At 40.7% G+C, this 250,294-nt stretch overlaps 21 protein-coding genes and 2 long non-coding RNA genes across 32 annotated transcripts; 12 read left to right on the forward strand and 11 right to left on the reverse strand.

The window, feature by feature from the left end:
* Nucleotides 1-7,494: 7,494 nt before the first annotated feature.
* LOC108879964 (homeobox protein HMX1-like) lies at nt 7,495-10,283 on the forward strand. The gene is made up of 2 exons (XM_018671411.2): nt 7,495-7,757; nt 8,698-10,283. Exons 1-2 carry the CDS (start codon nt 7,547-7,549, stop codon nt 9,141-9,143), a joined length of 657 nt encoding a protein of 218 aa, XP_018526927.2. The 5' UTR covers nt 7,495-7,546; the 3' UTR covers nt 9,144-10,283.
* A 475-nt stretch (nt 10,284-10,758) lies between these two features.
* On the forward strand, nt 10,759-12,642 carry LOC108879965 (homeobox protein HMX2-like). Its single transcript, XM_018671412.2, has 2 exons — nt 10,759-11,188; nt 11,526-12,642. Exons 1-2 carry the CDS (start codon nt 10,972-10,974, stop codon nt 12,068-12,070), a joined length of 762 nt encoding a protein of 253 aa, XP_018526928.1. The 5' UTR covers nt 10,759-10,971; the 3' UTR covers nt 12,071-12,642.
* A 13,211-nt stretch (nt 12,643-25,853) lies between these two features.
* LOC108879966 (uncharacterized) lies at nt 25,854-38,319 on the reverse strand. The gene is made up of 4 exons (XR_001960413.2): nt 38,255-38,319; nt 34,967-35,105; nt 33,358-33,448; nt 25,854-25,942 (listed from the first exon to the last, which is right to left on the reverse strand). It is a non-coding gene; the product is annotated as an uncharacterized LOC108879966 (long non-coding RNA).
* Nucleotides 38,320-45,100: 6,781 nt separating this feature from the next.
* LOC108880011 (carboxypeptidase Z-like) lies at nt 45,101-52,402 on the reverse strand. The gene is given in 12 exon segments (XM_018671472.2): nt 45,101-45,825; nt 46,170-46,245; nt 46,247-46,270; nt 46,467-46,606; nt 46,794-46,929; nt 47,063-47,221; nt 47,356-47,517; nt 47,776-48,002; nt 48,097-48,324; nt 50,464-50,838; nt 51,477-51,506; nt 51,968-52,402. Coding segments are annotated over 12 exon segments (1,989 nt in total). The 5' UTR covers nt 52,041-52,402; the 3' UTR covers nt 45,101-45,466.
* Nucleotides 52,403-64,226: 11,824 nt separating this feature from the next.
* Nucleotides 64,227-74,391, reverse strand: LOC108879995 (G-protein coupled receptor 26). The gene is made up of 3 exons (XM_018671450.2): nt 68,597-74,391; nt 68,374-68,487; nt 64,227-66,627 (listed from the first exon to the last, which is right to left on the reverse strand). Exons 1-3 carry the CDS (start codon nt 69,265-69,267, stop codon nt 66,390-66,392), a joined length of 1,023 nt encoding a protein of 340 aa, XP_018526966.1. The 5' UTR covers nt 69,268-74,391; the 3' UTR covers nt 64,227-66,389.
* Nucleotides 74,392-91,489: 17,098 nt separating this feature from the next.
* trmt44 (tRNA methyltransferase 44 homolog) lies at nt 91,490-106,347 on the reverse strand. The gene is given in 12 exon segments (XM_018671449.2): nt 91,490-92,216; nt 93,762-93,855; nt 93,857-93,879; nt 98,965-99,313; nt 100,804-100,987; nt 101,380-101,486; nt 102,711-102,782; nt 103,440-103,547; nt 103,945-104,013; nt 104,111-104,330; nt 105,006-105,123; nt 105,198-106,347. Coding segments are annotated over 12 exon segments (1,914 nt in total). The 5' UTR covers nt 105,544-106,347; the 3' UTR covers nt 91,490-91,992.
* Nucleotides 106,348-108,614: 2,267 nt separating this feature from the next.
* Nucleotides 108,615-118,683, forward strand: tnk1 (tyrosine kinase, non-receptor, 1). Of its 2 annotated transcripts, none has more exons than XM_018671447.2 (14): nt 108,615-108,909; nt 111,433-111,611; nt 112,075-112,142; nt 112,231-112,410; nt 113,336-113,479; nt 113,594-113,871; nt 113,980-114,106; nt 114,276-114,422; nt 114,543-114,637; nt 115,605-115,841; nt 116,450-116,514; nt 117,339-117,835; nt 117,938-118,033; nt 118,181-118,683. In XM_018671447.2, the coding sequence occupies exons 2-14, from the start codon at nt 111,449-111,451 to the stop codon at nt 118,325-118,327; spliced, it is 2,244 nt and encodes a 747-aa protein (XP_018526963.1). In that variant the 5' UTR covers nt 108,615-108,909; nt 111,433-111,448; the 3' UTR covers nt 118,328-118,683. The 2 variants fall into 2 exon arrangements, with proteins under 2 accessions (XP_018526963.1, XP_018526964.1); XM_018671448.2 differs by having other exon boundaries at nt 111,437-111,611.
* Nucleotides 118,684-119,626: 943 nt separating this feature from the next.
* Nucleotides 119,627-129,993, reverse strand: LOC108880002 (phospholipid scramblase 2). Of its 2 annotated transcripts, none has more exons than XM_018671459.2 (8): nt 129,706-129,993; nt 128,902-129,003; nt 125,897-126,192; nt 124,844-124,886; nt 124,452-124,672; nt 122,493-122,654; nt 121,870-122,031; nt 119,627-121,776 (listed from the first exon to the last, which is right to left on the reverse strand). In XM_018671459.2, exons 2-8 carry the CDS (start codon nt 128,912-128,914, stop codon nt 121,717-121,719), a joined length of 957 nt encoding a protein of 318 aa, XP_018526975.1. In that variant the 5' UTR covers nt 128,915-129,003; nt 129,706-129,993; the 3' UTR covers nt 119,627-121,716. The 2 variants fall into 2 exon arrangements, with proteins under 2 accessions (XP_018526975.1, XP_018526976.1); XM_018671460.2 differs by lacking the exon at nt 129,706-129,993 and adding an exon at nt 129,570-129,693.
* Nucleotides 129,994-136,170: 6,177 nt separating this feature from the next.
* On the reverse strand, nt 136,171-140,932 carry phf23b (PHD finger protein 23b). The gene is made up of 5 exons (XM_018671451.2): nt 140,320-140,932; nt 139,027-139,058; nt 138,830-138,922; nt 138,108-138,726; nt 136,171-137,944 (listed from the first exon to the last, which is right to left on the reverse strand). The coding sequence occupies exons 1-5, from the start codon at nt 140,345-140,347 to the stop codon at nt 137,751-137,753; spliced, it is 966 nt and encodes a 321-aa protein (XP_018526967.1). The 5' UTR covers nt 140,348-140,932; the 3' UTR covers nt 136,171-137,750.
* A 136-nt stretch (nt 140,933-141,068) lies between these two features.
* On the forward strand, nt 141,069-143,235 carry elp5 (elongator acetyltransferase complex subunit 5). The gene is made up of 9 exons (XM_051075375.1): nt 141,069-141,371; nt 141,489-141,549; nt 141,662-141,742; nt 141,981-142,192; nt 142,278-142,453; nt 142,538-142,633; nt 142,732-142,832; nt 142,935-143,069; nt 143,121-143,235. Exons 1-8 carry the CDS (start codon nt 141,317-141,319, stop codon nt 143,041-143,043), a joined length of 891 nt encoding a protein of 296 aa, XP_050931332.1. The 5' UTR covers nt 141,069-141,316; the 3' UTR covers nt 143,044-143,069; nt 143,121-143,235.
* Nucleotides 143,236-144,310: 1,075 nt separating this feature from the next.
* On the forward strand, nt 144,311-154,702 carry LOC108879999 (CTD nuclear envelope phosphatase 1A). Its single transcript, XM_018671454.2, has 8 exons — nt 144,311-145,063; nt 148,127-148,193; nt 150,218-150,336; nt 150,439-150,510; nt 150,783-150,899; nt 151,009-151,120; nt 152,221-152,305; nt 153,362-154,702. The coding sequence occupies exons 1-8, from the start codon at nt 144,959-144,961 to the stop codon at nt 153,420-153,422; spliced, it is 738 nt and encodes a 245-aa protein (XP_018526970.1). The 5' UTR covers nt 144,311-144,958; the 3' UTR covers nt 153,423-154,702.
* Nucleotides 154,703-157,374: 2,672 nt separating this feature from the next.
* On the forward strand, nt 157,375-160,562 carry gabarapa (GABA(A) receptor-associated protein a). The gene is made up of 4 exons (XM_018671467.2): nt 157,375-157,617; nt 159,091-159,169; nt 159,276-159,394; nt 159,552-160,562. The coding sequence occupies exons 1-4, from the start codon at nt 157,528-157,530 to the stop codon at nt 159,630-159,632; spliced, it is 369 nt and encodes a 122-aa protein (XP_018526983.1). The 5' UTR covers nt 157,375-157,527; the 3' UTR covers nt 159,633-160,562.
* A 790-nt stretch (nt 160,563-161,352) lies between these two features.
* Nucleotides 161,353-165,419, forward strand: gps2 (G protein pathway suppressor 2). The gene is made up of 11 exons (XM_018671455.2): nt 161,353-161,525; nt 161,945-162,062; nt 162,591-162,700; nt 162,826-162,938; nt 163,038-163,117; nt 163,235-163,314; nt 163,487-163,658; nt 163,801-163,884; nt 164,025-164,101; nt 164,428-164,523; nt 164,701-165,419. Exons 2-11 carry the CDS (start codon nt 161,969-161,971, stop codon nt 164,791-164,793), a joined length of 999 nt encoding a protein of 332 aa, XP_018526971.1. The 5' UTR covers nt 161,353-161,525; nt 161,945-161,968; the 3' UTR covers nt 164,794-165,419.
* Nucleotides 165,420-165,777: 358 nt separating this feature from the next.
* LOC108880001 (eukaryotic translation initiation factor 5A-1) lies at nt 165,778-172,479 on the reverse strand. 2 transcript variants are annotated; one of them, XM_018671458.2, is made up of 6 exons: nt 172,058-172,479; nt 169,799-169,968; nt 169,485-169,589; nt 167,746-167,877; nt 167,503-167,575; nt 165,778-166,404 (listed from the first exon to the last, which is right to left on the reverse strand). In XM_018671458.2, the coding sequence occupies exons 2-5, from the start codon at nt 169,964-169,966 to the stop codon at nt 167,513-167,515; spliced, it is 468 nt and encodes a 155-aa protein (XP_018526974.1). In that variant the 5' UTR covers nt 169,967-169,968; nt 172,058-172,479; the 3' UTR covers nt 165,778-166,404; nt 167,503-167,512. The 2 variants fall into 2 exon arrangements, with proteins under 2 accessions (XP_018526974.1, XP_018526972.1); XM_018671456.2 differs by having other exon boundaries at nt 169,799-169,971; nt 172,058-172,477.
* A 2,817-nt stretch (nt 172,480-175,296) lies between these two features.
* On the forward strand, nt 175,297-179,276 carry LOC108879982 (Y-box-binding protein 2-A). 2 transcript variants are annotated; one of them, XM_018671432.2, is made up of 10 exons: nt 175,297-175,463; nt 176,409-176,472; nt 176,578-176,611; nt 176,687-176,776; nt 176,873-177,103; nt 177,189-177,277; nt 177,383-177,596; nt 177,953-178,084; nt 178,176-178,252; nt 178,641-179,276. In XM_018671432.2, exons 1-9 carry the CDS (start codon nt 175,385-175,387, stop codon nt 178,212-178,214), a joined length of 972 nt encoding a protein of 323 aa, XP_018526948.1. In that variant the 5' UTR covers nt 175,297-175,384; the 3' UTR covers nt 178,215-178,252; nt 178,641-179,276. The 2 variants fall into 2 exon arrangements, with proteins under 2 accessions (XP_018526948.1, XP_018526950.1); XM_018671434.2 differs by having other exon boundaries at nt 178,179-178,252.
* A 128-nt stretch (nt 179,277-179,404) lies between these two features.
* On the reverse strand, nt 179,405-195,633 carry LOC108879977 (solute carrier family 2, facilitated glucose transporter member 4). The gene is given in 15 exon segments (XM_018671424.2): nt 179,405-181,094; nt 181,198-181,272; nt 181,274-181,402; nt 181,492-181,593; nt 182,107-182,211; nt 182,302-182,489; nt 182,883-183,045; nt 183,200-183,315; nt 183,459-183,583; nt 185,040-185,200; nt 186,560-186,655; nt 188,509-188,960; nt 191,545-191,631; nt 191,771-191,811; nt 195,286-195,633. Coding segments are annotated over 12 exon segments (1,518 nt in total). The 5' UTR covers nt 188,542-188,960; nt 191,545-191,631; nt 191,771-191,811; nt 195,286-195,633; the 3' UTR covers nt 179,405-180,869.
* On the forward strand, nt 192,736-199,424 carry tp53 (tumor protein p53). Of its 5 annotated transcripts, none has more exons than XM_018671429.2 (11): nt 192,736-192,869; nt 194,105-194,251; nt 194,337-194,421; nt 194,535-194,726; nt 195,878-196,052; nt 196,148-196,260; nt 196,486-196,595; nt 196,748-196,872; nt 196,956-197,047; nt 197,146-197,216; nt 197,846-199,424. In XM_018671429.2, exons 2-11 carry the CDS (start codon nt 194,163-194,165, stop codon nt 197,934-197,936), a joined length of 1,143 nt encoding a protein of 380 aa, XP_018526945.1. In that variant the 5' UTR covers nt 192,736-192,869; nt 194,105-194,162; the 3' UTR covers nt 197,937-199,424. The 5 variants fall into 5 exon arrangements, with proteins under 5 accessions (XP_018526945.1, XP_018526944.1, XP_050931329.1 ...); XM_018671428.2 differs by having other exon boundaries at nt 192,773-192,929; XM_051075372.1 differs by lacking the exon at nt 197,846-199,424 and adding an exon at nt 197,585-197,709 and having other exon boundaries at nt 192,800-192,970.
* A 95-nt stretch (nt 199,425-199,519) lies between these two features.
* Nucleotides 199,520-206,358, forward strand: LOC108879983 (receptor-type tyrosine-protein phosphatase beta). 2 transcript variants are annotated; one of them, XM_018671435.2, is made up of 12 exons: nt 199,520-199,727; nt 199,808-199,889; nt 200,634-200,722; nt 200,962-201,560; nt 202,432-202,677; nt 202,989-203,238; nt 203,453-203,576; nt 203,853-204,004; nt 204,109-204,366; nt 204,707-204,973; nt 205,765-205,907; nt 206,056-206,358. In XM_018671435.2, exons 7-12 carry the CDS (start codon nt 203,560-203,562, stop codon nt 206,131-206,133), a joined length of 915 nt encoding a protein of 304 aa, XP_018526951.1. In that variant the 5' UTR covers nt 199,520-199,727; nt 199,808-199,889; nt 200,634-200,722; nt 200,962-201,560; nt 202,432-202,677; nt 202,989-203,238; nt 203,453-203,559; the 3' UTR covers nt 206,134-206,358. The 2 variants fall into 2 exon arrangements, with proteins under 2 accessions (XP_018526951.1, XP_018526952.1); XM_018671436.2 differs by having other exon boundaries at nt 205,765-205,862.
* A 440-nt stretch (nt 206,359-206,798) lies between these two features.
* Nucleotides 206,799-210,770, forward strand: LOC108879984 (CD209 antigen-like protein E). The gene is made up of 6 exons (XM_018671437.2): nt 206,799-207,433; nt 208,079-208,180; nt 208,419-208,547; nt 208,897-209,057; nt 209,282-209,406; nt 209,812-210,770. Exons 1-6 carry the CDS (start codon nt 207,331-207,333, stop codon nt 209,927-209,929), a joined length of 738 nt encoding a protein of 245 aa, XP_018526953.1. The 5' UTR covers nt 206,799-207,330; the 3' UTR covers nt 209,930-210,770.
* Nucleotides 210,181-215,447, reverse strand: si:dkey-219e21.2 (nuclear factor 7, brain). Its single transcript, XM_018671425.2, has 10 exons — nt 215,362-215,447; nt 214,637-214,686; nt 214,156-214,310; nt 213,952-214,050; nt 213,071-213,199; nt 212,866-212,991; nt 212,648-212,776; nt 211,665-211,743; nt 211,413-211,439; nt 210,181-211,300 (listed from the first exon to the last, which is right to left on the reverse strand). Exons 2-10 carry the CDS (start codon nt 214,668-214,670, stop codon nt 210,768-210,770), a joined length of 1,311 nt encoding a protein of 436 aa, XP_018526941.1. The 5' UTR covers nt 214,671-214,686; nt 215,362-215,447; the 3' UTR covers nt 210,181-210,767.
* A 176-nt stretch (nt 215,448-215,623) lies between these two features.
* LOC108879985 (uncharacterized) lies at nt 215,624-220,042 on the forward strand. Its single transcript, XR_007814522.1, has 3 exons — nt 215,624-216,093; nt 219,242-219,438; nt 219,980-220,042. It is a non-coding gene; the product is annotated as an uncharacterized LOC108879985 (long non-coding RNA).
* On the reverse strand, nt 217,556-228,355 carry capgb (capping protein (actin filament), gelsolin-like b). The gene is given in 11 exon segments (XM_018671431.2): nt 217,556-217,952; nt 218,113-218,204; nt 219,285-219,417; nt 219,513-219,599; nt 220,128-220,277; nt 220,464-220,590; nt 220,592-220,623; nt 220,937-220,978; nt 220,980-221,092; nt 222,932-223,125; nt 228,188-228,355. Coding segments are annotated over 10 exon segments (1,035 nt in total). The 5' UTR covers nt 223,125; nt 228,188-228,355; the 3' UTR covers nt 217,556-217,886.
* A 1,889-nt stretch (nt 228,356-230,244) lies between these two features.
* On the reverse strand, nt 230,245-243,536 carry polr2a (RNA polymerase II subunit A). The gene is made up of 29 exons (XM_018671420.2): nt 243,181-243,536; nt 242,191-242,323; nt 241,915-242,051; nt 241,603-241,776; nt 241,226-241,507; nt 240,959-241,120; nt 240,623-240,843; nt 240,389-240,521; nt 240,138-240,262; nt 239,790-240,000; nt 239,486-239,695; nt 239,230-239,398; nt 239,049-239,143; nt 238,752-238,955; nt 238,410-238,632; nt 238,135-238,318; nt 237,824-237,995; nt 237,617-237,722; nt 236,962-237,167; nt 236,600-236,863; nt 236,297-236,504; nt 236,108-236,208; nt 235,919-236,023; nt 235,618-235,800; nt 235,334-235,537; nt 235,038-235,224; nt 234,820-234,933; nt 234,576-234,725; nt 230,245-233,912 (listed from the first exon to the last, which is right to left on the reverse strand). Exons 1-29 carry the CDS (start codon nt 243,265-243,267, stop codon nt 232,762-232,764), a joined length of 5,901 nt encoding a protein of 1,966 aa, XP_018526936.1. The 5' UTR covers nt 243,268-243,536; the 3' UTR covers nt 230,245-232,761.
* Between the last annotated feature and the right edge of the window lie 6,758 nt (nt 243,537-250,294).

Genomic DNA, 250,294 nt, shown 5'->3' on the forward strand with positions numbered 1-250,294 from the left:
ATTATTATTATTATTATTATTATTATTATTATTACAACACAGCTGATGAAGTTAATTTAAAAAAAAACAACATATTTGTCGTTTTGGATAAATGTTTCCGCAGATTTTTTTTTTTACCTTTCAGATCAACTTTTTTATTTTTTATTTTGTATATTTTATTCAGGCACTTATCAGACACCATAAACTGCAGCCTAATAGAAGCACAAGCAAACACATAAGTATGCTTAATAAACCATGCAGTCTTTTTCAGCTTTTCAGCTTCATTATTTCAAATGTTTTGGTGAAATTTTAGTACATTTCCCCCAGTTTATAAAAAAAAACCCAGGGGGAGTAATAATAATAATAGTTTTTATAAAATAATAATATTCTACAGCATCCTCACTCACATGGTAACTTTCCTCATTACATGGAGTTCAGTAGTAGTATTAGTAGGAGGCGAAGCGCAGCACTGACTGCAGCTCTATCCTTCAGGGGCATGATTTATTGAAAAATATGGACCCTGTGTATAAGCTAATATGACAGAAGTGCTTTGACCCCAAGGGGGGGGGGGGGCAGTGCACTCTCCAAGGATGTCAACTACTCTGTTCCTTTCTCACGCGATTCCTCTTTTTGAGCATCTTCAGCTCCATGTCCTCCTTCTCTTTTCTGCTTTTGACACAGCGAGCAGGTTTTTTATTTGTGTAATGCATGTAAAAACAACCTGAGCCTCGACAGTCAGGGTCACATGGAGTGCGCTTCGGGACGACGCTTGGGGAAAAAGCTTTATTTTTAGGCATCGGTCTACTTTAAAAAAGTTTTAAAAACCTTTAAAGTTTGAGCTTTTATCAACACGTTTCCCTACCAACTGTTACTGAGCCGAAATCAGCCCCAAGAATCAAATGCATTAACACTTGACCCCAGTTCCTGGCACAGCTAAAGACATTAGTGGTATTACAGAGAGGCTGATGTTTTCTCATTGATCTGATGTCCCATAAGCCCTGGTATTCGTGGTGGGCCTGTAATCCATCAGAAGTGCTCTGTCTTTCCCACCCCCCCCGAGGGATAAAACATGTTTCCTGTGTAGATATATTGTACCTGCTGGCAGCTCCATTTATCTCATGCAATTAACCTTGAGCACAGAAAACAGCTAATGATTGTTAAAGGTGCAACACAGACTAATTTTAATAACAGATGCTCTTTAAACTCCCTTTTTTGAAGGGATGAAATTAATGCAAAGCTTCATTTTGTGCCTATTAAAATATGTTTTAGTGAGTGTTTGTCTTATGTTTTCCAGCTTTCTCTCTATCAGACGCAGAGTAAGGGCTGTGGATGTGTGGCATTAAGCCATAATGTGGTTAAAATATCAAGCTTTTTCCTCCTTTGTACTGAACTGACAAGCTGGCTCTAACAGGGGTTAATTTGCTGTTCAAGGGTTAAACAAACAGGCATTGATAGTTTATTCCAGCCAAGGCCTAAACGTGTTTTTCTTCCAAGGCTTCAAAGGCAAAATTCACACTAACAAACTAAAAAGAAAAAAAAAAACAATAAGGTTATTATTTTTGTTAACAGGCTGTAACAAGCTTTTGCAATAAACCAAACAGCTCCCAGAATGCTTTTTGCTTTGTCCCAGTGAATTGGGCTCTGGGTGCAGTGAGGTGAGGGCTAATAGGGATTAAGCAGGAGAAGTATGTGTCAGTTTCGATGGTTGTAATCTGGAGTGTTCTTTTTGGAGTTTCTGAGCAGGTATAAAACGCAGATTAAGAAGCATTTCTGATAAGTGACAGCGGGAGCCCGGAGGTCTGTTTTCATGCAGGGTCCAACGCTGACCTATTTGACATAAACTGCCAGAGAAATAAGAAGTTTAAAATCTCATCCGACGGGCACAGATTCAGTGTTTTGGTTAAGAAAGATGAAGAAAGTGAGGGTGGAATAAAGCGGCGGTGCAGACAGCGAGCAGAGGTTGCAGGAGATCCTGAAAATCAGACAGATTTGTCAATAGCTCAGCGCTCGATGTGGCATAAAGGGGCCTTCTGGTTGACTGCCCCTGTTAAGGCCGACCTAAGATGTCTGGACCTCGATGACCTCATATACACTATTGCATTCTGGGCCATGGCTTTGACCTCAACAGCTTGCATCGCCACAGTGGCCCATTATAGTGCCAGAAATAATGATGTGGAGGATTCCCCCAGCAGAGTATTAATAGAGATTCTCATCACGCATATGGGATCATATACATTACTAATGATACTGGATTAGAATCCCATCTGGATTCGACTCAACAGTAGTTTTGTTACAGATGAGCTGAGATCAGGAAATCAAAGTAATCACCCATTCACATTTTCTCAATGAGGATTCTTTAAAGAAAAAGCTAACGTTTTATTAAGAACTTTGTCGTGTTCGAAGAGCAAATAACAGTCGAACAGTCAAGTTCAATATTTGCATTTTTAAGCACTTCATGCTACTTTCATCTTTGCCTTTTACCCCACTGCATTCATGTAGCATCTATAGATACTTCACAGATTTTACATAAAAACTTAGTGATGTTATAAAATGTGATGTCTTTTACAGAATTAATCACCATACATCAGATAGATTAGCTGCAACTGACGAGCTTCTACATTACAATGCATTTATGCATCTGTAATATTAATAAAATAATTAAATAGATAATAATATAGTATGTCTAACAGAGGCCATTCGGTATAATGAGCATACTTTTGCTACTTGAAGTAGTGCTGATAATATGTCTGTACATGTACTGCAGTAAAATAGTGAATAGGAGTATTTCTAAATAGTAATATTGCTTATTTTATTCAAGTAAAGGATCTATTTTCTTCCTCCACTGCTGCAAATAATAGTCAAAGAAATCTGTGCATAACATGAGCCTAACTGAACAACTCAAGTTGAATGAGATATTTTACTGTATTTGTACACAAAAAGCTCTAGAGAAGAGTTTTTATCCTTCATGAGCATTCATGTCCAGCAGGTAAGTTAGAGGTTAAGTCTGTCATTGCATCATGTCTACCTTGTGAGGCTGCAGTGCCGTCTTCAATTAAGAGATCCTGAACATGTGCTCTGTGCACTGCTTCACAACGAGGCGGGACAGGGAAGGAAGTGTTATGGTAATGTTGCCGTATGAGATCATTTCTAGCTTTCCTCAGGCTGACACAAAAACATGTCTGTCTTGTATCTTTTATAACGCACACACTTCAGCCTCTACAGCAGATTTGATACGATATTAGTCGTACATATTGATTAAATGTTTTCCTCTTGCAAGCTTCCATACGACTTTATGAACCACTGACCAGTTTCAACATCACCAGCCACCTCATTGTGGACCACAGTCAAATTACTGTGTGTTTAGACAAGACAAAGGCTGTAAACACATTCACTCCAGGCCCCTAACATTCAATAAGAAAAGAAAAGGCAAAGAGTTCTGGCCAACATCTGAATAGTAAACAGGAGTCAGCATGACTGGACATTTTACATCTAGAAAGAAAAGAGGAAAAGATGTGTTTCTCTGTGTGTACACAGAATTCTATATAGTTTTCTCAGGCTTTAATCTACTGGTTTTTCTTATTAAATATTGCATAATTATCTTTCATGAAGCCTCCAAAAATTACTAAATTAAAAAATATTATGAAAAGGGAAAATAACATGTAGGTTCTAACCTGTTATAACCAGATGTAAATGGAAACCATTTCATTTTAAAGGCCCTGAAAATGTATTTTTTTATTCAGCTTCTCGGGTTCCTACATAAAATCACTTTCTACTAAAGTTATAACAGTGTTGGTTGTTCCACTTGAGAGATTTTTATGTTTTTTGTTTATTATTTGTTTATTTTTTGGTTGGTTTTGTTGTTTCGATGGTTTCAAGTGGGCGGAGACTTTGAAAATGTGACATCACAACTCTCCGTGCACCAATCAGAGTCGGACTCAGGAACATTTGAATCAGATTCTGATGACGGTTGGTTGGTTATTGACCACACCCACTCCATCCTGATGAAGCGAGAGTTTAACACTTAATAATTAATATCTAAAAGCGTTTTTTTTGTTTTAACTTAATTATTTAACATTTAATTATGAATATGTTTTAGAGAAATTACTAATATTCATATTCAATATTACTAATATTTTCAGGGGATTTAAGGAGTCATAAACCATTTTTATCCTGTGTGTAAATTGCTTTAAATGTCTGTCATTTATTTTATTTATTCAACTTCTTAAGTATTTTCATTTTGAGTCAGAATTCTTCCCAAAACTTTAAATTAAAAAAAAAGTGAACTCAAACATCGGATTAGGATAAAATAACAGTTTACGCAAGTTTTTAAAATTTCTGCAAAGTAATATTCAACTCATAACCCTTGTTATGAATTATAAATATTAGCTTTTACTACAAACTACTGTACTGCAGCCTATACACACTGTGCAGAATGTTGAATATACACTACTGCTTGATGAGTTTAATCATGTTTACATGTTTTAAAGTTTATGTAAAGTCTGCTTATAATTTGGGAATAATGTAAAAATGTCTCCAACTTCGACCAGAATCCAGAGTATTAGGTTGATAGGCTATTACCAGCAAAGAGGCTTTTGCAAAGTCAATTTAGTGGTACAATGGAGAACAATTGTGGGCAATAATTCTGAGAATACAAACGGTTTGTTGTTCTCTGCCTCTCTTCACTTTATTAGTCTGCACATGGATTTAATATCACTCCTCTGTTCAACTTCCTTCCTTTCTAACTCTATAACTCATATTTACTGTAGTGTTGTGAGGTGCTTTCTGTGGAAAAAGGCACAGGAAAGAGTTCAATTCAATATGTTTGATCAACACGCAGCCTGAAAACCTGCAGGCTGGAATGTCCTGAGCATTTGTTCAAGCTTACTTACAGATGAAAGTAAGCTTTTCATGGTGTTTAAATCCTATTACCACTCCAAACGCAGAGCTGTTTTACTCCACTGTTCACAGTTTCGAAGCTGACTAAATATTTTCCACCTTCAGTATTAATTAACTCATTTTAAGCTGGAACACACTGTCAGTACATCTACAGCCATTTAAGGTAGCAGGGCCTCTTTCCAAGAAAAAAAAAAAAGATTAATTCACCACAGATAATCTATACTTGAGTGTTCATATTAGGTTTTAGAAAGATTTCTCAACTATGGTGCAATGCTTGTGTTTCAGCCTGTCAGTTTGAAAATGAGACAGTTTTTTTTTTTTTTTTTTTTTTTAAGAGGCCTGTGAGTGGTGGACACTGATTGGTCTTTTTAACCTAACGGGAGGGAGGAATACCCACGCAGAAGGGAGATGATGTTCAAACTGTGGACGCCTGCTGTGGGTAATTTGGAAATCCATGTTTGCAAACAAACAAAAAGTCAAACATCACACACTACATGACTGTAAGATTTCTTTTCTTTTTTTTTTTGCATTTTATTGGTGCAAGTGAGTAACCAAGCTCTAAAGTCCACTGCTCAGTTTCTGTTTTGCTTATTGTTGCTTCATTTTGACACTAAAAGGCTGTTTTAATCTTCATCTGCTGAAAGAAGAAAGTTTCTCTGTGACCAGTCTAAATAAATCTGAGTTTAAGACAACAACTGGTCCAAAATGCAGCTTACTAAAAAAAAAACAGGGTGAAGTGGAAGCTTGATGCCTGCATTACACACACACACACACACACACACACACACACACACACACACAGACAGACTTAACAGTGAAGTTGGGGGCATCTTGTATCTGATAGATAAACTTTTGGGATGAAAATCATTTGCATTTTCATAAATTAGGTATTTTTAATGTGACAAAAGTAGATTTTAAACATATTTTTGTGGAAAATATAAATATTATTATATGTCTTTTCTGTCATTTCTGGAGGGGAAGTCTGGACAATTTAATTAATCCAGTGAAATATTTCTACCCAGGCTCACTTAAATATTGCAGATTTATAGACCTTTGCAAAAACAGGTCATTAAATGATTCATCATGCACAGTTACTCTCTTTTTATATTGGTTTTTAGTCCAAATAAGAAAAAAAAATCTGCAGGCTCAAACACCGCTAAGTTCAACACTTTATAGTACCACTACTACCTCTACTACTACCACTAATAATACTAATAACAATAATAATAGAAAACAACTCATCGTAAAAACATAATTTAGCCTCTCCACGATCGAACAACCTTCTGTTTTTTACTAAATAAAAGGCGAAGTAAAAAACTGAATGATGTGAATAATCAGTCTTAGTCATGAAATGATATATCTGAAATCCTGTCTTTGTTGTGTCGGTGTGGCCCGAGAAATACCCAAACTGAGTGTGTGACTAAATGTTTTCATAGTAAATATAAAGTGTGCATGGACAAATGTAACCAATAGGCGGTACTGTGCCATTCTTCATGAGGCTTTCTCCATCTCCAGCCCTGAGGACAACACTGTATCTCTGCTTCGGTTTGCTCCCTGACTGACCTAAATACAGCATCTCTGCGGTCCCTCAAGGCAGACTATCACAGAGAGGCTGTGAACAACGAGACTGTCTCGAGTTTTTTTTTTTTCTTTCTGGAGTAATTCCTCCTCGCCTCCTCTACCAAAGACGATTTTGTTTTGTCTGGATCCCCTGCAACTGAGGCTTGAGCTCTCTTTGCTCTCATGGATCGCGTCGGAGCGGTTTACGCGGATCAGCGGGAGACACATTCTCGGGAATGATTTTATAATTTCCAGATCTGTTTTTAAAAGGGCGAACAGTCTGCCTGGGGAAGGACAGAAAAAAATCAAAATGCTGGACGATAAAGCGCCGACATCGAAGCCTTTTCCTCCATCTAGAGGTTCGTCTTTTTACATTGAGAATTTGCTAGGAACTACGGACAGAGGGGCTCCGGCCCAGGAGCGGGTGGAGACCTCGGGCTTCAAAGTTGCAGCACACGGCCCGGTGATCTGTCCGGGACTGGAGACGAGACGTTTGAACGACAGCGAGGCGCTGAAGTGGAGAGGGACATCACCAAACACGGCGAACGGCAGCTCAAGAAGTGAGTGTCCAGTCCAGCCATCAGTTAATTGTCCTTTTAATTTCTCCTGTGAGAAAACATTTACATCTGATCGAACTAATCGCTCAGTTAGAAAATGATCACTCATGTATAATGATATAAAACCATCCTATCCCGTGCGTAAAAGTCTATAGATACCACATGGTTCAAAATTAGGCGACAACAGCAGCTAACTCATTATTTTCTCAAAGTGCTTTGACAGGCCACAAGTGGACATGACACACGGGCTGTGGCACGTTTTTCTGTCCCTGTTTTAGCGCGTAAAAACACCCCAACTCCCCAGTTATCAGCCCCGTGCGAGCCAACAGTGTCTGACACCCATACTACAGTCTCACCCTTGGTGCTTCAAATAGACCAGAAGTGAAGAGCTGATGCTTATTTATAATCCTGGAAAGGACTGGGGGCATTAATGCGCGTGATTTCCCCGCCGGTCAAAATGTGAAACGGTGTCTTTGGAGTGTTTTTTTCGGGGGAGGGGTGGGGGTGAAGTCCGAAAATCGTGTTTAAAAGTGACTTTGTTTTCTTTTCTCTCCATGTTCTTCCCAGGTCCCGGGGTCAAGGCCACCTACTCGGATGAACGCAGAGAAGCTCTGCTAAGCAACGACCGGGATTCACCGACTTTAACGGCGGGGCGGGCGGAGGAGAACGATGAACCTGAGGAGAAGGGAGACGATAGTTTGACGGATGACAGAGAGGACGACGCGCGCTCCCCCTGCCTCTCTCGAGAGAACAGTAGTGACCCAGGTGAGGCCAAAGCAAACAGACTCGCACTACATCCTAAAACATAGTCCACCTTGGGCTCTGTGGAAAACACGCATGCGCCATGGTGAAATTCTCACTCGAACCGCCGCGATGACAGGCTGCAGACTCGACTGATTTTGTTGTTGTCGCTGGAATATAGGAGACATTTTTGTTTTGTAGAGGGGTTCATAGTTACCATACATTTGTTTGTGCTGCAGAAATCAACATATTAATCGTTTTCACAAGTTCCACATGAAATAGCAGGGGTGTAGCAAAGAGTTCCTGGGACTATGTGAGCCAAAACTGCCATGGGCACCGTTTTACTTCCGTATTTTTTTTCTTTTTGGTTATTTGTCAGCAGGATTATGCAAAAAGTACTGAACGTATTTGCACCAAACTTGGTGAAGGGATAGAGCATGAGCCGGGGACGAACATTTGGTGCAGATACAGTTACAGGTGCGCATCCAGGAACAATTTTTTACTACCTAAATTATGCTGCTTTTTAATACTGATATCTTGATTACATCTCTATCAGTCCTGGAGGTATTATATTGATTACATATTTAAATCTACAGTTAACTGATACAACACTACGGAAGCTAAATGTTACCTGTAATAAATACATATTTATATTTAGCCTGATCAAGACATGATCCATTATAAACACTGAAACAAATATGGTAAACAATTGGATATTCAGGCATTTAACCCACTGTATTAGCTGAAATCAGACATTGCCATCTGGGTATTTTATTTAACTGTTTCTCAGTTGACATTACCTGCTTTGAAATTTAACCTTTAAACTTATCAATAATGCAATATAGAATTACCTTTATTATGATAGAAGATTCAGTTATGTCTCAAACCCCCCCAGTTAAAGCGACACTGTCAGGAGTTGTATCCAGTTACATTTACTAAAATCTCTCCCTCTTCTTCTTCTCAGGTGACACAAAAGTGGCACGAAAGAAGAAAACCCGCACCGTGTTCAGCCGCAGCCAGGTCTTCCAGCTGGAGTCCACTTTCGACCTGAAACGCTACCTGAGCAGCTCGGAGCGGGCCGGGCTGGCCGCCTCACTGCAGCTCACCGAGACCCAGGTGAAGATCTGGTTTCAGAACCGCAGGAACAAGTGGAAGAGGCAGATTGCCGAAGACATGGAGGCTAGCAGCAGCACAGCAGCAGTAGCCGTTCCCTACGCCACGCAGAGGGTCGTCAGGGTTCCCGTGCTGTATCGCGAGAGCGTCAGCACACCTGTGACGCTGACCAGCCTGCCCCAAGCCTCGCCATCCGTGGTTGGCTTCTCTAATTCTATTAATTATCCATTGACTGCTCACTTCACCCATCCAGTGTCGTTTGTAACACCACAGATGTCCGGACTGGTGTCACTTTAAGGGTGGAGGAGACATTAAGGCTACTCGGCTTAGCCTTCTTGTGACTCTTCGGACAACAATGAGTCAAATAAAGATATGCAAAAATTAACCTCTGCTAACGCACCGGGGATAAATCATCCAGTTATTTACTGTCTCTTTTGGATTTTTTATTGAAGCAACTTAAATAAGTACATCCGAGTTTAGATTAAGGTGAATCACTCATCAATCAATCCTCAAAACAAGACAATTTCTCCATAGTAGCAGTGCTTTTCTCAATTAATTTTAATAACCTGTCATTTTTTAAAGATTCACTGCTAGATTTAATAACAGTGATAGATATTTTTTGACCATTTAAGTTGCCCACAGTGTTGTCCTCAGGCCTAAATGAAGACGTGATCACACAGGATTTTGATATAGCTCTATTTTGTGATGTTTTGTTCATAATTGTGTGGATGACCCACGTGCATATTGGAACAAATAAGGGTCAGTAATGTTTTAGGCTTGTGGAATTATGTTCAAAAGTAATTTCAAACATTGTGATTGGACATCAGCTGATATATACCTGCGACAAAACTCTGCATAAGAAATACCAGCTGAAGAGCAAATTTGGGAATGCTGAAATATTAATGTGTGCACATGTGATATCAATTGAGAGGTTACACACACAAAAAAAGCATTTGTGAACGCCTGAGTACAGATTCAAAGCATAAAACCATGAAACTCAAAGTTCCCACACTGTGTGTGACGCTGAATTCACATTCAAACACACTTTACAGGTAAGGATTTTAGCTCTTTACAGACAAAATCACTGCCACAATTTACACATTAAATTTCTTGTGTAACCTCACTGTGCAACTTTTCCACGTGTTCAAATTTTGCCGCAGGTTTTCAAATTCATCTGAACATTTTTTCCCAAGTTCTAGAATAATTTGACCCTTATTTAACCTTATACACATAACATGGGAATAGATTGCACTGTATGACTGGACTGCTCCTCAAAGTGTAGAAACTTGATCATTGATGAAAAGGCATTTTGGTGTTTGTGACTTCTGATAGCTGTGAGCATGGGCACATATTAGCAATAATCTTTGATTTACACATTTGTTTTATTTAAGAAGATTTTAATACAGACTTTTGTACACTGATGTGTTCACGTGTGAATAAAATCTATGCACAAATTGTTTTGTGGTTACGTGGTAAGTGTTTGATTTCCTGTGTAAAAGCAATGAAATTAAGCCTATAGGTTTGTACGATTTAAGGATGGAAGTGTGTAAGCTTGATAAGCACAGCCACCAGTAGACTAAATTAAGATGGGTTCATGGACTAATTCAGATATTGGATTAAAGAGATGATAGAAACAAACACAAGCAACACAAGTTACTGCACTGAGGTAAAGCTTATGTGGCCCCTGAACCATCTTTAGGTCCCATAATTCTCATGACCCAGCAGTCAGAGAGTGGTCAAACTGACATGTGGATGTCAACAACATATCAGTGCTAGATCCCTGCAGAGATGCCAACTCCAAGCTTCAAAAACTCTGCCCAACATGAATCATGCAATGTCTTGAATTTGCTCGGTGCACTGAGCAGGCACACGTGAACTCTGATGACAGGAAAGTGTTTAAAGCCACAATATGGCAGCCAGACGGAAATCTGCATCCCGCCCTCATCTGCCCCACAAAAAAAAACCTCCCTCGCCAATCAAAAGCTGCTAAACCGCAGTCTTCCGGGTCGTTGAAGAGCGTCGCGCCGGCTCCCCCGCGCGCTAGTCGCAGCCGAGGAGCGATGGTGCTCGGAGCGTCCGGAGACGTCGGTTGTTTCGGAGGAATCTCGGAGGAACCTCGGATGAGATGCCGGGGAATATGAGCAAAGAGGACGCCCCGGGTCGGAACGCTTCTTTGACGTTCACCATCGACAACATCCTCAACCTGAAGGAGCGGGACAGCGGGGGGGAGTTTGGCGGCTCGAGGGGGCAGAGGGACAGTGGATGTAGGAATGACTTTCAGGCGCGATGTGAGGAGGTGTGGGACGTCCGGAGGAGACGTGACAGCGGGTCAGAGGAGACAGGTAACTCTGGGAATTGAATTTTCTCTCTCTGAAGTATTTTATCCAAAGTGATCGATATATTTTTATAGGGAATATGCACATTTTTAACTGCTTAGAGGTAGAATGGTGCGCAAACGTGCGTAAAGATGGATTTTTAAAATGTCAAACAATAGAAAGACGCTAAGAAGTAAGATTATTTTCTGAAAATGTCGGATTAGAGGTCGTTATTTCTTTATTTTTTGTTAATTAACTCAGTAACTGTGCAGCCTCTTCGCATGTGTATTTGCGCACGCACTGACAGGAGTGTGTGCTTGACTTTATCGCTGCATCAAAGCACGTTTTGTCGCTTCATTCACAGCGACGCCCAGAATCCACCGCGCGGACCGCGGGGAAAACACAGCGCCGCTGACCGCTGGCTCCTGTCCCGGGGCGCAAAGTGCGCACAGCGCCGAGGACGCATCCGAGCAGCAGCAGCAACAGCAACAGAACACCGCCGACACCAAAGCCATGGTGAAGAAGAAGACGCGCACCATCTTCTCCAAGAGACAGATATTTCAGCTGGAGGCGACTTTCGACATGAAGCGCTATCTGAGCAGCTCGGAGAGAGCGTGCCTCGCCAGCTCCCTGCAGCTCACCGAGACCCAGGTGAAAATCTGGTTCCAGAACCGGCGCAACAAGCTCAAGAGACAGTTGTCCACGGACATGGAGGGCCCGCTGGCCGCCGAGCACCTCTCAGATGCGGGGAAAAATGTGCAATTACCGACTTTTTACAAAGACAGCAGCCTGCTGGGCGGATGTTTGTTACCCATGCCTTTCCCCGTCATGTACCCGACTGCGAACGCTGCGCCTTACATCTATTTCTCCAACACTGGCAAATACTTTGGCCTGTTTGATGCGGACTGATGACTCCGTGTGTGTGTGTGTGTGTGTGTGGGATGGTTGAGTGTGTGGACACTCCGACATACAGCTACCCCACCGGTTTGGCTTTAGATAAGCCTGTCACTTATTTTATTTTATTTGATTATTTTTTGAGTTTATAAAATCTCCAAACTTTGATGTCAACATATCAACTAATTCAAGACATGCATGTGCCACTTTTTATCCTTCCCCAAATGGTTTTATATTATTATTATTATTATATTTTCAAAGCGTAGGATATTTTGAATAGAAAATTTATCGTGCATGCATTAAAGTTCCTCGGAGCAGTTTTCCTTTGCGCAGTAATGCCATCTGACTGAATGTACGTTCATCTTGTCCTTCAGAGTGATGCTGCATCTACTTTGTTACCCCGCAATAATACTTTCTGTCGTTTTTTTTTTCCTTCATTTCCTGTGTTGAGATTTCAAAGAGTTTCTGTGGAGCAACACTTCATTTGTATTTATATGGCCTTATTATTGTCGTCCTTAAACACTTTTCTCGTTTGTTTTCACGCGATCTTTCTTATGACAGACTGTTGAACTGTGAATACAGTTATTATATCATGACAATGATGGATTTTGCAATAAAAAGTGTAATATTTGCATTTTTTTTTTTTTGCAGTGTGTTGACTTAAAAGTGAATGTTATCAGGACAAAAGTGGTTATAAAAAACGAACCTCCACATTAGACTTTTTTTATATTGTGCTTCATTTTATACAGGCATAAATTTAATTCCCATAGTGCATTTGGTTCCAGGTTATAAGTTGAAACACTTTTGCGTTATTTTAGAGAGTGTAGAACATTTTTGTCATTCTTGGCAATAACAAAGTTAAAGTTAAGCTTTTTCCTCTTTAGTGCCAAAGTCGGAGGTCGTTGTTTCTTAAACCGTAATGTTCAATCAATATAGAGTCGACAAATGACTGGATTTGGGCTCCGGGTGACTTTATCTGCTTCATAACGAACGAACAGGACTTGTTAAAGATAATTTCTCAGTACATACAGGCTAAAGTCAAAATCATTTACATCAACAGGTCACTTCCCTTATTCATGTATCCCCTTTAACTGCATATCATGTAATCGCTGCCTCCATACACATTCAACTTTGCAGTGAAGTGTCAAATTGCCACCACTCTCTACAAGTTGTACATTTCTGTGTTGTAAACTTGTAACTTTACAGTCTCTGTTTTTTGTACTGACGCCTGATTCTTTATTGTTAGAGAGTATAAAAGACCCTGAACTGGACTTAAGAGATTTCAAAAGTCAAATATAGAAACTCAAGGGTATGTGGATCCCATTTCTCTTAAAACTGCATTTAGACATTTCAGTGTGTGAACTACTCTCAGGATTTTCCTGCTCCATGTATCAAAGGCTTAATCTTATAACACTCTTTGTTGAGACCATATTGCTTCATTCAAGTAACTTTACTCAGACTGGTTCAGTGGGTTGGGAAAAAAAGAAGCACTTTTTATCTTGAAATTAAATTCACTAGAGTGATCAATTATTCTACTATTTAAAGCTGAGAAGGCTGCTATCAAATTTAAGAAAATGTAAAATGTGGAGCATAATTTGTCTTTACCCTAAACTGAGAGGATTACAAAAGATAATTTCTTAAGTAATAGACATAATTACACTGACTTCTGCAATTTTTATATCAATCCAAAATTGATAAAGAGGCAGCGGGAGGTAATCTGTATTGGGCTACAGGTCCGATTGAGACTGGTTGTTTTTATTTTTATTTTTTCATGTTTTGTTTGCTTGCTTGCGTTAATGAACAGAATGTAGTAACAGTCACAGATTCAAGCATATATATATATATATATATATATATGTGTGTGTGTGTGTGTGTGTGTGTAGACTGTTTTGTTTTTTTGTTTTTTTAATCACACATTTGCTTCTACTGGACCGTGGCCCTTCTTTGGGAGTCTTTTATAGTGAGTAAATAATGTAAACAAACAAAAAAGTTACAAATTAAGTTTGTTTAGTAAAACAACGACATAGCAAATTAGGATGAAAAATGTTTCTTTATGTGTGTAGAAACACAGTCAATGACAGGCTAAGCTATCACATAAGTCCGCACTTATTGTTGATCAATTTACACATCAGTGAGGTGGCTCACAGCAAGCTATGAAGTCACCACACAGTGACAGTATGGGCTGATTTGTCACGGTATGAATCCTGTAATGATGCTGCACAATTTCAGTGCTGTTTCATATTAATCATTTTTATTTGAAAGAGAGAGAATAAATGTTTTCTAAGTGCTGGAAAAAGCTGAGATTAAAGAATCAGGAGTTTTTGTGACAGTCTGTAGGTAAAAAAAAAAAAAAAAAAAAAACACAGTCAGAGGTTCCCCACTACCTGTTTTTCTTTGCCTTTAGAGCGTCTGCATCTCTGCAGAGAGAAATAAGAGAAATGTGTATTTAGGTGGACTTGCATCAGTGCTTCTGGAGAGATTTTTCCTAAAGGGCCCAGCAAGCTGCACTTACACACCGTTTCCGGGTCACTTCCCCCTTCAGTGCTGGAACCTCTCACTGCTTTCTCCCTGTCACAGCCATTCAAGGCCCCATCGCTGTTAACCTGTTCACTCAACCACTTAGTCTGCCTGCAAATCTGTTGTTTTCTCTACTAAATTCCTGTCTACCTTTGCTGTGCATGTAGAGTTGTACTGTATCTCATTATTCTCCACAATGGAACTGGGATGTTGCTTTGCGTAAAGGACGTGAGTAGTTGTTGCTCTGATTTTAAGGAATATTTTTTGAAAATCTTGAGATTAAAACTTAAAAATGAGAAAAAATACAAAAATATTAACTAATACCAATTCAGATTTTTTGTAGTGTTTTTGCTGTTGTGTCACACGTAACACATTTTAAGTGTTATCTCTTTCTTGTTTGAGAGCAAAGATGTAATTAATTAAAATCTTTAATTATCAGTGTAGTAATTATAAGTGCTAATATCATTTTGAACTTGTTTACAAGCGTCAAGTAAAAGCAGCATGGTACCAACTAAACTGTTGCAGATCCTTCTAAGCCTTTAACACCACAGTTGGACTGGATTTTAGCATCTCTTTGTCCAACAAACTGGCAGGAGACCTTTGAAAATCCATCTATTGCTTCATTGCTTTCACATTAATACTATTCATGTTAATACCTTTTAAAATTATATCACTAATTAAATGGCAGTCTGAATCATTCTTCCTATAATTACATGACAATGAAGCCAGTGTGGATTACAGTAATTTCTTACAGTGAGCTGAAAACTAACAGAAAGTCAAAGTCTTGCGTATATGAGTGCTATGTATTTGTCATTATGGGGACAAATATCTCTTCATACTGTTATATCTGTGGATGAAAAATCCAGCCCCCATAAAGTTACCTGTTTATTTAAATGTAATATTAAATCTGTCATAGTTGTGCTTGAAAGTAGTGCTAATAGTACTTGTAATCTCACTATTATAAACTTGTAGATTTAAGTTCTGTAATGTGTTACAAGCTTGCATATTCAGGTGTAATGTTACATTAGTAATATTTACAAATTTATTTATGATTAATTTATTTATCATCTGTATATTTTGAATGAAGACCTGATTTTTTAAAAACTAGTAATGATTTTCCATTTAATACTAAACTTATTTATATCGATACCTCAAATATATATGACTAACTCTATAGTCAAATGTTAGCCCTAAAATTATGGAACATTATATCATTGTTAATAGTAAGTCTGCACGTTTAGACTCTGTTGTACACTAACATACTTAGATATTTAATATCTGTGAGCAGCACTTCCAAGTTTAATTTTGTAAATGATGGACATTTAAATTTCTACGAGTAAACTCGGGTTTGCAAGTTTGTGCATTTAGCTCAAATTTACCAGCAGTAATTCCAGTTTTAAGCAAATGCATGAAGTCTCCGTGTAGAAACACCTGCATAAATGTACAAGTTTGCAAAGCATCTATTTTCAATCACTGCATTAAGAATGACATAATATACTATAATTTCAGGGTTAAGACTTTATAATGGGTTTTAGAGTTGAAGACCCCCTTTGTGTGTTCATGTAAAATTGAAGTATATTCACATACATAAATAAATAGTTACTTGTTTGATTGTAATTCAAACTAAATACCTATTTTCCACAAGGGTTCATAAACATTATCAATGTAAGACTAATAATTAATAATGAAACATTAATAATTCAGATTTGGTCGTTTAGTCAGTTTTGTGTTTTTTACTTGTTTGTTTACATTTAAATTAAGGACTGTCACTTAAAGGTTATAGTAATGACCACTAGGTTAAGAGCAGGGTAAAGGTTTATAGATGGATCAGTTATGGTTAAAGTCAGTCTGCAGATAATGTAAGTAAAAAACAATGTCCTCACAAGTGTAGTAGTGCAGGTGTGTGTGCGCTGAAGTGCCCGCTTGGCGTGTCTTGGAGTGTGTCTGAGATGGGGGGTGGGGTCGGGTGGGGTTTACAGTCGCCAGACTTCCTGACTCTCCCGCTGTCGGACACTTGTGAACGCAGCGTTGGCTCTTTGTGTCTCAGCACTCTGCTCTGCAACCACAAGGTTCAAATGACCCCACCGGCTGGTTCGCAGTCTGCCCCGAGCCAGGCTCAAAAAACCCCCAGCCTCGTCTGTCAGAGGCGAAGAAAAATCCATTAAAATCTCAACCTGATCAAAAAGACGCCCAAAGCCAAGACACCATATGCACTCATTTAGGGCTATCGATGACTGGTGAGCATTGTGGGGTAGTTTAATACATGCAATTGACTTACTGCCAACAGTGGCAACAAAGACGGTTTTTCTGCAAAAAGAAATAGAGCTGCGAGTCTGGCAGAGTTATTCTGGGCTGATGTGCACCTCAAGGCCATCCAGAGCTGTCAGCACGTTTCTCCAGTTTGACCATCAGTAACCCACACAGCACATGGTTTCCATTCACTGTTAAATGTATGAATGCTGAGCGCTATTGTTTGAAATCATTGATCCCGAATTGCAAGTGATAATGTGGTCCCACTGAATGATTGTGGTGGGAGTTTCTCTCATGCCACTAGCATGCAAATGTGGAGATGTGACCTGACCGCTATGGCTTCATTTTACCATCAGAGTTCCTGTTAAATGACCCTTTGAATTTTGGATAAGTCATTTTAAATCACATTGAGAACACAGAGGAAGTAAATGGAGACCAATGTTTGTACATACTGCAATCATATTAGCACCTCTTCCTGTACTACACTTGCATGTGCGTTGGCTAACGGCTCATCATCTTGTCTTCGTCTCGAAGAGGTTGACGTGCTGTCAGATCCCATTTCATCTCCTTAACACTGGGTGACAGCTTTGATTGAGATTTCCATATCAATCGTTCACAACTGTCCTTGTTCGTAACCAGACCCGAACGTCTGAATAGTTGTTTAATAACCCTGATAATGACCCATTAATCTACATTCACACTACTTGGCACTCCACACTGAAAAACAGGCCTGTTTTGCCGTGAGCTTTCTTTGTGCATTCTCAGACGGGATTTATAATTACTACCAATTACTGTTAGAGCTGCCTCGAGATAGGCTGGATCTGACGCAGCAGTGGCCACTAACTGTGAGGATTGAGTTTAATTTTGTTAACATGATGTATTAGAGCTGAGCGGTAACTGCTGTAAAATACTATAACTGCTTTTTAAGCCTAGTCTTGGCACATATACTGTAATAGACAATGGAGAGTGACAGGAAACTGAGATAATGATAGGGTAGTTCGAAAGGTTGCCAAATACTGTATAGCCAGTTTAAACTTCAACATGATATTGTCAATTGAATTTAAAAATCAAGAGTAATGCAACCTATACACCATACCAGATGTCGGTAATTTGAAACCACATTTCAGCGTATAAAGCTGGAGCTTTCCACCAGTAACTGACAACACGCCACACTGCGATTTATAGTAGCTGCACGTTGCTTAAAAAGCTGTGTGATTCTTTTTATGGCCACATGGTGGCAACAGAAACACAAAGGTAGAATTGCGAGCAGCATGTTAGCAAACATTAGCCCGTTTTCACATAAAGCAAACACTTAGCAACATTTGGAGTCATCATTCTCACAAATAAACAAATGTAAGGCCGTCTCCACCACCTCCTGAGGGAGATGTTAGCTGCTAAATACTCCGCTACACTCCAACAGCTAGCTGCTAATTTTGTCACTTAGTGAGTTTTTCTTGCTGAAACTAGCTGTCTGCTGCAGTTGGAAACAGGATTATTGAGAGCTGTGAGATGGGACCAAAGCATTGAAGCCACGGGCAGTAAAACTAAAACAATTAGCTTAAAGATGCTGAGAAGCTCAGCTAAGCTGAACAGACCTGCAGAGTTGGATGATCATTATAAGCAGCTCCCTTCACAGGACACCCAGTCATTTGACCCAATGTTCATATGAAAATATTGATTTGTGCTGTTTTAAGCAGTTCTTAGTCAGGTTTAGTTTTATACTTGACTGAACAAAGCAGTTAACATCAGCTACAGACTGAACTAGAATCCAAGACTCAACTCAAGACTGTCAGAGGCAGCACCCTAACTTATAAAAACCTAAATAAACCATCATGCTGTATACATGGTTTCACTTGACCCACTGATTCAACAGGAAATCCTGAAAGAGCCAGATTTTTAATCTTTAATTCTTTTCTCACCCTGAGCTAATGTTTTTCGATTGTGCTGACATAATCCTACAGGGAGATAAAATTTCAGTTTTAGTGTTCAAATGTGTTTTTGCTTTTGTATGCATGCCTCAGAACAAAAGACACAACTTGCTCCAAACCTAAGTCTGTGGAGACTCGCAAAACTCAAAAGGGAGTGAATAAATGGGTAAAGATGGAAAACATGACATGAGACTGACACTGAGAAAGAGAGTCTGAACTGTCAGACTACAGGTCATATTCAGTCATATTTCATGTCTGAATAAACTTTGTGCATTAAAGATTAAAGAGTAAAGGTGCACTGGTTATACTAAACTCTTCTTTTTGCACTGTATCCACTCATCAATTCGTCCTGAGAAATATGAAGCTTCTTTTCCTGTTGTCGACCTTGAATAAACCTCTAATCAGTATCATGGTTTTGGTTTAGTCTTTCTGGCACCACTTCCTAATACGCCTTCCTTTATATTCATGACAAATTTTTTTTACATGTTTCCATTTTACCATGTCCCCATCACATCCCTGAAAAATCTGTCCAGTGGTGTACTAAGCTCTGGCTAAGGGGGTGGTTTGTTCAAAGAACTCAGTGACGCTGCACTTTACAACATAAACAACACCCCATTCATTATGACTAGTAACTTGATAGCGACTGAAGGGATCTGGACTCTCCCTCCAGGCTTTCAGAGGGGTTATTGATCCATTAATTTCGTCGACTTTAGTGGTCTGCAGTGACAGAGTGCCTCTGTAAATTGAATGGGGGCTGAGGGATTACAATGATCGTATCTGATGAAAAGGCTCTGCACGAGTGGCAACGACATAAATAAAGCCAAAGGTCATCCATCTTCCTCTCATAGGAGCCGGCCTACTGTGTAAATGAATATCTAATCTCATCCCCCGAAGGCCCCCTAGTGGCAAATATGTCACAGGAGTGAAGAGCGACCAAATGTCAGCATATGCTCTTCACACTTTGGAAATACTGGACTCACAGTGGAGAGGAAGCAGTGGGAGGACAAAGGTACCTGGGGGAAAATTGCTTTTGCACTACTTTGGAAACATATGTCATTACTGTGATTACAACAAACTGCACATATCTATTCTCCCTAATAAAGTTACTGCCTCTCATAGTAGACTTGTCCAAAGCTATGATTGAGGATACTGGGGTCATGACCTCTTTATTTTGAGGGATATAGAGGTTTTTGCTACTTCTTTCAATGTCCAACTTTCAGTTTTGGTGGAAATCAAGTGAGCAAATACTCTACCAGGACAAGTTTGTCAGCTTTTATGTATATGGCTTAATATAATTTGGTTTACAAAATACTTCACTTTTGTATTAAGGAGCGTTCAGTCTTTGCCTTCATGTATGAATCTTTGTAACATTTACATCAAACAATAAGATCAATTAGTCACTTTTCAAGAAATGTGTTCAGACATTTTAGGGGCATTTCATGTCTTAATTTGATACCTGACAGTACAAAGGTGAGAGGAAATGAGTGTAGAGAGAGATGGGGAATAGCAGATGTGAGCTGGGGGTGTTGCAGTTCATGGTTGGTGCCTCAAGCCTTATGCCACCAGGAAACCACCAAAATATACCTTTAATCTCTGCATGTCATATTTACTTGATGGAAAAAAAGATAACAAAATCAATTGGTATTATCAATAAGAGCAATAGATCAGATGATGAACTCTTGTTTGGGCTATCACTTATTTCACCAACCTCATTAAGATCCTTTCTTTAGGAGAAAGTGCTTTGTTCCAGACTTGGTACATTTAGTAGCATTTAGTTGCTATATTTAGTAGTGAGAGAGAACACTCGGCCCTGCTCTTTAATGATTTAACTATCCTGTTTTTAATATAAATATTTATCCAACATTTATTTTTATCAAGTGTCTGCATCATCTTTCACTATTTAGAACAAGTCTCTGTCAGTTCTCATCAGAGAGGATATATGAGATTTCAGCTGTGGAGTGAGCAACATCATACTGTAACACAAAATATTAAATATTTGTAGTAATAATTACCTGAATTATGTGTATTTTCACCACCTTGTTACCTGTGAAAATAAACTTGTAGAATTTTGACTTCAGTCTTTCTAAATCCCACTAATTATCAAGATGAAGCATTAGTCATCAGTCATAGACCATCATGACACTTTTTAGTAACAGATGCAGGAGAATATTTTTGAAAAAAAAAAAATCAGGGAGTTTATAATCACAGGGGAGATGAGACCATATTGCACTTCTATATTTGCTGTGATATTCCTCTGTGTATGACAACAACAGGTCATTTCATTGTGGCCTCTGAGATGAAAAGCCCTGACCTTCGAGGGCACCAGTCTAGCCAACTTCAAACTGCATGACATCTGATCCAGGATCAGATGTCAGCTGCTTCACACAGCTACATAGCTGTAAGATTATAATGAGCAGTGAAGACAGTGAAAGTAGCTTTCAGAGTTATGAAAATGATTTAAGAAGTAGAATACAGAGGAACTTTGATGCCTAAGTGACAGAGTCTATTCTGTCTATGAGGCTGTCCCAGTCTTTAAGATCAGTGTAGGAGCTCTGAACAAAAGACACACCGAAATCAATAGTACAAGTTGGAGGAAACAGATACTTGAGACTAATGGACACTGGGAATTGCAGCTGATGGGTGTAAAAGGGCTGAAATTCATATTGATACGGACATCACAGGCCAGTGGGCTCCAAGAGGGCGAGAGGAGGTCACAGGTTGCTTTGACAGCCTACCCCGTCTTAATGGAAGCCTATCGACTGAATTGGAAAGAAGCCTCTGTGACTAACATGTAACAGGGAGGCATAGAGTCTGCGTTATGCTCACACTAGAATAAAAGTGTCTGTACGGGCCCTTGGTACATGTGCATCTTTTGTGTGTGCGAATGTAGGCATATCAGTTTCTTAGTCTTGAGGGATTCTTGTTCTGATCAATAGCAGGTTATTAGTTGCTCAATAATGCCTTTTTTCAGCTCAATACCATATATGCATTGAAATCTGAAATGATCATCGTGCTGTTATAATTGTGCTCCTGTATTACATCATTTAAAATGCTGCTAATTTAATGTGTTTCTCATCGTGGTCTACTGCACTTCATAAGTCACAAGGGGAAGGACAGCAGACTGCTCTGCTACCACTGGTGTGGCTGACTGTGACCAGACTGGCCAGATTAAACCTGAAGTGACTGCATATTCTCAAACATGCTAATCATGAATTCAAAAATGCAAAAAAGAGGGGTGCTGCTGCTGGTTTTAAAGTCCCTGAAAACATATTCTCTCAATCAGCTTCTCTCTATGAATGACAGAGTGATACATGAATACATAATTTTCCGCTGAAGTTTATTTCAATTTTGAAATTTCTGATTTGTCTCATGGTTTAAAGTGGCACAAAAGGGTGATATCAAGACATTTCTTTGAAATGAATCAAATAAAATTTGATTTGATCAACCCCACACAGTCCTAATGAAGCAGATAAGCTGGAGTTTTGGAGTTTCGCTGTTAAATATTAGATTACAAGGCTACTTTCTTGACAAACTCTCCATGAGACCTTAAGTTGAATCACAGTGATGTGAGGAGTGTCTGAGCTCAGTTTTAAGGAGCTCTAACAGTGGCCCAATGGGTTTAAATTACCTAAAGAAGAGGCAGAATTTTCTCAACCCAGAATTTGAAAAAAAAAAAAAAAAAATCTAAATGACCAACTTTAAAGATGGACAGCGCCCTCACTAGTTCTACATGTCAGTGAATTTTGAGCAATAACACCAAAGTGTGATTCCCCCAAAAACCCTTCTGATTGTTTCATTTGACCCAGTTGAGCCAAAACTATCCAACACTCACAAGAATGTTTCTGACCCATTAATCATCTCACAGCCAGACAACCAATTCCAATTCATCCCGTCACTGCTTGGTGGGATCCCAATCCCAAACTGGAAACCACTGTGTGGTTACACTCTTTCCTGTGGTGTAACTCATGATCACACTGAGCACAAAGTTAATGGGCATACATGCTGAGAGAGAGAGTCTCCCTCAGCACTGGATTTCTTTACTTCAAGTACTGTTTACATGCATGCTGTCTATTTGCCAAATGTGAATTGGCAATTAGATAAAGATTTCTATGGTGTGCTTAGATACAAACTGCTGACTCAATATGAGATTGTAGTGTTAAAGTGACAGTTAATTGACTGCTGGTGTGTTTCCCACTGATTTACCCTCCTCTTCCAGGCAGTTGGCGACAGGACATAACCTGACCCACATCTCTCACCACAAAAATGTAATAATCTGTGCTGCAGCCGCTTTTCTTCCTTCTGAATTGGCAGCATGTGCTCCCAGCTCGGTCTCTCCCCGAGGGCTGAGCAGCTGCGCATCGCTCGACTCATCCAGTGTGACAGCCCGAAATCGCAAGTGCAACAGCTCAGTCATGGGAATTTATCATCTGTAAACACACATATCACTGAGCAATCAGCGAATGAGTCTGATACAAGTCGAGCTGCGGTTGATGCAGTGAAAAGGACAACTACTCCCCAAATAGGGATCATTGGATTGTGAGCTAATAGCCTGAGTGGCTGCCTGCCAGGTAGATGCACCTGCGGCTCTTAAACAGACTGTGCCATCACTACAGTTAAACCATTACATATGTCTTCAGAATACCAAGAGTACCATTAAACAGCAGTTGCTGAGAAACATCCTTTACTCTCAACAGCTCTAAAGCAGTCTACATGAGCAAGCATCTTAACTTAATCCTACAACATATCTTATCACACTGATTCACAGTAGCAGCAAAACAACAAGGGACTGTCCAGTAAAGTCACCAGATTTTAACATGACCAGAAGAAAAACTGTCACCCACAGATTTCTAAAGGGATATTCAGTCATTTGGGTTTGAATTTACCAGCTGCAGCTATCATTTAATTGAGTGAAAAGGTACCACAGCTGAGAGTGAAAGGCTGAGAAAATCACACCTAAGAATCTCCAAACACAACTTGTTAAAGACGCTATACGTGAGTTTTGCACAGCTAATGTTAGCATTAACCGCTGTTTACACAGCAGTCTGGAAGAAATGTTGCAAGTTCAGGGTCAAACTTCATTCCTTTACTCACCAAGAGTGGTCTCCAGTGATGGAAATCAACAACATCATTAACTCTTGTTTTACTTCTATTTCTATCACTTCTTTTCATCTATTGAAGTTAGCATGCTAACCAGCTAGCCAGCTTATGAAGAATTTCACACCTATCAAATTACAAAACACCCATAAGAGTGGAAAAACGGAACAACCATGATCTGCATGCACAAACTAAATGTGTATTGTTGTGCCAAGTAGGATTATGGAATATTTAATGGTTTCATCTAAACATATACAGTATAATGCCTACATTTTAGATGAGCAAGTTCTGATATGATGCAGAACACTGCTGCTGCAAACTGAATTTTACTCTGTGATTTATTCTGTAGTATCAATTAAGGTGTATTTTTTCCATTCAACACCACTTAATATAAAGGGTTAAAACCTTGTTATATAGACTATCAGCTACTGAAGTATGTAAAGTACATAAAAATCACACCTAGATAATTTTTTGTGGCAGTGGGTCACACTGCTTGACAATAGCTGTGGTCTGATGCTGCAGTATGATTGTTTTCAGAGTGACAAATTAATGAACAGTTTCCCACTCCACTTGTCCTCTAAGGCAGCTCTCTGAAGCAGCGCCGGTCACTGTAGAGCTGAACAGTGAAGCCGCCTCAGTGCCAGAGGCTCTGACCCATTCACCAGCTCTTTGGCCCTTTGCTGGAATCCCAACTGAAACACAATTTGTAACAGTCCAGCCATTTCTGTCTGAACCACTCATCTGAAACAAATACAGTTGCTCTGGGTGATATGTAGATACAGATGGTGCAACAGAACTAACTGTTCTGTTAATTACTGCATGATGGACACTCAGCTATCACACTTTGTCTGGAAAAATGAACAACAACCAGCTATATTATGAAAATGTAGATGAACCACGATGCCAGAGGATTTTTTTAAAAGCACAAAATGATGAAAAACTACTGTATCTGCTCACAGTGGTGATGAAGGCTTCAATGTCTTCCCCACAGTACATTTCAGCCAACAAGTGGATCCAGCATGACAGCAGCCCGAGGTTGAGCTCTCATCAACGATCATGATCTGACGCTCAAAAGGCTCTCATACAACCTGTCATCTGCTATCAAAGCCACCATTAACACGGCTGTCGACATTACTCATCAGCTGAGATGAATGATGTGCCGATAAGGTCACAGTTCACAGCCACTTCAGACTGTCGACAAACGTCTGTCAGTTCGGCTGTGTATCAAAAAACCCACTGAATTTCAGGGACGCTCTTTAAAAATTTTGGTGTAATATGTTTGTGTACTTGTGTAGATGAAAACCTCAGAAACAAATAATACAGGCTTTTTTGAAATGTCGCAAAATATTACTTTCCCGGGTACGGAAAATGCTCAGGAAATATTGTTACCAATGAAACATGAGCTAGTGTGCAAAGTCAGAGAATTGTAAGAGTGGTTATTTGTTTTTGGACTGAAAAAATAAATACTCATATTAAGCAAAAAGCAAACAGCACACAAAATATGTGTCTGCCTTTACCATCAACAGACTGCACAACAGAAACTGACAATAGCACGTCCAGGAAGTAAGTAACTACAGATTTCCTATTTTTCTATCTCAATAAACAATGATACTGAAAAGTCTAGTTACTAAAGTTCTGGTAGAAAAACAGAGCAGAAATATAACATTATGTTAAAAGCTAAAGAAATTTACTGAGCTCTCAGTGACATTCAGTGTGATTTCATCCATGCTGTCAATAATCCACAATATTACAGTACCTCTGCTGAGGTATGTCAAAGCTTTGCTCCTAGGCTTTCATTCACATTTACCTGTAACAATAGTGAGTCACTAAAAGTCCTGCTTCCATCCTCTAATAGAAGTTCAAAAACTATGAAGTCAAAAGGTGATTTCCTGTGTCATTTTGTCTACAGTACACAGCACTTTAAAAAGAGGTGAGTGCAGAGGTGACTCAACGGCATCTGTTTCTTCTGAAATCAAACAACACTTCACAAATATCTGTGCTTACTTGCCTTCAAATCCCCCGGTGTCCAAGAGAGGATGCAGCGCGGAGAGACAGATGCTTTCAGCCATGTATTATTCACCACTTTAATTCCACAACCCTACAAAGGGAGAAAACAGAGTTTGTGTTTATTTTATTTATCTTTCAAATCCACAAATAGATAGCTGCAAAATGTTCCCGGTAAAAAATTTATCACTGAGCATCAAATAGTGAACAACTGGTGCTGTTGCCCAGGGTTATAACTGCTATCTGTGCATCTTTTCAGAAGTCCAAACACTTGACCAGGGTGAAAATAAGGTTTTGACATTTCATATTTGGACTTGTTCAGGGTAAAATTAATTTGGAATTGACAGAAACTCTAAGATGAGATTTGGTGTGTATGTCTGAAGCCTTTGCTCAAGAACAAAAGACATGGGAACACTTTCGTTACTTGATCTACGATGTTGTGTGGCTGCTTCATAGAAATCACAGATATTTTGACTGAAAAGAAACATTGTTGATCAATAAAAGAGTTAGGGAAGTTGTCATTAGATCTTACCTAAAATACATCTGTTAAATAAGTGTTAGATGAGAAGATTGATACCAATCTTGTGTCTGTGTGTTGAGTCTGTAGAGCACCAGATAGAAGGTGATCAGCTTAGCTTAGCATAATGAATGGAAGTGGAGGAAACAGCTAGCCTAACTCTGCACATTGTTCAAAAATATGCCTATCAGCACAAGTGCACTGTATCACGTTTGTTTAACATTAAGAATTACAATTTGTGGTTTTACCAGGAGGTTACAGAAAGTATTTCTTGGCAAACCACTAGCCCGATTACGAGACTGAATAGTCATCTTGCTTTTCTTCAGTCTTTGGATGGCAATTATTTAGAAACATGCTCACAAACAACTGGGCATGGTCAAGACTGCCAAGAAATAGTAACATTAGAAGTAAATAGACTGATTCAATGACTTAATTAATGTGCTTCAGAGTGTATTTTTGAACTTCAGCGTGAGCCAGGCTAGCTGTTTCCTCTGCTTCCAGTCTTTATGCTAAGCTAAGCTAATTTCCTCAAGGCTCTAGATCCCTACTAACCACAGACAAGAGACATGGATCAATCTTCTCATCTCATTCAGAAAAAAACATATAAGTGCATTTCCAAATATGATGAACTATTTGTTTAAGTGGTTTTAGAGTTAATAAATACACAGTTCATTTTATATTAAAAAGGAACCCATGCAGTGTTCAAAGACAACAGTTTCTAACAGATTGTTGTGCTTTTACATTTATTGCTCTGACACAGAAAACAACCAAAAAAATAAATGAATAAAAGCTGTCACAGATGAACTGGTCAAAGCTGTATTTCAAACTTGATTATGTTTAAACTCACTCATACAGAGGGACTTTCAAACCCATCCTATCGTGTAGAACGAAGCACTCTCCCAAAATGCTTTGAGATTTGGGGGGAAGTGGCTGAACAGATTGTTATGTCACCATTAGGGAGCTGTAATAAAGTCATATTTCTTTTGCATTTTGCATGACTGGAGGGCCTTCCACTCTCGCCTGTCTGCTCCTCTCACATCAGCCTCCCTTAAGTGGAGCAGTTCTGGGCTGCAGGTTTTGCCTCGCTGCCGCCAGAGTGTGTCTGTGCCAGATAGCATTGCATGATTACACTCAGCAGCGCACAATTTTGTAGACAGCATTATAGCAGGAGAATAAAATGTCTTAGGCCTCATTAAACGCCCACACATTTAGAAATTAGAAACCAGTTATTCATCATTGAGAAGGAAATAGAGAGATCAAAAGTAAGTCTTTTATAACAGGTTATTTACAGGCTACAAGGGGATGGGCAGCTTCATGAAAACGCTGTGTGAACGATGGCCAAACCTCAGCCAGAGATTTCCATGAATCAAAAGTCTTGTTTAGTGCATTTGTACAACAAAAGCTGAAAAACACAATTTTCTTGCCAAACTCAGAGGTGTTGGGTTTGGTTGAGATTTGGTTGTGATAAACAGTGACAATCAAGTGCATAAAAAATATTGTGTTTCCTCTGAGCTATAAAACACTAAAGCTGTTCTGACAGATATTCTTTTTTTTTTGCCAGGAGCTGATGCAAACAGAACAATAATGCTATCTGCTGTATATGTGAATGCACTATAAAAGAAAATGCTGTCATGTTAATTTTGTTCACATTTTCAAGTGGTATACTGAATATGTGGCTCAAACTTTGCTTGCGTTCACATAAATATTTGACCAATTGCTAAATGAATTAAAAAAAGCAAATCTTCATTGTCAACATTTCAGGGCAGCAACCATAGTTATGAGGTAAATGTAATCTCTCTGCTGCTTGAGGCTGAGAATCATTTACAATCTTAAATATTTACAGTAGTGATTTTCTGTCTTAGAACTTGGATTCCACAAATGAAGCACTGGCGACAGTTCAGTAAGGTGAATTTTTAACTCCTGCTCTGATCTTCTTGTCACTTTCACTTTCCAACAGCCAATCACTTCTTGGATGCTGACGTTTGAATATCATTTCAGTTGTGCTATTCTGTCTTTCTTTATGTGTTGTTTTTTTCATACCTACTACTGTAAAACCTCCCACCTCACCACCACAAATGTCCATCTCAAGTGTTTCCAACATCCACCTGCCAGCTTTACTCCACCACCACCACTGTCTGTATCCCCATTTTGTCCCATCTCTTAATTTCATGTGAGCCTTCGCTTCAAGAAGATACATCACATTGGTGGAGTTTAATCACTAAAACCTTCTTGAATTGTTATACACTTGAATTTGGTTGCAAAACCCACTACCCTTTCTATTGATTCAAGTATATTTCCGTTAATAACAGATAAACCAAAGTATTCATTAGTTATCTAAACATGTCAGTTCTATGACTGCTGCAATCACATCCTGCCCCATCATGTCACTGGCTTAATGGTTAATATTTGTTACTGAATGAATGGATGTTAGGTTACACACAAGAGTGCTAAGCTGCAATACCACAAAAAGTCATAATCTGTGTTGTTTAATGATCATGAAAAGGTTTATGCATGGCTAGTGCCCATGATGGCGACAGAGGGTCAGCAGCAAAGGCTTTCAAGAGGTGGGATCCACATCTTCTGGAAATCCCACTTGATTGACAGACTGAGCAAACTGTTTCTACTGTTTTAAATGTTGCCATTGTTTTAATGTTTCTGGGGCTGTGGCAGTAGATGACTCTGCAAATCCTTTGAGAATGCCAACTGTTGCATGTTCTAATACCAAAGCAAACATGGACAGCACGCAGCAGCTTGCATTGGTTATATGCAGCACAACACATGCTGAAAAAAAAAAAAAAAAGACAGAGTTTGGGTGAGATCCTGGATGGAGGCGTGGGCAATGTTGACTGTACAGCCTATAGAGAAAACTGGAGGTGAGCGAACTTTGTAAAACAATGCTAACTTCAGCTGAAGCTGTTTATTTACTGGTATGTCTCCCTTGAGACATCATCCATCGCTAATGTCAGTCGCGAATGTCAAACTTGTTTTAAAAAAATGTGCCACAAGAAGAACTGGCAGTGACTAGATCTGAAGATTTAAGATTAGAATCTACACATATCACACACTATATGACTTTATCTGACTGTCAACACCGACTAATGCAGAACAGACCCAGTCCAACCTGGTCCAACCAGTCATCATGCCTGATTCATGTTCATGATCAGATCAACAGGCAACAGTAATGTGCCCACACCTTTAATATTTAAAACCCAAAGAAGAATGCATGAAAACAAAAGAGGATCTTGTTACTCTGAGGCCTCAAAAAAATCCACACCCTATTTCAGCAACAAGTAAACATGTGGTCAGATTGACCAACTAAGACTCTGTGATTTTCAGTCCCGAACATCAACAACCTTCATGTCTTTGATGTAGACTTCTTAATGACTATAGTTAAGGATAAAAAATGAATTGTGTGCAGAGTGTCAGGCTTGGGCCACTCTTTGTTCCCAAGCGAACTTGTTGAAAGACTACATTACCAGCCTTTCTCAAGTGGGCATTGCTGCTGCTTGGCTCTTCCTTGTGCCTCTCTGGGTTTGATTTGAGCCAAAAGAGCCACAGGATATGACTTCCAAGGCATTAGCATTCTCAGCAGTCACCCAGCAAAATATTCAGATCTTGCTAGTTTAAAGTGACAGGGTGCTTAAACTACAGTACATGGGGGTAAGAAACAACTGCCTCCTGCTAACTACAAACACATTATGTAAGGAGCAGTGATGGGCTCATGTCCTTTCATCTGCTGCAGTCTGTTTCTTACAGTATTTCCCAACACTATAGTGTTACACCTCCTGGGTATGCATGCTAATGCCCTTTAAGCACTGTGACTTTATGATGTGGTTCAAAGCAATTTGGAATAATGTGATGGAATTGGCTGAGGAGTCCAACAACTGATCTTTAACTCATTGTCCAAGTGTTTGGTCTACACTGACTCAGGCAAACTGATTAACTCAACCTGGTTGTTTCTTTTATGTTGTCTGTACATTCTGCCTGTTTCTTCACAAGTTTTCACTGAAATGTGTCAGTCGGAAAATGGCCACCAGTTTTACTTTAAAAGTCTTAGAAAACTTACTTTGCCTGAAAAGAAAATGGAAAATGACTAGATCATGTAAACATGCCCATTAATCCACCAAATGCTATGACAAATATGCCAGCTTTGTGTTAGATTTGAACAGAGTTTTCATATTTGCTCCAACTGCGGCCACCACAGTATAGATTCAGTTTAGTTTTTCTGAACTTTTGGGCAAAACTTTTTTGTGTCATTGACTTAAAAGAAATACAAAATTTTTGTTACAGTGTGACAAAACAATTCAACCTACTAGCTTTTTCCAGAGCTTTCCGCTTTAACACACCATCTTCATCAGTGTGATCAGTTTTTCATGCTTCTGTTAACTTTTTTTTTTTCAAGGTCTGAAGTAAGAACTAAGTTTCAGGTTTAGCTTTTTGGTTTTGTCTCAGTTTTGAGGGGGAAAAAATCCATGTTAAAAACAATGCATTTCAAGTTTTGGGCAAGAGTGTCATAGTGCCTTTTTTAAAGTTTTAGTTTTCATAGTAAAATAATAACTTTGGATCTGCTGTTTATCATTGTACCAACAGGGTTTTGAGAATTTAGCAGGGCTGTTCAGGAAGTGAGTTTGACTGGATCAAAAAAATATGCTTTGCCTTTGTCTTTGCCTACTGATAGACACACAGTGTGGCTGTCCATGAATCTGTTTGGATGTTATATGCCTTTTTTAATATGAAGCCATGTCACTGTTACACCCCCCTGTTATCCAGCTGGTATGAATGGCATGACATTGTGCAGTATTCCTCTCCATGTTCCTAACCACCCTTTCCACAAACATCTATTCATAACTCTCTGAAACATCCTGTATACAGGCTGAGCAGGCTGAACACAGAGTCCCTCATCGACTCCAGTGGTGAGAGTAATTTGGTGTAATTGCACCGTGGGTGAAACCTTTGAAGACCCAGTTTGTGTTGTGAGTGAAACAATGATGATTAGAGCTTGTTCACTTGTCAATAGTGATTAGGGGAGCAACCATGTTTAAAAAGCAGATCTTTTTATCATGCAAAACTTTGTTTCCCATATTATATAGTAGTTTAAAAAATACTTTGTTTTATTTCTAAATGTCTAGACACACAGTGTTGTGCTTATGATAATAATAATAATAAAATCATTAGGTGTATTTGCACATTTTCAGTAGCCTCGATTATCTACATGACTTACCAAGAGTGTGATCAACCATGCGGAAGGGACAAAAGAAGATATTTAAGTTTTAGCTGCAGGGAAAAACTGTTTCAGTGACAAACAATACACAGCATGAGCTGAGTTGAGGCATGAAAGGCTCCCACCACATGATATAGATTACCTTTAGAGAAATCTGGGCGCCCATTAACACTGCTGTTTGATCTCAATGGCACAAATTGATCCAAGGTGAAGAAATTGTTGGTTAATTATGATTGATGATGACAAGAAGGGGAAATGATTTGTGCCTTTAAATTCTCAGTTCCTTAGTTAAAACTCACAGTAGGAGCTTTAGGAAGCTGTAATGTATGAATATCTAAAACCATGAGATTATTAGAACTACAATGTATTATTCACTATAGATATACATTATTTTTTAAATACGGGTATTTTTATTAGTTTTACTACTGTATTACTACTATTTCAGTATTTATTTTACAGTTGAACAAGACTAAAGACTAAGGACACTTTGCTAACTAAATGTTAAAGAGATTGTAAGTTTTCTCAGTTGCCACATTTTGTTTTGTTTTTTTGCCAGGAGAAGGTTGTTGTGTTTACAATACAAGAGGTTATAAACGCCCTGGTTAAAATCTTAACTGTAGTGGAAGAAAAGACGTGATAGAAATAGAAGCAAAACAAGCATTAAAAGCATTAACAGTGGTGTTGCTTTCCGGTGCTGGAGACATCTCTTGGTGAGCAAAGGAACTGAATTCTCAACATTTCTTCTAGACTAGTAGGTAAACAGCTCCTTTAAGCAGGTATAATGTTTATCATGTTCAGCACCTTAGATTAGCATGTTAGCATGCTAATTATCACTAAATATTGCTGTGTAATTGTGACACTTTCTGAATGTCCTACAACACAGTTTTAGCATTTGTCTACTGCAATTCTTTCTTGTATATCAGTCAATATAAAGTATGTGCAGATATTCATATCTTTGTGAGAAGCTGAGGTGGGCCAATAAACCAGTATCAGCTGGGTGATTTATCTGTTGGGCTCTTGTACACAGAGGGCAATTTAAACTAAATCCTGAAGGAACTGGATACACTGTTTATGCAGGAAATTGACAATATGGAACACATTACAACCAACACATCCGGAACACATTAATACAACTACATTTAAGTTTAAGGCCACAGCCCAGGGCCAAACATTTGTGTCAACAAAAGCACATTTTATAAAGGACCCTGCCTGTTAACAAATGCATTAAATTTCACACTCACTTCAGCTGTTTGCTCACCCATTTCATTTTCTCACTGATGGTAAAGTGAAAACCTCCCAGTAAAAAGCAGTCTATTTATGTTACTTTTGTCTTGATTCTAGTAGCAGACTGTCTCAAGAGGAATATAATGTCAACAGCCCAAATCCGTGACATATTTACAAATTTAAAAAAGTGTTTGAGACAAATAAAGATCCATGACTGCTTGGCATACTTCCCCCATGGAGACCCAAACCTTCAACATTTTCTTGCAACAGCCTCAATTGAGCAGGAAGGATTTTTACAGCGGCAGGGCATCTGTGACTCAGTGTCTAGAATAACTCTCTAAATAAAGAATAAAAGCAATCTGCTCTCATTTCACTCAATGCACCTTTTCCTTCCCTGTTGCCAGGGGGATGACCAAATGCATTTCATATGCAAGCGTCGCGCTTCACTGCCTCCTGAGCACAAAGCAGAATCATGTTCCACTTTAAAAACGTTAATTTTACATTTTTAATGACTGGCTGATGGCTTAAGTAAGTGAGTGCCACTTACAAGGGGAGATGTGATGTTCTGGAAATCCTCCCTCGCACTCCTGCACCTCCTCGTCCTGGATTAAATGATCTCTCCTGATGGCCTGTGACTTCTGTTATAAGAGAGAAAAGTGATTAAAACATCTACAGGAATTTTAATGATTAATTTAATTATTGTGAACAGTAACATTGTACATTTTTGGATGCAAACTAATTTTTTTTTCACATTATTGTTGCAGACTCTACACATCATGTGTAAACTTGCTGCTGTGGAATCCAGTTAGTCAAGGAGATTCCTCAATTTCATGGGTGGTTAGCCTGATGCCAGGATTATCTCTTGTTATTTTAAGGCAGATAATACAAGATTATGACTTAATGGGATGTGTGAAATCAGCTGGAAGACACCAAGGGCCTCTCTCAAAGAAATATCTGCAAAACACAGTTCACGCTAGTCAAATTATGAATTGGTGAGGTGAAATAGTTGACCAAAATTCCATATCCAAAGGGAGGATTTGGCACATAAATCATCTATGCACCACACATTAAGGGTTCAGTTTCATAACTAGTGAAAATTGCACCGCTTTTGAGCCTGAGGTCATCCACAATTTCTGTAAAACGCCATCCTCTTCACCTTCTACACAACCCACTTCCCAAGAGCTAGCTAGCTGCCCAGTGTTGGGAAGAGAGGTTTCGATGTGTCTCAGATATGAGCTAAGCAGTTTATAGCACAAATTCTGCTCGTTTTTTTAAGGTAATTAGCTTGTGCTCAGCGCTGTCACATCCATAAGTGCAGCTGCTTATGAAAAAACAGGGCAAGAAAACAAGAGGCCAGGCCTCCCCAGGGTCAGTGCCCACCACAGCCTGGATTATGGCACCAAAGGAATCCTGGGAAGCGTGTATTGATTTGGCCTGACACTTGCTGCCACATTTAGCTTAGCCGCCGCTGACTCGCAAAGGCTTCAAGCAGTTATCTGCCACATTCTCTACTATCTTTAAAGAGCAATGAGAAATTACCTCATGCCATAGAAGATTTATCATCACATAATTAGCTTGGTGCACCTAACGGCATATCTCTTTTGACTGTTAATACAAGCTTAAAGTTCATGTGCACAGGACTATGCTTAATTAACTTGTTATCATGAGCATGCTGTGACGAAAACACTGGCCTTTATAAACTACATTTGTTTTACAGATTGTCTGGGTGTTGTGCTACACTGCAATGTCTGATATCTGCTTTATGCCACAGACAACACTGTGATACATCAGTACAGAAACAAACGCTGCACAGTGTCAGAAATATTCACCAGTCACTGTACTAAACCCACTTCATTATTAAGTGTCCTTGTAATGGACATTGCATCCCAGTTCAAAGCATTTAAAATGTTAATGTGCAAATGTTAGTGGGACTGCTATCACGAAGATCTCAGAAAACTAAGTAACAACTCTCTGGAAAAATATTTAGCTTCTTTATTGTCATGATTAAATGACAGTGGGCTTCCAAACCACATATTACATTCCTTATTAGTACAGAATTATATTCATAGGAGTAACTGTACTCGCAATTGTGCAGTAGTTTGACAAATATCAACTTGTGGTCTGGTTACAATGTGAGTGAGTTTGCACTATGGCACCTCTGATCAGTTGTGGGTGGCCTCCTTGGCGTTAATCCAACCATCCAGACTCCTGGTCCATAACTTTCTTTGGCCCCTTGCTGTGACAGGTTCTGGCCTTATGTTGTGTGATGACAGTTGAGCACATTCTCTGAAAGCTCTAAGCAAAAAAAAAAAAAAACAAAAAAAAAAACAGAATGTGTATCTCAAGTTAAGATATATTTGTCCTTGTACAGTATACCAGCTACAAAAACACGATGTGGCACAAACTGCTGCTGTTACTTGTGTCACCCAGTTCAAGAATTAGCATTCGACTCTAGAGTAAATTAGAGTTTAACCAAAAACAGTCTCATATGTCCAAAATATGAGTTAATGTGTTACCAGATGATGTGTTGCTAACAGCTGAACGAGCATCGCCACAACATGAACCAAATAACTGGATTTACACTGAAGAAGATTTTAAGGTCTTAGGACAGTATGATGCAGCATTTTTTAAAATTGATATATCCATATAAATTCACACAACAGAAATTAGTCATAGTATTCAAACTGTCAGCTCAAGATAATGTGTTGCACAAGCAGCCATATTTAAGCCCTATGCTCCAGTTACATTGTATCTGCTGTGTTCAGTGAAATTTTGTCCAGTGTCGTGAGCTGATTTGACTCCTCACATGCCCAGTGTTCACATTTCTACCCAGCTGTAAACATTTCATCACCCAGTGTTGTTGCTCTGCATGATTCCGGGCAACTACTTTGTGCAAAGAGCAACTCCTGGCAAATATTCGACTGGAATCATCCAACACTTTACCGTTTGGAGAACCCACTGGCTTTAAGTGGCCAAAAGCCATCGTATTTTATTTATGTGATGGCACTTCTGCGCCCTTTAGTCTGCCGCCCTCTTCAAGCAATAGCATAGGTCTCACCCTTTTCATTTCTACAACTGTCAGCCAGATCTGATTTCTCTTTTTAATGTTTTCCATTTGATTTAATTCTCCGGGCAACCGTTGTAACATCATGAGGCATCTTCTTCTGCATCTCTGTCAGCTACAAATGCAGTTGTGGGACCTCGCCAGATGAAATAGGCAAAGACAGCTTCACAGTCGCCAGGGGTGTTATTCTAAGATCAGGCTGGAATCAGAAGTTTTGTCGGTTTCAGTTAACCAGGGCGCTGCTAAATGGCTTAAGCCAAGCATAAACAAAGGCTCTGAGATATTGCTGCATGACAGCTAAAGTAGCTGGGTGCATCACGGACATGTACCCAGCCTAAAGAGCCCTCAGGCTTTCTCCTTCTTCATGACTGACTTTTAAGTGTTTTATCCCTGGGACACAGTGATAATGGGCATTAAGATCAAGAACACTTATTTCAATTGTGCTTTATGTTTTATTCTGGCCTTTAATTTGGTGGTGTCTAGACTGTGCTTTGCTGAGAATAATTCACATGGGAGCATACTACTATGAGAGGAGAACTGACTTTAAGTATGCCAGCATTAATCTGCTCTATTATTTTGTTGCCATGAAGGAATTTGTTTTTTAATGCTTTGTGTAAAAAAGCAAAGCCAAAATCATTTCTTTCTATACATATACATACTATACATACTGTATGTTCACAGCATGAATGTACATTATAGAAAGGGGGAGGGGTTATTCCTCAGTATCCTGATACATTCATTCATTATCTATACTGCTTATCCATTAAGGGTCCTGGGGGGGCTGGGTACACCCTGTACAGGGCCAACACATATAGACAAACATCCATTCACACTCACATTCACACCTACATGCAATTTAGAGTCACCAGTTAACTGAGGCTGAGGTTTTTGGGACTGTGGGAGAAAGCAGGAGCATCTGGAGAGAACCAACACAGGCACAGGGAGAATATGCACCCAGCTGAACCAGGGTTTGAACCTGGAAATTTCTTGCTGTGAGGCAACAGTGCTAACCACTGCACCACCATGCAGCCCATCCTGGTACATACAGTATATAATGTATAAACTGGTTCTAATTCTGAGATATCTGTGTCTATGGTTTAAAGGGTGAGGCTAATGTTATTCTGTATTCTCTTATTTTGAAAAAAGAAATATCTTTTGATAAGACCAAAAACCAACAACATGTCAGTCTGTGTATTTGTCAACTCAGCCCCAAGCCTGTTGGTTCTACTGTGATAAATCTTCTCTCATCAGCTGGACCATGTAGATCACTCAAACAGGAGTTTGTTGGGGACTATTTTCTGCTGCAGATTTGGTGGAGTAATGAGTATTTACAGTAGCTGGAAGGTGTGTGTGGAATCAGCTCAAAATAAAGTGCAATGCTCAAGTTCGTAATGGTGAAGGAACATGTCACCCAGTACAACAGTGTGGATCACTGATGTGTTTTTAACAACTTCTGAACAAAAATGGAACTCTTTGACACAGAGGAATAATATATTCAAGGCTTTGACTACACAGGTAATACTAATGATAGAATCAATGTATTGGTTTTGGTCTTTTCATGGGATTTGTTGACAAGAAGAAAAATACTAAATATCACCAAATTGATTTTTCAAAACAATGCCTCCCAGAGGACAAGAGGACGACACATACATTTAATTTCATTAAAATATACAATGAGAAATATCAGCCTCACACTGTCCATAATCACACCTCCTCCACTCAGCCACCAGGAATGACAGCACAGGTGAAATCAATTAAAATCCATCAGGGTTTGGAGAAGAAAAGAGTGGGAGGCTGTGGCCAAAACTGCCCAATAAATGTTCTAAAAATGACCATAACAGCAGCAGAAAGGACTCACCTAACAAATCATTAATAAACATACAAATAAAAACACAGAGGAACATTTGAGGTCATCTCAAATTCCTTTCAGTTACTCAGAGTTCAAGGCCCCGAGCCCAAAAGAGACGCAGATTATGAAAGCGGTGTAATACAACACCTGATAATGTGCCAGAATATTCCCACTCTCTGACAAAATGAATTTAACTTCAAGTACAAAAAAGTCAATTCATTCATATTCATACACTGGGAAAGCTCCAGATACTGTCATTACCTAAACACACACCTTCAAACTTGATCAATCCCACAGCCTGGGAATCATCTCCCAATGTGCTTTCAAATCTTATCAGAGCAACATGTTGTTTGATGTTTATTTCATTGGAAAATACTCACAGTGAAGTTATCTGTACCAGAGAAGCACAACAAACAACTGACCCACACTGCCATCCAAGCAGACACATGTGTGACTAAAAATCCAACAGAACATGATACAGGAACATGAACACACTGTATCTAAAGTTAAAGAGCAAAGAAGGAGCCTTACCTGTGATTTCAGGGGACATTTGCAGGAAAGGGACATATTGTCTGGGTGAAAACTTTGACTTCCTGGAAAGTTATCACTTCCTGGACAGGTGGGCAGATTTCAACCAATTAAAACATCACTTTTTTTTTTTTTTCCCATAAGCCCCGCCCCTTTACTCCCTGTGATCAAATCAAATTACTTTCATGTCCTGCCTGAAAATGCCTCAAATATTTCAAAAGGAAATGCACCACAATAATTAAGGAGGTAAAGATTTATTTTTTTGGAAGTTTGCATTTTTGCACAAATCTTAGCTGCCATACTTTCACATTAGACCTGCCACAAAGTCAGTCATTCAAACAATGTAAATAGCACTGTCACATGACTATCCAACAGTTTTTTCCTTCTTTACTATCTTATAATTAAATTCTCTGTAACCTTTGATGTGAACTTCAGATGGTCAAAATGATTATTCAGTCTTATTGGGGTTTTATTTTGGTCCAGACTCACTGTGCTCTAATGTTTCAGTAGCTGTCACAGTGCATCTTTGTTGTGAGAACTTGGTCTGTTTCTATTCACACCAGGAGAATTAGACTTGACAGGACACTGAATGCAGACCTTGCAATAAATCATTGTGTGGGATCAGATTAACCACAACTAATAAATCATCTTATCTACTATGAATAGAAATCCTTTGTAGACAGTTTAAATAGGGGGAACATGCTGCAGATACTGTGCAGTGAAATACATAACGTGTGATGCAGCAAATCTCCACTCAATTTAAGTAGACATACAGTCGTCCATAGTATTACCAGGCAGAAAGTTTCAGCTTTGCAGAAGCTCACAATGATCTATGAGGGATCTTGACCTCATTGTTTTGTAACACTTTGTAGTCTTTTCATCCTATTTGCTTTGTATTTTGTCTCCTACACACCAGAGTCTAACAGGACCAATTCACTGCTAGTAGTAAGCTAATTAAATCAAATTAAATGCATGAAATTAGAAGGTAACACTGGCTTTTAGTGTGGCACAGTTATATGCTTTGTTTCCCATTGAGCGGAGCCACTACTGGGTGGTGTTTTTGCTCAATAAAAACGTGTCTAAATCCACTCACCGAGCAATTTATTAAGAACAGTGCACTAAAGCTGTGTAGGGCCTCCCTGTGCATTAGACCAGCCCCAGATCTTCATGGCGTGGAGTCCACGAGATGTTGGGAACATTCCTCTGAGATGATTGCAGCACATGATTTTTGCAGATTTGTCAGCTGCACATTCAGGCTGCCAATCTTCTGTCCCACCCACATCATAAAAGGTGTTTTATTAAATTCAGATCTATGGGATGCACATGTTCAGCCACAACTCTCAGATATGTTCCTGATAAAGTGTGTAGTGGGTGTATTTTCATGTGTTTTCTGTCACTTCGTTGTTGCCAAGTCAGCTTGAAACACCGCAGAAGAAGGTGCTGTCTGACGTTTGTTTATCCATCAAACTGTTTACCTACCTGGGGCAGATTAACTCCTTTTTAAACAGGCTCTATGGTTGGCAATGTCGGCAGATTGTGTTGGTTGCAGGCAATAAGCTCAAATAACTTACATACTAACTAAGGCCTAATATTAATACCTCTGCTGTGATGCTGTGATGCTGCGTAGCCGCGCCTGACGTGCACATCTGACACTTGATCTGGTCATACCAGCTCAGACAACCCTCTGTCTGTTGTCCTTAAAAAAGACACTAGCATGGCTGTAGTGGCCTTGTTTATAGCCAGAAATATGTCCTGCACACAAATGATCCAGAGAAGTATTAAGCATTTCTTCAGCAACATCATATGCTACAACAAACAAAATGATTTAACAAAGTTCAGGGTTAAAAATATTCCACATTTATGAGAATTAAAGGGTTTGTGCTCTCCCAGTGCCACCAGGCAAAGGCGTATGGCTGAATGAGCAGATGTCATCTCCATCCAGATCTCCCCTCTGAACTTTCCCTATAGGAGAGTATCAGAGCGTTTCAGAAATAAATCAAAACAAATGAACACAATCAAACTCTGGAGGACCATGTCAACAAACATGATTCTTCATCAGAGCCTGTAGGGTCAAATTAAAGCCTGTGTGGCCTTGTTGTATGGTGACCTCTGACCGTCACACTGAAGGAGAAACCCCAAACAAACCAACAGAAAGACGCCACAAAGAAACTCTCAAATCCTCAATGTACCTCCCAAGTTCATAAACACTAGCAGTCAATCAACCCGGACGCAGCCTCTTACTTTCAAAGGGAGGTGACTTCCACAAACGAGCAGCTGTATTTTCTATTGTTAGATTCCGTTGTGGTTAGGGATCCCAACACCATTAAAGTGGAATCACCTTAACCCAGTTAGACCTGCTTTTGTCATAGCTGAGGGGTTTTCTACAAGAACGATTGGTGGGGTTTTGTATACACTCACGCTCGACTGGTCGCATTATCTTTGCTTCACGTGTTCCCCCTCGAGTTTGTTCAGGGTCTGTAACAAAGAAAGTGGCTTATTATCACCCACTGGAGGAGTTGTCTGCACATGTACGATTCAGTAATTGCTGCCGCTTAACAAGCAGACTGAATTGGACTTGACATTGAGCCATTATTGGGAAATGAAATGCTGTTTTTGCAATTATGAGAGTTTGGCAGGGCTCAGTGAATCCCCCCCCACTGGTAAGGATCGTAAAAAGAGAATAGACTCACATCCTCAGGACGACACAGCAGTGACAACACACTCAGTGTAGTTAACTTTATGAATGAAATTTTGATCTGAAATGTTACTCTAAGCATCTTGAGACGCTCCTTGCTACCTCTATATGACCTGAATAACTTGCTGTAGTTCTAACATCATTGTCGAAACACGAATCCGTGACAGTGGAAGGTTATATCTCTCTTCCCTCAACTTTTTCACACCTGTATACACCTGTTGCATCAGATTAGATCAGAACGCCCCTCTAATTAACTTATCTTATTTTTCTTGACCTTGGCAGAGGGCAAAGTCAGACAGACACTAAGATCTTGGTTAAACAGTAAAATGTCGCCCCGTTAAATTCAGTTTATCGGGAGCCCATTGATCAAATCTCAACCTCTCTGATTCATCTTGACACCAAAATTAGGTAACCACACATATGCATATGATAATTATTATTAGATAAGAATTACTTTGACACCTGACAACCTGATTTCTTTAAGTTCATATGTCAAGAGTAAGTCATATATTATATGAATATTTTAAAAAATCTAAATAAATGAAAGTACCTCCTGCTGTGATACTGGCACCTAGTGGCACTGTATTCACATGGCGGACTTCGTAAATAGTCATGGCTACAAACTGATCTAGAGGAGGGACATAAGCGTCTTAAAGCTCCTTTAAGAACAGAGAGCAGGTTCACTGAACTGAAATGAGGCATTACGTACCTACTTGCCAGCAGCATGATGCTAATACAACATGGCAGCTCAGGGCAGCTCTCTGCTACTTTCTCAGCCTCACCGAGTAATTGGTGACCCAGCACCCCACCTGACAAGGGGCGGCTAGAGGAACCAGCCCCAGAAAAGCAAATAGGGTCAATCCTACTCAGGATTGTCGTATGTTCACTGAAAAGCATGTGACAAGTCAAACCAGTCATTCCTTCATACAGAGGGTGGCAAAGGCCATTTTGGCTTTGGTTTAGACTTCAGTCACGTCATTCTGTACCCTCTATGGGAGGGATTATTGTGACATTAACGTCAAGTTTCAACATTCCCAAAAATGGTAAATTCATGGAGCAATAGACCCAACTTTTGTTAGGTAACTGACAAATACGCTTATGTGAAACTAAAATATTCATTTAAGGTCGCTCAGCTTTAATAACATTAACTGTAAGACATCTTCAGACAGCACTCAAGAATGTAACCATGAGATGTTATCGATCTCTTAATGTATGTATGTTGTAGGATGTATGCTCTCAGCATTAGACTGCTCATCATCTATTAATTTGATTCCTAAGCGTATTTTTAATAACCTGGAAATAGATTTTAAAACATGAGAACCCCCAGTTTGTCCCTTTCATGTAATCAGTGACTTTACATGTCAGACTTCTGCGGTCAGTTTCTACCAAACACATCAACAAAAACACAAAGAGAAAGTTAACAAAACACTGTAAAGTAACCAGAAAACAGTGCAAATCAAGAGGGAAACTGAGAAGTACCTTAACAGTGTCCCTAAATTTCCAGTGCATACTTCGTTCTCAGCCAGCAACTATCCATTCCAGTTACTCTGCACCTGTGTAAAGTATCTATCATGTGGTGTTGTTTTCAAGGTCTTTCTACAGAGAGAGAACATAGAGGAGAATAACACCTATCTCTGCTCATACACATTAAGATGCCTATGTACATACATATACTACACTGTCAGTTATGAGCATATTACTCTACAGCCCTGTTCACACCTTCCATTAACATGCGTTGATGGTTTACATCTCGAATGACGATTTGTGATCACATGTCAAGTTACATTTCCCAATCTGGCCTCTTCAATCACTTTTCACTTTTCACTTATACATGCAGTGCACTTCAAACTTGTACCTAAGTCTTAATCAACACGTAGCCTCTAAAACTTACTCCATCTAATTAATCTATTGGCTCTACTGCCTCCTTCTTGTAGCTAAAATAAAACTGAGACATTTTTGTAGCCAGCTACTGACCTTTGTCAGAGTATGATGGGGAGCATGGTGCTAATTTTGATTTACAGGTTAACTTTACAGGTCCACTTTCCCCCTGAGCACAGCACACTACTGACATGAATATTGAACTAAAGATTGCTTGACTATCTATCTTGAGGTATCTCAAGGGTTCTATTTCTATGTTAGATGAAGACCAGAGTTTATCTGTACATTTGCTGGAGTAGGTCTTAGCAAACAGCCTTTTGTAAGGCTGTTGTTGTCAGATTCCCTTTGTTACCATACAGTGAATACTGTTAAGGAGATCATCCTTCCAGTCGTGACAACACCAGTTTCCAGGCAATGTGATGCAACTACAATATATCACGCATTCAAGTATTTGAAACAGACTTGCATGTCATTGGAAAAGACCTTGTTGATGCCATCTGACAGTTCCCTGAAAGCTCTCCACAGAGGGTTACGTGTTACTGGGACAACATACAGTATCTTACAGACCGACTGTAGATGGAGGTTTCTCCTCTGCTGTTTTGTTGACCGAGTTTGGTGCCAAATCATGTGTTTGTGTTTTGTAAATCCCCCGAGAAGCCTGGTATTTTTTTTTTTTTTCACTGACTTGTCATGGGTCAAGTAGTTCACCGAGCAGACTTTCTTGATTCTGTAATAGTATTCCTCGACCTTTATCTGGGGGTAATTTGCTTTTCCCATGCTTCTTTCATGACCTTACACAAAAATCCTTAAGAGCTGTTTTGTTTATAGCATTTCACTAGACCCTTTGGGCTGGCCATGGTCTTGCACTTATTCCATTTTGCACTACTTTTCATTGTGTCAATCTTTAATGGATTTGGTGCTTTTCTAGGTAAAATTGTTGTTTTGGTGGTTGTGACAAATTTGCCGTTTATTATTTCCCACTTCTCCTATATTATATTTTCTACTCTGCACTTCCTCTAGTTTGGCTGCATTACAATACACTCACCTGCATTTGTATCATCTTCCTTATTCCTCTTTTGCTGCTGCTGGTGCTTTCTGCAATTAATAACAATTAATCAATCAATTAATCAATTTATAACAGTTATTTATAACAGTGTCTTGACCTGGCCTGAGCTGCCATGCCTCACCTTTTCAATCAAGTCATAAAAACTCTACCCTGCAATAATAAATATCCCAATATTCAACCAGTCAACTGGTCCCTCCTCTAATTTCTGTTGTTATTTTGTAGAAGTGATGGTTTTAAAGCTATAGAAGTATCATACAAACCTTCACAGGTCATAACATGCTAAAGAAGCTTTCTACAGAAATGAGGTACATTTACAAAACATCCCCTTCCTCTTTTCTCAGGTGTGCTGGAGGTGGATATGTAATGATAAACTGACTAAAGTTTCACATTTACCATATGGATTAAACCATAATGGGACTGCTGTCAAGTTGTACCTGCTAAAGAGAGTTATAATTGTCAAGAAGCTGAAGGGTTGCAGGACAAGGTTAAACAAGACAAAACATATTTCTGTTTCATAACAGTTAAAATATTTTCTGACTTTGTCAAATCTGAAAAAAGGATGATTAAAGTTCTTCAAGCCTCTAAAAAGTATCCAATAATCAATCATAGAAAGGACAATTGCTTCTTTGAGGAACTACTCACAATGATGGTTATGTGTATGACGTTATGGGATTAAGCCCATTCATCCTGCATGTTGAGTTTGACAGCTGTACTGTATTTTATTTTGTTGTAATATGTTAGAACAAATTTGTGTAATCTACAGTATACACGATAATATCAGTTTATAGTCAATAGAATTAAGTCACTGTGTGGTTAACTACTTTCTAAATGAAGCTTTGCAGCAACAAATTAAACCTAAACGTTGCTTCCACAGACCGCACCTCTGGCTGACTAACAAGAAAAATAAATCCAAAACAAATCAAGGCTGCTTTTAACTCCTACAAAATCCTGACTCAGCATTATACCCATGACACACCTGCACATAATACTTACGCTAGGATGCTTCACAGTGTGAGAGATTCACTGGTCTCAATGGTTTGTAGCAACTTGGGCCAGAAGTTGATAAAGTCTGCCCCCTGATGGTCACTTGGGTTCATTACCTACTAAGAATCAAGCCAATTGTTACAGGATTGTACAGTGATTGATCTGAGTAAACACAAGTATGTGATTAAGATAGAAAAATTAGGTTGTATGTAACTGGAAAGAATCATATTGTGACCATATAAAAATTATTTATTTATGCTGTAAAATTGTTAAAAAATACAAATATAAGTCTTTGACATTCTTGCATTTCATCATGGCTGTATACTGAAGCTGTTTGATTGTTGATTACAGACTTAAAGCTCAGAGTAAAATCCTGTCTGACTTGTGGATTAAAGGTGCTTACATTATGATCTCATGAACACACCAGGCACTTGTTGGTAAAAGCAAGACAGCTAACATAAAGGCCAGCCAGCCAGCTTTACACTTTTCTGCTGTGTAACAACAATAAAAAGCAGTACTTCCTTTACATGGCAGCCTAGCTTGTGTGTATACTGTATGAACATAAACAACTTCCACTTCTCTTATTAAAGCTCTAATAGTGTTTTAGCAGCCAGGTGGGAGCGGGTCCACCCGGCAGGACAAAGTAGTTCCACCACCAAGGCTTCTCTGCTCTCTCCTCACGGATCTGGCTCACGTCAGCCATCAGGGTGTAGCGCTCGTACTGGTTGAAAGGGTCAAAGCGATCGTAGGTGCCCATGGACGGGATGGTGGAGTCCACCTCCTGCACGTCAGCCTCCAGTGCAGCTTTCTGCAGCACAAAGTCCACTCGGCCGGCTGTGTGCATGCGAGAAGGCAGGTGGACCTTCTTCGTGGCTTTGGCATAGCCCGGGGCCGAGGCGCTCACGATGTGGATGCCAGGGGTGAGGAGGCGCCAGTATTCTCCATTTTCAGCTGGGTGGGGAGGCAAAGGAACAGAGTGTATTAAAGGGGCACTCCACCATATTTTACACATGAATATCACTTTTCTTAACACGGAGAGAGTGTGGGTTTTGAAAAATCTGGGCCTTTGGAGGAAAGTCCAGTTTTGTATTCACATCATAAAAGATGGATGAAAAAATGTGAAAGATGTTTGCTATGTGAAATGGCAATTACAGTAACTCTTACAGTAATCTAACAAACTAAATGACTGGAATACCCTTCAAAAGAACAAGATTTCTCATGTTAGACTACGAAAATAAAAACAAGCATTAATCTGTAAAAAATGGTGAATCTTGATAGCAGATGATAATTATTACTTGTCATAATGTCATGCCGTATTCCTTTGACCGTGATCCGTGCACCTTTTATTACATTTCCCTCCTCATCTTTTACGAATGCCTTTGATACCACGATGAGCCTGAGAAAAAACACCACAACACAGATCATTTACCAAAGAAAATTTCACACTCATAATTTATAGGATAGAGGTCCATCTAGCTGCAGTATTCATTCATGCCCCTTATGAATACTTTACTTCCATGTAGCCAAAGGTTGAAATGTCAACAGAAACAAGAAAACAGCTGAACATGAACAGAATGAGGATTTGTTCTTACTGCCTCCATAAATGTGAGCAAAGCCTCCTGGTTTTCATGCCAGCCGATAAACAGGTCCTCTTCAGGGGGGAATTTATCACAACCCAGCTCCACAGTCACCTCAAAACAGTTTGTGTGAAGATAGTTGAAGTCTTGCATGCCTGACCAGGGTCAAAACAAAACTGCTTTACCCAGAAATTCCATGCGATATTGTGCTGACCTCAGGAAGACTCTTCCCTTGGTTTTGAATCATAACTGGTCTCACACTGACCTCTAGTGGCACTTTATTACAGAGTCAGAAATCACCAGAACTTTTACTGATGAATAATGTTTACTGTTTTAACTCACCGCCTGCAAAGCTGGACCACTGTGCTCCATTAACGATTCCTCTCTGACTGTGAGAACGAGACGGTCCACACCGGGCATTTTCATTGGGCATTCTCTCGTGGGCGTTTGCATATATTTTGGACAGAAACTTGAAAACCTACAAAATAAAACCTGCATTATTTTTTTCCTCTTTTGTTCGTTACATAAACATTGTTTCAAGTCACATGCTCACATTCTCTATGGTTCACTTTTAGATTAAGTTTAAATAAAATTTATTGGACGAATTTAACCTGATCGTCCGGTGTCGGGGAGAACAAGTTGCGTTCCAGTGGGTGTTTTGACAGATCGTAGGGGTACGACACCACCAGGTCCCCACCATGGAAGTTAGCAGAGAGCACAAATGGGATGGAGCGGATCCATTTCATGACAGCGTACGTCTCTGGTGCGACCTGGATTGCAGCATTAAGACTTATTCGGACCAAGGAATGAAACAAATCAAGTTTATTCAATTTTTTAAAGTCTTCCTCGACAATATCTCCTATTATCATTCACTGGCATATATGGATAAGGATTCATACTGTACCTTACCAAACCAGTAATAGTCTGGGATTGGGACGTGGTCGGTGCGGTAGCCCTTTTGTCTGCGCCGGTTGTAAACGATGGAAGTCAAATCAGGGAAGTTTCTGTTCAGGTCGATGTTCTGAGCATTGTTTCGACCGATGTTCCAAGTATCATATTGATGACCCTGAGGAATTTAAATCATGTGTGAAGCAAATAAAGACAAACCTCAAAGCATGATGCACACAGTCATTGCAGGATTATTAAGGCTGATTAGTGCTGCAAATAGCCATTAGGAAAATTGAACTATGACCATCTACAATTTAATGGCAACGAAGGAACTCCAAGAACTCCAAACCAGCTACTGAATGAACCATGTGTTGTGTGTTTGTCTGGTTTTCTAAAGCCTGACTTAAGTAAATCCATGTGCCCATGGAGAACTGACCTCCTCATCACCATAGTTATTGTCCTGGGCTCCTGAGACAGCCACCTCATATCCATCAGGGTTCATTGACGGCAGAATATGGATGCGGGTGGTGTTGATGAGGGCTTGGATGCGCTCGTTTCCCTGCAGATACTCTGAGCACAGGTGCTGAGCCAAGTAGATCAGCAGCTGCCGGCCCAGGACTTCATTTCCGTGCATGTTGCCAATGTACTTCATCTCTGGCTCGACTACAAAGGGTCACATGTAATTGGTTTAACTTCCTTGATAAGGAAAAAGGATGTGGACTATTTACACACAGAGGCTGATGATGGCTTTACTTACGTAGCTCATGTTGGCCGGGGTTGTTTGAGAACTCAATTACAAGCAGCTCCCTGCCCTCTATGCTGCGTCCAATGCTGTAGGTTCTGGCTATGTCGGAGCATTCTTCCTCAGTTTTCTTCAAGATGCTGATCATCTGAGCGTTAGAGTGATAGGTGAACTGCATGGAGTTTGTAGGCTCCTCAGGAAGAAGAATCTCCATGCTGTAATCGGCCTCTACATCCTGATCTGCTGTAAAGAAAGATATGTCTTACCAGGTTTACATCAGTGTGCTTTCAGCCCTAGTGACTGACCACATCTAAGATCTCTCAGACAAAAATCCTATCTCTGTTCCTGTAGCGCTGCCAAGTTATAAATAGGATGTTTGTAAATCCTGGTATGCACAGCAGAAACCAAAAAGAATGTGTGGAATATAGCACCAAAAGCCTGATGAGTTGAGAATGTGCTTATTTCAGATCACACATTAAACTGTTAAACATGCTGATGTCTGCCCTTATTTTAGTATTCACACTTATTTTGACACTGACAGAAACCAGTAATCACAGCTCTTAAACCAGATGGAACACATTAGACTGCTGCCAAATTCACATGACCTAAAATAAAAGACTGTATCTGTCAAAACTCCCTTAGTTTAATCATGCTTTTAGTTTAAAAGCATGATTTGTGCAGTGTAAAACTGTTATTATAGGTTTAATCTTTTCATCTTTAACAAGAACTTGTATGTGTAGCTGACCTTCTCCTATTAAACAGGGTTTACTCTGTATGACCTAGTATACAGAGGCAGCAGCCATATCTCTCCTGTGTGTATCAAAAACAAAGCCAAAAATTTAAAACCAAAACAACAAGCATACAGAGGCTAAAATGCTCTGTAGAGCAGAGTTGGATGATGATTCTCTGTGGGTTTGTCACTCTCTTCACATTACACACAGTCATCTGATGTATTGCCAATCTAAAAATATTCATTGGTGCAGCTTTAAAGTGAAAACACTTAAGAGTATTTCCAACATAGTCCTATGACATTAAAAACCAAGCTGGATAAAACCATAAAAAACAATGAAAATCATTAAAAACCCAAATGACATCAGTAAGAATAATCAGTATCCACTGCAAAATGCTGAAGTAGAAAAACAAACATCTAATTGATTTTAAAAGGAATCTTTCTAGTTGACATCTCAAGTTCGGTTAATGACCTGTCTAAAGCTGTAAATAAAGATCATTATCATCATCAATTATTCTGTCATTTGGTTTTCCTAATTAATTGTTTGGTCTGTAAAATATCAGAATATAGTGAGAGATGCAGTAAAGTAAAGCAGATATGAGCAGAAAAAGCAGATATGACTTTCTGAAATACACACATTTCAGAAGTTGGAACCAGGTAAATGATCATTGCGGCCTGAAAAAAGACTTAAGAGATGTAATTTTCCATCCTATGACAAATTGATTAATCTGCTTATTGTTTCTCTCAGCCTAACCTCTGGTTTTTGATAACTTGATATGTAGTGGAAGGCTGTTTCACAGAGCTGCCCGAGTATGAAAAATGAAAAGCATACTGTACAGTATAGCTGTGTGAAGAGCTTGAGATCACATGATATCAAAGCAGGAACAGACATCAGTTTGAAATTAATATGAATATGGGAATAATTACACAGGTCCAACCTGCGGCCAGACATCTGAACCACATTCTACTTGGTGGAAAAAATTAGCATGACAATAAAAAGAGAGACGCTTTGTTACAGTGCTACAGGTTAAGACACTGTGGTTCATTTCACTGTTTGACTTTCACGATCATGTACACATTTTACTGTACACTGTACACACTGTAAATGCTAAAACATCATCACTAAATGCTTAAATCAACTCCATCTGTCTATCTCCTGCTGTTCATGCTCTCATATGGCTCACATATGATTTCTCTTACGAGCGGCAGCAGAATTATTTTTTTAAATCTTCTTCTTTGGAAACCTGTTTTTCACTTTAAGAATTTACAACAGTTTTTACTAAACACTGCCACACACAGTTTGCCTTTCTATGGTGCATTACAGCCCTGTTTATAAACTAGGCTCCTAATGAAAACACATGAAAATAGCCACAGGACCAAGTTTTAGTGAGGGTTTATGTGGAGAAATGAGGCGTTCCAGTTGGATATTATTTTCTGAGGTGAGCCACATGAGCATGTGTACAAACCAGATGCCGTGTTTAGAAAGAAGCTCTACTCAAAGGACCACATTTGTGTTTCTTTTTCAGATGAAAACAAAGTCATAGCTCAAAACTAAAAGCTTAAATATTAACATGGATATACACAGTCATCACCACATGGCCAGAGTAGGTCACTTAGGTCACAATAACAATGATATTGTTCTCATTTCTCACCTTTAAGACCCTCCAGTGGGTCATAACATCCTTCTTGGTCACTTACAAAAAAGCGATCACAGTCCAGGAAGTAGGGCCACGCCATCTCTATCCCCTCAAAAGCATGGATGCATTTTTTATGCACAGCCTCGCAGGTGGTACGGCAGGGCTTCAGCACCTTCGCCCCCTCGCAGCGCGGGGACAACACTGAGCAGCCCAGCATGCGGATTTCGGGATTGCACTCTCCGCCGAGCAGGGACTCCACCACGCTTATGAGGAGGTACTCGGCCCCTGCCTCTGCGTCCTCACGGGTCTTGTGGCCAATGAGGTTTGGGAACATTGTCTGAGCGTAGCCCACGTCGTCGCAGTAGGACAGTAGGATATCTGTGCATTTGGCTGAACCAAAGAAAAACAGATAAACTTCAGATAGATCAGGATATTTTCTAAATAAATGCTAATTATTTGCTCAGGAGAGGTATCAAAAAGTGTAGAAAATATCCCTAACAGTCAATATTGATCTTAAATCAATCAATTTAATTTGAAGAATCGAGATATGTACTGTAAATCCATCTATCACACACTTGGTCATGAGCCTCACTGTGCTGTCCTCAATCATCTAGACCCAAATATTTCTACTATCTCTGGAAATTAAAATTTGAATATTTCATAGTGCCATTGATCATCTAAAAATACACTTGATGGTTTTATGGCTTTCGGGCCAGATTCCATTAAGACTACGCCCAGTGTGACTTATGATCTCATCTTTTTTGTTGTTAAAAACACTGACTCAAACCAAGTCCACAGGGATGTGATAACTGTGCAGGCATTTGACCTGTCAGGGAGGGGTGAGATGACTTCAGGGCCCAATGGCACAGACGACCTGAGTGGGTTTTAGGCTCGAAAGTCAAAGAAAAAAATATCATTAATGAGTTTAACAGCTCAGAGGTGTGATCAGCTGCGACAACACGAGGCGAGCTGGCTGACAAACAGCCCATGTATGACACCGCTCTTCCTCCGAGCCAAAGGGTACTTACGTTTTTCTTCCACTGCTGGCTTGCACAGTCCTGCAAGACACATCAGTATGTCATTAGCTGACAATGTGGCAGACACTAGATGGCAGAGTGGTTTCTATAAATGCCTCACTGTGGCCTATAAAATAGTCTGCTGATCAGTCTCTGGTCTTGCTTCAGCAGCTTTGTGAAATGTCTGTCTGTCTGAAAAGTATCATTAAGTCAGTCATAATTTGTAATTGTAAAGGTTAAAAAGCATGATTACATGTTGCATATTAATACCATCTGACAAGCTATAGACCAACATCTAATCACATTCATAATCATTCTGTAGACATACGTTTCTGTTACATAAAAGCATCTTGCATAAGATAACAGCTTCAAATTCAGCTCCTGGATCTAGAAAAGTTCAGAGTCTGCACATGAAAAGATGCCATATGTAATTCATGCAGCAGGTCCGGGTGCAACGCATAAGAATAAAGTATGTAATCATACAGAGTGGAGAAAAACTTCACCTCGAATTCCTGGGTCACACCGCGGAGGAGCACACGAAACAAGGACCAACAACTGCAGCAGGATCAGCAGCATGATGCTCGTTTTCCGACACTTATTATTCCGTTTCGATGTGGCACCTCACACACGCAGCGAGAGGGTGTGTGTGTGTGTTTGAATTTCCCCGAGTCTGCAGAAATTCCCTCTGAACTTCCCTTTAAGCGACTTTATTACAAACATTACGGTCAGCTATCAAGTTACAGGGGGAAATGACTCTGAGGTGAAGCGGGGACGTACGGATAAAAATGCGAACGTAGATTTTGAGAATATGGCGCTAATTATACGTTTAAGTGACAGCGTGAGGGTATATTTAACTTTTACCTTTTGTTCTGAGTTTAGCTGCTGACATTTTGATCCAGGGAGGTTTTGTTTCAGCGTCTTAAGTTGTTAAAGGGCAAGTGTACCCTCGACTTTTTCACTTAAGTCTCACCTTGATAAATCAGAGCGCGCCTTCCTCAGTCACATGACGCTGTTTGACCAATAGGTTGACACCTAGCCATTAAAGGTACCTGTCAGGGCAACTACCTACACCTTTTTATTAGCAATTTTGCTGTAGCCATTTTAACAGCCTGTGTTTTCTTAATTGTTAAAATGCTATAAGTTATTAGTAGCGTGTAACAATTCTACATGCTAAAGATAGCAGAGACTATTTCTTTCTTTCTATTATCATATATATATATATATATATATATATATATATATATATATATATATATATATATATATATGATAATAACAAAATTTAAATGGAGCTTTAAATTGGATTGGATAGAGAATCAGCCAAAGAGAAACAGCTGAAGTGGGATTATCACTTATCACTTTAAATATGATGTGTAAAAATTAAATAGAAATGCATTTTGTGCATTTTGTAAAATTAGGATAGAGGCCATTAATAACATTTGTTATAACAAATAACTGGACCCACAAACATTAAACTCACACCAACACACATGCACTTTTAGATTATAAATGTACAAAAGTGCACATATAGATTTTAACATACACTTACCCTAAATGAGTAGATATAAGATCAAAGATTTTAATTATTCTTTTTTCTCTGATGTAGATGTTTTCAGTTTTGTTTCAGTGTTAAATTTAGTCCAGTTCACATGTGTAACACTGCAAACCTCTGTAACACTCAACGTTTAATGCTGCCTTTATATATTGAAGTGGAATAAAGGCTAATGACGTGACTCACTGGTATTAAATTTTTCAGAAATGTTGTGACGTCTTAGTGATGAACAAAATCCAATCACAGTGTGTCTGTCAGCTTTCAGTCTGTCAGATTCTTGGCACAGTACCATGGTATCCTCCGGTCTTCATGCTGGTGCATTCCACTGATGTGAGTGAAGTTCTACCGGTCTGACAGTAAGCCAAATAAGTAAATAAAGAGTTCTACTGAGGTGAAATGGAGCAGGCAGAAACTCTAAAAAGTAACATAATTATGGATTTGCAATTGAATGAATTGAATGAATACTTGGTAGAAGTGGTGGTAGTAAATTTGTAAATCTTAAATCATAAATCATACATCAACATGATTATGAACAGCTAAATCATATACACTTACTTCAAAATGTTTAATGTATCATAGTGTCAAAGTGCTTGTATTAAACCACAGATGGATGGAACTCTATTGTTATTGAAGTTAAGTCAAATAAATAAAACAATAATGTGAGTAGAATCTGCACTACTTGTGGCTCCTGTCTTGACTAAGGTTAGTCCCCTCCTGACTTTAGCATTGTTGATCCATAATTTGATCACACAGGTTTTCCTATAAAAACAGGTTTAAACTTTTTTTAAAACAGGTGTCTTCTATCTGCCAGGAGAGATGGTGTAAAATGTTGCAGAGGATGAAACCAGCAGCTACATCCAATCCTTAACTTATCTATCAGCAAAATGGACACAGAGCCAAGCACCACAGCCTGTGGAAATATTATATTCAAACACTGGTTTCATCTTGGTAAACGATTTATTGCTCCAGGCAGGAAGCAGCAATCTGTAGGATCATGAAAATACTTTGAAGAGGTTGAAGAACTCTGTCTTGGCAAGCAGCTTATTCCTTTGTTCATCTGGCACTGCATATATCTTAGTTGCCTAGTCCTTTTTAACTGCAGGATTTACTTTCACCAAGCAGATTTTGTGTGTGAATTGTCTGCTTTTCCACAAACCTCCATACAATTAAATTATTGAAAATCTAATTGCAATCAAATGTCTAAGTGTAAATGGGCACAAACCACATAGGGCAGTTTCAGTGAGTCAAGGGTCTTTAATCATATCATACGATGACATGATAAGGCTTTTCAGTCATTTCATCAGGTATGTGTCTCACAGAATACTAAATGCTGTCAGCCACCAAGTGAACTTGTAAATGGGTGTTGTGCAACTAGTTCATAAACAACACCTGACACTGAGAGAACTTTTTTAATTTAATGATTGAATTGATGTTGCAGCAGTAGCCTAAAGTCTATCACACAATAACAATCTATTAAAGTGCTTCTTTTCCATTAAAGCTATTATGGAAAATTAACTCACAGGGGTTGATACTGGCTCTGATGGTGGTTTTCCTGAGTTTGAGATGATGGACTGTAAGAACATCCTACCTTTCAGACTTCCTGATAGTATTTGAATACATTAGAATCACACAGGAAAATTAAACAATGAGTCACTCTCAGTCCTCTCTATCTGAATAGACCTGACTGGCTGAACGTAAGATACTATTGTGAAGTTCAGCTCCAAGAAATCAGTGTATGCTACTTTCATTACCTTATTAATATTCTGATCCATTTTCTCTTTACTCACCAAAATTGCAAAACATCACACAAGACATTTTAAATTCTTCAAAAATGTTGTATTCTGATCATTGTAAAGTCTCTGACACAAATTGTAAAAACTACAAGAAAACTCACAGAATACAGCTATGCATGACAATGTGAATACACGTTGTATAGATAAGGATATTAACAACACACACACACACACACACACACACACACATATATATATATATATATATATATATATATATATATATCCAATACACCATGAACTTTGATGAAAGTATAGGAAGTTGGAGTGTGACTCCCATTCTGACATGCATGTGTTCCTTCATTTAAGATATAAACCCAAATAATAATTGTACATTCAATCGAAGACAAAAAGATTTAGATAAGATAACATTAGTCATAAACATAAATATTGCTATAGCACAGTGAAACAAGATACATTTGTATTTGTTAATAAAACAGTTCAGTTATATCTGACATCCCAGGTGTAGAATAGATAGATAGAATTAATAGATAGTGTTGTTGTAGTGTTTGGCTTGTCATTGTTGTGATGATTCAGTGGACCAAGAGCTTACAATTGGTTGTGTCATTCTGTCCAGGATCCTGGACGTTCCCTCACAGAAATGTGTTCAGTTCAACAAACATACCTAATCCACTGTCATTAATGTGTCTGATTAGTGCACAGTTGAATTTGGTGGTGAGCTCTCCAAAGCCAAATAACACAGATAACAGAGTCTTATTTCATACCAGAGATGGCAGTCAGGTTCTAATGGTAATTCAAAGGGAAATCAGCACAGATGCTATTGCTGGCTTGACAGTAGCCATGACAGCAGCACCAGGCAGGATGCAGTGAAGAGACTGATCTTGTGGCTTACTCCACTTGAAGCTGTAAATGAGGAGAAAAGTGATCAAAACTTTAGTTAATATATGATTGTGCAACTTTTGATATTTCTGATCAAGTATCACTCAGTATTTCTTACGTGTGCCATCCACGAAGATGGAGCTGCCTTCGATGTCAAAGCCAGTGACGTTTGAAGCTGCTTTGATCAAAACACTCGCAATCTGAGTGTTATTAGGAACAGATGTGCTTATGAAGCCAAGGTCCATTGTGGTAATGACTGATCCATTACTACAGAGGGAGTAACAAAAAGTATTGTATGAAATGTGAGATCTTGGCAACTACTCTAAAAGTATAACAAAGTTTTAACAAAAGTACCTGAATGCCACCACATTCAAGGACCTGAAGGAAGAAGGGAATTCCATTTGGTACAAAGGTTCAAGCTGTGGAGACAAAGAATACATTCTATTTAAACAATTTTCATTTGTGTTTTGTGCCTAGTGTCGTTTTACTTATGTGGATATGTTATCGCTGATGTCTCTGTCATCCATGACTTGTGTAAATCTGAATGTGCTGCCTTTTTATTTATATTTGTAGACTGTCTAGTAAGCATCTTGTTTGTATTATTTATATGTTTTCTCTGCTATTTGTAGTGCACAAAATAAAAAATGACCAAGAGTCAGACAGAAAGGAGGAAAAAACTTTTCCTGGTGGGGAAATTTTATAGTTGAGGAATTCAAGACAACATAACTCACTGCATCCATATTTTCGGACATTTGTTTGTAATATTCTTTGAGAGATGGCTTAATCTCTCTGATAAAAGAATACAATACATAATACAACAAGGTGTACCCACAGGTCTTGTTCTAAGGTTGACACTTACCTGACCCTTTATCATGGAAGCTCGGTTTTTAAAAGCGGCTGATGACGGGTTTGCCAGATCACTTGTAAATGTGTCCAAAACAGATCTGAAAACCACCCTTCTTGCTGTGAGTGCTAGAGTTGTAGGTGCAGCAGTTATTGTTGTAAGCGGACTTGCTGTAAAACAAGTAAAAAATGGTTCTGACATTAGTGAAAAATCTCATATTTGATAATAAATATAAATAATTAGAAAAAACAAGCATTCTAGCTGTACACAAGGCAGCATAGAGAATGTCTGATTCTGCCACACATGGCACTGCTGAATGGATAGATTGAACCTTGTAACACTAAAAATGTGAACATTATCTTAATGAATAGCAGTAGTATAGTAGTAGTATAGTAATATGTTCTCTTCTATACCTAAATTTCTTGAGTACTCGCATAACTTGATTGTTTAATTGAAAACAGACACTGTATTTACTATTTTAGTATTACTTACATGTTACTTTGATTGTGTTGGGATTAAAGGTCACGTTGAAGCTATTGGAATTATTTGCAGCTTGTACAAAGGTTTTAGCAACTTCACTCTCCTGTGGGAGGTCTGTAGTGTTGGTAGTTGGATTGAAGACGACCCCCATAACTGCTTGAGTAACATCTGCTCTTATTCTACATTGAGGAACAGCCCTGTATCAAAAAAAAAAAAACAAATGAGACAAGTGTCAAATAGCAATATGAGACAAATATGTAAACTTACCCAAATTCAGGAGATACACAGTACTATAAACAAAGCAAGTTACTAACTCTGCATATGAAGCAAAATAGGAGAACCGATGTTGGAAAAATATTTTACCTGAACTCTTCCAAACGGCAGCCTTTAAACTGACCATGAAAACTTGATTTGTATATGTTATTACACTGCAAAAAGAAAGGAAAATTTAGAACTTAGAAGCTTCCAAGCATATTCATGACATGAATTTTTTTTTAAAGATATTTTGCTGTAATTAATTGTCAACCCGAGAGTGTCAGAGAAAAATATATGGAGTTTGAAACTTTACTTACTGCCCCAACAGCTCGTTTTTCAAGATCTTTAAATCGTTGACTATTGCGGTTATTGAGATCATTTGTAAAAGGCTCATCTGGCAAGTCCGCTGAGACAGTATAAACTGGATCAGGTGTTGTAGTTGTTGCAGTTGTAGTTATTGGAGCAGCAGTTGTAGTTGTTGTTGGAGCAAATGTTGTTGTTGGGACAGCACTTGTTTTCATTGGAACAGAAGTTGTAGTTGTTGAAGCGAATGTTGTTGTTGGAGCAACAGTTGTTGTCGTTGGAGCAGAAGTCGTTGTTGTTGGGGCAGAAGTTGTTGTTGTTAGGACAGCAGTTGTTGTCGTTGGAACAGAAGTTGCTGTTGTTGGAACAGAGGTTATTGTTGTGGGGGCAGCAGTTGTTGTTGGAGAAGAAGTTGTTGTTGTTGGAGCAGAAGTTGTTGTTAGGACAGCAGTTGTTGTCGTTGGAGCAGAAGTTCTTGTTGTTGGGGCAGAAGTTGTTATTGGAGAAGAAGTTGTTGTTGTTGAAGCGAATGTTGTTGTTGGGACAGCAGTTGTTGTTGTTGGAGCAGAAGTTGTTGTTGTTGAAGCGAATGTTGTTGTTGGGACAGCAGTTGTTGTTGGAGCAGAAGTTGTTGTTGTCGGAGCAGAAGTTGTTGTTGGGGCCGAAGTTGTTGTTGTTAGGACAGTAGTTGTTGTCATTGGAGCAGAAGTTGTTGTTGTTGAAGCGAATGTTGTTGTTGGGACAGCAGTTGTTGTCGTTGGAGCAGAAGTTGTTGTTGTTGAAGCAAATGTTGTTGTTGGGACAGCAGTTGTTGTTGTTGGAGCAGAAGTTGTTGTTGTCGGAGCAGAAGTTGTTGTTGGGGCCGAAGTTGTTGTTGTTAGGACAGCAGTTGTTGTCATTGGAGCAGAAGTTGTTGTTGTTGGAGCAGAAGTTGTTGTTGTTGAAGCGAATGTTGTTGTTGGGACAGCAGTTGTTGTCATTGGAGCAGCAGTTGTTGTTGTTGAAGCGAATGTTGTTGTTGGGATAGCAGTTGTTGTCATTGGAGCAGCAGTTGTTGTTGTTGAAGCAGAAGTTGTTGTTGGGGCCGAAGTTGTTGTTGTTAGGACAGCAGTTGTTGTCATTGGAGCAGCAGTTGTTGTTGTCGGAGCAGAAGTTGTTGTTGTCGAAGCAGAAGTTGTTGTTGGGGCCGAAGTTGTTGTTGTTAGGACAGCAGTTGTTGTCATTGGAGCAGAAGTTGTTGTTGTTGGAGCAGAAGTTGTTGTTGTTGAAGCGAATGTTGTTGTTTGGACAGCAGTTGTTGTCATTGGAGCAGCAGTTGTTGTTGTTGAAGCAGAAGTTGTTGTTGGGGCAGAAGTTGTTGTTGTTGTTGGAGCAGAAGTTGTTGTCGTTGGAGCAGAAGTTGTTGTTGTTGGAGCAGAAGTTGTTGTTGTTGAAGCGAATGTTGTTGTTAGGACAGCAGTTGTTGTCATTGGAGCAGAAGTTGTTGTTGTTGAAGCGAATGTTGTTGTTGGGACAGAAGTTGTTGTCATTGGAGCAGAAGTTGTTGTTGTTGGGGCAGAACTTGTTGTTGGAGCAGAAGTTGTTGTTGTTGGGGCAGCAGTTGTTGTCATTGGAGTAGTTGTTGTAGTTGCTGCAGTTGTAGTTGATGGAGCAGAAGTGGTTGTAGTTGGGTCAGAAGTTGTTGTCATTGGAGCAGTTGTTGTAGTTGCTGCAGTTGTTGTAGTTGCTGCAGTTGTTGTAGTTGCTACAGCAGAAGTTGTTGGAGAAGTTATTGTTGTTATTGAAGCTTGAAGCTTGAAGCTTGTGGAGTTGCTAAATCTATAGCAGCTACTGATAAGAATTATTACTTTAGGCATCATTGAAAATATTGTCTATTTTCCACCAAATACATGATCAGGCATATTAACCTCTATGTAAGAAGAAATACAAAAGTTTCACTTTACAGCATTTATCATGTAAATCACTGCGGGGATGAATATGAGCTTATTTTAGTGCAATCAAACATGGTAAAACATTCAAAACAAGTTTTGAAATGGACAACTAAAACACGGCCTGTTTGTCTATGGTAAGTGATGATAATAGAATGCCATGGATCCTTGTACAAAAAATTGGATGAGATACAGCAAAGATCTCCACCTTAACTTTGTGTTATTTACATTATTTTGTTTCAAGACAGTTTAAAGTTCATTAGTTTAACGTCATCCAGCTTACCTGTTAGAATCAGGAAAAGTGATATGATCCGTGTGGCCCCCATCCTGTCAGCAAATCTGTAAAATCAAACTAGACAGAGACTTACTCACAGATGAAGCATGTCAAAAGATTTTTTGCCTCAGGTAAACAATCTACCGGGTGAGCTACTGTCCCACTTTGTCTGCAGTGTTGATATAGAATGACTACACTGTACAAAATTACCAGTAAATTATGAATCCAAGTTACTTTGAAGAATGGCTGTGGAGAATAATTTTGTCTCTTTTTATTACTGAGACTGTCTTTAAACAACCTCACCCTGCATAGTGAGCCCCTCCCAGTCACTGTACCAATATCAACTGAGTCTTCTAAATGTGGGGGCAGAGCTTACATAGGATAGAACAGAGATAACCATGAATATAACTTGCTCGGAGCACTGAGAGTCAAGCCACCATTATCTTCCATGCCAAGCTCCTACCTGGGACTCGGCCTCCGCCTTGCTGTTCTCCCTCTGGACCTGGATCCCTTCACCAGAGCCCCAGAGCCCCACATCCCCGTGTGAAAAGTAAATGAAGTCCAGTTGCCCTGAATTCTAACACCATACGTAATAAGGCCTTTATATATTAGAATTGAAGAAAGGCTGATGATGTGACTCACTGGTGATACAGAAAACAGATTCAGAAATGTTGTGACATCTTAGTGACGAATAAAAACCCACTCACAGGGAACAGTCTGTTAGCTTTTAATCTGTCAGATTCATGGCACAGCACCATGGTATACTCATATACTATAACAAGGACAGCATGCAGGTGCATTCCACCCATGTGAATCAAGTTCTATAAATAAATAAACAAAGAGTTCTACTGAAGTGAAGAAGGAAGTAGGGAGAAATGCAAAAAAGTAACATGATCACAGATTTGCAAATTCAAATATACTGAATGACTACTGTGTGTGACATATGTTATTATCTAAGTAAATATGTGAATAGATGACACACTATAGCTACAGGTCACATTGATTGATGATATCAATATGATCGAATATGAAATCATATGCTGCAGTTAATAACTGCAGCATATTGTTGAAATAAGGACACTTTGTGTCTTTACTGCTGCATTTTGAACATTTGTTTCACAAGTGAGTTGAGTGATGAATTTTCTTCCTCACAGAGTGTATGTCATTTGTATGTTATGCAAATGTATGTACCTTTATACCCTTACCCCCCCGTATACTCTCTCTATTCACTGGTAGTGCGGCAGGTTAGAGTTGAACACTGATGTTACATTATATTTTAAGATCTGGTTTGAATGGTTTATCAAGAGTTAATTCAGTTAATTAAGTGTTTTAAACCATTTAAATAACTTGTTTCTCTTAAGTTTCATTTCACTTTGTAGCTTATCAAATATATGTTTTATTTTTTGATGAGGTTTAATGGTAAATATGAATCTTACTGTTTGATGTATTTTCCCAGAGTTATCTTAAAACAAATTTTAATCTGCAGTTTAATTTGATGCTAACACTATGATTAAGCAACTTTAAGACTCAGACCACTTTTAGCACATAAGTTCACAAACCCAAATCTCTCTGGGCAGTTGTACACTATTGCTCTTTGAAGTATTTTTGTTCTTTTACTTCAGAAATTCAATCAAATCGAATTTAATCAATTTAATTTAAAAAGCATCATGATGGATTTTTATATGTAAAAATGTACATATTAAAAATATGTTCTAATTAATCAATAAATCAAATAATACAAAACAAAACAAACAAAAAACTATGGATGCATAGGCAATTGATTGGCAGACAGTTATTATACATTTCAAAATAAGAGTCTAGAGCCATGCTAGCAGCTCTGTGAAGCTGTACTCAACAGACTTAATAACAATGTCAAAATAAAGCCATGGGTTGGGGGGTGGGGGGTTGGACTCCGCCTGACACATCTGCTAAGAAATCAAAGTCAGCAGATTTGAGAAAAAACACATCCATCCTTACTGCAACTGAAACTAAACGAATTGATGCTCTGACCAACAAAAATAAGCCCATTAAAGAAATCACGAGATCACGAGCAAAGGTTCAAGCTTCAGAAACAGAAAACACACTGTATTTAAACACTGTTTACTACTTTATTTGCCTGGTGTAGTTTTATTTGTCTGAATATATTCTCCTAGATGTCACTGCCATCAATGACTTCTTTTACATTTAATATGTAGACTTCAGACAGCATTCTGTTTATTTGTTTGTTTGTTTGTTTGTTCAAGTTCCCTTTGGGAGGGAAATTTTATACTTAAGGAATCTGGAAAGATTCATCAGACCAATAACTGCAAAGTGTATTTGAATTGTTGATACTACATACTTACTGAATACAATATATCCAAGTACTCAAGTTTTGTCAACCTTAATGTTTATCCCTCTTAGTGCTCAGAACTTGCCCAGTATGTTGCAGGGGGTGAAACCAGAATTTACTTCCAGTCCTTAAGTTACATATAAACAAAGTGGAGGCAGAGCCAAACACCACAGCCTGTGGAAATACTAGATAGATTTAAACATCTTGGTAAATGACTTATTGCTCCAGGCAGAAAGCAGCATTCTGTAGGATCATGAAAATACTTTTTTCAGAGTCTCTTTGCATTAGAGTGGTTGACAGAATCAGTGGGTATTGTACAAATAGGCTAAAGATGACTGATGTTGTATTGGTTTGTCCTACCTTTTTCAAAAATACATCCTAGAACAGATCTGATAACCCAAGTCTAATAACACATGGTACTATTTACTGTGCACAGAGAAAGCACGTAAGCTTAAGAGTGTAAAGTTACCTCATCAGAGTAAAATAAAATCATTTTAACGGCCTTGGTGTTTTCTGCGTTGCTAACAGTCACTGTGATGAAGCTACATGTGACACATGACAATCAAGGAGCCATTACTTTTAAGCCTTAAAATTCTTCTACACTGAACAATGACTTAGCTGAGGTGGTTGCCTCACAATCAGATTTCTACCTATTTAACTTTTAAAGGCATAATTTACAACCATATTTAATGTGACAGTAGCTTGTTCACGTACAGAAACTAAAAAATCCTGGACACTATCACACAGAAAATATTGCTATGGCTACCTCCATTTTCTAAGTGACTGTGTTTTACTAATTATAGGGTCCTCTCTCCTTCAAGCTGAGCTGATCTAAATTAGCATAATGGGAAGCATGATTATTCATTATGCAGGCAGGCGGGCACAGGACCCCACGGGTTCAAGACTGGATAGAGTATCTTGAGAGTGAGCTCGGCCCTCTGGCAAATGTAGAGAGTTTACAGTGGTACATGCCGGAGTTAAAGAAATACTACTTTATTCTTCAGCTAAATCAGGAATATAAATATAAATTAGATCCTGTGCATAGTCGTTTATTATGCAGCTTATTGCATGGCCCAGAAATGAAATGGACACGAAATCTTCTGGTTGGATCGGTTGAGGGAAGAAGTACCATGGTATACCTTTTGTCCTGTGCAACAATGACAACATGCTGTAGCATACTTATTTGAATTAAGTTCTATAAATAAAGAAATAAAAAAGGAAGTAGGGAGAAATACAACAAATAACATGATCACAGATTTGCAAATTCAAATGTACTAAATGAATACTGTATGTGATGTATGTGATGTATGGAATATCTGAGTAACTATGTAAATAAATGATACAGTACAGTCAAAGGAAACAGCCATGATATCAGTATGATCATACATTAGCATTTCACTCAAAGCACCATTGGTTCCTAAAAACAATCACACGGAGCTGCTAGCATGGCTGTAGATAGTATTCATAGTATTGTAGTAGTCACTCTTCCTGGGAAAAGACAATAATACAAGAGGTGAAGTTTTAACAGTAAATTCTCCTTGGGCTTAATAATAAATATGTACAGTAACTATACTTGAACTTGTGCAATTCACTAGAGAAAATATACTTTCGAGAGTTAGTTGACACTTTTAACTTGTTCAGTCGACTCAGTTGTGTCATTTCGAACTAAAGCAGCTGTGAAGTAACTACTTTGCTATGCATACATTTTCCATTTCAGTGGTTTTAATTACCAGTTTCTCCTTTACCAGTTCCTAATGATTGGGGTTAATGAGAAAGATATGTTAATATAACCAAGGCCTGGCATCAGTAAAACCTTTAGCTGCCTTTAGGTGCTGGCAGTTGAATTAGCCACAAAAATGAAGATTCCTCCACTTAATGCTGCAAATAATTACTGTTGGTCTATTTCCATGCATCAAATTAAGCCAGAGTCATTACTGAGTCAGAATAAATCAGAATCACTAATCTGCAAATATGAACTTTGACCCGTCTCTTTAATTACACTTGGCAATAATGTTGCTGCAACAGAGATCGTTGATGTGACACCACGGTCATTTTTTATGCCACATATCATCTACATTGTAATTAGGGCCACAGGGCGGATGGATGCAAAACAATGTGATGCAAAAATAGGTAGCTGGTGATGAAAGAGGAACCAAAAGAGTAGTTTTATTTGTTAGAGAATAATAAATTTTCTTTCAAGTACACCTGTATCCATTGATTTCAGGTACAGAATATTTCCTACAATGTTTCTGTAATTTTTATCTGGTCATTTAAATGAAAGTCCTACTCTTTGACATTTAGTTAAAAGTTCAAGAGTTTTAACTGCACTGCTTGAATTAAATGTACAAGCTTGCAGATTATCTAGATTTACTGACGTTACTGTGAAAACATTAATATTTTAATAGCTTTGTAATTGACAGCTTTTATTGCACATATTCCACTAATAGCTAATCACACTGCCAAAGAACAGCAAGTGGCTCACAGGAGGAAAAATACATGTGTGTAAAATACATCCAAAGAAACTGTTTGTTTTTTTAAAATAATAAAGCAGCTATTCTGGTTAAAGTATAGAATAGCTGGAAAAGTCACATATTCAAATCTGGCACAAACACAAAACAGTGTGTTTTAAAGCACTTTGAAAGCATTCCTATGCTACATCACGTTACTCCCCCTTCATCCAGACAAAAAGTTGTTCCTGTACAGTGCAAAATATATATAACAACATCATGTAAATATCCATAGAAACATTTTTCTCCAGTCAACTGGCAAAACAAAGTACGGTTGTACAAATGCATTTCAGTTAAAAGTGGGCTATCTCTAGTACATTCAGTTACAAATGCACACTTTAGTTACAAAAAGTCTTGTGATACACTATGTTTTTCTTACTGTCAGCAAAAATCATGAAAAGACCAAAACCAACGATGAGCTCATCCTGCTCCTAACAAATGTTGTCAGCCACTACATCTGCCATTGCAGTAAATTGTCATTTTTAATTCGCTTTGTTGGTTATTGGTCCAAAAACTATTAAAAACATGTTACTTAGACGCCCTGTTACACTGGGTGACATGGTTCTTCATTGTCATGGACATGGGCACTGTAGTTTTTCAGGTCAAACCTACATATACTGCACTGCTACTATAAATATTCACTGGTGGGCCAAACCTGTATTCATCCGCAACTAAAAATAGTCCCTAAAAAATGCATTATTTACTCCTGAATGTGCAGCTTTTGCCAAAAACTACAGTGCCCACCTCTTTTAAGAAGCTATTTAGCCTTTTTCTTTTTAATGACAGTATATATCCATGGCCTGTTTTTAAACACTTTCCAGGAACAAATGGCCTTGGAGCTAGGAGCTAAAGGCAGGCAAAGGGGATTTGGGAAGTATGAAAGGCAAAGTTATACTTAATTAGTTTTTGTCTTTTCATGGCACTTGTTGACAGTAACAAAAATATCACCAGCCTTATCCTTTAATATTGTGGTGTAAATGTTATTTGCCTTTGGCTCCTGTATCTATAGTAGCTCTGAGAGATTTAGACAAAGTGCATCAATATTCAGTGACTTACATGACACTGCAAAGTAGTCTAACACGGTCAATACAGAACATGGCAATACTGTGCAGGAGCTGAGTCTCCACACCTAAGAGTACATCCATTCACTGAAGGTACATTATCCAGAAGCAGAAACAACACCGTCTCTTCTTTTCTTTCACATCCTCACTCTGCTGCCTATCGACCATCAGCTACTGTCCTTGCAGCAGAAGAAAGGTCACTACATGTGGATTTGCCAAAATCATTACAAAGTGGTTGGTACACTACAAAAGGCCACTTTATACATGTCTCTCAAAGTGAAGATGTCTCCAGCAGTGTGGTCCTTCAGTTTGAGATTAATCTGAACCCATGACTTATTCGATGAAATTGATTTGTTTGATCTGTCTGTGCTTCTGTGTGGTTTTGTGTGTTTTGCCGTTGCTGATGAATCACAGATCCCTTGTTTACCGATACCGTCTGAGGTCTCCACATCACCCCTGTCGCTCCTGTCTGTCTTCCCCTAGCCCATCTCTTCATCCTCTTCATTTCTTTGCCTGTTCATCCTCCCCCTCATTACTGTCTTTTCATTCTTCTCCACCCACTATCTTCCTTATTTTTTGCTCTCTCTTCGCCCCCCACCCACATTCTGTCCCCTCTATCTACTCTCTTTTCCCTTCCTAACAATATCCTGTCCTCCCTGTCTCCCTCGTTATTCTTTTCCTCCACCCATCTTCTCCTTCCAAAAGGCAACCTTTATTTTTGGCCCGTAGTGTGTATCTGTCATGTCGGCGCATTTGCCATTAGCTGATCCTCTGGAGACAGTAGTCATTCTCTGTGTCTAAAGAGCTGTTATGGCCAGATGAGGGGTACAGGTCACGGCGGAGCAGCCTGTTGACAACTGTAACCAGGACTTTCTTGTACTGCTGACGTAACAGGGAGTAGGCGAAGGGGTCAGACGCAGCCTTGCTGTATGTCAGGCACTTACTGATGATTCCCCAGTGGCGGTTGATGTCCACAAAAGGTAGAAGCTCAGCCAACCTGAAGGGGCGGCAGCAGAAACATGACTAAACAAAGTACATTTTAGTCAAAGGTGCCATTAAGATCTTTTTTTCCCAAATGTTTTTGTCATATGATTAGGTAAGACTGAAACTAGAGCCTTAAAAACATTAAGGAACTGTAAAATGAAAAAGTGGGACAGTTATGTGTAAAGAGGGTAATGTGATGGGGGGGGGGGGGGTTGTTTTTGAAAAAGCAGGAGAAGATCTTTTGAAATTTTTTCACCTTAGATTTCAGGTTTCTTCATCCTTGCCTTGAGCTGTACAAAGCTATCACCTGTGCCTAGCTCTTTCAAAAGCACAGCAGCTGAAATACTTGATAAATCCTATTCTATTATAACCATATTTTTTGATGTGCAAACATTACACACCAAATACACCTTTTTATGAGTAAAACAAATTGTATGGAAGACTAAAAATGCCAAACTAAAAACAAATAAAACAAAGAAATAAGGAAAAATAGGATACAGATGGTAATGTGTACTTCCTTTTTCTGTATGCATTTACTCTGTCATAATTGAATTAAAAAACATAATTTAAAGTTATTTAGTTGTTAAACTTAATCACAATACATAAGGCAAAGTGAGGAACTGGCATTCTGAATCTTCCATACAGTATACAGAGAGCATAGGTTTTTTTGTTTTGTTTTGTTTTGTTTTGTTTTTTTAAAGGATATGTATAGATCAATGTGTATCGTATTTCACTTCTTTGCTATATTTGTGTTTATGTAGGCATTTGCAATCTTCCATATTGTGTTCAACACTATTGGACATATAAGGGGAGAGGGTTTTGCAGTTTTTGAACATTTTAGTATGGATGATTGTTCAGCCCCCACTCATGCCCCAAAAATTTACATACAGCCCCTTATGTTCTGCCATTTAAGGTGATGTTATGAAACAAAAATGTAAGTGAAGCATTAGGCTCCATGGATAGTGAGAAAAACTGCACTTGTACCTTCAGTAAATGATGTGTTTAAATGTTAATTTAAAAGCAGGACAGAAAGCACATGTTCAGGAATTATCCTAATCAGATGTTTTGGTTTCAACAGTCACTCAGGCTGCTTCCAGTGGGTAGGCCTGGTCAGGAGGTTGCACCAATTACTCAGACACTTTTCTGCTGTTAAAGTGTGCTCCCTCTTCCCACCCATATGCGTGCACCACAAATGTCACACCAGCGGATCATCAGCACCACATCTGACTGACAACTGTTTCGTGAACCCCTGAAGCATCGCCTCTTTTCTCTGGGATCCACTTTTTGTTCTCTGTATTGTATCTATTGTCCCACTCTGTTTTATGTGTATTTCAGTGGAAGCAGCATGATAGGACACCTGTTTCCAGTGCAGTATAGGGAACTAATGAGCTGTCATGGTTCAGAGAAATGATAATAATTCAATGTATCAGGTAAAAATAAGCAGCGTGGTGTTAGGTAAGGACATACTCTAATGCGATGTGTTGTTCAGGTGTTGGATTGTCCTCTAATCTGATCTATTGTTGTGGCAGATCTGTGTCTTTTAGATCTCTGCAGTAAAACACAACAAAGCTAATGAGTCTGGAAGCAGAGATGAGATTATTTACTCATTATATTCAGACTAAACATGATTTAATCTAATTATTCACATGGTAATTGCTCAAGCTGTGTTATTATAAGCAAGGTCATTCATTTTTGAAGGCTTGCACAGAAGTTTTGCAGTAAATTAAATGATTTATTGGTTGCTATCAATTTGACTTACCTTGTAATTACATAAGGAGCAAAGCAGATGATGAATGAGCCGATGAAGATGCTGATCTTCTTGGTGGCTCTTTGCTTTCTCCTCTTTTGTTCGGCTAAACATCTCTGTTTCACGCTGAAAACAGCAAAGGACGTTTAGGCTTTTGCCAAACAGTGACAAAACTATACACAGTAACTGTAAAAGCTGCATGTTTTAAAATGAGGAATACATTAGGGTGAAGTACCTTGGGTGAATGTCGACCAGCAGGAAAAGAGTCTGCATGGTGATTATGTCAATCCTCTTGCAGTGAAACCTGGCGACTTTCAGCACCTTCAAGTAGGTGAAACACAAGATGAGCAGGGAGAGCATGAAACTCGTGGCGTGGAAAACGACAGTGAAGACTGTAAACTTAATCCTGTCGCTGCCTTCCTCGCTCGGCTGCAAGGTGCAGGACGCGTAAACGTCGCTGTAGTCGACCCAGGAGAAGAGCAGCGCCGTCAGGGAGAAGGTGAAGGAGTGGAGCCAGGAGTAGCACACCATGATCAGTGCGTCCTTGTAGCGCATTTTAGTGGAGTAACTGAGCGGGAAGACCACCGCTATCCACCGGTCTATGCTGAGGGCTGCCATGCTCAACATGGTGTTCGCGGTCAGAAAAGTCTCCAGAAAGCTCACCGTGTGGCAAACGCAATCCCCGAAAGGCTGCTGGTTCCTGATAATCCCCACCAAAGTGGCCGGCATGTTCAGAACAGTGATGAGTATGTTGCAGAAGGACAAGTTCATGGTGAAAACACCGGGCACCTGTCGGCGTATCTCGGTGCTGTGGACGAAACATAGCAGCACCAACAAGTTTGACAGCAGCGAGACAACCGCGACCACGACGATGAACAAAGCGAAAATGATTTCAGCAAAGTCCATGTCTTACTCCGGAAAGTCCGCTGTCGGGTTACCTGCGCCTGTTGTCGATGGTGAACGCTTGAAATCAACCATGGTCACCCGTCGCTCATCTCTCCAGCGAATTAATCTCAATTTAAATCCTCGTGTGTCCGCGCGCGCAGCCGTCCTGTCCAACTTCCCACGAGCGCTGTCCAGCGTGCTGAACCCAAGCAGCAGCAGCAGCAGTCGCCAACACCACCACCATCATCTCTCTCTCCCTCCTCCTCCTCCTCCTCCCTCTCAAAGTTACCGATTATTTCCCCATTAACATCCGTCAAGAGCGGGAGTAAAGCTTCGCGAGGTGGAGCAGGGTGTGTGTCTCTCAGCAGCTGCGACCGTTTAAACAGCAGGCAGATACAGGTCTGGCAGGGGGGGGACTGAGGAGGACCAGGGTGGAAAGCAGCATGCCTATTGAAATAATCTTTTCTTTTTTTACGTATCACGTGAAGAAGTCACACACCCAGTGACATGGGAACAACTTGTCCTCTCAAAACACCCAAAGTCACACCTCACTCCCCCCACACTGGAGATTTCCCCTTTCTTTATGTGTTATTTGCTCTTTCTTTGCGCAAAAACCTGTGCGCAAATACAAATCAATCAATCACCCCCCGGCTTTAAGTTATTCATCTGCGAGTTTCTCGTGTCGCCCGCATTGATCACGCTTTGCTCAAATCAATGCGGATCTGGAGGCAAAGGGCGCAGGAGAAATCCAGGGATGTGCTCCCGGATAATTGGAGACGCGTCTGCGGCGTCCAGTGGCCAAATGGCACCAGGTGCACACGCGCGCGCCAGAGAGGCACGGGGGCAAATAGATCCCTTTCCTGAAATGAATTATTTATAGGCCTGTGGCTACTGTAGATTCAGTGTGTAGTATTATAATCTGTGTCTGGTATGCAAAAATATACAACAGGGCTACTGTTTACAAGAGAATGTTAATGATGGTGGAATATGACCTTTCTTTTTCTTTGGTAAATATGATTCTGTGCTCAAGAATGTATCTGAATTACAGTTGCAGATATATGAGTTTATTACACCTTTGTACACTGGAGATATATATAAAAAATAACAGAAAAGTTGAGTTAATTTTGTAATGAATTTTGTTGAGCGCCACTCTGACATGTCATCCTGCACCAGCAGTGGTAGATGTAGCTGAATTTATATAGCTTTTTTTAAACAGCTGAACCACTGTTTTAGTGTCAAATTTAGTGGAAATATCTAACACCGGTCATTTGTATTATTTGTTGGCAGCAGACACACCAGCTATATTTCACATGTTCTCCAGAAGTGGACAATAAGGAAAACCTCCTTTTCATTTTCTACATAAAAGACAGGCAGCCCATTTTTACAGAATAATTAATTACATCTCAGGGTACCACATCCATTATAAAGTATTTATAAGCTGTAACTAACAGGTTTATTATGATTAATAATTGCTTAATCAAAGCTTTATTGGTCAGAGGAAATTTCTGGGTTGTGGAAAAGCTCTTTGGCTAGAGTTCCTCCCTTCTTTTTATGTGGTAATAATGCAGGTATAAATGTTATTAATTCATGAATAAATACTAAAGAAAAAAACATTAAAGATAATGGGTTTGTCACTTCCTAATAAGCCTCAAGTTAGAGGATATATGTCGTACCAAGTCATTAATAAATGGTCACAAGAAGTCTGATGATCCACTGCTACTAACTTGGCAACCCTGATCTATAAAGTAGTAAATTATTTATTAACTTCTAATAAATTCAGCTGGTAAACCCTGTAGAAAAGGGGGTAAACACACACACACACTATGTAAAACATGTAAAATTTGTTCATGTTAATGGTCTCTCTCTGATCCATAAGCATTAGTAATGATTTACTAACCATCAATAAAGCAACAGCTTAAACAGTAAACGTGATCCCTGTTAGAAGAAAGAATAAATTAGTAAACACTAGTTATTAACCCTCTGTAAAGGTGGATTCTGCTGTGTTTATAATGTTTAACCATTTCCTCATGCTTCCTTGAGGAGTCAGTGTAGAATAAAGAAGAGTCTCAAAAACACATCAGCTCCAGGAAATGATAACCTTCACTGTTGCGTTAATTCATGGCATAAAACACTGAGAGTTAAAATGGTACCCAGTCCAAATTGGAGTAACATACTGTAGCAACAGAAACAGAAGTGCACTTCAGAAACGTTAGCGCTCGTCACTGAGTCATGCCCAGTTCTGGAGAAGCTTGTGTAGACAGTGACTCACTGGGGTCAGACGCAGCCTGCAGGGGTTTTGTATATCTTTTTTCATTTTCATTCGCTTCATACTCCCACTTGTTATGAGGCTTGCACTGGGCTTGTGCCTGAATCCCCATCCCCTCCAATTAAGTGTACTGTTTTATTTATTTGAGAGTGATACACTGTCAGAGAATTCACTTTACTCTGAGCCAGCCGCATCGCTTGTAGCCATCATACAGAAGTCGAGTATTTAAAGTGAATAGGTGAGTCATCATTGAATGTAGTTGAGGGAAACCCTGAGGCGAACTATCAGTGCAGTGACCGTCTCTTAAAAGCATCGCCATCACAGCCGCTGATGAAAGCCTTTTTTATGTACAGTATTCCAGCTGTAATGAAGCTACTACAGCACCGAGGGTGCCAGTGTGTTTCTTGGTGCGCAGGAGTCAGAAAGTCAGAGAGACAAAGCAGCGATGGGTGATGTCAGTACCCTACAATACCAGTGATCAAATGCCTGGGAGAAAGCTACAGCTGGGCTCCTGGGGGAAAAGTGCAAAGCTATTTATAGGCTTGATGGGGTGTCACCTCCAATATAACTCTCAGCACCGGTGTATTACCTAACCGAGGTATCAGAGCGAAGCACAGAACACAGCTTTACAGCCACAAATGAGATCGCTTTGAGAGGATGCTTTTATGTGTTAAGTAATCAGCTAGTGCAGTTTTTTGGTATCCTCCAAAATGCCCCAAGGGCCTGTGGCAATTTAACAAATTAATTCAATCACGAGAAAATATTCACTGATTACCAACCACTGCTCACACAGTCACAAAGGCTGTTTTTGTCCCCACGTCCAACCATAAACTGACGCTAGTTTATAATGTGACAAAAGCAGGGAGGGGAAAGACGCTGGTCTCCGGCTCTGAGTTTGGGAAAAATGCAACAAATTACATTTGATTACGAGTCAGAGTCGACAGTACAGACAGACAGACAGACAGACAGACAGACAGACAGACAGGGGAGTCGACATTTAGGTTCAATTAGGATTAAATGCTCTTGATGCAACTGTAAGATGCCCCCGCCAATTCACGCTAAGGCTGCAACTTATAGTTTGGTTCATGTGCTAATTGTCTACTTCATGCAGTGTCAGAAAATGGTGACAAACAGCCCATCACTGGAGATTTCCTGGAGGTAAATATGACATATTAAACTGGCATTTTGTGTCAGAGCAACAGTCCACAACACAAAGATGTTCAATTTACAATGCTAATCCTCACATTTCAGAAGCTGCAATCAGCAAATGTTTGGCATTTTTGCTTGGTAAATGGTTTAAATGACTAATACATGTCACAGAGAACAGCTCTCAGCCTGTGGGTCAGTCAAAGAGCCTGTCAGTTCATCTATACTGCTGAAATGATAAGTAAACAAGACCACTGTGCAGCCATGCTAGCAACCCTGTGAGGTCAGATAGGCACAGCAATACTTTGAGCTAAAGGCTAACACCAGCATACAATGACAGTGCTAGCTAGCATGCTAAAGCTACATCATACAGTAGTTATGCTAACAGAGTAAATGAAAACCATGACCTGTTAGTGGTATCAGCATGCAGACATGGTGTAAATGAGGTGTAATGTTTACAGCATTCATCTTCTTAGCTTAGCATCTTTGCCCATTAACATGCTAACTAGCACAAAATGAAGTACAGCTGAGGCTGTGGAGGATGTCGTTAGTTTTGCAGTTATTGAGTCACAAACCAAATATTGGTTTTGATTTTTCTTGCCTCCCCATGTGTGGTTCTGACCTCGTCTTGACCATCGTCTAGTTTAGTTTCAGCTTCTCAAATGAGGATTTTCTGTGTTGCTGACCAACAAAATGAGCATTGTGAAGATGTCTCGTACCCTGAGAAGTTGTGAGATTTTTAAAAAATAATTTCTGATATTTTATGGACAAAACAAGCAATTGATTGATTGTGGAAAATACTCAACAGATGAATCAAGAGTGAAAGGAATCAGTTACAGCTCTGCAGATCTAATTATAAATGGAAAAACAGGCTCATATCATACACTTCAGATTATTATGTACGGTAGACGCATGTTATTGTCAAATCTAAATTAGACTGTGAGCAGTGTTCAGTGCACAAACAGAGCAACACAATGAATGTGGTGTTTTTGCAGGGAGAGGAAGACTGGAGCAGAGCACACTGAGAGCAAAATGGATCTTTGTGGGCACCTCACAACCTCAGCCTCATAACAAAGACTGCTCTGAAAGCTTTCAACTTTTCATTCTAACCAGTGATCTTATGTAACTGTGCCTGACCTTCACGCAAACCAACATCCTGATCACCTTTAGGCAGCAAGAGAAGTGCCTTAGATGTTGAGGGGAAAAAAAGAAAGAAAAAAAAAGTGTGATCTCAGCACAGCACATGAAATCCCCCCGCGGCTGTCCAGGTACCTGGGATGTCACTTGGAGCTCGTACCTGTGCTGCGCCTTTTGAAATTCACTGCTGTTACAGTGTCCTGGGGGCACAGAGTAATGCCTGAGTCCAGGGGGGAGCAGAGGAGGATCTCAGGTCATGCATTAGGTAACTCCGTGGTCGGTATGTCTTGCCTGAGAATCACAGCACAGCATACAGTAGTGGGTAACACAATGCCTTTGGACAGCTTCATGGAATAAATCTCAAGCAGCGAACAGATCCTCACTACTTTATATTATGCCTTTCAGCCACTGAAAGATAATTAACTTGTTGTTCTGACTGTTTTAGTACATTAAAGGATGAGCCTTATTTTTCCATGTGTTTGGGTGCAAATTATTTAGAGGGACAGAAAATCAGAGCAGTGTACTTGGTCATGACGAACAGCTGCTGAAATGTAATCTAACTGGGCAACTGTCCACATCAAGTTCACTTAAGTGCTTGTTTTTGCCACTTACAGGCTTAAACTGTTATAATCAGTGTCTTTCATCATTATGGATATGATTCCTACAGATATAGACCTTTTTTATTAACGATATAATATCACTGTGTATCGCTACTAGACTACATTGACAAATTTTTAGCTGAGCAGAACACAAGAGCTGCCTCAACTGGTCAGTCATTTTGTGGTACTTTTACTTATATAACACAAACTAACTAACTGATGGAGGCAGCAGTACTCCAGCAGCTCCTGTGTTCTATGTGGTAAAATTGCTGTTTGCTGTTTCAATGGAGTCTGGTAGCGATATATTGCACTGTTTTGGGTTAAACAAAAGGGATCGTACTTTTAAATAAAAAGGTCTATCTCTGTAGGAATCCTATCCATGATATTGTCGGACAGTTACAGTAACAATCCAAGCCTGTCAGTGGCAAAACAAACACTCAAGTGGACGTACTTTTACATGGACAAATACCCAGCTGGATTACATCACCAGTTCTATCCTTTTCATTCTTGGCTGTTGCACGTACTTGAACGCACCACTAATAAAGTACAATTTTTCAGTACAGTTCCTGTTTGCAACTGCATTGCAATGTGAACTTTACCAAATCAATAAAAGTGACTGGATTGTCTATTTTAAGCAAGCTTCTGTCCTCTGCAAGTTTATTTTCATATCTTATTGAAACCACTTGCTGCCTAGAAAGTAGGTTATGAATTTAAAAGCCATTTGTAATGCTTTGGAAAATATACTAAAACATGCAAAAACCACAAGTATGGTTCCAATTCAGCCAACACTTCATCAGCCTGTCTCTCTGCTCGGTCGCCTCCAGGTGTGCATATAAATAGCTCAGACTGCAGTTTTACAGCAAGCATGAGATCAATACAGTGTGGTTACTTGACCTTTGATCTCTTTATTTCACACAGTTAAATCATGTTCCATCACACCAAAGAAAACTATACACTGTCTAAACAATAGCTTGTGTATTTGAGGGGCCTGATATGTCTGACAAACCACATATAACGATCCTCATAAATCAGATTGTAGCCTAAGGTTCTACTTCTCGATTGCTCTTTCTAAAATGTGGAAGAGGTGATCAGGTATTTGCGATCAGCACATTTCACATGTGCAATTCAGGCTGACTGTGCATCATTCAAATGAGGTCAGAGGTCATTAACCTTTTAAAGGCTGCTGTGCTCAGATTCATACTCCAGTGATCCATCATGTACAGATCAATATTTGATCTTAAGGTTAGAAATTCTTAATTTAAAAAACAAACAAACAAAAAAAAACAGTAACTCATCTGTTGTACAAAGAAATCCACCTGAAGTAATGTACCATGACTCTCACCTATAGGCATCATAACACGAGATCATCTCCTGCATACTGTATGAGATACATGTTGTTCTTCACTTTGTATTTATTGCCAGTGTATTTTAACCTCACCGGCGCTGGGAGGAAGCCAGCGAGGATAAAACAGACGTGGGCCTGTTGTGAATGACAGCTTAGGATTTTGTTTACGGGGTTAGTAGTGCTGTGACAGATGGGCCTCCTCCACACTTCTCAGTGTGTGACAACATACCTGAAGAACCACACAGAAACAAATGCGTCTGTTGATTTTCTCTGTTATGACCTGTGATAACAGCCAATGGCATTTAAAGAGTTTGTTATATTGTATGTTTTACATTTAGAAAAGACTGAGAAGTGGAAATAAGACATCAAAACCAAATGATTTTGATTCATATTGAAGGAAATTAATTATCATGTTGTCTTGACAACTATCCATCATTATTCCTCCATAGCCTTTGTCCTTCCTTAATTTTGGTGCAGATCTGGTTAAAAATATGACAAATAAATCATTTAAGTTATCCACTATTACCTTTTTTTCCCTTTTATTTTTCTAACATAAGAGCTAGGTAGAAGTGTACGATTGTTGGCCTTGCCGCAGGTATGCACTCTACTCAGTGCCATTCTAGTTATTAAGTTTTTTTAAATGATCCCATAGACATCCAGCGAATTTATATCTCAGCTCACAAACTCCACTTCTATATAAAAATGCTCAGTTTTGCTCACTGATCTTATTATGACACTGTTGTGCTATTATAAGTTATATCATGCATTAAAGTCTACAGAGGAAGTTAGCATCTGTGCACAGTAAAAACTCCATTCAAACTTTAAAATGCTCTCTATTATACACGGATCTACTGTAGTTAAACTTTTTATGATGATACATATAGGCTACAAGTTATCATGAGTTACATAATGCTTTAAAGTCTATGCAGGCCCATTCACTCCCACTGTATTCATAAGACTGCACCTGTAAAGAGTGTGAAACTCCGACTTTAAAATGCTCACTACTGTAAACTGAACTCCACATAAGCTGATTTTGAGGACATATACAGCTTATCAAGGATATATTGCTAAAAGCCTCAGCTGATACATTAAAGTCACTGAGTGATTTTCTTTGTGAATTGCTTCTATCTTTTTTCCTGTGTTGCCTTATGTGACTGATTAACTGATGTTGATTCAATCACAGCCTCATTCTGTTCATGCTAAAATGGGCAGTTCATGTCCTTAAGTCCACATAAATATACCTAGTATGAAAAAAAAAAATCAACTCGCAACAAAAGCCACCCGTGTATCATTGTGTTTTCCCAGCCATCTGATATGATATGTTATTGAAAATTGAAGCTCAGCACTGCTGGTTGGCAAACAAAAGGTGCATGAAATAGCTTTCATGAGTACTGTGCAGCTGCCACAGGTAGAGCAGGAAGACTTGTGATGAGTCATGTTCCCATAGCAACATCTCAGTCGGAGAAGTTATCGCACCATCTCTGGCAGCACATGCTCTCGATGTGGATGTAAATATCACTTACACGGGGGTTGTTATTGTCATCCAAGGAGATTATGAAGCCTCTATTATCAGCTGCTTTTTTAGATCACACATTAAAAGAGGTGTGTGAAAACTGTACGGTATCTACGCAACGAGATGGATTTTTCAAAAGCATTATGAGGCTTAAATGCTGGTCATGACACATGTGCACAATCACTAACTGGCAGTGAAATTTCTCATGGTGGTAAGTGAATGGTCTCTCCCTCCCTCAGAAAGCCCCCTGGTTTTATCGAACCCGAGCAAACAGGATGGTTTGGTCCGCTGCAGGTGTCCAAAGCTCTGTCAAACCCTCTGCTTTGTTCACAATGAGCCCTCTTTTATCTGGAGACCTAAAGGAGTGGACAGGGAGATAGCAGGGGTGAGGAAGAAGCATAAATAGATTGCTTTGACCCAATGAGGACAGACCACATAAAGCCACATTTGAAAGGACTCCTTTAGTGTTTTATTAATGACCCAGTAGGGCCTGCCTATTTATTGATTTCTTCATCAATCCTTTCATACAGTCAAAGACCTTCTTTATGACGCTTTGAAATATATTACACAGGCTTCCTGGATGCCTTTGCAAAAGACACAGGGAAGAATAGTACAAGAGTTCAGCATTGTATCAAACTGCTGACTACGGTATTTGAACTGGATTTAAAGAGCATTCCTTTGATTTGGACCACAGGGTCACAGTCACATTGTTACTGCAGAGGGTTCATGGCCAGAGAGTCAGAGCGTCCAGCGGGCAAACAAACCAAAGAAAACTGTCTTTCTTGGCAGCGGTTGCTCTTGCAGAGAGAGAAGAGCAGGAGCAGACTGTAACCTGAGTCTGAGTGGAACAGATTGACAGTGAGCCACTAAGCACATCGAGCAGACACACTGCATTCATTATCATTAGACGACAGGAGCGCTTTGAAGCCAGCCGAGGCTCCAGTGGGCAGCCAGAGCAGGACAGCAGGCACGTGACGGAGCATTATGGCTTCTGCAGCAAACTATGAAAAGAGCCTCATAAAACGTGCAGGCACACTGAAGAAGAAAACGCTACTTAACAAGCCTTTTAGAGCGAGGCCATGATGAACAGCCCAGCCTTTCAGAAACAATGATGTGCAGACATCACAGCTGCTTTAAGATGTATGTCCTGTAGCACTAAATATTTAAGGCTTCACTCTTCACACTGTCACAGCACACAACAAGAGTAAAACTAAAAGTATTTTATCTAAAATTATGTAAGAGGAAGTTGTTGTAAGAGTATACGTTAGGAGAATAATTTAAGTAAAAGACAAGTGCGGTAAAAAAAAAATACATATATAATTTAAACTAAAATAGTTACCAAACTAACCCCATCTAAAGAAAAGAAAAACAATTTGATCTTTGAGCTTGAAAGTTTATTCCTGACCTTGGAGACAATAATACGACAAAAAAAATCTTACCTCAAGTTCCACTTACTAGCTTTTCCTGGGGCTTTGAACCACATTTCACGGTCTTCATCATCAGTTGTCATGATAGGTGAGTTGTAATATATGTAGATGTAATATATTTAGGTCATTTGTAACTCCAAACTCTGTTCACAGATGAGGACCGTTAAATGTGGTTGAAAGCCCTGGTAAGTGAACCTTGAGTTAAGTTAAGTTCTTTATTTCTGTCTCTCTATTCTTTTGTAATCCTTATTTTTTTAAATCATATATTTTGGCAGTTATTCTACAGGATAAATTAGTTGTTACTGTTGAATCATAATAATATCTGACTCAAATAAAAGTAGAAATAATAACAGAAGTAACATACAAATTTTAAGCATGGATATAATTTTAGCACACACACATCACCTCCAGTATGACTGGAGTTCAACCTTATGGTGTCCTGTGTGGGTACAGAATGTACTATGTAGAGTACAGTACAGTGCTGTGTAAATTATCCATCACTCTGTCCAATAATGAGCCCATCACTGTCATCCATAACAAAACCCCACAGTTTAATGACCCTTTGCAATTACACTGCACCATTATACCATTACACTGTGACACAGATTGATTTCGTGGTGTGCATTTTACTAAATGGATAAATTTGTTTGTCATTGTTATTCTTTGCTGCTGTTGGATGAAAAGTGCAGGTCTCCAAATAGGAACATTTTGGAACAAAAAGTTGGCCAATGCTTCCTGGAGAATTTCAAAACATACAATGGGTTTTGGAAGGGTTTTATAAGTCACTGCTTTGTGACACTCACTCAGCACATAAAAGACATGTAAATCAGTGTCAGATTTAATAACCAGAGACATGGGGCTGGAGAGGGAGCAACACTCTGTGTATAAAGAGAGTTTTAACATCCTCAAAAATCACAAATACAAAAGTAAATGTGCAAGGAAATGATTAAATGGTGTGTACACTCTGGCTAACAAGCTGTAAATGTTAGCATGCCTTGCTAACTAGCCTACTACTGCTCTGCTCTTAAATTTTCCTCAGCATACTACACCGCGAACTAGCTCTACATTGCTCTTGTATTGCAGTCATTGTTCTTTACATCCATGCCTTCTGCACAGATGATCAGCTGTTGAGAAATCTAACTTCTTACATGGGGCATGAGGCTATAGCCTCAGTCTAATATCATGCATCATGTATGTAGTTATTAAACATATTTTTAGACCCTTTTCCAGGATCATCATTTTAAAGCAGCATTAAGCATCAATAAGTCAGAAAGAGAGTGTTTCAGCCAACTCATAAAGCTAAGCTTAGCTTAAATAACTAGCTAGCAACAGCTCATACAATCTGCTAATGCCAATGGTTGTTGACTAAAAATGAGATAGGACCTGCTTTTGTTTACACCTGTCTGCGATTAAGGACCCACTGCTTTGAAATTTACTAGGAATTTTGAGTGTTTATTATAAGATTGGGAAGCCCAACAGGCACATCAACAGTCTGTTCTCACCATCAGCTGTTAAATAAGAGGTTTCCAAGAAGCTCCGCTCTGAGACAGAGGACATTTCTAACAGCATGTTGTGGATTTTACAGTTTGAGGAAATGAACAGCTACAGAAGGGCGCGGCTGTTTTGGCATTTTTACACTTTCTCCACTGCCAGTGAATATATTATGAGATCTGTCGTCTCACCAGCTGTCCCCCTGTGCCCCAGCCCTTTGCTCTAGCAAATACACACAGTTGAAGCATTGACTTCCTCTTTAGATTTTTCTATTTCTTCTCTCTTCCTACACCCACAAATAAATACAGATTGAAAGTTAAGTCCCCAGTGGTAGGAGGTAGTCCTGCCTGTGCATATCACAGTACCTCCGCTCTTACTCATCCTCATCTAACCTTTACTGTGACCCATTAGCCTTAAGGACAAGAACAGGCTGTATCCAAAAACATCTGCTCCAACCGTCCTTCAAGGCATTTTTCAGACTCGGATGCTCTCGAAGGTGTGGACTGCAGTGTAGTGACTCATGCCAAATACATCACATGAGTCACGAAGGGCCGTGCAAGAAAGCAGTTTGCTATAAAATCCGGGGTCAGAGCCACCTTACGCTTTTGGACACAGCCGGGGCACACAGTCATTGGAAATTTATAAGGATCTAAATGCTGCATAGTGGTAGCAGAGATCAGTGTGTTAGATGTACAAGAGGATTTGACAGTGGAAACAAGATTAGAAGTCGCTGGCTAGCGTTGCAAAAAGGAAGTGTGCTCCCCTTCTCCAAAAAATACCGTCACAGTGCCAGTGAGTGAGCTTCACGGCTCAGTTGCCAAGACTGTATTTGTACTAGTCAGTTCCCATGTGTGCATGTGTATGTGTGTGTGTAATCTTTCCTTGCTCTACAACTACTCCCACTGGCTGTGTCCATAAATACGAGTGTGTTTTTGGTAAAGCTGAAGGTGCTGGTCATTCTGGGTGATGCTAATTATTATGTAATTTCTTACTATAAGCCAGTCAGATTTAATTAATTTAAATCAGGTGAAGTTGGAGAGCTTTATTGGATATTTGCAATTAAGCTTTACTTGCCTTATTGCATGACTGTTGTGGCTGCTGTGTGCAAATTTTTCAAATTGAATATTACACTGCCTACACTAAATTTACTTTGCATTCTGTTTGAACCATAGACTGAACATGAATACTGGTCTTCAATTCATCGGTGGAAAGTGTCACTACGATCTTACACGGCCGTAGATGTGAGTTGCACGTGTGTGAATGTAAAGGTCCGCCATCTTAGATAGTTACTCACAGTTTTGACCGTTTTTCACAAGTCAGTAAATCACTTTATATCATAGATTATAAAGCAAAGTACAGCGAGTTTCATGTAAATAAAGAGATGTTGGAGTCCAGCCAGCAAAGCAAGATTTTCATAAAATTCTGTGGTTGTGTCAATGCAAATGCTGCATGTTTTACATTACAGTTGATCAGATCGTGTATGACAAAAAAAAGTGTCAGAAAACTGATGAAAAAGCTAAAAGTAAGAGACAAGCAAAAGAGCAGATAATTGAACTTCAATATTTTTGGGGTCAAATTTCTGGGGTGAAATTCTGAACAGCGGATATCAAAAACTGGCAAGTTTAAAAACTTGGCATTGAATGTTTGGAAAGATTTTTTTACTACAGCCGAATTTTGGACTGTATTTTATTTCAGTAAAGTTCTTGCACAGCTGTGTCTTAAGACAAAATGAAACAGTTTGGTTTATTTTGTAATATAAAGAAGGGCTTTGTTGAGAAACTCCTCAGTATAAGGATTCAGTGCTAATATCTTTCATCATTCCAGTTGATACCCAGCCCTACAGATTTTATATAATAACAATTGTTATTCCTGCTATGAAATGAAACAGTGTGAGGTTATACAAAAAGAAATGTCATTAATAGCCTCTGTTGCTTTTTTTCATTAGAGGTCAGTCAATGCAGCAGCATGGCATCAGCACTCTGTATCAGTCAAGAAAACCATTTGTCACTGCTTCAAACAAAGAGGTGACAAACTGAGGTCCACCGCTTGGACCATTTCATGGAGGTTCATCATTAATTCAGACACATTTCATACAAATCAGTGTGATTTAAGTGATTTTGCAGCTGTGGGCAGCCAATTAATCAATGTGACCAGCTTCAAATTTTGCAGCCTGTCATGACAGGATTGATGCTGCCACACTGGCAGATGTCATTACTTTTTTAGCGCGGTCCATGCAGTATTAACAAGTGTTACATAACCCTAATCAGAGAAGTAAAGTGAGGCTTTGAGAAACATCCACACCAGCAAGCAATTTCTCGTTAATCTTTAATTAAGCATAAGGTGCAGCGTTGATTCATCCTTTCTCGACGAGTGCTATTTTCAGCCGGCGTCGCCCACTCTTACCCTCTCTGGGGAGGCTGGGGGAGTCTTTAAAAGCAAAGAGGAGGCTACCAAACATTCCTGTCAAAGTACGATTAGATTGAGGAAAGCCGTTTTAAAGCAGATGCTTGTTTTGATTCTAGACATGCGTGCGGGCTGAACTGATGAAAATGAGAGCTATATGTGGCTTTTGGTGCTTGGTATCACGTGAAAGATTTAGAGAATCTCACTGAAGATGAGGCAGGTGGGGATTCAATAGAACCTAAACGATTAAACCAGAACAGGAAGTCATGTACTATCTGTGTATTTTGGTACTTGATGATGTTGATGTTGCCAGTGCCACCAAGTTTAGAATTGCACTAAAAACCCTGTACCCCGACATGTACAGACATTTCTATATTTCTCACAGTAGCATGATGATGACGCACAGCCATAATACTCTCAAAGACTGCTGCACTAAATATTTTAGGCCCATATGGTACATTTCACTGTGAGCCAAAGCGTCTCACACAGAACAAAGGTAAAGTACAGCCCACGTTCTTCAACATGAACCGCTCTGATTTAAATGTACAGTGGTTGGAAACCATCTTATGGCATCAACAATCTGCCAAGAGTTGTTTTTAAATCATTTTCATGTGATCATTTTTCAGTTCGTGGTTAAGTGCTTTTAGAAAATTAATTTGCATCAGCTATATGAAGCAAGGGCTAATGTATCTACTGGGCGAGAATGTCAAGTACAATCACAGAAGTACCATTTATAGAATAGTTATGCAGTTTCTTGCCAAAAAGTTATGTAGATGAGAGTGCTGGAGCTCCTGGAGCCTGAGTGAAGAGACTAGCTTAGCATAAAGACTGGAAACGACAGGACGTCACTGCAAATTTTAAAAAAATAAATGCTGAACTGTCCCTTTAAAGGTGGTAGCTGCTTTGTAGATGTTCTGATTTCATTCTTTTCTCTCACAAACCAGACCTTTAGGTGTGTAAAATCTATATCAAACATGTGCTCAAGTGGCCAGCTTTTATTAAACAAACAGCACGGCAGCAGTCCTGTCCGTGTTTTGACATTGTTTGCCCCTGTGTGGCCACATGTATCCGCTCAACTGTTTAACTTTTCCTTATTGGCTGCCAGCAGTGCTTACCTCCAAGCAAACACACACAGCTAATACAACACTGTATTTGGAGAGGCTGTGCTTGACCAAAGGTAAACACTGATCCTTTTCATGCCCAATTTAAATGTCTACCCGTCATGCAACAGTACAGTTTCTATTCAATCAGGGGTGTGACTATGATTTGACAATAAACTTCTGTGTAGTGCAGCGTCGGTGGCTTTTTGCGGCCATCAGACAGACTAAGTGGAGCTGTCAAAGCACAGTTGTCCAATAGGCTCAGCTGCCTCTATGTCATCTGGGTCACCTCAGCCCGTTACCCATGGTAACAGCACCCCCCTGCCCCCCCACCCCCCACACTCCCTGGTCTGCCTCTATGGTAACCCCCATTTTCACTTCACATCAGAGAAGCTGAGCTGCTCTTATGTTGGTCACAGGCTTTTTCTTTATTCACTTTGGCAAGTTTGGGAAAGCAAGTGGTTTACAGCACCGGGAGGGCGGGGGGGGGTTGACCTGGTAAAGGTGTGATGTCACACTAACAGCAAAAGAGCTGATTTTTATGTAATATTGCATCATGTTTGCTGGAAACTGAGTGACACAATATGGGTCAGATGTAAGCTGCTAACGGCAGCCAAAGACATCTTAAATGATGTGATTAATTACCACACATTAGGGGTTTGCACAGTACAGGACATGAGAGGTTTAAGATGCTGACCATGTTATTACAATGTTGACGGTTCAAGTCCAGCAAGGGACCTCAGTAACCCCATCTCTCTCCCCCCTTATTTTGAGGTATTACCTGAGAGTCTCCTGCTTCTTAACCTGCATTTTATTTTTGGACTCCATTATGTGATTTAGTTGATTGTGCACAGTTTTGAGAACACTACTATAATTTGGAGCATGTACTTGCTGCTGTTGCAAACAGTGAGGTATTATCCTTATGGGTCTTGTTAATGTGTTTATTTAGAGAAAATGTATTGCAGCAGAGGCAAAGTGTGTTTTGTTCACCTCCTCAGGATTGGAGCCATCTCTCTTTTCTGGCTTGTTTTGGAAGATAATTGCGACTCTGCGTGCATAATTTATTGACTTTACTAACCTGCGATAAATATTTGGTCACAAAAACAGTTTTTAAGGACTTTTTACATTCATCACTGCCCACCCAAAACATCTACCATCACTGCAAATACTGGGTCTAAATCTGTGGATTCATTTTTTTTAAACCAAAAACATTGGAAAAGCAGAATCTGTAGGTGTACGATCGATGAGACATCCTGAGTGAAAGCAGCAGCGAGTCAGTAGAGCGTCATCTCTGATTATTTAACCCTGCTGTTGTTGACAGTGAAGAGAAACCAACAGTCTAGCAACTTATAATCTTATCCAACTGGTGTCGATTGGTGTGTAGTGAGTATCAGTTGCCTGGGTCATAAAGTCTTTGTTTAGTTTGAGGAAGTTTGGAAAGAGTTACGTGCCATGAGACAGAAAACTTTAAGCTTAACATGAAGCAATTTACTCTAAATATCTGAATAAGAAATATGACACGTAAACAGCTGGAAGGAAAAACAGACTTATTTCTGTTTGAAAAGGGAGTTTAAAGCTTTTTACAGACAAAAATTTGTCATGTAAACATGTAACCTCATCACTCAGCGTTTTAATACTCCCAGGACACTACAGTTACTGAGATATAAACAGGACATAATTTGAATATTGCATGAAAAAAATAGAAGCGGGGTGAAGGAAGGGGACTGGGAGAGTGGGAATTCACACTCCTGTGAGGCGTCGCATTTTGTGCAGAACACAGTATTAGATTAACATCTCATCAAATATTAATTCAGTGGTTTGGCTCCCGAGTGGTGATTTCAACAAGTTTGAAAATACATATGTTGATGCTGTGGATCAGTCGGTGAGTAAATGTGATGGTTTTGTCGTCACCACCAAATCTTTCGGTTTAGGTTTAAAAAATGAAATATATCAGTATGTAATATGGAGGTTTGTACTTGCGGGGAAGCATAAGCTGTGTTCTAATTTTAACTCCATGTAAATCTGAGTGACTTGGGCAGACGCCATGCCACAGCCCATGTGTGCATTGTGTATTTCCAGCTATGTGTTGAGAAGAAGCGCCTTCTGCGCTTGGCAGCTCTCCACTGGTGATGGCACGACGCTAAACTTTTTGAATTTCAAATGAAGTACATGTTGAATGGTGAAATGTCAAATGGAAACATTTCCAAACAAACGTCCCCCAATCTCTCTCTCTCTCTCTCTCTCTGCAGGGACAGAGGAACGTTTCACACAATGCCAAACTGGTGGAGCACCATGTATGACAGCTGGAGAGCCTAACACCCTTATCTCTGAGTGTCACCCAGGTCTGAGGAACTCAGGTGATGAGGAAAGTCGAGGCAGGGGGTAAAGAGGGGTCTGTAGGTACAGTGTGACACTCTATAAGTAGTAAAGTACACAAACAAGACTTGGTCTCAGCTGTTATCTGCTGTGACCATCTGATGTCAGCTGTGAGATATTGATCGAGTGCCTGGATGAGAGTATCACCCTTGACTCAAAGCCTAAGCAGGAGAAGATTTGAGATGTGATGTGAGCTTTTCCCCAGTTGGAGAATCCTCCAAATAGCTTTTATTTCTAAGTACATAAGTTTAAGAACAAAGTTAGAAAAAGAATATATATATATATATATATATATAAGTGTTTTCATGTTTATGCAAACAAAAGTTGCTGCTTGTTTTACAGGCTATTTTTTCCATAGTTTTGATGATGGAAATATTTTTTTGGAGCCAGTTCTTAGCAATTCATTTCAGACAGCTGCTGATTTCTCCAGACTGAGTGACACACATTGTCCACTTAAAGCTGCAGCATCTATATTACTGTAATGATGTATCAAATGACTACTGTATGTGTAAGGTGACAGGAGTTGCTCATAGTAATGAATCCACTGGGAATAATCACTGATGTGTGTAACCTGCTCATTGTTCTTACAGCACGCAATTTTAGCCTGGTTTTCAGCAGCACTGCCAAAATTAGCAATAGCTGGTGATCATAGATCAATGCTTCATAGCAGCTAAAGAAGCAAATATTTTTTCTCAGGAGTTGGTGGAGGCCAAAACAGTGTTAAAAAGACAATGAAATGGACTTAGATTCAACAGGTAGTCAAAAACCTAACTCCAAAGGAATGCTAATATTGCTCTGTCTCTGCTATATGTGATCATGTAAATGTTTGCGAACATTAGTTATTAGATGTTGATATATAAAAACTGTGTTTACAGTTTGTTCCACTGCTCCCTGGTGGCCAATAAAATAAATCAATTCTGGTGCTCTCAGCAAAGATTTAAAAAATCAACAGTAACATCTCTTGTCTCTGACCACAGACTGTGCTCTGAAGGTAAATAATGATTTTTTGGTGTTTTACTTAAGTCCCTGTGGGAATATATAAAAGTTCTTTTTTTATATAATTTGGATCAACAAACTTGATCTGTACAGCAACAAAATACGAAACTAAAAATACTGAATGTAAAGTGCAACAAGATGAGGAAAACACCACCAGCATCCTGGCAAACCAGAAAGAGCCGTGCAACAGAAGATCTCCTGGCAATTTCAACACTTTAATACACATGACATCACCACAACAATTCACCCAGTGACTCACTGATATCTTGTTAATTTATAATAGTAGGTCAGAGTCATCCAGGATGAGTAAGCTTTTCTCCTACGAGGTGACTTAGTCACACCAGCCATTCAATTTTTATGGGGCGATGCTGAATAATGAAGCAATTCTACAAACAACATCAGATGGTACAGACATATGGCTGAAGATTGCCTGGCTTTAGTGATAATGTTAAGAATTACAGTCATTTCTATGTACAGTAGCTTGTATTTAATTAATAGTGACTGCCCAGTCACAGTTTTGAAACCATAACTATACAGGGCAGGCAAGCTTTGGATTTATCCCCATGCTGGGGTGTTAGCAATAAGGGTGATACTTCCTATATGAAGAGCAGGGATGATGGCTTCTTTTTTACCTCCTCCAAACCAAAACATACCAGAGCAAAATTGTAAAGAACAGGATTAAACAGTGTCTGAAAATGTTAGCATGACGGCTTACAGCAGAAGGCAGGGGCATTATACTACTACTACTTTTTTTTACAAGCCTAGCTATATTGTTATCTGTGATAGCATTATGTTCATAAACCCAAACAACCGGTAAGGTGCTAACGTTTTGTGTGGGTCTTGCAGCTTTAGCCTCAGGCTTTTAGCACAATATCATGCATTTAGGTATTTAAGGCATGCATACTTCCTGGTTAGTGTTTTTAAATGTGTCAGCTGGAACACAAAAAAACGCAACAGAAGACTCTTAAACCAACTCATAAAGCTAATGGTAGCTTAATTAACCAGCTAAAGCTAATAAAAATTGGAAGAGATGACTGTTACTTCACGTGATAAAATCTATGAAGAGCCTGCTTTTGTCTACCAAAGTGTGAAATCAAAGATTGTTTACAAAATTATTAAGAATGTTAAATGGTAAATTTGCTCCTGTTATTAGTGTAAGAACAGAAAGCTTGTTAGGCGTGGCAACAGGCTGAAACTATCAATGGAAAAAATAAATAAATACACACATATTGACACAGAGTCGAGTCATGTCCTGGAACAACCCTTATCTGCAGAAAACTCACAAATAAAATAAAACTAAGGGGAAAAAGAGGATTTTCTAAGGCAGCAACAGTCAAACAAAAACAATTCATCACAGTGACAGCTGTCAGCGTCTGAGTCCTACACGGTTCGCTTTGCTGAGAGAGACTTCTGTACATCCAAAATAATGTCTTGGAGACGCTGCATTACACCAAGCCCCATGGTGCCACAATGAATAAAGCATGAGGGAAACACAGGGAAAGTTGTTGGCTTAGACAAACACATGCAGCCACTTCTCCCTGACCTAGATTTCAGGCATGGGGAGTAATTTTGTCCGTCTGCTAATGTGTTCCCCTCTGTCCTGTCGTTCGCTTTCACCATCTCTAATTCTTTCCCGTGGACTGTGAGAGACAGACATCTGTAGTCTATGGATAAGAAACCCCAAAAATAAAATGATTTTCTTCTTTAGTTACAGCACAGAAATCCTGAAGCAGCAGCAGAAAAAAGTGCAGCCCTGTTCAGTGTTAGACGATGCGTAAGACAGATCCACTATTAAAGGAAACTGTTTACATAGTTCACATGATTCACATATTTTTCCACTGGAACTGCAACAAGATCCTGGAAAACAATTAAACTGAACACAAAGGAATTCATGTAGTGATCTTCTGTGTCACTGGTTCCTAATCAGACTAGCTTGCAACCTTAAAAACTTCAGTAGTTAGTTTCAAACTCTGGTTTTCCTTCATGGTTTTCCTGTGTCCAATAAGCATCAAGTTTGTGGTTTGAACTCCATGGCTACTTAGAAGCACATGGTTTCAACAGCATTTTAGTGACAATATTTCAAAATGTAGAAGTATGTCACCACTATGTGTTGAAATAGTCATTACAATAATGGCTGTATGCAGCATTCACATCTGACAAGATTTTATTTTTCAACCAAATGAAACCCTGTCTCAACCCTAAGTGCCCAGACATGCAAATATCTAAAGCTGTGTTCACTGCATCCCTTATTTAATCCACTGTACCCATGTATTGTGTTGAAGAAACTGTTCTTTTCAGTTGTTGTTTTTGGCACGATAACACATTTTTCAGATGAGCAGCAGACCTCGTATGATGTGTTTATGTGAGGGGCTGAGGGCAGGGAGACTGACTCAGTGTGGGTGGAGCGGGTGCAATAGAGGGGGGGTGGGGTGGGGTTTATCTTGCTTGCTCTGGATCTTCTCCTCTGGTCTCCAGGGCAGCAGTGCGAGGCGGATACAAACAGAGTCATAATGATGGCTTTCTGGACAGCAGTCAGAAAGGGCTGGGGTCAAAAGGTCACAACGAAAGCATCCACAAGTGTGTGTGGCATGCGTGAGCGGGCAGGTGAACGCCCCCGTTCCCCGAGCCACGTCACACACTCCTCAGCAGTTAAATGTAGGGCAGCAGGGTCGATTGGATCGGATGATCTTTGCAGACCCGGAGCAGCAGGAGTATTTTCATGAATTGATTCCTTCAGGAAGCATAATGACAGGTGGGGGAGTTCAAAGAGAGGGAGAGGAATGATTTAAACAGGTCATTAAAACCCACACATAGCTGTGGACATTATGACTGAGTGCTGCCTGTTAAAACACAACCACACTCATTTCCAGCTCCTCTGTACTTTATGTCCATCACAGCCAAGGCATCATTTATGTCTAAATGGCCTTTCATTGCTGGTAAATATTCTTTTAGCTCCCAGAAAGCTGTCAGGGCTTTGTTTCATGTTGCATTTTTCTCCCTGTAGCCTGATCGAGTAAATACTTGCAAGTCTTTATCAATATTCAATGACACAGCCATTGAGCTCCAGGGGATATGGGGGCATCCAGTCTGCTAATATGTAACTAACCTTAAGATGTCCCTCTGAAGCACTGTATGGATTTTTACAGTCTCACTGGGAAAAACAAGGAAAGGATGCAGTGCACAAGGCACACTGCTGCTACCTGTTCTAGTGATTTTGGTTCATGTTCATTTAGTCTTGTGGTCTTAACATGGATGCAGTTGCTTTTAAAGGGTCAGTGCATCTAAATTACAAAAGGAGGGATGAAACTTTCTATTACTGCCTTTGAAAAAAAGATAATTTATCAGGAGCATAAAAATACTCATAGTGAGCAATGGACTGGAGAGTCACAACTACTTTCTCAGTCACAATAATGATGGTCCAAATTATGAGATCACAAAGTGTTTATAAATGGGCATAATAAATCTAAATTAGAATTTCAGCAAAAATTAGGACTTTACAAAGTTATGATTACACCACAATCAAAATTTATAACATACCAAGATAACTAGACATATAAAGTGAGAGATTATGAGAGAAGTTAAACAGTCAAATAGTCTTTGTTGGACAAAATCCTAATGTAATTAATCAAATTTGTCAAGGAAGTCAAAAATATAAGATTAGTCAAAATTGTTACCTTGTATTTCATACTTTAACTTAATATTGTCATTTTTCACTCAGTATTTAACCTGTTTTGTGTTTTCCTGGCATTAATGGGCTTCCATATGTTTTCAGTTTTGATTGAACTGACCCTTAAAGCCTCTGTACTCACTGAGCAATCTGCACATTAGTGGCTCAAATGTCAGAAAAAGATAACCCTGATATCCAACCATTTAATGTCATGAAATTATGCCACAGACCGTACTCCATCTTTGTCTCGTCACATTGTTGATCTGTATGCGATTACATAATTAACTGGACTTAGCCTGCCTATCTTTATGCTTCACTGCATCAACAGTCTGATTACTGTCTGTCACATAAACAAACAAACCCCTGAGGAGGCTCCTCTCATCTCCCCGCTGCTGTCCCTGGGTGGGCCTTACTGTCTTTGACATTTGAGCCACAGGGTGATGGCAAACTGTGTTGGAGAGACACAGCAGTGAGCCCCCGTCCAGAGGAGACGACACGCAGCTCACCCCTCAACTCCTGCCAACAAATAATTCATACGACTAACATTTACTTTGTTCAAACGCGACCTGGTTTTTATCCAGCGCCCTGTCGGTGAACCTCAAAGTACCAGTCTGAGGTGAATTAAATATCTGAGTGAAGCGCAGAGGTAAATACTATAAATATACAGAAACTAATAAAGTATTGATGCAGTTGACAAAAAAGTTGAAAACTACTTGGCAAATACCTAGAGGAAAAGTCCATGACAGCCTTTATAATCTTTAAATAAATACAAAGATATTGCTTGAATTCCACTTTAATATGCAGTAAGTCCAGATTTCTGGACTTTACAAAAGTCCACTTCTTAAATAAATAAAAAGAAAGGCAGAGGAATCCTTTGAAGTTAAATTTGCTGCGGATAACCCAGAGGTGCCAGCGAGCTCCGACGGCGAAACCTGAAGCTTCACCAGGAAGAGTCACATTTTGGCAACCTCACACAGAAGAGAGAGGATACTGTGAAATTTCGAGACCTCAATTCCCAGAAATGATGCAACATCGCATCAATAAAACCCACATGGCTCGGACCAAAACTTCCCTCTGTGTGGCTGCAGGACTGGACAAGCACAGCAGGTCCATCCATTGACGGACAGAGCGCTTACTGTTCATTAGAAATCTAGTTAATCGCCAAAATTCAGTTGTTTTAACTCAGAGGTTCATGCACTGGTGGAAACAATTTAAAAATAAAGAATAAAAAAAAAAAAATCAACTTAAGTGTTCAGGAGGAATAATCCAATCAAAAACCATCATTTTTTTAACTTCTTCAGAGGTCTGTTTGAGGGTCGGAGGTCATCCGGTCCGTGGGCGAAGGCACAGTGTTCGGCCTGCAGGGGGCAGCCCTGAGGGTGGTGGGCGTGAAACCAGCAGGGGCGAGTTTTCAGGGCGCCGGGAGCAACAGGCTTCCTCTTGGCGTCTGCCCTGGAGGACGTCCCGTCCCGCCAGTCCCTTATATACACCCTCCCTCCCTCCACTGAAAGACAAGGAACGACAGGAGGTTTCAAGACCTCTTCAGAATAAAGTGCTGCCTCGAAAGTTACATATGAATATGTTCCTATAGAGTTGTGAAGAGGAGGAGTTATTTCAGGGCATCCAGGGCTCCACAAGTAAACAACTTGTGTATTTTCTGAATAATAACAACAGATAACTGGCATCTGGAGCAAGCTAAGGCTTGAAAGTCTCCTGGCTGAATCATCAGGACAAAAGATGAGCAATTTCTTTCAGAAAATATCTTCCTTTTATGGAGAAAGGGTGACATTTGACGCCTTTATTGGATAGGAGACAGTAGGGAGATGGCAGCAAATGAGCGAGGGGAGCGATGAGATTGAAATGACAGAGATTAAGGGAACGACTTGTAACAAAGGTCCCCAAAGAGTCGGACCCTGGCCTCCAGGGAGCTCCAATATTTTTGTCTTTGATAGAAAGTTGTAAAAGTACAAGTCAATGTACTTTAACATTAACAGTATCGTAACTCCCAGTGACAGTCTTGTTTTAGCTGATCTCACGTTGCTACAGTGACGTACAGGTGTACTCCAGGAGACTGTGACGTCACTGTTGGACAGATGCGTACAGGTGCAACAAAGCACATTCCTAACCAAATCAAACTGTCTGCGATGAACTGGCGTGATTCTTTCAGCCAGAGAGTTACTCTGAGTTACTCTATGGTGAAAGTCAATCACAGCTCCTGAGGTATATTTCAGAAAACTTTGTTCATTGACTGGATGGTCTTTAAGAACTTCTTGAACTTTTTTTTTTTTTTTTTTTACTTTTCTGTTCTGAGCATTTCAAACGGTGACTGGAAGTTGATAAAACATTACAGAGTTTAAGGCACTTCATTTTCAGATACTGGGTTGATGTTCAATGAATTCAGTAACTATAACTCTCTGCCCTACAACTACACGGCAACTACAATCGAGGCTCATCGATCACTCGCCAAAACAAACTGATGTAAAATCCTGACTTCTCAGAGATTAAGTTAAAACAATTACAATCAGTGGACATGTGTTTGATTCATGTGTTTTTACGTTGAGGAACACTGAGGATATCAACATTTTGAAATGAGAATTTTAGAGTGGTTAAAAAAAAAAACTCTTCTCACTTTGCAAATTAAAAACACTCAAAGAAATAAAAAACCTATGTCATGAAAGTAAATGAGAAATTTAAGTGTGCAGAAAGACATTTTAGGGCCTTGGAAACTGAGTATTTAAGTCATTTTCTTGGCATAGAGTGCTTTTTAGCACTATCCTCATATATTCTTCAGTATCTAGTTCACTAACATTGGTGGTAGTTTAAGGATAATGTCATTAATGTACTTTGTTTTTACTTAAACTAGTTTTCCTAATAAGCTTGCTCTTGACTTTGGTAATAGTAGTCATCTCCATGACAACAGAGCAGACTGTGAGATGGGAAAAAATCGTAATCTTATTTTGAAGTAGTTTTTCTATATGAAAAATACACTTTTTCCCTAAGTTCATGTGGACGATCTGTGGGGATGTAAAGAAGCGTGTGGTCAGACTACCTCTGAACACTTGATGGTTGTTCTTGAGCAGCGTCTGAAGGCCTCCACACTCCTTCTTCAGGAGCTGCAGGGTTCGCTGCTCCAACAGCCCGGCCGACCTCGCGCACAGAGAGACTGCCTGAAGAGGAGACAGGAGGAGGGAGGAGGGGACGAAAGATAAACGTGACAAAGGAGCAGAAGGAGGCCTATCGATGTTACATTCATCAATATATTATCACACTGCTTCTGGCATGCACAGAAATAATTCTTATCCATCATTATGCGCTAAAAAAAGGAAGCCTCCGATACAGCTGACTGGCTTGAGTCAATGTCACCAGTTGTTTGGAGAGAGTGCGGTGTGAAAATGTTCCAAGAGTGAAGGGGTGATCAATGCTATATACAGAACATTTTACAGGGAACGAGGGAGAGAGAGAGAGAGAGAGAGAGAAAAAAAAACACCTCAGTCACTGTCTTTCAGTGTTAGTCAGGGCTGTGAAGTGTGCTCAATTAAAGCTGCTCCAACAAGCTGTCAGAGCAACCAACATGCATTTCACCGCTGCATCTCCCACCGGCCGTTTGAGAGCATGAGTCATTGTCGTCACTCCCCCACTGGGACAGTAATTTTAGATACCAAAGAACAAAAAAAAAGGGAGAAAGGGGGGAATATTGAAACACACAAACTCCTAAGCTCTGAGTTTAGCGAGCAGAAGCAGATAAATGATGTGCCCCCTTTGTGGTCATGGCGCCCAGTCGCCTTTGGGCTGCGTTTCATGAGATTTTCTGTATTTCTAGCGTTGCCCTTCCCCCCACCCCCAGGAGGAGAATTCAATCAGGGCTGACCTTTGGTTTGTACAAATGACAATCTTCCTCCTCTTTTCTCTGACATATTGGAGAGGGACACGCCACTGGATTTCTAATGCTCTTTGTTGTGAATATTTGACCCAAATCTGCAGACATCTTAATGCGATCTTCATCATACTTTAACACAAAATCTCTGGTGGCAGCCCCTGTTGGCTTAGAGATCAGTGGATATGAGAGCATTTCCCTGTGAAACATATTGTCTGTGCACTAATCTAAGTACAGTTGGTCAAAGGAGTGAGTTTTAGCTTATTCATTTTTAATTTTACACGAGTAAAATGAGTGGTTCTCTAAAACATGTATTTCTGCCACGGAAATTCATCAAAAAAACATATTGTCCACCCAAATACATCCCAAATTTAGCTGGTCAAATTGCTGAGTTAATCCCTAAAATATTCAACACACTCCCACATTCACAGACACTCGCGCAGCCAAACACAGCCCTGCGCTGCCGAGTGTGAAACTGGGCAGACTGCCGTCCTACAGCCCAGACGCCAGGCAGCTCCAGGCCTTAATATAATATCAATACGCCGTTTAAAGCTGCCCTTTACTGCCTACGACATTAATGGGGATTAATGGGAGAAGGACGGTATTGACAGAGTGGACTCTGTTTGGACTAAGACCAGGCAGAAACCATTATTAATGGCTCGGCTTGACGTACAGTTGGACTTGTTTAAGGTTGAATGTCCCCTCGCGCAAATGACGGCGAGCGATTGATTGCTTGTTGTGGGGGGATTGTTTTTGCTGCTTAAGCCAATTCAGAATCAGGCTGAGTGGAGGAAAATGAGCTCTGAAATTGCTGAGTGGTGAATAAAACATTTGAAAGGATCGTTTTCAGCTAACAAAGGGCACAACTGTAATATGGGATCACTCGTGTTTCCATTGTATCAATTTGAAAATGCTCAAAAGTAGAGAGTAGTGATAGAATATTGTTATCTCTACTTAACCTGCAAGTTGGAACCATATCAGAGGGTCACAGGTGACTAATAAAGTTGGGAGAGAAGAGGAAAAAACATATTTCTGCTACACAAACCATGCTTTTTCTGACTTTTCTCAAATCTTTTTTTTCTCTTTTTGTGAAATAATGGAGTTTTCCCTCTTCAGGACTCTAAAATTATTCAAAATGAAAACAATCTGGAAGGGAAACATTTCTCTTTGCTTGAACTTCTCACAGCTCATAGTTGTTTGCTTGGCTCTAAACAGTCACAAGACAAAAAGGGTGGGAATCAGTGCACTGCCCAACTAATAATAATAATGATAATAATGATCATCATTGTCATCACTAATAATCATCATAATCTCCATCAATTAGAGCAAATGTTCCACCTTCTCCACTGTGATTATTGGCTGGTTTTTATGGTCCAACATGATAATAAAATCATGGTCGGACAAATCAAGCAATACATCAACTTGGATTTAAAGATATTGTTATGGGCAATTTTTCACTATTTCCTGACATTTAATGCATTAAACAATTAATTAGTGATGAAACAAAGCTTTAATTGCAGTCAAAGTCGTCTTCTTAATCAGAAGCTCCTTAATGTGAATCACAGTGACATCATTTGTTTTTATAGAGGCAGCAGCATAAGTGAAGTGTACTGTAACCCCACCCTTTAACATCACACTGCACCCACTGCCTCTTCTACACAAGCTGTAGAAGAGACAACAGGTTGAACACCAGAGCAGCATAAAGAACATTTACATGAGACACTGGGAGTTTTACACTTACTGTAAAAAGCACATCTAAGACATTTTACTGATTTGAGGTTTCGTGTTGCAGAACGTCACACGTGTTAAGAGGTACAGCTACTTTCACTCTCAGGACAATTACATAACGACATGAGCCTGGTCAGCAGTACAGCATGCATGAATTAGTAACCTGACTCAAAGCTACAGTAGCCAGATTCACACGTTCACACATTAACTGCTTAAAGCACCAGCGAGCTATACAGCTTTTTAACTTCACAACAGAGGCATCATGTTATGTAACAGAAGCAGGGCTGGTATTGTTTGAACATTTCAGATATAGGCTCAAAGCTAAAATAATATTATTTGTGATAACTTCATTGGTGAAGTATAAAACATGTTTTGTTTCTTCATTTAAGAATATTTGCCAAACTGCACACGTTTTAAGTGTTAAATGAAAAACTTTGAAGAAATATAATATCGTCTAAAGTTAAATGCAAAAGTAAAGACGCCTAAGAATCTGGCGAATCCTTAAATGACAACTTCTGATACTTGAGTCCTTTCAATACTCAATGCACAAAGTACTGAGTGTCTGAAACTCAGCTCATATGAATTCTTGTGATGAAGCCATCACTGCTGTCTCTGCAGCTGTTTAAGCTTTGTTAAAGCTTCAATTCATCACTTCCATAATAAATATTTATTTGGGCAAATAGGGCAAATCGACAGGCTCATTAAGGTCACAAGCTGTTCTTTTTTTACACACTGCAGAAACTGGTTTGTTCCTGTTAAGTCTATGAACTAAGTGTGTGTGTTTTGGAGAGCTGTTTGTACTCAGGAACAACTGATGTTGGACAAATTTGGACTCACACCAAAGCCTGGATCATTTCAATATCAAAAAACTAAAAGATTATAATATCAATAATCCTCATACTCTTTGAAGATGCGCTAGAAATGGAGAGAAACTGAATCCCAAAGGCCTTTCCGTGACTCTGAGGCCCTCCTGGATCCATTCAATATAGGCTGGCTCACCCTGACTTTACCCTTTGTTCTTACACAGCAGATAACTGGTAGGAATACCTCAATACAAATGCATACTCATGCATAAATCATAGATGGTGGTGCATTATTCATCCAGTCATCTCTATACAGAGTTACACTCCCCCTTCATTCGCTCTGCCTCATATTTTCTATCTCTAATTTCAGCTCTGACATCCCGACAGAGAATTTTCTGTTTTAATCATAGTAGTCCTCATCTCCTTATCTCATTCATATGGTGTGTGTCTGTGTGGCAGCGGGGGTGCAGAGGCACTGACAAAGGTGACGCGTGGGCGGTGTGTGAGTGAAACAGTGCATTTATGTGTGTGTGTGTGTGATGCGGCGTGTGGCGCTCTCTGTGTGGCGTGCGGTGCAGGAAGTGGCTGGCGGAGGGGTGAGGTACGGAGTTCAAAGTGGCGTCGTCCGGGTGTCACGAGGGCCCCTGCCGACTGATGCTGAGAGAGGACGGGGTGGTGACGGGAGATGTGGGAGGGAGGTTAGATAAATAGGGTGATGGAGGGGGGATCAGATGAGAGGTTCAGCCTGCAGAAGCTGCCAACGTGCGACGTAGCAGCTAGGAATATATTTTAAGGTACTGAAGGGAATTGTGAAAAGTGATTCATGCGTGTTGTTCTGGAGGTGTTCAGGTTACATCTATATTATATTGCCCTACAAAGGCAGAACACAGTCACTACATATTTGCTCAAACAGAGTTAAATGATTAGTTTTTATGCTTATTTCACTGCAGAGAGATAGAAAATCAATACCACTCTCTTGTATCTGTTTAACACAAGGCTACAGCCAGCAGCTGGTTAGCCTAGCTTAGCATGAAGACTGGTAAGCATGGGGAAAAAGCTAACCTGCAAAATCCACCTCTCAATATCACCACACACCATGACACGTCTGGCTGGTCGTTTCCAGTCTATTTGTTAAGCTAAGCTAACTGCTGGTTTGCTGTAGCTTGGTGGAAAGCAAATAAATCTATTTTTCAAATCTGACTTGTTGACATTTTTTGCCATCTCAGCTTATGACTCTAGTTATTTAAGCTACCTTTAAATTACATAAACTGTATTAAATTGTAAATAATATATTTATATTGATTTCAATAAATAGAAATATTAATGGCAGTAGGACAGAGACTTAGGAAAACAGAGATACACTACTAGTTACTATAACTAATTTAAATGTACAAGAAAGCTATTAACACATTTTGTTGGTAGATGCTGCATTCTCCCCTCACAGAGTGGAATATCAGCATTTACAGTATTATGTCTTTGGTGGGGTAAAAAGAGCAACCCTAAAGGCCTAAAATGAAGAAGCTGTTAGGCAGTTTTATTAGCAGCCTTGAAAACTTTTACGCTTTTCTTTTCCAGCTTCAATGCTTCTTTAGATTCTAAACTCTGCCTTTGCAGGGCAGTATGCCTGCCCTGAAATAAATATTACCAAGTAATGAATTCAGAAACCCCAAAAGTGCACAATAATAATAAGACTGGATCAGCACACTTCACAGATAATGTGTCCTACTCTGAATTTAATCTGAACCTGTTCGTCACTTCAGTAGCAGCTCCTGTCCAGAGAGACTTGTGTGATTTGTTTGTTTATCTCTGATGCTTGTTGCTTGATGCTGTGTTGTGTTGCGGTTTACCTCCTTGGTTCCAGTCACTGGAGGACCCCCCGCCGTCATCCTCCGTCATTCCCAGAAGAACATTGGCAACCTGCAGGACAACGCCGTCAACAAAGTCCCGGGGGAGAGCAGCGCAGTTTCGAACCACTTCAACCTTTTCTCTGGGCTGGAACCCGGCTCCCCAGTCGCTCCCGGGGGTCCGGCTGCTGTCTGCGTTCCCATGGCAACAGCCCCCATCATTTCTGATGCCTGACCCTTGAGCTGCGACCCCAGATGTGGTCTGTCGGCTCTGGATGTAATGAGCTCTTCGTTGCTCTGCCTCGGCCTCGTCAGGTAGCTGGTAGTTTCTCGACTTTCCAACCAAACACACCTGAGGAAAGAAGAGCTGAATGTCAGGATGACTCCCGCGGGTGCTGAAGCCCAAAACTGTAAAACCAGAAACTAAAAGTAGAAATGACAACGTAGTAACTCACTCATTTTTAATATCTGACAAAACAAAAGAATTAGTGCAACATAATACAACAATAAAGCAATAACTTTGGGTAGATCTGCTGATTTTTAGGGAAATGAACTTAATTATTTTTCAATACAATTCAGCCTCATCTCATGAACCATTTAAAAAATTCAACTTTCTATCTCTGTTTATCTTCAAAAACTGTTTCCATGTGTAAAACCAAAAAAAAAACAACATTAGTGTTTAGGTCCAAACTGATAATGACTCATCCCTGTACATTAAGCCCAGTAAATACTTGCTTGTTATTTCTATGTTTCCATGTGTATAATGGATATTAATGGCTACCAGCTATGCAACAAATTTCCGTTTGAGGACAATACAGACCTGATTTATTTCTGTCTGTCTATACTAAATGAGGCTCAGGTGGGAAAAAGGCAGGGACGCACAGCTGTGTCTGTTTGATGAACAGGAAGACATTTCATGATAATTTTGCAGAGAGACCTAATGACTCCCTTGAGAGTATCTTTTCTCATAAGAAAAAGAAATCCTTGGCATCTCTACTTTGTTGGAAAGTCAGAGTAAAAAATGTAATATAATATAATCAGAGACAAAGAGAGATGACAAGCATTAAAAATTCAGAATCAAACCTACGACTTCATAGGTATGAGGTACGTGGGCATTAGCTAATCAAGAAACCAGGATATTTCCTCAAGTTTTTACCACCCACCAGTAAAAGTACATGTGCTATATATATCAACAGATTAGACTCACCAAATTTCACTCATGTAAAGTAATACTTATCCTGTGAAAACAGCTGTATAATGTCCTCTATGCTCTGGAGAGAGCTTTCCAAAGTTCTTTCCAAAAAATAATCCTAAAACTGTCATCAGGGCTATCTTAGAGGGCTATAACAAATAGTCAGTGTTGCTAATAGAGCTGAAACAATTAGCAAATTTTACAATCGATTAATTCACACAAAAATAGTGAAAGAATGTTACACGTGCTCTGGTTCCAGTTTATCAAATGAGAGGACCTTCTGCTTTTCCCTGTCATAGCTCATTTTTACCTGGATATCCTTCAGCTTTGGACTTTTGGTCGAACAGACCAGACATTATCTTGGGCTCTGGGAAGCTGTAATGGGCATTTTTTTTCACAATTTGCACATGGTTACACAAGTTGCATTATGGGAGGATCCTGGTATTTTGCAACATGCCCTACTCCACAGACTAAAAATAGGATATCTTGGCCTGTGCTGCCTCAAAAGTATTTGGGAAACTTTTGGAAATTACAATAAACAAAAGACTGCAAAATCACACAATATGTTTACGGATAAGACAAGTCTTATTTTAAAATACAGGACATTAGACACTTGCTATGTAGGTCAGATCTGGACTTTGTTATCCTACCCGTTTGGTAGACGGTATTCTCAGGCAGTCCTCTTCAGTGTTGAAGCCACTGACTCGGCTGACCTCAGTGATGAAATCGATGTATTCTTTATACTGAGACTTCTTACACTGGCGTCTCTGGTATTTTCCAAAGAAGTCAAAGAAACAGCAGGGGAGAACAAAGTACCGGCATGAGTAAGACGACCTGCAACACCAGAGCGAAAGACAAATTCTTACTCAGTGCCCAAAAACAAAATGTTCCTAAATCTTCAGTGGTGAGTGCAGCTTATGTTCATTTAAGTATTTTCCCAACTGGTGTCAAGGTTCAGAAACTAAAACTGTCCAACAGACGGGAAACAAGTATCCATTACAGGAGATTATCATCTGTGGTCACGTTAGAGGAAAAGCAGATTTCTAACACTGAGGCTCAACATCGCCATCTGGTGGTTGTCGTAATAAACACACTTGTGAACTGACACACACACACACACACACACGCTTTCACACATCCTCCCTCTGCCCATAATGTTATTCCAAACTGGAGAGATCAGCTGGCACTTGAGCTGCTGAGTGAGATTGTGTCTGCTGATGACTCGCCTGGCTGCTATAACAGGGATCCACGGTGTGAGCTCGTCCGAGTGGTTCCCAATCAGCCAGTCCGCACCCGGGAATAAGAAGCTCTCACTGGGAGTAATTGCCTTTTCCTGAAATAGCAAAGACCCAAAAAGCACAAGAGCGCCTTAGAGCAGGGAAGACGTACACTGGCATGATTTGTTTCTGAATCACTTAATGGAAATTGTCTAAAAGGAAAACTTTTTATCTTTTCAAACTTTTAATATATCCCACAGCTGATAATGCAATGTTTGTGATAGCTTATTTAGTCTGTGGGCTGGCTGGCTGTGTGGCTTCAGCTAAGAATTTATGTAAAACCTTTCATATCCGGCTCATTTCAACAGACAGGCCCATCACCAACATTATCAGTGATGTAAGCTAAGAGCACTGATGTTCAGAGAGCTTCCAAATGAAGGTTTAAGACCGAGTACTTTACCCCTGGGGGCTCAGAAAGATCAGCTAAAATCAGTCAATAATAGATGACCTGAAATGGAAGCAGTCGGCAGCTTGTTGTCAAATGAGCGACTGAGGTCGAGAACCAGAGAGAGAAGTGCAGTGTTTTCTGGGAGCAGGTTTCCCTTAAAATTCAGCCTTACACTCCTGTGTGGTGGTTTTATTTTCTATCGTGGCAATCATTAAAACAAGAGTCTCTCTCTAACACTTGTTGTTTCATGTCACTGTTGGCTGGTATTATTTGTGTCGACAGTAGGTTTTGTCAAACAGCATTCTGCAGGTAATTAACAGTTAAATGCTTCATCTAGGGCTGCACCTGACAAATAGAAATATTATCCATTAATCTGCAGGATAATTGTCCATTAATTAATCAAATTGTGAAACCCAACGATATTCACTTTCATGTTTCAGGAAATCTTCACATTTGAGAGGCTGGCACCAGCAAATTTTGGGCATTTTTTTCTTTATAAACAGTTTTTGGGTTTAAGGACTGCTTAAAGATCATGTGTTTTAAATTCATATTTGTTAAATTCATATTAGAACTATACTGTTTCCAAGGTCAAGACCAAAAGCTCCAGAACTACTATTAAAAGAGCCTTGACATACGGTTGTTTGATCGACAAAACCTCGTGTTCAAAAATGAGATTCTGTCTAATACTGAGAAAAGAATAAATAGTTTAATCTAATTAAAGGCGAAAAATGATTAATCAAAGATGAGGCAGTAAAACCAGTGAGGGGGCAACGCCAGCTGAAAAGACGCCTCCATCATATGATATGAATTCCCTGTTTCACATGAAAAGATAATAACACTAATTAAAAACCTGAACCTGGTTACAGTTAAACTTCATACTCAGCCCACTCACCTCTAGCTGAGTCTGGGGGTCATACATGTCCCAGATCTTCCTCCTCCGAACATCGATTCCCTTTCCAGGGTGCTGCAACACAAGATGGCATGACCGTCAGCGGCTAATCGCCCTCAGCCACATTCACACTCTTGACAATCAACTACTGTGTGTAATTCCAATTACACCTGCCCTAGTTTGTGATTGGGCGTCAAGGCGACATGGCAGCGTGGATTTAATATATTCAGAGACATGAATCCCCTCACCTGGAGTCCGACCAGCCCCATGTCATTGATTAAACTGCTGGTGATGATTTGGCTGATTGAAAGCCTCTGGCTTTGAGGGGCCAGTGTTTAACATGACACAGTTTATCTGGATTTTATAGTGGTAAATTCAACAGTTTGTGTTGAATACAACACACTGTGTTCATTACAAGTGCTCTATCTGTGAAAACAGATGACCAAACCTTAGTAAATCTGTGTAATCAAGAGAAAAAAGAGGTTGATAATATGAAATCAGCCAAGTGAATGGATCCCCAGTTAAATGCACATCAGTAAAACACTGCTGTTATTCACAGCACTGTGATATTAGGGCACTGCTTCTGACTGTACTCAGTTCAGGCCTTTGCAGGTTTGCAGTGTTACATTAAATATTAAATTCAGCACAAAATTAGACCCATATAATCTGTTTATAAGGTTCTAAAGTCAGAAACTACCTGTCTACATCAGATTGGCACGGCCTCTAACTTACCCCTTCATTGGTCAGTATGTGAACCAGGAGGCCGTTTCCACAGCCGAGGTCCACAAAGGACTGTCTGGCAGTGAGACCTTTCTCTGCTCGCTCCTCAGCCCACAGCACCTGCACAGCACAGAGACAAAATCTCAACACTAGTGTACTCTCTTGAGGGCTTTCAATCATTTTAGCAGAACCCAGTTTACAACTACATTGTGATGCCTCCTGCTGCTGCTGCTGACACCCCTTCACCAACACATGGATTGATTTACTGGGTCAAGGCCATTTTTCACACTCAAATTGATTGACCCACCTTTGGTTGCACAACCTGTCGACATGTGATGGATAAAAATTATTTTCACCTACACAAACAAGTATGGACACGTTTGTATACTTGGCAATGCTCCTTTAAAGTAAGAGCAAAAAGACTTATGAGCCATGAGGGCTGCAAAGGAACTATTTTTCAACTCACATATTAATCTTAAAGATCCACTTCTACTATAAAACAACAATATTGACCCACCAGGAGATATGTAGCAATGGCAACGTCCTCATAGACAAACTTCTCAGGATCTGTCACCTCAGGCCAAACCTAGAGAGCATGTGAGAAAAAAAACATCATAATACATCAACATATCCAGTATATAAACTATACAGAGTGAATGAATCAGAACACCCTCTGTCCTCACCTTCACCATGGCCTTGTACTTGTCCTTCAGCTGCTGGTACATGAGGCTATACTTCTCCACCGGCAGCAGAGACAAGGTGCTCTTGAACTCGCTGCTCTTGCACTCAGTGGCCCATCGCACCAGTTTAGGCAGCAGATCTGAGGACAGCCAGGGCAGCCTGGGGTACGCCACGCCATCGGAGAACCAGGCATCTGGAGACAAAATGTGCAGCTCCAATGACCTGTGGACAAAGCCAGGGTCATCTAATGTGAATGTCTGTCCCCATCTGAAACAGAGATAGGTCCAGGACCACATGTTTCTATCCCTGAAAGAGTCTGATATTGTTGATATCATACTGTATATAGGCTGGTGACAAATTAAAGGAAAAACCCTTTACCCAGCCCAAGTCTACAGAAGGTTCATGAGGTATCCTTTACAAGGTTCTAGTGGTTATTGAGGAGGTTCCCAGGATCGTTTGGGGTGTTTTAGTGGTCTGTGGGGAGGTCCTTTAAAAGGTCCCATAAGTTCTTCAGAGGGTTTTTAGTGTGTCTTAAGGAGTTGCTGGTGGTCATTTAAGTTGTAGTGGTTGCAGTAGTTCCTCAGGAGGCTTCTGGTGGGCCTTTAGTGAATTTAAAGCGTCCTCTGGGTGAATAACACCTATGGGAGATTTTGCAGTGATGTACTAGATAGCGTTCCCCACCACCAACAGCAAAACACCAAACACTTTTGACCAGGCAGCAATGAAGACCTTCTGGGAGCTCATGGTGGAACATAACATTACAAACACACTGGTTTCTTTTCCTTTAATTTGTCTCCTATGTGTTTACATATTAGGATGTTAGTCAATAAACCAAACTAATTTTGTTTTCAGACAAAAAATAAATGATCTTGTCAGTGTTGTTGATTTCAGACTCACCATTCTTCACAGTCTTGATTGTGGAGCTGAATCTGATAAATGTTGCCCTTCTTTAGAGAGACTCTCCCCCCTGCATCCTCTTCCAATGGAAGAAAGGTCACTTGTTGTCTGCTGAAGTCTGGAGAAGACAAACAGGAATATATTATACAGAAACTGAGCAGACAGAGCTCTTCATTCATGTCCAGCTCTTACCTCTGAGTACAACTTCTTTATGCAGGTTTGCCCCATAACTGTTTACTTTAGGAATAAACGTCCTGACAGTGGAGGACCAGGGTTTGTCCTTTTCGTGTGTCTGTGCAGGCGACGCCTCGCGGGTCAGGAAGAACAACACATCACGAGAGAGTTCAGAAACTGGATCATCATCCAGCAGGAGCCGAACATCCTCTCCGTCCACGTCTTTACTCTCCGTCTCTTTAACCCCGCAAAGACGCTTGTTTACGACGTGAGGTTTCTTTATCCACACATCTATAGCTGACCAGAAGCCTTCGGGAAGAGTCTTACATTCTCCTGGAAACTTAATATCGAAGAGTTTTGGCATTATTGAGCTTCAGACACGACGAGGAGCCATGTGTTTTCAACCTGAGAATGGACTTCCGGGGACTTTTATTTTGTATCTTGAGGGTATTTTACGAGAAAGAAGACTTTTAAAATATTAACAAAATAATTTCTAGAATCACATCTTAGAAAAAAAAAATGCCTAGCGTTAACATCATTTTAAGTAGAAAACGTATATTGTCGCTCTCTGATGACGATACCACAGTGAATACGTGATGTCACAGTGATGAGCCAGTAGAGGGCGCTGTCTAATTCGCTGATTACTTATGAGAAAGAAAAAGACTATTATGCTACTACTCGTGATTGTTTCTTCTTGTTTTGTTCTTTTCTGTCACTATTCTGTATAACTAGATAACAAATAAATATGTTTTTAAAGGTTTGTCATGAATTATTTATTGTATTTATGTTGCTGTACCTCATCTGTTATATTCCTTTATATACATGGGGGCCTCTTTCCCGATTTTAATTTACTTTGCGGTCCACCCTGGATGTTTTTAAATGTAAATTGTTGTTCTGTAGTAAGTTCTTTTATCTGTTTTTCTTTAAAGGCACAGTTTGGATTACATATGTAATTTTATACATCTGTAACTACTACTTCTGGTAAAATGCATCTTTGTTTAACTTTAATAAATCTGTAACAGTGTATGTGGAGCTTCTGTAAACATGCTTTGAGTCTATACCACACCTGTCACCTGTTGTCCTAACTGATAAGTGAGTTTTCGTTTTCTCTGTTGTTGACCTTTGACCTTTTTGGCAACTAAAGCAAACTTGTCTTTCCTATTCTTCTGTCATCTTTCGTATCTGATTCCCTTTTCATTCATTTCACAGGAGCCACCGTGAGATAATGACAGTGGCAGATATTCACAGGGTTAACGCAGCCCATCCCTGAGGCAGCACTGCTTCATAGCTCTCATTTATGCATGTGAGAGTTACATATTTCTCTCCGCTCACTCTACAGCATCTTCTCCACTCATTTCACAACTCTAACACTGATTCTTTTTTTCCCCCCAGCAGTGATTCATACACCATCTTCCCTCACCTGCAGCCATCCTTGTCTCCCAGACGCAAAACAAGACGAAGTGAGCCTCCCACGCTGTAAGCCGACACGCAGAAATTTCAGCCTGAGTATCTGAGGATGAGGCAGAGTTGAGATTTAAGGTAGCAGGGGGAGTGTAAACATCCGCCCTGCACACTTCTCGTTAGCCCTGCAGACTCTGCTCATCAGATCCTGGAAATTACAGGCTGTTGCCTAAATACCTGTCTGGTGGGTGACTTGCTTAAGTTGTGAGTTATTCTGATGCTTTTATTCCTCACACAGTCATCATTTGTGTTTGTCATTATTTGTATTGTTTGTTAGGCTCTTGACTGCATCCTTTCACACCTTATAAGAAGCTGGAAATGGAAACACCTGTCATGTGCCTTTAAGTCTCTTGTAACTTTCAAAGTGCATTAAAGGGGTGAAAACAGATCTCCTGGGCCGCTCCTGTGTTGTAGAGTCCTTTTGAATGGCTGCTCCACTGAAATGTATTGTGTGCGTTGTGTAATTCAGGCAGGCAGGGAGGAGCGACCAGGGGAGATACTGTACCAGGAAGTGCAAAGTGCTGGCAGGTCCTCCTCTGCGCTGCCTTGGTTTGCATTCAAATGAACAGCCAAGTGGGAGGAAACAAAAATCCTGTCAAACTAGTTCTGCAACAGGGAGGTATGAAGGAGAGAAAGACAGACAGAAAACCATTTGACTCATAGCTAGTGGCAAGTTTCGTCTGAGTTCAACATGATCAGCGGAGAGGATTAATTGTGTTATTTATAGTAATAATTTGCACATCAGTAATGACTAATGGGAAAATTCAGCTAATTGTGTGACTGATCATGGTGGTAGTTAAAAACATGTTTATGTCCTTTGATAAGTTACAGAAAACAACACATCATGTTACAGTAAATTAGGCTATGTGTTCAGAGGACAATTCATTTATTACTACTTTAAAATTCCAGTAAGCAGTTTATCAGGCCCACCTAGCCTGTGTTATATGGTAAATCCTGCTTTCATGAAGGTTACAATGCACAGATTTTGTTTTAAATGTTTCCAGAAGTGTTAATTAAACTATATAAGGCTGTAGGTGCATCACTTATAAAAGTAACAGGCAAAACATTATTGCATCGGCTTCACTAACTATAATAAATAACCATAATAATAACAATCAGCTGTTGATATGCAAAACTTAAACTAGTACAAATGTAGGAAGAAAGATAGAGTAAATGTGAAATGTTGATTGTGGTTGCATCAGTGTTGAAAGAGAATGTTTTGGTCTTAACATGGCTGTGTGTTTGTGTTCTATAATAATGCAGGAAATGTTGTTAAAATGTTATCATATTATGAACAGGAAGTCATCAGGTTTTAAAGTTGAAGATGTTGGTGTAATTCCTAATGAGCCACTAGAAAAAGTTAGTCAGTTACCTGCAATTATGAATTTTAATAATGATAATCATGGACCCATTGGTCTGTAGTTATAAATGTTAATGAGCAGTTTATAAATGAATTCAGGTCCAGATGTCCTGCAGCCCACACAGTCCAACGAACTAAAAAAGACAAGTCAAGTGTTGTGATGATGCTGGAGGAGAAGGATTTGGATTGGCAACCCAAAAGTTGTTCTTATTAATGGGTTATAGTTGATCTACAAAGAATTAGTAAATTATGGATTAATCATTCATAAACACATTAATTACAGCATATAAACCCTTTATAAAAGAAGGTAGGATTTATTGAAGGGTTGTTTAATTCAGTAAATTGTTAAGTAATGTACACGTAGAAGCAATTTTGGCTGAAACATTTTGACCAGTGCACATAAAATACATCCAAATAGTAATACGTGTTAAACCACATCCAGTTAGACCACATTGTCATATAGCTGTAGTAAATCATGAACCAATATTAGTGTCCTGTGCTGGTGATTTATGGCATTAGGTAATGTTATTACCTGTGCAGGTAATTTCATGTTGTCTGGAGGTTTGTGCTGCGTTGGAGGCTCAGGTGAAAAAAACACGTCAGGAAGAGGTGTGGTCAGTCCAGAAACTGGAAAGAGGCGGAGAAAGGAAAACACACAGGTAGATCACAAATACACTTGTTGTCCTTTACGGGGACATGTAACATAAAGATATCGCCTACACCTGGAAACAGCTTGGATTTATCAGGTCGTGACTTATTTATCAAGAGGTTTAGGATTCAGAGAAGAGTTGAGATTTGTGGGGGAGCCCTCAGTTAACGTCGCTGGAGGTTTCAGAGCCAACATGGATCACCTGTGTCGGGGCTTGAAATAGCTGTCACTACCGGAGGACCGAGTTATTTCGATTAACGGTAAGCACCAGGGCTCGGATCAGGCTGGAGCACTGCATTCACATTCACATTCAACTCTGCAGCTGCCGAAATAACTAATGTCGGAAAGTTTAATGTAATAATCAGGTTTCAAAAAGTTCTAAACGACTAAATTATTAAATGTATCTTGAGGTAACATTCGGCAAAATATACATTAAGTTGTGTTTAATGTTATAAAAGCTGAAGCTGATAAGCTTTATAGAATAACTGACAGTAAATATTCATTGCAGACACCTCACGTGGCCATATTGTGTCACAGTTACTTTTCTGAGTCAGGTTTCAAAGGACACATGATGAGTTTATAAAGGATGGTGCATTATTCTACATTAAACTACTCAGCAGTTTTTAAAGCTGTTAGCTTCACCTCCACCTGCTACAGCATGAAAATACTGGCTACAAATATAATCCATCAATGATAATAAACCAATAAGAAAATTGGAGTTTTAGAGGAGCCACAGTTTTGCAGTTATCACTAACATTCTGAATGCAAGCAGCATTTTTCATAATACAAGACTTGAATACTACTGTACTGTACTACTGACTACTGTACACACACTTACAGTGGTTGTGCTTGAGAAAAAAAAAATGCACAGCATCCTGGGCAGATTTTTGAGAGGCACACCCTTAATCCCTCTGGTAATAGATATGAATATCAGTGTGATTTAGTATCATGACTGAAGTTAAAGAAGCTTTGTCAGAGCTGCTTAATTCCAAGAGTGTTTCAAGTGTGTCACCACGGGCTGGTCTTGATTTGTTCTTGGGCTCAGCCAAAGGAAACACTGCATCACCAGTGTAAACAGACGCTCTCCAACAGTAGTGCAGTTGTGCTGGGTAAACAATGCCGCTGGCCAGTTTGAAGTTACAGATAGTGGCTCGTGTAATAAGTCAGGCGAGTTTAACCGGCGACTCTTCATGCTACATTAGGCTATTAACTGAATAGTTGGACACTTGGTCACAAATGCCATTACCCTGAGAGGGTTTTTCAGTAGCTGAGCAGGTTAAAGATTCATCAGTCTGTACACAGAGATAATGAACACAGCTCTGTGTGTTTGTGTACTAGCATGCATCTTTGAGTCAGTGCTTTTACTTTGAATTTGAATGTAGCCTGCAGAGATTTTGCCGCATGCTCACTCAAGTTAGGTGGAAATTAACTGGGAGTTGTCCTTGGAAATTAATGCAAGCCCAGGCTAGTACCCTCTTGCACATATTTGGCTTGGCTGTAAGAAGGATTAAGTTGATTGCTGAAGACATTATAGCTCTGTTGGTTGTTTAGCGTGGATGTTAATTTTTCCCAGGGTAGCTGACAGGGGAATGTTGAAGGCCTTCCCTGACTCATATCCGCTGGGCTTGGTGCGCTGATAAGCAGGTGATTTATGGCTGTGCAGCTCCAAGCAGTTAACATTATAGGAGCAGAAGCCAGAGATCATATCCAACAAAAGAATAATTTGATGCATTTTAGCTCTTCATTGTGTGGCAATAAGGAAGTCATGCAAACTTAATCATCCTTCTTCTTGTGCTTATGACTCAGGGCAGAGCAGCTGCTTAATTGTTGGTATTAAAGATTATGAAGATATGCAAATTGGAAAGCAGACAGATCATTTGAAAGTGAATACCATGCCCAAACCAGCCGGAGTTTCTTCAGAGCTGTCGAGACTCAAAGTCTTGACAGCACTAAAGACTGTGTGAACAGGATCCGGTCCGACTGGTGCCCCTAAACCACAGACATAGGTAAAGTTTCCACTGCTCAGTTTAGCTGAAAGTTTCCCTGCAGAATCAGCGTCACCTCTGTGGGTTGAAAATGAGTCCAGGCCCTTTCCACAGTACTCATACCAGACCTACGTGTTTATGCTTTTGAGGAAACGACAATCTTTTAATCTCTTATTTTGCTTCCTGTATCACTGTGTCTCTTCATCCACCTGTTCTTCCTCCTTCAATGCTTCTTCCATCATATGTCACTGTTTTCCTCAACCAGTTTTGCTCTCATTTGGGTAGCCAACTGCTTTTTTGGTAATGCGAACAATATGCAAATTACTTTTTTCTTTTTGCTTGTGTTTATGAAAGCTTTATGTAAAGATGTACTGTTCTACCTCTTTATCATTGTGAAACATTGTAGAAAATGTATCCTTCAGGAGAGGCAGATATAGAGATGTCTGCTCATAGGACACTGACAAACAACTTGTTAAAAGTTGGCACACGGCTAAAAGCTGAATAATCCCCTCCAGCATCACACTAAGGGCTTTTTGTTTCGTCTCCATGGTAACCTAACGAGGCCTGAGTTACAGTTAAACAGGCTCTTTCATGAGATGAGTAAGACTCAGATACAGCACTGTTTGGTAATTGCTTCGCTGAGTTTTGTCTTAGATCCCTAGACCGGAACGCATGTTTGTGCTCTTATTGTGAAATGTTAATGACCAAAAGGAAAAAGATTTTCAGAGCTGTGATACAAGACGAGAAAAGGAAACAGTCCCTACGCCGTCTTTTAACTTCGACCTTTGTCCCATAAAGGCAGGTCGGCCAGGTCATGCTGATGGACCAGGACACTCAGTGGCTGTACCATCTCCTGGCTGAGGTCCAGTTGGAGAAGTTCTACCTGCGCGTCAGAGATGGACTCAACATCACCCGCATCGAGCACTTCGCCTACGTCAAGGAGGCCGACCTGGAGCAGATAGGAATCAGCAAACCTGGTGAGCCTGATTGTCTCCTTTGATCATCCACGCCGGGTGGAAATCAATACATACACTGAAGAGATTTCCTCTTTGCTGCATCACAAGCACTCGCTGTGTTAGTGAGTGTTAGTTTGCGAGGTCATCAGTGGCAGCTGTGTCCACTACATTCAATAAAGGCCTGGAGGCATTCAGTTTCTGTCAATAAAATGATCGATTAATCAGCGAAGCATTTCAGGACTTGACATGCTTGAAGTTACTCCTGCTCCAACACCCTGTTTGATGATTAAACAGCAAACATACTTTTATAATACAATTTCATTTAATTTGAAATGATGACAGAAGAAATGTTGTGCAGAATGATACATTGGAGTAATTGTTAGTTTATGTTTCTGTAGTCTATAAAACAATAAAATCTTTATAGATGTGATAAAACTGGTATATAGGTCATGTTGAGAATAATTACATTTATTTTTTCCTCCAGCACAAAGAAGATTATGGGATGCTCTGAAACGCCAAAAGACAAATTCACGATCACGGCCATGGACAAAGGTCTGAAATATCTAGTTACATTAAAATGTTTGTAGATTTCATGTGTATTGTGTGTGAGGCAGCCTGACCCTTTTTTATTGATACACAGGTGTTTAGTGGGCGAGGTACAGATGGAGGGGAGCAGTGGAGCGGCCAGGCTCAGGAAGGGGTCAGCCGAGCTCTTCCTTCTCTGATCCAGGACAGCGAGCTGGTTCTGGGCGAGAAGCTGGGCTCCGGGTCCTTTGGGGTGGTGAAGAGGGGAGAGTGGCACACACCCACTGGGAGAGTGGTAAGGGACAGTTCTGAGATCAGCTGTGCTTTATTTAGTTTCTTTGAATGGCGCTTTTTTCTGATGGGTGTTGTCTCATGTACTATTTAAACAGGTACAACTAAACAGTAGAATATCCCCTCAACATTCAGCATGTACTCTAAAATAGATGGTACATTCTGTTTTTGTTTGCTGTGAACAGACACATTTGGGCACAAATCAAATACTTAATCCAGCATGATAAGGCAGTGGCAAAAGCCAAAGCATCAAACTTAAAGCTGCACTCATCAACATTTTTATATTAACAATTGATCAAATTACTTTGTGTATGTGAGAGGGGTCGCTTGTAGTGACTAACCCACAGATAATTATCACCTGCCTTTGCAGTACAGTTACAAGTTCTGCTGAGCATTTCAGCGTATTTCAGATTTCATTGTTTTGATTTTACGATCCGCAGCTAACCTATGTTGGTTCATTCTCACGGCTCTCATCAGTATAGTTTTCGACCACAGTAGGCAGCTATGTCTAGCAAAAAGGCTCTAATAAACTATCTACCCAGCACCAAACTGCAAACAGAAACTGTTAGCAGCTAGCTGGTGAACATAGTGGAGCATTTGGCAGCTAAAAAGCTAGGAGACTGAAAAAGGAGCTATAGGGAAGTGAATAATGGACTTACATTCATCAGGTGGCTAGAAACATGACACCACATGAATGCTAATGTTTGTTGTTTTTATCTGTTCAGTGTGTAAATAGGCAACTGTTTGATCACAGCTTGACTATATCAACTTTTTGAGGTGCTAATATGTTGATGTTGTGTTAACAGCTTGTTTTAGCTACCGCCATGTGGCCCAAAGAATTAGTTATTCTAGGTTTAAATGTTCATATGTTTGTTTATATCATACTATTTCTGCCATTATCTGAGGCTGGATCTCTTTGCTCCTCTCAGCTGCCTGTAGCAGTAAAATCACTGAGGAGCAGGCACACAGACACACTGAAGGACTTCCTCCAAGAAGTAACCATCATGCAGTCGTTGGATCACCCCAACATCATACGACTCTACGGTGTGGTGCTCACACAGCCCCTCAAAATGGTAAGATGTTTTGTTGTTTGAACATGTTTGAACACAGTGAACAGGGATTAATTAGGGATAATAAGATGTGTTTAGGAGCTGGGATACACTCTGACTTATTTTTCCTTCTTCTAGGTTACAGAACTAGCTCCCTTGGGTTCACTATACGACACCCTGCGCTCACGTCAGTATGAGTACCCTCTGGCACGCCTCTGGCTCTTTGCTACCCAGATCGCGGCAGGTATGGAGTACCTGGAGACAAGGAGATTCATCCACAGGGACCTGGCTGCGAGAAACGTGCTGCTGGCTTCCAGGGAGACAGTGAAGATCGGGGACTTCGGCCTGATGAGAGGCCTGAGCCAAGAGACAGATCACTACATCATGTCGGCACACAGGCGCATCCCGTTCGCATGGTGAGGACTCTTGGACAACGTGACATTCACACTTGGAGGAGGAAATAAAACTGCAATTCTCAATAATTATATCTTCCTTCTGGTCTTTTCTACGTGCTTTTCTTCCAGGTGTGCCCCAGAGAGTCTTCGTGTCGGCGCCTTCTCCCACTCCTCAGACGTGTGGATGTTTGGTGTCACTCTGTGGGAGATGTTCACTTATTGTGAGGAGCCCTGGCTCGGTCTGTCAGGCCGACAGGTACACGCTTGTCAGCTACATCTGTGTTTGTATCCATGCCAGTCACTGTATTTGTCTTCATGTTTGGAATGTATGTCCCCGCCCTAGCACCATTTGTTTTCTTTTTTTTTTTGGTAGATGTTGTGACTCAGTGTCTCACTATTCCTGAAATTTACTCTCTTCGGTACAGATTTTGTGGCGTGTGGAACGGGAGGGCGAACGTCTGGAGAAACCGCCAGATTGCCCTCAAGAGCTGTACGCCGTCATGAGGAAGTGCTGGGCCTGCAATGCCGCAGACAGACCCAGCTTCGCCCAGCTCACCACAATGGTGACTGAGGTCTGAACTTACGTTTTTATTGTCTCTGATTACTTAAAAAGCTGCAGAAACACATAGTATTTCAGGTATTTTAGTTTGCATTTGTATTATTTTTCCTCACTCCCCCCTTTTCCTCCACAGGCTAAGCCAATGGAGGTGCAAGCCACAAGGGACTTTTCTGAACCCAGAAAACTCGCACTGGTGGCCAACGACCTTGTGACAGTCATAGACCATGGGTGGGTGAGGGAGAGGAGGGTGGGGTGAAAAAGAGTAAAGTAGAAACTTTGACCAACACAATAGGCTTTTGTTAAGATGAAACAGGGGTTTAAATCGGCCTGCTCACAAAAGTGCATTCCATCCATGATCTCATGGAGTCCTTGAACGCATTCTGCCCTGTTTGTTGGAACAAGTCTAGCAGCTACGAAACTGACTTCACAGTGTTGTTGTTTTTTTACATAACAGATCTTTGGTCAGGATAATATTTATTTTTTGATTTATTTTTCCAATGATTTGTAACATAGTCATCAGTCAACAAAAAGTACTTGAAAACCTATAAATCCTTAAAAATCTATGGTGAATATACTGTATACTGTGTTGTTTACATCTACAGGCCATTAAAAAGGATCTTAGTCATGCATCAAAATCTCTTAGTGAGCTAATATATGCTGTTTTTAGAATGGTTCCTCATTCTTTTAAGTTTAACACACCAGTCTAAGTTTAAAGGTCAACCTACGAGCTTTCTCACAGCTACTTCAGTAAATGGAGCTGGTTGAAGTGTTACCTAGACTTTAACTTATTTAGTCTACTCTGTATAGACAGTAAACCAGTAAAGTAAACCAGTAAAGATTAGAGGAATAAAGTCTGGTAACACTGCTAACTGTTTCCTGACAGTACCCCGACCGTTTCTGTAACTTAAAGCTGCACAATGTAACTTTTAGAAGAAGAAAAGACACATTCTTCCTCTTACAAATGAACAGTTTAATTCATAAGATATTAAACGCACCATCAGTCAATTCAGTACACTCAGTGGGTGTTTCTGTTACAGTCCTTCTTGGTCTGGTGTGACCAGTAGCTTATGGTGGCTAATGTTAGCTAACTTTTGATACATGTTGCTGTACTTCTGTTAAGCTGAGGTTAAAATAGGTTCACAACAATAACTTGTTTTGGTTTCTAACCAAATGCACTGCCCCTCTGTGTCTGCAGTCTGGAGCTGAGTGAGTGGAAAGGCCAGAATCAGAGGACGCTGACAGTCGGCTGGTTTCCTGCGAGCCTCTGTGTACCGTCGCTCCCTCCTGCTGCTGCTGCTCCTCCCACCGCTTCCAGCAACCCCTCCTCCAGTTCTGTCCACATCTCAGCCCCTCTGAAGGGCAGTCTGCAGCACACTGGGCATGGAGACATCAAGCCTGAACGCTGCTGGGGATCACCAGAGACCCTTGACGAGTCAGTGATACCTCTGATCCTCCTTATCCGTCTATTTTACTTGGTATTTTTGGTATATCCATCATGTCGGTGCAAAATGATCAGTTTGAAAAACTCGTGTTGATTCTGCAGGGGCAACAAACCTTGTTGTTTACCGTTTCTTCTTTTTGACTTTAAGCTAAAATTCAAGCGATAAAGCAGTCAGTATTTATGTGGGTAAAAACAAACAGTGACTTAAACTACCTTCTGGCTGCAGCTAAAAATACACCATTGTGTAAAAGAAACAAGCCCGGAGATGCAATGTTGACCTCTGACCACTGTTTTTAACAGCACTGTAGTGTTTATGTTATTTCCTTGTAGCCTTTGCAGCCCTTGCTGCTTTTCACCTAATTTGTTGTCCATACAGAATCCAACAAAACAGAGAGTTGTTAGTTGTGATTTTCTGACTGACATGTTTTTTCGACCCTGACTATACCATATAAACTTCCTTGTCAGGTGCTTGAGTCACTGAGGTTTATTGCAGAGCACTAACTGGTGTGCAGCACTGAACTTTCACCTGCTGTCAGTCAGTGTGGTTTTCGAGTCGAAGGCTGTCATACTAATGTTGTTTACTTTTCTGACCTGTGCAGCAGCAGCAGCTGGAGGCCAAGCCCTGCCAGAGAGAAGGACGGATCCAATCTGCAGAAAATGGCAGGTAGGAACTAAAAATACAACCAGCTGCAGAATACAGTGAGTAGAGTGAGACAAGCCATATATCAGTATGACTAGATATCATGTGGGTTTTGAATATTATAATATTGTAGTTTACATATCTTAGATGTTGTCTTTTCCTGGTCTGAAGGCAGTAATACAAAGAGACTTTGAAGACTTTGACTGTTTTAACCAAATAAAATTGACAATGAAGGCTTCTATGTGCTTCTCCATCACATCCTCATTACCTACTACTCACATGTTTATTATATTTCTTAATTTTGACCCTATCAGCTCTCAGACAGTAGTTTCTTCCTGTGATCTACTAATGACTTATTTTCTCATAAATCATACAGTCGTCTATGAAAGTATCAGTTAATGTAACCAAAATCAAATGAAGAAAAAAATATATATATTTAGATGTTTGATTTTTCCAGTTCTGCTACACTATGCTCACTGTCATTATCCCTATGTTAAGGGTGCTGTGTAAAGACATCAGCATTTTTTAAATGTTTTTACTATAGTACATTTATTTATTAATGTATACATGTATTCAGCTTTAAATTGTCTTAATGTTTGTTCTACTATTAACTCATTTAATTACATTTGGCAAGTCTGCACCCTAGTGGGTGTTTTAGGAAAGTGCCTTCATAAACTCCACAACCAGGATCATACACTTCATCACCAGTATGCAGTACTACTAAACTATGCAGGTTGTGTCTGTAAAGATGTACTCATGCTTTTTTCCTGATTTTTTTCACCTGGCAGACTGGTGTAATATTTGTATTCAAAATAATTTTGCATTAAAAAGTCTCTCTGTGTCTTCAGGTATGTCTCGGAGCCTGGAATCAGTCTTGAGCGGACACCGGCCTCGAGCTCACACAGTAGGCGTGGTCAGAGTGGATCAGCACGGCAGACTCATGCCGCCCATAATGGCTGCTCACAGCATGGTGATGCAGCAGGACCCCCGTCGGTTCAGTGAGGCCAGCATCATACCCCCTCCGCGACCGCCGCCCCCCAACCTGAAACGATTGAACATGAGGTCTCAGAGAAGGCCCCCAGTCAATCTACCCCCAGGCGGCCCCTGGCCCCCTCAGGTGACGGTACCCGCTCCGGCACAGCCGCAACCTCAACTCCAACCGCAGCACCCGCCTCAGCCGGGCGTCGGAGGCTCCAACCTGGCTAAGATGGTCAACTTGGCGCGCTCGACCCCACAGCTGGATGACTACACAGAGTCCAGAGAGAGAGATCGAGAAAAGGAACGAAACAGAGACAGAGAGAAATCGCCTCATGTGCACCACACTAAGGACAGTCTCATCACACAGGTGAGAGATGAGTTTTGTTACTGTTTTGGATTAGTTTTCTTTATGCATGAAACTTTGCCCAGAGGATGAAAACACAAGTTTTGTTCCTCTGTTCAAACACAGGTTATGGAGGCAGTGCATGGGGTGACCACTGAGGAGGTTCATACTGCACTTCAACGTAACGACTGGAACCCAGTGCGAGCTGAGCAACAACTAAAGGTCCGACTATGAAATGCCTGTTAACACAAATCAGAAAACACTATATCTACCTGTATCTGCTGTTAGAAGCCACTGATGTAATGTATGGCAAACCACAGTGTTTTGATGGCTGCTCTGAGCCTTGTCCTCTCATCTCTGTCCCCTCAGTTAGAGCAGCTGTACTCGCTGAGCCTCTGCTCCAGAGACGACTGCCTGAGGATCCTGTCCAGATACCAGTGGAACCTGCAGCTGGCCAGCCGCTACCTGATCCGACAAGGCAGCGACCTCAAATTAGCACCAGAGAGACGGTTGTGAAGTGATTTACTGGCTGATTTTTTGCCTTTTGTTAGTGCACAGAGGGTTGACTTTTTTAGCGACATCCTGCTTTACAGTGACGAACTCTGACGTTTGGAACTTCCCAGTATGACGCTCAGACACCGCTTCAGTGTGGAAACAAGTGTGGGAGGTCACTCCTGTGGAGATTAAAATAGGAAAATGAAGATGGATGAATGTAAAAAGAAAAATGCAAAGTGACTTCATGAGTGTTTATTGTATTTTCAATAAGACGTTATCCCGCATATTGTTATTTACAAATAGTTTTTGTATCTCAATGAATTTGTTTATATTGTGTTAGAAATTATTGTTTTGTTGAATAAAAAGGTCTGATCTGATTTTACACGTCAGTCTGTCTACAAAAACAACCTCATATGCTTCCATTGTAACAACATCTAAAAGCCATCTTTATAGTATTAACACACTGGTGTGTTATAACATTAACACTAGTTCCTTTAACCAGCACCTAAACTCAATTAACGGTAATTGAGTTTCACTTTGCTAAATTCCCTGAATGTATGGTGAAAGATTTATGGGTCTTAAATGTAATTTCTATTTTAAGAGAGGTCACGGACTCTGCTGCAGAGACATCAGCCAGTCATTCAGACCTTAGACAAACAGTATTCTGTTGGGCAGGTCATTTTCATGTTTACCTAACCCAACATTTATGTCTTTTATATGCTTCTCAACACGCACATTCTTTAATCTCACAGACATAGATGCAGTAGAAATGAAGTGCAACCACTTGCTGAGCCTCTGACATGCTGATTCCTGTATAATGAGAACTGCAGGATTACATATTATGAGAGAGACATTTCAATTCTGGGTTATTTCCTGGGAGTATTGAGGTGGGTCCAGTGATGGACATGTGTGGACATGCTCCTGCATATCATGCTTGTATTTCTTTGTTGCTCCCAGGAGGTGGAGCAATCAGACATTCAGTATCTGAGCAGAGAGGGGAGGTTTTGTCTCCTTTTGAGGCATCAGAAGTAGGACATGGGTATAATCTTTCTATTAACACATTTGTGAACTGATAAGACTGAAAGGAAAGCGATGCTGACATCAATAGAGAACATACTGTGCTGGGAAAGTTACCCTGTAACTGAAATGGAGCAGAGTTTTAGTGGAAGTGGCCTTTGCTTATTTGTGTGCCAGAGAATGAGAGACTGGATTTCCCTCTGAAGCGACAATCATTTTTTCCAAGTAAAACCAGATGTGGGCCCTCCCCAGAATTTCCTGGACAATCACTGGAGCAGATGAACACAACATGTTAACAACAGCTTAACATGGCATTTGTTTTATTTCTGACCTATTGTAAATAAAAAATGTATTTAACAATCAAGAGTTACAGGGAAATAGTACAAAAGAGTTTTGATAGAAACACAGGAAACAGATGTGAACAGCTCCTGTCAGCTGCTCATATATATGATTTTAAAAAGCAGGAACCTCAGATTTACATCATCCAATGAACAAATTACTACACTAAACGTAATGAACATCCTTTGGCTACTCTCTCTTTCCTTATCAGAGGTCAGACTGCACACAAGCTGATGGTAGCATACATGCAATAACACACATTAATTGCTGACAGTAAAAATGAAGCAGTGGCAACAAACCCCATCAGAGGCACATGAGAATGATACACATGAGAATGATTATTAAGAGGTGCATTAAACAGCAATAAGCAACACTAACAAACATTAACCTGCCATTTTAAAATCACACTGAAAACAGACCAGAAATCACACGTTCACATTCAGGTCGCTTTCTGCACAAAAACTACAGAATATGAATGTTTTCTTAAACACCTCACTGATGGAATGGGTTTTCCCAAGTGAGATTTATTACATTCACTAACCTCAACTTCTGCCTTTTTTATTTCCTCCCTACTCCTTTTACTCAATTTTTTTCTTCTCCCATTTAACATTACCCCACACTGTCTCCGTCCTACATCACTACACTGGCCGTAGTTCAAACACAGTGGTATCTGGGGAAATTGGAGGGCGAGGTTCGACTGTGGCCTCAGTCTCCAGGGTAACGACTAAAACACAGAGGAGGCATGGGAGCATTTACACTGAGGTCTGTCCTACTGTTTTGAGTGTGTACACCAGGCTTGAAGACAGAGAGGGTGAGAGGGTTTTAAAGAAGCAAAAGACAGGTGAGAGGTAGAAAAAGAGCACTTTGTTAAAGCGTTAGCATGTGTCAATTAAAATTCCTTCATTTTCATCACAAACATAACTTCCCTATAAACTTAATCACAACAGCCCATAAGTGCTCAGCTTTCTATATTCTATATTTTGGTTATTTATGACGAAAGTAAAAGTCTATGGCCATGCTAGCAACTTTACAAGATACTAAGGCACAGCAGAGCTTCGAGCTAAATGCTAATGTAAACGTGCTAAAATGCTCACAAGAAAATGCTAACACGCTGGTGTTAAGCACATGTAATATTCACAATATTAACTAACTTAGTTTAGCTTGTTTGCATGCTAACATTTGCTAATTGTCACTTAGCATAAAAGACAACTGCGGGTGATGGGATTGTCATTAGTTTTGCAGGTATTTGGTCATAAACCCAAGTGCTGGACGAATTAAACTCTTGATCTGAAGATGGTGCTAGATGAGAAGTGAATGCATGACCAAAGTCATTAGGATTTATCCTCTAGGGACCATGAATGTCTGTACAAAATTTCACAGTAATCCATCCGATAGTTGTGGAAATATTTCAGGCTAGACCATATCAGTGGACCAGCAGACACTGCTATCAGCTAGCCACCAGCATGGCTAAAACAAGGCAATGAATACAGCTTCTACATTTACAATAGTATTGCACTTACACATCATTTACTGTAGTTTCTTCAATAAGCATGAGTACAAGTGTACTAATAGTCGGTTTATATACAGCATAAATATGAAATGTCAATGCCAGTGTAGCAAAAAGTAAATTCAAATATGTATGTTGATATTCACTCTTATTTACGTGTGAAGGCACTGAAGAAGACATTGAGGGTTAGGTTGATTTTCTTTGGATTAAATCTCAGCTGGATGTACTCATTTAAAAATGGACTAAATGTCTTCAGACTGTATGGAGTGTAATATTGGCAACATGGCAGCCAGTGTCAATCACTGAGTTTGAATAGATTTTTTTAAATCCTTGGCAGAGATCAGGAATCAAGAGCTCTTTAGCTCATGCTGGTCTGCATGTGTGTATAAAAGGATCCTGTGATTGGCACCATGTTGGCTGGAATCTGGTGAAGGGAGGACTTAAAAAACAACAAAAAAAAAACAAATGGAAAAACAAAGTAAGTGAACAGAGTATGCATAACTGAAGACAGTCCGTGCTCTCATGCTCTTGTTTTCCTTTTTTCCTATTACGAAAACACGGAGCTGCGCTGGTTGGCCTCGCCGACCTTCTCGAAGAACATGAAATCCTGTTGAGTGAGAACAAACAAGGAAACAATATCATCACTTAGCAAGATCCCACAAATTAAAATCAGTACCATTCAGCAAGGTTGCAGACTTACAATGAGAAAGCAGGCTCCCATGAGCACGGCTTTCATCTTCACGTCCATGTCCAGAGGGAACTGGATGCCAAAGTTGTCCGTGTCGGTGAAGACTTCTTTCAGAAGGCCGCTCCACTGCTTGCTGATGCGACCGATGGGCTTGTCACCATCTTTCCCCTTCAGCTGCAGGGCAAAAAGAATGACAGGGTTCATCTCAGGATGATTGAATAATCAAAACACCAGTTCATTATGTAATACTTGGATTGATAGCGCTCCAACGCCAGCAGGCAGTTAGCTTAGTATAAAAACTGAGAAAAACAGCTAACCTGGCTCTGTCCAAAGGTTCTACCTATCAGCACCCCTAAGGCTTAATATTTAACACATTACATCTTTATCTAGTTTAGTGTAGTGGGTGCACTGACTCCATAGAGTCTTACCATTACTATGAGTTTGCCAGACAACCAGCAGAGGCTCAGTCAGAAGTCACAGCCAAGAGATAATCCTGCACATAACCTCTCAGAAAACCACAAGTTGTCGTTTTTTATATTTTCATTTTTGTACAGATTGAAAAAGCAAGATAAGACCTGTTGATTACTGAGCTTGGCTGAACTGAGTTTCCACAAACAACAACTCTCTCATCGCACCTCAAAGTTGACGTCCCCGCAGCAGTTGCAGGCAAAGCAGGGCCCTTCCAGTTTCATCACAGTCTCCTTGTTTGCTCCCTGGATGGAAAATTTTGGCAGGAAAGGGTGCCAGTCCTGTTTGACGTATCCTATGGTGGTGCCGGGTGGTGCCTGGACCTCCATCTGTGTGGGTCACATATATGGTTTAGACGTACATACTGACATGACACCAAATTAGAAACTAATTCCACACAGCTTCAGAATCTGCCCTCGTCCCCGGACACTGACAGCTATAAATAAAGCATCACGAGGCTACACAGGCCAGCATGAATGATTAGTGAGAGTCTGACTGCTCCATTGCGGTCCCACTTAACAAAGGTAATACATCTCACATGGCCTCTGTCTGGTCAGTAAACACAGAACTCCAGTTTGAGAGAGTGTAGGAGTTTGGGTTCAGGCCAATGGGAACGCTGTGTAGCCAGTCGATGCCAACGATGTGATTAAACGGAGACAGAGAGAAAAAAGGTCTCAGAGGTGAAGGGAAGGCAGAGGATTGGGGGAGTCTAGGAGATAGTTTGGACAAAGGGCCATTCATAGTCCCTAACAAATCCCTCCCTGAGCAGAGTGGTGCACAAAGACACTGAAACACCACTCAGCAACTCAACAGTAACACAAGGCGAAGGCAGGAAGGACAGAGGCGTCCGAATGTGAGCCACTGAGAGCTGTGAGGCTGAAGGCTTTTTTGCTACTAGGACCTAATAAGTCTCTCCTCTCTAAATGAAAGTGGGTTAAATCAGTGAAATTAGCTGCTTTGTTGCGTAGCTGGAATGAAAACCTGCACACAAACTGCAATAAAAGCCCCCTTTTTATTATAGAGGGGCTTATATATATATATATATATATATATATATATATATATATATGTGTGTGTGTGTGTGTGTGTGTTTTCACACTTTCTTTTAGTGATATTGACACAAAGATAGTTCGTAACACTATGAGGTATCTGTCCCATCAACAACAACATCTCTTTGCAGAAACAATAAATCCTCTCATTGTACTTAAACAAACTTCCACTGTTCTGGGCGGCAGAAATCTTAAATACACTTGTTTCAAAACCTGAACAGACAAAACAAAAACGGACAATATCTTTGAAAGATAAGGCTTTGTTCTGTCAACAAATCCCAAGAAAAGTCCAAAACCAACAATGTGTACTTCCCAACCTCCCCTCCCTGCCTGTGACCCTCAGCTTCTCTCTACTGAAGGTGCAAATCTTTTAAATAAGGTCACAAATATACAGTTTCATTTTTAAAAATAGATCAGTAATTTTCATTAACAGCCAGTCACCACAGTTTCTAGTAAACGTGACTCAGACAGTAAATATTGTATTCATTGGGAACTACTTTTAGCTGTGGATGAATACACGTTGAATGTCTGCTTTTAGCAGGACGATGTTTGTGGACTGAACCAAAATAAACTTCAGTGCCCATGTTGATGACAATAACTGGACATGTCATCCAGTGCAGTGGTGTGGCTCATTTATGTCTTGTCAATAGTGAAGTGCGACAGTGGAGCCTAACAGCACAGAGAAATACGATATGTCAGGCTTTGAATACACAGTATATGGTATTAGCACAACAATAAGAGCCGACAACTCTATTTTTAGCTGCTTTGTAAGATTTGCTTCTGTTTGCTTTGGCTGTTTTTAGTGTGCTGGTTTTTGTGGTCTCTTCACTAGCAAAGCTCTGCTGCAAACCAACTTTAACAAACGAGTGGTTAAGTCTCTTGAGTCACAAACTCCTTTGACAATCAACAGGGTTAAATATTAACACCACTCATAATGATAGGCATTATCTGGGAGCAAGGAGGGCAAATATTACAACTCAAAGTGTTTATCAAGGGTGATCTTGTGCAGAAGATCAATATTAAATGAGGTTTTTGACACTCACTGACTAATTTACACACACATACACACACACACACCTCTTGCAGGCAGCAGGGACACCAGCAGGACACGCAGCGGAAAGGCCGTATGAGGCGGATGACCTCCCTGTCCATGTTATCCTTGATCTTCATGTCGAAGCTGCGCAGCGAGCCACAGCAGTTCCTGGTGCAGCAGTCGTTCTTCTCTTTGGCCTTGTAGATCTTCTGGCCCAGGCTGTTCTTTATCTCATACTGGTTGTTGGTCTCGAAGCCGATGAACGCTGACCGGGGTTGAAAGGGGAATGCGGGAGAAAAAAAGGGGCGGAAACAGTGTTTTGATAAGTAAAGAATTCCAAAGACAGACGCCAGCTTGTTATTAGGATTTCAAAAGCTGCTGCTGTTTATGTCCTGTTTACAAAGCAGCAAGAGTGAATGTGAGTGGATGAAGTTACCTTCTAGGAGTTCCACTTTTTGGTGAATCAGTATCTGGTCGATCTGAAAACCACAATGAGAGAGAGCAATGTGAGAAACTGAAACATGACGTCACTAAGATAGTCAACAATTTATCTTATGTACATATACAGTATATATACATCCAGAAGTCTGAGAGATGCTAACACAAAGGGACATTCTCCATTGCTTGCAATGCAAAGTAACTTATCTCATGAATTTTCATAAAGCCACTAACAAACGTGACACTTGTTGCTGTGAAAAGTAAACAACGCTTCTGAGGGTTCGGAGTCTTACACAAAGAGTAACTCCAGAGCCTTGGAAACAAGTATTTGTTCTATTTGTTTTTGTTTTTTGTTTTTTTTGGTTGATCCTTTAATAGTCACACCATGCAAATGCATTGAGTTACTGTTTTTAAAGAGAACAATGTTGGATGTGAGCTTCACGCCGAGGTCACACCACATTGTTTGAATAAAAAAAAAAAAAAGCGTGCGCTGAAGTCACATCACTCCTCTTTTCTTTATTGAAAAGCTACGGTATAATTAGTTCCAGTTCCTGATGCAAAGCAGACACAATTACTCTGTAATGGATTTGATTTTATCTGTACTGAAGTGTAATAAACCAAATATATGAAAGGTAAATCAGTTACAGCAGCAAAACTCCATGTACTTTGTAATCATTTGAATGCTGGGTAATTTCACAGAGTGATGTTTTCTATCAGTTGAAAGTAACTGGAAGAGGAACTTCAAAGTGTGAAAAGCAATTCACGCTTTCAGTGTTGCCTCTACACATTAGCTTTTATACATAATGCATCCTCAAGTGATGCCAAGTATAGCTTAACCTCTATGAGTCAGTGAGCCACTGACAGTAAGCTGGTCAGAGAGAGAGAGGGAACACATTCCTGAAATGAAGGAGTGGTGGATGAGTAATCCATCTGTCATTTGAAATCACCTGACGTCACTAGCTAACCTCCCACTTATCATAAGGAATTTCAGGACTCAAAGCTATGTTTCCGCACATCTGTATCTCCTCTTCTCTTTATTTCTCTGGCCTACCTGTGTGAGGTACTCGAGACCTGGCGGGACCCCGACAGGAACGGCAGCTGGAATCCCAACCGGAGCCGGGGAGATTCCTCCAGGAGGCCCGCCGTACTCCGGCCCCGGAGCTGGTCCGACCGGTCCCGGCTGGTACATGACCGGCGGCTGGCCCTGGTTGTAACCCATGTTGAACCCTGGCGGAGGAGCTTGAGTCGGGTCTCCATACCCACCCGGAGAAACTGGATAAGGGGCTACAGAGTGGCCCCCGGGCTGAGGCATGGGGTAGGGAGCCTGGTGGTGAGGGCCTGGGTAACCTGGGAAAAAGACAGTGATATTAGTTCAAACATCATCCACAAAAGGGTAAATTTAGTCAAATTTTGTCTCACACAGATTAAATCATTTGATAAAAAGTCTTCAGACTGTTGATAGTCAAATTAGTAGCTAGCAGCTACTAGCAACACTGATAAAAGGTAACATAAAAACAGAATTTAAATAAAGACTAAAATAAATAAAACAAAACACACATATGAGTCCACATTATAAACATTAAAACATGATATACATTTGGAAAACAAATGAAAAACACACGTAGTAAAGCATAAAACCAATCCACACTCGGGTGTCTCAACCAAGTGTGAGTTTCACATTCACAACAAGGTTCACTGAGGAACAGAAAATCATGATCTGTGCGTGTGTGTCGGGCTCATAGGATCATCCCTGCTGGGACAGCAGAGCCAATAAGCTACTTATTAGCGGAGTCACGGTGCAGACTTACCCAATAGGAGAGTAATTAAACAGCTAATACTGGAGATACTGGACGGTGCAGCAAGAGCTCTACTGGTTTTAACCTGTCACATTTTCATGGTAAATGTGAAGCGAGAGGAAGTGGCTGTGACAGAGAAGTGCATCAGGATATCTGTGTCTAATGAAGTGGAATGCTGCTGTCATGTGTTTCTTGCTGACCACATGTTTGCAATGGAGAGTCACTACACCAGTTTCCTTGAGTTTTATATTAACAATCTTTCTCAAGGCAGAGGTGTCGATCACAATCCTCCACCCACCCCCCACATCAGGTGGTTCGACTCAAGAGAAGTTTCTCAGAGGAAGTACCTACAATGGCTCAGATGCAGCTCGTTTTCTGTAGTGTTCTTTTAGTCCTAAATAGATGTTTTAAATGCTCATAAGAGGAAACAGGTGTGCTCCTCCTGAGTTTGATTTTAGTTGGGTACCCTGAAAGAAAACACCTGCAGTGTCTGAGTTTGTTTCCACAAAACAAATTCAGGAAAAGCAGCATTCCAGCAAGTTTTACTAGCTGTTTGCCTTTTTTTTTTTTTTTTGTACGTTTTAAGACTTTATTGATACCATGAGAGAAATTCTTGTGTTACAGCAGCAGACACAGCAACAGTCAGGTAACAATAAAAATTATTTTTGAAAATCCAAATGTGTAAGGAAAATAAATATGAAAAAAGGCAAATAATTTAATTTGCAACTGCTCTGAAATTAGTGTAATACAGAAACGATTGGTTGATTAATTGATCGTTAGATCAGTTTTTGCTGATTAGTTTTCTATTTAACCTTTAGCAAGCAAAAAGGAAAATATTTTCTGGCTCCACCTTTTCAAATATGAGAATTTTCTGCTTTCCTGGTTTAAAACATTGTAAATTATTTAAATTTAAAGCTGAACAAAACATGCAATTTGAAGACTTAAGTCTCTGTGGAGTGAGTTTTTCACTATGTTTTGTTTAGTTTGACCAGTTAATCAAAACAAGAACCACCAAATTCACTGAATAAATAATCATTAGTTGCCACACGACTGTCACCACAGCTAATCTCCAAAACATTAACTCCACCGCTAACATGGGGTAGATGTGGTTTTCTACCTGCATTGGCAATAAGATCCAGATCTGCTGAGTGTCCTTAGTCACTTTATCACTTGTCTCATGATCTAATATCTCTCACATCTGTTTCCACATTCAGAAGAAAACTGAAGCTGTACGGCTTCTGACTGACTTCTGTGTGTGAGCGCCTGCACACACACTGGTTTCTGTCTGTGGGGTGGATGTGGGCAGTTTTCTGTAGGTGTGTGTTTTAACTCAAAGTTCACTTGCATTGACGTATGCTGTGTAAATAAAATGCCCTTGCTTATAAGAGAAACATTGAGTCACTGATCCCCTTGTCATTAGTGTTGAGTTAAGAAGGATTTGAGTGCCATGTGCTGGTGTCAAATTTGACTCACAGCTGACAAAACTGGTTTTTGTAATCTTGGCATTACAGTCCATCAACAGCCTGAAAAACAATAGAGGTCGTTGCACTATGTAATTTTGAGATTCTTGCCCAGCTAAAGTCATGAGCATGCAATTTCAAGGCAGAATTAATTAATTAAAGTCTCGTGGTTGTGAGTTAGAAGACACCAACCTCATGCACTGCTTCTTAACCTAAATCAAAAGAGGACGTGAGCAACGCAATGTGAGAACTTTGAAGCTTGTTGTTGCTCCACCTCTTTCCACATTCCATTTTCAAACTCTCAAGGAAACAAAACAAAACATTTTTTTTAAAGCAGGGTGCTTTGCAGCCACCCTCATGTGCAAATACTGACATGCCCACACACAAGCACACCTTTCACCATAAATCTGTTCTTTTCCATCCAGAGAGAGGAGTTTAAAAAAATCTGAAAAGTTTTCAAGCAAGCATTTGAGGAATTTCTTTGTAATTGCACCACCTTGGAGAGGATAACATTTCTCAGGGCCTGTGGAGGAATCTGGGGGCGGGTGGGGCTGGACAAGGCGTTCATTCAATACGCTGTGACAGTTTGTGACAGGAAAGTCTGATGGAAACTTATGATGCAAGAGCCTAATCACCTGATAATAGCTCAACACAATGGAATAAATGATTAGGTAAGGATGTTTTATGACGCTGCATGAAGGGAAAAAACTGACATCACAGCTCTTAAACTCCTCATTTCCTCTGTATGTGTTTAACAAAAATCCAACCTGTGTTAGCTGCGGCCGTGGTGAGGCACTTACCAGGGGCAGACATGGCGAGGAGCTGGCTGAAGTCTTTCTGGCCGCAGAGAGAGTAAAGTAAGATCACACTTCCCGCTCTGCTCTCAGGGTCTCTATGGGAAACTGGGAGGAATGTAAAGGGAAGGGAGGAGGGGGGTGAGTTGAGATACAGCCAGAATGGAGGGAGGGGGGTAGAGGGGTGTCGCACAGGAACTGAAAGCAACAATAAAAATAAAAAAGCCCAACAACGTTTTACCTCATTCAGTCACAGTCATGCTGAGTGCCTTCTATTATTCTGTGAACATATATGTGCCAAGCATTTAACCCCAATGGTTACAAGTTTACAGCCACCATAACAAGAGTCCACTGAGCCCAGTTTGTACTTTACTCCAAGAAACATCATACGATACAGTGAAAACTAAAGGGGCAGCAAATGGAGGTTTTGTTCTCAAGCAAAGCTGCATGAAAATAAAAGTGGGTGCGACATGTCCTGGCAGGGGGGTGGGGCTCCCTAATTAAATGTTCCACTGAACCCCACTCAAGCATAACCTCTGCAGCTCATGTCTTCATTTGTTGCGTTCACTACAATTAGAAATTAATAGATGAAGATGAATTTCCGGTTTTAGGAAGATAGAAATATTCAAATCGCTCATATGAGCATGAATATTATATTTTAAAAACGTACCTACCTTCTCTCTGTAGCTGTATCTCTCTGTCTCATACTCCCTCACTGTGTCTGGTGAAAGCCTGATAAAACCCTTAACTCGTAGCCTTGCTTTATTTACAGAAAGAGGAGGGAAAAAGAAGCTTACACAGAAATCTCACCTCTTTGGCAGCTGCTGTCTTCTCAGTCCCAGCTAGAGAAAGTGACGGTACGAAAACAACGCGAGGAAACCCAGAAAAAAAAACCCCGGTCCACGGAGCCAAGAAAGCGCCTTCTTCTTAACCTGCCTCCACTCACTCTCTGTTGCTCTCACTCCTCCCTCCCATCTATGATTTTTATGTATATTCTCCTCCCCTTCCACGCTCAAACGACCTTTACCAATGCTTCCGCGTACGAAACTAAGCGTTATCATCTGGGTAACGGAAACAGGACAATGTTTTATCTGCATTTCATAGAAGTTGACTGTTTTCACTGGTTCCAGCACTTGTCACTGTACATGTGAGGGATTAGAAACATGCAAATGTTGTTATCAGTGCATGCAGCCGCAGGGGGGAGGAGGAGGGCTGTTAAACATGGCGGCGATAACAACCACCAGAGGGCGCCAATACCTCAGTAACGAACCAAAACAACTTCATCGAACAAACAAAGTTAAACAAGTTTTAACAACAAAATGTCCAAAATAAATCAGGATATTTTAGGTATAACTACTCATACTATTATATATACTGTTGGAGAGATATCATTTTTATTTTACTACAGTTATTCATATTTTAGAAGTTGGCCAATCAATCTGCAACTATTCTGTAAATATAGCTGTCAGTGGTCTAAGTAGTGTAAAAAAGTTTAAGATTAGTTCTTAGAATAATAATACAGTTAGTATATTAAACATTCAAACTATTGTTCACACTATTTAAATTAAAGCTGCATTATTCACACTAAGTCAAATGTGAAACATGAAAGGGGTTGCTAATAGCATAAGTTGCTGATAGACCAACAGAGAACTATCTGACTCTGGAGCTTTTTAGCTTACTTATCTCATTGCTGTGATTCTGCAGCCTCCACATTAAAACCATGTAAGCAGCTATTTCCATCAAAAAAAACCCTGATTCAAGCCAGAGTACAAGATCTGCTCATTAACAAATGGCAGACAAAGGGAAGTAACGCTGGCTATTGAAGAAAGTCAAAAATCTAAAAGCTAATTAACGTAAATTCCTCTAGAGTTTTTTTCTCAAAAGTTGGTGCGACAGAACAGATATAGAAGGAGAGTGAATACTGGACTTGCATGGCGAGACACACTAATATCGCTCTGGTTGTTCTGGATGTGACTGACAATGATCCCTTTTGTTCAGCACATGTGTCAGTCTGACAGTGTTTCTCTGACCGGCAGGAACACAAATGGCTTAATGGACATGAAATTGTGGAACTGCAAGAGTTCAATCTGACAAATGTCTTGTTTGTTTATTGTTTAGATATATTTTCCTGTTAATCTTTTCTGAGGTTGCTCACATTAGTGGAGGGAACCGTCTCTGCTGAGTCTATATTTGGCACCTGCTGCAGTGTCTGATACTTATAGGGCACTGGACCAGGGCGGGGTATGAGGGAAGTCATTCAACACACACACACACACACACACACACACACAGAGAGACACAGAGGACATGTTAAGTGTACCTTAAACAAGTTACACTCTTAAAATTCATGTATTATACTTTTTATACTTTACTAATATAAAACTTTCATGCTCACTCATGAATAATGCAGCAAATTGTCCTGTTTTTAACATGCTAACATTGATTTAGTTTATTGACAATATATAATGACTACAGTGAACTCTTTTTTTGTGGTTAAATTGTTCAATTTTGCGTATACTACTCATCACTCAACTACCATATACATTTAACACAGTAGAAATACCTGTTTAATAGATGACACCCCTAAACATCATACTTGAAATAGTACCTGGAGTAGTATATGTACATTAAATACAAAGACTTTTGTATTCAAATACATTTAGTTATAACTTAACTGTCTCAAAAAAGTATGGTCAATAGTTTAACATTGCTTATTCGCTACAGCTAGCAGATGGTTAGCTTAGCTTAGCACAAATAAAATCACTGCACCTGGCCAACAAAAAAATAAAATAAAAAATCAGTCCAGCACATAACCCACATAAAACCACAACTGTGTTTGTGTATTTTTGTAGGGATTAGATAAACAATTTTAATTAATGAGCTTTATCAATGTTGCTATTTCATTACCTTTGGAGAGAGCTAAGCTAGCTGTTGCTAAGTTATGCTAACTGGCTGCTGGCTGTAGCTTCACATGAGAGTGGTATCATTTTCTAATCCAATGCTCAGCAAGAAATCAAATAATTTCTTAACTTATATATTTTTAATAAACTAAGTACATAAGTATTATGTTTTAATAAAGCCTTGCAGCAACACAAATTAACTACCATCTTAACTTATACAAACCTGATGCCGATCTAAACTGAAGCCTAAACCATAAATGAACCCCATACAGAGGTAAGGGTCAACAAAATGTTCTCATTTTGGAGGATTCTCCTCAAGTTTACATCTTCAAGAGGACATTAGATCCTGTATTGCAATAAAATACACACACACACACAGTCACACACCCAGCCAGGGGCCCCTAATGAGGCCTGTCCCTGATAATGGAGGTAATCAGTGCAGCCTATCTGGCCTCTGCCCCTGCTGACATGCTGTCAGCCTTGCCTCGGTTTATTTATACATGCATGATCTATCAGCACTGGCTCTATGTTTGGTGAGCCTCAGCATCCCGAAATAGAAATAATTAGGACAGGGCGGGAAAAGAGGAAAAGTGAAAACGTGTCTGAAAGCGCATATGCTCAGAATGGACCCCCACCACCCCACCCCATCCTCTGCCAATCTCTCCATCCATCCCTGCTACTCTGTCTCCTCTCTGTTTTGTTTTCTGGAGACAGAGGCAGCAGGAGGAGGAGGGGTGGGGAAAGTTGTGTGTGGTCTGGATTGGGTGGCTATCCGCCCGGTGAAGTCAGGCGAAGCAGAGTGATCAAGTCCTCCAGATTGCCACACACACACTGGGGTCCTGATACGATCTCTGATCTCTTAGTCTCTGCTTTTCTTTGGGTGTTTTAAACTCAAACACAGTGCAACAATGTAGATATGAATACCTGAGTCATCTATTATTATTATTTATTAATGAATCATCTCTAATTTTCATTCTCATTTATCTGTTTAAGTTTATTCATTCCTGTGTTATTTGGTAGATATGAATGTCAAATAGTTGTTTGGTTTCCTTATTTTTTTGGTCCAAATGATGAGTTAAAAAGACAAGCACCCTAAGAATAATAATTTAAAAACAAAACACTACTATAGACTGCTTTAGGGGAAAATGCAAAATCAATGTATTTGAACTTTGAATGGATGTGTGACACGTCGAGCCCTTAAAGTCTTGTTTATTGAAACAAGCTTTAAAAAAATCTGTGTGTACTGCTTCCAATTTAAAAAACTCTCTGCATGGAATAATGACAAATGACATGAAAAATCCACAATAATCACAATGCATTGGCTGATTAAGTCACTTGTACTGACTTCACTCTGACTTTAAGTACATATGATATGACATATTTCTTGATAAGATAACATTTTTATCACTGTGTTATTGATTTACAAAATCCTGTCAACAACAAAACGACAAAATGGATTATTAAGGTCTTTGTTTTACATGTATTCAGAGGTTTTGATGATGAACAAAAATCTGATGATTATAAAGGTCATTTTGCAGTTTGATCATACAATACAAAAAAATCCCCATCAAGTACTTTCTTCTTTTAAAATGAGTCTGGTAACATTATTTCAACCTGTTTCAAATAAAAAAACAATTTCTTTAAAGACTTTTGTTGAAGTGAGTGTCAGTATCTTCAAAGCAGACAATTCTGTACAAATCCCTGCACTAAAATCAGAAGAACTGACATTTTATTTTAGCTAATTGTCAACAATTTGATATGTTATAGATAAAAGTTACAGCTATTTTCTTCCCTTATTTTTATGAAAACAAGACCTTTGGGACTCAGAAATGAACAAAAATGACTTGTTCTGAAAAAAGTTTTAACTTATTTGATTTACATGTATCAAGAATAATTTCTGATGCAATAATAGTAATAACCAGTTTGCCCCAATAGACATAAATTGAGTATTTTAGATGTAATGTAATGATGTTTGCACACATTTAACATATGTCAACATTAGGAAAGATTCTTGTTATCATATTGATTTCAAAAAATTAGTAACTCAGTGGGGGGATGTGGCGTTTAAATTCAGATGTATGTAAACCAGCTGAAGCCGGCCTGAGGCTAATGTATTACCCCAACCCAAATCTGTAACAGCAACATCCTCAACAATGGCCTTATCACGCTCCCATCTCCCCTCAGTCGGCCATGAGGAAAGTGGAAGAGGGCGTGGGGGTGGGACGCCGTGTATGTGCATATGTATGTACGTGTGTCAAGGCATGTTGTCAGCCCTTCAGATCTCCTCAGAGTCGCTTCAGGCGTTTGAAAGTAATGATGACAATGCCAGGCGGCAAGGCGGCAGATGTAATTGGCATGTCTGAGGTCACACACACACACACACATACACACACACACACACTTAGCCTAAACAGCCCTCGGTGCCAGTCCCATGATATAAACCCACCCTAGAAGCATGGCTACAAATACCCTCCAAGACTGGTCAGCAGCTCAGAAGACGCAGAACTGCAACTGGGATCTTTGAGGACAGAAACCCACAGAGAAATCAGAAGACTTAAGGTAGGCATTGTGTAACTTTGTGTCACTGTTTCCTTGCAGTGGATCAGAGACATGAAATTGACTGTTTTATTCTTCTCAGATGCTTTGCTCCAGGTGCATGCTTCCTTTCCTGGCTCTTTACCTGTTGCTGGAGGAGATATCTGCTGCTGTCCTGCCAACAAGCAGACTCAAAAACAAAAGGGTAGGCTCTGAAACCTTGTCACCTTTTAGACAAATCAAATAGCTGCAGGCATTAGTCTATTTACTGATATCAATATTGTCTGCAGGAGGTCAACTGGTTAGACCAAGAGCTCCTTTCCCGCCTGCCTGATGGCTCAGACCAGGGCGACCTCTCTGTGGGTGATGCAGGGGAGGCCGGCAGGGGCGTGGACAGTCGTTCCTCTCAGTCAGAGACGGAGCACCTTTCTTTGCAACACCAGCGCCAAAACCAGTTCCAGTACCAACGTAAACCCAATGAGAAGAGGTGAGGAGAGATTAAAGGGTGGGATGAAAATGTAGTATCATCACAGTTTGAATGGATTTAAGCTTTGGGAGGAAGTTTTATAGTCACATATAATGAAATTCACACAGAAATAAAGTGTAACAAACTGTGACTTGTGCATATTGAACAAGCCAGGGTAACTGGGAATGTAATGAACTCACTTTCACTCACTTTTCCTGTAATAAAACATAGGCACACACAACTTAGATTATAGAACTTTAAGATGCTGTGGTTGTTGTTGCTTTTGTGGATTCTTCATCTATAAATACAGTAACTGTACAGTTTGTAGAGTATTTTGGAAAGTATGATTATAAATATAATATTTTCACTATACATTACAGATGTTCAGTGTTTTTTGGACTTAGCTTCTTTTTCTCTCTTTGCTGTGTCTACAGGAGGAAAGTTATTCCTCTGGACTCCATCGGCAGCTTTCAAATGTCCAGTCTGCGAAACCGAAAGGTGAGTAACAAGAAAAATGCCCTTTGAAAACGTTTATTATTGCCACTATACAAGAGGCTGTACTGTCTGGGCACCCAGACGAGTTATTAAACATTCGTTTTCGCCTTAATCTGTGCTGTATTCCTTGAATGCAGGACACTCAAGCTGAAGCAAATCAGCCTTAAATGCTTCCTTCTCTATACACAGGCGCTTTATAAATGCAGTATGCATATAGGCTTGAAGCAGAATCAGAAAACAGATAGTAAACAAAGACAGATAGAAAGTAGAAGTAAGAGTAAAAGCAAGAGGACATGGTACTAGTATGGCACAGTATTAATGAGCAGTCTCAATCTCTATCAGTGTTAATATGTTAGCAGACTTGAATGTCCAGGTCTATTTTCTTCTTCCTTTCCTAGACGACTTCTGTTTCCCACATTTGCATAAACAATTTTCTACTTGTATGGCTCATCCAGGTTTCCCATGACACTAAGAGCCATTTCTGGAGTCACTCATATAGAGCACAACAATGGTTTATCATTAATAATTCATAAAGACCTTGTTCTTGTCTTATACCTGAGCATTTCAATGCTGTCTGTTACAGGATGAGCCTGATGTTGACTGGGAAGATTAGAGAGACTAAAAAGAAACTCCAACAGCTGAACTCCTTCATGGGGCCAATTCATGTGTGATTGTTTTTATATGTGCTGTATTTATTCATTGAATCCTATTTAACTCACTGCCATACTAACAAGTGAGATGTGTGTCGACCATCTCCCTCTACTGGTAGAAGACACAAACATGACAAACACTTAGCTGTGTGCCAACATCTAATAAAATGTGACAAAATGCCTGTTTCACTTGTCGTTATTTCAATACAAATGATGCAAAATGCTGCTGTTATGTTCCCAAAGACTTTTATTTTTCAAGCTACAATTAAAGAAAACAATATCAGACTGCAGAAAATATAGATTTTGCTTGGGTATTTTCTCTCTTCACTTTCACATATGTACAGTTGTCAAAGAACAGGATATGTACACAGAATTGAAGTTGTAGAGAGAGTGCAACTGCTACCGGAGACTTACCAAGACTCTCCCACCAACCAAAGAAAAGCACATGGTAAAACCAAACAACATAAACAACTGCCACAACCTACGCGGCGTCAACTTATTTTCTGTACACTACAACTTTGTTCTCGATGTGAGACAATCTTATGTCCATTCTCTGATGCGGGTGCATCTCTAAACCCGCTTCTCAGAAAGCTAAGAAATAAACAATTATATGAAATAGAAAAACAAATATTTTACAACCATTCGTGAACAAGCCTCGGAGCCACTTTGACATTGTAAAGCACTGCCAAACCATTCTTCTTACAGCAACGTTACCCCCCCACCCCCACCCCATCGTAGACAATGAGTTTTTAAACAAGGAAAACAATAACCACACATGAAACAAAAACATCAAAATTTAACAGCTTTCAATGTAAAAGTTGTTCATGGTAAATGGCTATCAATGATTGATTAACGAGCCAGACAGGGAGAAACATTAAGCGCTCAATCATGAATGTACACAGCTACATGCTAAGTACAGATTTAATCAGCCGGAGCTTATCATATCCCCAGTACCATCCATATACGCAGTGGAAATGGTATTAGGGGTTATATTTTTAAAAAGTGCACTGCTGAAAGAATTGTCTGTGTGCAATTTGAAATTTAGCAATTTAGCAACTGTAGATGCAAAATAATAAATGTTAGCTGATTCTAGAAATCCAACAGATCACTTTTTCTAGAATGAGATCTCTACATTTTATTGCTCAGTGGTCGCCACTGACAACCAAACCAAAGACAAAAAAGCAAACTCAAAAGTAAAATCGCAAAAATACGACGGAAAATAAAATGAGCTGCCCATCTAGCATTATGAAATACCGCTAAACAAATAACAGGAGTGACTTTTTCCATCTCTTAAGCTATACATTTTGTCAATGTGTAAAACTTCTCGTTGATTTAAAGCTGAGAGGAAAAGGCTTTCAAACTGAAAATAGTACTCCATGAGACTCTAAAGGAAAATTTCACTGATTTGTCGATATCCTCAAGAAATAATTTACACGTCAAAATGCACCTGCAGTGAATATGAGAACAAATGTTAAAATGTATGTGCACGTCACCAGCACAGTATCACAATAAAGCCAATTAATATAGGGATTAATTAGTAACTGATAAATGATTCTCCACTGTCACTGTAGCCTTCTGTCCAGTTCTTCACAGTAGCCAAATAAAAAAAGAAATTAAAAAATTTAAAAAGTGAAGGATAAATAAGAATGGTTGTGATTGTCAAAAGAAATCCTACAAACTGACAATACAATACAGTTGCCATCCAGGTGTTAATTTAGGCTGTTTTGGCTGTAGGCATCAAAGAAAATAAGTGTCAGAGGAGAGCAAAAATAGGTTGGGTGCTCCTCGTCCCTCCCGTCCTCTTCACCTCTAGGTGTCTTTTTTGTGTCCCGACCGCCGCAAGTCCCTGCACTTGTGGCAGTAAAAGATGTCGGGGACGTTGGACTTCTTGATCTTCGCACACGACAAGTGCACCCATATGCCACACTGGTTGCACTCGATCATTGGCCTTCCCGCGAATGGCTTCCCACAGTAACAGGTGATCAAGTCCCATGAATCATCGCCTGCGTTGATAAAGAGGACACAATTATTAAGTGATTATTGCAAATACTGACTGAGGGAAAACGACAGGTTACAAGGAATAACACTAAGCAGGTATTAAAGATTTCTTTATTAGATGTAACCAAATGAAAGAAATTCTGGTAATTTCATAGCACAGTAACATACCTGACTCCACCATAATGTCTTCATCTGCAATCCAAGTTTCACCCTCGCTGGAGCTCATCTCTGCTTCCCTAATTGACTCGTCTGGCTGCATCTTCCCCAGGCCCTGCATACTGGGGGTGGAGCCCCCGTGCACCGTCAGCTCCTCTCTGACAGGTCGTACCTCTGTGTGTGCGTGCCGTGCCTCTGAGTCTGTCTCGCTTTGCGCGGCAGAACTCTTGAGCTTCTTTGCTTTTGGCTGTTTTGAGTTTTTGCTGCGTTTGATGCGAGCTCTTTTCTCACCTTCGCTGCTGCCACTATCTGCTGCCGTCATGGCAGAACCCAGTGACAGCTTTTTCAGTTTTTTGTCCTTCTTGCGCTCTGCCTTAGTGCTGGCCTGGCTCTCATACAAGGAGTCTTTAAGGCGCATCTTGTCCAGCAGAGTGCTATCAGAGTGCATGCGTCGAATATTTTTGCCCTTGTTTGCTCGGGCTTTGCGGACAAACGTGTGGATAGTGTGGATGTCAGAACTTCCATCTGCCCAAGTATTGCCCATGGAGCTGCTGCTGCCTCCGCCACCTCCATCTGCTGACAACCCTGAACTGTGTGCAGAGCTGGATGATGTCGGGGACCATGAGCTCTCCTGTAAGACACCAAAGAAAAAACATTTTGGTATTCTCTCACAGCTTCAAGGTAGGCAATAACAGTCATTTCTAACTTCCACAGTAATATTCAAAGCAGTTTACCTCCTTTGGACTCGGGATGTAACCAGCATATGCCAGGACAAAACTGCAGAACTTATTGAAGTCCTCAACAGTCCTCTTTTTCCTCTCTGGGGGCTACAGAGAACAAACCTTTGTTAAAATATGAAGCTAATCCAAACCAGCTTCAACAACACGAGAGATTGTCAAGGGTATATCAAGTAATAGGAAAACGTACTCACCAGAGGTTCCGTTTTGCACGTCAACAGTGAATCTGGTGGAGAGAAAAAAACAGTTCTGTAAGTCACAAGTGAATCAGAAAAAGCCAAACTACAAAAGCACCTGAGGGCACGATTACAAACGACTGGACTTACGCTAGCATTAGCCTGCTAACACAACTCAATAACTTAATGACGGTTATACGTTACAGGCATGTTGAGCTCATTTAAGACCCGCGTTGTTAAATGACTTTAAATTGAGAGACTTAACTGACAACAGTTTGAGAGGAAAATAAGACCAGTCTGTCATCGGATGGTAACACTGAGTAGTTGTCAGTAACCGCAACCGGTGTCGCTTGGTCCTTGTCTGAACTTTACACAAAGTCTGGTTACTTCGGCATCAGCCACGAGCAACTGTTCATGTTCATCAACACCAAACTTAAAACAAGCAGTTGGTTTTGAAAATGCGTAGCTAACATGTTTATGTTTGTTGACTGCCAAGCTTTAAACTTGTCATTTTGTGCTGTCTGGGTGCTACCTGCTAACGCTAGCTGACATTTAGTGGAAGCTAACAACACGTTATCCCGCAGCGCTAAGGACAAATAGGTTCGGACTGGTCTGGCCTTGATGTCAGATACATTAAGCGAGTGGAATTCAAAGTCAGTAGGAATTACTGTGTATTGCTAACGGCTAATAACAATTCTTAAGGGAGTTAACTTGCGCTAACGCCGATATTCACGCTGCCTTTCTGGAAATGGAAGTGGGAGGCTCGGTAGCTAAGCTAGCTTGGTGTTAACAAGGTGCAACGTTTAATCGGTCGTGTTGTCAGCATTAAAGTTTCAGCTGATGTTCAAAAAAGCGTTTTAGTGACGGATAAGAAAAACGATTTAACTTAAACGGACAAGCTAGAAAGTGCTTTCGCTGAATTGGCTGAGTAACGTTAGCCATTCAGCTATTAACGCCAAGCTAGGTGGGTCGGCGCCTTAACCAACTAGCAAGCTAACTAACTCCCAAATAGAGATTAACATTGGGTTAGCGAACCACTGTTAATCGTAACGAAAAACTAGGCAATCAATATTAATTTTAGCACAACTTTCATGGAATTTAGACGACAAAACACAAGTTGAGCAAGAGCAAGTGGTGCTATTAATACAGCATACGCAACCAAACGTAACATTAACGTTAGCCATTAACTTACATTAGGTTTTCTGTTTAAATGTTGGTAAAACACGACAGACAGATTTCAACAGTGAACAGATTAACATCACAAGGCAACACTTCATTTAGTGGCTCGTTGTGGACACTGGTGAAACATACCTTGGTGCTCAGACATTATGTCAAGCATTGTCGCCTCACCGACAAGGCCTCGATCCAACAAACAGAAGCAGCAGGCGAGCTAGCCGGAGAGTAGCGGCCGTCGCGCTGTGCCTTCCCCCGGCGTGGCTGCACCTTACCGCCGGGCAACTTTAGCAACAGCAAGCCAAGGGCGCGTAAGACTGAAGATAGTCTTCCTTAAAAAGCTCTCCACTGTGGGGTCGAAGTTGTAATATTCCCTCCCCGGGGACCCGTTAACAGTTTAAGTTAACGCACCAAAGACGAACCGCCTCTGAATTGTGGCCACACTAACGTTATTAGCCCGACAAAATACTAATTCCTCTGTCGTTTAACGTGCTGCACTTAAAGCTCCCCTTTCTTCGTCACTGCATTTATATAACGATCGGTACTGAAATGTGGCAAAACGGGAAAAATCCTCAGATAAACGCGAGCACTAGCTAATGTAAATCCATAATGAGAACTTCTCAGATGAAGTTTTTCGTTTCTTCGCTGTCCGCATACAAAACGACTGGAGTTTTGACTTTATTCCGCACGGTCCTCTTCGTGCGCGGCAGAAGCCTCTTGATGCTGGCAGAGCAGTGCTTCTCGCGAGGTATTCTGGGTAACATAGTTTATTACGCAGTCATCCCCCCTTTCACAAGCATTGCTTGTAAATATCGTTGAACTACATTTTCCGTGAATAGTTCCTAAGAAGTTTACGGGAATTCTGGGATATTAAGTTTTTTGTCTCAATACTTCAAACATGCTATCTAGCGAAACATGCTGGACTTGAGAAAGCTTTATTTAATGTGAAATATCACCTACTGCGATTTTCAGCGCTCGTTATCCTCAACTCTGAGAGATGTCGTGTTTGTGACGTCAAATTACCGGATTCTATGATTTTTTTGTTCCGGTATTCATGTTAAAATATGCTGTGAATTATCAGCATGCTAACTAGCTAAAGCTACCTGGACTTTATACAGTTTATTTATATCGTGCCATGTTGCCTGAATTATTGCAAGGCACTGATGCTGGAGGGTTTCTCATAATACAAGGTAAAAGCCTTTTGTAAATGTAGATTAGAAGTCTAAATTGCGAACAGTGACACAACTGTTACCTATGTGAATCGAAGGTATAGCATTAAGTCATGTCATTTCTACTTGCATTGATAGATTCTGCTAGTTATTGTGGTCGACACCTCCTGAAGAGCTTCATCCATGCTGCATTGAACAGGTATTGAAAGAAATGCTTATGGTAACAGTTTTGTTATGTCTGTACGGTTACTTGTCAGTGTTTCTAAATTATGTGTTTGGTAAAACAATCTTGACCTACGTTATGAATTCAGGGAGGAAGCTGTCCATGTCCTCGGCTTTGAGGTCAGTGAGGAAGAGTTGAGAGATGGACTAAAAGGATCACACACTCACAGGTAACTAAGATTAGTGCTGAATCAATTAATCTTCCACCAGAAAATGAATAGCTACTTACTTTAATATTGGCTAATAGTTTTTTATCAATCAAAATGATAATTATTCAATATTCCTACTTCTCCAATTTGTTACTCTCCTCTCTTTTATTAATTGTAAATTGGTTTTCTTTGGGTTTTAAACTAACAAACAAAGCATATAACCAAACTGACCATAAATCATCTGTCTCTGTCACTTCAGACTACACTTTCATAATGCCTTCACAGACCCCCTGGGCTGGTCCGATCACCCAGCTTTCACTGTTCACCAGTTCACTTTGGAGGAACTTACCCATCTGGTCAAGCAAACATCACAACCTAAACCAGCTACCTTGGTAATCGACTCTCTTTCGTGGATTTTGAGGCATGTCAGTCCTTCTGCTGTTTGCCAGACTCTGCAGCAACTTAAAAAAGGTGATATATCATCTTCCACGTCTGTAGCTTTTCTAGGTGCAGCATCTCCACTATTTTAACTTTTTCTTTCCTGTGTTTTCATTAGGGGGAGCTGTGAGAGCTATTATTGGTCTGCTCCATGCAGATATGCATCAGAGAGGGACTGTGGGTAGTGTATGCCATTTGGCTACTTCAGTCATCACTGTGGCACCTGGAATCAAGGGAGAGGAAGGAGTGGCAAAGATAACAAAGCGCTCGAAATCGGGGAAGGTTATACAAGATGTACGCAGTGGTTCCTTTTGGGGTGACTATTTTGTGTTCCCTCAGCGCTGAAAAATTATTGATAACTTTATTTTTGGTCCTCAGGAGGAGATTTTCAGCATCAAAGAGGATCTTACAGTCGTAGTGCAGAGCAAGCCCAGCCATATTGGATCCAAACAGCCAGACACTGATGAACAGGAGGTGCAATATAATATGTTAATTCTGTCAGATAAATAGAATAAGGACAGGGTTCAGACATGGTGGGACTCAAAAGTTTCTTGTTCTTTGTGTTTCTGTAGACGGACCCAACAGCCAACTTGACCTTCAACCTTCGCTTATCTGACACAGAGCGTGAAGCCAAGGAGAAACTTGCACTTCCTTTTGTCTTCAGCAAAGAGAAGTGAGAAACTTTTCCACAACAATCATATTTTTAACTGTTTTTTATTTTCATATGTTTTGTTTGTTTGTTCAGCTAAAAACAGTGTCTCCTTTTTATTTGAAGGAAAACCGCTCTGCTCCATTCAGGCCCGGGTTCTGGACGAATTCTGTACGAGCCCGATGCCAACGATGACTACGACCAGGAGGACCCAGATGATGATCTCGATGTGTAGGGTTAGGACGTAAAACCCACTGAAGGCCAGAGGATCATGTTCATGTTCTCTCTGTCATTCAAGACACTGGGTTGTTTCAATGGTGCATATTCAAAGCCTTACCACCATCTCACAGAGCTTCAAAGATATAATTCAATGCCCAGAATTTCTGTGTGGAATCTGTATTATGTTTATAAAATGTTTTTTTCCTAATGTTATTGATCTCCTCATTTCAATTGATTTTCTTATCAAATAAAGTTATATCATTATAATATAATAACATAATAACCACACTTTACTTTTTCATAAAATTGATTGTTGTACATGTACAATCTCATGTCCCAACCATTGCACTGAAGTGACTGACTGATCTAACTTTTACACAAGTTGTAGTTTCAGTTGTTCCCTATTTGGAGTTCAGGAAAAAGAAAGACGAGGAGGCCACAAGATGATTAAAGTGAAAAAGAAAAACGTCCATTTCTGTCACGCAAAATCATATTTGTCTCCTGAGAACCTCTCTCCAGAACCACTGCACATCCTACAGTTCAAATGAGACATTCTGAGAGGGAAAAAAACCTGCTTGCAGCTGTTACCATACCAAGGCTATAAAATGTGATAAGGATCACACATAGACATTGTGTCTTTGCCAAACAGCATCACTCTAAAGTAAATATGGACCACTTTCTATCACTGACGTATTAATGAGATCATTTCATATGATTATAATTATTACATAATTTGTTATTTTACTGTAGATTCTGTTGAAAATTTCATTTTCTTAATGAGTTAGGTCTATGTGCACGTCATAGTTTGCACTACTTGCATGACAGTGTCAGAGGAGATTGTTGGATAGTTTTCTAATGGTTTGAAGTAATTAGGTAGGTGTGGTATACTCTTGCATTAACTGGCCGTTGGAAAGCCCTTGTGTCTACTGACAGCTGTAAAAGCTGGCCCTGCCAAATATCATAACATATTAAGTGCTTATAAACAGTGTTCACTCACGCCTAGTGATTTTTTTCATGTACTGTTTTACAACTTTGAGTCAGAGGGATAATGAGGTTATGGACACCAATTGAGACACTGTGAAAATAAAATCTACTTAATGTAGATGTAAATGTTATAGCAGAAATTAGGACAAACAAACAGCGGTGACGCTGTCTGAGTAGCTACTAATTGCCAAACTAGCTGAAAATTGACATTATAGCTGGTTATTTTTGCGAACTTTGAGCTGACTGCCATCTTCGCTCGTCAACGTCTGTTTATTTTCCTTCCACGTGGGCGTGCTGCGCGCAACCTCAGGGTTCCTCGCGGAAGTGACGGCAAGGCGGCTATGGCGGCTCGCAGTTTCATTCCGGATTTCCACTGGACTACAAACTGATTTTAACCGGTCCCGTTAGACTTTGGAGAACTTTTGTAAAGCTGTCTCTCCTCGGACGCCGCACAGAGTCAAGTCGCGTTGAACCGGTGCTTGACAACGAGCGGCCCCGCAGCTTTTTTGGGGTATTTTTGTCCAAGGTTCAAGGTGGTCACCCTGTCGAGCTAGCGGTAGCTCGGCGGCTACTAGCTAACGTTAGTTGGTACACAGCTAGCTCCTGAGCTAGCTTGTCAACTAGCTGCGTGCTAAGGTCCATACAGCAGCAGCCGTCGTGCAGCAGATTCTCTTTTGACCACGTCCACGTTTGTCTTTCACAGTGACGATGCGAATGCACTCAATTTAATGCTAATTGTGCCACAAGTGTGCAGAGCGAGGTACTCACACGTTTGCTTGGCCTCTTGTTAATTTGAATCGCTAGTTTGGCGGCTGTGGCTAAAGACGGATTTTGACTCAGTAGCGGGCAGGTTCCTTCAGCAGTTACCCCAACAACTTCGGGCTAAAGCGTGCTATCAAGCGAGAATTGAAGTTCAGTTGCTGTGGGGTCTTTGCGTGCTTATCAACATGCTGAAGACCCGGCAGTGTTTACTCGGCATCCGCACTTTTCTCGGCGTAACGTCCAGAATATGGGGCTTCATCATGTACATCCTCAGGAAGCACCTACGAACGGTGAGAAGGGGTTTGAAGAATATGTGGCAGTTGTTGTGTTTCTGTGACAAAGTGAGCGAAGTCTTTATGTTGCCAGGGCTCCCAGCGTTATTATTTCAGATCTCAGAGGGTTCTCAGAGGGCAAGGTTACCTGTGTTTTCTGTTTCAGTATTTGTAACCATCATGATGATTTTGACAAATAATCCGTAGATTATGTACTGTCAGTAGCGTCAACTTCCCATTAAGATAAATTACATTAGCATCAGATTTATTGCTATATCTTACAGCACAGATATGATTAGGACTAAAGAAAAGCTCCGATTAAAAGGTCATATTTTAACAGTTTACTCAAACTCGCAACACAAAAGCTACATAAAGCGCCACACAGGATATTAAAGTGCACCAAAGTGCATAACTGCAACCAAGGATTACTTTCATTTTTGGTTATTATTGGGTTTTTTTCAGTTACTTGATTAACTATTTGTTTTATTAAATTTCAGAAAGTAGAGGAAAACGTCCGTCACATTTTCCCAGAGCCCGAGAAGAGGTCTTTAAGAAGTTTATGTTGTCTCAATAATAGTCCAGACCCTAAAGATATTAAATACCAGTGATATAAGACTGAGAAAATCAGCTAATTCTCACATTCATGAAGCTACAACATTTTTTCTTTATAAATGACTTCAAGATTGTCAAAATTGTTGCAGATTAATTTTTTGTTGATCAACAAATCTCTGAATAGACCAATTGTTTCAGCCTTTAAATAATGTATCTAGGTGATGGTGTGAATGAACAGCTCATCAAGCTACAATGCAAAGTGGAAACCTCCCACATCCAGTCCCTAAATTTGAGGAGCAGCCAGCTCAAGCCTGCAGGTCACCTTCAGTAGCTCACAAATGCCTCCACAATAAACATGGCATTTAAGGTGACAGAAGCCGCCTGTTTGTAACTTAGACACATACACAGGTGTTGTCAGGTCGTTAATAGACATGCATATGCGGTGTAATGTGAGCGGACTTCGACTCTAGCTCCGTATCAAGCCAACAAAGCTTGGAAGAGTGCCCTGCGTGTGTTGTAATCATCTCTCTGTTCGAGGTTTGTCTGCAGTTTATTGTGTGGCAGTAACACTTGCGGGTTGTCAACAGGCCCTGAGAGTGAGTAGTCCAGTCCATGTTGTGGCTGAAGTGAGAGGGATTATGTCAGCACAGGGAGCGTACTGTTCTCTTTCTCTCCCTCTGTTTCTCTCATTCTCACTCACAGTTTAGCTCTGTTGTTTACAATCTGTGATGCACTGGAACAATGTCACGATCCAGGGAGCGCTTATGTACTCAGCATTGTAATGTAGGTGATCCTATAGATAGCAGTCAAGTAAACCATGACGGAAAAATTGAGGTCAGCGTTTTATTACCGCGCCATTTCAGCACTACTTAAAACAAAAGTATTAATATACATTTCAGGTCTGTGCCTACCCAAGTTATTTCTCCAGCTATAGACTCCTTCTTCTGTTGTGTGTGAATGAGGTAGTCCTCAGTATGTTTTCTGTTTGAACAGACCACACTACATAAAGTTGCCTGATCCAGAAATTTGGATCAATAAAAGCTCTACTGGATTATGAACACTAGTACCTGCTCATATAATCCCATGCATGTCACCATGTGTAAACAGATGACGAGAAGGTTGTTTATTAATCTTACCAACAACAGTGTTACGTAATGGTTCTGCTTATCAGTCTCCACTATGGTCCAGTAACAGTGAGTCCCAATCAAAACAAAACTCCCAGTTTGAAATGAGAAGGTAATTAATCGATTAGTTCAACCATTTGACACTTTTGACAATCATTTAATCATTTAAGTCTACTTGAGCTCTGGAACCAAATCAGCAATTGACAAAATAATCGACAAATTAATCATTAACAGAAAGTTGTCCGTTCCAGCCCTAGTTTATCTCTAATCATTTAATAAGTGTAATTACCAGCATCCTTGTTATAGCTCCAAAAAATGGAAGGGCTAGCTACTTTTCTCCATTACATATCATTATACTTATTTTTCAGCTGTAGGTCAAGTTAAGAGAGCAAAAAAATCTGAAATATTAATTGTAGCACTAGTCTGGAGGCAAAGGACTCAGTCTGAGTTGCAGGCCTGGGGTTCAGATAGACGCTCTTGGAGGTGCAGATATCTCAGTCGAGGGTGAGGTCCCCCCGTGGTGCCCAGCAGCTGCCACCACCAGTAGGCTTCCCCCGAGCTTACTATGCCAGGCAGCAGCGGGAGGGGAGTCAGAGGGGAGGCCCTGTCCCATGGTTTAGGTACCAAGCAGCCCGGGCTCAGCCAAAGTCACCCTGCAAGTCTTCCTTTCTATGTGTATACCCCCCTCCTCCCCATGCTCCGGTGACACCCACCGACAGCTGGGGGGGATAAAAATAGCCCTGTAAGGAAAAGTGCAGTGCCCGTGGGCAAGAGCGGCACTGGAAAGGATCGTCTCTGTAGTCCCTCTGACCGGAGCAGAGTGGAGCAAGGAAGTTAGAGAGGAGGCGCCGCGGGGCAGACACAAGCAAGTTAATTTCAGTATGTTGTCCTCTGTTTAATCTCTGATGGTCAGCAAAGGGAGAGAGCCGGTGCCCCAAGAATGTATTGTCTTAAAAGGCTGAAAAAGAAGTTTTAGGATTTCAGAACTTAGTGGTTTTTAAGACTTCCATGGAGATATTAGCTTTACGTTTGGTTCAGATCACCCATTGCGCAGTTAAGTTTAAGTCATGATGCTTTTCCTACTTGTATTGTGGATTGCAGCAGTTACAGTCACATAAAGCTACTCTTATTTAATGCCCCAGAGGATTCCCAAAACACTAATACTGGCCTTCTGTGTGAAATCACACGAGATGTCGTTGCCTTGGAAATGAAGACAGACACTTTGAGTGCAGTAGGAAATGAAAAGATTTGAGATGTCAATGCACCTGGTATCAAAAAGCTCACATTTGTCACCTATATTCAGATCTAAAAAAAATGAAATCCATCCATGATGTAATTGACTAATTATGGCTCAGTATGTTGTATGTGTTTTAACTGTGTGATTGTCTGACTGTTTCATTTGCAGATAATCCAGTATCAGACGGTGCGATACGACACTTTGCCTCTGTCACCTATCTCCAGAAACAGACTCAGTAAGTAGACGATTGCTTTCATGATATAACTGCTCTGCTAAATCGTGAAAGACTGTAAAACAATGCAAAGATTGTCAGAAAGGTGCTGTTCCATCTGAACGCACACCTTTTACCTAGGTGCATTTGTTTTCTTTAGTGATATTAGATCGCACAGAGTGGAGACACTATCACATCATATTTGTTATGTGGGAATTTAAGCAGAGGTTAAACCGGTTTGTCAAGGAAGAAGTGATTGTACAGAAAAGAAAGTTATTAGCATCACAACAACACACAATTGTGCACAGTGTGACCCTTTTCTATGGACTCTTCTCACCTCAGAGTAAACGAACATCACGAGTTCAGACAGACTTGACAGGTACCTTCTCCGTAAGAGGATGCTCAGACAAGGTGTTGACTGTCATTTGTGTGCCATTTCACTGGATTATCCTGCAGCTGTATATTTATTTAGGTGGATCACATGGTTCGATGCAAACCACAGTTGGCCTATATTTTCCCTCTCAATTGTTTCAGTAAACTTGTTGTGCTACATTGGTCAGTTATTATGTGAGTTCATTACTTTAATAGCATACAAACAAAGAATGGTGTTGCATATCAGGGATTTGGGTGCAGTTTGATTAACAGCAGAGCAACATGACCTTCTTGCATCATTACAATTGAAAACCAAACATAGTAAGAATAGCGGGGGGGTTTGTTGACAGGATACCTCTCAGATAACATCTGTATTTGAGATAAAACATCAGTGTGTTGTACAGCTATAAATGTGAAGTGTGAAATGAGGTAAATGCCTGCTATTAAAGCAAAAACAAACACTTCCTAAACCACAGCTAATCAATATCATCCATGATTGATGTTTAATGAGCAAGTGTAAAATACCAAGAATGTAGCATAACCACCTGACTGCCCACCAAACCTTTATTAATAAAGAAGCAGCCATGCAGATCAGTGTTTCTCACGGCTCGTAACCAGAATGCTAAAATAAAAACACTGCCTTATTTGGCTATAGATGGTGAGCCAGTGTGCTGGGTAAACATCCATTGTCCTGAAAAAGAACAACCTTTTCAGTTAGACAGTGAATTGCACTTGCAGGTAAATGTTAGAATCCACTTAAGACTTTGCCACGTTGATCAAAAAAACATTTTCTTCCTGCCCTGATTCTAAGAATGGCTTAAGATGTGTTTGTGGAAGGGAGGTGGAGAGGAAACGCAAATGTTAAAGGTAGCACTTAACACCAGCATGGACTGGCGTGTGCACTCTGAATGGGCTTCCCTTATGTCTGTAGAGAGCTCATTCATCCATTCATTGACTTAGAGGAAGGATTGTTTTTCAGTTCTACTTTACTCGCCTCTCTCAACTCACTCCACTGAGCTGGAGACTTGGGCCCAGTCCCCACTGATAAGTGATCCCTTTACAGTCATTCAGCTGTATGTAGGTGGTAAATCTCCTTGTAAAGATGAAATTATAGACACAATTAAAGCACGATAGAAGGGGATCTTTAAATAGGCAGTATAAACATGAAGATTACAGCAGGCAAAACCTGTTGTTATAGCGTCTGTATTGGAACGTGAATGTTGTTTTAAGACAGACTTGAAAAATTAAAACCAATAAGGATGTATCCCTGTATTTAAAACACTTGAATTTTGCCTTTGTAAATCTTTCAAGTCATCTCAAGTCATTTCCACACCTAAACAGTTGACTGTTTGTGAAATCCAGACTCTTACAAGCTGAAGGGAAAAAACTGCTGTCTCGATGCTAAGAAAAAAATCAAAGAGCAGTGTCTTACTAATTTACTTAAAATAAGTAGCATGGTTTAAAATGACTCATGGGTAAGAGAGAAATCTGACCTGACCTGCGCTGTGTATATGCAGATTCTACAGTAACCATGTCAGTACAGTGCATGTAAATGTGTTGTGCAATTTCCTGTCTAACCTCATTTCTCCTACTAACATGGTTTCTTGTGTGTATGTAAGTGTACTGAATAAACTACAGAAAATAATTTTATGTCTGTGTTGTCTGATTAACCCCAGATGCAGTAAAGAGGAAGATTCTGGTTCTGGACCTGGACGAGACGCTGATCCACTCTCACCATGACGGGGTCCTCAGACCCACAGTGAGACCTGGCACGCCGCCAGACTTTATCCTCAAAGTATGGGCGTTAACACGTATATGTACATGTTTTAACACAAGTCCGTCTGAGTTTAAAGGCTGGTTTTGTCTAAATGAACCTCTGTTTCCTTTTCCCGTGCAGGTCGTCATTGATAAGCACCCAGTCAGATTCTTCGTACATAAAAGGCCACATGTCGACTTCTTTTTAGAAGTGGTGAGTGTCAGTCAATGCTCTTGAATCCCAGATTAACATGGCAGTGAATAGTAAAGCACACTGTGAACATGAGACTTCACAGCTCAAGTCTTTCCCAGGTCACCTTTTATCCTGTCTGTCATCTTTCCCGTCACTCTCCATTGTACTGCACTCTCTCAGTACCTGATGTCAGAAAACTATATTTGTTTTGGATCACGATCCTTCACGACTAAGCACTGACTGTAACTTGTGTACCTATACTATTGTGTGCACTATGCTGTGTGTGTACACAGGTGAGCCAGTGGTATGAGCTGGTGGTTTTCACAGCCAGTATGGAGATCTACGGCTCAGCGGTGGCAGACAAGCTGGACAACAACAGGAACATCCTGAAACGTAGATACTACAGACAGGTATACAGCATGAATTAGAGCTGGTACTGATTTTGCACTTGGCTTTTTTGCCCTTTGAAGTGTCCTTTTTGACTGTGTCATTGACTTGCATTTTTGTGTCTTTCGCCAGCATTGTACATTGGATCTAGGTAGTTATATTAAAGACCTGTCTGTAGTACACGATGACCTGTCCAGTATTGTCATCCTGGACAACTCGCCTGGTGCTTATCGTAGCCATCCAGGTAAGACTTCGAGCGTTCATGGAGTGTTGGAGTCAACACTGGCAGTTAAATACCGGGGTGCAGTGTCACTGCAGGGGGGGTCTAACATGACGAGGTGGGAAAATGTGGAATGAACTGAAGTAGAAAAAATGTGTTCTCAGAGTAGAAGGTTTAAAAAACACAGGTGTAGCTAATCAGCTAATTAGTCGCTGATTGCAGTAAGTGCCAGAGCAAAGCCATCGTTAATGTCATTTGTTCCACCTGTGGCTTTTCTGCTTTGACAAGTCAATTTGCTTTGGTTTAAATTTGATCCATTCAGAAACTAAAAAAGCAGCTTTCTAAAGGAGACCAGGGCAGCAAGTGAATTTGAATTATATTCTGAATTTTCAGAATATAAAATTATGCACTTAAATACATGTAGTCAAGTTCTGCTTTGTTTATATCTTATACGGTCTATATTGTCAAATAAGCAACAAGAACATTTAATGTTTATTTGTAGTATTTCTTTGGGGGTATCAAAAGGTTAAACTATAACCCACAGTGACATTTACAGGATACTAATTAATGCTAAAACATGGTGTCCAGTGGCCACATAGAGAAAAGACGTTTAATCAGGGAACTGACTCAGCATTGTCTGTGTAAAGTTTAACACTGAAGTTAGCCACCATACACTACTGGTCATATCAGACCAGATAAGACTATAGCAATGAAACCTCGAGTGTTTTTAGCAAGAGTTGAGTAATTACTCATGGGTTCAGCTTTTGAAAGATGACTAGTATGTTACATCTTCTTTCAGAAACTGCGCACTCTCACATGAAAGGCTTAGTGATGTAGATGAAAGAGTGGTAACAGGTCATAGTGGATATTTAGTTGTGTACATTGATCTTTTACAAACAAAATTAAGTGAGGTTTTGTCTTTTCCACATCAGCCTTGTGATGAGCTAAGAACAAGACAAGTGACTGTACCATCTCTTCTCACTACAAGGCCTGTATTGTAAATGCTGTAACAGTGCATTAAATTTGCAGTTCCTCTAACGACTCAGTGGCGTCTTTAACAGAGCAGCGTAAAATCACATCCATGTCTATTTCTCTGACATGACTGACTGTCTTCTGCCCTCCAGACAATGCAATACCCATCAAGTCCTGGTTCAGCGACCCTAGTGACACAGCACTTCTTAACTTGCTGCCTATGCTGGATGCACTAAGGTAAAAGGCTTAATAAAGTTGGCATGAAAGCATATAGACAGTGCAAACACTTTAATTCTTGGCTTACTTTGTCCACCACTGAAAAGCATACTACCTGGGTTCAGTTGTCTGTGGTCATTTAAGAGGAGTAAGGTAAAGGCTGCTCCCAAGCCCACATTATTTTAGTTGTTTACTTATCACAATGAAACTTAGCTGAAGGCAACATATTCTGAATAAGACGGTGTATCAGTGACACTGTTGACAAAATTTGTTGCATATAACATTTTCCATTCATATTCCCATTTATATGGTGTGGTTACAGCCTGATTAATGACTAAAATACCTCATCTACTCTATACTGCAGTGTCAGTTCCTCTCCAATGATCAAACCCTTCAGCCTCAGATCCTGTTTGTGTTAACCACAGTATACTTTGCAGGCTGTCCTAAGTCAAATTTTGCATAAGACTGTGCTTCAAAATGTTCTTAGTAATAGTTCAGTATTTTGAGAAATACACTTACTTGCTCTCTTTCTGAGTAGTTAGCCAGGCTTAGCCTAAAGACTGAAAGCTAGCTAGCTTGACTAAACTCAAAAAATACACCTGTAATGCTCTTATACTAACACATTATATCTATCTATATATCTAGATAGACATAGATCTATATCTATTTTGTTTAATGCATGCATACACAGAAATGTAAATTCAGTTCAATTTAGTTTTATAGGGAGTTATTTGAGGTTGCCTTGTTTGTCAAAAGCCAAAACTCAGCAGCCTTATCACTGCATCTTTGTGCAGGTAAACTGACTGATTAACTGCTGTTAATCAAGAAGGTTATAGCATGTATTTTGCCCCAGAAAACTTAGGTATATGTCAGTTTACGCAAGGGAGATTCAGTGTGTTTGGCATAATGTTCACTTTAAAAAGAGCCAGGCTAGACTCTGGTATCAGTTTTCTCATCTCACTTTCATAAAAGAAAGCGAATAAAGACATCTCCCAGAATAATGAACTATTTCTTGGCTAAGATGGTCGAGTGTTCAGTTTCCAGTAGCTGAATTGTGCCTCTCTGCTCTCCTCTTAGGTTCACTGCTGATGTCCGCTCCGTCCTCAGTCGAAACCTCCACCAGCACCGGCTCTGGTGATTGGCTGAACCAAGAGGGGTGGGACTTGTTGACCAGCCTCTTCCCCTCTGCCGGCTTCCTTCCTGCCCTCCGTTCCCTCGCAGACGACCCACCAGCCCTCTCTGAGCCTCTCAGACATGTCCTGAGGAGACGAGGGTTGGGGCGACCGCCTAACACGGGACGAACAGTATGGGATCACCAGAGCCCACAAACTACTGGGGAGGGAGGGGGAGCCAGCTTGTTTTTTTTTTTTTTTGTTTGTTTTTTTTTGTTTTTGTTTTGGTTTTTTTTTCTTCCTGATTCTTTATTTGTATTTTTTTCCAAAACAAAATGGAGCCTCTCTGCCTTATTGCTCCTGATACTGACTGTGTGCGTATGGAGGTGAGCTTGTGTACGTGAGTCGGAGTATGCTTGCTGAGTTCGTTAGTCCTTTTTAAACTTTTTTGAAGATTGGGAGGGAGGGGGAGAGAGGGATCAGCAAAGCAACAAAGACAATTCTACATTATTAATTCTTCTTCCTCTCCATCATCACCAGACGTTGCACTTGAGCAAACAACTCATCAGTTTACTGTCTTAACCTCTCGGAGCAACTGAGAAGTGGAAAATAGAAAAACGCCCCTTTTTAGATCAACCTCATACCCCGACAGTGATTCATTGATTCCTGAGGTACTTTTTTTTTTTTTCTCCCCCAACAAGAATGGATCAACTTACATGATGTAATTGATGGACTTTTGCTTGCAACAAACCATCCACAGACATTTTTCTGGACAAATAGCCAAGCAGTCTGACATCATTATTATTATTTTTTTTTATTTTTTTTCAGCATAACCATCACTCTTTCCACAAAGCTCCTCATGGGACTCAGTGATAAAGACTTGACTGAAAAGTTGTGAGAAAAAAAAGAATGGCTTGTAATGATATGTGGACTGCCGTGCCGCCTTTCCATATCTGATTGTTTCTCTATTACCATAATATATGATAATATGACTTCTGCATACCATGACATTTCGCTCTTCCCCTTTACCAGTTTTGATGCCATCCTGATTTCATCTAATAGGAATTGCACTTAAATTTTTTCCCCCCTTCTGTTTTTGTTGCAGTTGGTTTTGTATTTGATTCAAACTTGCAGCCTTCCCCTTTCAGTTTCTACCCACTCCCCTTAATGTATGGGTTCAACTATTAGACCCTCTGTCTTTAAATGCCTTCTGAACAATGTCAGTCTTGTTAAGGCTCACAACGGCTTCTTATTGGCTCTGTCTCCAGGTCTGTGTTACTAATAAAACACTTGTCAGTATCGGCCAGTTACTATCCAGCTTGTTTTCTGTTAATGCAACTCATTCTGCAGTTGTTTTTTGAGGCATAACATTTTGCAGCTTGTCAACTGACTAACTTCACTGGGGAAGGAAAACAGTGGAGAGGAACTCAGCAGTTGTGCGAGACAATAAGCTTATAATCTGCTGCCATCATGTGGTGTAACAGGAAACTGCATCGGTGCAGCCAGTATTCCTACACATCTCAAGAGACAAGATAACTCTATTTTTGTTAAGGCTTTTCCAAAAGAGAGGTAGTTTTTAAGGTATATTACCTCCTTTCTCTTACTGAAGGAATCTACATGGGATGTCCTGTCAATGAAGGCATCTGGCAGTTGCACTTGTTTAAAAGCAGTGAGACTTGTGTCTGATATGGCATCATAGCACCACTGCAGATGTCAGTAGCTTGCCTTTTGTCTGTGTATATGTTGATATTTATACCTTTTGTAGTAAATATAGGAAAATGTCACATGTTAAGGACACTTAACTTAATTGTATTTTTTCCAGACAACAATTTATTTCCAGCTTTTTCTGTCAATTCTAATTTTATCAGTATGCAAAGTGAAGTTTACTGTGCGCTCGCCCTCTCAGTCATAGCATACAGCTAAGCTTCAGGACTTGGATATCAGTGGTTGTGCATCAACTGTATGTAGAAGCAGTGCATTTTTTTCTTCCACATTTAGACATGTTCATTTTGTCATTCCAGTGCAGGGTTAAGCAACAATGGTGGGCTAAGAGCACACTGGTGCATATTAGCTGTTGTTTCTCAACACCTCTACCTCCTCCTGATAATGGCTTAAAGTAAATCTGACGTCTTTAAACAGCAAACACGCATCTGTCGCTGTGTAAACTAATTTAAGTTCTTGTAAGAGTTCCAGCCGGCCATCATGTAACATCTCCAGGGAGGACTGCTTTCTCGCTTTTCCCTCTTACACTGGCCTTTGCAGCTGAAGTTCTTTATTCTGGAAGCTAACAGTGTGAGGACTAGAGTCTCTTCTAACCAAGAGTGTCTCCTGTTGGGAACCCTACAGCCTTTTATGTTAAAGGGAAACAGGTGAGGAAAATTGAGGAGATTAATATAACTTTAACCAAGAATTTCCCAGACTTTGATGAGTCAGGATTGAGCTGTAGCTGCTGAGTGTGCTTTGTAGGAGAGTTTGTTTGTGAGGATCACATCAGTGGTTTGTATTGGATGAGGTAGATGTGACTTTGGTGACTTTGGACCTGTCACTGATGATGAAGAGTCTTTGTAGAAGATGTAATTTGACAAGGAAGAAGTGTTGCTCAGAGACAGCAGAAATGGAGGCAGCAAAGGGAACTAGTCTATTGTTTTATATCCCATCATCAAAAATTTACATTGTCAGTCATGCCTCAAAGACTCTGGCTTATTGTACATTGCATGTTAACCTGAAGCTGCTGTCACCAACAATTCATATTCTAAAACCTCTGTTACAAACCTAGGAACTGGAAATAAAATCCTGTCCATAGGTGACTCAGCACATTACATCCTGTGCTAAAGCAGAGTATAACCTCTGATCTAAAGTCCCTGACATGAAAGAGATAAGATCAGTCTTTATGTTGATAGTTTTATAATGACCCACCAGGTACAATTTACAATATGCTTTGCCAAAGAAAAGAGTATAAACAGAGGAGGAACTTTTTTAGATCTGTGAGTGATTGTCACACACAGAACAACCTATCATAAGACTGTGATGCACAGTGGGGAGTTTAGGATGAGGTGTCACATGAGGGAGCAGAGTGAGTCAAAGCTGTGGGTCACTTGCTTAAGTGAAATTAAGTTTCTGATTTGGTCAAGAAGTAATGGTTAATAGTAAATTCCTGAAACTAGTGGAGAAGTTATTTTAAAACCAGTCATTTAAAACTATCAAAGCAATATATAAAAAATCCGTAGCCTCCAAGAAAAATGACCATTCTTAATTAATTCATTATAATTAATTACTTGTGATAATAGTCGTTTTTGACACATTTTGGCCCCCACACTAGTTTAAAAGGTAGGGAATTACGCCTCCTCAGGGATGTCAGCTTCAGATACAGAGCAGCACTGGTGAAGCTGGAAAGGATTATTTCTTTTTGTTTGTTTGTTTGTGTTTTATTTGTTGTTGCCTTTTTCCTCTTAAAGGTGGTTAGGGGGTCGAGGAACGATCTCATTAACCAAACGGAAATTGCGAGCCAAATTAGTCATAATTATGGACTGTGCTCGGCATAATGAGTGAACACACAGTAACTTGAACTATCCCACTTCTGCTGAGGTTCGGCTGAATGAAACTCTGGACTAAGATTAGAGCCTACACTGAATTACAAAGCCAAATTTATGGTTAACTACCGCATGTTTTTGGGTTTCCCCTCTCCGGCTGCTGCTAACTGCTGGGCCTCGGTCATATGACAAGGACAGATGCCTCCTCACTGCCCTGCCCTACGTCTTTACGCGCAGCGGTTGATCAAAATAAAATAGTTCCATAGAAAAAAAATAACATAGGATTTAAACCTCTCAAAAAATGATTAATTAAAAATAAGGGATTTTACAGGAATAAACACCGAATATCACTAAAGAGTTAACGTTGATATGGTCAAGAATAACGAGAAGCACACCCTGCGGACTAGACTCTCCTCTACGTCATGTTGTTATTGTATCCCTCCGCCGCAGTCGCACTAGGAAAACAGCTGTGGCGAGCTAAGGCTAGTTAGCATCGTTTGTTTTTGTCGTGTGTGTGTCAGCGATTTGGGCCGTTCCTTGCGCAAACCTCTATCGTACAACCCCGGAGTGACCGACTTGTTGTCTGTCATCTCTTTTAACGATGAAGTTTCAGTACAAAGAGGAGCACCCCTTTGAGAAAAGGCGGTCCGAAGGCGAAAAAATAAGGAAGAAGTATCCGGACAGGGTACCTGTAAGTAGCTAACGTTAGCTTTGTCTGTCGATCTGTGTTGTTAGCAATATGATGGCTAGCTAAGCCCAAGCCCTCGGAACGCTAGTCTTATTTAGGTAATTGTTTGAAACACCCAATGGTCGCACGTAGAATCTAACTATAAGTATGCGGTTTAGTTATTGCTACACATATTTTTCTCCGTACTAGCCTGCCACGTTAATAAACGCCAGAGATAAACGAACAAGACTCTCGGCCGTACTGAACAGGCCAGCTAGCTACCTGAAATCCTTCCGTGTGTAATTTAATTTTAGACTAATATTACTAAACCATAGGATCCTTGATGACAAAGTAACAAAAAATCCTCACTGTTTATAAAGACAGTTACAGAAAGTGAAAGACTCAGGGTCTGAAGTGTGTACCGTCTGTAATGTCAGATCCCTTCATGGTCTGAACGGGCGGCTGGGTGTAGTTTTAGGCTGCATGTTGAAACGGTAACAGCCAGCGCACCTTAAAATAGTTAGTGTCAACAATCAGGACACTTGTTTACGTCGCTTTGGCTCTCGTAGATAGATTATGTAGTCCAGAGCCTTTAGCCTTCTGACACTCACACTGACCTAACAAGACCGCCTGGGTCAAAACTGTCAGCAAAAAAATGTGCTTTGTGTTTTCTGTAATGTCTGACGAGCCTTATTTGTCTCCACAGTAGCAGGCTGGTTTCACTGCTCTTCATTTTACAGCTGGTATCAGTTTCAGGTTGTACTCGATCAACAATCTGTCGTCATTATCAACTGATCCATTAGTTATTTCATCCACTTAGTCTTCACAATGACAAGAAATAGATAGAATACCCCACCACTTCCCTGATCCTTAGATGACATTTTCACATGTAATATTTTGTGCAATCAACTGTTCAGAACCCAAAGGTATTCATTTTACTGTCATAGAAGACTGAGCACAAGAGGAAACGCTCACATTTGAGAAGCTGAAACCTGACCGTTTTTGCCATTTTATCTTAAAATTGTCTATTAATCAATTATTATAAGTTGTTGCTGATTCATTTTATGTCCACTGATTAATTGTCTAAGCTCTGCAATATGTGACTGCTTAGTGTGTGGGCAGGTTGTGCTTTACAAGTTCTATTTTTAGACTTAAGAGAGGTAACTTAAATTAAAATAGTCTAATTTTTGTGCTCTCTCCACTCCCCTATAAAATCTTAGGTCTGACTCATAAACCAATAGATTTAAATTGGTTTCTATCACTGATTGACTGCAAAATACTGAGGGAGATTTTCAGAATATAGGCTACATCTGGGTTAAATATATGTCAGTGCTCGCTTGAGTGATGGTTCCTCACATCCCTTTTCTGAGAAGGGTGAAACATACCATGAAAGTACTTCTCATTTGATAAACACAGCCTTTGTTCAGTGTAAAAAGCACTAGATTTATCTGCAGAGGACATGTTGTGCATTAGTTCCTATTTTTCTTTGTTTTTAAGGTAATTGTGGAGAAAGCCCCAAAAGCCAGAATAGGAGATCTGGACAAGAAGAAATACCTTGTCCCCTCCGACCTGACAGGTAAACACTGTGTTATGTGCCAAGTCTCTGAATGATATATAAAAGATACCAATATGTTTTAGTCATATTTACAATTTCCACAATCTTGTGTACTGTCTTTCATCAGTGGGCCAGTTTTACTTCCTCATCCGGAAAAGAATCCACTTGCGAGCTGAGGATGCTCTCTTCTTCTTTGTAAACAACGTCATTCCACCCACCTCAGCTACCATGGGACTGTTGTACCAGGTAAGAGTCTTAACTCACTTTCTACTTCACTGATCAGCCTGTAGATTATGTCTTTATCTGCATGTGGCGTACTTGTTTCCTACCTATATTAAAGTGAGCTTCCCTCTACGTTTTTTAATACCACACTAACACTTTCTCCTCCCTCCCTCTCTCTCAGGAGCATCACGAAGAGGACTTTTTCCTCTACATTGCCTACAGTGATGAGAGTGTGTATGGGAACAGCCAAAGGGAAATCTGATCCCACTACCATCCCCCTCCAACCACTACCCACCTTTCTGAGACCTCCACCATTCATTCATTTAAATATTAAAATCCAGCTCAGCAGCCTAGAGTTCCCAGAGTAAATATGTCAAATGCACTTTCACCACCCATACATCACCTTTCTCCCATCCATTTATGTCTTTATTATTCTGCAGTCTGAATTGTATTTGCCTCCACTTTTATTTCAGTAACAATTTGGGTTTAGCGGTCTCATGGCCAGTTATTTTTCTAGTGTCATAATTGATCATATTTAACTGAAAACCTGAGAAAGATTAATGGAATAATATTAGAATTAGGCCGTGATTATAGTTACTCCAGGATTAAGGGAAGAAAGGCGTAGTGTATGAGTTCAAATCAGCCCTTATTGACAATGAAGATAGTTAATGTTTGTTCGCTTACGTTGGCTTTGCAGGAGGATCAAGTGTGTTTTGAGTTTATGGTAGTAAATTAATAGCATCCACCAGCTGAAGGCAGCTCTTGTTGTCTCTGGCAGAATAAAGGATAACTGTTTTGCAGCAGTTCTTCTCCTAGAAAAAAACCTGAAGTCGCTAGGATAATTTTAAAAAACTCATCAGTCACTGAAGTCTGCGAATGGACAGTTTAGTGTGCTGCCCTGCATCTGACCCTAGCAAGGACTATAATAGAATTCAGACTAAACAATCATCCTCTGCTTTCAGTGGTAAGACTATTCTGTTGAATGCTATTATGATTATTGTTGTTATTATTGTTAATTTTAGATGGCTTGATTTCTAAAGGTATTGTAAAGCTGAGTGCAATTTTCTTTTCTTTTTTTTAAGTTTGTCTCCTTTTTTAAAAAAGATATAAGATTTGAACTCTGTATACAGCTGCATTACTGGCTCTTTCTCTCCACTCATGACCATACATGATAAAATGTGATGAAAAGCTATCTGTGTGTCTTGTCCTTATTGAATATCTTGTTTGTTACAGCGTCACAAATATATATTTTTTGGTCTTTCTTGTGAGAGGCTCATTCTTATGTAAAGTTGTATGGATTGGGAACTGATCAGATGAACCAAACATTCTCCATTTTTTTTTTACAGAAGTTAAAATGAAGAAACATTTGTCTTACAATGTGCACAGCGTACTGCTCCCTGAGCTGGTGATTTAGTTCAACCTTCCTTGCCTTTCTTCCTGTGTTTGCATGAGTGTCCTTATCGTATCAGCTACTGTGGCTGCTCAAATAATGTTTGCCTTGCCAAGTTGTTCAAAGCAACTTGTTTTTTTCTTGTGCAAGAAGCTGGTTTGGCCAAAGCATACACTGTCCAAGAAAGAAAAGTTTTTTTAAACTGATCTCTGACTTGATTTGTAGACTTTAAAAATCACAGAAGAAGGACATCTGTTAGACCACTCATAGATGAAAGTGTGAGCTTTACCCAGTAAAATGATCAATTAATAGGATCCAGCAAGTGAGTATCCAGTTTTTTGAAGACAGATAAGATAAACTTTATCGTCCCAAAGGGAATTTGTCTTGGGCTGAGGTGCTGTGTCCAGCAAAACTTACATGTGTTGTGACTGAAAGGGTTTTTACAACGTGTCAGTAATATATGCGTGTGATCAAAAAGGGAAACTTGGAAGTTCACGTTTGCTTATTTGTACAGAAGGATCTGCCAGAATACGAGAGAAACTACAATTCCCAGAATGCTCTTCCGAACGAACACTCGGACGTCGTCTTTGGCACCGGAAGCGCAACCTTATCACCCGGGCCGAGACCCTCTTTCTGTCTTGTTTATATTCTGTGGTGAAGTTTTGATTTTATGTTATTTATCTGCCCCAGATAAAGTCAAGTGGCTTCAAATTGAAAACCGCAAGTCGGTTAGCTTCTTATTAAACGACTCACAAAGCGACAAAAGTAAGACTTTACGTACTTTCTCACTCCACCACACTAAAGTAACGTTAGAATAGATGCCATAAAATGCGTAACGTTAGTGCTAAGCAGCTAGCTAACCCCATTAACGTTTGCTCTCAGGAATGTTTAAAAATGAAGTTGTTGCCGCTGTTTGCATGTTTAAGCTCCTTACTTATTCATCTTAAACTATATCGTGCTCATTGGTGAACTATAATATAGTATACATTCAGTCAACAGCAGCTGGAGCTAACTATGCTAACTTAGCAGTTAGCGGAATAGCAGCCAGGCCCGTAAAACGTTACATCCGTGTAATTTCTACTCGTTATACTCTCACCGAGGCACAGACAACACCGTTAAATGAACTTTGTGTACATTTTGGAATCCTTCGCAAGTTTTAAACTGAAATTTTTGACCCTCACCAGCTGGCCCCTCCACTACCTGTCACCATGCCCGCCCTGCTGGAGAGACCCAAGCTGTCCAACGCGATGGCCAGAGCCCTCCACAAACACATCATGAGGGAGAGGGAGCGCAAGAGACAAGGTGTGCTGACCGTGTGTGTATGCTTTGAAAACTGTTTAGCCGGGTGGACACTGGTGTTAAATAATAGGACTTTCTCTCTGTAATAAGGACACCATCTATTCTTTATTCTCCAAAATATGCAGCTATCTCTAACAGTGCAGAAACACTATAGGCTGTGTGATACTTAATGTTGATGTCTGTCTGTGTGCAACACTACAAACAACTCTACAACTTAATATATATCCAAAAAGGCAAACACCCTATCTCTCCTCTGTGTTTCAGTACAACGCACTATGGTATTTAAAGGTGTTTTACCATTTTTTCTCCACATGTGAACAAATAGCTTATTAAAGCCATTCAAGGATGATATAATAAAAAATTAAACATAAAGTGAATATAACAAGCTTCATAAACACAGCCTTTATTTAAGGTTTGCATTGGATTTAATTAGATTTAGCTTGGTTTTAGATTAGTTTATTCTCTGAGTAAGTATATGAAGGGACTTGAACTCTTTTTCCACCACTGAAGAACTTGAATACTATTTTTCAGAGGAGGAAGAGGTGGATAAAATGATGGAGCAGAAGATGAAGGAGGAGGAAGAGAGGAAGAGGACAAAAGAAATAGAGGAGAGGATGTCCTTGGAGGAAACCAAAGAGCAGGTTGGAAAAAGTGATGATGTCTAATGTGTCTGTTGCTGTCTGTGCTTCACCTTCTATGATATTTCCATCTTGTCTTGGACACGATTTGGACAAATAATCCATGGTGACCCTAATCTAAACTTCAGGTGATGAAGATGGGTGAGAAACTTCAGGGACTCCAAGAAGAGAAACACCAGCTCTTCTTACAGCTCAAGAAAGTTCTTCATGAAGAGGAGAAGAGGCGCAGAAAGGAGCAGAGGTATTGTTTTTATATGTAAAATTCAGTTATCAAGCCCAAGGATGTTACTCAAGTATTCTCAGTATTCAGCTTCATGTCTGTGCCTCCTGTCTCCTCTAGTGATATCACAACTCTGACATCAGCCAGCTACCAGCCCAGTCTACCCATGCATGCAGGGCAGCACCTCCTCAGCATTCAAGGTGAGACACTGTTGAGGTTCTATGCATCACCTGGCATCATCTGGAGACATGTTGGAGATTTTCACTGTCTTCCATTGTTAATGTCAGTCAGCTGATCCTTCTCTTTGCCTCTCTCAGGCAGTCCAGTCAGCCACAGTCGACCTGGTGCTCTGCTCGGAGAACGAAGCAAACAGCTGTTCCCAGCTGCTGTGATTCCAGTGAGTAAACACCTTTGACTTTTTTTGTTTTTCTCTGGGATAAACAGAGAGAAGATAGAGAACATGCTGTTGTAGCTGTTTTGTTAGTCAATCAAAAGATTGTTGTCTGTGCATAGTTTTCAGTCTCAATCAAGATCTCATTCATTTAGACCTCTTCCTCCTCCTCTTTCAGACCCGTCACTACCAGACACCCAGCTTCAGCTCAGGCTCGGCAGAACACGGGCAGTTCAGTGGTGGCCAGGGCGTCCATGAGCCCTATGGGGTGGCCCAGGCCCAGCATCCCTCCACCTACGCCCCTGGACCATCTGTACCTGTCAGTTTTGCAGGCAGCTCTCAGATCAGAGGTAAAGAGCATGTGTTTGCACAGTGATCGCACATCACTTGAAAGTTCAGCTGTCTGTTAATTAGGCTTGTGTCGTCCTTTGTGCTTGTTGTGGTGTACTGGCATGTAGTGGTTGCAGTGAAGTTGCTTTCATTCTCCCCAAGGTGCGTCTGCGTTTCAGGCCATGCCGTATCTCCCCCACCAGCAGCCTGGCTACCCCGTCCACAGTCACTTCACCTCTCAGCCCGGTCAGTTCCCTGTGCACCTGTCATTACGATAAGTAGCAGCCAAAATAAAGAGCAGGCTAATTGTTTAGTAATCTAAATGCAAGCTGTGCAGATGCTGTAGTGTTTCATACTATAAACGGTGACTTGTGTATCTCCTGCAGGATACATTCCTGGAGCAGGAATCCCCCTTCAGAAGCAGCTGGAACATGCCAACCAACAGTCAGGCTTTACTGATGCTGTAAGACCATTTCACATTTAGATACCTGAATGAAGTCTTGCTGAAAGTCAAGTAAAACTGGAAAAGGGAATTCTGAGTGTACTGTATATTATATCACACAGCATATAAGCTTCATTTGTGTTACTGTTTGATTGTTGATGCCAAATAAACCATCTGATGTATTGGAAAATTGTTATGTGCCATTGTGACCTTTCTAAACATGTTACTGTCTAAATAATGGAAGCAGCTGGAGTGAATCTGGTATGTTCTTCACTCACCTGCCTTGTACTTCTTGTACTTGACCTTAACTGATCACAACTTCCATTGTTCTGTGTCTTGCCTCGCAGGGTGCTCTGAGGCCTATGCATCCGCCAGCCATGCACCCCTCTGCTCCTGGTCTGCTGCCCACGCCTTCAATGGCGGTCCAGATTCCAACCGCCAAGGTGAACTCTCTACATCAACCCCTTTCACTGATCTGTCGCTTCTAATTCTAGACTGTATTTTACCCATTTATAACACTGACCATCCACTCTGCACTTACTTCCTTTTCACAATACGCTGTCTCTACTGCCACCGTGTGTTCCAACATCTCACTCCACATCCTCCTCCTCCTCCTCCAGGCCCCGTTCCAGAGCTCTCCCCAGGGAGCTCCTCGCCACGGCTTCCTCCCACACAGCCAGAGTGGCCAGAGGTTCTACCACCACGGCAAGTAAACTCAGCCCAGAGACCCCGACTCCTTCAACAACAGTCACGAGGCTGGATCATGCCACATGTTTTGCGTTTAGTACCTGGTTTTTAAGTTGTGTTCCGGCTTTGTTAATGAGCGAGCAGCAGCCTTCACGTTTATGTGCTTCTGTGAACACATGGCTTTGATTTTTACATGACTTCAAATGATGTTCATTTGTAAAAAAAATAGCTTCTTATTTTACCTACACTGTAAAGCCAATCTGGAGGTGCTTTTCCGGCACTAACATGGTGATATCTTGTACAAACCCAGACTGCATGAACCGCAGGTCATTCTTTGTATAGTAACTTCTACAAAGACTTTTCTGGCTAAGACAAAGCAAAAACCAGAATAGAGGAGAGTTTTCAGCAATACTTGATGGTTGAGTTTAGAGTTTATGGATTAAATCACGTTTCTGTTAAAGTCACACAAATACTGATGAACACTACTGTAACAGGAACACATTGGTTTAACTCACTCTATTTCAATGTGTTGCTGACTCCTGATTTATCACATTAGACCCATTAGGGTTGGTTGCCAATGAAATCGAGATCTGTCAAATCTGTTGTTTTAAAGCGTTTATGTTGCTAAATAAAATGATACAGAAACATCCAACAGTTTGTGCCATCTTTATTTTTTTTTGGCCATGGAGACATTCTGCACAGTTTGGACTTGCTGTTCTGAACACAAAGTTAAGGATACCAAACTGCCACAACTCGTCTGCCTCCTGAATCATCGCTCAAAGTTTGAGAGTACGCCAAATAATACTCCAGTCGTTTCTCCAATGGCTCTGTGTGAAGGCCCGCTCTGAGGGTCTCTGCAAAGTTTTATTTTTTTTAAGAAACAAATGAAGTTAGATGAAGGTTTGGCTGAAGGACTTCCAAACGAGCGAGAAATCTACGTTCTCGGAGCAGGGTTTTGTTTCTCTTTGACACTTTTCAAGCCTCGAGACAAAAAGAAACTGAACCTCGTGTGCCATGTTGGTAACCTTTTGTTTTAATAGACAAGTTTCAGGTGGTGAAACAAAACAGCAGAAGGGAGGGATGGGTGTGGGGGTGGGGGGCTTGTTCAGATGAATTGCCAAAAAAAGAAAATGTGCCATACAGAAGAGACAAGACAACACCTAGTCATGTATTCAGTCCTGTACGGCACACACGCGCTGAACAAGCCTCAACTGAACAATGCAGATCTAGAGTTGAAGCCCTTGATAAAACAGGGGAACATATAAAAAACATAACAGTTGTGACATTATCACCACTTCTTTCCCCTGATGGTAGGTAGCTACTTATTATTTGTAGACCTACTCACTTATTAGTGAGAGACCTTCCTCTACACGTCTCTTATCTGCATGTCTGGACTTAGATGTGGTTTTAATGAGTGAATGCACATAGAGAATGTTTTCACTTTTTAGCCGTTCGATATTCCAATTATTTATTAAAGTTCCTCTCTAATTGAACCCAAAGGAAGGTCAGAAGACAAGAGCGAGGGGGAGAGAGAATGAAAAACAAAGACGAAAAGAAAGGAAAACAAAAGAGGGAGAATAGCATTTACGAGGCAATATCCCCTCCTTTTCCCCAGGTCCAGTGCATCTCGTTTGCCCCTGAAACAGAATTACAAAGGGGGGAGGGAGGAACGAGAAGAAAGAGGAAAGAAAAGTCAGAAACCAGAGGAGGAAGATACTTGAGGGGGAAAAAAAGTAATAAACACAAGAGAAACTTATTTTAATGAGACAATGAGTGTTTTTTTCATTGCACCAACAACAGCTTTTAAACATATTATTTTGAGTGGACACTTTATTCTACAGCCCACAGTGTGCAGGTGAGAAAGTGCAGGAAACAAAGTGCATTTAACAGTTTGACCCAACAACTACAACAATGCTACAAGCCATTTTTTTCTCCCTTAGTAGGAAATACAGGAAGCTAGATTAGGCTGTAAAATGAAGTGCAACCCACAGAAAAAAAATACAACATAGCTCAAAAATACAATATGAACCTTAAGCTTTCATTTATATTTGATAGCGCTGCGTAAAAATGATACACATGCTCGTAATAGTGTTAACATGAAACAAAAAGTACATTAAGGGGGTAGGCAAATCCACAGTAACACACTGCTCAGTAACCCATCACTTCATACAAGCTTTAAATTTTGAACATACTCATCGAATTAGTTACAATTCGTCGATTATAAATCTTTAAATTTCAGCTGACCATTAATATGTCCAGTTCAAACAAATATATACACGTAAAACATAATTATGCAGTAATGTGGAAAAACATGGATATTTCCAGTATAGTCGATACGCGTAACTGTAACATTTTAAAATGGCATTGTCGTCTTTTTATTTATTTATTTCTATAATATCGACGGTTAAAGTCTAAACATCTCGGCTCTCGCTGGCTGGAGTTGCCTCCCCCTTGCTCCAACGGATGAACGATACACTGTACATGGCATCACACGCACTTGCACTGGCATGGCGCATGCTGCTGGCTTGTGGTGCAACATCCCAAACACACACACACACACACACACACACACGCACACACACACACACAAACGTACATACATTGCCCACTCACGCGCATACACACACTCCTCTTCAGGCAGGCTTGGGTCAGGCGGTAGTTGTGGGGTGGGAGGGTGAGGGGGGGTGTGAGGGCAGCTGCGTGTCGAAACAACTGTAGCTCTCTCTGTTATTTACCTGCAGTGGCTTATTTACCCAAGGCTTTGATGCCAATTGCAGCTTCTTCATCCATTGCATTTAGAACGGTGATCTGGAAGAGGAAAAACAGGGAGTCAGGACAAAGCTGCTTTCTCAAACCACCCACCTGAGGGCCAGATCCAGATCTAACCCATGAGACAGTTTCATTAAACGACATGTCCGACCCCAGGTTCAGAACAGAAAACCTGAGGCAGAAAACAGCATTAAGGCGACGATACTGACCAGGATCTCCTCTCCGGCTTCGTGCTTGCTCTCGATCTCTTTGCCCAGGTCTCCCTCTGGAATCTTCAGGTCCTCTCTCAACTCCCCACTGTCCTGGAGCAGGGACAGGTAGCCATCTTGGATCCCAATAAGCTGGAAAGACACAGAGACCATCAAAGTTATTCTTGTTTGCCCACCTCTAAGACCCGTCTCCACTATTATACATAATGTTAATGCTGTCACTGTGTGGACTCGTAGAGGTACACTTCTAATCTTAACAGCTGCAGACATGAACTTCCTGCCATGGCGTTATGGGAGCACTGGGACCGTATGGTTTCACTTCTGCAGGAAATCCTGCACCATTTTTCTTTTCAGTTTGGCAAACTGTGAGAGAACCAGCACGTCAAGCTGGTTTGATCAGTAGCCTCCATCTCTTTAGTCAAGTATCAGGTTCTCTGGTGTAATGAAGTGGACGCAGGCGTACTTGGACATTTATAAAATCTGAAATTCCTCTTTAAGCATCATTTGTGATGAAGCACATGATGGGTTTGAGATAAAAATGACAAAATGTGCTTTGATAGTTGAACTGACTTTTGACTGACAGCTGCCCACTGGATCTTAAAACAACACTGATGAGAGCCGTGAGACTGAACCAAGACAGCAAAAGATCATTTAACCCACTGTTGATATAAAAATATTTACTATAGCAGCTTAAATTATCAGATTAAGTAAATGTTTACATGTGCTGTCTAGCTGTACAATACATGGGCATACATTCAAGTTCATATGTAGATACAGACACTCCACTCTCACTTGTCTTGATATTTCAAATGATGGCTTTTAGGTTTCTGGGGCGGACTGGCTCATGGAAGGACAGTGATGCTGTTCATCAGTGTTCTTGCTACTTCTAGGAAAGTGCTTTCCATTTGATTCATGATTTGAAATGCATGACTATATAACGATTAAGTATACAATGACAAAAATAAAACCGTATTTAATGGTGCCCTCACGTGCACCAGATTGAATGTGTGCTTGGGTGAAGAGACTCACCGGTCACTGAACATGGAGAAGGAGAGGTTATACTAGAATGACTGTGTGTGTTCTCTTCAAATCCTGTGTCTTTGTCTTATTTTTAGTTATTACATCATGACTTATGTTTGGAAAATCATCCATTCATCTACCTAGTAAAATGATTCTTGGATCCATGTGCACCCCAGCTAGAGGCTCTATGATGCTGCTTCTGTTTCGTTCTTGTCTGCATGAACAGCTCTTCTCACCAAGGAAATTCTTTGTTAACTAATAATATTGGGGCTTTTTCAAATAAGCATCCAACTGCTAATGGTCTCCCACCAGCCATGTAGAATTATCTCTGAATATCTTGTTCTTATTAAAGGCCAAAGCATATTTGTGAATATGACAGTGATATCAAAGGCGTGACAGTAATTTCCAGTCATATATTCCTCATAATTGACTCAAAATTTCATACTTGCAAAGCAGAGGCAGCCCCACTTTTCTGTCACATGAACAAAAGGGAAAAATGTGTCATAATTTCTTGGTAATTAGTATATTAGCTGTTGGTAATTGTGTATGTCTTGGCCTAGAGATGTAACATTACGTAATCTGACTTTTATTGTAAGAAAAGTGTCTGAACACTGTGAGTACTCGCATGAAGACATAGATAAACCCCTATTTTAACAACATGCTAGGTAAAAAGCCAGTGTAGCAACAGTCAAGCAATGTCTGTCCTCCAGCTGTCTCACCTGGTAATCCATTCTCTTGATGTTGGGAACATCCATGTTGTGAGTGGAGGGACAAATATCTTCATACTTCTTTCCAGAGAAGATGTCAATACCAACCAGGTGAACCTGCACGAGCGAATCCCAGGACAAAATATACACTTTTAGAAAAACAACAGCTACAGACACTGTCCCTCCATCTATTTTGTGAACCTGGAGGAAAAGCTGCTTCGAAACCACACAACATTTTTCTCAAAGTCAATCCATGTTGGAAAGAAACTGTTCTCTGAACTTACATGTACAGTATTTTACACTTGAGTTATCTGTAATTTACTGACCTTAGCATGGCCGTGCTTGCCAGTCTTGGAGGTGGACATCTCGACGATCTTGCAGGGTCGGCCCTTCAGCACAACAAATCCGTTTTTGCGCAGGGCCGAGCACTGCATGGGGTAGGTGGCGGATGCCCCGGCATCACCTGTCTGGAAGTCGAGCTCTGCATCTGCCATACCTGCTGTGGAGGAACACACACGACGCAGACATGAATATACTGTAGGTTCATAATTCAATACAGAAAACATTAACAGGCACTTAATCATTAAAGCGAGGAGATTTAGTATTATGATATAAAACCAGTTAATGTCTGGGATTTGGATTATTTGAATGCATTTTACAAGGACTGGGTTTTGTTTGAGATTGTTCTATACTACTCCACCGTCAGTTTCTAAGATTCAAAATACTGTATAAAAAGTAATTTAAAACAGTAAATATATGATTTAAGGATTAAAAAACAGTATCAAAGTTACATTTAAGGTGGAATATCCAGACCTAGCCTTTGCTTGCTTGGCTACTGTTTCACGTTTTTAGATGACAACTTATCACAAACCGCAAATTTACGTAAATATTGACTTGACAGCCACTCAGTAAATACTGTCAAACACACTATTTGATATTTGATTTTATCATTATCTTCTTACTCTGACTGGGGTTTACCTGCACTGATATAACTTTTTACTTTCATGTTAAACCCAGTATTGGAACACTACTGGACATTTAATTGGATTTATAAATCAGACAGTGAGTAGTGTTTATGCAAGTCAGTGCAGGTGATTATCTGAAAAGTATGTCAGCAGAAGAATATGGAAATGTGAGAGTTGACTGAATAAAAACGTGGGGGGTGCAGAGGAAATGACACTTTGATTCAGAGCTGTTGAGCACCAGTCAGAGCAAAGACGCAGCCCAGACATGGCTAAATAAAGCAACAGAAATATGGCACCTGTCAGCTCAACTAAGAAGAGTCCCAACTGTAAAAATTATATATATATATATATATATATATATATATATATATATATATATATATATATATATGTGTGTGTGTGTGTGTGTGTGTGTGTGTGTTTAGCTGCAGTTTTAATCAGCAGTGTTTGTGTCAAACTATGCTAACCACCAAACTTTTGTCCCGCTGGTGCAGCCCAGCCACCTGCCACGAGTACAATGTAACTGACCGTTAACTACTAAAACTTAAGCAACTAACTCATGACATAGAAAGAAATAAACACATTCTTGAGAAAATATACTTTAAATACATAAGGTATGGGCTTTGCTGCTCAGTTACGGCGGCTGGTCGCCGGGTAAACCGTTGAACCACCAGGGCCGCTAATCCGCGCTAATGACCCCATAAATCAAATTTCAAGCCGAGTGTGACTTATCGAACCACCTCTCGTGTCGTTAACTGGACGTGAAACGTTAAATATGGGGACGAAATGATACGGTAAGTCACACCCCGGGTGGTGGTGGTGGTGGAGGTGGGGGTGAGGTAGCGTACAGTATGTCCGCAGTGGGGGGAAAAGAACGGAGCCGACTGCGGCCTAGTGCGTACACAACGTGCCACGGCCCGTCGTCGGTAACGTGTAACTGTCGGTGTCCCCGCATCCATGCGCACTGACGGCACTCAGGCCGAGGCCCTGCTGATAAAGAGATTCAAGTTTATAAGGCAAAATGGCAACCTTTGAGGCACTTAAACCCTTCATAGTATAACTGTGGACCTCCGTGTGAACGCCACTGATTATTTTAATCCTGCTCGGGCTGATAACACACCCACAGACAACTGGAAATTGCTTGAATTTTGGCCCGCTGGTGTACAGTAATGACTAAGCTAATACTCGTGATGGTCACAATATCACAATATCAGTTAGTTTAATCGTGTTGAGCGTTGCGTTAGAGCCGGTGGCATGAGTGAGTGAGTGTGTGTGTGTGTGTGTGTGTGTGTGTGTGAAAGCAATAAAAGTCGCGCTGCACCTCAAATGCAGCCGAGTCTTGCAGGATTTGCAAACTTAAAAACAACAATGAGGGCGAACGAGTAGTCGGGTATTTCTCCATTTTAGCTACCAAGTGAGAATGAAGCTGCCGTTAAGATGTGATAAGTTAGCTAGAGCTGCCCGGGGGTCCTCTGGCAAACAGACCGCTATTCTCACTTCATGGGGGCGTTTAAAGGGAATATATCATAATACAGCCTCAGACAGACATGTGCATAGGATAACTCATCTGCTCAGGCGCAAACACGCCCCGTCTATTGGATGTTTTGATAAGGAACTTACCCTAGTGATAATAGCTCTCCTCTCTTGTGTTACTTGTCAGCCTTTCTCACTTTAATTCCACCTCCTCCTCTGTTGCCTCCCTGTATCCGTGCTAACGGGTCGTCTGGCCGGGGGTCTGTTTCCTCCTCTGTGGCTCGTTTTCGATGTCGCTCCCTTTTTTTCCCTTTTTTTTTTTTTTTAGCTATCAGCTATCTCTTTATTCCTCTTTCATTCCAGACGTTTCCGCCCTGCTCTCTTCTCGCCCTGGTTTGTAGTCCAGGTCGCAGTTTACCTCGCGTAGAGGTACACAACCGTTGAAGTCAGCCACCGGGCCGAAAAGAATCAAAGCCCTCAACTCCTTTATGTATGTACTGTCTGTAACCCGCACTCCACCTTCTCTGTCTCTCCCTCATCCAGCTCCTCACCACTATCACAACATAAAGAATATCTCAACACTGGACTTCCTGTTGGAACTGTCACAATAAAATCCCCTAATAACGTTATTACAAAGATATTTTGGAGTCGTGGCAGCCTTAAACGGACCGTCTGGCTTGTTATAGGCAATATTGGGAAAAAACAAACAAACAAACAAAAAAACCTTAAGTTCCACTCAGTAGTTTTTCTAGACCTTTCGACCACATCCAATGATTTTCATCAGAGGAATGAGTTGGAACTGTTGTCATGGAAATAGCAGGTGCCATTACGTGACGTAAGTTTGAAACGTTGATTGGCTACATTTTTGAATGTAGATGTTGTATTCTAGAATGCATAATACAATGTAACTGCAATATAATGAGTGAATGAAAAAATATACATACACATGATAAGGATTCATTATTACAAAAAAAGTGACATTAGTTGAAATATATTGTTAGAGAGCTTCTTATGCTTATGCTCTACTTCTCATACTGTTTGATACGTCTGTACCTTATTAGGTTTACGCTGTATGCAGATTATACATCCATTCTTTTTCACGTGTTTCATTTCCTAATAGATGTGCTTACTTTTAAAACAAAGGTATTAGTAGCAAACACTTGCGACTGATTCTTCTTTCCTGGAACTGACTTAAATACTTTTACATTGAAAGTGAGATTGCATTTTTTCCGGTCTCCTCTCGGCTAACTTATCGTGGCTTGATATAGCTTTCTTCCAAATGTCCATGAAACAAACCTCGGCGAATTGGCATGCTCTGCGCATGCGTAACATTTCATTCTAGTGCAGCATGGACCACTCAGTTCTTTCTCTGGACTTATTTAATCACTCCTGTAGCTACATGCACGCTACGACACATGCCATGTGTGTGTGGATGTAGATAGCCATAACTATAAATGTGACACACTTTAATATTGTCATGTTATTTATAATAGTTTGAAGAGTAAAGAAGTGGTAAGATGTTTTGCTGCCATATTCGTAGACCACAGTTTTGATGATCTATGTGTGGTGCAGTCAGGTTTAACATTGTAGTATAACATTTTTCATCCAGATGAAAGTATAAAACAGTGGTCATGTACAGGACTTTCCATTCACCAAACAAAAGATTCAAGTGTCTCTTCTTATGATTTACCCTGTATCTTTGAAAACGTTTTAATCCACAGTGTCTGTACTGTCCATCCTGTCAATGAGCTCCTCTGCTCTGCTGGCTGTAATTCCCTCTGTTACTAATAATTACACTTCTAATTAGAGTCTTTTTTTCTGTCCAGAGACCCGTGGCTTCTGTGCTCAGCGAATGGTTTCGGTGAACTTGGCAGTTCTTAGAGCTGCTGGGTTAAATTTAGCACTGTGAAACTGGAGTCCTATGACCTATGTGCTGCTGAGGGCTGTAGTTAAAGGCATAGTTAACCCCAAAATGAAAATTAAGTCATTGCTTTCATAATCCTATGTCACATGAAACTTCATGTAGAGGACCATCAAACCCGCAGTGAGTTTGTCCCCAGAGCATAATAACAGCCTTTAGAAATTAAAGGAGTGTTTTATTTACAGGTCCAAATAATCATAAAGTGTCTCCAGACAGCATTCAAATCCAATTTAGAGGTTAATTTTAGGATGAACTATTTCTTCATCGCAGAGCAGTGGAAAACCAGAGCTGGACTGAGGCAAGGAAATTATCTCCTGATCAATATTGTCTGTAATTACTCAGCACTGTAACACAGCAGCCTACAGTTACTATAACGTGATTACTTTGCAAATGACAAGCAAATTCAGTTTCTATCTCACCAGTATAACCCCTTGTATATTATCCTAAAATAAAACTTATTCCCATCCACTGACTGAGTTTAAAAGCATCAGGCTGTGTTTTCCCCTACTGGCCGAAAACAGTATTGGTCTCATGCACCTGTTCAACAGGTTGATTATAGGATTATAGTTCTGCCATGGTCTGAACACACTGATAGATGATAGATGATGAGGCAACATGCTTCTTTTGCACTGTCTCCCTGTTGGAATTTTTGCTTTGGGTAAAAGAAACTATATTTTTATCAACAGTCTGGCTTATACTTTACTAATAAAACTGAGTCTTTGCACAGTCAAATAACTGTTTGCCTTAAACAGCACTGACCTTTCATGAAGGTGACAAACCATGAGCACAACAGAGAACAATAAATTACAGATTCTTTATCAGCTTGAATATGATGAGTGCTTTAGCAGCCACATAAAAGATCATTTGTTGTTTGTGTCAGATTATTCATATCTATTGCCATTGTGGGTGTGTTTTTCTATACGTTTCTCTCAGACGCAAACTTATAAATAAAGTACAGTGTAGCTTTATTGTGCTTTAATATGTGTCTGCTCATTAAAGCATAAGCTAATGGTAATCCTTACAATAGTAATCTTTATATAATAAACATAAATGAACATTCAATATAGGATTGATATTTTTGAGTGAAATAACCCATCTGTTTGAACCAAAGACATAGTATCATAATTTTTATAACTGGTCACATTTTCAAGCCATGTTATATTAAAACCATATTCACACATAAAATGGTCCATGACTTATGAAGACCTGTCATAATCACACTTTAATTATTCAAAATAGACTCTCTTTCAACATATGAACTATATAGAACTTCAATATACCTGCGTTCAATGAGAACTGCAGAGAAAACGCTTCCCGTTATAAAATCAGGCACCTCTCACTCTTACCTGTCCTCCACCTGTCAATTTTTCCCTCCCAATTGCCGGCCGCGCTCAGCCAATCACGCTCCGCGAAAAACCAATGAGGGCGGGGCTTGTGCCCGGCGGCCCTAGGGGATGTCGGGATAAAAACTTAGCCGTGCCGGAGAGAAAAGTTTCGGGAAGAGCAGGAGGGAGGGGACTGAGGAGTGAAACTGTAGCAATCCGACAGCGAGCATGACCGACGCCGAGGCGCAGAGCGCTCCACCATCGGCACCGGTGGAAGACAAAGCACAGCCGGAGAGGAAAGTCATAGGTGGGTACAGAAGGAGCTCATCGTCCAAACGCGAGTGTTTAGTTGTCAGGGAAAGTGTTAAACCGCCAACTTTGGTCTGAATTAATGTGCGTCTTATGATATGTGTGAAATAAACAGACTGTGCTGTCGCCGCATTACGTTTATCGGCGTTTTTGCCTCATTAATATAAAACTCAACTGTTTCATGTGTGAAACTTAACGGCAGCAAGGTGCCTCTGAAGCTATGGTGTCTGTCTGTCTGTCTGTCAATCACCTTCCTTTGACACCATGGTGTGTTTCGTTTCAGGGGCAACACGTGTCCTCAGTTGTTCACATGAGTTTTGTGTGGGGCAGGTTTTTATACCCGTGAAGTCAAACCTGTGCTGCGAACATCAACATGGAAGCCATTTATTTAGCTAGCTAAAATATGAAATTCTTTCTTTAAATGACTTTGTACATTGGATTAAAATGGCGTCTTTCAGTTTATCACTGTCTGCAAGTGATAAGTAAAAGAATAAAGCCATATTGTGTTTTTAAGTGTGTTAGCAGTGTGAACACATGACCTAAATTTCCTCTTTATCAGCTCGCTCCGAGGCTGACGTGCGCACGCGCTCCCACAGGTGCAAATCATTTTTAGTGAGCTGCAAACAAACCAATTAAATGCGTTTTGGTGATTTACCAGGGAAACCGCTCACTTCTTGTCCTCATGAGGGAGAAGAGAAAATAATTTTTTCAGGGTCTTGATTCTATGAACTTTTTTCGAGGTGAGAAAAACATCTGTTCCCTCGTGACCTAGTGAAGCAGACCTGGTTTCAAAGTCTTACTGTTAATGATTGACGCACAGAGCTCCCATTTCTTGTTCGAAAGGCTGCCATTGATTCAAGTGTGATAACAGTATATTCTTTGAATGTGAAATGTTGGGGGGGGGGGGATACATATTTAATCGTGTGCTTACCTGCGGTTGCAGCCACCCTGGTCCAAGGCACAGTGAAATGGTTTAATGTGCGTAATGGATATGGCTTCATAAACAGGTACTATTTCCTTTAGTTACACCCACTGCCTTTCAGAGCATCTTCAGGTTTTTCAAGGTAAAGCCTCATGTGTCAAGTCTGTTAATAAGGTTTTATTTCTCATAGGAATGATACCAAAGAAGATGTATTTGTTCATCAGGTAAGATGACATCATTGTAGATATTAATGTTCTGTAGGTATGAGCCATCCTCTGATGCTTAATCTGTCTCCTCAGACTGCTATCAAGAAGAACAACCCTAGGAAATTCCTCCGCAGTGTGGGAGACGGGGAGGTTGTAGAGTTTGATGTAATTGAAGCAGCTAAGGTAAGAGTTGTGGAATCACCTTGATGATATGGTTGTAGCACAACAAATTTAAACGTCTGCTGATGTTCAGTTTCTCCACACCTTCTCCTCTCTCAGGGCTCAGAAGCGGCCAACGTGACTGGTCCAGGTGGCGTCCCAGTCAAAGGGAGCCGCTACGCACCCAACAAACGCCGCTTCCGTCGGCGGTTCTTCCCCCGCAGCCCTCGGCCTGAAGACCAGAGCAAAGCAGTTGATGGCCAAGCCCCCGCTGTGGAGGGTGAGGGCGATGGAGCGAGACCTCAGCAGCGCCGCCGTAGACCCCAGAGACCACGGCAGGAGGCACAAGACGTAAGCTGAAGCAGGGGGATGTGTACGAGGGGAAATGAGTTTGAAAAGGCAGGCCTGTCTGAGGTTTTGTTGCTTGATCCGTCAGGGTGAGTCTGGAGATCAAAAGAACGAAGAAGCAGAGGGCGACCAAACGCAGCGACCGCCACGGCGTAGATTCTGGCGTCCATACCGCAGGTGACCAAACACTTCCTAAACTTTAATAGAGAATAAAATATTCCCACTTCTGGATCCCAGGAATGCACAGCTGATAAAATGTTCCCTCTGTCCTGGGATTCTCAGACCGTTCCGGCCTCGCCCACAGTCTGATCAGGCTGCAGACGGCCAGCAGGCGGCTGCTCCAGAGAAGAGCCAGGAGCAGGGAGAGGTGAAGCAGACGGAGGTCTCTGAGGGCCCACAGACCAACGGAGAAGCAGCCGACAGCCAAGGCCAGAAACAACAGCGGCGCCAGTCTAGACGCCGCAGGCAAAGGAACTCTGAGTCGTCTGCCTCAAAAGTGAGTATAATTCTTTATGATAGGTAACGTGCATCCAGTGCTCTGTGAGAGACAGGTGAGCTGTTTAGGCCAGAGAGACTCAAGGTGCTGAAAACTTGTGGAAGGAAGTTTTTGAGAGTTTCTCTGCTTTCAGCCCCATAACCGTGTGTGACGTCAGGGAATACTGACCACAGACGTTCATGGATATAAACAGTGTAGAAGAGCAGTGTAGTACCACATACCTGTTAGTCAGTATTGTCCAAATTCAGGTGATGGACCAGCACTCGAGTCAATGAGAGTCTAAGGTACACAACATGTATTTGCAATGTCACTGGTTCAGTTCTGGCTGCTTTACAGTTTTTCTGCTCATATTGCAGAATGATACAGAGAAGTCCGCATCAGAGCCTGGCACTCCCCCTCAAAATTCAAAACCAGCTGACCTGAAATCTACATCAAAATCACCAAAGGCCTCCCCTAAAACCTCTCCCAAAACACCCAAATCACCCGAGGTAAGGTTTAAAAACTCTTATTTTCCACATTTGTATCATCATCAGTGTTTGTTTGTGATGACACAAACATCTTAACCATTCCTCCCCACAGCAGGCAGCTGCCACAACAGTCCCAGCACCGACAGAGTGACGTCAAGGAGAGGACAGTCACGTGACCCTTGGCAAGAGGTGGGACCCCACATTAATGTGGTGTAACCCTGAGTCAGGCGGGGTGGGAGACAGGGGGGTGTAGGGTTGCACTTGTTGTGCTACACATTAGCTATCTTTTACAGAGGGCAGGATTACGGACTTAAACAGGCTGGAAAGGATTTTATGTTGAGTCTCTAAAGACTCTGCATATGTTTGGACTGAAACTTTGTTTAATTCAGGGAACATTTTTGCTCAAACTCTGGAACCTGGATTTCAGATTAATGCAATCCTAATTTCAGGGTTAGATGTGTCTTGTGTTTTAATGTCTGTTTTTTTTTTTTTTTTTTTTTTTTTTTTTTTACAGTCTTACTTTCATTCCCTGTGTCTCCTTTTCGTGTTTTTTTTATTTTTGTTTTGTTTCTCATAGGTCCTAGGGTTGGAGGACTGGACCTATTTCAGAACACATGCACTGCTCTCCCCTCCCTGCACTCCCCCATCCTCCAACCCACCTCGTCTCGCTGTCATCCCCTCAGGCCCCTTCCCCCCCGTCATCTTGTCTTGTGTTGTCCTGTCTAGACACTGACGTTTGGAGAGGGACGGGAAGGGTAGGGAAGAAATGGGATACAGGTGGGTGGTGGGTGCATATTTAGAAATTAAAAGTACATCTTTAAAAAGAAAAAATGGGAAAGAATGGACAGTCTGCTTGGTAGCCCAGTTATTCCAACCACCCTTTAAAACAATTTTTCTTTAATTGATCAGATGGGGCACATCAAGTAGTTGAAAGGCACCAGCCTTGATTTTTATTTACCTTCTTAATTTGGTTGAAGAGGGGAAAACCAAGCAGGTGTGAGGTTGGTGGTGCATTATGGGAGTCAGTTTAGTTCTGTTACCACCTCAATTCTTAAAACATACTACTCCCTTCATCCTCCTCAGTTGAGGATAATTAAAAAGAAAAACTTTATGTCTTTTGTTTTACTTATTTGTGCATGCTTTTCTTTGGAGGGGATTATGTGCAATGTCAGTACTTAAAATGCTAATTAATAAATCATGTTTGCAAATCTCAGGATTCAGTCCTTCCTCACATTTGTCAGATGAACAGATAGTATAGTATAGTTTTTGCATTGTTGCTTGTTTTTAAAAATTTGGTTACTTAAGAATATTAATGGCCAGACATTAATGGACGCCCTGAAAGGTGTTTTCAGTAACATTATTTACAGCACTTGGATCCTTGAGTCACAACATGATGGCATTAATATTCACTCTGTACAAATTACAGGTCCTCTCTGAACAATCTCATCATAAATTTTCTTCAGAACGTAGTAATAAACACCATTAAAAGAACGAGCAAACCGCACACAGGACAGATGCCAGAAAAATACACAAATGTGATATTTCTGTGATACAAAAGTCATCAACAAGAGGCTCTCTTTACCAGAAGCCCTTTAGATTGCACATCTTGATCTGGTCTAGAATATCAGGCCTCTGTTTACAAAACCAAATACCAACTCAAGTTAATATAGAAGTAAAACTTTTAAACCCTCACACCTTTAAAACTGCATAACAACCAAACAGCACACTATATGTACACATGAAGTACTAAAATAGACATTGTTTCTTTTAAAAGTAGCATTTCTACAGGTTGTGCAATGAGTTTCTCCTGATAAGAAAATGGCACTTTGCCTTAGTGTAAGCTGGGAATGCACTTCATGATTGAAACACCAGTTTGGCAATGGTGACTGAACCTTTTTTTCTGGGTTAATTAGTGGCAAAGGATGGACAGTTTGTATATTACCATTAGGGCTAGGCCTGCGGATCATTTTCAGTTTTCCACACTCATCTGTTTAAAAACCTTTACCTTAGGTATGTTTGCTTAAAAAAAAATTTCAGGTACTTAGAAGAGCATAACATTTTTTTCTATTAACATCTTTTTCCATTTACAAATGAAGCCACATCTAAACTCAACACTTGCCTAAATGAAATACAAACCAGAATAATCCTGCATCTGTAGGACTTAAACCTTTTTCCTTCCGGTTTCAAACCATTTCAAACCACTTTATAAATCCAAACATGATCCCGTAGTTGTATTTTGTTAATGACAGAAATCTGAAAGCAGTGTCTCTTTCTTCTGTTGGATTTACACATGCTCTAGTGCGATACTGCATACTCAACTCCATGGCTGTATATCCTAGTTTTTCAACCCTCTAACTCTGAAAACTTTGGATGTCTGTAGATAAAGTGCAGGAAATCCTCCTCTCTCTCTCCACCTCTGTCTTAAAATATTGCAAGTGTGAGTGCATCACTGTTGCATAAAATCCTACCACAATGGTAGTCGATGCCTCAACAGTCCACACACCACCTTCTCATGTGCATCATAATCCTTGAAACTGCAACTGTCAACTCAATCCACAGGTCTAGAGCCTTTGTCAAGACATAATTCTTAACTATTAACCTTGTATTGTAGTGGTACCAGCAAAGGTCAATTCCAAAACACCCAAATTGTCAAACACCTTTCACGCTGCTTTGGCACCACAATCTAATACGACTATAACAGTAGACCTCAATATACATGTCAGAAAATAAAGGTCTGGAGTCAGGGCCATATACATAGTTCATCCCAAATTGGACTCAGTTCCATCTCTCTTCAAGCAGGGACTCTTCAGTTGATGCTTTCTTCCCCCAAGTAGTCCAGTTCAGTGCTGGGCTTGTCCATGTCCATATCCATGTCCATATCCATCATTCCTCCTGCTGAGCGCTGGTGGAAGTTTGCTGAGATCTGGTCGAAGGTCTTCCCCCGTGTCTCTGGCACCCGGAAGAACGTGAAGATGAGGAAAAAGAGGAGGAGTGCTGCAAAGATCAGGAAGACGTAGGGCCCACAAAGGTCCTGTGAAAGGATGAGAGGAAATCGATATTATATGACACAGATGAGGTACTTTCATTATTGTTTGGAAGATCCATATTGTCTGTTAAAGGTAAAAAATACTCACAGCAACATATTGGAAACACATGCCGATGATGAAGTTGGCAGTCCAGTTGGAGCAGCCAGCCACAGCCATTGCAGCCTGGCCTCGGACCCTGAGAGAACAACTCGGCTACAAAGAACCAGGGTATCGGACCTGGACCAACCTCGAAGAAGGCGACAAAACCAAAGATTGACAGCATGCTGATGTAGCTCATCCAAGGAACAGAATCCTGTTAGGTGGAAGTAGACAAGTTTCAGAGTTTGGATCATGTAGGGGAAATATCCACAACAGCAGAGAACGTTTGTGTCTTTGACTGACCAGTAGAGCAAGAGCCATGGTCATGATAACGGCACAGATGCACATTCCTGCCAGACCTAGCATGTGGAGTGTACGTCGGCCCATCCTTTCAACCAGAAAGAGCTGTGGGAAACAGAGCCAGCAGATATTGGGAAAAAAAACTAACATTTTGAAATGATGATGGTGCTAGATGAAACATCAGGATATCATCAAACTTACTACAGCATATTACAGCTGAGGAGGACATAAATGTTTGTACTAGATTTCATAGCAAACCATCCAATAGTTGTTGAGATGTTTCAGTCTGGAGCAACCAGCGGTGGCTAAAAATTACATTTCTTGACCCATTTAATGACATTGAAACATCTTGACTCGCCAAATCAAACTTGTCCTGTTTGGGTGCAGGAATGTTTGAGAGGCAGGGACAGGAAAATGGCGACCAGCCTCCTCTGTTATCTTATTTGCTCTTTGATAACAATGTTAAACAGTAATAGAGACACTTTGATACGTAGCACGACCGTAACGTTTATCATGCTAAAATCAAAAAAGATTTAATGCTTAAAATGACATTTTCATGTAAGACAGGAGCCGCACATCAAAAGCTCAAGGTGAAGACCTGTTGGTGTGATTACTCACTGAGACCACAGTGAAGGCACAGTTTACAACACCAGCTCCTATGGTGGCATAGACTGGACTCTGGACTCCTGCCTTCATGAAGATACTTGTGGAGTAGTAGAAAATCTGCCAGAGCGGTAAACAGAATTGGGTTAAGTCAATAACATACTGCACTGATTCCTGTTTTTGGCAGATTTTTCCCAACCCCCGACTCACGGCGTTGATCCCGGACAGCTGCTGGGAGAGCTGCAGCATGATGGAGATGACGACAGGCTGGCGGTAGAGCGGAGAGCGAAAGAGCTCCGCGATGGACACCTTCCTCTCCATGTCCATCCTCCTCTTCTCCTCCTTCATCTCCGCCAGCATGTCGCCCACCTCCTGCCTACCCGTTAGCCTCCTCAGGCCTGCACAAAGGAGGCACATAAGAAGTTATAATGAAGGAGAGTGTGCATGTTCAACTAAAATATTCTTAGCATTTCAGCTTGGACCTTCTGTGGGGGGACATTTTGGCCACTCATTCTTCAAGGACACTTCATGCTGGAGTCCAGAGTCTTTAAGTTGTTATGAAGGACACATTTAAGATCTTACATATACTTTCATATTCTTACATCTTACATATACTTGTTTTAGTACATTTAGCCTCATAAACATTGCATAAGGTGACTCCACAGCACAGATAGCAAGATACTATACTGTAAGCGATTAGATAGAGTAGTGAAGTCCAACCAAAAGCTTATTCCAAGATTAGATCTTAAAGATGTCTCAGCACCAGCTTGGTGTACTCTACCCTCGCTCACCGCTCTTGGCGTGATGCTCCTGGCAGCGGATGATGTAGAGGAATCGGGGGCTCTCAGGGCAGAATGGAAGAAGTGACATCTGAAGTACGGTTGGGACGACTGTTAAACCAAGCAGAACGGGCCACAAGTCCTCACTGCCCAGTAATGACTCCAGACCGAGAATCTACAGGGGGACAGCAACCAAAATTTGAATGTAAACTCAGATTAACAACTTAATGGAGCATGGAGATAAAGAGAATATGATATGAGCACAGGAGGAAAGATCTGAAAATCTGTTATGACATCTGTACCGTCAACATCCTAATGCTCTGTCTCACCTGTGCAATGAGAATGCCAGTAACTATAGCCAGTTGGTGCAGTGTGCCCAAGGCCCCTCTCAGACTCGTAGGAGCAATTTCACCCACATACATTGGTGTCAAGCCTGACGCCAACCCTGCAGAGAGGGAAAGTTGGATGACAGACAGAAACTTTATCAGGCATGAGTCAGATAAATTCAGAATTAAACAGGAGCATGCCCTAACCTTAAAATACTTTCCTGTGATTTAAAATTCGTCAGATAAATAGCGGACTGCTCACCACAGTAGGCGCCGATGATGAAACGTCCAAGGATCATCATTTCAAAGGAGCGACAGAGCTTGGACAACCCCATTAGACTTCCACCGATGAAGGCAAATAAGTTGTTTATGAGCATGGCTTTCCTCCTGGATAAACACAGGTAAGCATGTTAAGAATTAGGCTTCTCAAATGTTAAATATCCTCACTATGAATCCCATCCAATATCATCTAAAATGTGATGAGGGATTTTTTTGATGACGATCATGAGTCACACTTGGAACAAAAATCTTAATTTGTCATACAGAAGATTCAAACACTATTAACAGCAAATTAACTTGTTGAACATTTGATTCTGAAAAAATCTAATGCATCTAAGTGGAATATAATGTATGAATATCATGCTGGTGAATTTAATGACACTTACTACATCTTACTTACTTCCATAGTTTTCACTGAACTTTTTTCTTTTCTCCATTAAATTGCTGTGTCTGTCAACCTCTATCTAAAGTTTTGCAGACTTCACATGCAGAGCTAGTGATAAGCCTCTTTTAGCCTCTAGAGGGCAGTGTCACACAAAAACACAGAGGGCCTCAGCCAGTCACTTGATGCCTGAATGAAATTAGTTGTTACTCTTCCTGCTAAAAATGCCAAATGTTGCAGAGGGTAGATGTAGGCTTAGTGGTGGCGGCTGGAGACATCAAGTTTCCATTTGTGTAAGTTAAATACTGGACCACCACTGTTCTTCTATCTGTGATGTGACGTCATTCTGTGCAGTGAAGCTCAAACATTCAAGTTAAGAAACTGTCAACAAAACACAGTTTTACATGGTAAATGCTCACTGCTCCTCCTGTGGTCACACTCCTACACCAGCCTGACTCACCCACCAAACAATAACATCTACAGTTAAAAGGAACCTTGAGTTGCATCTTAATCACTTCAACCTCGCAGGTCACAACAGCTCCCACCGCCTTTACCAGCCAGACTGGGTGACCACTGCTTTTTTCTTCTTCTTTTTCTTCTTTTTTTTAGAAAGACCTTGTCCTGAGTGCACCCGAGCTGAATGCCAATTCTGTTAAGATCCCCTTTCAGTCAGTGGAAGATGTGGGCTCCTGTCCAGTTTGCATCCCGGCTCAGGTTACAGCGGGAAACTGGGTCGACGGGGAACATCTTGGGCAGAGTTTCCCCCCAGAACGACTGAAACTGGACATTGGGATCCATGTTGGATCCATGCAGATGTGGAAAGCAGATACTCATGGAGTTAGCCACTGAAATATTTGACTTTATTTCATTGTCTAACAGCACTCAGTGCTCAGGATGAATTCTGCTGTCATAACTGACCTCTTTAAATATAATTGGTTACTTTTATAGACACTTCCAACCAACTTATTTTCATCTGGACCTCCTCTCATTGCATTCACAGCCTCCTTTTTTTAGAATTATGGAATATGACCCAGTGTCAGCGGCAAGGTTTTTTGTTTATAGCTTTAATGCATTTGATTGTGTGAGTGCAGTATAATGTGTATAGACAACTATAAAACCTCTAAATCTGAATTTCCATTTCCCCTTGGAAGACCTAAATTAGAGAGAATGACGTTTCCCTACCTGCCCAGCCACTCAGAGATGAAACCCACGCAGAAGGAGGACAGCATCCCCCCGATGGAGAAGATGGCCACAGACAGGGACCAGAGGGAGGTGAGGGTCCCTGTGGGGATGGGCTGTCCATACCGGTGCACCCATGTAGCGTTATAGTCCTCCTCAATGATCTGCATGGGACACAAAGGTGATTTAAAAAAATAAATAAATAAACCCCTGAGCATTTTCAAACAGGATTTCTTGCAGCTTCATAGAAGTAAAACAAAAACAGATTTACATGTTTTTTCATTAATATTTTTAGTACCAATTCCACATATAGTTTTTAAGCTTTCAGTGTGATCAACAGGGACTTTCTTTCTGTATCTGTTGGTGGTGAGCTGCTACATACATAAACAAAGGTGAACTGGAATTTAAAATCAGCTTCTGCAAATACTTGAGGATAAAAACATTATGTAAAAAACCTTAAAGGAGCCACGAGAAAGTGTCTTCATATTTATTTATTTTTTTTTACCAGAGGAAGATTTACAGGAGCTACATTAATAAAAATGTAAATGGTTTATTAACACAACAAAGTGGATACTAATAAAGAAGCATCCATGTGCATAATGTATAATAAAGCAAGCAATAAGTCATGGGTTAATAACCAGAAATAATTTTCTGTGCAGTGGAGCAGTTTATTAAAAGAAACAATACTCATTTACATTGTAATGGTCAGATACAGCACACACATTAAGATGCAGCAGCTCCCGCTCCTATTCTGGTTTTACTGTCTTGAGGGTCAAGGTAAGTCAGATTCATCAGCAGATGTCTGGATACCAGCAGCCGCAGTCAGAAACAGCTCATCTGACTTGACTAAAGGCAACAAGCCAAGCAACAGCATCTACTGTTACATGTGGTGTGACACATCAATATATGGAATTCAATTATGTGTCAAACTATTGTAACTGTTTTTACAATGTGTAGTTGAAAAATGTGTTCACATGTTTATTTTTTGATATGCATGTTCCAGTCTTGATAAAGCTGTAAGATACTGTGCGTGCACAGTGTGGGCACTCATAAATCACACAGTACTCGACACATTTCTCACATGCAGTACCCGAGCGTGCCTTTATACTGGAACACCAGATGTGGCTGCAACACGAGCAGCGACATAACAAACCAGGCCTTCAACAATCACATGCCTCCATCTGTATGTACATATACAGACAGTGACGGTGTGTTTGAAGGCTCCCACCATGTTGACTTCCGGATGTGGCAGCAAACTAATCATGCAAGACCCTCTTTTTCTCATAAGCCAGACAGATGTAAAACACTCGCTACATCAGATTACACACCAGCATCACGTGCCATGTCGTGGGGTCAAACACACCACCTTGTAAAATCAGGGAATACTGAGAAACAGCTCTTAGTTAAAGGTCACTGTGTTATCCGGCTGCTCCTCCACCTGCACCTCTATTAACACCCAATCTTTCCTCAAACCAGATCGGCACTTTCCTGGGATACCGTCCGACCAGTGCTCTGTTTTTTACCTTTTGAGGTGCATTGATGACACCGATGTTGTATCCAAACTCCAGAGATCCCAGTACAGCGGTGAAGACTGAGAGGGCAAGGGTTCCAGTCACTGTCTGGAGCAGAAACACACACAAACAAACACATTTAAACAGGTAAACTTCTATATTATTTTAAGAATGGTGATTAATGCTGAGAGCTGTTTTTGTAAAGATAATAATGGCAAATAATAAGAGAGCTTATGTGGACAACTGGGATTGGTTTCAATACACACACACACTCATAGCCCAACTCCACAAACGTCAGCTATATATAACTGTGATCCTAATGAGAGACAATCTCTTCAGCGCCGTCCATGACTTCACCGACTACTTTACTGTTGATGCCTGAACTTTAGCTTCCCTCCAGTTTCCTATCAGACAGCAGGCACCTGTCTCCACGGTGACAGACGAGACGACCTTGGGGGAGATGAAGTCTTCCCCCTCCAGCAAAGAGCCATTTCATAACCGGCTGATTAGTTACCCAGCAGTTAGATGCTAAAGACCTGGTGATTTTAAGGTGATTTGATATGCTGGACCAACAAAACAAAAAATAATCATCATGTTAACAGCAATGTTTTCTGAAAAGTTGTCATTTTAACGATGTCTGTTCCATTTCATTCTTTTCTCTTCTACTCACTGGATCATTTTAGTGAAGTTTGCGTGAGTTAGCGTGCATCTGTAACACTGTGTCTTGACCTTGCGGTGTTGAGTCTGTTGATAAGTGCTGTTTAGTATCCATGAACCAAAACAAAAGGGTGTGTGTTTGCCTGTGTGCATGTGTCCTTGCAGAGAAGGTAAAAAAAAAGAAAAGAAAAAACAGTAGTAGCCAGTTATGCCCCATTACACTTCATGTCATTTCTGTTTCATTTAAAAAGGCTTCACAGCTGAACACGCATTTACTTTTCACTCGTCGGGTATGAATCTGTGCCGGCCTTTAAGAACTACAACAACTTTGATAGAAGGCCAAGCCAAAACACAAGTGGCTTTTTATCGTTTTATCGTCTTGTGCAGTTTCTCAAGCTTTGACTAAGTCTTCCTGTGATATCCTCACAAAGCTTCTGAGCTAATACAAGTTCCCACGTCCTTAGAACATCAACCTGCTGAGACATTTTCACAGCAATGAAGCAGCTTCAGCACCTGAAGGCATCATAGGTAACAGTCCAATGTCTCTTGTTCTAAGCTTCAGGAGACTCAAAAGAATCTAACACTTTTAAAAACTGGCACTTCTCATCCATCTGACCTAGAAATGATTCCTTAAAAGAGCCTGAGGGAGCGAAACAACACAACAACAGGCAAACTAGGTGGCCTTAACAAACCCACAATACTGAGCTCTGACCTGTAAACTGAGATATTTGCCTGGTCAAGGTCATGCTCAGAACTAAATAAGGGCCAAAGCCCCGTCAGACCAGGACTGATGTCAGTTTTTCTTTCTGCTGAAATGGACCCACCTACTGTTATGTATTAGATGTTGCAAGAATCCTTATATTATCGATTAGTATTGTTCTCTCAATTGTTCATTATTTTAGACTCTGTAAAGTACAAAACAGGCCTTTGCTTTACATGTTTTCAACGCTTATATTACACAGCGTATTTTTAGAGCAGGGAGACATAAAAAATCGCATTAGTTAATCTTATTTTTACATTGATTTTCCTCAAACTAGTCATTTTGGTTTTGCTTATTTTTTGGTTAATATGAGGCAGAACGCGATTCGATATTGTAAAACACACACTCTCACTCGCTGTTTTCATGTTCGACGGAGATAAAGCCGTGCGTAAAAACCTCTCCAAAGAAAAATACGCACGAGTAGGACTACAATAACTGCTTTCCGTACAGCACAAAATTAATTGCATGGCTTTTGTGAGTTAAAAAAACAGAAGCACAACCACACATACAAACTGTGAAAAGATCACTGGTGAAAAAAAATTACCTCCCCTCCGAGTTGCTGAAACCCGGCCGGCATGACTTTGGCAGCTCCAGACACCCAGTGGCAGTCGGTGACAGATGCGTCCGGTGCCAAATAGAGACACGTGAAAACCTCCCCAAAAGGACAACAAGCCCTCAACTTAAAGTTTGAACACTTTAACGCCAAAAACAGAGAGGGAAATTAGAATCCAAAAAACGGGGAGGAGGCCCACAGTGATCAGCCTGGTGCGTCCTGTCCTGCAGGGTGTCCTCCCTTCTTTGAAAGTTTGTGTTGTGTCCGTCCAGCTGGGGGATAGAGTGACACCCGCGCACCCACGTGCACAACCCTCTGAGTATATCCAGAGGGGATGGGAGGGGACTGGTTTAGGAGTGGAGGTGGGGGAAGAAGGGTGAGGGAGAGGGCCGATCTTAAGGTCCTGCGACAGAGGACGCGCTTCTGACCTTAACTGCCATTGGCTGAAGACGAGAGAACAGGAACAACGTGAGTGCAGGAAAAAACTGTACAAGAGAAAACTTTAGTGAGATCTTACAGACCGAGGGGGGGGGTTGGCTTTTAGTGCACGAGAGATGAAGTGAGAGAGCTGTGATTACATTATAAGATTCCTGTTAAAGTCAACAATCATTTATCAATAGCTGAAGCCCGGGAGCTGAAAGTTTGGGGCCAAATTTGGTCTCAGGGCCTAGTTTAATGTTACATAACGTGGACAGACAGAAGAAGATTTGCAAACCAAAAACTCAAAAAGAACCACACACAAAAATCATCTAACCCCTTTTTCTCCCTCATAAGGAGCAGGATCTGCAATCAAGAGTTTAGTCATTCAACTTCTGGACCCAGGAATCTCAGGAGCATCATCTATTAAAGGTCAAGTACGGAGGCTACACGGCTGCACAGGTGCTGGACCTCAGATGAACTCATGTCAGAGTTCAACACGGCACCAGCAATGACTCAACATTTCTCCTGGGCAGCAAAGAGGGGCTCGTCTTTTGATGGCCCTGGTAGCCATTGTCTGTCCTCCCTGCGACCATAAATCCCCTTTCTATTTCAGATCACATGCCAAAGGGGTCACAGGCCCATGGCTCACCCCTCCCTCCCTCCCCCCCTGCCTCTGTTGCGCACAACAAAGCCTAAATCCTCTGCCAGCAGGCAACAGGTGGACCCTAAATTTGGTGCTGAGCCACCTAAGTTGAGCGGTGTGGGTGTGGTCAGGGAAAGTTTTGGGGCACTGACAGTGTGTGTGTGTGTGTGTGTGAGACTGAGGCAGGCGGGGATTGGGAGGTGTGTCGTGGGAGGGTTGCACTGGGGCGGAGTAAAAAGCGCATATCTGCCAAAGAGCTCAGTGGAAAAATATCTGCTCCAGATCTCTCAATACAAAGATATGAGCCCGGCCCTGGCAGACACACCCCCCTCTGCCTCACGCCACTCTCTCCTTGGATCTCACCACTTTTCCTTTTCCTTTTGCTGCCATCGTACGCACATTGAGAAAGACTGTGAGAACATGACACCCCCCGTCCCCAAAGCCAGGGGCCCCAAGCTCAGTCATGTGTGTGTGTGTGTGACTCTGACTAAATGCAGAGAAACTTAACACCATCAGAACAGTGGCGTAGAGCCCCAGCCGGTGTAGTTTGAGGGTTGGAGTACGTAGAGAGGGACAGAGCAGACAGAGAATTACATTTCCAAAAAGTATCACATGAATTCATACAGGGAGAGCCAAGAGTAATGATGGAACTGCAAGTGCACACCTTTAAAATGGTATAAACACCCGAAACCAAAACCAAAAACACCTGTTCAGCATCATTTCGCAGCACAAAATGTCACCTGTGTTGTCCCCAAACTGGAAACTGGTGCATGTGTTACTGTTATCTGAAACAAAAAGTCACACCACCACCACACACACGTCATGTGACTGCCCTTTAATACTCAACCAAGTGATGTAGCAAAGGAGCGTGTGTAAATACTGTTCCTCCTTGTCATGACCTGTATATATGTATATATGTATGTGTGTGTGTGTGTGTGTGTGTGGTCAGCAAGGTCAGCTGGTTCAAAATCACGCTACAGTGAACGGAGATGTGTGATGGACGGCAGGCGGCTGTATGTGTGACAGGCAACAACAAGGAAAATGATTCATTCATATGTTTAAAAACATATGACCTATGATATCATAAAGTTAAAAGAGTGCAGAAGTACATTCAATTCATAAAAAAACATTTTATTAGAATTACTAGATAATAAATCAAAGTGTCTGATTAGAATAAGTATTAAATATGTCATATATAGATATATTTATGCATATTTAACCCTACTAGTATAGAATTGAAAACAAATGTTAAAACAATATTCTGTGCTGAGAATATACAAATTATGCTGCAAATAATGCAAGGCCATCTCACATATAACAGCACTGTCACTGAACAGCAGATCCAGCTCGTAGCTCAGGCTGTGTTTTGGCCCTCTCGTAGTACCTTGGGAAAATCATGTCTATAGTAGATGATTCAGAAAAACATTTGTCGTGACTGATTTACAATCAAACCAGAAAACCACGAGGGAAGATCACCAGACTTAAAGGTGGAGAATCACATACAGATGTGAAAAGTTAAATCTCATGTGTGAGGATCTTTGCCATGTGCCTGCAGTCATCCTGGACTGTTTCCCTGTGGCCTTGGTAACTACTGGAAAGGGATTCAAAACACACACATACACCGGTATGCAGCCTCTTATCATGTGTTACAACATGCACACTATAAGAAAGTATTACATTTCACATGGCATCAGATTTACTACACCTACTGCATTTAAAAAACATTTAAAAAATCTAATAAACGATGTGAGTGTTCTTGGCACTATTGTATCTATATGCAGTGCCACTCGGGATCAAGTTCACAGTGGACTCGTTGGCACCATCAGTGCATTCACTCAAAGGTCAAGCAGCCACATAGCCCCAAAGTGGCACCAATAACCGCTATGCACCCACAGAGATGGACAAGAGCCAACATTCAGATCTAAATCTTTGGGTGTGACTCCAGGTGCCAGCTCAGGACTCACTGCAGCTCTCTGGTCCTCAGTGGTGTGGAGGTGTAGCTTATCAACAAAGGGGCGTTTGAAGGGTGACGAAAGGCGACATCACCCAGCCTGTCAGAGCCGATTATGAAAACAAATGTGAAATCAGGTTATTTAAAGTCAAACTGTGGTTTTAAACGCAGTCTGTGCACAATGTAAAGGAAGTAACAGGTCCAGGACCCACGCAGGAGTCCTCGAACAAGACACTGACCCTGCCTGCTCCAGGGATGAGCCCTCAGAGTTGACCTTTGACTTCACCGCAAGGAGACAGAAGCAGAGGCATAATGTGCATTCATCAGATAAATTTTGTCATGAATAAACCAAAGATTATATGTTACTGACTCTACAGAGGGAAACATTTCAGTTTAAATAAAAAACACCCTGAAAAGAATCCTTAAGTGGATACTTTTCTAATTTACAACAATAAAATGTACATGGAAACAGTAGTGGTTCTCACTGAGCTAATTATAATAATATAATACTTTGATTAATTCTGTTGTATTCCAAGGTTCACGGATTTTTACTGGAGAACATAGTTTTTAATAGAGAACAGTTGGTTGAGTTGACGTTGCAACTTTTTTCTTTTCTTTCTTTTTTTTTTTTTGCAAAATTGCTTTTCAGTTTCCTTTCGTCATAATGTCGTCATGTTGCCTTCGAGTGCTCATAGGATATCTGTAAATTTTGTTGTGTATGTCAACTTATTTGTACAGTCCTATATCAAATACTGACGGCTGGTGGGTATAACTGACCCACATCAGCACCAGGATACCTAAGAGGAAAAACATCTTTGTACATTAAAAAACCTGGAATAAAGTTGAGTTCATCTAAATACATTTTAGCAACAGCCAAGACTAATAATAATAATAATAATAAACTAATACACTCACTGAATGAAAAAAGAAAATAAAATGTAGGCCTTCCAAAAACAGTGTTAGAGACCAAACCAAAACCCATATTCAAGCTCTTCACACAACAATATCACAGAATGGCATTCTAATATTGTTGTAAAGTGGCATATATATTATTGTATATATATTCTCTATACGGCTCATAAGAAGCTAAGCTTTCTGTTATTATACGTACATTATCTCTCGTGTAGTTTTTAAAAGATGACCTATGTAATTATTCCCCTATTTTGTACAGTTTTAATATTTCTGATGGTCTTGAAAGCAGCAGTGGTATTTCGCAAAGTTGCGTTTGTGCGCATGGGATAATTGACCACTCTGTGATTGGACGCTGGGCGGTCTTAAAAACCTGCCCCTCCACCCCCATCGTCTTTTGTGGGAATCCCCGAAAACAACGTGCTCCGTGTAAGCTCATAATATTTTGAGTTTTTCGGCTGTTTCAGCTCGCCTCCTCTGCCTTCGCAGGTGACTCATCTTCCTCGGACAGCGGCAGCGGGTCATACGAGGTAGCTGTGTGGTCGTGCGCCTCTTATTCGTTACGGTAGTTGAGCCGGTAAAGACTGTTTTTCCGGTAAAGAAAGTTTTAGCTAGCTAACGTTCATCGGTCGGATTCCTAAACGTAGTGCTAACGTAATTAGCCAGGGAAGCTAACGCGAAGCTCGCTAGCCAGCACAAAAGAAGACCATATGCTACTCCCTTGCTGCATAGTCGATGGTTTTGTGTGTATCGTCACATTTTGGCTCAAAATTAAGTTTTATTTATTATGTTTTGGTGGTGAAAAGAGCCGACTCGGTGGCCCTGTGAAGCTGAGTTCATTCACTTTGTGTGGGCCTCCGACGACAGAAAATGGTGGCTAATAGCAGATTGAATGGTTTTTGGTTCTGTTTGTGTTTGTTTTCTGTTGATTTGTGAAGTCGGTTCACTGGGTTTTCTCTCAGTTCTTACGTTAGTAGGATAGTCGTCTTTAGAAATATTTGTGATTTTATGTGCAGATTAACGTTAGTTAGTGGCGCACAGAGCAGATGGCCTACTTTATTTTCAACTTGGTGAACTCGCATTTCCTGTGTGGCAGCAGCCAGGGTTTAACATTTTGGTCTGAATTCATCTGTATGACTAAAATATTAAGTTTAGATTCGGTCCTCATTGTTCATTTTCACCTTGGAGTAGTTGAAGAGTTAAGTTAGTCTTTACTGTTTGTCTATTTGTTGCTTGGAGGTTATGTAATGTTTAATGACAGATGTGGTTATGATAATAGATTACATTTTAGAACAATGTGGAAAAATACATCCAACAAAAAGCCAAACATATAGATAAATAATAATGGTTAAAGAAAAATATAGTAATATAGTACATAATAGAAAGTTTTTCATCTGTTCTGAGGATTCAGACAAATTGAAAATGTCGCTTTGTCTTCTTGGAAATCATGATGGTTATTATACACTATTTCCTATCAGTTTATAGACTAAACAATTAATTGATGCATTACAAGGTAGACATTAATTGATAGTAAAAATAATAGTAGTCATGCACTACTTGATTAACTCGTTAGAGTTAGTCAAATGAAGAGGTTTGACAGAGATCCAGTTGTTGCATACCTCACCAGTCTAACACAAGTTCTCACTTCCTGTTTATCCCCACAGTACTCCTGTGTCTTGGCTCTTCCCTCATTTTCTCTCAGCTGGTAAAGGAGGGAAATAAATGATGGAAGAGCAGGGTCTCGACAGTCTGCAGCTGAGCCAGGGCCTGGCAATGAGCCAGGACTCCTTTCAGCAGCTGTGGGATACCGTGTAAGTTACGCTTTGATGATGGGAAAACATTTTTAAAATGTCAAGTTTACTCCAGAAAAGTTAAGTAGTTTGTTTGTTTTTGCAGAGCAACTCCCTCCATCTCCACCATCCCAGCAGCAATGACTATGGATCAAGAGACCTGGAGGCCAGATGGACAGATGGATATTATGGTGAGCATGCCCACTCCAGCCCTTTCTGTTTTCTGTTAGATATTTATCAATATTCACTCAAACTTCTGTATTTACAGAGGCAGACTGACACTCTCATTTTTGTCCTGTTGCAGCTCATCAATGACCACGTGCTGACTGACGGCTTTGATGAGAATCTGTTTGAGAATCTGCCCCCAGAGATGGTGACTAAAGATGGTGTTACTCCTCCAGCCTCCACCGTCCCGGTTACAACTGACTATCCAGGGGAATATGACTTCCAGCTTCGCTTCCAGAAGTCTGGCACAGCCAAATCCGTCACCTCCACTGTAAGTAATCCCTGACCTCAGCGCCAAAATACCTATTTATCAATTTCACATATTTTTAAACTGACTGGTATATGTATCAAACAGTATATGTACCAGAAAACTTGTCTTCTATCTGTTGTGTTTAGCATCAGACAAATTATCTACAGTGTCAGCAACATAGATCTGTACTTGCTGCACATAGTGTGTAATTTTAACTGAGTCACACTTTATCTGAATGTTGGATCACAAATGTTAAACAGTTTAACAGCAGTCACAGCAGATTATCCTGCAACCAAACATGGCGAGGAGCAGAAGTGTGTCGGAGACAAAAGAGATTTCAACAGCTGCGCAGTGTTGAGGCGCCATTCACTGTTAGACTGAGTTTCTTCAGTCTGTAGTGTATTTTTTTTTTATTTTTTTTTTTTAATCCAGAAACTTTCAAATTTAAGAGGATTCTGATTTGAAACGTTTTAATAAATTAAGTCACTGGTCACTGAAGTTGTTATCACCCATAAATAAATTTAAAATGTGTAAAAACATTGAAAACTTTAAAAATAAATGGTAAAATAAAATATCTTACCTTGTCGCTGCATTAAAAATCCATTCTTTCGTATCTCTCGTGGTGGCATTCAAGTGGAATCTTATTCATTGTGACGATTCGCAAAATTTTAAAGTATAGAGTCAGTCACTGTGTTTGAAGAACCAATGGCATTAACGTGTCTGTGGTGACTCACGCAGCTGCGCAGTGTGGTTGGCCAGTTTAGTTGAGGTTAGGGTGGTCCGCCCCAGAAACCCCCGCCCCTGCGACTTGTGCTCTGGTCTGTGGGAGAGGTGCAGGCTGGTGGTAAAAGTACGGCTCTGACATGACGGGACATGTTCCTGCACTGTCTTCCTCCAACACCGAAACGGTTAAAACGGACTAAAGCGAGGTAAAAAGTAGTTTTTTAATTTGCTAAATATGACTGTACTGAGGTGGAGAGGTTAACATGTAGTTTGTTTTCGGTTCTTCAGAGTAGTTTAAACTAATTTAATCAGAGTTTAAGGATAGTGTTTGAGTTTTAGTCTTGAGTCAGACCTCAGACCAGTGCTTGGCTTTTTAGTCCTCACAGCTCTGCTTCTCCGCAAGTGCAGAGACCGTAACGTTCACGGTTTTCTTCGTGTGTTTCTCTCAGTATTCGGAGCTTCTCAACAAGCTGTACTGCCAGCTGGCAAAAACCAGCCCAGTGGAAGTGTTGGTGAGCAAGGAGCCTCCGCAGGGTGCTGTCCTCAGGGCCACGGCGGTTTATAAGAAGACTGAGCATGTGGCTGATGTGGTCCGCAGATGTCCCCATCACCAGAATGAGGATGGTAAGGAAAATGTTTGTCGTGTGAAGAAGAATCTGATTGTGAGTGTAATAGATCTGAAGCGATTATCATTTTTTTCTAATTTGTTTTCCATTCAGCTGCCGAGCATCGCAGCCATCTGATCAGAGTGGAGGGCAGCCAGAGGGCTCAGTACTTTGAAGACCCGCACACTAAGAGGCAGAGTGTGACCGTCCCTTACGAGCCACCCCAGGTACGGCTGATGCCCCACTCGCTCTGTCTGAAGGGGAACATGTCTACGACGTCTACACCATTTTTATTTCCATCCATTTACATTACCTACAGTGTTTAACCTTTTAACCATTTTCTGAGTGAGTATGTGCACAAAACTCCTGGAGCTGTTTCTTTAGATTAAGTTGCCATTTCCTCCTGTAAACCTCAACCAGCAGTGAATAAAAATGACGCTTTCCTGTTTCAGTTGGGCTCTGAGATGACGACCATCCTGCTGAGCTTCATGTGCAACAGCTCCTGCATGGGCGGCATGAACCGCAGGCCAATCCTCACCATCTTGACCCTGGAGACCACCGAGTAAGTCCTCTCTCTAAGCAGATGTGTCGAGGGTGGAGGGGAGTTGTAAGGGTGGATGGGTGATGTGGTGTAAATGGATCTCTTTGTTTACATTTTTTTATTGCTTTTATTGATGCATTTTTGACCCTTGCTCCTGTTCATCTCCGTCCCAGGGGACTGGTGTTGGGCAGGAGATGCTTTGAGGTCCGAGTCTGCGCATGTCCAGGCAGAGACCGCAAAACTGAGGAGGATAACCGCACCAAGATGCAGAACGGCACCAAGCAAACCAAGAAAAGAAGTATGTTTTTGTTGCATTACGTTGGACTTCAGTTTCCATATTTGCTTTCCGTTTCCTTTCTAACCTCGGTTTTGTTTGTTTAGAGAGCAACCCTGCTCCAGACACCACCTCAGTGAAGAAATCCAAGTCTGCCTCCAGTGCAGAGGAGGAAGACAAAGATGTCTTTGTTCTGCATGTAAGTAAAGATGTATATTGTTAGAAGAAAAAAACTCCATTTCTCTACAAACTTTCCCGTGCTGTATGATAATAATTTTCCAACCATCTCTTGTGCAGGTTCGTGGTCGGGAGCGTTACGAGATGCTAAAGAAAATCAATGATGGTCTAGAGCTGCTTGACAAAGAAAGGTGAGAAAAAGCATTCAGCTTTGGTTTTCAAGAAAACCTTAACGTCAGACTGTCGTTATTTTGGCTGCAGTGACGTGTTTGTAGTTTGAACCCACGCCGCAGTGAACACATCTCCCAGATGTTGCCAAAATTTCATCTTAGTCTGAACCTTACTGCTGCTCACCGGCCACTAGAGGTCACTGTGTGTAATGATTCATTTACACCTGCTCCACACACAGGTCAAAGAGGGTTTAGGAAACATGACTGACACTGAAATACTCTAACATAACTGAGTTAATTACCTCCATCAGTTTGTGTTTCGGTTGTGTAATGATGTTCCACGAGTATCATTTTATTTTTTAAAATCGTTTTTTGTTGTTCTCTTGTAGGAAGATAAAAGTGCAGCATGTGTTCGAGTCCATTGTAAACACGGTGCAGTGTATTGCCACAAAGTAGTGTTCACACCCTGCAGCGTTATATCACATGCTCAGGCAGAAGGGAAATCAAGTACCAATAAAAAGGCACACTCACACTGAGTACAGTTACTGTTTTTCTTATATTGTTATCTTCCTATACTTCAAACACAGTCATTTAGAATGAGTTTTCTCTCTCTCTCTCTCTCCTCTCTCTCCTCTCTCTCTCTCTCTCAGCAAAACCAAGTCTAAGGTGAAACAAGAGGTCCCTGTTCCCTCCTGCGGAAAGAGACTGCTACAGAGAGGAGAGCGCAGCGACAGCGACTGAGAAGCTTGCCACCTCGATCACGAGAACGAACGTCATCTCTTAACTCCTTCCAAGCTGACAGGTCTATTTCAGGTTTTTACTCGTCATTGGAAACCCCAGAATCACCTCCTGCCTCCGTATGCTAGAAAACTTGATCACGAGAGCTGGTAACTGTACTGCCTGACCATTTACTGTACTGTACGTGTACTGTACAGTGTCTTGTTGTTTATGACATATGCAAATGAATAAAGGTTGAATGCGTTATGCAGAGGAGAGCAGCTCATACTGTAAGAAAGTCGCTGCTGCCTCCTCCTCACTGCTCTCAGTACATTTGTACGTCCGGTTAAATGCCTGTAAGATCTTAATCTCCCTGTGATTGCATGAAACAGGATGTCGGGGTGGGATTTTAAATTGACTTTTAATGACTCTTTTTAAAATGTACGTCATTCATGTTGTCATTTTGTTATGCATTACGTTAAGTCTGATTTACATGGAAACTGAAGAGATTTGTTGTTTTTCAGTGACATTTGTTATACGTTTTGTCGACATGATAATTATGATCTTAATTTGGTTTAAAAGAAGTTACAGTTGAGGCAGATGTGTGATTACAAAGGATCATAGTCTAAACACGAGTCACTGCCATTTATTTAAAACGGTGCAAACTCACTCTTGTGAGACTTGAATGGGTGTTTACCTCCATTAACGTTGCTGTATTACTGTACCCACACAAATCCACACATTTCCATGTAGCTGTGTGAGGAAGTTTGGCCCATGTGTTGCTGTTCAGCTGTCCAACCTAAATGTGCTGTGCAAGGTTAAAAAGAAAAACAAGACAGGAACTAATGTAAAGCAAAAGGGTTGCATCTTCCTTTTTTTAAAAATGTTTTTTTTATTTTTTTTTTTTATGTTTTTTGTTTTATCAAAAAGCTGTACATAGACTTCAGCCCTCCCCTTTGTTTTCCTCAGACATCAGTATGTTATTCTCACTGAATTTTGTTAAAATTAACACTAGATTTGGTAGATGAGGGGCTGGCTGGATCACCCCAAAACCTATCCACCTTCTTAGTAGTTTGTGGAAGAAAAAAAATTTTTGTGAGTTTTAGATATTTGGTATCAGAACACAAAGGGACTCAGTGGGACCTTTTTCAGGTATCATAAACAAGTTTTAGTAACCATTTCCTGTGTAAACCGATACAGTATGTTTTTGTTTTGGGCCTTCAGTCCACAGACCATGCAGCCATTTAATCAGCACTTCAGTTTGACGTGACCAATCACTGTCGATTTAATAAAACCACTTTTTGTTTTTACACTGCCATAAAATTATCCTTAAGGCATTCATTTCTTTGTTTTATTTCTGTATCCTTATAGATTATTTTGGGAAGTTAGTTTTATATAAGAGGTTTATCTTTATATTTTTTTCATTGTTATTTTTTTCATGCTTTATTTTGTACTAATTACGCATTTTGTTACTTAAAGCTTTAAACCAAAATAAATGCTTAATGTCACACAGTTCTTGTATTTTGCTTTTGGTGTGTATCTGTCAGCTTATTGAACTGCTCTGTATGTCACTTCTCTTTTTCATATTTGCATGTTTTAGAAGTTGCATGCAAAACCAGCAGCATCTAATGGTTGTTTTCCTGGCTCCGAGCTGAACGGAGCCTTGTATCAACAGTCAAATGTGCTTTTTTTTTATTACCTGTTGATTTTTCCTGTGGGTGGAACAGGTGTGTGTTTGTGTTCATATGACCATATCTCACACTGTCAGATTATCTCCTTCACTGTTCAGAGGCAGAGGATGCATCTGTAGTTTGGGTGAGTAGTGAGACATCAACCACTCCACCTTCAACTGGAGTCAAATAATTCTCAGTTATTTTGTTTTTCTTATTTTACAGTTCTCTGGTGAAAAGGATCCGCTGGAAGCCAACATGAGAACCTTATCCCGCAAGGACGGAAGCTGCATTTTAATATCTTTGGGTGAGTCTTATTATTTTATATATATTAATATGCTAGTTATTTTTCTGATAAATTAACTTTTCATTTGGATTTTTAAACAGTAAATTCTCAGCAGTTGGCCAGAGCCCAAGGTGACGTCTTCAGATGTCATTTTGTTTGACCAAAAGTGTAAATTTACAACCACAGGAAACAAAGAGAAGCAGCAAATCCTTGCACTGATTAATATTCTGTTGATCAATTATTTGTTACAGTGCTTTGGGAGTTTCACAGTTACAGGGAAAACACATATAGAATCACATGTTCGCAGTCCAGCAGAAACTATTCATACAATGTAATCTAACTTTTTACAGTGAGTCCAACCTCAGGGTGTTTGCTGCAGAGTCTAGACTGGGAGATGTCCACATTGGTGTGATCTTAGGATCGGGGTAGTGTGGTCCTATGTAGTGAACAGTTGTTAGTGTAGTTACCCTTTAAAGCTAATTAATAATGAATTTTTGATTGATGAATTTACAGTCATTTCAGAAATGACTGTATATTTAAAATATGTAAGTTTTGATAACAAAATAATTGTAGTTTGGTCAAGTTAGCACTGTTTAGGTACATGATGCTTTGTATGTGGGATAATGGTAGAAATGTGTTCCAATATTGATGAATTATTGAGGAAAATAACATGGCACTGAATATGGCATTAAACTGTGATTTGCATGTTGACGTCAGCTTGAACTCTGCGATCTTGTCTCTGGTGTGTGTGAATTTTCTGTCCAGCTCTGGGGTTTGTGTTCAACGCAGCAGAACCGGAGTACTTCCTCCAGAACTTAACACTCAGCTGGGATGCAGCCAGGAATCAATGCCAGGTACAACACGAACCTCAGTTTAATGTACGAAAAGAGGCTGAGATGAGACCTGAATATGTGAAAATACTGTGATTGTAATTACTAAGGCTTATGTGTGTGTGTGGAGATGTACAATTATACAGCTGTCCGATTAAAACTGACAGAGCTAGTAATTAGCAAATGTACTTGTGAGTAAATTCAAAATTGGATTAGATCAGACAGGATCTTAATTCTGACTATAATCTTTAATGCCCGGTCAGGTCTGTTTCAAAGAGCTGGTGACTCTGACCTCAAGCAACACCCACACCATTGCCCGGAATCTCACCTCTGACTACTGGGTTGGCCTCCGTAAGTACCTCGACAGTGACTCGATAAGCTCCTCCAACGGTAGCCACAACAGGTCCTGGTCACGCTGGGCCAACGGGGACCCCCTCGCCTTCCAGAACTGGTACCCAGGTTGGCCTGTGTTCAAATCTCCCTTCCCCAAAATAGACTGCTGCAGCTGCTCCTGCACCTGCCCAGCAGCGACGACCCCGGGACCGACCAGCTTCACCGGATACACAGAATTCACAACGCCGAACAGTGACGAACTTCAGCTTATTCGAAGAAATGACTGAAAATGTGACAGACGTAACCAACTTCACCGATTTCACTGACCAAAACGTGACAGACTACACTACAACCCCGAGGGCCCAGCTGCTGCCGATAGAAGCAGAGTGTGTGCGGTCACCTATGCTGCTGCCTGAAGTCCCACAGACTGATGAGAACTATATAGAAGACTCTTGTGTGGCCATGCTCAGCTTCGGAGCCTGGGTTGAAAAAAACTGCACAGATCATCTGCCTTTTATTTGTTATGAAGGTAGGGCTCATTTAAAGCTGCTGTGTCGTAATTGTAGGTCTCACTCAGCCACAGACATAACTACTACAGTATGACGTGTACTGTGGCCATACAGTGGCTTTTCTCACAAAATTACTTCATCTACCTTTATTGGTTTTTCCCAAATAACAATATTTTGCCATGAACTGTACTTTGCACTAACTGTATCTTGTCCCATTATTCTTCCTGTAGATTCTTATTAATTATTTTAATATTTTATGTATTATATATTATTTAATATATACATACTGAGATTTTGTTTCTCGTGTACATACATGATTTTTCAGAAATAATCTGCTCTTTTCCTCAGGCAATGTTTTAAGCACAGCCAAATATTTTATTTACATGAAATAGTTCCATATAGAGTGTTAGTCTGCTAGTCTGTCTGATATACAAATGTGTTTTATATTAATTTACATAGGACCTCACGCTTTGTTCCTTGTCACCTGTTTATTTAGTGATAGGACGTATTTCATCCTTCACACATGAAGAGATAGAGAATCAGAAATAGATTACAGCATATGTGCATTAATCCAAACTTAAATTCCAATCCATAACTACCCCAAAAAATCCAGCAAAAATAAAACAAGTTAAAGGGCAAAAAGACGCCTGCAAATATAAAGCCAACATTTCCACAAGGTTGCTGAACAGAGGTTATTTAAAAAAAACATGGAAAAAGAAATTGGAAACAATCAAACATGACTTCATTTCAACACCTGGGACAATGAGAGATAAGACAGTTACTGTCTAATCTCTTTCTATGAGAAAATAAGTACAACACAACATATCCAGAGAGCTATAACTCTCCATTTTTCTTTAATCATTTACTTTTCATACTTATTTCCAACCACAGATCGTTTCTTCGGCAAGGCAAACGTGACTGGCGTGACGACTGCGAGCGCCAGTCTCTCATGGGAGCGGGGGCCCGGTGACATCGACCACTACCGCGTGGAGGTCAACCAACAACCGCTCCCGAATTTCACGAATGGTTTGTCCCTTGAGCTTTCCAACCTGACGGCAGGCACTGGCTACTCAGTCCAGGTGTTCGCTGTTAAATGTAAGCGAGACCTCAACCCACAGAACGTCACCTTCTACACCAGTGAGTAACATCTAACGAGTGAGAGTTATTTGGATTCATCTGCACCTGTTAGCTTCAAATTACAGATCTGCAGGATGTACAGGAAACTAGAAATGAGAAGTGGTTTGGGTCATAGCTGCAGTGCTTTAATAATATTCCTGGAACAACACAGAGAACCTGAACACCTGCACATCTCAGGGCTACATTAACATTTATCCTTTTATCACAAGTAATAATCATAAATTGTCTTTATCTGCTACTGGAGATATTAAGGATTTCACCTCTCTCACTCTCTCTCTCCCTCCCTCTGGTTAATCTCTCCTTATTTTCAGTCCCTAACAAAGTCAAAAACCTTACTGTAATCAAGGTGACAGAAACATCTGTCCATCTGAGCTGGGACAAACCGGTTGGAAATGCGAATTTCTATTGTATTAATTGCCGAAACAAGGAAGAAGCGGTTTACTCACAGAGCAAAGTGGTCGACGATTTGACGACCTGGAAGCCTTCACACATTCACCGTCATCACAGGAGTCAAGGACGGGTCTGTATGGAGTGAGGAATCTAACATTGCAGTTTATACAAGTGAGTTTATATCACATAAAACTGAACATGTGTAATATCTACATAATGCACTTTTATATATGTTATTTACCCTTTTATCTGGTAGACAGTTTTAACAGAAAGAGGAAGTTTATATCTGGTTGTTTCTCGCTCACATAATATGAAAGTCAAATCAGTGAAGGCAAATTCAGAGCCTCGTCTGATTTTTTTATTTGCTGTTTGTTTTCTCTGTCAGAGCCTGGTAAGGTATCCAACCTGCGCGTGGTTCAGAATACCAACACCTCACTGCTGATTAAGTTTGAGCTACCTGAGGGAAATGCCACGCAGTTCAGAGTGGAGGCTATGAATGACAGCAACCAGTATGTATTTGTAGATGCATACAATTTTACAATGCATACAAAGAGTCTTATTTTGAAAGTTTGTGGCTGGTGACTCACAATTACTGAGATCAGAGAATGCGCAACATTGCGTTACAATATTGACAGCATGAAGCACAACTTAATTGTAGCATGTTGCTGCATTCGAGATCTCTGGTTTTACTGTCAGGAATTGTGAGCTGTGAAATACTCGTCTGCTCAGTTGTCTCTTCCAGCAGCAGCAGTTTGAGTCAAGTGACTGTTTCTCCTCCTGAACAGCAATTTGTTTGAAGTGGTGAACAACATCTCAGGTAAAACAGAGGAAGTGAAAATAGATCGACTGCCGGAGGGCACCAAGATAACCATCAGTGTGACAGCACTGGTCAATGGCACTGTGGAGGGAGACAAAGTGACCATCGTCAACTACACTGGTAGCTCTTTGCATGTGTTTTTACATTTAATCCATAGAAACCCACCAAAAACTCTGTCCTGTTGTGTTGAATGTCGTGAATCTGACTTTGTGACTCCCGTGTAGCTCCTGGACCGATTTCAAACCTGTACTTGACCACCAAAGCAAACTCCCTCAAAGCCAGCTGGAGCCCTCCTCCTGGTAATGTCTCATCTTTCACCATCAAACTCAACCTGGAAGGCAAAACAGAAAAGATAATACAAGACCAAAGAGAAACTAACCAGTACTTTGACGGACTGAAGACTGCAGCCAATTACACAGTGATCGTCTACAGTGTTAGTGGACATCTCTACGGTCCGCCAGTGGAAAGCTCCAAATTCACCTGTGAGTCACTTTGGCCCCTGTTGTATTTCCTCCATTTATACATCGAAGGTTATAATCATCAAGATTTTCAGTCGTGGTTGGTTTGGCGATACCTGTATTCACTGGTGAACACTCTCAGCTGCTTAGTTGGAAACAGCACAGAAACACTACAGGATGCTTTACAGCGCAGCCAAACAAACACATTGTTTTAATAAAGCAGTCAGTAAATAACTGGACAGGGTTTGGATTCTTGACAGTCTGGCAGATTATAACTTTAATATCAGCCATTTATAATGAAAGTCTGACTGCGTGATAATCTGATGAATCACTGCCTCATTGTTTCTCTCTTCCTTTTGTTCAGTGCCCCTTCCACCTACTAATGCCAGGGTTGCTTCCTCCACTAAAACCCAACTCACCTTCAAGTGGACGGCCCCTGAGAACATACAAACAGCCAAGTACTCTGTCAAGCTCGAATCCAAATTCTGGAAACACAACCTGTCTTTTGAAGTGGATAACGTAACCAACTACACATTCAGGAACCTGACATCAGGGACCAAGTACAATTTTGAAGTGAAAACAGTGACAGATGATCAAACCAGTGAAGCAGCAATGACTTCATGTAATACAGGTGAGGTTCTCAGACCTGGTGACTTGAAACGCTCTTGAGATAAATTCTTTTGGTGCAGTCAAGGAAACCCAAACACCTGAGGTTTGAGAGTCAGCTGCTCAAAACCACTGCTTCCACAGGCAGTGTAGTAATGAAATAAAACCCAGAAAACAAACAGCGAAGATTTAGGAGTTATTTGAAAAGGTTTTGTTGCTTCCTTGACACACGTGACACAAACATTTCTAAGATCCCTTAAATTTAGTTTTTGAAGCAAGTCAATCAGCTTCTTGGCCACGTATGTTTATGCATACAGTGATTTTGACTCTGGCAGTCTGCAGATCTTGAAATGCCTTAAAAAATACTACATTTATTTTCCTTAAAGGCCTAATAAGGTTGTAAAATTCTTAAATTTACTCACTTATTTAGATCCAGGTTGAATTAATTGATTGATTATATGACAAGGAATAATTGTTATATACAGCTGCTTTCTCGTCTCCGCTGGTTTTCTGTTATTTGACCTGTAAGACTCTTAAAAAAGGTATTTAATTGTATCATATATGGTATTGACATGGTCTCAGTAAGTTACATTTCAGTTTCTGCATCTGGTTGTTCAGTCTGCACCAGTGTTGGGTTGATCACACCAGCCTAAATAACCAAGCTAAACTGGCAAATGCGCCTGACTCTGTTTACATGAAAGCACCCTGAGATAACAGTCTGGCCAGCACTGACCACAGTGGACATTATTTCTTCTGCCACGTGCAGATGCTACACTGCTCTCTCACTTCCTCTTTGCACATCTGTTTGTTCCGCAGAGCCAGACAAAAGGGAAATCAGTCTCTCAATGTTGTGCTCCTCCTCAGAACCCCTCCTCTGTGTCAACAACAACATTAAGGAAGGTGTATTTCAGGAGGTATGTCAGTCGCCACGGGGACAAAACAAATACAGGGCTTGGGAGGTAAACGTTCATGGCAAAAAGTGAATGATTTTGGTAATTGTTTAGACCATGTGAGAAGGTGTTGCTCAGTTTTGTGTTTTATAAATACAAGTTTGTTTTAATGTATGTCCATTGACAGATTAGTTTATTTCTGTGTGTTGTGTTGCAGCTGAGGACACGTTTCATCAAACTGTTCAACGACACGGTTTTCTGGAAACTTGAGAAGCAGGAAAGTGAAAATGCATAATTTTTTTAAAAAACTCAATTGGTGTTGGTGAAGGTATTTTTGATGCAAGTGTTTTCTGTCTTGGATTTTTTTGTTAACATGTTATCATTTAAAGCTTTTGCATTGCGCTGCAGCCCAGAAATTAGAATATTTTTAGATGTGGTTTTAAATCTTGCTATATTTCATAAAATGGGTCTTTTATATTCAAAATTTGAATCATAAAAATATAATACATGTCACACTTTTGATGTTTTCCTCTTTTTTATTAATTTCCTTTTTTCTTTATGTGGTTTTGCAGACAAAATATTTAGACAAAATTTCTCTTACCATAAGCTCTTTTATTTCGTAATCATGTTTAACTACTTCTCTATTTTTTCCTGGTAGTAATGGGCTTCCATATATGAGTCAGGTGTTTTAACTAAATAAATACAAAACAACTCAAATATTGTTTTAACTGTCAAGCTTTTAAGGTACAGTTCTTTCAGCAGAGTGTTTGTATAAAGTTTATTCCAGCTTTACAGAATCCTTCATAATAAACAATTAATGCTCCTTCCTTTTCTTCTTTTTTAAATTTCCAAACAGATAATAAGATGCAGTAGATCATAAGTGGCATCTTAAACTCCAAGTTTCAATTTGCTTAATTAAAATTTAAATAACTTTTAATCAGAAGAGATAAAAAAAAGAAGAGGAGAAAGAAACAAAAGCCACGTGTTTGTACAAAAAGGGAATTTTGCTACATGAAAAATAAAAGTCGTTCATTCTTCCCTTATCTAAAATACAACTCTTAACAGATTCAGGAAGCAATAAATGTATTTTTTTGCGCCTTATATCAACATCAAACAAACGTAATTGCACCTCAAAGTGAAGAAAGCACCGTTTGTCTGATAATGAGAAGATAATCAATAGATAAGCAGCAGATAGATGAGGTCAGATCAGCAGATAAACAGCAGATAAACACTATAGAGAAGTGTCTGAAATTCACATAACTAAAACAAAACAGTGGTCGGTCAGGGTCGGCTGAGTATATGCATATGTAACACCTCCAGGACGTGACATGGTGCTTTTCTAAATATATATCAACTGTTAGCGCTCTGCCAGCTTCCTCTGCTGACTGTTTCACGGCTCTTGGGCTGAAGAGCGTGGCTGTAATTTGAGGAAGGGGTGGAGTGGTCACATTTCGTTCAGTTAAATGTGTGAAAATGATAAGATGTTGTAATAATGAGTCAACAAGCTGAAGTAAACAGACGAAGAGCACCAAACATCAGCATGGATTCATCTCTGAGACACCTGGACGATGATGTCGAGAGGGAAACACCTGCAGGTTAGTAGTTAAGAGCATGACACAACTTGTGCTTTTTAAAACTGGCTGTAAACTTAAAGAACCCAGACTGAAGATTTATTTCATGTTCAGTGTTGTCTGTTCAGTGTTGTTTGTCAATATGGCAGTCAAATACTATTGTGCTGTTTACAATAACAAGTACAGTTTTGTCACTTTTTACTATTCTTAGACAGTGTCTTAGTTTTATCTTAATGAGTGTCAGAGGTCAAAAGGGGAAATGGTGTCTGTATCATATAGGTAACTAAACACACGGAAAGTACTTAACAGATGATGTTTTCAATCAGTGAATTGTCTCCTCAATCACTTTATCTCAGATTAAATCTTTTCATTGAGAGAAACGACATAGAAGATAATATAATTTAAAGTGCCTGTGGGGTGCTTTTAAAAGAAAAATGACATGATTTTTTGCCTTGTACTAAGAAAGTTACAAAGAATAATGTTTCTGTTTCTTCACCTTGACAGTTAAAAAAAAGTGATGCTGTGAATTATAATTTTAAAACATAACTTTATTAATGAAACGAAATGACATGTTTAAATCTGTTCTTTTCAAAACCCAGATAATCCACGAGAAGATTCTGCTTTAATGACAAATACTGTTTCATGACTTTTTCCCTCTATCCGTCACAGATACAGGACCGGGTCGATTCAGCCACCTGGTGGCTGGAGTGGCTGTTTCCGTGGCAACAATAATTGTTTTCACTGGACTTCTTTTGTCCTTGGTGTTATTTGGTGAGTATCGAGAGAAAATAGAGAACGAACATGCAGATAAATGTTGCATTTGATGTACAAATTATTTCTTGCACACATGCAGTTTTCAGTTTATTTCTACATGTTCTTGAACAAAGTAACTCCTTTCCTCCTTTGCTCCTAAATTTAAACTGAATGAAGTGCCTCACTCTCACATAAAGGTTATTCAGTTCAATTCAATCAATCTGCTCGCGTTCATCTGTAAAAATTCATTTGTCAGTCGCGAGGAGGGCCACACCAGACGTGGATCAGACTTCTGAAACTTCAGGAAAGGAACTGATGGAGCAACTGCAGCAGTGTCAAAAAGAGCAGCATGATCTGAAGCTCATGCTCCACACCGTCACTCAAGGTGATTTACATTTGCCTCTCAAATCCTGCAAATGTGATATCTCAGAGAGGTTTGTTTTCCATGGAAGCCCATTTCTGCTAATTTGTGAAGCCATTTTAATGATTATAATTATTTTAAGATGTCATTCTTTTAAGAAACATTCTAATTATAGTGACCTACAGGATCTTTTTTTCATCATATTGTCATGACTGTGTTGGTGCAAGAACAATCTTCTGATTGTTTGTCTGAGATTTCACAGATAAAGTGAATTTATTCTCATTAAACCACAATAAACTGGATCTTGCAGTGTTGCACAATATCATCCAGTGTGCAGGACTTTACATTGGTGTTCCTTTCCTGTTCTGTGTAGACTCCAGATGCAGTTTGTGTCCGGGCGGCTGGCTCTGGTGGAGGGGTCACTGTTACTTCTTCTCAGTAGGACTTGAGGAAAATCGGCAGTGGAATAAGAGCGCTGAGTTTTGTCAGGGGCACAACAGCAGTCTGGCTGTGATCAAAGACTCTGCAGAGATGGTAACTATGCAGCTCTATGTAAAAATCTTTTGCAACTTAATCTGATGTCAAGATAGTTTTATTTATTTAACACAACACAAATTTGCCTCAGAGGCTTTACAATCTAAACAATATACAACAAACAGTCGGGTGAAATCTCTAGAAGCGTAACAGAGGAGGATCCGTCCTCCAGGACAGATGTGTGTACAGAAATAACAACAGTACAACGTCGCTTTCATCTGTAGGACTTTATCCAAGGTGTGATGAGGACGTTCCCTCAGTTCCCTTTTCTGTGGGTGGGTCTGACAGACTCCAAGCAGGAGGGTCAGTGGCTGTGGTGGGACGGGACGGACGTCCAGCACTACATGCTGTGAGTCGCAGTTAACGGGACAAACTTTTTTTCAAATACAGGATTAAATCATGTAAATGTTGAACACCTGCAGCCACGCATCTGTATTTTCTGGAAGATTAACGCACAAACCTCACAATATTTTATTTCAATTTGTTTTTATTACAATGATATAGTACATATATACCTCCATATACACATATATATATATCACATATATTGACATGCTTATACACACAGATTTAATCTAAAATTAAGTGAACTATTACATCTAAGTATTTCACACATTAGTCAGCACTTACACTGAATGTGTTCATACTGATCAGGTTTATTTGGATTTCAGTGCTGTATTGCTGTCAGGTCAGGTCAGGTGGACTTTCCTCTCTTATTCCCTCGTGTGTGTGTGTGTGTGTGTGTGTTTTAAAGGGTGAAGGTGGAGTGGGACGCTGATCACAGGGACTGTGCAGACCTGAGGGGAGGAGGGAGTCTCTTTGCTGCTGAATGTGAAGCGTACGGACCTTGGGTTTGTAAGAGGGAGTCCTGACAGGCTGTGCACAAATCCACACACATTTCAAATATCTTTATTCATAAGATGCTGGTAAAAGACTGTTGTTTTTACACCAAAGTACTTTGTTACAGAGTCTAGTCCAGCCACACTTTGTCATGTAAAGTTATAAAAATGTGTGTCCAAACTTTTTTGAAGAGCTTATATATTTGTTTTTTTCCTGTGTAAAATGTTTATGGATAAAAATGAAACAAGAAAGAAAGTCAGAGATAAGTCTGAAAGACATGTGATGTGATGTAAATGAAATGTTTATTGTGTACACCTGAAAGTACAGGTGTGTATGTAGATGCAGAATGTGTTTACACTTTGATATCTACAAGTAAATGTAAATGTTGTAGAAATCATATTCAGCTTAGCTGATACTTTAAAATTCAACTGTTTAAGATGTTCTATTTGTATGAACTCAAAGTTGAGTTTTTACAGTTTTACAGTAAAAGTCAATCATTCATTTTTTTTAGAGTGCTATGATCAGAAAAAATCTTTTTCTATAACATTATTAGCACTTTGATATAATCCGGTCTTTCTCCACGTCCAAAGTCAGTTTTTGACTGAAGCTTAAGAGATTAAATTAAATTCAATTCAATTTAAATATTTAAAGTGACATCAAGGGAAGTGAAATTCTGTTATACATAATATAAATTATATAAATATTTTGTTTTTAATGTCCCAGCCTGTGAATCTTAAATCTAACTGGTGACTGCTTTTCAAAAAAAAAATCTTCAAATCTTTCTCTTTTTTTGTGCCTTTTGCTTCAGTTTTAACCTTATTTCCTTAAAGTCAAACTGAGTTTTTATTATTATTAAATGGTCCATCTCTCTTAGTCTACTGAGATTTTGTGTGGTGGGATGATTGTCATTAGTGAGCGACCATCCAGCAGGCCAAACAGAGGGTACAGCTTCCCTCTGAAGGTTCCAGTGAAGGTGTAGATGTGGGACTTTGTTTCTGCGTTGTAGAAGGAGATCTGGCCCTCTTCGTAGTCTAAGTAGACGCCCACGCGTTTAGGCACGAGTCCGACGGGCAGTGGCGTCTCCGGCTTAGTGCAGGCGTAGAACTGGTTCGTGCTGCGCCACAGGGCCCAGTAGCCCTGATTTGGAGTCATGGGGAAGCGCCCCTGCCGCTTGGAGTTGGCCTTGGTCAGTCCCAAGCGCCAGTAGCCATTGTTGGCAAAGTCCACCTCCCAATAGTGGCGGCCGCTGCTGTAGCCCTCCCAACCCAGTACGCAGGGCCAGCTGTCAAAGCGCTGGGAGCTGTAAGGAGGGTTGGATTCTGAGAGGGCCTCCTGGACCATACGCTGGTCGTCTGACAGCTGCAGCCAGGGGTGGTTGGTCATGGGGTCAAGAATCACATCAGCTGTTGGAGAAAAGAGATAAATAAGCTTATTATTATACTGTAAACATGATGTCTGTTGTTTTTCTAGCTGTCACATGAGATGAAGCAAGGATAAACTGTTGTGTAATTTTACCTGGTACACTGCAAATCCAACTCCAAACTGAAAATAGAGAAACAGACATTATGTTATGTTTGCAAACAAGGGAAATGCTTATTGTGCATAGTCAGTGGTCACACAATTATTCACAATGAAAGGGTCATGAGATGATAATCAGTGTAGGGAAAAGAGGAAATAAATAATTAATAATAATAATAAAAATAAATAATAAAAATAATTAATTCTTCAGATGCAACAAAAAACTGCACTGATGTTAAAAATGCACACCTGATTTGGGGATGTATCTTGGAATTCCTGCTTTCCAGGTCCTTTGCTTTGTCTGTAACCACAACTGTGGGATCATGCTCTAAAAAGGAAAAAAAGATCAAGTGAAAACAAGGAATACACAGGAACTATATTTTTAATATGATTGCTTTTGTCTCTCTTTCCATTTCCCTATGACCATGTGGTTTGCAGATATAACCACGAGTCTCAGCAGTAAACCTCTGATCCTCGTATGAACTTTCAAGGAGACATTACTTTTCTCACAGTTATTCTATGACTAAGCTGCTAGCTGGCTACTGTTGGTTTTATAACAGCAATAATACCAAGTGCAAGGCTCATTGCTCTATTTTTTGAAAGTCAGTCACTATATTAATGTAAAAGGTCGCACAGGTGGCTAGGAACAGTTTATTGTTAGTGCAGGAATTACAGAAAGTCGCCTCAAGTATTCATGCCCAACTCAAATAAAATAAAATAAAAAGAAAGAACAATCACAGAATTTTCCTTCAAACTAAAATCAGTCATGTTCCTACAAACACTAGAACATCATCTGCAAATGTGACAACGGTTTATCTGCAGTGTCTTCTTTATCAGTGTTCACAGGTGCTATCAGGGCAGAGTCAGATCAGAGTTATGTAATGATAATATTGCAGCATATAAAGTGAATCACTGACTTCATTTATTGAGCATCAGCACGCACTCAAAGAGCAGGGTTCACTCAGATCACACGTTAGATAAAGTCATTTCATAACCTGGTCATGTCTGCACTGCGTGGCATCAGAAACCTGCTTGGTCCCGACTTCTGTGTTGCAGCCAATTTTGTGTTTTACAGCTTTAATAGAGGTTTATTTATGAACCAGAGGAACAGTTAAAATCTTTGAATTCAACTAGGTTTCTGTTTCATTTATGCCTTCTGAGGAATGAAACCTTTCAGGAATTGTTTTATGGTCCTATTTGGTTTAGATGCATAATGATGCATAGTTGCTCACCGTGCTGTCTTCCTTGAGCAGGGACCAGGTGATGAACTCCAGCAGAGGCAGCAGGTTGCTCAGCCGTTTCTTCTTCAGGCCCAGCAGACGCAACACTTTCCCCAGCTCCTCGCTCTGCACGCCGCAACTCTGCAAACATAAAAACTGTTTTTAGATGCAAAATTTCTCTAACTCTGACAGGTTTTTTTCTGGCATGAGAGCACTTTAGGACTCCTCACCTCGGTCGCCTCCTGCAGCTCCTTTGCCCACTCCATGATCCTCAGTTGTGCCTTCTCACTGGCATCTTCATTTTCTTTATTTCCATGTTCTTGACTCTTAGATGCCCAGGGGGTATCCTTCAGGAGCTGAGGACACAAAATCAGTGAGTAAAGACTGATATTTTTGCCGTTAGTTAACACATACCACATCCATGTGTGCACTGACCTTGTCGACATGATGGAGTTCGTCGGCCCACTCCAGGATCAGTTTCCTGCTCTCCTCCAGACTGCGCTCCGTACGTCGGTCTGAATTGGCCTCTTTCTTGCTGGTGCCCTCCTCTGAATCACTTCCTCCCTGATGAAACACCAGATGTTGACAGAAATGTGAGGTTCAAGGCCAAAGCTGAGGAAAATCAGGCACAGACTGTTTATGTTTACGTCACCTGATGTTTCCTCATGGTTAAAAACAGTCTGCAGGTCAAATCTGCTTTAAATGGGGCACTTGCAGGAGGTTTTACATTTACAGGTGTCAAAAGGGTTAAAGTAATATGGGTCCCTTGTAAAAGAAATTATGATACATAAGGTCTGCAGTAGGTGGGGATGCCCAACCTGCATGTGTCACAGTGCAGCAGGGCAGAGGGTTATGTCGCCAGGTTGTAAAAAAAAAAAAAAAAAAAGTCAATAAATACGTGTCCTATCTGCATCCACCCACCCAATTAACCTGGTCATCACTCTGCATGACAAGCAAAGTAATTGTTTCCCATAGCAACACTTATCCACTTTGTGCAATCACAGACACGAACTCACCCCCCGCTAAATAAAGTGTTGTATCACCAGCTTTATCTCCAGCTATGAACCTTTAACAGCACGGAGCCTCTGACACCTTCATCTTGACTGAATCAATCAGCTCTTATCTGTGTTTTTAGTTGACTTCTCCTGTGCAGGAAAACAACCTAATAGCTTCTATATTAATGAAAAACTGAAAAATGGGACAAGCAAACTTCCTTGTTCTTCATGGTTACAATTCACATGTCAGATATTTAGACAGGCACATGTCTGTACAGGTTTTTTTTCTCATATTTTCTTTCCTTCACTTTCAGGTCCTACCTTGCAGACTTGGTCCACCTGCTCCTTCCAGTGTTGGATGAACAGCACACACTCCTGCAGGCTGCGCAGATCCTTCAGGCCACTCTGACGAGGATGTTGCTGAAGGAAACACAAACACAGGTCAAATTTAAACATTTATTCAGACTGTGGATAGAAGTACAAGAGATATCTGAATTTGAAATAAATCAAGAATACGTGGTGTACCTGTGAGGGTCTGGTGAGGCTGTTGGGTTCGGCAGCTCTGCTGGGGGCCGAGCTGTGGGCCTGGACGCTCTCCTCAGGCAGGTGCCAGCGTACGGCACAGATGGAGCTGCTTTGGGTGGTGCTGCTGTCCTCCACCTTCAGCAGCATGCTCACCCCTGCAGGGGGGCGGGGTTCAAGAAGAAATAACGTGACCTTTGAGCCACCGATCACATTGATTTTTAACATCCAATAGAAAATTAGGTTAAAAGGAAGTAATAGAGTATTAATACTTAGAAATAGCAATCAAATCTGGTTATTAGCTTTCCAGAGTCATGGCCGAGCATTTACAGCCACAATCGAGTTATATTAAGTCATTAAGTCATGTTTGAGTGAATGTAAGCTCCATGACTTTCCATTATCTCCCCACATTGATCAAAGGTTATAAGTTATCAAACGCACATGTTGCAAAGCGATGGCAGTTTATAGAACATAAAAAACCTACTTTTGTCGGTTTTCAGGATGCTCTTCATCTCCATGGTGGCGTCCTCACTCCTGCGAAGAGGAGAGCACATGAAAAAACATGAAATGTTTGTTGCCCAGTGGTGGAAGAAGTGGTCAGATCCTTTAGTTATTGTAACACTGCAATGTATTACACTCCATTACAAGTAAAAGCCCTGCACTGAAATGGTCTCATAAGTAAAAGTTTAAGTAATATTAACAAAATGTTCAATAATAAAAGTACTAATGAAACAGGAACATACTTCCTGCCAGTTCGATTCTAATAATTCTGATATTATTAGATCATTTTTACTGATTTAATGTTATAGTTCCATATAGCAATGTGTCATATTAAATAAATATTTCAAGATTGCCAGAATGTGCAAAATACTATAAATTTGCTCTATTGTTACTTTCTATCATTGTAAATGACAATCAAACACTGCCAAAACAAATTCATAATTTATTTAATGGTACTAAATGACCAAAACTAAATGTATAACAATGATTTGTTGGTCAGTCACACTTGAATACAGAATTTAGATAGATAGCAGTGATGAATATTCACCACATACATAAATGATTTTAGAATATTTACTATAAAACATCATAAATTCAGAGGAAGTATTAAAATATGTTGTTACTGATTCAGTCATATCACATAGACGCCGGCCCATAGACACACACAGCTCATCATATCTAACACTATGCTGATATTTCATGACTTACCGTTTGTCTGAGGGAGCGGTGGTGCAGCTCTTGCTGGTGAAGAAGACTGGACAGCCTCTGCTGCCTGTTCACTCTATTTGTTCCTCTCTCTGATCTGATCTTTGGACTCTTTTATGGCCTCTGAGGTAGTGAGGGGAACTTTCTGCAGAGCCCTCTTATGTGAAATCCTCACAGCTTCCTGGCAGCTGCTGGCACGTTCACCATGAGGGCAGAGCGGCGTGATTCTTTATAACAGAGATAAAGTCTCTGTGTATCACTGAGAGTGACGCACACACTCTGGTTCTGGAGCAGCGTTACTGTAACTGTTAAAACCTTTATTAACAGGACTGTTACTGTTCATATCAAAATATGGAGCTGAGTCGAGATGTAAGGGACTTAAAGATAAATGGACTTATATTAGATTATAATAGACTTGTGATGGTGTGATAAAGGTTAAAATAACAATAAAAAGAAACTAATAGCAAAAGCAAGAAATGTTTAATATTAGCATGAACTGTGTTTCATATTTGCAGTATTTTACTGAATCTACCAGTGTGTTTAATGCCAGCAACAATTATAAATCTCTGCCTTGACACACTTAATATTAACAATGTGAGATAATTGTTGTTTACTGTTATTTACTCTAATCAGTTTATATCTTCTCACCAACATAAACTGCCATAAAGAACAAGATTTGGAGTTTGTCCATCACCTGCCTCAGGGAGGAACCTGCAGACTGACATTGCACTGCAGGTAAAGGACAAACCCATCATAAAGCTTTGATTATAATCTTATGTGTAAATTAATGTGAATGTAAGTGAGTGATTTTTTCTAGGGTGCGTTTTAATGCATTGTCTTTTATGCTTTTACCTCTTTTTTTTTTCCTTATTTTGCTTCCTTCTCATTGTGTCTTTAATGCACACACACACATACAGTAGCAGACTGAAGATACTCTGCAAACATGCTGAGAGGAAGAGTGTAAAATGACTCAACTGAAACCAGATTTAAGCGTCTGTGTGTCTGCAGTTACTCAGTGATTTCCTGGTTCATATCAGGAAGAAATGTCAAGTAAAAAACACATGACGTCCCTGTTCTTCCCCACACATCACCATCATCATCATCATCATCATGAACAGTCATCTGTCATCAGCCTAATAGGCCATAAATACATCACACTGGACCAGAAGGTATTTATGGCCTGTTGTAGTAATTTAAACAGCAGTAACATATGTCTGGATGCATGTGTGGCTGCATGTAATACCTTTCTATAAAAAGGCAAAATGCTTTCCATAAAATATAAAGGGATAAAAGATACAAACATGGTCCTTTTCCCCCAACTCTTTCTTTCTCAAAAGCTTTATGTGTGTATATATATATATATATATATATATATATATATATATATATGTGTGTGTGTGTGTGTGTGTGTGTGTGTGTGAATTCAGTGTGACCAGTGAAGTCGTATACTTAAAGGAGTAGAGTAGAAATAAGTGTTGGATTTTTGTTGTTCTTATGTGTTTTGAGTGTGAGTCTGTGTGTGTGAACTTTCCATATATTGCTCATTAAAAAGATTATGTTTGTCTATTTATACTTTAAAAAACCTAATTTTTAAGATGTGGTATGAACTTTAAATGTAAATATCATGAACAGGCCACAGGTAAACAACCAAAACAGTAAAATAAATGTAATAAACACTAACAGTTATTTCAACAGTAATGTAAAAAAATTAAAAGCTTAAACATATTAAACTACCAACTTGAAAATGTGTTCAGATTATTTACTTAGGTAGAATTTGCAATTCAGCAATGTAAAATGTAAAACATTGAATGCATTAAAAATCTTAACTTATATGCAGGAAGATGCCTCCTGTTAAGCCAAATATTTAGTTTCTACTAAGTCAGAGTCACTACAGCCGTCAGAGAAATGTAGTGAAGAAGCAAAGACAATATTTCCCTTTAGAGAGTAAAATACCTGAAAAGTAACTGGTTGAACACAGATTACCGTGGGTGATGTTATCATATCAAGTTCGTGTGTGAGGGTAATAATTCATGGAGCCAAGACAACAGAGAGGGCACAGTTTAAACAAATGTTATGTAAAAACATTGGTGGAGGAGTGGCTGAATGTATCAGCACATATGAAAGTGAACTTGAAACCCCACCACCACCACCGACCCATGGGAGCGTGCACTGACAGGAAGAATCAAACCACGTCCTCTACACGTACCAAGCAGTTTCAGGTTTATTTTTTTAATATGTAACACAAGAACAAATGTAAAAAAAAAATCTAACTAATTTACTTTAGGTTCTTTTTATATCTCTTCATTTCTCTATTCTGTTAGCAGAAGAAACTTTTAAAAAAGTGGCATCACATCTCTGATTCTAGTCCAAAGTCCAAAACAAGCTACGGTACACTTGGTCAGCATGTTACCTTACAAATATGTACATACATTAAATGCATATAAAAAAATGAAATATATCTTGTATGAGATGCTGTCTGTTTTCAGATATACAGCTTCTTCTCCAGTGCAAATGTTCCCATGAGATGTTTAGTTCCAGTTCTTGAAGAATTGTTTGAAGATGATGGTCTCTTTCCCCTGTGGCAGAATCTCCACCTGCGGCACAGTGCACATTAACTTTTATTGCGTACTGTATACATAAAGAAGTTACAGTAAATCTGCTGTAGGTGATAGTCCAGACCTGTAAATGATCATTTGAAATAATAACAAGCTGCTGCAGGAGTCGGTGACATGTGTGCTGACATATGAGCAGTACCTGTGTTTTCATCCTGGGGTACTTCATCTGTTCAATGAAGTTATCTGCCATCTGTAAGGCCACTCTCTTCTCCTCAGCATTGGCTCCGTTACCTGACACATAATGAATGGATATTAGCATAAATCAGTTTCATTACTAATATCCCAAAACAGGGTCATAAACATAAAGGATTATGTCTTTTTAAGTTTGTCCTGATTTCACAGGTTTGCACTCTGACCACCGCATGTATGTAGCATGCAGCTTATGATGGTTTTTGCAGCATCATTAGCAACACTCTTACAGGTTAACCAAAACTGTTAAGTGCTGCTGGTGGTTTTCAAGTCCAAAAGATGCTGCTCTATACAAATATTACATGACCAGGTAGAGAAATGTGGAGAGCCTGTTGAGTTAAAAGAAATCAGATTTGTGAAGGAAAAAAAGCAAAAAGTGCGTCTTTTGATATTTTTTCAGACAGAATATGACAGACACTTGACAGGGAATAAAAAAAATACTGAGCAAACACATCCCTTATATTCAAAATATGCCAAAGCCTGTCCTGCTTTTGAGCTCACTACCACTACAGATATATGAGGTTTGTGTCTCAAACCTCTTGCAGTTGTGGGCAATTGAACTTTATGTTAATAACGGTCACTTCAGACAGAAACTTTGGGCCAAGACGCCCTCCTGACCACTTGGGCCCCTGAGTCTGTGCCTGAAGAGTACAGAGCAAACATGGAGGTTCAGTTTAGTTTTGCTGCTGTGGAAGTTTTATCTGTATTTCACTGTGTGATCAGAGTCTCCAAAAGAAAACCAGACTTTAAAATCTGCCACCTTACAAGGTATTTTTGTTTCAGGTCAGTTCAGGTGTCTCTGTCAGCAGAGGCAGCAAATTATTTCAGGTGGTTTTGATACTGTACATTTGTAGCAGGTGTTCATAAATCTAAATACATAGGTCATGGAGGTCAGGAGCTGTGCAGCTACTCTACATGATGCTGGTGCTCTTTAAGAAACGCGTATACTCCACATATCCTCAGACTCACCTCTCTGTTAAACCATTATTTTTCACAATGCTCATTAAAATTTCATCTAATTAGATACCGAATATCACTGGCATCTAACTACTATCACTTTCTCTCGGTTTGCATTTCAGGCAGCAGAAGTTTGCAGGTTCGGGGTCAAGTACTATTCCTCACCTTTCCAGACGAAGATCTTTCCGTTGGCGCCGTTGTCCAGGATGAAGCAGTCATCACGAACCAGCAGCTCCTTAGCGAACAGGCTCTTCTCCGACACTTTGGTCATAGTCATGGAACCTGTCGCATCCGACACCTGCGGAGTAAATGTTGGCAGGTTTGATTTAAAAATAAAACAAAACAAAACAGATGTGAATGGTAGTTTGATTACATCAGTGCAGATGAGATTACCTTGTAGAGTGAGGCAGAGTTGGAAGCGTCTGCTTTGCTGTCCTCCTCTGGCGTGCTCTCTGCCAGCGCTGGCATCGCTCCCAGGACCTGCTCATCAACACAGGAAACAAAATTTAATTCTAATCTGTCACTGGGATTTCTGTAACTTCATTTTAAGTCATTTTTGAAAGTAGCTGTTGACCTGGCAAGTGTAGTAATCATATATTACTACATGTTCTCTACAAGTAATATTCTTCTTGCTGTTTCTTGAATAAAAAGCTTTAAAGGTACTATATGTACATTTTTGCTATTGCTACATAGCCAACACATTAATCAAACTTAATTCATTTACTAACTAAGAACTGTCTCCAGCAGTGGAAACAACTCTAATGTTAACTTTTGTTTTGCTTCTATTTATATTACTTTCTTTCTTCTACTGAAGTTAGCATGCTAACCAGCTAACCCAACCCATCCCGTCCCATTTTTAGGATTGTGGCTCTAACCTGTAGTCCTGTAAAAGCAATGATGACTGAAGGTCTTGGTAAGTAAGCAGCTGTTAGTGTTAAGTGTCTACGTAGATGTGAAACGTACATATAGCACTTTAATGATTATTTATTCTACAGAGTCTGTATTCACCTTGAGCATCTCTTCAGGCTCTTCCCCTTCGTTGGAGTCCATGATTCGGGCTTTTCCGTGTCTGTCCGTGTCACGAATCAGCGAGGCGATCTCACGCACTTTCTGCTTCTCGAAGATGTTGGCTTGAGATCCGATCCACGACACAATCGTCTGTAGAGCAGCGAGGCAGCATCAGATAAACGAGGGTAAGAAACTGACACTTTATTTATACAGCTGTAAATGTGCTTCAGTTTCACAAACACAAACTCAATCACATTTAGGAAAAGCAGGTGAATTTTGACATTACTTATTTATGCATGTCTTTCTTTAGCTGGGGTTAACAGTGAGTGTCCTCACCTCTCCAAGGTCGAGGATGAAGCAGTCTCCCTTGTTGAAGCTGCTCCAGGACAGCTCCACCTCCTTGGCACGGATGTTGCGTTTCCCTTTGATCTGGTACAGTCTGTGCACCGTCCCTGAGCCCTGAGGCCTCCTGAAGCCCTGACTCCACACCACCCTCCTGAGAGAAGAGGAATATTCATTTAAAAGTTATATTTCTGTTTTTTCATATTTTATGTTAGTTGACCTGCAAACTTGAGATTTCAGGTGTAACATTGTTGGCAAGCCTGAACCAGCATCAATGCTCTTTGGCCATAATATCTATGGTGCTGTAAAATGAGAAATGGCTTTACCCAGCAGTAAAAAGATGCTAGATAAAATGAGATATATGTCTTAAGGCACGTTTTGAATTGAGTTTCTCTCATGATTGAAAACAATGATTTCCAAATCATTTCCGAGACATTTGCAGAATCAGGACCATCCCTGGTCCTCACCTTGTAGCTGACCCCTCGGGGGAAGAGTGTCATGAACTCCTGGGGACTCGTAGCCCTGGACCTGCCTGTGCTGAACGGGGTCACCACCCAGGAAGTTGTCCAGCTGGGTGGCCAGCATGGCGCACGCCACCTGCTCGTCCCGAGACGACTTCTCACCTGCAGCGAAAAAAGAATTTGTCAGAGAGGAAAGAAGAAAATATGAAGTACAAAAACGGTCTCCAGTCCTCCAAAAAGAAACCTTGTCATGTCAAACACATGTCAGAAAGTCTTCTTGTGAAATGTCTCCATGAAACTTTTGTGAGTTGTGAGCATTAGGACATGAGACCTGAAAGGTTAAAATGTCAAAAAAAATGAGCGAAGAGAGAGACACTGACAGAGGTGATGGGTCACAGAGACATGTGGACACACAAAGACAAGGCAGAGCTCATCAATTGTAAACAAGTGGAGGAGGGTTCAGAGAGAGAGCGCTCTCCAAGCTGTGACAATCAGCTTAGTGTTACCTAAGCACCGGATACATGCTGGAAACAACAGCCACATTTGAGTACTGTAACAGTCCTCCTGCATTTTTAATGAGCCCTGCTCAAAAACCATCCCTGTTTCCCTCGGGACTTCTTTCCCCTCTTTCTCTCGCTCTCATCATCCATCCATCCCTCTCCCTCCAGCCTCTCTCCTCACACAATGATGCAGCAGGTCAGCGCTGTGTCTCATGTGTCATCACCATTAGTGGGAGGGTTATTAGCTTTTCAGCCGCAGCACTGGGCCAGCGTGAGGCGTGTAGTAAGCACTGGACAATGGTTACTGCTTTTGCTGGACGGAGTAAAATAGAAACGTGAGATGCATCCCTTTGTTCTCTCTTTGAGTTATTTCAAGATGGCACTGTTAAAAGAGTAATCCACCGATTTAGCATCAACATTTTCCTTTAACATGTTCAGTGTCATGATGCAGCTAATCAGAGATAGCTTTATTACACATTCTGTCAAAACCTGGTGCCTACATTACCCACAATGCCACCTAATTGCTGACAGCTCCAGTTGAAGATTCAGGTGTGTAATGCTAGTAGCAGCTAATGTAGCCTCAAGCTGAGATGAAGACTGGGCTGCAGAGCTCTGGTAAGATTCTTTCTAACTCTTTTTTTCATGTTTAAACTGTTCATGTCAGCTGCTCCCTCTCCAGTCATAAAAGCCTTTGTGCAAAGCTCCCTGAACACTGAAGGACCTCCCTGCTCCAATGAGCAGTGGAGATGTCACTCATCTCCTGTTGAAAGGCTGGAAACTCAGCAAATACTCTTCACAGCACAGCTCACAGAAAGTTACTCTGCATGTCGTGATACAGTTGCACTGTATGTCTGATCACATGTTGGCCTTATGCTGTTTCAGTTTAACCCCTGTGTTGATCTTGAGGATGTTGCACTGGCGACCAAGTTTAATTTCAAGAAGGGTTTTACTCAGTTCAGATTTGCATTTGTACTGGTTTGGTCTTTAAATCAATTAATTGAACTCAGTTTTTCTGTGTGACGTTGTATGTTGTGTTCTTGTTGGCTGCTTTCAGGGAGTTATTTTGTTCTTTCTTTTCCAACTGGGAGAACAGACTGAACACACTGAGCGCGATAGATTAAACACAACACCGGACGTTTTTAATCCTGATGATGTCTTTTCAGTTATTCCTCTTGTCATGCTCTTAAGTGACGCTGACTTAATTAAATACCAGCTGTGTGACTTGACTGATTGAGTCTGTCCTGAAATTAGATGCTATCATTGTGAAGGCGCCACACACTCAGACACACTTGAAGCTTGCTGAGCGTACAAAGGGCTTTAGTCTTGAGTCAGATTGCATAGCTGCATGCTACATAATCCCATTGTGTCTTCCCTTGCTAAGTGGATACCTGTGCTGCAACTCATTTTACACATGTATGTGTTTATTAAGAACCATCAGTTTCTCAGTGATCACTTTGATTCATGTCAGGTTGTTTTTTTTCCCAGGTCTCCAGTCGCTCACCTATCCACATGTGGAGGTCGGCCCCCAGCTGCCCGCGGTTCTCCAGCACCAGATAGGAGTCCCCGTTATAAAAGGCCCCCACCTCGGAGGGATCCAGCAGCACCGCCTTCATCTTTTCCACCCTCCACACTCGGAGGCCCGGCTCCCGGACCTCTGGACTGAACTGACCTGGTGCTGGCTGGAATGGGAGCATACTGCAAGAAAAGAAGAAAAAGACTGGTAAGAAAAAAGGAAAGAAGAAGTTTGCTGAAACAGGAAGTATGTTGTGTCACCGTCTCCATGTGGGAATAGATACCTGGTTTTTAGTTGGAATAAAGAGAAGTAGAAGCAGAAGTCAAAGCCACAAAGTCATGACAAATGAAGGAAGTGCAGAACTCGTCACAATCAGATGATGGGTGTCCATTTTTCTTACTTAAATCTGGGCAAATTCTTACTGAACTTCCCTCAACAACAGACTTAAACTCCTTCATACTGACTGAGAAGGTTGATTATTAAATGTAGGTGGAAGTTTTGTTTTTGATCGTAAAGATCAGACCTAATCTCAGATGCCTCTAAACCACAGTCACTTTAAGAAAGTGGATGTGGTCGATGTGACGAGCGCCATTACAATTACGAGTCGACACAAAATGAGGGTTTGTGTTGCTGCCTAAAGACCACGGGCTACATTACATCACTTTTTATGCAACACAACACCAGGCAGGCCTCGCACAACACTAGTGTCAGTGCACAAAACGAGGTGTGGCTATATGCAGGTTGGATCATGTCACAGGTGAGAATGAGCCAGGTATGGATTTAGTACAGTCACTTTAAGGTAATTCATTTCTCTCTCATGTACTTTTCTCAGCAGAAGAAGAAGAAAATAACAGCAGCTTGGACGCTGATATAGTAAGTGTGTCACCTAACCACACCTCTGCCTCTTCCTGTCTGCTCTTGCCTTGCTGTGCTAAACACTCAGCTAAACTAAAACACAGTGAGGTTTGTGGACAGATATTTCTGATGCCCAACGTGACATTCACATTTCTTCTAAACAACAGTCGAAAGCCAGGAAATATTCAATTTATAATTCTATAAGATGTGAAGTTAGCAAACACACGTTTAACAAGTGGGAACCAGTGACTGTTGTTGACAGTGTTCAAACAGTTAATTAAACAATTAAATTTCTTGTCAGTTGATCAGAAAAAAACTTTACTCAAGGCACATTTGTTTTTTCCCTGGCTTTCAACCAAATCTTATGGTCTTCCTTAAAAGATGGGGATAATATCACATGACCATATATCCTTTTTTTGGTAACTTAGGTTACCTGATTGCCTAAGCTATTCCTGAAAAAGAAAACCATGAGATGTGGCTGAAGGCTCCACAGAGGAGAAAGTTGTTTTTTTTTACTGTACTGGTTCCAAACCCCAGAATGAATTTTCACACTATAATTATTGTTGATTGTCCAGAGAAAATAAAAACTTAATTCAAGCTCCACTTATTTTTTTTATTTCTAACCTAACCTTTCTAACCTCATCTCATGGCCTTCCTCCTCAGCAGACAGATAGCTCTGTTCTTCATGTGATTCTTTAAGGTATATGATGAACTGGAATTTGCTCAGTTGATAGGTCACATGATTAACTGAGCCATCTCCATTCAATGCAGAAATCCATGAAATGTGGTTGAAAGCTCCAGCAAATCCGAGTGAGGGACCCTTGAGTTTAGATTTTCTTTGTATAAATGATGCCTTAAGGTTAAGAAAATAACTTTTTTCATTGAGTTTAGCTCTAGATGAAAATAAAACCACTTAATGACTTTTATAAAATCCAGTGTTTATTTAAGTCTGATGTAATATGATAGTGTTATATATTTGTAGATTTGTGTTTACAAATGATCAAAAGGCTTTTCCAAGGCGATAATTTAAAACCTTATCATGATTGTGCTGCAGCTACATAATCAAAAACTCCTGAGGTTTCCTGTCTTTCGATAAGAAAATCTTTATGAGGGGTGTAACATTTTTGAAGTGATCTTAAGCAGGATTACACATTCATATAAATATATTTATGTCAAAATACACATCAGCATAAAACAGGGTGGAGCATTTACGACACTTATGGGGGGAAAATTATCATTATATAACTCAGCAGTTAATTTTGCTGCTCGACAGGCGCCAGGCAGCAACCATAACTGATAAAGGAGGAGTAGAAAACAAACAATTAGCAAGATTATACTGATTAGAGTCAAGTGAGGACACCGATCCAAAATGCCAAGACACTGCTGCCAACTCCTGTAGTATCTGTTAAAAATGACTCATTAGGCAGCAGAAAGAAATGCAGCTGTTGGTGCTAATTGTCAGCAATGTGGTCAGTCACACAGGATGTCAGCAGCAGCTCCACCCCTTTGTGTTTTTGGAGATTGGGAGATAACAGTAAACCCCAGCTATCTATTGACCAAAACAGCAGATAGAGAGGGCGACAGTGTAGCAGAGTGAACAACCGAACGCATAAAATGGTAGAGTAGAGGAGGAGAGGAGCTAAGGGAGCGAGGAAACGGAGAAAGGGCCTGAGGGAGCACATGCAGGGGCCCGAGGGTTAAGGTTACAATGCTTGGACAGAGTAAGTAAGGAGGCAGAGAAAAAGGCCCCGGTCCACTTAACTGTATGATCCCCTCTGGTACCTCTGGCATGCTGTCTGACTCCGGCTCCATTCTGCTTGTCCACTGGAGTGTGTATGAACCAGTGTGTGAGTGTGTGTGTGGGGGGGGGCTGTTGTAAGGGACCGAGAGGTCTGGCGAGGAGTGTTTGCGCTCACCTGGCCTGGTTAGCTTATATGTGGGAGGTAACTGGAGCCGGTGTGATGAAAGCCTACCTGCGGCCTGTGGATAGGACGCTGCGTGGGGCGGAGGGAGTAGAGTCGGGTTCCTGGTTCCTGGCTAAAGCTAAACACCAAGTGGATAATTGCTAGGAGAGCAAGCTGCAGGATCCTCCATCTTTCCACTCCTCCCTTCTCCTCTGGCTCCGGCCTTTCTCCCTCCTCCTCCTCCTCCTTTACCCTGTATGTGCTCTCTCATGCAAAGTACAAAATCATCTATTTCTTTTCCAAGAGGGGGCATAATAAGGAATTGTAGGCCTCTCTTTTCCCTCCATCATTCTTCATTCATCTATGAAATCCTACATATGAATCACTCAGCCATTCTCTATAGTGTAGCAAAGTGGGGGGAGAGATTGAGTCCTGCTCATTTTCTCCATAGACAATGTCAGACGACTCACAGCTGAAGCACTTCCACAGCTTGGATGGACTCTTTTGGTTGAATCATCTAATAATTTCATAAAAAGTCAAAGATACAAGCCTGTGAGGCATCATATATATATGTGTGTATGTGTGTGTATATATATATATATATATATATATATACTGTTTAGAAAATTTAGAACATAATCTGCAGTTTAAAAGAATTAACTTTTGGATTTTGGCTCTGATTTTTGCTTTTGATAACTAGTTCTCCATAGAAATGGCAGCATTTAGAGCCATTTAAAACAATAAAATGGCCAGAATATAAACCTATAGCATGGTCACATGATACAGGAGACTATATGGAGAAACACTGAGAAAAACCAGAGGACAGGAGGATTCAGTATGTTCAATCTGCATCTTACTAACATCCTCAGGCTCAGGTGACAGCACTTCAGCACAACGACACATCTCTTGTATGACAAAATTAGTTCAACTCAAAGGTTCACTTACTAGCATTTTTTAAGAGCTGTCAACCACATCAACCATGAGATGCTGACTGTGTTATCCCTTGAAATTATGAAGAAGTAACACTTTGATCATACGAGTCTTGTTGCTGCTCATTACAGTAACTGCCATTAATTATTTTGTCTCCTCTGCGCAGACAGACCATCTGGACGTTTTAGCAGCTTTCAGTTTTGTGGGCTTCCTCCCAACATCCTGCCGCTGTGTCTACACTACTGGTATGGCAAGTAGTTTTTCAAATTTCACACGTATGCATTCAGGTGTTATTACCAATCAGCCAAATAAACAATCCTAAAATATTTATGACCTTGATCCTACCAAGGGGCTGCCCTCAGTTTGTAGGTTGTTGGTGATCAGGACTAATCCTAAAATGATTTGCATGTTAGTGAAATTATTTTAATTATTTACATTAATATTTGCTGTTTTCTGAGAATAGCTTCTTATCCATAAGATCTGCTGTTACTAATATTGTAAACTGAACAGCTTTAGGTGCTGAGCCAGACTTATAAAGGTCACCAAAGAGGAAACAAGGCAGCACGAGGGGTTAGAAAATAGCAATGTGCCCTTTTGGCCTTGGCTACTGAAGCGGTCAGTGGCGCCTGGTTAGATGGAGGAGACAGGGAGAGATGGAGACGGAGTGGACAGAGGGGTTTAGATGGAGACACAAGGTCACAGATAGGCTACAGGGGTCACTGAGTCAATCAGTCATTCATGCATTGACGGGCAGACAGAAATATGAGAGCTGACAATATGCAGGCGGACAGGGCAGCAGGCGTAGAGAGATCTGAGAGCAATCTGTCAGTTGATGCTCAGTGTATACAGTGTGTGTGTGTGTGTGTGTGTGTGTATGGCTGGGTGCACTGTATGTTTATGAGATTAGAGGACTGAAATCAAGACAGACTGATGCAGACAGGAAGAATTTGAGAGGCCCCGAGAACAAAGAGGAGTGAGAAAACAAACACCGGATCATATGAGAGACAAATTACACTTTTACAGTTGTGGTGAAATGAAAAGTGTTTTTAAATTTTTTATTGCATCAGACCTCTACCTCTACATCAGCTCTTTAAGGCACATGATCTCTGAGGCTGATACGTCTTTAACACCCCACCCTAACTTTGAGGAAGTTGTGAAACAGCTGCAAACACGACTAGGATTGTATGTAGGAAGTGAGACAGGGGAAGGTTTTCTCTCACTGATAACAGAAAAGTGCAGCAGAGAATTAAATGCAAAGTTTGAATGGGAAGATGGATGTCAGACAAAGTGGAGTCTCGCTGAAGTGATACTAAAGATTCATTGTCTGGGTGTGAGATTCCTCAGCTGAATTCCAGGAGGAGGAATGTGATGAGCAAACAACAGAGAAAGAACATAGGAGAAAAAATAGGAAAAAGTTTCAGGGTAAAACGCTGAGGAAGGAAAATAAGAAAAAAAAGACAAAGTAGGTGAAGAAGAAAATAAGAGGAGTGATTCTGAGGCTGTACAGCAGAAACTGCAAACACACACACAAAAAAGGTTTAATATTAAGACTTACCTTGCAAAGTGAGTTAGCGGCGGAACACGACACGTCTGAGCAGAGAGTGGAGACAAAACCAGTCATGCAAAGACAAACACGTCCCTAAACTCAAATTCTCTCTCTCTCTCTCTCTCACGTAAGATATTTCCTGCCTCTGTCTGTGGCAGCCTTAGCCCAGCCCCCTGACTCCACCACAAAAAGTGTTGAATTTGAGTAAATCAGGACTTCAGGAGGAGGGAGAATTCAAATGCAAACTAGGCTTGCTTCACAAAATGATTACCCAGTTGATTAAACAGTAAGCAGCTCAGCCTGATTTTCACATTTCTTTAGACTTTCTGTCTTTAAGAAATATAAAAAATGGAAAATAAAATAACTCAACACATTTTCCTTTTCAAAAATATGAACTATTCTTGTAACAAACACCCTCTCATTCATGACTCAGTTCAATGGCTCCACAGTTGGTAAATATCACCACAGTAACCAACCCAAACACACTTATTAGTCACACATGGATTCCCCCACTCAAACACGCCTATACAGTGTGTGTGGAAGTGCAGCCTGAGATCATCAGATGGCGTGGCCTCCTGCACAGTTGTAGGAAGTCGGGGGAAACCTGTGATTCATCATTTCCACAGGTAAATGATCCACTTACAAACTAGAGGAGCCCACTGATTGACTCCATAGAGGTGTGTACTATCAAGCACTTTAACATCATTATGACATTATCTATGGTGCAAATGTCACACCTTCAAACACATATCCTCAGAAAAAAGAAAAAGTCGTTAAACAATTCAGTTAAAATTCCCTCTGACTGATATATTATTATATATGCTGTTATATTTTTATCATAGTGAAGCATCAGTGTGTGAGCAGCATGTTTCTGTTGTACAGAATCTAAGGGGTTGTGAGATGATTAATGGGAGAGGGAAGAAGTAAAAACAAAGTTCTGATTTACAGTTCTGTTTTCAGTTTTTGGACTGAGATATTGGATCATTTGAACATTTATTGAAATCCATTTTGACATGATTTCCAGTCAATTTCTTGCTATTCTCTCCTTATTAACAACAACAACTTTTGGTACTTGATAAAATCTCCTCATGATTTCTTGATTTGATTGATTTGAGCAATCATAAACAGCATAAACTGTAGGCATTTTTATTCCTCTGATTGGATTCCCCATATAGATGTTCACTCTCTGCCCTCAATGCTCATTTTGCTGACGTCATATGCAAACAATTGGCCTGTCCAATCACAAACAATAAGTGTTCCCACTATTTTTGTAATCTAAAATATTCTTTCCCAAAATGTTATTGTGCTCTGAAATATTTTTAACTTTAATATAATTTTTTGTTAAATGTGGTTGTGTTTTGACCTTCAAGGCCACCGTACTCAACAGGACCTCTCGTCAAAATGTACCTACTTATATTAGTTCTTAATTAGTTCTGTACCTGACAAATCCTGTTACTGTGTCAGTGCCAGTTTATGAGTGATCCTGATTTACAGGTTAGCTTCCTGTCTGAAATCAGGTGAGCAAGGTGAGAGCGCCCCCAAGAGGAAGGAGCATGTTAGATTTCCCCTAAAGCACACAGCTGTCTGTTTGGTATGCTCACATTAAAGATCTAATGGCACAGGCATTTTGCATCAGGGCTCATCGTATTTTCTGTCTGGCTCAGCACCTAATTTTTCAAGATGACCATTTGTTTTGTGCATAAAATCTTAACCTGCAGAGCAGCTACTAACCATAGATGTCAAATAAATGTAGTGGAGTAAAAAATATCATATTTCTACAAGGCATTAAGTAGGTTAAAGTGTGACTTTGGTTCAAGTATCTCAAAACTGCACATAAGTAAAATATTTGAGTGAATGGACTTATTTCTACCTTCACTCTAATCAGTTGGTTAAGATTGAAAATCTGAATTTACCCCAACATATAAAAACTAACTGGAGACCATTAATCATACACCAACTACTACTTTAGCATTTTCTTATAGCATTTGTTGTTGCACACAACAGACATCTACACATTCAGTGTGTCATCTCAGCTTCAGATGGGAAATAAAACAACAGAAACAGACTTATAGTAAAACTTTTATTGTTTTTTTTTCCCAAGTCAAAAAACAAACAGAACAAAGATACAGAGAATGAGATAATGAATCAATTTCTATACAGTGGCAATTTTAAGTTAAACCTTCCTTTGCCCAGACATGAAGTCTTTCCTCTGCTTGAAACCCTGTCTCGCCTCTGGACACGCACTAACCGCACACACACACACACACACACACGCGCAGCTTTCAGTCATTCATTCAACCTGGGAGTCCTGACGTCCTGAATTGACTGGACAGCACACAGTTAAGACAACAGGATTGGATGCAAGCATAGTGGACAAAATATAACAATTAAGGGGCTTTATGGAAAGCGACAAGCTCCACCACAATATTTACTAAGTGCAATTACCAAACCTGCTTTATCTCAAAGGCCAGAGGATGCAGTCCTTTCAATTCAAGACGACCATGGAAGCAATGTTTCACAAAATTATTTAAACACTTTCAGAACATAAGCCCCCCCAAAAAAAATTACTGGTTGTGTTGTATCTCCTCAGGACTCCCGGTCAGTTCTGATACATCCCCCGCCCTCCCTATGATTCCCCTCGTCACAGGTACATACACGGGTAGAAAAAAGAAACACTGATTTCAGAAATGAGGATCACTTGTGGATGAAGAGGGAAGAGGGAGGAGACCCAGCTAATCCGAGAAATTCAGAAACCGCATCGAATGATCGAATGGAACGAGGAGGGAAAGGGAAAAAATGTTTCCATTGTCAGACGGTTACAGACGGTTCCCCTCACACAAGCCGAATTAGGTCAAGTTGTGAGAAAGCACCCTTAATCAAAAGAAAGTTCACACTAATGTAGTGGGTAAGGTTTTTTTTATAGAGAGGCCAAAAGTGCTGTTTCTTTGGACGATCTCTGCTTAAAGACAAGAAACTGTTCCACCCCGTTGTGAGGAAAAAGGCCAACAGGACAAAAGTTGCCCTCTGGCGTCCCGAGCAGTGAAAACACCAAACTGAGCTCTTAACTTTATGCTCTTCAACCTTTTAACTGAAGCGACGTCACGCAACATTTTGTACAACTGTTAGTGAAAAGAGCAGTCGCTGTAATGGCAAAAACTCAGACTGCTGGGGAAAACAAGGGGGGGTGAAAAAAAAAATATATAAAACTACTCCCTCCGTCCACTGCCCCTTCATCCACAGTATATGAACATGAGCCTCCTGCAAACAGGTTTACAAAGTCACCAAAAGCAAACAAGTGATAAGCCAAAAACAAAATTAAAATTCTTAATTTTCCTCTATTCATATTCACACAGAATAGTAGTTAACTTTCTTTCTTAAATAAATTGAATTGTCCAAATAAACTTGTGTACACGTCAGCTATTAGAAATGGGACGAAGATTAGCAAGAAGTGGGAGGAATACGAAACAAATTTCAACCTAAAGCTTGATTAAAATGTATTAACATGTGCTACTCATGCAAACAATGACAAAAGCAGCAACGCCAAACTAGTATCCCTCGTCCACGTGTGCCCCATTTCCTCCTAGAATCAAAATTAAAGACAGAATAATCTTTCTGACTATTATTTTTTTTCATATAAATCTTTAAATTCCCAGTGTCAAGGGAAGAATAGCATCTGGAAAAGTTTTTTTTTTTTTTTTTTTTTTTTTTTTTGCTTTTGATGCAGAAGTCTCAGGACAAGAGGATGCTGGTGGGTGTTTTCATGACATCTTTCAGGTTTTGTCTTTGGGGTGTGAAGGAGGAAGAGGGGAGGGCGATGGGTACATACACCTGTGTAGTTAATGATGTTCAGAGTGAGATTTCCTTTCCCTGCAAACCAGTTTCTCTCTCCTGTAATGTATGCATTTATACCGATCATCCGACTCTCCTTTAGACATTCTGACCCGACCATTTGAATGTATCAAAACACCTAAAGCTCCATCTTCTCTCATCCACAAAATGCCCTCAAAACTGGCAGCAACTGTACTTTTACAAAAGCAGCAAAAGGTCTAACAAGATACACCTCTGTGAAATATGCAGTAAACAAAGTCTAAACCTTACCTCCTTGATTTTCTTTAGAGCTTATGTTTTAGTGATGAATACAATCCACTTAGTTTTTCAAAAAAGGCTTTTGGCAAAATGTATGCTTTCCAGGAACGACTATATACCCAACACTTAGAGAACAAGAGAGAGACTGGATGCAATACACTATAAAGTTAAAAAGGGACATTTTCTCCCCCTCATGTGTTCACCACATCTTCCTCTCCTTTTCATTCCCTCTTGGGATTTGCAGTTTTGCTTCGACACCCCGTGTGAAAATTAAAAAACTATTTCAAAAGGCAGCCTTTTTTTTCCTTCAGGCAAAGCAGTTCAAGTCTTTCACATAATAGTTTAACTATTTGGGGGGAGGGGGTAAAGGTGGGGCAACTCCCTCAGATGGTTGAGACAGCCTCCAGCTGGTTATGGGTGCTGTCCTTCAGGTGTCCACCTATGAGATGATGGGGGAGGTGTTTCTTCAGGTGCCTCCCCTTCTCCGCCGTGGCTCATCAGTTGTTCTCCTCGTCGCTGTCATCGGGGCTGATGGCCGGGCTGTAGGTGGGTGAGGTGGGGCTGTATCCAGGGGAGGTGGGGCTGTATGTGGAGCCTTTAGGACTAGTTGGCGAGTATGTGGGAGATGTGGGTGAGTACTTGGGTGAGGTTGGGGAGTAAGTCGGGGACGTAGGGGAGTATTTGGGGCTGGTGGGGGTGTAGGTGGGGGAGGTGGGGGAGTAGGTGGGAGAGGTGGGGCTGTATTTTGGAGTTGTCGGGGAGTAGGTGGGAGAAGTGGGTGAGTACTTGGGTGATGTTGGGGAGTACTTTGGAGAAGTAGGGGAGTACTTGGGAGAGGTGGGAGTGTACTCCGGGGAGCTGGGGCTGTATGAGGGTGAAGTCGGGGTGTATTTGGGGGAGGTGGGGGAGTAAGAGGGTGAGCTGGGGCTGTATGAGGGTGAGCTGGGTGTGTAGGTGGGTGACTGCGGGGTGTAGCGTGGACTGGAAGGGGAGTAGGACGGAGAGGTGGGAGAGTACGAGGGAGAGGTGGGAGAGTAGTTGGGGCTGGTCGGGGTGTAGTTGGGGGAGGTTGGGGAGTAAGAGGGCGATGTCGGGGAGTAGGAGGGGGAGGTGGGGGAATAACTGGGCGAGGTGGGGGTGTAGTTCGGCGACGTGGGGCTGTAGCTCGGGCTGGTCGGCGAGTAGGAAGGAGAGGTGGGGGAGTATGAGGGGGAGGTGGGGGAGTAAGAGGGAGATGTGGGAGAATAAGAAGGCGAGGTGGGGGAGTAAGAAGGCGAGGTGGGAGAGTAGCTGGGCGACGTCGGGCTGTAGCTCGGCGACGTTGGGCTGTAGCTCGGCGAGGTGGGAGAGTAGGAGGGGGAGGTGGGGGAGTAAGACGGGGAAGTGGGGGAGTAGGATGGGGATGTTGGGGAGTAAGAAGGAGATGTGGGTGAATAGGAAGGAGAAGTTGGGGAGTAACTGGGCGAAGTGGGAGAGTAGGAAGGAGATGTCGGGCTGTAGTTCGGGCTGGTGGGGGAGTAGGAGGGAGAAGTGGGGGAGTAAGACGGTGATGTTGGGGAGTAGCCCGGGCTCTGAGGGGTGTAGCCTCCAGGGGAGCGAGGCTCGTAGGCCGGGGAGGTGGGTGAGTAGTTGGGTGACATGGCTCCACCTGAAGAGGAAAACAGACAAAAGTTATTATTGAGTAAAAAAACTCAAGAAGTTCCTCAGGGGTCCATCACTGGGCCACTATTATGTATGTAAATGAATGATTTTACAACTGTGTCTGATATAGTTCATCTCAGAAGACATAATATGGGCTCTTAAATATTAGATTTTTGATTAATTAAATTAAAAAATACAACAATTCTGCATATGAAAATTAACCAGTGTCAATTACTAAAATGAAAACATTCAATCTAAGTATTATATTTCAGCAGTAAAAATACATACTGATAATTATGAAATATATTGTCTGAGCTACAAATGTACTCTGAATATCGCTGCTTAAGATCTGAACTGAAGAGAAAATAATTAGTAAAGTAGTAACTAAATCTACACTTTGTCCTCTTGATTCTCTTATTTTTTTATTTCATCTTTGCTTTTCATATTGAATCTAATCTTATTTTGTTTTACAAGCTGAGGTAAATATTTGTTACTAACTTGTGACTTGTAACTTTTCTGTCGTCTTATTTACATGAAGTACAAATTGTACATCTAGTGAATATTGTTTTATGCCGTTTAGGTAGAGGTAATAAATAGTTCATTTTGCCTGCATATGTGTTAGATTTTTTAAACAAACTGTTTGTATGAGTAGATTTCTGCAGTGTCTAACCTGGAGATGGGATGTATGGGCTGGCAGGTCCTGGAGACCCCGGGGACCCAGGAGTGGGGGACCAGGCTGGGGAGTACCCTGGAGAGAAGCCACTTGCGTCTGATGCTGCACTGGGAGAGAAACCTGCTGCTCCAGGGGTCATGCCGCTTCCTGAAGAAAAAAAACAAAACAAACAAAATCCCAAAGTCAGTGAATGAAAACCAACAACAGGAAAAGAGAAAAGGAAAGCTGGGCATACACTCACCGACACTGGGGGACCAGGCGCCGTAGGCTGGTGTAGCTCCAGTGTTCCACGGGGTCATGGCAGGTGACATACCACTCATGGGACTGGGCACTGTGCCAAAGAACATTCCAGTGGCTGCAAATAGGACAGAAACAGAATGTAAATATCATAGCTCTTACACTGTATCTGCTGTAAAAACACAAAAATGCATTATGTCCGTCAAACATCTTTCCACTTACGTCCAGCCACGCTGATGCCAGGTATGTTTGTGGGGATCTCCATGCCGTATTTACACTTCTCAGCATCCAGCAGCAAATCAAAGCAGCCTGTACCAGCCGGGGCGAGCTGGCCGAGCATGATGTTCTCAGACACACCCTTCATGGGGTCACTTTCACCATGGGACGATGCCTCCATCAACACGTCCACCTTAAGAAGGGAATGCAAAAGAAAGAGGTATTGAGAAAAGGAAATCCACCCATTAAAACCCCATTTTTAAAAGGTCAACAAAGTGTCTTCTTAAAGTATTCAGTCTCACCGTCTCCTCAAAGGAACACTTCATGAGCGGTCCCGTGTCCTGACGGTTGATGCCGTGACGTGTGATAGCCATCAGATGACCGCGGCAGGTCATGGTGTCACAGAGCAGAGCCAAGTGACGGTAGTTGACGTAGGAACCGTCGAAGGAGATGACGTGGTACAACTCCCTCTCCAGAGCCTTTCGCACTGCCTCAATACCCAAGACCTACGATCAGAGACAAAGTTAGTAAAGGGAAGGACTCTTAATTCTAACATTGAGATGAAGCTGTTTTTATACTTATGTACCGTGAAGATCTCCACAATGTCGTTGGAGGTGGTCCTGACGGGATCCACGTCCTTCTCGCTGAGCACTCTCATGAGACTCACTCCGTCTGTCTCCAGGATCCACTCCTGCAGGGCCTTGAACTCACCGTCCTCTGTGATGATGATCTTCTTCTTGTTGTCGGTCTGAGGTAAGTGCATGTACACCTGGGGGAGAGGAGGTCGACCTTCGACTTAGAGCCACAGATGGGTATATGTGTTTGCTACTGATGATGAGTTTGTAGGATATCATAAAGATCCCGTTTTACTGTGTTTACTCTGTTACCTTGCTGATCTGCTCGATGCCTTGCAGGGTCATGTCTGTCAGCATGTTGGACTCGATGCACCTCAAGAACACATCGTCGTCCATTTTGTCCACCACCTCCTCATCCTGGACGCAGAAAATATATTGATTAAAATGGAAATGACACTACTGTGTTTCTATATGATGAAATACATCATCATCATCACTCACTTCTTGGAACTTGTTCTCGTCGCTGTTCATGATCCTGATTCGCAGAACGAGTTTCTCAGCATTGTCGTCGTTGAAGATACAGTTCAGATCGTCTCCGAACCCTTTGGAGAAACAACCATGATGACATTAGGGAAAAGTGCTTCGCTTCCCTTCAAGTTACAGAATAAGAGCGCATGTAAAGCGACTTACCTGCATTGATCTTCTCGGCGATCTGCTCCATGGTCAGCTTGCGATCAGTCATGTGCTTGCGGTCGAGCTCGATGCGCAGCAGCCATGGTGAAATGCGCGTCACGTCGAAGTCGGGCATCTCGTAATAGACGTTCACCCACTCCTGGTCCTCGGCCACCACCGTGTTCTGGGGGTTGGGGTCGTAGTAGATGGCAGTGTTGGCTGTCACCTGAGAAAAAGAAGGTACATTTTTAGTTGCAGCTTTTAAGAGGCTTTGGAGTAATAAACACCGTAATAAAGAAGTGTCTGGTAATTTTCTCTCACTTTTCTCAGTGTGGTGTGCTCCAGTCGACAGAGGATGTCTTTGGCCCTCTCTGCGTCACGTGCCGCCTGACCCAGCAGGAAAACAGTCAGTGAGGGCGTCTTGGGCCTCTTGGAGATGTTGATCAACTCCTTTAGACGAGGCACACCAAGTGTCACGTTCTTGGCCGACACACCGGCGTAGTGGAAAGTGTTTAGGGTCATCTGGGTGGCCGGCTCTCCCAGCGACTGAGCAGCCAGCGCGCCGACCATCTCACCTGGGTGGGCCTGATAAAGGAGAGGGAAACATGGGATTAATGAAAAACTAAATAAATAAAAATACACTAACAGCTCTTAAACCACATATAGTGAGATGCTAAACTTACAATGGACTGGTTGAACTTGGTCTCAATCTCTCCCAGCAGCCAGTCGAAAGCCTCTGTGGACAGGCGGAACTCCTCCGTCATGCGTTTGGAGCAGAGAGTGGAGCGCAGGTGGATGTTGAAGAGCAGAGTGGCGTTCTGCTGGGCCTGTCTGCTCAGTGGGTCCTCGCCATTCACAATCACCAGCTTCTTACTCAGCTCCTGAACGCCTGGGGACCCAAATACACACCCACAGATTGAGATTTATGCGACCAATTTCAGTTTCACTATTAAAACTCATGAGGCTCTCCGCTGTGGATTTATGAAAATTAATTCACTTCGAGTCTACAGTGGGAAAATGTTACCTTTTCCTCCCTGACAGCGTTATATTTTAGGTGATTTCCACTCTCTATAAAACTCTTCGACTAGAGCTTAAGTTCTTCTATTTGTTATGTAACAGGTGTGGCTTTCCAGGTGGCTTTATGGAGCACTTAAGGACAGGTCACGACTTCCTAGCTCTCAGTCATTTGTCCACGTGGTTCACAAAATCCTATCACTAAAAATACACGGAGGCGACTTTGCTGAATGCATTACCGTGCAATTTAAGTGGAAGAGACTCAAAGGTGGCTGAGGATATAGAATGTGTTTGATTCATTAAGTGTGTTATTTCTTCACTTACCCTCGACCACTCTTAGAGGATTCAGGTCTGTTGGGGTCCGAGTGTTGATGCGGAAGATCTTCTGAGCGTTCCAGATCATTCTGGCCAGGTTGCATGGCAGCACCACCTGCAGGCGAGGAGAAACATCATCATCAGTATCGTATGATTTTGCGTGGCAGTGGAGGAGACTCTCTGAGAGCAGGTGTGTACGGCTGTGACCACACACACCTTACTGTCCCCGGTGGGGAAAATGGCTCGAAGGATCTCCCTATCCTCCTTCATCTTCTCGAACTCCCTCTCCAAGGTGCTCTGCACGTGGGCGTTGGTCAGCACGTCTTTCACCACATCTTCTTGCAACATCCGCCTCAGCGCTCGCTCGTTGGTGCAATCAAACTTAAACCTAGACAGATTGGATTGTTTGTTTTCAGACTGTTTGATACTTATACTTATTATTAAGCTGAGATGAAAGTGTACACACTGTCACTGAATACACTGTTGCAAAATACAAGACTTAAATTCTCTATGGGTGTGTGACTCACTTCTTTTCAAAGGCCTTGTGTGAGGGTTTGACTGTTGCCAGATTTTGGAACTCGACGTTCTCTCCTGCCAGACCGTCCTCGCCGTAGCGCAGCTGGACCACCTGGTTGATAGAGTTCCGCACCGTGCCGTCGTACTTCACCATCACAGACTCCATAGACTTGATCAGACGACGCTGGATGTAACCTGTTGAGGTAGAGCACGTTTTTGGTTGTTGGATCTATACATTCCTTCTGTCGAGTATTGTAATGATTAAAAAAAGATGCCTGGGACTCACCAGTCTCAGCAGTCTTGACAGCTGTGTCGATCAGACCCTCTCTGCCTCCCATGGCGTGGAAGAAGAACTCTGTCGGCGTCAGGCCAGCCAGGTAGGAGTTCTCCACAAAGCCTCTGCTCTCAGGACCGTAGTCATCTTTGATGAAGTGAGGCAGCGTGCGGTGTTTGAAGCCAAAGGGGATTCGTTTACCCTCCACGTTCTGCTGCCCCACCACAGCAATAACCTAAATAAGGAGAGAGGATAAATTTAAAGGGACTGTCATGGTAAACTCCAACAACTGCTTTCTATTAAATCAAATCTAATTATATCTATAGAAAGGTACTGATAATTAGACTGTCTTACCTGTGAGATGTTAATCTTTGAACCCTTAGAACCGGCCACCACCATGGACTTGAAGTTGTTGTACTCAGACAGAGACTTCTGGGCGGAGGATCCTGTTTTGTCACGAGCGTCGTTCAGGATACGATTCACCTGGTTCTCGAAGGTCTGCCTCAGTGTGTTACCAGGGGTCGGCTCCAGCTCGTTGTTGTGGGCTTTCTCAATGACCTGGGAAAGTGAAAGGGGAAGAGAAAGTGTAACTTTTCTGTGCTACAGTTCCCCTGAAAAGCTGCTAAAACTGTCAAAGTACTGTGTGCTTACTTCTATCACATCCTGTTTGGCTTTCTTGATGGTATTCTGGATGTCGAGGTATGTCTTGGCGTCAGCAATGGAGTCACCGATACCAATGGAATGACCTGAAGAAGATATAAAGAGTAAACTTGTAAGTTCAATACCAGTGTAACACAGCGATAAAGTTGTTTTAACTTTACTGTTTTTTTACCTTCAATGAGCAGCCAGTTGTTGACCACAGTCTGAATGTTGGAGTAGAAGAGTCGGGTGATGTCGTGGCCCATCTCCAGGTAAGAGATGTGGACGAGGGAGCCGGCTGAGGTTCCCAGAGACTTCTTACACAGGATGCCCATGATCAACTCACCATTCTCCACTATGACCTGTGTGAAAGAGTTCAATGTGAAGTTACTTTCACTGGAACCAGTTCAGATTAATTAATCTGCGGATCATTAATCGAGGCTTTGTACCTTGGTGTCCCCTGGTGAGATGTGTTTGTAAGGGCCGCTGTCCTCGTCATCGGGGTGGGTGCTGTGCGTGCGGATGACGTTGATGTGTCCAGGAATGATGAGGCTGAAGATCTGTTTGCCTGTCCACAGAGGACGGGGCTTGAGGATGGCCGGCTGAGGCATTTTCCCATCCCAGGTGGAGAGGAACATGAGGAGGTTCATGACTTCGCCCTGTGGTGGCAAAACGCACAGTGAGCAGAAAGATCCCGACAGAACACCTGAAACCAAACACTGTGCATTCATGAGGCACGAGCAGTCTCCTCACCCTCTCTAAGAAGACGTCTCTCTTGGTGAATTTGCGCACAGCTGTGAGGGTGTCCTGCACAATACCCATGACGGGCCTGTTGGACTGGGGTGTGACGATCATACGCGGCACCATGGCCAGCTCCTGGATCTCTGCCCTCGTCTCAAGAGACTGAGGCAGGTGGAGGTTCATCTCGTCCCCGTCAAAGTCGGCATTGTATGGTGTGGTCACACTAGAGGGAGAAGACAGGATGGGATTTATGGCCGTTAAACCACATTTAAAATCAAATTCATATAGAACAAAAATTGCTATAACATTATATTATGGCAAATTTATAAAGGTTGGTGAGGTCTGGTTTTCATTTGGTACCTGAGGTTGAGTCGAAATGTGGACCAGGGCAGAATCCGAACCCTGTGCCCCATCATGGACATTTTGTGTAGTGTAGGCTGTCGGTTGAAGATGACGATGTCACCATCACACATGTGTCTTTCCACCTAAACAGACGGGGAAAAAATCTGTTTTAGTTAGAATTGATTAAAAAAATTTAAGTTATTATGTAACAAAAGAAATTCCCGGTAATAGACATTGCTGTTGAACAAGTTATATGTATTTTATCTTGCCTTGTAGCCGATCTGCAGGTGAAGGTCACTTGGTTTGGGGTGGAATCGTAGGTCAATTCTGTCTCCGTTATCACGGATGATGTATTTGGCTCCTGGGTACTGACTGTTGCCTCTTCGCACCAGCTCTTGCAATCTAAGAAAAATCACCAGAATAAATTAGCTAGCATCACATTTCATTTTAAAATACACAGGTTTTTACACATGAAGTGTAGTAAGATATCTACTGTGGCACACCTGTCAATGTTAAAGGGTGTGACGATTTCTGGGAAGGTCATGTTGGCGGCGATGGATCGTGGTACGCCCACTTGATCAATCTGCAGGTTGGGGTCAGGGGTGATGACGGTTCGGGCGGAGAAGTCCACACGCTTGCCCATCAGGTTACCTCGGACTCGCCCCTCCTTTCCCTTTAGACGCTGTTTTATGGATTTGAGAGGGCGACCTGATTTTTGCATTGCCTGAGAAAACAGATCATAAAATTTAAACACCAACAAAAATATTTTGCAGCTGCCACAACCACTGTGACTGAGCACACATGAGCATATTTGGGTCGATATCTAACTGTATATTTACCCTTGGCAGGCCTGGCAATTCATTGTCCACCATCGTGGCTACATGAAACTGAAGCAGCTTCACATCCTCAGCTATGACATGAGCTGCTGCACCACTCTGCTCGTTTCTCCTCAGCTGGTTGTTGATCTTGACAATGTCAGCCAGCTTGTGGGTCAAGTCATCCTTTAAAACAGGAGATCTCATTTTAACAAAGCTTAAAACGCAGGTACAAAAAAATGTAATTTAACAAGGTGACAAAACTTGAAGTCTGAGATCATCTCTTCTTACCTGGTTGCGAGCAGATCCCTGCATGACTACAGCAGGCCTCACAGCCAGTGGAGGCACGGGCAACACAGTTACAATCATCCACTCAGGCCGAGCGAACTTTGGGTCCATGCCCAAGATGATGTCCTCTTCATCTGAGATGCGCTTGAAGATCTCGTGTACACGCTCAGGACTCAGCAGGATTTTCTTCTCCTGTGAATCCTCATTAACGTGCTTCCACTCCGCGTACAGCTCCAGGCCGGAGCGTCTGATGCGTGGCTGGTAGCGTCCGCAGCCACCGTGACCCTGCGAATGAGAAGTGAATGGAAGAGAATGAGTAAGAAAATAAGCTGAGCTCATACAGTGAATGTTAACCATGACAAAAGACTCTAACCAAATACCTTCTCCTTAGTGAGGTCCTCCTCTGTCTCCTGCTGCTCCATTCCAAATTTGTTATCCATCTCCTCCCCTCCTTCACATATATTTTTTCCTTTGCACAGCTCGTACACATGTGTCAGACGCTTTCTGGGCTGCCCTTTAGATTTTGCCAGGATGTCTTTGATCTTTGGATTGTTCTGGAGGTAGCAACAATGGGAACAAATTAAGCAGCAAACCCACAAAAGCTATGAAATATAAGACTGAAATGATACACTTATGATTAAACATCAGTGGATTTATAACATTATGTACCGTACTATGCTGAATATACTTACTGAGTCCACTAATAGCTTGGAGCAAAAGAAGCAAACACATCGAAGAACCTTCATTATCTTTGTAATGAAGCCGACATGGAAAACCGGCTTTGCCAGTTCTATATGTCCAAAGTGGCCTGGACATTCTGTCATGTTGCCTGAGGAAACAAAAGACATTTAATTTAGAATTTCCTTCGGGATTAATAAAGTTCTATCTTATTTTATCACATCACATAGAGACAGCAGTCAGGTGATCAAGAATATATGATGTCATGAAATGCTGAGATGACACTGTACCTGCACATGTCTGACATCTTCCAGTTCTTTCTATGACACCTTGTCTTGGATCCATAAGGCCACCAAGTTTAGGACGTCCTCCTTCTGTTGTTTCGGGGTATTTGATTCCCCCCTCTGTAACCGACATCCGTTTCTGGGGAAAAAGCAGCATATATATATATATATACATAAGCTGACAATAGAGTAACCAGCAGTTGATCGTCCTTCATCAGTGCTATAATCTGAATTCCCATTCCTCACAGAGGTCAGTCATAAAAATTCATTTTCTACAACAATTCATCATAATAAGTGATGAAATATAAATTTCCATTAACCAATTACTCCTCACATCAATTAAACTGAGACAATGAAAACATAGACAAAACAGTTTGTCTAATTATTGCTACATGGCAATAAAATTTTATTCCGGAAACAATAACTTTTACAACGACATGAAACTTCATATTGAGTTACGAGGCGGTAAAAACGCAAACAAAAAATATATATTTCTATTCACCTTATATCTGCTAAACTCTCAATCCTGCATTAAAGAAAACATGCATATCTGACTTTGTTTAAGTTACCGTTTATTAATTTATTGAGAGAAAACAGACCAATGCGTACAATGCGGTCAATGGTAAAACCAAACACGCTGTGTCCACAACAAATAGCTATAAAGTAACCAAAATCTTCACTCACTGGTGGGCCTAAATGTAACATTACATCAATAAAAAGGGGGTTTAATTCATGTGATAGCATGGATCCTTCTTGATAATGTTGTGCTTTAAGTTTTTTCGTACTTCCTGCAACATGCTAGTTAGCTCAAGCTCCACCAGCCTGACACAGCTAGCTAGGCTAGGCTAACAGCAACAGCAAGCATTTTCCGTTGTAAACAGAACCAGGTCTTTTCCATATATGTTAAACTACAAGATTAGTCAAGAAGCTGTAAGAGTAGTGTGTGAACTGTAAAAGAATGAATAAAAACCCCCACTCCCCAAAAAGAAAACCTACAAGCTCATCTGGGCTGATGATGCCGAATTGAACTCTCTTGATCGTGCGCAATGGGCATGCGCTGTCGCCGGAGGGCGGTCCGTGCATCCTGTCTATTCAAAGAGACGCGTCCTTCCTCGGCACGCCGCTTTGTGAGCAGGAACAGCCTTTAAATTGTCACCACGACTCTGGTCAGGCCGCCAACGGTGACCGGAAAGTCTCCGAAGGCGATATCCCAGGGACCTCTGCTGTCGGTTGCCTTAATGGCCGAATTATTTATGTTTTGGTCCTAAGTATGCTGGCCACCGACTGCTCCCCTCCCTTTTCCTGATCTACACTCTGGAGCGCTCTAAGCGCTTCTGAGCGTGAAACAGAGCAACGCTTGGTTATATAGACTGAGTGCCTACTACGGGGTTGCACACCCAAAAAGACAGGGACTGACTCTTCGGAAGGTGGGACATGGATCTCTGTAGTAAAACGCTCATTGGCCATTCAAGACAGTTATATGAATAATTAATTTTATCACACGTACAGCCAATGATAGGGCACGTTTATTTTGTAAACGAATCAAAACTAAAGGCGGGCGTTGATTTAATCTGAGCCAATTCCTATTGGCTTTATTAAAACAGGGTAGGTGGTGCAGACTGTACTTTGCATCCACAGTATGAATATTCAATTAAAACGATCTCGATTCGTTCGCTTCGTCGTTAATATTGAGTAGTACCCAAGCGAGCACCAATGGCTACGAAGAAATGAACCCTCTTAGAATAATTTCAACAAAACCCACCCTGTTTCCGATATTTGCCGAACGTGGCCGATGTGAATTTCTTCCCTCAGAGCAAAAATAAAAAAAATCTCTGTTGTCCCGTTCGTCTCGCTCTGGATCAGCCTGGGCTCTAAGAAAAGAGGCTCAGGGCTGAGGCCTGTTAAGACCCTTAATGAAACGGGATAATTGTCGAAATACATGACATTTACACATCGAAACAATGTAAAATGGATTATTTCTCGAGCTTTTTTTGAATCATGTCGACGTGCCGGTTTTTCGTCCTGCGCATTTTCGGATCTCTGGGACTTTGTTGCAAGCCTCGGACTCGCCCGCGAACGATGGCCGACCAGTGGACTGGACTTTCCGTACGGCGTGTAGGAAAGTCTGGGGGAAGCCTTAAGTGTTCATTTAACGTTTGTTTTTCAACAGGTTTTTACTATTTTTACATAAACATGTTCTGTGTTTGATTCAAATCACATTGTATTGTTCAGTTGTTCTTAAGCTTTTCATATTTTTGTTAAAATGTGACATTTTGGCGTAGGCCACATTTCGAAAGCAGCCTGAAATGCCGTGGTTTTGGCGGTTAAGTAACATTTGTTCGCTATTTATTTAATTGATTACTATTTTTAATTACTCAAAATTGTGATCATAACAAATCATTTGCCGGACAGCTGGTTATATTTTCAAATAGAAACGTTCAAAGTTTGCTTTTTTAGCAATGGAGCTGGTGATCTGGTTAGCTTAATGTACTCCGCCAACAACGACGGTATGTTCCCTGCTGTTCTTCTATTTTACACAATGTCGCAATCAAGTGTGTTCAACTAATGTAGCTTTGATCGTAATATAAAATGTGATTAAGTAGTGTTATCATCAGAATATGTCGTATTTATAGTAAAGTAACTTGGTGGCTTAAGCTTTGCCGTTATGGGACAAAACCTTCAGTTAGCTGCTTCTCAGTTAATTATTAGCCGATTAAATCCCTGATTTTTGCGAGCCTGCATGTATCTTAGTGTTGAGACTTCCGTTGATGGGTATGAAGGTGAGGGTTTGAAGTATTCCAGCGTTACTCTAAGGACTAAATTAAAGGCTATCACAGCTAGCATAACGTTACTGAGACTCCATTAGCGCTCAACATGGCGGTGCTTGACGATATGCTTCTTGTTGTGAACGAGAAAGATGGAGTCTGGAATATTCTTGTTGGCTAACTTGACCGGCGAAAGAGCTGCGCATTTTCAAAAAAACGTTGAGTTCCGTGGCTCAATAAGAAGCGGTACTGCGAGGGGGTTATCTTTAACGTGGCAGGGTTTTTAAGTGTCGAAACTGTCTGGAAGTTTGCTAGTCGGTATTTCAGCAGTCTTGACTGTTCTGTATCGAAAGTTGAAGCCATTTTGCTAGCTAACTAGAAGCACATCGCTCTGTTATTGGGAGAATAAGCTTGCCGTACTCTCAGTAAGCTGTTATAATCAGTGATGCAAGTAACAATAGTTTAATGTTGCCTTCAGGAACTAGGAAATGCCATTAGCTTGTTACACAATAGATTTATCCGGTCAGCTCGTGCTAGGTGTACCCGAGGGAAAGGGAGAAGTAACGTTTGGCCGGTGCTGATGGCTGTCTTAATGTTCAGAAGCAGAATGGTACACTGTGTTAATGTAAGGTCCTCTGAGAGCTATAAATCTCCATTGTTCATTCAGGCAGTGATACAGTATGTGTTTAAGGTGCTGGAATAGGTTTGTGGTGACCCTTTGTGTATTTTGTCTTCACACAGTAACATGGAAGTGGAAGTAAAACCTAGACATAGTGGTTGAACCACCTCTGAATATCTCCGTGCTATGATTGCATAATCTAAACCTGGTGTAGTGTTTATTACAAGCAATGACTCTGTAACAGTGCTCCACACAACATTTTGTCAGGTTATGTTATCATTCTCTCTGCCTTGTGTTTAAATAAAGACACTCAACCAACCTGATGGACTGGGCTGATTTATTCTTTGACAATGACACCTAGTTCATTTTTACATAATTGAACTCATGTTAAAACAAAACATTCATGCCAGTAGCTGCTGAGTTGTATTGCTTAGTGTTTCTGTGCTGCTGCCAGCATGAACATGCCTCTTTGCCATCATCTCTTTTTGGCAGGTCCAGCAGAGGACAGCATCATTCAAGCCCAGAAGCAAGGGTAGATTCCACATCTGCAGTATCCTTATGAAGTCACACCATGTTCTGTTTTGACTTATTTTATTAAACTGAGCACATGTTGGGTTTGAAATACATAGAGGAATGTGACAGTAAATCACTTTGTTCACCATGTGCCATGCAATACCATGACTATACAAAGGATTCATTATTGACCAGTTGGCTCCCTCCTCTGGCTCATACTGAGAATGATCGGCATTGCAAAGATATTGCACAACCACATTGTCAATGCGGAAGCGAGGTCCCACAAGGCTGTGAGATGTGCTCCCTCTACTGCCCCAAGGAGGTTGGTGCACAGAAGCTTAAAGTCAGGTATGTAGTTTGGTAGGAGTTTAACCAAATGTTATTAATTGTCATAACTATTACACCACTGTCCTCAGGATCTTTTTACAAAATAATAAATTACCCATTTTTGCCTATTCAACGATTACAAGTAAAACCAATGTAGATGAATATGGGGAATGCTAACACAAACTGAACAGAGAAATAACTTTTAATACTTAAATCAGACTTTAAACTGATGTCCATATTCTCTGTAATATATGTAAATTAAGTACATTGACAGGAGTAGTGTTTTGAGATACTTGTATTTTAGTATTTCCATATTTATGCTCCTTTATGCTTGAAGTCCACTTCAGTTCCAGAGGGAAATATAATTTTTTAGTAAACTACATTTATCTGACATAGTTGCCACTTTTTTTTCTAAATGCTGATTTTACATGCAAAACACGATTATTCTCCATAATATGATTTATTATTGAGCAACGTATTAAACAAGATAAAGTTACTCAACCATTTTACAGTTGTAAAATGTTGCTTGCATATTATATCAATGACAATTACTTAATGTAATATTTATAATAATACTGTAAACGAAACCCATCCTCTATAATGAGTTATATTTCCCATACAAATATATTTTACTGGTAAAAAGTCTCTAATCCAAGTCAATAAAACTTGCAAGTACTCTGTTATCACTGAGTCTTGTGACAGGTGGTTTTGGAAGGTGGGCATTTACTCTTCATGACGTAGGTGGGTTGCTATGGGTTGTTGAGAGCAGCCGTGACACTGATGTTGTGCCTGTACAAAGTGTTAGTTCAGACTGTAGTTAGGCGTAACGTTTCTACCTCGGCAGTTTAGATATTCACACGTATATACATCTAGTGCATGTGTTTATCTTCCAGCGGCATGGATTCCTGGAAAGGGTGAGGATTCATGTATCTAGGGGGAGCTCTTGTCTGATGATGTCAGAGCCCATCTGTGAGTGTGTGTGTGTTTGTGTGTGTGCTTTGTAACACAATAAAGTAGGCGAACAAGAGGGGAGGGAGAGACAGACAGGCAGATGCAAAGCATGGTGGGAGGAGTGGACTGTTTATTTTTTTCAATCTGATTTACAATCAGAAGGCCTGAACTATAACTGGACTCTAGTTACTTTGGAAGAACAGCGGCCTTATTAGATATGTTCAGCCAGTGAGCCATTGCACCTGAAGCACAATCCGCTAAAAAAGCAAGAGTGCACTCGCTATTTCTAAAACAATTCAGTCACTGTTTGTTAGCATTGATAACTGTCTGCAAAAACTAAAACCAAGGCAACATGTCCTTAAGGCTGTAATGCTGAAAATGGAGATTTTGTGAGTCTGAGTAGAGTTTGTGAAACAGATTCTGGGCACTTGATGATGTAAAAATAACCAGTCCCAGTCTGCAGTAGCAGTTTAATTCCCAAAATCAAACCTAGACAAAAAACTGAGTGGAAATGTGTTGGTTTTGTTTCTGGTTCTTGTGCGCACAGTGAGAGTGAATTGCCCATTATTGTATGAATAAGAAGAAAATCAGTCTTAGGTTGTATTTCCTTCTTAAGTTATGCACCAGGATGTTGTTCTGTAATAAAAATGGGTGACGCAGGGTCGGAGGCATGCTCTCTCTGAGAGCCCATTGGAACAGGCCGGCCCATTTCTGTCCGCGAGAGAATGTCCTGTTCTTTGGGTGTTTGTTTTGGCTGATGTCAGTCCCTGCCAAGCGTCTTCATCTTTCTTTTATCCTTCTTTTTTATCATCCACACACTCTTTTAAGCCGTCCAAGTTCTCATCTACTGTCTTTTTTTTTTTTTACACAGGATTCTATTCAGGCGGCTCATTTGCAGAAAATAGCAGACAGAGAGTAGGAATGTTAAGTCACCTAGTATTTGACTCAGAGGACACAGCAGAGTTTTTGCAGGAGATCTGCGTTTTTGTTAAGGTTCTTTCAGCCTCTTCCTGGAACTATCTGGGTGCTAAATTAATTGCTCTTGATCCCACCTCGCGTTGCAATCGGCTTAGTGTTAATCTGGGGTTCTCACAGTGCAGCCAAGTCTCGTCTGGGCAACGCCGCTGCACCGAGCTGTCCACTGCTCTCTTCTCCTGAGGTTTTGACCTCTGGCACTGTCTCCGTTGCCACACATCCTATTTTTTCCACTATCATCATCCTCTCACTTATTGTTAAGTTTTTTTTTTAAACCGCCATGTATTTATTGTGAATCAGTGCGGCCTTCCTCTTCTTTTCCATGCAGTTCACCCTTGCACTCACATGATTGCTTCTCCTCCCTCACAGAACCCATCCTCCTCCCTCTGCTCGAACCTTTTCCATAATTTCTCTCACGCCCTCTTCTACTGTCTCTTGTTCTCTCCCTCGCTCCCCGTTCCCGTCATCCCTCTCTCTTGCGCACTAAGCCCTCAGAGACGCCGCCTGCAGTGGCTCTCTCCTGGCCGTACCACTCGCCTTGCCTCTTTTCCTCTTTTCTCACTTTTTTTGTGTTCCGTTTCTCTGCTCTGCTGCTGTTGTGTTTCCCCTGGCGTGATGCCACTGCCCCTGACCATCTGCCTCACTTTTTTTTTCTTTTTTTTCCTCTTTACTGCCTTCCTTTTCCTTTGTCAGTGCGGCTAGGAGTGATTTATTTTTTTATTTTTGATCACAGGATAAGTTTGCCTTGTGTTGCCGCCGCTCAAAAAATCCTTTGTTATCGTTCTTTTGCGAGACTTTTCTCAGCTCTCTGTGCTTCCGGGAGGTTCTGATTGAAGCGTCTGTGTGCTATTTAAAGAGGCGTGCAGAGGAGCGGGGTTGTTTACAGTGCCCCTTAAAATACAGGCTGTCTAGAAACAGGAAGTACCATCGCCCCGAAGCACAGCAGCAGCAGCACACAGCGTCAGCCAACATGCAGCCACTTCCTCCTCCTCCTCCTCCTCTTCCTCCTCCTCATGGCTGAACAGAGGCTCCAGCAAAACAACCCTCACACTTATCAGAGAATTATGCACCCCTCCCCTCCTCTGCCGCCCGTCCTCCTGAATGGCGCACATACACAGCAGGCTTTTCACCCCTCCACCATGTCCTATCTCGCTTTCTCCTATTCTCTTAAGCCTACAGCCTACCCCCCACCCCTCACCCCTCCATCCCCACTCCCTCCGAATGTCTGTCTTCGCCAGTACAGCATGCCTGAGTAGCTGCCTGGAGATGAAGGAGCTAATTAATTTGATTTAGCCGTTCTCTCTCTCTGGCAGTGGAAAAACAGCCGTCCCCCCCCCTCCACCACCACCACCACCACCTCCCCCTCCCTCCCTCCCTCCCCCAACACCGTATCAGGCACCCCCCCTCCCAGATGATTTTCCACCTATCCTTTCCAGTCTCCTTTGGCAACGTCCACACTACAAACGCTCTCTTCCTCTTCTCCTTTGCTTCTTTCTTTTTCCGTTACACAACCGTGTTTTGCCAGCGGTTTCGTTGCATATCAAACCGATTGTAAATTGCACGCCAACTGTAACTCTTTTGTGCGGCCTACACCCATCTAATTCCTTTTTTTAGCATGTTATCTCTTGTGTGTGCCCAGGGACAGTTTGTGTGACTCAGCAGTCACTGCTCACACAAACATGCTTGTTATAGCTCAGTGCGTCTGCTGCAGGGGCCTGATGAGGGCCTGTCAGACTTCAGGCGATGAAACAACATTTCTGTCATCTGATACTCAGATGGATCCACCCATTGAGTTATATATATATATATATATATATATATATGTATGAAACACAATGGGCCTAGCACAACTCTAAAACTTATCAGCGTAGCTCTATGAATCCTTCCTGTGCTTTCACCCTGTGTATGAGACAGTCTGAACTTTGCAGCAAGCAGGTTGTGGACATCTGTTCAGGATAGC

Source organism: Lates calcarifer, linkage group LG14 (assembly GCF_001640805.2).
Source record: "Lates calcarifer isolate ASB-BC8 linkage group LG14, TLL_Latcal_v3, whole genome shotgun sequence".
NCBI lineage: Eukaryota > Metazoa > Chordata > Actinopteri > Centropomidae > Lates > Lates calcarifer.

What these genes read in the sequence shown, in the direction of transcription:
- phf23b (XM_018671451.2), bottom strand. Translation starts at nt 140,347, where the DNA reads ATGCTTGACATAATGTCTGAGCACCAAG. An exon ending in CATAATGTCTGAGCACCAAG is followed by an intron (nt 139,059 to 140,319) that starts GTATGTTTCACC and finishes TCTCTCCACCAG; the next exon opens with ATTCACTGTTGACGTGCAAA. An exon ending in ACATCCCGAGTCCAAAGGAG is followed by an intron (nt 138,727 to 138,829) that starts GTAAACTGCTTT and finishes GGTGTCTTACAG; the next exon opens with GAGAGCTCATGGTCCCCGAC.
- tnk1 (XM_018671447.2), top strand. Translation starts at nt 111,449, where the DNA reads ATGCTGATGGACCAGGACACTCAGTGGCTGTACCATCTCCTGGCTGAG. An exon ending in TCACCACAATGGTGACTGAG is followed by an intron (nt 114,423 to 114,542) that starts GTCTGAACTTAC and finishes TTTCCTCCACAG; the next exon opens with GCTAAGCCAATGGAGGTGCA. An exon ending in CAATCTGCAGAAAATGGCAG is followed by an intron (nt 116,515 to 117,338) that starts GTAGGAACTAAA and finishes CTGTGTCTTCAG; the next exon opens with GTATGTCTCGGAGCCTGGAA.
- elp5 (XM_051075375.1), top strand. Translation starts at nt 141,317, where the DNA reads ATGTTGCCTGAATTATTGCAAGGCACTGATGCTGGAGGGTTTCTCATA. An exon ending in CAGACACTGATGAACAGGAG is followed by an intron (nt 142,634 to 142,731) that starts GTGCAATATAAT and finishes GTGTTTCTGTAG; the next exon opens with ACGGACCCAACAGCCAACTT. An exon ending in TTTGTCTTCAGCAAAGAGAA is followed by an intron (nt 142,833 to 142,934) that starts GTGAGAAACTTT and finishes TTTTATTTGAAG; the next exon opens with GAAAACCGCTCTGCTCCATT.
- LOC108879983 (XM_018671435.2), top strand. An exon ending in GACCATCGTCAACTACACTG is followed by an intron (nt 204,005 to 204,108) that starts GTAGCTCTTTGC and finishes ACTCCCGTGTAG; the next exon opens with CTCCTGGACCGATTTCAAAC. An exon ending in AATGACTTCATGTAATACAG is followed by an intron (nt 204,974 to 205,764) that starts GTGAGGTTCTCA and finishes TTTGTTCCGCAG; the next exon opens with AGCCAGACAAAAGGGAAATC.
- LOC108880001 (XM_018671458.2), bottom strand. Translation starts at nt 169,966, where the DNA reads ATGGCAGATGCAGAGCTCGACTTCCAGACAGGTGATGCCGGGGCATCC. An exon ending in GCAAGCACGGCCATGCTAAG is followed by an intron (nt 169,590 to 169,798) that starts GTCAGTAAATTA and finishes TCGCTCGTGCAG; the next exon opens with GTTCACCTGGTTGGTATTGA. An exon ending in TCAAGAGAATGGATTACCAG is followed by an intron (nt 167,878 to 169,484) that starts GTGAGACAGCTG and finishes GTGTCTTTCCAG; the next exon opens with CTTATTGGGATCCAAGATGG.
- LOC108879984 (XM_018671437.2), top strand. Translation starts at nt 207,331, where the DNA reads ATGAGTCAACAAGCTGAAGTAAACAGACGAAGAGCACCAAACATCAGC. An exon ending in GCTCCACACCGTCACTCAAG is followed by an intron (nt 208,548 to 208,896) that starts GTGATTTACATT and finishes TGTTCTGTGTAG; the next exon opens with ACTCCAGATGCAGTTTGTGT. An exon ending in TCAAAGACTCTGCAGAGATG is followed by an intron (nt 209,058 to 209,281) that starts GTAACTATGCAG and finishes TTTCATCTGTAG; the next exon opens with GACTTTATCCAAGGTGTGAT.
- tp53 (XM_018671429.2), top strand. Translation starts at nt 194,163, where the DNA reads ATGATGGAAGAGCAGGGTCTCGACAGTCTGCAGCTGAGCCAGGGCCTG. An exon ending in CAAGCAAACCAAGAAAAGAA is followed by an intron (nt 196,873 to 196,955) that starts GTATGTTTTTGT and finishes TTGTTTGTTTAG; the next exon opens with AGAGCAACCCTGCTCCAGAC. An exon ending in GAGCTGCTTGACAAAGAAAG is followed by an intron (nt 197,217 to 197,845) that starts GTGAGAAAAAGC and finishes TCTCTCTCTCAG; the next exon opens with CAAAACCAAGTCTAAGGTGA.
- gps2 (XM_018671455.2), top strand. Translation starts at nt 161,969, where the DNA reads ATGCCCGCCCTGCTGGAGAGACCCAAGCTGTCCAACGCGATGGCCAGA. An exon ending in GCACCTCCTCAGCATTCAAG is followed by an intron (nt 163,118 to 163,234) that starts GTGAGACACTGT and finishes TGCCTCTCTCAG; the next exon opens with GCAGTCCAGTCAGCCACAGT. An exon ending in TCCCAGCTGCTGTGATTCCA is followed by an intron (nt 163,315 to 163,486) that starts GTGAGTAAACAC and finishes CTCCTCTTTCAG; the next exon opens with ACCCGTCACTACCAGACACC.
- polr2a (XM_018671420.2), bottom strand. Translation starts at nt 243,267, where the DNA reads ATGCACGGACCGCCCTCCGGCGACAGCGCATGCCCATTGCGCACGATC. An exon ending in AGGACCTCACTAAGGAGAAG is followed by an intron (nt 241,508 to 241,602) that starts GTATTTGGTTAG and finishes TCTCATTCGCAG; the next exon opens with GGTCACGGTGGCTGCGGACG. An exon ending in CCAAGTTCAACCAGTCCATT is followed by an intron (nt 236,864 to 236,961) that starts GTAAGTTTAGCA and finishes CTCCTTTATCAG; the next exon opens with GCCCACCCAGGTGAGATGGT.
- LOC108879965 (XM_018671412.2), top strand. Translation starts at nt 10,972, where the DNA reads ATGCCGGGGAATATGAGCAAAGAGGACGCCCCGGGTCGGAACGCTTCT. An exon ending in CAGCGGGTCAGAGGAGACAG is followed by an intron (nt 11,189 to 11,525) that starts GTAACTCTGGGA and finishes CTTCATTCACAG; the next exon opens with CGACGCCCAGAATCCACCGC.
- LOC108879964 (XM_018671411.2), top strand. Translation starts at nt 7,547, where the DNA reads ATGTTCTTCCCAGGTCCCGGGGTCAAGGCCACCTACTCGGATGAACGC. An exon ending in AGAGAACAGTAGTGACCCAG is followed by an intron (nt 7,758 to 8,697) that starts GTGAGGCCAAAG and finishes TCTTCTTCTCAG; the next exon opens with GTGACACAAAAGTGGCACGA.
- si:dkey-219e21.2 (XM_018671425.2), bottom strand. Translation starts at nt 214,670, where the DNA reads ATGGAGATGAAGAGCATCCTGAAAACCGACAAAA. An exon ending in CATCCTGAAAACCGACAAAA is followed by an intron (nt 214,311 to 214,636) that starts GTAGGTTTTTTA and finishes GCCCCCCTGCAG; the next exon opens with GGGTGAGCATGCTGCTGAAG. An exon ending in AACTCCATCATGTCGACAAG is followed by an intron (nt 212,992 to 213,070) that starts GTCAGTGCACAC and finishes TTGTGTCCTCAG; the next exon opens with CTCCTGAAGGATACCCCCTG.
- LOC108880002 (XM_018671459.2), bottom strand. An exon ending in GTCTCGAGTACCTCACACAG is followed by an intron (nt 124,887 to 125,896) that starts GTAGGCCAGAGA and finishes TGTGGTTTTCAG; the next exon opens with ATCGACCAGATACTGATTCA. An exon ending in GCGGGGACGTCAACTTTGAG is followed by an intron (nt 122,032 to 122,492) that starts GTGCGATGAGAG and finishes TTTGCCCTGCAG; the next exon opens with CTGAAGGGGAAAGATGGTGA.
- LOC108879999 (XM_018671454.2), top strand. Translation starts at nt 144,959, where the DNA reads ATGCTGAAGACCCGGCAGTGTTTACTCGGCATCCGCACTTTTCTCGGC. An exon ending in CGCCAGACTTTATCCTCAAA is followed by an intron (nt 150,337 to 150,438) that starts GTATGGGCGTTA and finishes TTTCCCGTGCAG; the next exon opens with GTCGTCATTGATAAGCACCC. An exon ending in CCTATGCTGGATGCACTAAG is followed by an intron (nt 152,306 to 153,361) that starts GTAAAAGGCTTA and finishes CTCTCCTCTTAG; the next exon opens with GTTCACTGCTGATGTCCGCT.
- LOC108879982 (XM_018671432.2), top strand. Translation starts at nt 175,385, where the DNA reads ATGACCGACGCCGAGGCGCAGAGCGCTCCACCATCGGCACCGGTGGAA. An exon ending in GCCGGAGAGGAAAGTCATAG is followed by an intron (nt 175,464 to 176,408) that starts GTGGGTACAGAA and finishes CTGCGGTTGCAG; the next exon opens with CCACCCTGGTCCAAGGCACA. An exon ending in AAGATGTATTTGTTCATCAG is followed by an intron (nt 176,612 to 176,686) that starts GTAAGATGACAT and finishes CTGTCTCCTCAG; the next exon opens with ACTGCTATCAAGAAGAACAA.
- gabarapa (XM_018671467.2), top strand. Translation starts at nt 157,528, where the DNA reads ATGAAGTTTCAGTACAAAGAGGAGCACCCCTTTGAGAAAAGGCGGTCC. An exon ending in AGTATCCGGACAGGGTACCT is followed by an intron (nt 157,618 to 159,090) that starts GTAAGTAGCTAA and finishes TTTGTTTTTAAG; the next exon opens with GTAATTGTGGAGAAAGCCCC. An exon ending in CCATGGGACTGTTGTACCAG is followed by an intron (nt 159,395 to 159,551) that starts GTAAGAGTCTTA and finishes CCTCTCTCTCAG; the next exon opens with GAGCATCACGAAGAGGACTT.
- LOC108879995 (XM_018671450.2), bottom strand. Translation starts at nt 69,267, where the DNA reads ATGGACTTTGCTGAAATCATTTTCGCTTTGTTCATCGTCGTGGTCGCG. An exon ending in CTGGTCGACATTCACCCAAG is followed by an intron (nt 68,488 to 68,596) that starts GTACTTCACCCT and finishes TGCTGTTTTCAG; the next exon opens with CGTGAAACAGAGATGTTTAG. An exon ending in GCTCCTTATGTAATTACAAG is followed by an intron (nt 66,628 to 68,373) that starts GTAAGTCAAATT and finishes CCGCCCCTTCAG; the next exon opens with GTTGGCTGAGCTTCTACCTT.